Consider the following 248,190-nt stretch of genomic DNA (forward strand, 5'->3'; position numbering starts at 1 on the left):
AGAATGGTCTGAGGGCGTTATGTTGCGTTTGCAGAGCCCCTGATGTACCTAAACAGTAGTAACCCCCCACAAGTGACCCCGTTTTGGAAACTAGACCCCCCAAGGAACTTATCTAGATGTGTGGTGAGAACTTTGAATGCCCAAGTGCTTCACAGAAGTTTATAATGCAGAGTCATAAAAAAAAAAAAACATTTCCACAAAAAAGATTTTGTAGCCCCCCAAGTTTTTATTTTCACAAGGGTAACAAGAGAAATTGGACCCCAGAAGTTGTTGTCCAATTTATCCCGAGTATGCTGATGCCCCATATGTGGGGGTAACCCACTGTTTGGGCGCACGGCAGAGCTCAGAAGGGAGGGAGCACCATTTGACTTTTTGAGCGCAAAATTTGCTGTCGTGTTTGGAGACCCCCTGATGTACCTAAACAGTGGAAACCCCCCAATTCTAGCTCCAACCCAACTCCAACACACCCCTAACCCTAATCTCAACCTGATCCATAATCCTAATCACTAACCCTAACGATAATCACAACCCTTACCCCAAAACAACCCTAATGTCAACCCTAACCATAACCCTAATCAAAACCCTAAATCCAACACACACCTAATCCTAATCTCAACCCTAACCTCAAACCTAACCCTAATCCCAATACACCCCTAATCACAACCCTAACCTTAACCCTAATCCCAAACCTAACCCTAATCCCAAGCGTAACCCTAATACCAACCCTAACCCTAATACCAACCCTAATCCAAACCCTAACCCTAATCCCAACTCTAACCCTAACTTTAGCCCCAACCCTAGCCCCAACTTTAGCCCCAACCCTAGCCCTAAGGCTACTTTCACACTTGCGTCGTTTGGCATCCGTCGCAATCCGTAGTTTTGGACAAGAAACGGATCCTGCAAATGTGCCCGCAGGATGCGTTTTTTGCCCATAGACTTGTATTGCCGACGGATCGTGACGGATGGCCACACGTCGAGTCCGTCGTGCACTGGATCAGTTGTGTTTTGGCAGACCGTCGGCACAAAAAAAGTCCAATGAAACTTTTTTTGTACATCGCATCCGCCATTTCTGACCGCGCATGTGTGGCCGTAACTCCGCCCCCTCCTCCCCAGGACATAGATTGGGCACCGGATGCGTTGAAAAACTACATCCGCTGCCCACGTTGTGCACAATTTTCACAACGTGCGTCGGTATGTCGGGCCGACGCATTGCGACGGCCCCGTACCGACGTAAGTGTGAAAGAAGCCTAACCCTAAATTTAGCCCCAACCCTAATCCTAAATTTAGCCCTAACCCTACCACTAACCCTAACCCTACCCCTAATTTTAGCCCCAACTGCTGTTCTCCTGCCAGCCAGCAAATGGAGACAGATGGCGGGCGCACTGCGCATGCGCCCGCCATTTTCTTTTCCCCGGCAGCCAGGAGGAGCAGCAGGAGGACCCAGGGACACAGGTGAGTATGCTAGGGTCCCCGAATCCCCCTATTTCTCTGTCCTCTGATGTGCGATCACATCAGAGGACAGAGAATTACACTTTACTTTTTTTTTTTTTTGCGGTCGCCGGTAAACAGTTAATTACCGGCGATCGCAAAACAGGGGTTGGTAAAACCGACCCCGATCATGTTCTTTGGGGTCTCGGCTACCCCCGGCAGCCGAGACCCCAAAGATCCCCCCGGTGCCGGCCGGCGGGCGCACTGCGCACGCCATTTTGAAGATGGCGGCGCCCACCGGGAGCCACGAGGAGCACCGGGGGAGATAGGTGAGTATTGGGGGGCTACCTGGGACCCCTTTTCTTTGTCCTCCGATGTGCGATCACATCGGAGGACAGAGAAATTAAAAAGAGATCGCGTTTTTTTTATTTTTTTATTTGCGATCGCCGGTAAACTGTTAATTACCGGCGATCGCAAATGCGGGGTGGGTAAAAAAAACCCCGAATCATGTTCTCTGGGGTCTCGGCTACCCCCGGCAGCCGAGACCCCGGAGAAAATCCGACTCTGGGGGGCGCTATTCACTTTTTCCACAGCGCCGTTAGTTAACGGCGCTGTGGTTTAAGTACCCTTAGCGGCCGCCGTTAAAAGGCGTATCGGCGGTCGCTAAGGGGTTAAACATCCCAAGGAGCACTGTGCAAGCGATTATATAGAAATGGAAGAAGTATCATACCACTGCAAATCTACCAAGACCTGGCCGTCCCTCTAAACTTTCATCTCAAACAAGGAGAAGACTGATCAGAGATGCAGCAAAGAGGCCCATGATCACTGTGGATGAACTGCAGAGATCAACAGCTGAGGTGGGGCTGTTTGTCCATAGGACAACAATCAGTCCTATACTGCACAAATGTGGCCTTTATGGAAGAGTGGCAAGAAGAAAGCCATTTCTCAAAGATATCCATAAAAAGTGTTGTTTAAAGTTTGCAACAAGCCACCTGGGAGACACACCAAACATGTGGAAGAAGGTCAGATACGACCAAAATCAAACTTTTTGGCAACAATGCCAAACGATATGTTTGGCATAAAGGCAACACAGCTCATCACCCTGAACACACCATCCACACTGTCAAACATGGTGGTGGCAGAATCATGGTTTGGGCCTGCTTTTCTTCAGCAGGGACAGGGAAGATGGTTCAAATTGATGGGAAGATGGATGGAGCCAAATACAAGACCATTCTTGAAGAAAACCTGTTGGAGTCTGCAAAAGACCTGAGACTGGGACGGAGATTTGTCTTCCAACAAGACAATGATCCCAAACAAAGCAAAATCTACAATGGAATGGTTCACAAATAAACGTATCCAGGTGTTAGAATGACCAAGTCAAAGTCCAGACCTCAATCCAACCGAGAATCTGTGGAAAGAGCTGAAAACTGCTGTTTACAAACTATCTCCATCAAACCTCACTGAGCTCGAGCTGTTTGCCAAGGAAGAATGGGCAAGAATTTCAGTCTCTCGATGTACAAAACTGACATAGACATACCCCAAGAGACTTGCGGCTGTAATCTCAGCAAAAGGTGGTGCAACAAAGTATTAAGTTAAAGGGGCCGAATAATATTGCACGCCCCACTTTTCAATTTTTGAATTACCACAAAAATTTAAAATGACCAATAAATTCCGTTCTACTTCACAATTGTGTTTTACTTGTTGTTGATTCTTCACCAAAAATTTACATTTGTTATCTTTATGTCTGAAGCATGATACGTCGGAAAAGGTTGAAAAGTTCCAGGGGGCCAAATATTTTCGCAAGGCACTGTACGTGTGTTTTTAATTTACAATGGGCGCATTTATTAAAAACAGCACCCAGCACATCAGCCGAACTTCTCTATTGGCCCCCAAAGTTTAATAAAACATTGGGTTTTTTTACAATGAGAGTCACCAGCTGACGGATAGCACTATTGTCTTTTATAGTGGATTATGTTGGAGGCTTCGTGTACAGCACTTTACATTTACTTTGGATGTAAGGAAAAAATAAGGTGTTATCGGTGCCTGATATATAGAAAATAAATCAAGAGCTACAATATTGGGTATTACGAAATATAATGCTTCCAGACGGATCTAAATCCGGGCGCAGTGCAAACTGAAAACTTTCTTTATCCACCAGAGCAAAGTTTCAGGTGCAGGCAGCCCTTATCAAGCATGCATGAAAAAGGCCATTTATAGCTGATACGTATGTCCCTTTGAAGTGCTGCCATCCACACCCTCATCACAAAATTAAATATATATATATACTGACTATCCATCACCGAGTCCTGATCGCTAATTTCGTCTCATTGCATATAGGATTGAATGATCACTGCTCCATTCTTGTCTATGGGGGACTGACCGATATAGTCGACCGCTGCACTCAGCACTATTGCTGCATACATTGTGCATATACAATGTGAATGAATAGGAAACACTTTACTGCATTAGTCGCCAATCGCAAAGTAGTTATCAAACTAAGCCCTTATTAACTAACTATAGTAACAGTAATTGCACAGAGTCCCTGTGTGATAGAGCTGTAGAGCCGCCATATCATGCACAGCATGGTGTCATAGGACCAGGTTATACTTCTCTAGAAGCAAGTAACACACCCATCCAATTGAGCATGCCATGGTGCATACAGAACAAGATATAAAAAGTCTTTGTATGCCTTAGTAAGTAGAGGTATAAAAGTCTTTCAGCTCCATATTACAGCTCTGTACAACTTGGTTGTAAAAAGCCCTAATATGCTCGTTTCCATCAGCAATGATCTAACATTTTATGTAGCCTTTTACTACATAATCATTTCAAACTATTGTGCAGAACTTAATAATGAACATGGAGAGTGAATAAATTATCTTTCCCTGTTTTCTGAGCCCTGCATTGCACGCATGAAGTTCGTCACAGTTTCCCTTATAAATCCCTCATTGCTCCTTTGAAATATTAGCTTAATATTTGATGTCTGATTTTGTTTGTACACGTTGCCTCTGAAATGTAAAAGTTCTGCAACACGTTAAAGCCTTATAAATATTGCAATTGTTATCATTGTAAGGACATGTAAAATTAAACTTTCAGGTCCATAAAGTGAAGTCCTGAGATCTCAGCTTGTGGTCCTAATTGACTCTACAAAAGTTGCAGATTAGCCCTATTGCCTAAGACAAATCAATATGTTGTGTACGGATTCAGCTCTCTGGTAGCTGCTTGGATACGCACAGTTACAAGGTTTTTATATCAAAACAGCATAAAGTTTATTGTACATCATAAACCTTTCAACTCTAAAACGAAAACAGCCTTTCTCCAGTACAAATGAGTAACAAACAGTCCTTCTTTCAGACACAATGAAACAAGGTAAATATAGCGCATCACCAATCTCAGTATTTCAGGCTGTTCACCAGACAAACACCTCTGTTCCAGCACAACTGCACTCTGCTGAGCTAACCCAGCTGCTGCAATTAGGCCTGTAAACCCCCAGGGCTGGATTATGGAGACCACCTTTCCCACCCAGACTCTTTTGGTTACTCCTAAATCCCGAATCCCAAATCCAGTCAAATAAAAATTCTCTCAGTAGCCTGTTGTTACTGGTACAGACTTTACATTACCAAGGCCAACCACCTCGGTGACACATATCTGCCATCTAGGACCCTACCTCCCGTTTTATGGTTCTCTAAAAAGCAGTGAATTTCCTTCAATCTGGCGCCTGATAATCCAGAACAGAACTGTAATATAGAATTTCACAAGACAAGTTTTCCCCACGCTTTCAACTGCCCTTTGCATACTCTTCAATCATCGTCAATCCAGAAAACCTAATAGTTCTGCATCTTTGTGGCCCATTGATGGCGTCCTAAAGACATTTTAGTGTATATATCAATATTTATCATAATATATAGAGAATTTGCTGGAGTTTAATACTGCTTATTTTCAAGTAATGTAGTATATTTTCAATAACCTGTGTGCTCTTTTATTGTATGTTTTCTTCTGCTGGCTTCCTTACAGAATTTGATTCAGTATTACACAAAAAACATATTCAGGTTCAACTTTTCCCCTTTAATATACATGTTATTTGAGTGGTCTATTAGATATTGCATTATTACTACATATACATTTTTTTTACAGTAAGGAGGGCATGGAAAGTCAAAGAAAATCAGTTCTCTTCAGATGGCTGCTTCTGTATGCCTTAGCAAACCTTTTCTATGTGACCATTGAGAGGTTTAATATAATCACCATTCAGCTGATTTGCTTAGATGTCACTTACAACAACTGATGACTGTGATAGACAGAGATTTACATCTATGGAGGACAAGTTGCCACCTAACCATCCTGTGCCTTTAAAAAAAAAAAAAAAAAAAAAAGATCAATTGAACAAACTGTTATGTACCAGGGATGTTTATTAGCTGAAGATGTTGTACATTCTGTAAAATACTATTTCGATTCTGTATTTGTTTGTTTGCGACGGTTCAGTGGATATTTGTAATGAATAAACTATTCAAGTCATGTTCCTTTTAGTGTCTCCCCCAAAAAAAAAGAAAAAAAAAGAAAAGGTCTTCTGATTTTCCTTTTTATTTATACTCAAATGTTTGGATTATGATGTTATAAACTGGTAACTAAAATATATTTTTCATTGATTTTGTCACACTAATAAAGTACTTTTTATTCAAAATGCCTATTTTTGTTCTCAGCAAAGGTAAGAAACCAAATGATAACAAGTGTGTTATATATAAAACATACCTTCGTGCTTCCGGATTCTCCATAATGCTAATAATCACCTCCAGTACTGATCATTTACAGCCTCCGTCCCACCACTGACCCGACATAGGAATGGAAAAGCTACACAAAACTGGACAACAAGGTTATATTTAGTGCCGTCCATTAGGCTTGTGCATATGACAAAAGAAAATGTATTGATTTGGGAGTTTCAACTTGCAGTATACTTCCAATTTTTAGTATGTTATAATGCTGAAAGGGTTTTGTCTTATTATTGCAGTTCGGGAGCGCACCGCTCCTCTGACACCCAGACTCCAGCTTGCAGAGTGGCGGTGCACTCCAGAAGATTGACAGTTTAGGCCCAGCAGCATGACTGAGCCGCTGACCCAACATATGCTCTCTCATGCTGATACCAAAGGCAGTTTTGAATTTTGCAGTATCATGTGAGTCCAGTGGCACTGAAAGAAGTGATCATTTAATAATGATACATGTAAAACCTATAGACCCATCACTAGTGTTGAGCGATACCTTCCGATATCGGAAAGTATCGGTATCGGATAGGATCGGCCGATATTCAAAAAATATCGGATATCGCCGATACCGATACCCGATCCCAATGCAAGTCAATGGGACCAAAATATCGGAATTAAAATAAACCCTTTCTTGCCTTGTAGGTTCATTCTACATGAAGGAAAACAACTAAGAATAATGCCGGATGTATTTGGGGAGGTGGCGGAGACATTAAAGTCATAGAGGTTTATCCCAATCAAATAGAATAGCATGTTTTTTGTTTTTTTTTTAAGACGTTCGGAGTGACAAAGATATTGACTATGTAAATTTTTTTTTTTATTTTGTCAGATATTGATGTTTCACTATTCCACGCCCTTCCCCTTCTTTTTTTTCTTTTTTTTTTTTTCTTTTCCCACACTTTCATCTTCATCATCATCAGCATCTTTGACATCAACTTCTTCTTCACCTTATTCATCTTCTTCTTCATCCTTTACCTTTTTTTTTTTTTTTTTTTTTTATTACATTCTTCATATTCATTTTATTCAACTATTATTATTCTTCCTATTCTACATATTCTTTTTATTCCACTGTTATTATTCTTCCTATTCTACTTCTTCATCATATTCTCATTTGTGACAGGCATTCCCGTAGTTGTTATCTATAAAAGTTGGAAGATTACACCTTCCGTTCTGCCAGTCACAAAAGTTACATTTGTCCGCGTTCAGTTTGGCCTGCAGCATCAGGCTTTATCCAGGGGCACCACGAGGAGGAACGGACTCACCCCCATACACTGCTTAGTCTTCTTCTGCATATAATTTAGATAATATCTTTTGCTCTGATATTAAGTCTTATGCTTAATGTTCTTCTGCTCTTTGTTCTGCAGCCTCTTGTTCTTCTGCTTCTCGGTCTTCCATGTCGTCGTCTCCAGGGTCGTCGTCTCCAGTGTCGTCATCTCCGCCGTCGTTGTCTCCGCCGTCGTCGTCGTCATCGGGGTGGTCTTCCGGGTCGTCGACTTTAGGGTCTTCAACTTGGAAATGTAGCAGAAGGTACAAGAAGGCTGAGAAAATGCCAAGAACCAGCTGATGGAACTGGAACTCGGATGGCTACCCGAAGGTTCAAGAGCCTATGGAACTACCGAGGACCAGCTGACGTTACTGGAACCCGGTTACTAAGCAGGAGGTACCCGTGCTAAAAAGCACTACCAAGGACCGCCTGACGTTGGCGGAACTCGGATACCCAGAAGGAGGCACCTAAGCCAAAGGCTCTGCCCGGAACCAGCTGACGGTACTGGAACCAGGATGGGGAGCAGAAGGTACAAGAGCAAAAGACACTGCCGAGAACCAGCTGACGGTACTGGAACCCGGATGGGTAGCCGAAGGTCCAAGAGCCAATGGAACTACCGAGGACCAGCTGACGTTACTGGAACCCGGTTACTAAGTAGGAGGTACCCGTGCCCGAAAGCACTACCAAGGACCACCTGACGTTGGTGGAACTTGGATACCCAGAAGGAGGCACCTAAGCCAAAGGCTCTGCCCGGAACCAGCTGACGGTACTGGAACCAGGATGGGGAGCAGAAGGTACAAGAGCAAAAGACACTGCCGAGAACCAGCTGACGGTGCTGGAACCAGGTGGTGGACCTGAAGGTCCACAGGAGAGGAGAGAACAGCTAGGCCGCGAGGCAGCCGCAGTTACCGAACCCCAACAGTCCTACAGGGGGAGCTGGGCCTACTGGCACTACAGAACCAGCCTTGACTACCAGTTCACGCAGCCCACATAGGAAGCTCCTAAACTGGAGGCACCCTGGAGTTGGCTAACCCGACCGCACCACGACGGGGCAAGCATAGGCGTCTCAGTGAGCTTGACACAACCCGGAAACAGCTGACGGTGCTGAAACCAGGCTTGGCACGAGGGAGTACCTGTGTCAAGAACACTGCCGAGAACCAGCTGGCGGAGCTGGAACCCAGATGCGTTGCCCCAGTGTGCAAGAGCCAATGGCACGACCGAGGACCAGCTGGCGGTGCTGGAACCCGGTTACTAAGCTGTAGGTGCCCGCGCTTAAAAGCACTACCAAGGACCGCCTGACGTTGGCGGAACTCGGATACCCAGGAGGAGGCACCTAAGCCAAAGGCTCGGCCTGGAACCAGCTGACGGTGCTGGAACCAGGTGGTGGACCCGAAGGCCCACAGGAGAGAACAGCTAGGCCGCGAGGCAGCCGCAGTTACCGAACCCCAACAGTCCTACAGGGGGAGCTGGGCCTACTGGCACTACAGAACCAGCCTTGACTACCAGTTCACGCAGCCCACATAGGAAGCTCCTAAACTGGAGGCACCCTGGAGTTGGCTAACCCGACCGCACCACGACGGGGCAAGCATAGGCGTCTCAGTGAGCTTGACACAACCCGGAAACAGCTGACGGTGCTGAAACCAGGCTTGGCACGAGGGAGTACCTGTGTCAAGAACACTGCCGAGAACCAGCTGGCGGTGCTGGAACCCAGATGCGTTGCCCCAGTGTGCAAGAGCCAATGGCACGACCGAGGACCAGCTGGCGGTGCTGGAACCCGGTTACTAAGCTGTAGGTGCCCGCGCTTAAAAGCACTACCAAGGACCGCCTGACGTTGGCGGAACTCGGATACCCAGGAGGAGGCACCTAAACCAAAGGCTCGGCCTGGAACCAGCTGACGGTGCTGGAACCAGGTGGTGGACCCGAAGGCCCACAGGAGAGGAGAGAACAGCTAGGCCGCGAGGCAGCCGCAGTTACCGAACCCCAACAGTCCTACAGGGGGAGCTGGGCCTACTGGCACTACAGAACCAGCCTTGACTACCAGTTCACGCAGCCCACATAGGAAGCTCCTAAACTGGAGGCACCCTGGAGTTGGCTAACCCGACCGCACCACGACGGGGCAAGCATAGGCGTCTCAGTGAGCTTGACACAACCCGGAAACAGCTGGCGGTGCTGAAACCAGGCTTGGCACGAGGGAGTACCTGTGTCAAGAACACTGCCGAGAACCAGCTGGCGGTGCTGGAACCCAGATGCGTTGCCCCAGTGTGCAAGAGCCAATGGCACGACCGAGGACCAGCTGGCGGTGCTGGAACCCGGTTACTAAGCTGTAGGTGCCCGCGCTTAAAAGCACTACCAAGGACCGCCTGACGTTGGCGGAACTCGGATACCCAGGAGGAGGCACCTAAACCAAAGGCTCGGCCTGGAACCAGCTGACGGTGCTGGAACCAGGTGGTGGACCCGAAGGCCCACAGGAGAGGAGAGAACAGCTAGGCCGCGAGGCAGCCGCAGTTACCGAACCCCAACAGTCCTACAGGGGGAGCTGGGCCTACTGGCACTACAGAACCAGCCTTGACTACCAGTTCACGCAGCCCACATAGGAAGCTCCTAAACTGGAGGCACCCTGGAGTTGGCTAACCCGACCGCACCACGACGGGGCAAGCATAGGCGTCTCAGTGAGCTTGACACAACCCGGAAACAGCTGACAGTGCTGAAACCAGGCTTGGCACGAGGGAGTACCTGTGTCAAGAGCACTGCCGAGAACCAGCTGGCGGTGCTGGAACCCAGATGCGTTGCCCCAGTGTGCAAGAGCCAATGGCACGACCGAGGACCAGCTGGCGGTGCTGGAACCCGGTTACTAAGCTGTAGGTGCCCGCGCTTAAAAGCACTACCAAGGACCGCCTGACGTTGGCGGAACTCGGATACCCAGGAGGAGGCACCTAAGCCAAAGGCTCGGCCTGGAACCAGCTGACGGTGCTGGAACCAGGTGGTGGACCCGAAGGCCCACAGGAGAGGAGAGAACAGCTAGGCCGCGAGGCAGCCACAGTTACCGAACCCCAACAGTCCTACAGGGGGAGCTGGGCCTACTGGCACTACAGAACCAGCCTTGACTGCCAGTTCACGCAGCCCACATAGGAAGCTCCTAAACTGGAGGCACCCTGGAGTTGGCTAACCCGACCGCACCACGACGGGGCAAGCATAGGCGTCTCAGTGAGCTTGACACAACCCGGAAACAGCTGGCGGTGCTGAAACCAGGCTTGGCACGAGGGAGTACCTGTGTCAAGAACACTGCCGAGAACCAGCTGGCGGTGCTGGAACCCAGATGCGTTGCCCCAGTGTGCAAGAGCCAATGGCACGACCGAGGACCAGCTGGCGGTGCTGGAACTCGGTTACTAAGCTGTAGGTGCCCGCGCTTAAAAGCACTACCAAGGACCGCCTGACGTTGGCGGAACTCGGATACCCAGGAGGAGGCACCTAAGCCAAAGGCTCGGCCTGGAACCAGCTGACGGTGCTGGAACCAGGTGGTGGACCCGAAGGCCCACAGGAGAGGAGAGAACAGCTAGGCCGCGAGGCAGCCGCAGTTACCGAACCCCAACAGTCCTACAGGGGGAGCTGGGCCTACTGGCACTACAGAACCAGCCTTGACTACCAGTTCACGCAGCCCACATAGGAAGCTCCTAAACTGGAGGCACCCTGGAGTTGGCTAACCCGACCGCACCACGACGGGGCAAGCATAGGCGTCTCAGTGAGCTTGACACAACCCGGAAACAGCTGACGGTGCTGAAACCAGGCTTGGCACGAGGGAGTACCTGTGTCAAGAACACTGCCGAGAACCAGCTGGCGGTGCTGGAACCCAGATGCGTTGCCCCAGTGTGCAAGAGCCAATGGCACGACCGAGGACCAGCTGGCGGTGCTGGAACCCGGTTACTAAGCTGTAGGTGCCCGCGCTTAAAAGCACTACCAAGGACCGCCTGACGTTGGCGGAACTCTGATACCCAGGAGGAGGCACCTAAGCCAAAGGCTCGGCCTGGAACCAGCTGACGGTGCTGGAACCAGGTGGTGGACCCGAAGGCCCACATGAGAGGAGAGAACAGCTAGGCCGCGAGGCAGCCGCAGTTACCGAACCCCAACAGTCCTACAGGGGGAGCTGGGCCTACTGGCACTACAGAACCAGCCTTGACTACCAATTCATGCAGCCCACATAGGAAGCTCCAAAACTGGAGGCACCCTGGAGTTGGCTAACCCGACCGCAACACGACGGGGCAAGCATAGGCGTCTCAGCGAGTTTGACACAACCCGGAAACAGCTGACGGTGCTGAAACCAGGTTTGGCACGAGGGAGTACCTGTGACAAAAACACTGCCGAGAACCAGCTGGCGGTGCTGGAACCCAGATGCGTTGCCTATTAAAGATTGTCTTCCTAGAGCCCCAACTAGCGGTGCTGGAGCAAAGGGTAAGCAGGGGGAGCAGAGTGTAGGCCGAAGCCTGCACTGGAGGCAGCTTTGTGTCAGCGTTGCGTTTGCAGGACACTTTGCCGGCTACACAGTGTGGGAACAGCTGGCGTTGCTGAACCCCACTAACACAATGGCGGGTGTTTTTCTATGTGCAGCTAGCACTTGCGGGCAAAAACTTGCGATGTTAGAGCCCGTGGTGAAGCAGGAGGAGGAGGAGAGGAGCAGAGTGTAGGCCGAAGCCTAGTTGAACCAATTTCAAAGGAAACCTTTAACCACCCCTCAGGTGTTACAAAGTACAAGAGACACACCTTGTGCAGTATTAATGCTGCACAAGTGAAAGGTTGCTCTATTAATTTGTCTACTTGCACACGCTGAATGAAAGACGTACACAATTTAGCCCATTCTACAGTCAAACTGTAGTGGATGCGTGACTTGGCTTTTTAAGGAGACGCAGCACAGGTGTCCCAAATAACGCCTTGGTGTTTGGCGCAGCTTCCTGAGCGTTGTTATTTGCTGTACAGGAGTCTGCACTCTTGTGTTATCCCTTGGCAATGCCCTGTTAGAGCTGCCCGTCTTATGACCTCATTTCATGTTGGCCGGTGCGGTTAACGATGGCCATAAATCCCAGACCCACAGTGCCTTTTCATAAAGTCACACTGCGGTGCTGGGATTTGTGGCCTTGAGCAGTAAATATTTTGGCCGCTCACACACGTCCTTACACCTGCTTCAGACTGGGCGGCCTCTGCTGATCCCTTCTCGCATGCCGCGGCCATGAGGCTGCACAGTCTGAAGAAGGCGGAAGGAGATGAGTTAAGACAGGCGAAGATATGCACTGCTCGTGCCCATCAATCACACCCTCGCAGTCAAAATAAGTAAGACAACGAGGAGCATTGTTTCAGGCAGGGCGGACGCACAGGCGCAACAAGCCAACCAATGATGTCAGAAGACGGGAAGCGCTACCAAGGGGGGTGCTGCGTATCATTAGAAAGGAAAGTCACACCTCAGGGACAGTGGAATGGTCTCAATGAGACACATTTTGTACGTGTTGAGTTCCACGTGGGCAAGGAGAAAAAGTCAGCCACCTTGTACAAATGCAGCAGTACTGCTGTACAAGGTGGCTGTTATACATAGAAACACCTGGGGGGGTGGGGCCAGGTTCCCTTTAATTTCAGTTCATGTGCCTGCGTGGCGTTTGCAGGTCACGTTGCCGGCTACACAGCAGGGGAACAGCTGGCGGTGCTGAACCCCACTAACACATTGGCTGGTGTTTTTCTCTGTGCAGCTAGCACTTCCGGGCAGAAACTGGAGGTGTTTGAGCCCAGGGTCAGCAGGAGGAGGAGAGGAGCAGAGTGTAGGCCGAAGCCTGCACTGGTGGCAGCTTTTGGTCAGTTGTGCCAGCGTGGCTTGTGCTGGACACGATGCCGGCTACACAGCGGGGGAACAGCTGGCGGTGCTGAACCCCACTGACACAATGGTGGGTGTTTTTCTCTGTGCAGCTAGCATGTCCGGGCAGAAACTGGCGGTGTTTGAGCCCAGGGTCAGCAGGAGGAGGAGAGGAGCAGAGTGTAGGCCGAAGCCTGCACTGGTGGCAGCTTTTGGTCGGTTGTGCCAGCGTGGCTTGTGCTGGACACGATGCCGGCTACACAGCAGGGGAACAGCTGGCGGTGCTGAACCCCACTAACACATTGGCTGGTGTTTTTCTCTGTGCAGCTAGCACTTCCAGGCTACAACTGGCGGTGTTATAGCCCAGGGTCAGCAGGAGGAGGAGAGGAGCAGAGTGTAGGCCGAAGCCTAGTTGAACCAATTTCAAAGGTAACCTTTAACCCCCCCTCAGGTGTTGCAAGGTACAAGAGCCACACCTTGAACTGCTTTAATGATGCACAAGTCAAAGGTTGCTCTCTTAATTTTGCTCCTTGCACACGCTGAATAAAACACGTACACTATTTAGCTTATTATACTGTCAAACAGTAGTGGAGGTGTGACTTGTCTTTTTAAGGAGACACAGCACAGGTGTACAAATTTACACCTAGGTGCTGGGCGCAGATTCCTTACCGTTGTTATTTGCAGTACAGGAAACTGCGCTCTTGTGTTATCCCTTGGCAATACCCTGTTAGTGCAGGCCGTCTCATGACCTCATTTCATGTTGGCCGGTGCGGTTAACGATGGCCATAAATCCCAGACCCACAGTGCCTTTTCCTAAAGTCACACTGCGGTGCTGGGATTCGTGGCCTTGTGCAGTAAATATGTTCGCCGCTCACACATGTCCTTACACCTGCTTCAGACTGGGCGGCCTCAGCTGATCCCTTATCGCATGCCGCGGCCATGAGGCCGCAAAGTCAGAAGAAGGCGGAAGGAGGGGAGTGAAGACAGGGGAACATATGCACTGCTCGTGCCCATCAATCACACCCTCGCAGTCAAAATATATGAGACAACGAGGGGCGTTGTGTCGGGCAGGGCGGACGCACAGGCACAGCCAGCCAACCAATGATGTCAGAAGATGGGTGCTAACAATGGCTAACGGGGGCTAACAATGGGGGTGCTGCGTGTCATTAGAAAGGAAAGTCACACCTCAGGGACAGTGGAATGGTCTCTAATGAGACACATTTTGTACGTGTTGAGTTCCACGTGGGCAAGGAGAAAAAGTCAGCCACCTTGTACAAATGCAGCAGTACTGCTGTACAAGGTGGCTGTTATACATAGAAACACCTGGGGGTGGGGGGCAGGCTCCCTTCAATTTCAGTTCATGTGCCTGCGTGGCGTTTGCAGGACACGTTGCCGGCTACACAGCAGGGGAACAGCTGGCGGTGCTGAACCCCACTAACACATTGGCTGGTGTTTTTCTCTGTGCAGCTAGCACTTCCGGGCAGAAACTGGAGGTGTTTGAGCCCAGGGTCAGCAGGAGGAGGAGAGGAGCAGAGTGTAGGCCGAAGCCTGCACTGGTGGCAGCTTTTGGTCAGTTGTGCCAGCGTGGCTTGTGCTGGACACGATGCCGACTACACAGCAGGGGAACAGCTGGCGGTGCTGAACCCCACTAACACATTGACTGGTGTTTTTCTCTGTGCAGCTAGCAGTTCCGGGCAAAAACTAGCGGTGTTTGAGCCCAGGGTCAGCAGGAGGAGAGGAGCAGAGTGTAGGCCGAAGCCTGCACTGGTGGCAGCTTTTGGTCAGTTGTGCCAGCGTGGCTTGTGCTGGACACGATGCCGGCTACACAGCGGGGGAACAGCTGGCGGTGCTGAACCCCACTGACACATTGGTGGGTGTTTTTCTCTGTGCAGCTAGCATGTCCGGGCAGAAACTGGCGGTGTTTGAGCCCAGGGTCAGCAGGAGGAGGAGAGGAGCAGAGTGTAGGCCGAAGCCTGCACTGGTGGCAGCTTTTGGTCAGTTGTGCCAGCGTGGCTTGTGCTGGACACGATGCCGACTACACAGCAGGGGAACAGCTGGCGGTGCTGAACCCCACTAACACATTGACTGGTGTTTTTCTCTGTGCAGCTAGCAGTTCCGGGCAAAAACTAGCGGTGTTTGAGCCCAGGGTCAGCAGGAGAGGAGCAGAGTGTAGGCCGAAGCCTAGCTGAACCAATTTCAAAGGTTACCTTTAACCCCCCCTCAGGTGTTGCAAGGTACAAGAGCCACACCTTGTGCAGCATTAATGCTGCACAAGTAAAAGGTTGCTCTATTTAATTTGCTCCTTGCACACGCTCAATAAAACACGTACACTATTTAGCCCACTATACTGTCAAACAGTAGTGGAGGCGTGACTTGTCTTTTTAAGGAGATGCAGCACAGGTGTCAAAATTTACACCTAGCTGCTGGGCGCAGATTCCTGAGCGTTGTTATTTGCTGTACAGGAGTCTGCGCTATTGTGATCCCTTGGTCATGCGCTGTGAGCGCTTCCTGTCTTCTGACCTCATTTCATGTCGGCCGTTGCGGTTAGCGATGGACATGAATCCCAGACCCACAGTGTGTTTTCAAAAAATCACACTGCGTGGCTGGGATTCGTGGCCTTGTGCAGTAAATATGTTTGACACTCACACATGTCCTTACACCTGCTTCAGACTGGGCGGCCTCATCTGATCCCTTATCGCCTGCCGCGGCCATGAGGACACCCAGTCTGAAGAAGGCGGAAGGAGATGAGTGAACACAGGCAAACATATGCACTGCACATGCCCATCAATCACACCCTCGCTGTCCAAAAAAATAAGACACCGAGGGGCGTTGTTTCGAGCAGGGCAGACGCACAGGCGCAGCCAGCTAACCAATGATGTCAAAAGACGGGCAGCGCTAACAAGGGTGGTGCTGCGTATCATTAGAAAGGAAAGTCACACCTCAGGGACAGTGGAATGGTCTCTAATGAGACACATTTTGTACGTGTTGAGTTCCACGTGGGCAAGGAGAAAAAGTCAGCCACCTTGTACAAATGCAGCAGTACTGCTGTACAAGGTGGCTGTTATACATAGAAACACCTGGGGGTGGGGGGCAGGCTCCCTTCAATTTCAGTTCATGTGCCTGCGTGGCGTTTGCAGGTCACGTTACAAGCTACACAGCAGGGGAACAGCTGGCGTTGCTAAACCCCACTGACACATTGACTGGTGTTTTTCTCTGTGCAGCTCGCATGTCCGGGCAAAAACTGGCGGTGTTAGAGCCCAGGGTCAGCAGGAGGAGGAGAGGAGCAATGTGTAGGCCGAAGCCTGCACTGGTGGCAGCTTTTGGTCGGTTGTGCCAGCGTGGCTTGTGCTGGACACGATGCAAGCTACACAGCAGGGGAACAGCTGGCGTTGCTGAACCCCACTGACACATTGACTGGTGTTTTTCTCTGTGCAGATCGCATGTCCGGGCAAAAACTGGCGGTGTTAGAGCCCAGGGTCAGCAGGAGGAGGAGAGGAGCAATGTGTAGGCCGAAGCCTGCACTGGTGGCAGCTTTTGGTCGGTTGTGCCAGCGTGGCTTGTGCTGGACACGATGCAAGCTACACAGCAGGGGAACAGAAAAAGACCAAATTGAAAAATTTCACAGATTTCTCTAACATGCTCACAACCCTAGTGGGGGAGCCTCACAAAGAGAGCCACAATTCTAGGCTGGACACTCCACAATACAGAAATAATCATGAGGAAACGGAGTTACTGTCCATAAATAATCAGATTTTTATTAGTTAACTACCACAAAATTCTAATATTGATACAACAAGTTTCTACAATACATATAAATATAAACCTAAAACAAAAAAGAGGGGTAGTGGTAGCAAAAGAGATGGAAAGACACTGCGTGGATATACCCAATGCCAAAAGATCCTTTCATAAAGTGCTTAGTGCAAATGAGAGCTGGGCTAGGATCAGGGCACTATACAGTATTCAAAGTACGTCATGACAATTGTTGTTGCCAATTACACTAAGCCGTGCGCAAAGGCTCAGAAAGCTATTTAGTAAAGGTATATTAATACCTACATATAGAAGTGCCCAGATAAATCTTACCCAGATGCTGGCAGTTAGGACGCTCCACGCAGTGGCCCCTAAGCAGGGGAACAGCTGGCGTTGCTGAACCCCACTGACACATTGACTGGTGTTTTTCTCTGTGCAGATCGCATGTCCGGGCAAAAACTGGCGGTGTTAGAGCCCAGGGTCAGCAGGAGGAGGAGAGGAGCAGAGTGTAGGCCGAAGCCTAGTTGAACCAATTTCAAAGGTTACCTTTAACCCCCCCTCAGGTGTTGCAAGGTACAAGAGACACACCTTGTGCAGCATTAATGCTGCACAAGTAAAAGGTTGCTCTATTTAGTTTGCTCCTTGCACACGCTGAATAAAACACGTACACTATTTAGCCCATTATACTGTCAAACAGTTGTGGAGGCGTGACTTGTCTTTTTAAGGAGACGCAGCACAGGTGTCAAAATTTGCACCTAGGTACTGGGCGCAGATTCCTGAGCGTTGTTATTTGCTGTACAGGAGTCTGCGCTATTGTGATCCCTTGGCCATGCGCTGTGAGCGCTTCCTGTCTTCTGACCTCATTTCATGTCGGCCGTTGCGGTTAGCGATGGACATGAATCCCAGACCCACAGTGTTTTCAAAAAATCGCACTGCGTGGCTGGGATTCGTGGCCTTGTGCAGTAAATAGGTTTGCCGCTCACACATGTCCTTACACCTGCTTCAGACTGGGCGGCCTCAGCTGATCCCTTATCGCCTACCACGGCCAGGAGGCCGCACAGTCTGAAGAAGGCGGAAGGAGATGAGTTAAGACAGGCGAACATATGCACTGCTCGTGCCCATAAACCACACCCTCGATGACAAAATAAATATGACAACGAGGGGCGTTGTTTCTAGCAGGGCAGATGCACAGGCGCAGCCAGCTAACATGATGACAAAAGACGGGAAACGCTACCAAGGGGGGTGCTGCGTATCATTAGAAAGGAAAGTCACACCTCAGGGACAGTGGAATGGTCTCAATGAGACACATTTTGTACGTGTTGAGTTCCACGTGGGCAAGGAGAAAAAGTCAGCCACCTTGTACAAATGCAGCAGTACTGCTGTACTAGGTGGCTGTTATACATAGAAACACCTGGGGGGGTGGGGCCAGGTTCCCTTTAATTTCAGTTCATGTGCCTGCGTGGCGTTTGCAGGTCACGTTGCCGGCAACACAGCAGGGGAACAGCTGGCGTTGCTGAACCCCACTAACACATTGGCTGGTGTTTTTCTCTGTGCAGCTAGCACTTCCGGGCAGAAACTGGAGGTGTTTGAGCCCAGGGTCAGCAGGAGGAGGAGAGGAGCAGAGTATAGGCCGAAGCCTGCACTGGTGGCAGCTTTTGTTCTGTTGTGCCAGCGTGGCTTGTGCTGGACACGTTGCCGACTACACAGCAGGGGAACAGCTGGCGGTGCTGAACCCCACTGACACATCACCTAGTGTTTTTTTCTGTGTAGACAACACTTCCAGGTGGCAACTGACAGTGTTGAAACCCAGGGAATCAAAGAGGAGCAGAGTGTAGGCCGAAGCCTGCAGTGGAGCAAGTTGAAAGGGAACCTTTAACCCCCCCCCCCCCCCCACAGGCATTTGTTGCTGAAAGAGCCATCTTGTACAGCAGTAATACTGCACATGGAAAATGGTGGCTCCGAAAATTATGCTCCTTGCAAACGCTGAAGTACACACTCATATAATGTGTCCCCTCACACCGTCAAACCATCCCGGAAGTGGGACTTTCCTTTGTAATGTGACACAGCACAGCCGTCATTCCAACCCCCTTGGTGCCGGGCGCCACCTCCTCAACGTTGTTTGGTTCTGTCACGGAGCCCGCGCTGTAATGTTATCCCTTGGCCATGCACAGTTAGCGGTGCCCGTCTTCTGACATCATGTAGGTGTCAGGCTGGCAGTGCCTGTGCGTCCAAGCTGCCCGAGATCCAACCTTGCAGTCTCGTCCAACGTAATCCCACTGCGGGCCTTGGAACCATGGACATGCACAGTGCATATCCTCGACTCTCACTCCCCTCCTTCCCTCTTCTTCAGACTGTGCGGCGTCACGGCCGTGGCATGCTATTAGGGATCAGCTGACGGCGCACAGTCTAAAGAAGGCGGAGGGAAATGAGCGGGAGCCCGAGGGGAAGATATGCACTGCGCATGCCCATGGATCCCAGGCCCGCAGTGTGACTCAATCAGAAGACACAGCGAGGCGGGATCTCGGGCAGCGCGGCCGCACAGGCGCAGCCAGCCTGACACCAAATTATGTCAGAAGACAGGCAGCGCAAATAGGGCATGCCCAAGGGATAACAGAACAGCGCAGGCTCCGTGACAGCTTAAAACAACGCTGAGGAGGCAGCGCATGGCACCAAGGGGGTAGGAATGACGGCTGTGCTGCGTCACATTGCGAAGGAAAGTCCCAGCTCCGGGACAGTATAACGGTATCAGTGAACACATTTTATAAGTGTTAAGTTCTGCGTGTGCAAGGAGCTAAAAAAAAAAAGAGCTACCTTTTCCTTGTGCAGCATTACTGCTGCACAAGATGGCTCTTTCAGTAACAAACGACGGGGGGGGGGGGGGGGGGGGGGACAGATTCCCTTACATTTAGGTTGTTGTGCCAGCGTGGCGGTCGCAGGACACATTGCCGGCTACACAGCTGGGGATCAGCTGACGTTACTGAAACCCAATAACACTGGGTCGTATGTTTTTACTGTGCAGCCTGCACTTCTGAGCCGCAACTGGCGGTGTTGGAGCCCAGGAATAGCAGTTCAGGTGGTAGAAAGATGAACACAGCAGGAGACCTGGATGATACCCAATTACTTAATCAGGCAGAGGAGTGGCAAATTCCTGCGAGATCCAGGCCTGGTTCATTTTCAGGAAAGTAAGCCGGTCAACGTTATCGGAGGATAGTCGCATGCGACGGTCTGTTAGTACACCACCTGCGGCACTAAAGACACGTTCCGATAAGACACTAGCCGCAGGGCAAGCCAGCACCTCCAATGCATACTGGCTTAGCTCTGGCCATGTATCCAGCTTAGAGACCCAAAACTTGAACGGGGAAGAGCCGTCTGGGAGTACAGTAAGAGGGCAAGCCATGTAGTCTGTCACCATCTGACGGAACCGTTGCCTCCTGCTGACTGGAGCCGCCGGTGATGGTGTAGACATTTGGGGCGGGCACACAAAAGTGTGCCAGAGTTGTGCCATACTGGGCTTGCCTTGGGCAGAGGCACTGCTTCTGCTCCCTCTTTGGGCAGAGCCTCCCCCACTGCCTCGACGCACTGAGCTGCTTTGTAAAGCACTAGCAGCACTCCTCTCAGTTGGACAGGAGAAGATGATGGAATTCACCAGTGTGTCGTGGTACTCCCGCAATTTACGCTCCCGGGTCAACGCAGGGATGAGGTTTTGGACGTTTTCCCGGTAGCGAGGATCGAGGAGGGTGAACACCCAATAATCAGGCATGTTGAGAATGTGGTCGATGCGGCGGTCGTTTCTCAGGCACTGCAGCATGAAATCCACCATGTGCTGCAGAGTGCCAACTGGCCCAGAAACGCTGTCCCCTGCTTGAGACATGATCTCTGCCCGCTCGTCATCACCCCACCCTCGCTGTACACACTGACCACTGGACAATTGTGTCGCTCCCTCCTCTGGACGAAGCTCTTCCTCCTCCATTGACTCCTCCTCATCCTCCTCACAAATTGGCCCCTGCGTACCCCTTTGTGAGGAACCACGTGGCGCTGACTCTCCAGAAGCTGATGGAAAAGGTGACTCCTCATCCTCCACCTCTTCCACAACATCATCCCTTAACCCTTGCAAAGTTTGCTGAAGCAGGCAGATAAGGGGGACAGTCATGCTGACTAGTGCATCATCTGCACTTGCCATCCGCATGGAATAATCAAAAGGACGCAAAACCTGGCAGACGTCCTTCATAGTGGCCCACTCTGTGGTTGTGAAGTCTGATCGGCGCTGACTGCGACTTCTTTGCGCCTGATGCAGCTGGTACTCCATAACTGCTTGCTGCTGCTCACACAACCGCTCCAACATATGTAACGTGGAATTCCACCGGGTAGGTAGGTCACATATGATGCGGTGTTCCGGAAGGCGGAATCGGCGCTGCAGAGCAGCAATGCGGGATCTGGCCAAGCTGGAACGCCGCAAGTGAGCACACTCTAGGCGGACCTTGTGCAGCAGGGCATCAAGATCCGGATAGTCCCTCAGAAAACTCTGCACAACCAAATTGAGCACATGTGCCAGACATGGGATGTGAGTGAGGTTGCCAAGGGCCAAAGCTGCCACCAGATTTCGGCCATTGTCACACACTACCATGCCTGGCTGGAGATTCGCTGGCAGTAACCACACATCGCTCTCCTGCTTGATGGCATTCCAGAGCTCCTGCGCTGTGTGGCTTCGATGCCCCAATGAAACTAGTTTCAAGACGGCCTGCTGACGTTTGGCCACGGCTGTGCTCATGTCGGTCATAGGTAAACGTTCACGGGTCCATGTGGAGGTGGACTGTGACGGATCCTGCAGAGAGGAATCTGAGGAACTGGTGTAAGAGGAGGAGTCGATGCGTACAGACTGGATTCCTGCAATCCTTGGAGTGGGCAGGACACGTCCTGCGCCACTCGCACGATCTGTACCTGGCTCAACAACATTAACCCAATGGGCAGTGAGGGAAACGTATCGCCCCTGTCCATGCTGACTGGTCCACGCATCGGTGGTGCGGTGGACCTTGCTACTGACGGCGTTCAGTAGCGCATGTTTTATGTTTGCCTCAACATGCCTGTGCAGGGCAGGGACAGCCTGCCTGCTGAAGTAAAAGCGGCTGGGCACCTTGTACTGTGGGACTGCCAATGCCATCAAGTCACGGAAGCTGTCAGTCTCCACCAGCCTGAACGAGAGCATTTCCAGGGACAACAGTTTGGCAATGCCTGCATTCAGAGCCTGTGCTCGGGGGTGGTTGGCCGAGAATGCCCGCTTTTTCTCCCATGCCTGTACTACCGATGGCTGTAGAGTAGACTGGGAGTGTGAGGATGACTGGGAAGGTGGTGCTGTGGGTGGAATTACACTAGGTCTCTGGACAACAGTGGAGGAAGAGGCAACACGAGATGAAGAGGTGGTAGCTGCCGCTGTTGGTTGGCCTACGTCTTCACTGTGTTTCTGTAACTCCACCGCGTGCCTGGTCCGCACATGTTTCCACATATTTGTGGTATTGAGGTTGCTGACACTTTTACCTCTTTTTACTTTCTGATGACACAGCTTGCATTTGACAAAACAAATGTCATCTGCAACTGTGTCAAAAAAGGACCAGGCACTGCAAGTCTTGGGAGCGCCCTTTTTGGCTTTGGAAAGAGACAGGCTCCTAACGGGTGCCAAAGTGGAGGCTACAGGCTCCGCAGTCTTCCCCCTCCCTCTTTGGCCCGTAAGGGGAAGCTCTTCCTCAGAGCTGCTCCCACCACCTTCCTGTTCCTCACGCCACGATGGGTCAAGGACCTCATCATCTCCACTACCCTCTGCCACCAACTGCTCCTCCTGGGTAGTCTCGGCAGCACAGTACGCATCAGAAAGCGGCACCTGAGTTTCATCATCAGATGCGTACTGCGTTGTGGTCACCGGAGGCACTGGCCCACCTGCCTCTTCAGAGTCAGAGAGAAAAAGCTGTTGGGCATCACTGCACACTGCCTCTTCTTCCATTTCTCCAATGCTGCTTGGCTGGCCCCGTTTCCAAGCCAAGAGATTCAGAGAACAGAAGTAGAGACGGCTCCTGTCCTGGGCTCTCTGACTGCCTGGCCAATTTGGCAGGTGGTGAAGAGACAGATGGCTGCTCTCCAGTGCTCTGTGCCTGAGAGGATGTGGCACTAACTGAAGTCGATGCCGAGGCGTTAGCTGCCATCCACCCGACAACGGCTTCAATTTGGTCTTCACGCAGCAGCGGTGCACGGCGCTCTCCGACAAAGCTGCGCATGAAGGACTGTTCCCTGCTGAAACTGAGTGACGACGAGTCACCGGCGCCCGCAGCAGGCACAGAATCACCACGTCCTCTCCCTGCTCCTCTCCCTGCTCCGCGCCCACGTGCCTTACTCCCTGCTCTCTTCATCTTGGTTGACAGATAAAGATAAGCAGAAAAGAACTAAGGCCTTAGCGTGCTTATTCCTGAAATGCTCCTCCTAACAGGTGTAAGAAACACTAATGTTGTAAAGTGTGGACTAAACTTTATTATTTTTCAAATGTGGCCTACACAAGTGTACTTTTTTTTTTGTGCAGATCGGGCTACAGAGCTAGTTTAAATCACACGGAGACCGTGCAGACAGCCGTAAACGGCGCTGCAAGGCCAAAAAACCCTCCTCTAGGTTATCCTATGTAGTGTTTTTCCACTATTTAGCTGGAGACGGGTGGAAAGACACTAATAGGAATTTTTTTTTTTTAATTTTAAACAGGCTGCACTATTTGAAAAAAAAAGGAAATTGTTTTTCAAGGTATGAGGCAGTAACGCACCCTGAGCTGAATCCAACCGGCTATAGCTGCACACAGACTACAGGGCGAGCTGCGCTCACACAGAGACCGTGCAGACAGCCGTAAACGGCGCTGCAAGGCCAAAAAACCCTCCTCTAGGTTATCCTATGTAGTGTTTTTCCACTATTTAGCTGGAGACGGGTGGAAAAACACTAATAGGGAATTTTTTTTTTAATTTTTAAACAGGCTGCACTATTTGAAAGAAAGGAAAATTTTTCTCAAGGTATGAGCCAGTAACGAACCCTGAGCTGAATCCAACCGGCTATGGCTGCACACAGACTACAGGGCGAGCTGGGCTCACACGGAGACCGTGCAGACAGCCGTAAACGGCGCTGCAAGGCCAAAAAACCCCCCTCTAGGTTATCCTATGTAGTGTTTTTCCACAATTTAGCTGGAGACGGGTGGAAAAACACTAATAGGAAATTTGAGAAAAAATGTGCAGCAGGCTGCACTATGAGCAAAAAAGGACAACTGTGTGAGGCAGTGTGAACCCCCCCTGAGCTGAATACAACCGGGTATATGGCTGCACACAGACTACAGAGTGAGCTGCACACACACACACACAGAGACCTTGCAGAACGCTGTTAAAACAGCGCTGCAAGGCAAGAGCAAGGTGAACAGTGAAGAACACACAGCGTTTTGCTAAATTAGCCTTTGGAAAGGAAAATAAAGCAATTAGCTAGCTCAACTGGCCCTCAGTTAGAACACAGCGTCCTGTCCCTAACTGAAATCACAGCAGAGTGAGCGCAAAATGGCGGCAGCGTTTTTTATAGTGCAGACTGACATCATTTCAGCAGCCAATCACAGCCTTGCCAGTACTTACATGCCCACCATGCTAAACAGGATGTGCCCACACTTCCAATCATTCCTCATTGGCTGCTGCGTTCTGTTTGAATTCTGGGAACTTCCGATTCCGGTATCCGATACGCGGGAAGTATCGGAATTCGGTATCGGAATTCCGATATCGCAAATATCGGCCGATACCCGATACTTGCGGTATCGGAATGCTCAACACTACCCATCACTCCATTTTAATGTGAGCATTGAAAGTTTGTTTTACAGCTTTAAGAAATATATATTTCTTTTATACTTACCTATGCTCCCACGAACTAAACCACACAGTATACAGCCAGAGAAGCAGCGGGATTTATTAATGAAAACCACAGTAAATACTACCCCCTCCCATGCACCTCAGTGGTGGTGGTGGAATTCCGAGCCTGCACCCTGCACTCGCCTCCACAATACATACATTTTCCTCCCTTCTATGGGTGCTGCCAGGATCTTCTGCAGGTGTCGGCGAGTCACGACGATAAGATGATCTCCCCATTTCCCCCCTGGATAGTCATCTCTAGGTACCATGTGTACTTGGAGATGACTATGCAGGGAGGAAGTGGGGAGAGCATCTTATCGTCACACACACTGGAGGTCACTGGAGCGGAAATCGCCGGCGCCTGCGCAGAAGATCCCTGAATGCAGTGCACATAGAAGGGAGGAAAGGGTACTTATTGTGGAGGGAGTGCAGGGCGCAGGTGCGGGATTCCAGCACCAGAACTGATGTGCGTGGGAGGGAGGTAGTATAATGAAGAGAGGAGGCAGGGATTTCTTCCAGGCACCATACGCCCTGAAGCCTGGAAGAAATCATTAGCATAAAGAAAAAAAATATTAGGCATACAGGTAGGACAAATTTAACATTTCTACCACCTGTATGCTCATATTAATAGGTCATATACGTCCCAGGGGGGGGGGTGACAGATTACCTTTAACAGCAAGATCCTACCAGTGTAAAAAAAATATCTGTATTCAATAAAAGTCAGAAGACCATTTATAAACTGAAATAAGTGGAAATTTTGTTTCACCGCAGCAGGACTTTGCACCCACTTCTTTAGCCCAATTATAAAGGTCTTGTAAAGTGACCGTGTCCCATGTCAAAGGTGCTTTTTCTTATTTTTTGGAGAATAGCTACTGTAATAACATGGAAAGTGAAGCCTTGATTGAAACACACCATGTAAAATGATAGATCTATTGAAGACAAGTGTTATACACATTAATTGAATATGTTTGGTTATGTAACAGAAAAAAACAACATTTTTATTACTATAACGCTTTCATTTCAGATAGAATACACATCACACATTTCTAGATATAGTGTGGATATTACATGTTAAACTTTAGGTTTAAATTGTAAAAACAAAACAACGTTGTGTAACAAACGTATTCATCAGATTGAACATTCACCGACAGGTCTACATCTCACTTAGTGTCTTGCAGACTTGCAACGCACTTCTCCATCTCTTTATCAGCAGCGATTATATATTCTATGAAGGCCTGCTGTTCTGCCGTCGATGCCGCTCTTACAGAAACGCACTTAAACAGGTTTCTTTTCTGGTCATAATTCCCCATTGCCCTGTGATTTCGGCCTCTGATTAGTCTTGGCAAGTCCCGGTCCTGAGATACAACATAAACGTGCATTTCTATGGAATGAATTAATGGCTGCATCTACTGTAAGTTACATTTCATCTGAAATTATAAATAACGTATAAAAGGTATCAGACCCCCACTGAACTGATATTGATGCCCTATCGAAGGACCCCGTTATGAATAGAGAAGTATGGTGCTTGAATGACTACTGCTCCAATGTCTACAGGACTTGCCATATTAGAAATTGTGCATAATCACAAGAAAACTAATCTCCTCCCAGTTTAAAAAAACATATAAAGGGGTATCAGTATTTCAGCAAATTAAAGTTATTTATGGTATAAAGAAACATTATACAATTTTCAATATATTTCTGTTTCAACGAATCATGACTTGAAGCTCAGGGAATCTGTCCTGTCATATGATGGACACATGGAGCTTAGCTCATTAACCTGTACTGGAAAGAGCTATGACCGATGCCTCATCACATGACCAGGACAGATTTTTACTCACCAAAACTAGACTCAAATTACTTTGATATGACTGCAAAAAGAGATCTGGAAAACCATAAAAAGTGATACTAAAAGTAAATAAACCAGAGAAAGTGCCCAACTTATCAAACAATGAATAGTTAACTACTGTTTGCTGGTCCGTGATAGTCAGATGAAAAGTATTTGTGCCCTAACAGAAATAAGATTTAGAAATGCAATGAATTATAGCTGTGTTGTAAATCTATGAAGGGAGCAGCTTTTCTTTAAACTCAAGCTTAAAAAAAACGTTAAGAATGGAGTATTGAATTACTTACAATTTCATAAAATATACATTGAGCGTAATTCTTGCCATCCCTTAGAAGGAAGAGTTTTGATCCGTGGTCACCTGAGGTGACGGCAGAGTCTAGGGTCGCTATAAATTAGAGAAACCGGTGTTTTAGCTGACATTTTTATTGTATAAAAAATACGGAGCAAAGTTTCAAGATTTTTCTTGAGAAGGTTACATCAATGCAAGTACAAATACAGTGTGAGGTGTTCACATAATTGGACAAAAAGAAACATTTTTGTATGCTTAAAAAAAAAGAGAAAAAAAGGCAGCTCCAGGTTACCGTATTGCTTCGTAAGTGGTTTTCCACAGTATCAGATAGATGCTGGAGATGTGGAGTGGGGGAGGGGACGATGACACACATTTGGTGGAGATGTCCCATAATAAGAGGTTTCTGGACTCAAATTCAAAACTATTCAAAAAATAACTTGTTTCTCTGTATTCAACTCTCCTGGATCACTTTTGCTCTTTATGATCCCAACTAGTCTCACCAGATAGAAAAGATCTATAGTAAGCTACCTTATACAGGCGGCTAAGAATATCATTCTTCGTTACTGGAAAAATACTTCTGCACCTACTCTGGAGGAGTGGTTCTCTGAAATAGCCCTTCTACATCGGATGGGACATTTGACTGCCCAATCCCCAACTGACTGTGATAGATACTGTGAGACTTGGAGAGACTGGATTCAGTTCCAGGAATCTGATGCCGACCGCCTTTCATCAGACTGATGTGACCCCTTTCCTTCTCTTTACTGACTACGTCCTGCGATGGTCAGTGCCGGGGCTGCACTGTGTATGGTTTCCATTGGATTTTAGTAACCTCGTAACTTGAATATTGATGGCTCAAAATGTTCCCTTCCCTGCCCTCCTTTTTCTTCCTATAACTTGATGTTTTATTGGACATTATACTCATATTCTATGATATATTGATACTGATATTGTCCTGTTTATTCTTCTTTTTTTGTATTTTTGTAATTGGAAATTATATAATCTTTCAATTAAAATTGAATTAAAAAAAAAAAGACTAAATCCTTCCATTGTAATTTTTCTGTGTTTTTTTTAGGATTCACTCCTGGTTTGGGGTTTTGCCATAGACTGTGTGACAGTACACTACCAAACCACAAGCCCAGGTATTCAAATTCATGAACAGAAAACTGGGTATTGCACAAGGGTAGAGTTTGATCTCTATCTGATGTGTCCTGTCCACCCAAGGAAGCTGCTGGAGCACGTAGTTCAGAGAAACACCAACAATACACCTATTACCTCTCTATTCTAATCGAGTGCATTACATTTTGTGGTATTAACCCCTCCACTTTACACCATCAGGGAAATTTTAATTAGTAGGAAATATGTTTTTACAATTTCCTGCTGTTTAAACTTTGGGTGCTTCTTATAGTAATGTGTGACCTATAGTCTGAAAAATATGGTGATTAATATGAGCACTTAAAAAAGAAACCTACTAGTCTATGATACTGGCTAAACCAAATGATATGGAATTCCTAGTACATCTGACTGTAATAATATAGACATTGTATCATACATCCAAGTGAATGACACGTACCAATTACTTCAAATAACAGAGGGATTCGGTCACTGTACTGACTCCAGTGCTTCATGCTTTCTATTGATGCAGATAGGATCCTTAAAGAATTAATCTTTTCTTTAAAAGTCATTTGGTAAAGAGGTATAACCTTTAAGGAGACATAATTTTATCAGTGACACATGGAAAATACCTCAAATAATAAAAAAATAAAAAAATCAGAGTAAAAAGAAATGGCAACATGAGCCACAACAAAACAAAAACAATATGAGAAAAGCAAAAACCTTTATTTAATCCCAAAAAAAACCAGTTTTTGTTTTCTGGATTTCACTGAAGCACCATCATGGCTGGCACGAGGGCCTTCAGCACATCCCATGGCAACCCATAGGCACTTTGTGATTGTTTCGCGGGAGGATCCAATGAATGGATTGTTTGGCGCATCCCCTGTATGTAGACCCTAAAACGCCACTGATAGAGCTTGACAGAGACATTTGCGGGGTTTACAGCAGCAAGTATAGATCAGCTCTCCTCACTTCAGTTACAGGCAGATTCTAGCTGTTTTAATACAGCCATCATCTACCAGGAATAGTGATGAGCTCCCTCCATATACCCGCTACCGATTTGTGCCACACATGTACAACGGATAACCTGAAAGGGGCTAAAAGAAGAAAAATAGTCTGAAGAGAATTAGCGCTTTTTATGTCATGCTGAATGAATATGGTAGACAAATCCTGTACCATTAAAAATAAGGTTATGCTGTATCAATAAGAATGTAAGCCCAATAACAGAAACAAAGATTAGATTTGTGATCTAAAGTAAATCGAGGAATTAGCATGAAAAATATAGGAAAAAAATTCTCCATCTTCCCCCTCATCCGAGAGAATCAGAGGACACGATGATCACACTCTGATCGGAGTTTTATCAGCGTTTGATCAGAGTGTGACTTGCATTATCGACCCGATTGTTTCAGATGAGAGATTCTACAGTCTTCTGCACCTGCCCTAATGTGTATGGGAGCCTTTTGGTAATTTTTTTTTATAGCATGTGGTGTGTTTAGGCTCTACTAAGTGTTATCTATTGAAATGGAAATGTCTGTACCTGTATCATTTCTTCCTCTGGCATATCAGCAAATGCATTATCTTTGTTCAATCTGATATTACTCTGAAATAAATATGCAGGCGGTTGCTCTTTTGGTCCTGGTGAAACAGCACAAGAATAATGTGACTTCTTGTAAGATGATACAGAAGTCTTCTGAGAGAGCTGCGCTGGTAAATGGACTTGAAGAGGATACTTCTCATTTACACTTTGACCTCTCCCACGCTCCATTTGTCCATATTGCTTTTTAGGACCAGAAAGTAAATCTTTACTGAAGTTGGTAAACATATTTTCACTTCTAGGGCAGATATCTGTTGATCTGCAAAATGAAAGTGCATTGAACTATTACAGAATACAACATTATGATTACAGAAACTGTTTTTTCGCATTTTACATAATAGCAACAATTTTCTGAGAAGTGATTTTAAAGGATCTTAATAGCAGCTTATTTATACATTACTTATCTTATTTTGGTTGTAAAAACCTCATCCTTTACATAATAAGCAACATTTTGGTGTAAATCTTATAACATCACCAGCTGAACAATGCAGTGACATTTGAGACTACAAAATATTTGGTTTGGCTCAGGTGTGTGGGGTATTATTTAAAGGGGTCCCGAGTTTCAATCAACATCTATTACAGCTATAAAGAATACCGAGTTCTTGTGTGGCCCCGTGCACAAGGCCTTACTCTGAAAAGGTAAACATTTTAAATGGAATTGTTTGTGAAATCTGGCAATTCTTAACAGGAATTCCACAGACAGTTTCTGCATTGGCAACACCACTGAGCAGGTACCAGGGAACGCTTTTGTCCATTCACCCCTATACAGGTATCTGGCCTTCACCTCAAAGATCTGTTCCTTGAAAGAGTGCCTGCTGGCTAGTGAAACAGTCGGGTAAGCAAACACAAAATCAACAGACAGGGACAAGGTCAGGAGGAGAGCTGGGGTCAAAACTAGAGGGACAGAACCAAAGACAAAATTAGCAGAGAGGGTCTAAGGCAATCCAGAGAAAAGTCTAAGTATCAAACTGTAGGTTAGACAGCAAAGTATTAATGGTAGCAGCTGAGTTAGGTACCATCACTACCAATCAGGAATATTGCACCAGAAGCAGTAAAACCGCTTATAATTTTCAAGGGCCAGATATCAGTGGGAATGTCATGCACCCTTATTAGCTGGATGGTCAGCAAGAGCTGATGCATATGTGAAAATTTCATAGAATAGACCTGGGAAATTATACTGCCCAGCAGGAAGAGACTAGAGGGCTTTCACTAGGCAGCAATTGCGCCACTGAGCAGATGAGCGAATTTGCTCGGTTTCCCTCTTAATCGGCAAGCTGCAGAGGGAACCCGGCTTTCCTGGATCGCACTGGCCGACCAGCTGATCGGCACCGCAGCTGCATGTGTCGCGGCTATGTCAGTCACAGCACATGTATGGAAAGCCTGTGTGTTGGGCTCTCCATGCATGTGTCGTGACAGCTGCGGCGCGATCAGCTGATCGGCCAGTGCGATCCAGGAAGCCGGGTTCCCTCTGCAGCTTGCCGATTAAGAGGGAAACCGAGCAAATTCGCTCATCTCTAATGATAACATCTTAGTTTTTACTAAATGACAATCTGGGTCACTAGCACACCACCCAGTCATGATGTACTATCCATCAGTAAAGGTACTGTCACATTAAGCGACGCTGCAGCGATCTAGACAACGATCCCGATCGCTGCAGCGTCGCTGTGTGGTCGCTGGAGAGCTGTCACACAGACAGCTCTCCAGCGACCAACGATGCCGGTCCCCTGGTAGCCAGGGTAAACATCGGGTTACTAAGCGCAGGGCCGCGCTTAGTAACCCGATGTTTACCCTGGTTACTAGCGTAAACGTTAAAAAAAACAAACACTACATACTTACATTCCGGTGTCTGTCCCCCGGCGCTGACAGTGCAGGAAAGCACAGCGCCGGGGGACAGACACCGGAATGCAAGTATGTAGTGTTTTTTTTTTTTTACGTTTACGCTGGTAACCAGGGTAAACATCGGGTTACTAAGCGCAGCCCTGCGCTTAGTAACCCGATGTTTACCCTGGTTACCAGTGAAGACATCGCTGAATCGGCGTCACACACGCCGATTCAGCGATGTCTGCGGGAGATCCAGCGACTAAATAAAGTGCTGGACTTTCTGCTCCAACCAACGATGTCACAGCAGGATCCAGATCGCTGCTGCGTGTCAAACAACGATATCGCTAGCCAGGACACTGCAACGTCACGGATCGCTAGCGATATCGTTCAGCGTGACGGTACCTTAACACTAGTTCAGGAGTGACTGATGCATATAAAACAAATCCAGCAACTGGGATTGCGAGAGCTTGGGATTGTGATGGACATCACACTTAAAGAGGAATTTTTTTTATTTGGGCCGCGGTTTGAAGATATAGAAAATAAGCACACCAATAGCAACCCACCCCAGGTCCAGAACTGCTTTTCTGCTGCTGCTCTGGTCTTCATTAACAGGCTGTAGAATTGATACCATTACTACGGTGCACAAGACTGCTGCAGCCAATCACTGGGCTCAGCAGCTCATGCTATCTGCATCACCCCTGAGCTGTGACATGCTGCAGTGCTTGACCTGGAAGGGCGAGTATTGGTGTGTTTGTTATTTTCTGTCTGCAAACCTATCCCAAACAAAAATTTATCATGGAAAACTCCTTTAAGTTGTGTTGTCCTTATGTGAAAATTCAATAAATATGCATTATAAAGCGTGATAAACGGCTTACCTAAACTCCAATTTTTTACCAGCATTTTGCAGCTGAGAGATTCGGCTTTCCCAAATAGAGTCTGAATGAGAATATAATAAAAAAGTACAAACATCACAGCATTTAAAGTACTCAAAACAGAAGATAAATCACTTTAAAGGGAACCTGTCACCCCGTTTTTTCAGATTGAGATATAAATACTGTTAAATAGGGCCTGCGCTGTGCGTTACTATAGTGTATGTAGTGTACCCTGATTCCCCACCTATGCTGCAAAATACATTACCAAAGTCGCCGTTTTCGCCTGTCAATCAGGCTGGTCAGGTCGGGTGGGCGTGTTCACAGCGCTGTTTCTTCCTCAGCTTTACGTTGGTGGCGTAGTGGTGTGCGCATGTTGAAGTGACTAATCCACTGTGGGCACGTGAACAAACTCGGCTTTGGGAAAATGGCCGCCGCGATCTCTTGTGCGCACGCGCGGCATCCCGTGGCCATTTTCCTGAAGCCCCGTGCAGCAGAGCACTCCATCTGCGCACGCGCGGCCCCAGGAAGATGGCCGCCCCCACCGATGACAGGGGGTGATAGCGCAGATCGCGCGCTGCTTGTTCACGTGCCCACAGTGGATTAGTCACTTCAACATGCGCACACCACTACGCCACCAACGTAAAGCTGAGGAAGAAACAGCGCTGTGAACACGCCCACCCGACCTGACCGGCCTGATTGACAGGCGAAAACGGCGACTTTGGTAATGTATTTTGCAGCACAGGTGGGGAATCAGGGTACACTACATACACTATAGTAACGCACAGCGCAGGCCCTATTTAACAGTATTTATATCTCAATCTGAAAAAACGGGGTGACAGGTTCCCTTTAAAAAAAATTATTGCAAGTCTGTACTGAACCTTATAGACTACATTTTAACCCCTTAGTGACAGAGCCAATTTGGTACTTAATGACCGAGGCAATTTTTGCAATTCACACCACTGTCACTTTATGAGGTTATAACTCTAAAACGCTTCAACGGATCCCGCTGATTCTGAGATTGTTTTTTTGTGACATATTGTACTTCATGTTAGTGGTAACATTTCTTCGATATTACTTGCGATTATTTATGAAAAAAACGGAAATATGGCGAAAATTTTTAAAATTTTGCAATTTTCAAACTTTGTATTTGCCCTTAAATCAGAGAGATATGTCACGAAAAATAGTTAATAAATAACATTTCCCACATGTCTACTTTACATCAGCACAATTTTGGAAACAAATTTCAAAATATTTTTTTGTTAGGGAGTTATAAGGGTTAAAAGTTGACCAGCAATTTTTACAACACCATTTTTTTTTAGGGACCACATCACATTTGAAGTCATTTTGAGGGGTCTATATGATAGAAAATACCCAAGTGTGACACCATTCTAAAAACTACACCCCTCAAGGTTCTCAAAACCACATTCAAGAAGTTTATTAATCCTTTACGTGCTTCACAGGAACTGAAACAATGTGGAAGGAAAAAATGAACATTTAACTTTTTTTGCAAACATCTTAATTCAGAACCATTTTTTTTATTTTCACATGTGTAAAAACAGAAATGTAACCATAAATTTTGTTATGCAATTTCTCCTGAATACGCCAATACCCCATATGTGGGGGTAAACCACTTTTTGGACGCACCGCAGAACTTAGAAGTGAAGGAGCGCCTTTTGACTTTTTCAATGCAGAATTGGCTGGAATTGAGATCGGACGCCATATCACGTTTAGAGAGCCCCTGATGTGCCTAAACAGTGGAAACTCCCCACAAGTGACACCATTTTGGAAACTAGACCCCTTAAGGAACTTATCTAGATGTGTGGTGAGCACTTTGAACCCCCAAGTGTTTCACAGAAGTTTATAACGTAGAGCCGTGAAAATAAAAAATCGATTTTGTTTACACAAAAATGATCTTTTCGCCCACAAATTCTTATTTTCACAAGGGTAACAGGAGAAATTAGACCACAAAAGTTGTTGTGCGATTTCTCCTGAATATGTCGATACCCCATATGTGAGGGTAAACCACTGTTTGGGTGCACCGCAGAGCTTGGAAGTGAAGGAGCGCCGTTTTACTTTTTCAATGTAGAATTGGCTGGAATTGAGATTGGACGCCATATCGTGTTTGGAGAGCCCCTGATGTGCCTAAACAGTGGAAACCCCCCCACAAGTGACCCCATTTTGGAAACTAGACCCCTTAAGGAACTTATCTAGATGTGTGGTGAGCACTTTGAACCCCCATGTGCTTCACAGAAGTTTATAACGTAGAGCCGTGAAAAAAAAAAATCGCATTGTTTCTACAAATATGATGTTTTTGCCCACAAATTTTTATTTTCACAAGGGTAACAGGAGAAATTAGACCACTAAAGTTGTTGTGCAATTTATCCTGAGTACGTCGATACCCAATATGTGGGGGTAAACCACTGTTTGGGCGCACCGCAGAGCTTGGAAGAGAAAGAGTGCCGTTTTACTTTTTCAATGTAGAATTGGCTGGAATTAAGATCGGACACCATGTCGCGTTTGGAGAGCCCCTGATGTGCCTAAACAGTAGAAATCCCCCACAAGTGACCCCATTTTGGAAACTAGACCCCCCATGGAACTTATCTAGATGTGTGGTGAGAACTTTGAATGCCCAAGTGCTTCACAGAAGTTTATAATGCAGAGTCGTGAAAATAAAAAATATTTTTTTTTCCACAAAAAAGATATTGTAGCCCCCAAGTTTTTATTTTCACAAGGGTAACAGGAGAAATTGGACTGCAATAGTTGTTTTCCAATTTATCCCGAGTACGCTGATGCGCCATATGTGGGAGTAAACCACTGTTTGGGCGCACGGCAGAGCTCGGAAGGGAAGGAGCGCCTTTTTGGAATGCAGACTTTGATAGAATGGTCTGTGGGCATTATGTTGCGATTGCAGAGCCCCTGATGTACCTAAACAGTAGTAACCCCCCACAAGTGACCCCATTTTGGAAACTAGACCCCCCAAGGAACTTATCTAGATGTGTGGTGAGAACTTTGAATGCCCAAGTGCTTCACAGAAGTTTAGAATGCAGAGTCGTGAAAATAAAAAATATTTTTTTTTTTCACAAAAAAGATATTGTAGCCCCCAAGTTTTAATTTTCACAAAGGTAACAGGAGAAATTGGACTGCAATAGTTGTTGTCCAATTTATCCCGAGTACGCTGATGCGCCATATGTGGGGGTAAACCACTGTTTGGGCACACGGCAGAGCTCGGAAGGGAAGGAGCACCGTTTTGGAATGCAGACTTTGATAGAATGGTCTGTGGGCATTATGTTGCGTTTGCAGAGCCCCTGATGTACCTAAACAGTAGTAACCCCCCACAAGTGACCCCGTTTTGGAAACTAGACCCCCCAAGGAACTTATATAGATGTGTGGTGAGAACTTTGAATGCCCAAGTGCTTCACAGAAGTTTATAATGCAGAGTCATAAAAAAAAAATATATATATATATTTTTCCACAAAAAAGATTTTGTAGCCCCCAAGTTTTTATTTTCACAAGGGTAACAAGAGAAATTGGACCCCAGAAGTTGTTGTCCAATTTATCCCGAGTACGCTGATGCCCCATATGTGGGGGTAACCCACTGTTTGGGCGCACGGCAGAGCTCAGAAGGGAGGGAGCACCATTTGACTTTTTGAGCGCAAAATTGGCTGTCGTGTTTGGAGACCCCTAAACAGTGGAAACCCCCCAATTCTAGCTCCAACCCTAACCCCAACACACCCCTAACCCTAATCCCAACCCGATCCATAATCCTAATCACTAACCCTAACGATAATCACAACCCTTACCCCAAAACAACCCTAATGTCAACCCTAACCATAACCCTAATCAAAACCCTAAATCCAACACACCCCTAATCCTAATCTCAACCCTAACCTCAAACCTAACCCTAATCCCAATACACCCCTAATCACAACCCTAACCTTAACCCTAATCCCAAACCTAACCCTAATCCCAAGAGTAACCCTAATGCCAACCCTAACCCTAATACCAACCCTAATCCAAACCCTAACCCTAATCCCAACTCTAACCCTAACTTTAGCCCCAACCCTAGCCCTAACTTTAGCCCCAACCCTAACCCTAAGGCTACTTTCACACTTGCGTCGTTTGGCATCCGTCGCAATCAGTAGTTTTGGACAAGAAACGGATCCTGCAAATGTGCCCGCAGGATGCGTTTTTTGCCCATAGACTTGTATTGCCAACGGATCGTGACTGATGGCCACACGTCGCGTCCGTCGTGCACTGGATCAGTTGTGTTTTGGCGGACAGTCGGCACAAAAAAAGTCCAATGAAACATTTTTTTGTACTTCGCATCCGCCATTTCTGACCGCGCATGCGTTGCCGTAACTCCGCCCCCTTCTCCCCAGGACATAGATTGGGCAGCGGCTGCGTTGAAAAACTACATCCGCTGCCCACGTTGTGCACAATTTTCACAATGTGCGTCGGTATGTCGGGCCGACGCATTGCGACGGCCCCGTACCGACGTAAGTGTGAAAGAAGCCTAACCCTAAATTTAGCCCCAACCCTAACCCTAAATTTAGCCCTAACCCTACCCCTAACCCTAGCTCTAACCCTAGCCCTAACCCTAGCCCTACCCCTAACCCTAGTCCTACCCCTACCCTTAGCCCTAACCCTACCCCTAGCCCTAATTTTAGCCCCAACTGCTGTTCTCCTGCCGGCCAGCAGATGGAGACAGATGGCGGGCGCACTGCGCATGCGCCTGCCATTCTCTTTTCCCCTGCAGCCAGGAGGAGCAGCAGGAGGACCCAGGGACACAGGTGAGTATGCTAGGGTCCCCGAATCCCCCTATTTCTCTGTCCTTTGATGTGCGATCACATCAGAGGACAGAGAATTACACTTTAGTTTTTTCTTTTGCGGTCGCCGGTAAACAGTTAATGACCGGCGATCGCAAAACAGGGGTCGGTAAAACCGACCCCGATCATGTTCTTTGGGGTCTCGGCTAAACCAGGGATTCAAGCTTGAGGAGGCTAATTTGAATATTCCAGGTGCCTTCTGGGAAAAGCAAGGAGTCTCCCTAAGCTAGAAGATCGTTGGGTACAGCCGGGACCAGCTGCTTGGAAAGCATCACCAAACCGTGCGCCTTACGGCGCGCGAATTTTTGCCTGTAGGACATTATTGCAAGAGAGCTTGGCTGAGTAGATTACACAAGAAGGAAAACACACAGCAAGTCAGCAGGATCTAGGAGCAACATGGCAGATGTGACAACCTACATGGTGAGCTGCAGCATGTGCTACATGTTCACAGATCGACCAGAAGAAGAATCAAATTTCACCTGTCAGAAGTGTAGACTAGTGGCCCTTTTAGAAGAAAAGGTGCGGGGTCTAGAAGAAAGAATAGCAACTTTGAAACTCAAAGAGAATGAAGACTTCCTAGACAGAACAGAAGCATCTCTACTGGTCACAGAAGGTGAAAAAAGTGTCAGAGAACCTCCAAAAGCAGATGAGTGGAAGCATGTGACCAAAAGAAGCAAGAAGACCATGGAGAAATCACCAACCACACAACTGAAGAACCGATATCAAATCTTTGTAGAGGATGAAGATGGCACACCTAAGGATGAAGCAATACCAGCAAGCAAAAAAGAAAAGGGCACACAGCAACAAGTGACAGCAAAAAGTACAGCCAAGAAGCAACGAAGAGTGGTGGTGGTGGGAGACTCACTACTGAGAGGCACAGAAGCAGCCATCTGCAGACCGGACATAACTGCAAGAGAAGTATGCTGCCTTCCAGGTGCGATGATCAAGGATGTGACCGATAGGATACCAAAGCTCTTCAGCTCCAAGGACGTCCACCCATTTCTTCTGATACATGTTGGCACCAATGACACGGCAAGGAAGGACCTACCGACAATCTGCAAAGACTTTGAAGAGTTGGGGAAGAAAGTAAAGGAACTGGATGCACAGGTAGTTTTTTCTTCTATCCTTCCAGTAGACGGGCATGGCACCAGGAGATGGGACAGGATCCTTGATGCGAACAACTGGCTAAGACGATGGTGCAGACAACAAGGATTCGGATTCCTGGACCACGGTGTGAATTACTTGTACGATGGACTCCTCGCCAGAGACGGACTACACCTCAACAAACCTGGGAAACACACATTCGCCAGAAGACTCGCTACACTCATCAGGAGGGCGTTAAACTAGAAGAAGAGGGGACGGGAAGAAAAACATTAGACTCGAACAAAGAAGACCCAGGAAAACATACTCAGAAGGGAGGTAAGAACATTTCTAAAACAATCCACAGCGAGGAGATTGGAACAAAACAAAATCCTCTAAACTGCATGCTCGCAAACGCCAGAAGCCTGACAAACAAGATGGAAGAACTAGAAGCAGAAATATCTACAGGTAACTTTGACATAGTGGGAATAACCGAGACATGGTTAGATGAAAGCTATGACTGGGCAGTTAACTTACAGGGTTACAGTCTGTTTAGAAAGGATCGTAAAAATCGGAGAGGAGGAGGGGTTTGTCTCTATGTAAAGTCTTGTCTAAAGTCCACTTTAAGGGAGGATATTAGCGAAGGAAATGAGGATGTCGAGTCCATATGGGTCGAAATTCATGGAGGGAAAAATGGTAACAAAATTCTCATTGGGGTCTGTTACAAACCCCCAAATATAACAGAAACCATGGAAAGTCTACTTCTAAAGCAGATAGATGAAGCTGCAACCCATAATGAGGTCCTGGTTATGGGGGACTTTAACTACCCGGATATTAACTGGGAAACAGAAACCTGTGAAACCCATAAAGGCAACAGGTTTCTGCTAATAACCAAGAAAAATTATCTTTCACAATTGGTGCAGAATCCAACCAGAGGAGCAGCACTTTTAGACCTAATACTATCTAATAGACCTGACAGAATAACAAATCTGCAGGTGGTCGAGCAGCTAGGAAATAGCGACCACAATATTGTACAGTTTCACCTGTCTTTCACTAGGGGGACTTGTCAGGGAGTCACAAAAACACTGAACTTTAGGAAGGCAAAGTTTGACCAGCTTAGAGATGCCCTTAATCTGGTAGACTAGGACAATATCCTCAGAAATAAGAATACAGATAATAAATGGGAAATGTTTAAGAACATCCTAAATAGGCAGTGTAAGCGGTTTATACCTTGTGGGAATAAAAGGACTAGAAATAGGAAAAACCCAATGTGGCTAAACAAAGAAGTAAGACAGGCAATTAACAGTAAAAAGAAAGCATTTGCACTACTAAAGCAGGATGGCACCATTGAAGCTCTAAAAAACTATAGGGAGAAAAATACTTTATCTAAAAAACTAATTAAAGCTGCCAAAAAGGAAACAGAGAAGCACATTGCTAAGGAGAGTAAAACTAATCCCAAACTGTTCTTCAACTATATCAATAGTAAAAGAATAAAAACTGAAAATGTAGGCCCCTTAAAAAATAGTGAGGAAAGAATGGTTGTAGATGACGAGGAAAAAGCTAACATGTTAAACACCTTCTTCTCCACGGTATTCACGGTGGAAAATGAAATGCTAGGTGAAATCCCAAGAAACAATGAAAACCCTATATTAAGGGTCACCAATCTAACCCAAGAAGAGGTGCGAAACTGGCTAAATAAGATTAAAATAGATAAATCTCCGGGTCCGGATGGCATACACCCACGAGTACTAAGAGAACTATGTAATGTAATAGATAAACCATTATTTCTTATTTTTAGGGACTCTATAGCGACAGGGTCTGTTCCGCAGGACTGGCGCATAGCAAATGTGGTGCCAATATTCAAAAAGGGCTCTAAAAGTGAACCTGGAAATTATAGGCCAGTAAGTCTAACCTCTATTGTTGGTAAAATATTTGAAGGGTATCTGAGGGATGTTATTCTGAATTATCTCAATGAGAATAACTGCTTAACTCTATATCAGCATGGGTTTATGAGAAATCGCTCCTGTCAAACCAATCTAATCAGTTTTTATGAAGAGGTAAGCCATAGGCTGGACCACGGTGAGTCATTGGACGTGGTATATCTCGATTTTTCCAAAGCGTTTGATACCGTGCCGCACAAGAGGTTGGTACACAAAATGAGAATGCTTGGTCTTGGGGAAAATGTGTGTAAATGGGTTAGTAACTGGCTTAGTGATAGAAAGCAGAGGGTGGTTATAAATGGTATAGTCTCTAACTGGGTCGCTGTGACCAGCGGGGTACCGCAGGGGTCAGTATTGGGACCTGTTCTCTTCAACATATTCATTAATGATCTGGTAGAAGGTTTACACAGTAAAATATCGATATTTGCAGATGATACAAAACTATGTAAAGCAGTTAATACAAGAGAAGATAGTATTCTGCTACAGATGGATCTGGATAAGTTGGAAACTTGGGCTGAAAGGTGGCAGATGAGGTTTCACAATGATAAATGTAAGGTTATACAGGTCCTTCTCAAAAAATTAGCATATAGTGTTAAATTTCATTATTTACCATAATGTAATTATTATTATTATTATTATTATACATTTTTATAGCGCCATTTATTCCATGGCGCTATACATGTGAATACGGGGCAAATATAGACAAATGATTACAATTAAACTTTCATATATTATAGATTCATTATCCACCAACTGAAATTTGTCAGGTCTTTTATTGTTTTAATACTGATGATTTTGGCATACAACTCCTGATAACCCAAAAAACCTGTCTCAATAAATTAGCATATCAAGAAAAGGTTCTCTAAATGACCTATTACCCTAATCTTCTGAATCAACTAATTAACTCTAAACACATGCAAAAGATACCTGAGGCTTTTATAAACTCCCTGCCTGGTTCATTACTCAAAACCCCCATCATGGGTAAGACTAGCGACCTGACAGATGTCAAGAAGGCCATCATTGACACCCTCAAGCAAGAGGGTAAGACCCAGAAAGAAATTTCTCAACAAATAGGCTGTTCCCAGAGTGCTGTATCAAGGCACCTCAATGGTAAGTCTGTTGGAAGGAAACAATGTGGCAGAAAACGCTGTACAACGAGAAGAGGAGACCGGACCCTGAGGAAGATTGTGGAGAAGGACCGATTCCAGACCTTGGGGAACCTGAGGAAGCAGTGGACTGAGTCTGGTGTGGAAACATCCAGAGCCACCGTGCACAGGCATGTGCAGGAAATGGGCTACAGGTGCCGCATTCCCCAGGTAAAGCCACTTTTGAGCTACAGAGAAGCAGCACTGGACTGTTGCTAAGTGGTCCCAAGTACTTTTTTCTGATGAAAGCAAATTTTGCATGTCATTCGGAAATCAAGGTGCCAGAGTCTGGAGGAAGACTGGGGAGAAGGAAATGCCAAAATGCCTGAAGTCCAGTGTCAAGTACCCACAGTCAGTGATGGTGTGGGGTGCCATGTCAGCTGCTGGTGTTGGTCCACTGTGTTTCATCAAGGGCAGGGTCAATGCAGCTAGCTATCAGGAGATTTTGGAGCACTTCATGCTTCCATCGGCTGAAATGCTTTATGGAGATGAAGATTTCATTTTTCAGCACGACCTGGCACCTGCTCACAGTGCCAAAACCACTGGTAAATGGTTTACTGACCATGGTATTACTGTGCTCAATTGGCCTGCCAACTCTCCTGACCTGAACCCCATAGAGAATCTGTGGGATATTGTGAAGAGAAAGTTGAGAGACGCAAGACCCAACACTCTGGATGAGCTTAAGGCCGCTATTGAAGCATCCTGGGCCTCCATAACATCTCAGCAGTGTCACAGGCTGATTGCCTCCATGCCACGCCGCATTGAAGCAGTCATTTCTGCCAAAGGATTCCCGACCAAGTATTGAGTGCATAACTGAACATTATTATTTGATGGTTTTTTTGTTTGTTATTAAAAAACACTTTTATTTGATTGGATGGGTGAAATATGCTAATTTATTGAGACAGGTTTTTTGGGTTATCAGGAGTTGTATGCCAAAATCATCAGTATTAAAACAATAAAAGACCTGACAAATTTCAGTTGGTGGATAATGAATCTATAATATATGAAAGTTTAATTGTAATCATTACATTATGGTAAATAATGAAATTTAACACTATATGCTAATTTTTTGAGAAGGACCTGTACACATGGGAAGAAGGAATCAATATCACCATTACACACTGAACGAGAAACCACTGGGTAAATCTGACAGGGAGAAGGACTTGGGGATCCTAGTTAATGATAAACTTACCTGGAGCAGCCAGTGCCAGGCAGCAGCTGCCAAGGCAAACAGGATCATGGGGTGCATTAAAAGAGGTCTGGATACACATGATGAGAGCATTATACTGCCTCTGTACAAATCCCTAGTTAGACCGCACATGGAGTACTGTGTCCAGTTTTGGGCACCGGTGCTCAGGAAGGATATAATGGAACTAGAGAGAGTACAAAGGAGGGCAACAAAATTAATAAAGGGGATGGGAGAACTACAATACCCAGATAGATTAGCGAAATTAGGATTATTTAGTCTAGAAAAAAGACGACTGAGGGGCGATCTAATAACCATGTATAAGTATATAAGGGGACAATACAAATATCTCGCTGAGGATCTGTTTATACCAAGGAAGGTGACGGGCACAAGGGGGCATTCTTTGCGTCTGGAGGAGAGAAGGTTTTTCCACCAACATAGAAGAGGATTCTTTACTGTTAGGGCAGTGAGAATCTGGAATTGCTTGCCTGAGGAGGTGGTGATGGCGAACTCAGTCGAGGGGTTCAAGAGAGGCCTGGATGTCTTCCTGGAGCAGAACAATATTGTATCATACAATTATTAGGTTCTGTAGAAGGACGTAGATCTGGGGATTTATTATGATGGAATATAGGCTGAACTGGATGGACAAATGTCTTTTTTCGGCCTTACTAACTATGTTACTATGTTACTATGTTACCCCCGGCAGCCGAGACCCCAAAGATTCTCCAGGTGCCGGCCGGCGGGCTCACTGCGCATGCGCCCGCCATTTTGAAGATGGCGGCGCCCACCGGGAGACACGAGGAGCATCGGGGGAGATAGGTGAGTACTGGGGGGCTACCTGGGACCCCTTTTCTCTGTCCTCCGATGTGCGATCACATCGGAGGACAGAGAAATTAAAAAGAGATCGCGTTTTCTTTTTTGTTTTGTGATCGCCGGTAAACGGTTAATTACCGGCGATCGCAAATGCGGGGTCGGTTAAAAAACCCCCGAATCATGTTCTCTGGGGTCTCGGCTACCCCCGGCAGCCGAGACCCCGGAGAAAATCCGACTCTGGGGGGCGCTATTCACTTTTTCCACAGCGCCGTTAATTAACGGCGCTGTGGTTTAAGTACCCTTAGCGGCCGCCGTTAAAAGGCGTATCGGCAGTCGCTAAGGGGTTAAAGCTATTGAAATATTCTGACAATTTTAGGGCCCTGTTCTCAGGGTAGGTGAGGGCCCCAGCAGTATGAGCTTTAGCAATCACCAAGTTATCACCTACCATTAACCCCTTCATGACCCAGCCTATTTTGACCTTAATGACCTGACCGTTTTTTGCAATTCTGACCAGTGTCCCTTTATGAGGTAATAACTCAGGAACGCTTCAACGGATGCTAGCGGTTCTGAGATTGTTTTTTTGTGACATATTGGGCTTCATGTTACTGGTAAATTTAGGTCAATAAATTCTGCGTTTATTTGTGATAGAAACGGAAATTTGGCAAAAATTTTGAAAATTTCACAATTTTCAAATTTTTAATTTTTATTCTGTTAAACCAGAGAGTTATGTGACACAAAATAGTTAATAAATAACATTTCCCACATGTCTACTTTACATCAGCACAATTTTGGAAACAAAATTTTTTTTTTGCTAGGAAGTTATAAGGGTTAAAATTTGACCAGCAATTTCTCATTTTTACAACGAAATTTACAAAACCATTTTTTTTAGGGACCACTTCACATTTGAAGTCAGATTGAGGGGTCTATATGGCTGAAAATACCCAAAAGTGACACCATTCTAAAAACTGCACCCCTCAAGGTGCACAAAACCACATTCAAGAAGTTTATTAACCCTTCTACTTCACAGCAGCAGAAGCAACATGGAAGGAAAAACTGAACATTTAACTTTTTAATCACAAAAATGATCTTTTAGCAACAATTTTTTTATTTTCCCAATGGTAAAAGGAGAATCTGAACCACGAAAGTTGTTGTCCAATTTGTCCTGAGTACGCTGATACCTCATATGTGGGGGTAAACCACTGTTTGGGCGCACGGCAGGGCTTGGAAGGGAAGGAGCGCCATTTGACTTTTTGAATGAAAAATTGGCTCCACTCTTTAGCGGACACCATGTCACGTTTGGGGAGCCCCCGTGTGCCTAAACATTGGAGCTCCCCCACAAGTGACCCCATTTTGGAAACTGGACCCCCCAAGGAACTTATCTAGATGCCTAGTGAGCACTTTAAACCCTCAGGTGCTTCACAAATTGATCCGTAAAAATGAAAATGTACTTTTTCAAAAAAATTTCTTTTCGCCTCAATTTTTTCATTTTTACATGGGCAATAGGATAAAATGGATCATAAAATTTGTTGGGCAATTTCTCCCGAGTACGCGGATACCTCATATGTGGGGGTAAACCACTGTTTGGGCACACGGCAGGGCTCGGAAGGGAAGGCGCACCATTTGACTTTTTGAATGGAAAATTAGCTCCAATTGTTAGCGGACACCATGTCGCGTTTGGAGAGCCCCTGTGTGCCTAAACATTGGAGCTCCCCCACAAGTGACCCCATTTTGGAAACTAGACCCCCCAAGGAACTTATCTAGATGCATATTGAGCACTTTGAACCCCCAGGTGCTTCACAGAAGTTTATAACGCAGAGCCATGAAAATAAAAAATAATTTTTCTTTCCTCAAAAAAGATTTTTTAGCCTGGAATTTCCTATTTTGCCACGGGTAATAGGAGAAATTGGACCCCAATTGTTGTTGTCCAGTTTGTCGTGAGTACGCAGATACCCCATATGTGGGGGTAAACCACTGTTTGGGCGCACGGCAGGGCTCGGAAGAGGAAGGCACGCCATTTGACTTTTTAAATGGAAAATTAGCTCCAATCATTAGCGGACACAATGTCACGTTTGGAGAGCCCCTTTGTGCCTAAACATTGGAGATCCCCCACAAGTGACCCCATTTTGGAAACTAGACCCCCAAAGGAACTAATCTAGATCTGTGGTGAGCACTTTGAACCCCCAAGTGCTTCACAGAAGTTTATAACGCAGAGCCATGAAAATAAAAAAAAAAAAATTCTTTTCTCAAAAATGATTTTTTAGCCCAGAATTTTTTAATTTTCCCAAGGGTAACAGGAGAAATTTGACGTCAATATTTGGTGTCCAGTTTCTCCTGAATACGGTGATACCCCATATGTGGGGGTAAACTACTGTTTGGGCACATGCCGGGGCTCGGAAGTGAAGTAGTGACGTTTTGAAATGCAGACTTTGATGGAATGGTCTGCGAGCGTCCCGTTGCGTTTGCAGAGCCCCTGGTGTGTCTAAACAGTAGAAACCCCCCACAAGTGACCCCATTTTGGAAACTAGACCCCCCAAGGAACTTATCTAGATATGTGGTGAGCACTTTGAACCCCCAAGTGCTTCACAGAAGTTTATAACGCAGAGCCGCGAAAATAATAAATACGTTTTCTTTCCTCAAAAATATTTTAGCCCAGAATTTTTTATTTTCCCAAGGGTTACAGGAGAAATTGGACCCCAAAAGTTGTTGTCCAGTTTCTTCTGAGTACGCTGATACCCCATGTGTGGAGGTAAACCACTGTTTGTGCACACGTCGGGGCTCAGAAGGGAAGTAGTGACTTTTGAAATGCAGACTTTGATGGAATGGTCTGCGGGCGTCACGTTGCGTTTGCAGAGCCCCTGGTGTGCCTGAACAGTAGAAACCCCCCACAAGTGACCCCATTTTGGAAACTAGACCCCCCAAGGAACTTATCTAGATATGTGGTGAGCACTTTGAACCCCCAAGTGCTTCACAGACGTTTACAACGCAGAGCCGTGAAAATAAAAAATCATTTTTCTTTCCTCAAAAATGATGTTTTAGCAAGCAATTTTTTATTTTCACAAGGGTAACAGGAGAAATTGGACCCCAGTAATTGTTGCGCAGTTTGTCCTGAGTATGCTGGTACCCCATATGTGGGGGTAAACCACTGTTTGGGCACACGTCGGGGCTCGGAAGTGAGGGAGCACCATTTGACTTTTTGAATACAAGATTGGCTGGAATCAATGGTGGCGCCATGTTGCGTTTGGAAACCCCTGATGTGCCTAAACAGTGGAAACCCCTCAATTCTAACTCCAACACTAACCCCAACACACCCCTAACCCTAATCCCAACTGTAGCCATAACCCTAATCACAACCCTAACCCCAACACACCCCTAACCACAACCCTAACCCCAACACACCCCTAACCACAACCCTAATTCCAACCCTAACCCTAAGGCTATGTGCCCACGTTGCGGATTCGTGTGAGATTTTTCAGCACCATTTTTTAAAAATCCGCGGGTAAAAGGCACTGCGTTTTACCTGCGGATTTACCACGGATTTCCAGTGTTTTTTGTGCGGATTTCACCTGCGGATTCCTATTGAGGAACAGGTGTAAAACGCTGCGGAATCCGCACAAAGAATTGACATACTGCGGAAAATACAACACAGCGTTTCCGCGCTGTATCTTCCGCACCATGGGCACAGCGAATCCGCAGCCAAATCCGCACCGTGTGCACATAGCCTAATTCTAAAAGTATGTGCATACGCTGCAGAAAACGCTGCGGATCCGCAGCAGTTTCCCATGAGTTTACAGTTCAATGTAAACCTATGGAAACAAAAATCGCTGTACACATGCTGCAGAAAAACTGCACGGAAACGCAGCGGTTTACATTCCGCAGCATGTCACTTCTTTCTGCGGATTCCGCAGCGGTTTTAAAACTGCTCCAATAGAAAATCGCAGTTGTAAAACCGCAGTGAAATGCGCAGAAAAACCGCGGTTTAGCACTGCGGATTTATCAAATCCGCTGCGGAAAAATCCGCAGAGGACCAGAATACATGTGCACATGCCGAAACCCTAACCCTAACCGTAGTTCTAACTCCTGAAATTGGAGTTAACCCTTTCACCCGATCTGCAGGGACGCGATCATTCTGTGACACAGCATATGTGTCACAGGTCGGATTGGCACCGATTTTCATGACGCATACGCTGTGTCACAGGTCGGGAAGGGGTTAAGGGCTCAAAAAAAAAAAATCGGATTGCACTCTGACCAATGTTATTCAATGGGTTACATCTCATCTGCGATTTTTTTCTCAGCTGACTTCGTACTCAGACAAAAAAAATTGCAGCATGCTGCGATTTGCAGCATGTCTCGGACGAGACTAGCCAATGCACGTCAAAGGGCGCGAGCAAAAAAAAAAAGAAATTGCACAGCACTAGGACTATGTGAGTGCCGTCCGATTTTTACACACCCATATTCTTTGAAAGGCCGGCAATTCAGCAGCCGCGTACAGTAAAATCACAGCGGGACCCGATAGAATAGAAAGATTACATACAGTATATACACATAGAACCATATACAATTAGTACAGTGCGTGTATAGCTTATTTTTCTGAAAAAAATGGCGTGGGCTCCTGCATAATTTTCTTAACCAGCAGAGGGAAAGCTGACGGCTGGGGGCAGATGTTTATAGCCTGAGAAGGGGGTAATACCCATAGAGGTTCCCAGGTTATTAATATCCGCTCACAGCGCTATATTTAGCCTTTACTATTAAAATGCCCCCCCGAAAAAAAAGACGTAGGGGGTCCCCCCTATATTTAATATCCAGTAAAGGCAAGGCAGACAAATGCAGGCTGATATTAATAGCCTAGGAAGGGGCCATGGATATTGCACCTTCCCCCGGCTAAAAACATCAGCTCTCAGCCGCCCCAGAAAAGGTACATCCATAAGATGTGCCAATTCGGGTAATTAGCCTCACTCTCCCCACCTGCCCTGATGCAAAGGCAAGTGGGGTAATAGTTGGGGGGTTGATGTCACCTTTCTATTGTCAGGTGACATCAAGCCCAGAGGTTAGTTTTTATACAATATCACTATGGGGTTACTAATGTGTGGGTCTTATAGATGCCTCTCCCTTAATAACCTTGGGGCTTGATGTCACCTGACAATACAAAGGTGACATCAACCCTCCCATCTATTACCCCACTTGCCACAGGGTCGGGGCAAGTTGGAAGAGTGAGGCTAATTGCCAGAATTGGCACATCTTATAGATGTGCCTTTTCTGGGGCGGCTGAGAGTTGGTGTTTTTAGCCGGGGGAAGGGGCCATATCCATAGCCCCTTCCTAGGCTATTAAGATCAGCCCGCAGCTGTCTGCCTAGCCTTTGCTGGTTATTCATTATAGGGGGCCCTATGACTTTTTTTGGGGGGTCCCCCATTTTAATAGCCAGGAAAGGATAAGTATACTGCTGAGAGTTGTTATTAATAGCCTGGGAAGCTCCATGGGTATTACCCCCTTCTCATGCTATAAACATCAGCCCCCAGCCATCGCTTTCCCTCTGCTGGTTTGGAAAATGACATGGGAGCCCATGCCATTTTTTTCAGAAAAATTAACATTAATTAAATGCATGCCAAGTAACCTGCACACGCACTGTACTAATCATAGATATAAAGATGTCAGTCACATATATCTATTCTATGCGTATATACCGTATGAGGGAGCCATGACCTGTCAGCGGGCTACATTATACCTGAGCAGAGCACCACATAAAGACGAGCATATCATTAACTCAAAATAACAACAACCACAAGACATATTTCATAAAGCAAGGTATCATCTTAATCAGTATAACGGTGCCAACCATACACTGTCTTTAGGTTACTGTGCACAATCCTGCTGACAGGTTCCCTTTAAGTAATTGCTATTTATGAGCCAAACATTAGACGCATATCCTGTTCATTGATCTCTGATATGTGCAGTAAACGCTCAAATCACCTGTTGGCAGAGAAGGTAAAAGAAAACCTTCATGGACTGGATGAGTGTCATCAGAAGCCAGCTCTTTTATGTGAGGAACTGAGGTGAGAGGCTGTCTATTCCTTTTGTTCTGGTTGAAGATAGGCACTGGAAGACAGGCTGCAGAAGGGAAAAAATTTTGGGGTAGGAAGAAAAAACAGAACTTTTATCAATATATGCCAATTCTACCACATTTTTTTTGCGTTTTGTGTTTACGGCGTTCATTGCACAGCAAAAATTACCTAGAAAAATTATTCTCCAGGTCAGTACAATTATAGCAATAGTAAACTTTGATAAAAAAAAAATCTATTTAAGTGGGAAAAAAATAGAAGTTTGTAAAAATAATATAATGTAGTTTTTTATTTATTTTTCCAAGGTCTGTAGCGTTTTTACTTTTCCATTACTTGAGCTGTATGAAGGCTTATTTTTTTTGAGCAGTAAATGGACATCTTTATTTTTATATCATCCTGGGATAAATTCAACGTTTTGATCACTTCTTATTGCATTATTTTAGGGAAGTGTAGCAGCTGAAAAACTGCGCCTCTCGCAAAATCTGAATTTCAAGTACTGAATTTTTTTAACCACTAAAATAGAAAATAAAAAAATGTCCCCAGTTTGGCCTCACCATCATGTCCTGACCAGGAGGTTGTGCCACCAGTCTGGACTCCCCATCATGCCCTGACCTGGAGGTCTTGTCACCAGTCTGGCCTCCCCATGATGTCCTCTCCTTGAGGTGGTGTCACCAGTCTGGCCTCCCCATGATGTCCTCTCCTGGAGGTGGTGTCACCAGTCTGGCCTCCCCATTATGTCCTCTCCTGGAGGTGGTGTCACCAGTCTGGCCTCCCCATGATGTCCTGACCTGGAGGTGGTGTCACCAGTCTGGCCTCCCCATGACGTCCTCTCCTGGAGGTGGTGTCACCAGTCTGGCCTCCCCATCATGTCCTGACCTGGAGGTGGTGTCACCAGTCTGGCCACCTCCTCATGTCCTCTCCTGAAGGTCGTGTCACCAGTCTAGTCTGGCCTCCTCATCATGTCCTTTCCTGGAGGTGGTGTCACCAGTCTGTCATCCCCATCATGTCCTTTCCTGGAGGTGGTGTCACCAGTGTTATCCCCATCATGTCCTCTCCTAAGTTGATGTCACCAGTCTGTCATCCCCATCATGTCCTCTCCTGGGGGTGGTATCACTAGTCTGGCCTCAATGTCCTGACCTGGAGGTGGTGTCACCAGTCTGGCCTCCCCATGATGTCCTGACCCGGAGGTCGTGTCACCAGTCTGGCCTCATAATGTCCTGACCTGGAGGTGGTGTCACCAGTCTGGCCTCCCCATGATGTCCTGACCCGGAGGTCATGTCACCAGTATGGCCTCCTCATCATGTCCTCTCCTGGAGGTGGTGTCACCAGTCTGTCATCCCCATCATGTCCTCTCCTGGGGGTGGTATCAGTAGTCTGGCCTCAATGTCCTGACCTGGAGGTGGTGTCACCAGTCTGGCCTCCCCATGATGTCCTGACCTGGAGGTCATATCACCAGTATGGCCTCCCCATCATGTCCTCTCCTGGAGGTCGTGTCACCAGTCTGGCCTCCTCATCATGTCATCTCCTGGAGGTCCTGTCACCAGTCTGGCCTCCTCATCATGTCCTCTCCTGGAGGCCGTGTCACCAGTCTGGCCTCCTCATCATGTCCTCTCCTGGAGGTCCTGTCACCAGTCTGGCCTCACCATCATGTCCTCTCCTGGAGGTCGTGTCACCAGTCTAGTCTGGCCTCCTCATCATGTCATCTCCTGGAGGTCCTGTCACCAGTCTGGCCTCCTCATCATGTCCTCTCCTGGAGGCCGTGTCACCAGTCTGGCCTCCTCATCAAGTCCTCTCCTGGAGGTCCTGTCACCAGTCTGGCCTCATCAGGTCTTCTCCTGGAGGTCCTGTCACCAGTCTGGCCTCCTCATCATGTCCTGTCCGGCAGGTCCTGTCACCAGTCTGGCCTCCTCATCATGTCCTCTCCTGGAGGTCCTGTCACCAGTCTGGCCTCCCCATCATGTCCTCTCCTGGAGGTGGTGTCACCAGTCTGGCCTCCCCATCATGTCCTCTCCTGGAGGTCGTGTCACCAGTCTAGTCTGGCCTCCTCATCATGTCATCTCCTGGAGGTCCTGTCACCAGTCTGGCCTCATCATGTCCTCTCCTGGAGGCCGTGTCACCAGTCTGGCCTCCTCATCATGTCCTCTCCTGGAGGTCCTGTCACCAGTCTGGCCTCCCCATCATGTCCTCTCCTGGAGGTCGTGTCACCAGTCTAGTCTGGCCTCCCCATCATGTCCTCTCCTGGAGGCCGTGTCACCAGTCTGGCCTCCCCATCATGTCCTCTCCTGGAGGTGGTGTCACCAGTCTGGCCTCCTCATCATGTCCTCTCCTGGCGATCCTGTCACCAGTCTGGCCTCCCCATCATGTCCTCTCCTGGAGGCCGTGTCACCAGTCTGGCCTCCTCATCGTGTCCTCTCCTGGAGGCCGTGTCACCAGTCTGGCCTCATCATGTCCTCTCCTGGAGGTGGTGTAACCAGTCTGCCCTCCCCATCATGTCCTCTCCTGGAGGCCGTGTCACCAGTCTGGCCTCCCCATCATGTCCTCTCCTGGAGGCCGTGTCACCAGTCTGGCCTCCCCATCATGTCCTCTCCTGGAGGCCGTGTCACCAGTCTGGCCTCATCATTTCCTCTCCTGGAGGCCATGTCACCAGTCTGGGCTCATCATGTCCTCTCCTGGAGGTGGTGTAACCAGTCTGGCCTCCCCATCATGTCCTCTCCTGGAGGCCGTGTCACCAGTCTGGCCTCCCCATCATGTCCTCTCCTGGAGGCCGTGTCACCAGTCTGGCCTCCCCATCATGTCCTCTCCTGGAGGTCCTGTCACCAGTCTGGCCTCCCCATCATGTCCTCTCCTGGAGGTCCTGTCACCAGTCTGGCCTCCTCATCATGTCCGCTCCTGGAGGTCCTGTCACCAGTCTGGCCTCCCCATCATGTCCTCTCCTGGAGGTCCTGTCACCAGTCTGGCCTCCTCATCATGTCCTCTCCTGGAGGCCATGTCACCAGTCTGGCCTCCCCATCATGTCCTCTCCTGGAGGCCATGTCACCAGTCTGGCCTCCTCATTTCCTCTCCTGGAGGTCCTGTCACCAGTCTGGCCTCCTCATCATTTCCTCTCCTGGAGGCCATGTCACCTGTCTGGCCTCCCCATCATGTCCTCTCCTGGAGGTCTTGTCACCAGTCTGGCCTCCCCATCATGTCCTCTCCTGGAGGTCTTGTCACCAGTCTGGCCTCCCCATCATGTCCTCCCCATCATGTCCTCTCCTGGAGGTCTTTTCACCAGTCTGGCCTCCCCATCATGTCCTCTCCTGGAGGCCGTGTCACCAGTCTGGCCTCCTCATTTCCTCTCCTGGAGGCCATGTCACCTGTCTGGCCTCCCCATCATGTCCTCTCCTGGAGGCCGTGTCACCAGTCTGGCCTCCTCATTTCATCTCCTGGAGGCCATGTCACCAGTCTGGCCTCCCCATCATGTCCTCTCCTGGAGGTCCTGTCACCAGTCTAGTCTGGCCTCATCATGTCATCTCCTGGAGGTCCTGTCACCAGTCTGGCCTCCTCATCATGTCCTCTCCTGGAGGCCGTGTCACCAGTCTGGCCTCCTCATCATGTCCTCTCCTGGAGGTCCTGTCACCAGTCTGGCCTCCCCATCATGTCCTCTCCTGGAGTTCGTGTCACCAGTCTAGTCTGGCCTCCCCATCATGTCCTCTCCTGGAGGCCGTGTCACCAGTCTGGCCTCCCCATCATGTCCTCTCCTGGAGGTGGTGTCACCAGTCTGGCCTCCTCATCATGTCCTCTCCTGGCGATCCTGTCACCAGTCTGGCCTCCCCATCATGTCCTCTCCTGGAGGCCGTGTCACCAGTCTGGCCTCCTCATCGTGTCCTCTCCTGGAGGCCGTGTCACCAGTCTGGCCTCATCATTTCCTCTCCTGGAGGTCCTGTCACCAGTCTGGCCTCCCCATCATGTCCTCTCCTGGAGGCCGTGTCACCAGTCTGGCCTCATCATTTCCTCTCCTGGAGGCCATGTCACCTGTCTGGCCTCCCCATCATGTCCTCTCCTGGAGGTGGTGTAACCAGTCTGCCCTCCCCATCATGTCCTCTCCTGGAGGCCGTGTCACCAGTCTGGCCTCCCCATCATGTCCTCTCCTGGAGGCCGTGTCACCAGTCTGGCCTCCCCATCATGTCCTCTCCTGGAGGCCGTGTCACCAGTCTGGCCTCATCATTTCCTCTCCTGGAGGCCATGTCACCAGTCTGGGCTCATCATGTCCTCTCCTGGAGGTGGTGTAACCAGTCTGGCCTCCCCATCATGTCCTCTCCTGGAGGCCGTGTCACCAGTCTGGCCTCCCCATCATGTCCGCTCCTGGAGGTCCTGTCACCAGTCTGGCCTCCCCATCATGTCCTCTCCTGGAGGTCCTGTCACCAGTCTGGCCTCCTCATCATGTCCTCTCCTGGAGGCCATGTCACCAGTCTGGCCTCCCCATCATGTCCTCTCCTGGAGGCCATGTCACCAGTCTGGCCTCCTCATTTCCTCTCCTGGAGGTCCTGTCACCAGTCTGGCCTCCTCATCATTTCCTCTCCTGGAGGCCATGTCACCTGTCTGGCCTCCCCATCATGTCCTCTCCTGGAGGTCTTGTCACCAGTCTGGCCTCCCCATCATGTCCTCTCCTGGAGGTCTTGTCACCAGTCTGGCCTCCCCATCATGTCCTCCCCATCATGTCCTCTCCTGGAGGTCTTTTCACCAGTCTGGCCTCCCCATCATGTCCTCTCCTGGAGGCCGTGTCACCAGTCTGGCCTCATTTCCTCTCCTGGAGGCCATGTCACCTGTCTGGCCTCCCCATCATGTCCTCTCCTGGAGGCCGTGTCACCAGTCTGGCCTCCTCATTTCCTCTCCTGGAGGCCATGTCACCTGTCTGGCCTCCCCATCATGTCCTCTCCTGGAGGTCCTGTCACCAGTCTAGTCTGGCCTCATCATGTCATCTCCTGGAGGTCCTGTCACCAGTCTGGCCTCCTCATCATGTCCTCTCCTGGAGGCCGTGTCACCAGTCTGGCCTCCTCATCATGTCCTCTCCTGGAGGTCCTGTCACCAGTTTGGCCTCCCCATCATGTCCTCTCCTGGAGGTCGTGTCACCAGTCTAGTCTGGCCTCCCCATCATGTCCTCTCCTGGAGGCCGTGTCACCAGTCTGGCCTCCCCATCATGTCCTCTCCTGGAGGTGGTGTCACCAGTCTGGCCTCCTCATCATGTCCTCTCCTGGCGATCCTGTCACCAGTCTGGCCTCCCCATCATGTCCTCTCCTGGAGGCCGTGTCACCAGTCTGGCCTCCTCATCGTGTCCTCTCCTGGAGGCCGTGTCACCAGTCTGGCCTCATCATTTCCTCTCCTGGAGGTCCTGTCACCAGTCTGGCCTCCCCATCATGTCCTCTCCTGGAGGCCGTGTCACCAGTCTGGCCTCATCATTTCCTCTCCTGGAGGCCATGTCACCTGTCTGGCCTCCCCATCATGTCCTCTCCTGGAGGTGGTGTAACCAGTCTGCCCTCCCCATCATGTCCTCTCCTGGAGGCCGTGTCACCAGTCTGGCCTCCCCATCATGTCCTCTCCTGGAGGCCGTGTCACCAGTCTGGCCTCCCCATCATGTCCTCTCCTGGAGGCCGTGTCACCAGTCTGGCCTCATCATTTCCTCTCCTGGAGGCCATGTCACCAGTCTGGGCTCATCATGTCCTCTCCTGGAGGTGGTGTAACCAGTCTGGCCTCCCCATCATGTCCTCTCCTGGAGGCCGTGTCACCAGTCTGGCCTCCCCATCATGTCCTCTCCTGGAGGCCGTGTCACCAGTCTGGCCTCCCCATCATGTCCTCTCCTGGAGGTCCTGTCACCAGTCTGGCCTCATCATTTCCGCTCCTGGAGGTCCTGTCACCAGTCTGGCCTCCCCATCATGTCCTCTCCTGGAGGTCCTGTCACCAGTCTGGCCTCCTCATCATGTCCTCTCCTGGAGGCCATGTCACCAGTCTGGCCTCCCCATCATGTCCTCTCCTGGAGGCCATGTCACCAGTCTGGCCTCCTCATTTCCTCTCCTGGAGGTCCTGTCACCAGTCTGGCCTCCTCATCATTTCCTCTCCTGGAGGCCATGTCACCTGTCTGGCCTCCCCATCATGTCCTCTCCTGGAGGTCTTGTCACCAGTCTGGCCTCCCCATCATGTCCTCTCCTGGAGGTCTTGTCACCAGTCTGGCCTCCCCATCATGTCCTCCCCATCATGTCCTCTCCTGGAGGTCTTTTCACCAGTCTGGCCTCCCCATCATGTCCTCTCCTGGAGGCCGTGTCACCAGTCTGGCCTCCTCATTTCCTCTCCTGGAGGCCATGTCACCTGTCTGGCCTCCCCATCATGTCCTCTCCTGGAGGCCGTGTCACCAGTCTGGCCTCCTCATTTCCTCTCCTGGAGGCCATGTCACCTGTCTGGCCTCCCCATCATGTCCTCTCCTGGAGGCCATGTCACCAGTCTGGCCTCCTCATCATGTCCTCTCCTGGAGGTCCTGTCACCAGTCTGGCCCCCCCATCATGTCCTCTCCTGGAGGTCCTGTCACCAGTCTGGCCTCCTCATCATGTCCTCTCCTGGAGGTGGTGTCACCAGTCTGGTCTCCCCATCATGTCTTCTCCTGGAGGCCGTGTCACCAGTCTGGCCTCCCCATCATGTCCTCTCCTGGAGGTCCTGTCACCAGTCTGGCCTCCTCATCATGTCCTCTCCTGGAGGTCCTGTCACCAGTCTGGTCTCCCCATCATGTCCTCTTCTGGAGGCCGTGTCACCAGTCTGGTCTCCTCATCATGTCCTCTCCTGGAGGTCCTGTCACCAGTCTGGCCTCCCCATCATGTCCTCTCCTGGAGGTCCTGTCACCAGTCTGGTCTCCCCATCATGTCCTCTCCTGGAGGCCGTGTCACCAGTCTGGTCTCCCCATCATGTCCTCTCCTGGAGGTCCTGTCACCAGTCTGGCCTCCCCATCATGTCCTCTCCTGGAGGTCCTGTCACCAGTCTGGCCCCCTCATGTCCTCTCCTGGAGGTGGTGTCACCAGTCTGGCCTCCCCATCATGTCCTGTCCTGGAGGCCGTGTCACCAGTCTGGCCTCCTCATCATGTCCTCTCCTGGAGGTCCTGTCACCAGTCTGGCCTCCCCATCATGTCCTCTCCTGGAGGTCCTGTCACCAGTCTGGCCTCCTCATCATGTCCTCTCCTGGAGGTCTTGTCACCAGTCTGGCCTCCCCATCATGTCCTCTCCTGGAGGCCATGTCACCTGTCTGGCCTCCCCATCATGTCCTCTCCTGGAGGTCCTGTCACCAGTCTGGCCTCCCCATCATGTCCTCTCCTGGAGGTCTTGTCACCAGTCTGGCCTCCCCATCATGTCCTCTCCTGGAGGTCTTGTCTCCAGTCTGGCCTCCCCATCATGTCCTCTCCTGGAGGCCGTGTCACCAGTCTGGCCTCATTTCCTCTCCTGGAGGCCATGTCACCTGTCTGGCCTCCCCATCATGTCCTCTCCTGGAGGCCGTGTCACCAGTCTGGCATCCTCATTTCCTCTCCTGGAGGCCATGTCACCTGTCTGGCCTCCCCATCATGTCCTCTCCTGGAGGCCATGTCACCTGTCTGGCCTCCCCATCATGTCCTCTCCTGGAGGCCATGTCACCTGTCTGGCCTCCCCATCATGTCCTCTCCTGGAGGTCCTGTCACCAGTCTGGCCTCCTCATCATGTCCTCTCCTGGAGGTCCTGTCACCAGTCTGGCCTCCTCATCATGTCCTCTCCTGGAGGTCCTGTCACCAGTCTGGTCTCCCCATCATGTCCTCTCCTGGAGGCCGTGTCACCAGTCTGGCCTCTCCATCATGTCCTCTCCTGGAGGTTCTGTCACCAGTCTGGCCTCCTCATCATGTCCTCTCCTGGAGGTCTTGTCACCAGTCTGACCTCCCCATCATGTCCTCTCCTGGAGGCCATGTCACCTGTCTGGCCTCCCCATGATGTCCTCTCCTGGAGGTGGTGTCACCAGTCTGGCCTCCTCATCATATCCTCTCCTGGAGGTCCTGTCACCAGTCTGGCCTCCCCATCATGTCCTCTCCTGGAGGTCCTGTCACCAGTCTGGCCTCCTCATCATGTACTCTCCTGGAGGTCCTGTCACCAGTCTAGCCTCCCCATCAAGTCCTCTCCTGGAGGTCCTGTCACCAGTCTGGCCTCCTCATCATGTCCTCTCCTGGAGGTCCTGTCACCAGTCTGGCCTCATCATGTCCTCTCCTGGAGGTCCTGTCACCAGTCTGGTCTCCCCATCATGTCCTCTCCTGGAGGCCGTGTCACCAGTCTGGCCTCTCCATCATGTCCTCTTCTGGAGGTTCTGTCACCAGTCTGGCCTCCTCATCATGTCCTCTCCTGGAGGTCTTGTCACCAGTCTGACCTCCCCATCATGTCCTCTCCTGGAGGCCATGTCACCTGTCTGGCCTCCCCATGATGTCCTCTCCTGGAGGTGGTGTCACCAGTCTGGCCTCCTCATCATGTCCTCTCCTGGAGGTCCTGTCACCAGTCTGGCCTCCCCATCATGTCCTCTCCTGGAGGCCATGTCACCTGTCTGGCCTCCCCATGATGTCCTCTCCTGGAGGTGGTGTCACCAGTCTGGCCTCCTCATCATGTCCTCTCCTGGAGGTCCTGTCACCAGTCTGGCCTCCTCATCATGTCCTCTCCTGGAGGTCCTGTCACCAGTCTGGCCTCCTCATCATGTCCTCTCCTGGAGGTCCTGTCACCAGTCTGACCTCCCCATCATGTCCTCTCCTGGAGGCCATGTCACCAGTCTGGCCTCCTCATCATGTCCTCTCCTGGAGGTCCTGTCACCAGTCTGGCCTCCCCATCATGTCCTCTCCTGGAGGCCATGTCACCAGTCTGGCCTCCTCATCATGTCCTCTCCTGGAGGTGGTGTCACCTGTCTGGCCTCCCCATCATGTCCTCTCCTGGAGGCCGTGTCACCAGTCTGGCCTCATCATTTCCTCTCCTGGAGGCCATGTCACCAGTCTGGGCTCATCATGTCCTCTCCTGGAGGTGGTGTAACCAGTCTGGCCTCCCCATCATGTCCTCTCCTGGAGGCCGTGTCACCAGTCTGGCCTCCCCATCATGTCCTCTCCTGGAGGCCGTGTCACCAGTCTGGCCTCCCCATCATGTCCTCTCCTGGAGGTCCTGTCACCAGTCTGGCCTCATCATTTCCGCTCCTGGAGGTCCTGTCACCAGTCTGGCCTCCCCATCATGTCCTCTCCTGGAGGTCCTGTCACCAGTCTGGCCTCCTCATCATGTCCTCTCCTGGAGGCCATGTCACCAGTCTGGCCTCCCCATCATGTCCTCTCCTGGAGGCCATGTCACCAGTCTGGCCTCCTCATTTCCTCTCCTGGAGGTCCTGTCACCAGTCTGGCCTCCTCATCATTTCCTCTCCTGGAGGCCATGTCACCTGTCTGGCCTCCCCATCATGTCCTCTCCTGGAGGTCTTGTCACCAGTCTGGCCTCCCCATCATGTCCTCTCCTGGAGGTCTTGTCACCAGTCTGGCCTCCCCATCATGTCCTCCCCATCATGTCCTCTTCTGGAGGTCTTTTCACCAGTCTGGCCTCCCCATCATGTCCTCTCCTGGAGGCCGTGTCACCAGTCTGGCCTCCCCATCATGTCCTCTCCTGGAGGCCGTGTCACCAGTCTGGCCTCCTCATTTCCTCTCCTGGAGGCCATGTCACCTGTCTGGCCTCCCCATCATGTCCTCTCCTGGAGGCCGTGTCACCAGTCTGGCCTCCTCATTTCCTCTCCTGGAGGCCATGTCACCTGTCTGGCCTCCCCATCATGTCCTCTCCTGGAGGCCATGTCACCAGTCTGGCCTCCTCATCATGTCCTCTCCTGGAGGTCCTGTCACCAGTCTGGCCTCCCCATCATGTCCTCTCCTGGAGGTCCTGTCACCAGTCTGGCCTCCTCATCATGTCCTCTCCTGGAGGTGGTGTCACCAGTCTGGTCTCCCCATCATGTCTTCTCCTGGAGGCCGTGTCACCAGTCTGGCCTCCCCATCATGTCCTCTCCTGGAGGTCCTGTCACCAGTCTGGCCTCCTCATCATGTCCTCTCCTGGAGGTCCTGTCACCAGTCTGGTCTCCCCATCATGTCCTCTCCTGGAGGCCGTGTCACCAGTCTGGTCTCCTCATCATGTCCTCTCCTGGAGGTCCTGTCACCAGTCTGGCCTCCCCATCATGTCCTCTCCTGGAGGTCCTGTCACCAGTCTGGCCTCTCCATCATGTCCTCTCCTGGAGGTTCTGTCACCAGTCTGGCCTCCTCATCATGTCCTCTCCTGGAGGTCTTGTCACCAGTCTGACCTCCCCATCATGTCCTCTCCTGGAGGCCATGTCACCTGTCTGGCCTCCCCATGATGTCCTCTCCTGGAGGTGGTGTCACCAGTCTGGCCTCCTCATCATGTCCTCTCCTGGAGGTCCTGTCACCAGTCTGGCCTCCTCATCATGTCCTCTCCTGGAGGTCCTGTCACCAGTCTGGCCTCCTCATCATGTCCTCTCCTGGAGGTCCTGTCACCAGTCTGACCTCCCCATCATGTCCTCTCCTGGAGGCCATGTCACCAGTCTGGCCTCCTCATCATGTCCTCTCCTGGAGGTCCTGTCACCAGTCTGGCCTCCCCATCATGTCCTCTCCTGGAGGCCATGTCACCAGTCTGGCCTCCTCATCATGTCCTCTCCTGGAGGTGGTGTCACCTGTCTGGCCTCCCCATCATGTCCTCTCCTGGAGGCCGTGTCACCAGTCTGGCCTCATCATTTCCTCTCCTGGAGGCCATGTCACCAGTCTGGGCTCATCATGTCCTCTCCTGGAGGTGGTGTAACCAGTCTGGCCTCCCCATCATGTCCTCTCCTGGAGGCCGTGTCACCAGTCTGGCCTCCCCATCATGTCCTCTCCTGGAGGCCGTGTCACCAGTCTGGCCTCCCCATCATGTCCTCTCCTGGAGGTCCTGTCACCAGTCTGGCCTCATCATTTCCGCTCCTGGAGGTCCTGTCACCAGTCTGGCCTCCCCATCATGTCCTCTCCTGGAGGTCCTGTCACCAGTCTGGCCTCCTCATCATGTCCTCTCCTGGAGGCCATGTCACCAGTCTGGCCTCCCCATCATGTTCTCTCCTGGAGGCCATGTCACCAGTCTGGCCTCCTCATTTCCTCTCCTGGAGGTCCTGTCACCAGTCTGGCCTCCTCATCATTTCCTCTCCTGGAGGCCATGTCACCTGTCTGGCCTCCCCATCATGTCCTCTCCTGGAGGTCTTGTCACCAGTCTGGCCTCCCCATCATGTCCTCTCCTGGAGGTCTTGTCACCAGTCTGGCCTCCCCATCATGTCCTCCCCATCATGTCCTCTCCTGGAGGTCTTTTCACCAGTCTGGCCTCCCCATCATGTCCTCTCCTGGAGGCCGTGTCACCAGTCTGGCCTCCTCATTTCCTCTCCTGGAGGCCATGTCACCTGTCTGGCCTCCCCATCATGTCCTCTCCTGGAGGCCATGTCACCAGTCTGGCCTCCTCATCATGTCCTCTCCTGGAGGTCCTGTCACCAGTCTGGCCTCCCCATCATGTCCTCTCCTGGAGGTCCTGTCACCAGTCTGGCCTCCTCATCATGTCCTCTCCTGGAGGTGGTGTCACCAGTCTGGTCTCCCCATCATGTCTTCTCCTGGAGGCCGTGTCACCAGTCTGGCCTCCCCATCATGTCCTCTCCTGGAGGTTCTGTCACCAGTCTGGCCTCCTCATCATGTCCTCTCCTGGAGGTCCTGTCACCAGTCTGGTCTCCCCATCATGTCCTCTCCTGGAGGCCGTGTCACCAGTCTGGTCTCCTCATCATGTCCTCTCCTGGAGGTCCTGTCACCAGTCTGGCCTCCCCATCATGTCCTCTCCTGGAGGTCCTGTCACCAGTCTGGTCTCCCCATCATGTCCTCTCCTGGAGGCCGTGTCACCAGTCTGGTCTCCCCATCATGTCCTCTCCTGGAGGTCCTGTCACCAGTCTGGCCTCCCCATCATGTCCTCTCCTGGAGGTCCTGTCACCAGTCTGGCCCCCTCATGTCCTCTCCTGGAGGTGGTGTCACCAGTCTGGCCTCCCCATCATGTCCTGTCCTGGAGGCCGTGTCACCAGTCTGGCCTCCTCATCATGTCCTCTCCTGGAGGTCCTGTCACCAGTCTGGCCTCCCCATCATGTCCTCTCCTGGAGGTCCTGTCACCAGTCTGGCCTCCTCATCATGTCCTCTCCTGGAGGTCTTGTCACCAGTCTGGCCTCCCCATCATGTCCTCTCCTGGAGGCCATGTCACCTGTCTGGCCTCCCCATCATGTCCTCTCCTGGAGGTCCTGTCACCAGTCTGGCCTCCCCATCATGTCCTCTCCTGGAGGTCTTGTCACCAGTCTGGCCTCCCCATCATGTCCTCTCCTGGAGGTCTTGTCTCCAGTCTGGCCTCCCCATCATGTCCTCTCCTGGAGGCCGTGTCACCAGTCTGGCCTCATTTCCTCTCCTGGAGGCCATGTCACCTGTCTGGCCTCCCCATCATGTCCTCTCCTGGAGGCCGTCACCAGTCTGGCATCCTCATTTCCTCTCCTGGAGGCCATGTCACCTGTCTGGCCTCCCCATCATGTCCTCTCCTGGAGGCCATGTCACCTGTCTGGCCTCCCCATCATGTCCTCTCCTGGAGGCCATGTCACCTGTCTGGCCTCCCCATCATGTCCTCTCCTGGAGGTCCTGTCACCAGTCTGGCCTCCTCATCATGTCCTCTCCTGGAGGTCCTGTCACCAGTCTGGCCTCCTCATCATGTCCTCTCCTGGAGGTCCTGTCACCAGTCTGGTCTCCCCATCATGTCCTCTCCTGGAGGCCGTGTCACCAGTCTGGCCTCTCCATCATGTCCTCTCCTGGAGGTTCTTTCACCAGTCTGGCCTCCTCATCATGTCCTCTCCTGGAGGTCTTGTCACCAGTCTGACCTCCCCATCATGTCCTCTCCTGGAGGCCATGTCACCTGTCTGGCCTCCCCATGATGTCCTCTCCTGGAGGTGGTGTCACCAGTCTGGCCTCCTCATCATGTCCTCTCCTGGAGGTCCTGTCACCAGTCTGGCCTCCCCATCATGTCCTCTCCTGGAGGTCCTGTCACCAGTCTGGCCTCCTCATCATGTCCTCTCCTGGAGGTCCTGTCACCAGTCTGGCCTCCCCATCATGTCCTCTCCTGGAGGTCCTGTCACCAGTCTGGCCTCCTCATCATGTCCTCTCCTGGAGGTCCTGTCACCAGTCTGGCCTCCTCATCATGTCCTCTCCTGGAGGTCCTGTCACCAGTCTGGTCTCCCCATCATGTCCTCTCCTGGAGGCCGTGTCACCAGTCTGGCCTCTCCATCATGTCCTCTCCTGGAGGTTCTGTCACCAGTCTGGCCTCCTCATCATGTCCTCTCCTGGAGGTCTTGTCACCAGTCTGACCTCCCTATCATGTCCTCTCCTGGAGGCCATGTCACCTGTCTGGCCTCCCCATGATGTCCTCTCCTGGAGGTGGTGTCACCAGTCTGGCCTCCTCATCATGTCCTCTCCTGGAGGTCCTGTCACCAGTCTGGCCTCCCCATCATGTCCTCTCCTGGAGGCCATGTCACCTGTCTGGCCTCCCCATGATGTCCTCTCCTGGAGGTGGTGTCACCAGTCTGGCCTCCTCATCATGTCCTCTCCTGGAGGTCCTGTCACCAGTCTGGCCTCCTCATCATGTCCTCTCCTGGAGGTCCTGTCACCAGTCTGACCTCCCCATCATGTCCTCTCCTGGAGGCCATGTCACCAGTCTGGCCTCCCCATCATGTCCTCTCCTGGAGGCCATGTCACCAGTCTGGCCTCCTCATCATGTCCTCTCCTGGAGGTCCTGTCACCAGTCTGGCCTCCCCATCATGTCCTCTCCTGGAGGCCGTGTCACCAGTCTGGCCTCCCCATCATGTCCTCTCCTGGAGGTCCTGTCACCAGTCTGGCCTTCTCATGTCCTCTCCTGGAGGTGCTGTCGCCAGTCTGGCCTCCTCATTTCCTCTCCTGGAGGTCTTGTCACCAATCTGGCCTCCTCATTTCCTCTCCTGGAGGTCCGGTCAGGGTGATTTTACCACAGTGATTGCCGCCAAAACTTAATGGCAGAATAGTTTTTCCCCCATTTCATCCCACAGTTAGTTGATCACATCCACTCATGGAGGCAAGTGAAACAAAAAAATAAATCATTGACTACTGCTCCGAAATCCGCGGATCAGCCAATGACGGACGGAGAACAACGAGGTGGACACGTCCCACCATCATGTGCTGTATATCACTGGTCACACGCGGAGTTCCTGACACTGCGGTGCCGCCCGCATTACTCTGCTCCCGCCCACGTCCCTGTCACACGCGCCCACCTGGGGGGAGACTTCTCTTCATCTTCACCGCGTGACGCTCCCGCCCGTTTTCTTCCCGCCAAGGCCGCGCGCGCCGCGCACAGAAATGGAGAGGGCGGGGCGCATAACTGGCGGCTGAGGGCAGAGGCTCCGCCCCCTCTTGGCGCCTGCGCGGGACTGCAGCGTTATTCTGGGGTTGTACTTGTATGTGGTTATGTGGTGCATTATAGCATCCCTTATACAGACTCGTATGGTGACTTGTGTTATTAATAAACCCATAATATAAAACACAAGCAATTAATGATTTAACCTAGATAATACTTCAGTTTTGGGGTAAAAATATCTGTTCTGCTTATGTTGGGCTCTGTGTGGGGGTGGCAGTGGTAAGTGCTGTATGGGGGTCTCTGTGGTAAGTGCTGTATGGGGGTCTCTGTGGTAAGCACTGTATGGGGGTCTCTGGTAAGCGCTGTATGGGGGTCTCTGTGGTAAGCGCTGTATGGGGGTCTCTGTGGTAAGCGCTGTATGGGGGTCTCTGTGGTAAGCGCTGTATGGGGGTCTCTGTGGTAAGCGCTGTATGGGGGTCTCTGGTAAGCGCTGTATGGGGGTCTCTGTGGTAAGCGCTGTATGGGGGTCTCTGTGGTAAGCGCTGTATGGGGGTCTCTGTGGTAAGTGCTGTATGGGGGTCTCTGTGGTAAGCGCTGTATGGGGGTCTCTGGTAAGCGCTGTATGGGGGTCTCTGTGGTAAGCGCTGTATGGGGGTCTCTGTGGTAAGCGCTGTATGGGGGTCTCTGTGGTAAGCGCTGTATGGGGGTCTCTGTGGTAAGCGCTGTATGGGGTCTCTGGTAAGCGCTGTATGGGGGTCTCTGTGGTAAGCGCTGTATGGGGGTCTCTGTGGTAAGCGCTGTATGGGGGTCTCTGTGGTAAGCGCTGTATGGGGGTGGCAGTGGTAAGCGCTGTATGGGGGTGGCAGTGGTAAGTGCTGTATGGGGGTCTCTGTGGTAAGCGCTGTATGGGGGTGGCAGTGGTAAGCGCTGTATGGGGGTCTCTGTGGTAACTTACCTCCCAACTGTCCCGGATCCAGCGGGACTGTCCCGATTTTGACAGCCCCGCGATCCTGGGAGGGACATTAGTTGTCCCGCAGTGGTTGGGAGGTGTGCGGATCAGCCTCATCCCTGCAGCCTGAGCACAGCACACCACATATTGGCTGCTCTGTGCCCACAGGACCTGTGAGAAGGTCACAGGAGGGGAGGAGCAGGGGTCACATGATCGGGACCTCCGTGGATTGCAGGACTCGGCTGTGCTGGTTGCCAACTTGCCATGGTGCTGCTGGATGAGGTGTATGGAGCGGAGCTGAATGTGTGTGAGGTGTATGGAGCGGAGCCGTGTGTATGAGGTGCATGGAGCGGAGCTAAATGTGTACGAGGTATATGGAGCGGAGCTGAATGTGTACGATGTGTATGGAGCGGAGCTGAATGTGTACGATGTGTATGGAGCGGAGCTGAATGTGTACGGAGCGGAGTCGTGTGTGTATGAGGTGTATGGAGCGGAGCTAAATGTGTACGAGGTGTACGGAGCGGAGCCGTGTGTGTATGAGGTGTATGGATCGGAGCTGAATGTGTACGAGGTGTATGGAGCGGAACGCGTGTGTACGGAGCGGAGCCGTGTGTGCAAAGTATGGAGCGCAGCCGCGTGTGCAGGAGTAGCTATGTGTGGCAATTATACGGTACGAAGTATCATGTGTGGCCATTATACAGTATGGAGCATCATGTGTGGTCATTATACAGTATGGAGCATCATGTGCAGCCATTATACAGTATGGAGCACTGTGCGGCCATTATACAGTATGGAGCATCATGTGTGGTCATTATACAGTATGGAGCATCATGTGTGGTCATTATACAGTATGGAGCACTGTGCGGCCATTATACAGTATGGAGCACTGTGCGGCCATTATACAGTATGAAGGACTATGTGTGGCCATTATACAGTATGGAGCACTGTGCGGCCATTATACAGTATTGAGCATCATGTGCGGCCATTATACAGTATGGAGCACTGTGCGGCCATTATACAGTATTGAGCATCATGTGCGGCCATTATACAGTATGGAGCACTGTGCGGCCATTATACAGTATGGAGCACTGTGCGGCCATTATACAGTATGAAGGACTATGTGTGGCCATTATACAGTATGGAGCATCATGTGCAGTCATTATACAGTATGGAGCATCATGTGCGGCCATTATTGGGACGTGGATATAGGTGTGACTAGTTATGAATGGGTGTGGTCAGAGGCGTGGCCTAAAATTTGCCGCTCTTTCCCATGTTCAAAAGTTGGGAGGTATGGGTAAGCGCTGTATGGGGTCTCTGTGGTAAGCGCCATATTGGGTCTCTGTGGTAAGTGCTGTATGGGGTCTCTGTGGTAAGCACTGAATGGGGTCTCTGTGGTAAGTGCTGTATGGGGTCTCTGTGGTAAGCGCCGTATTGGGTCTCTGGTAAGTACTGTATTGGGTCTCTGTGGTAAGCGCCATATTGGGTCTCTGTGGTAAGCACTGAATGGGGTCTCTGTGGTAAGCGCCATATTGGGTCTCTGTGGTAAGCACTGAATGGGGTCTCTGTGGTAAGCACTGAATGGGGTCTCTGTGGTAAGCACTGAATGGGGTCTCTGTGATAAGTGCTGTATGGGGTCTCTGTGGTAAGTGCTGTACGGGGTCTCTGGTAAGCACTGTATGGGGTCTCTGTGGTAAGTGCTGTACGGGGGTCTCTGGTAAGTGCTGTACGGGTGTCTCTGTGGGGAGTGATGTACGGGAGTCTGTGGTAAGCACTGTATGGCGTCTCTGGTAGGATCTGTACGGGGTCTCTGTGGGAAGTGATGTACGGGGGTCTCTGGTGGGTGCTGTATGGGGGCAGCTCTTGGTGATTGACAGTTCTCTCACATAGCGAGAATCCCATCAATGACCTGGAGCGGCAGCGCCAGATCTCTAAACTATATTCTCTCCGAAGCGCCAGAGCATTTCAGAGCACAGTACACCGACCACAATCCTGCAGTCGGCTCTGAGTGGTGCGGCCTGTGGCCGGGGCAGCATGAATCAGGTGACAGGTTCCTCGTAGCACTTGGTGCTCTCCATCATTTAGGCTATGTGCACACTTTGCAGATTCCACTGCGGATTTTTCCGCAGCGGAATTGCAAAATCCGCAGTGAAAACCCATCGCGGTTTTTACTGCGGATTTATCGCGGTTTTTACTGCGTTTTCTTCTGCGGATTTTCAACTGCAGTTTTCTATTGGAGCAGCTGAAAATCCGCAGAAAAGAAGTGACATGCTGCGGAATGTAATCCGCAGCGTTTCCGCGCGGATTTTTCTGCAGCATGTGCACAGCATTTTTTGTTTCCCATAGGTTTACATTGAAATGTAAACTCATGGGAAACTGCTGCGGATGCGCAGCGGTCAAATCCGCTGCGGATCCGCAGCAAAATCCGCAAAGTGTGAATATAGCCTTATGGTGCCCACAGTAGTGTTACCCACAATCAACCTCTACTCACCGTTTGTGAGCTCACTGTTCACCCATCGTAGACAGATAATAATCAGCCATGAATTTGAAGCCCTTTATTACAAGCAACTAAAATATAAACTGAAATGCATTTGAAAGATTTCTGTGATATGATTCTCATCTTTTTGATGTGATGAGCCTGCTCTGCAGTCGTATCCTGGGTGGAAAAGTGAGGGCTCACGGCGATATTACTGCAATGTACAAATATATGAGGGGACAGTAACTGGTAAATCTAATATGACTGGTTTGGGCACTAGATTCTGTGATAGGACCCTGATCCACGGAACTAGTGGAATTTTTCCCCTAATGTGGGGTTGTTAGCATCTGCCCCCTAGGGTTTATGTCTTCCACTGGATCAACATGTTAGGCTAAAGGTTGAATTTGATGGACTTGTGTCTTCTTTCAACCAAACTGTTTCCAGGTACGCATCCTCTTCATTTTCCCACTGAATTGAAGTTTCTTCTTTCCGTGTAGATATATCCATTTCATCAATTGCCGGTATACGGGAGCAGACAGATTCTTCATCTTGTAAAAAAAAATGTAAAAAAGTGATTCATAGTTAATTACTCTTACTTTAAACCAACAAAACCCAACAATAAAGCAACCTAATTACTTTTAAAGTTGTTTTCCGGTTTTGAAAATTCCCTGTCTGCCAGTGCAGTTATTTTTTTTATAACAAAGTTGTGGTTTACTCAACCTCCGTGACAGCCCTGCAGCCAATACCTAAGCTCAGGGACCTGCCAAGGCACTCAGTCGCTGATCTCACTGATTGGCTGCAGTGTTGTCAGCGTGACGTCAGCGCTGCAGACACTGGAAGAGTCAAAGATCCAGAACTGGACCTGACCAGGGTGAGTAAAGAACAGTTTGTCCAGGGTGAGTAAAGCAGAGTTTGTCCAGGGTGAGTAAAGCAGAGTTTGTCCAGATTGAGTAAAGCAGAGTTTGTCCAGATTGAGTAAAGCAGAGTTTGTCCAGATTGAGTAAAGCAGAGTTTGTCCAGATTGAGTAAAGCAGAGTTTGTCCAGGGTGAGTAAAGCAGAGTTTGTCCAGATTGAGTAAAGCAGAGTTTGTCCAGGGTGAGTAAAGCAGAGTTTGTCCAGGGTGAGTAAAGCAGAGTTTGTCCAGGGTGAGTAAAGCAGAGTTTGTCCGGGGTGAGTAAAGCAGAGTTTGTCCAGATTGAGTAAAGCAGAGTTTGTCCAGGGTGAGTAAAGCAGAGTTTGTCCAGGGTGAGTACAGCAGAGTTTGTCCAGGATAAGTAAAGCAGAGTTTGTCCAGGGTGAGTAAAGCAGAGTTTGTCCAGATTGAGTAAAGCAGAGTTTGTCCAGGGTGAGTAAAGCAGAGTTTGTCCAGGATAAGTAAAGCAGAGTTTGTCCAGATTGAGTAAAGCAGAGTTTGTCCAGGATAAGTAAAGCAGAGTTTGTCCAGAATGAGTAAAGCAGAGTTTGTCCAGGGTGAGTAAAGCAGAGTTTGTCCAGGATGAGTAAAGCAGAGTTTGTCCAGGGTGAGTAAAGCAGAGTTTGTCCAGGGTGAGTAAAGCAGAGTTTGTCCAGGGTGAGTAAAGCAGAGTTTGTCCGGGGTGAGTAAAGCAGAGTTTGTCCAGATTGAGTAAAGCAGAGTTTGTCCAGGGTGAGTAAAGCAGAGTTTGTCCAGATTGAGTAAAGCAGAGTTTGTCCAGGGTGAGTAAAGCAGAGTTTGTCCAGGATAAGTAAAGCAGAGTTTGTCCAGGGTGAGTAAAGCAGAGTTTGTCCAGGATAAGTAAAGCAGAGTTTGTCCAGGATGAGTAAAGCAGAGTTTGTCCAGGGTGAATAAAGCAGAGTTTGTCCAGGATGAGTAAAGCAGAGTTTGTCCAGGGTGAGTAAAGCAGAGTTTGTCCAGGGTGAGTAAAGCAGAGTTTGTCCAGGGTGAGTAAAGCAGAGTTTGTCCGGGGTGAGTAAAGCAGAGTTTGTCCAGGGTGAATAAAGCAGAGTTTGTCCAGGATGAGTAAAGCAGAGTTTGTCCAGGGTGAGTAAAGCAGAGTTTGTCCAGGGTGAGTAAAGCAGAGTTTGTCCAGAATGAGTAAAGCAGAGTTTGTCCAGGGTGAGTAAAGCAGAGTTTGTCCAGGGTGAGTAAAGCAGAGTTTGTTTTTAAAACAAACTGAAGCCCAAGGACAGGTTTTCTGAATCCATAAAACTCCTTTAATATAAAATGTTTTTTTTTTTATATATATTTCCTCCTTTGGGTACTTGTCCATGTGGCACCCCTAGAGGTATTTGCCACAAATATAGTTACTGACACTGAATACAAATACTAAAATAGCAAGACTGCACTACCTCCTCCGGCCAGAAGGGGGAGCTCCAGAGACTCCCCTTGATCCATTCTGGTCTGAGAGAAGAACTGGCAGTTGGGCAGTTGGGCTAAGGAGCTGAAAGTGAGAGGTTATACAGCTGAATTCCTAACAGCCCTATGACGGTTTCCAGGCCCAAATCACCGGCCTGAGGAGAAGAGGGATAGAGAAAAAGGACATTGTGAGAACCGGGTAGCATTAATCACTACCCAGAGCAGGTGCAAAGACGGATACCGGATCCGTGGCTGTATTCATTACATATAATACAGCAACCGGAAAAACGTGAGGTGATATCAGCTTCACTAGGGTCGGACGCAGCAACAGACACAGAGTTCAGCGGTACTCCCGGAGGGGGTAAGCCGATAAAAGGACTCGGGTTGCCCGTCGAACCAGGACCCGGAGGGGACAGATTGGGCCGGCAGCCAGTTCACATACAGCAGCAGGGCCACACAGATATTGCGTACAATAAGAGGCGAAGACCCCGGCAGGGTCAAAGTAACTCAGAGTTCCCATACAGACTCCGGTGACAGAACTGGTTGTAAATCCTTTATTGTTAAAGTAAACTGGTTAAACGTTTCAGTGCCTCAGTCTTTCATTTGGACAATAGCTATCTATCCAGGATTGGGATCATCGCCGCTGGGAGAACCTGCTGCTGATCAAGTAAGTGCCTGTTCCCTCACGATACCCTTTACACTGTGCATTGCCTGAGGCCACAGCACCGGGTCAAGCCACCCGTGACATCCCCCTCAAGAGACAGACCCCATTGGTCCGGTGCTGGGTACTCCGGTCTCTCGGGCGTCACAATTGGCGTCACGAACAGGATTCAGCCAGCCCGTATACCGGGTATTGTGTGCCGTGATTGGAGCCCAAAACTGTGAAAACTTGGATGAAAAATCTTGAAAATTGACTTTATTAAAGAAAATTCCATTTCCCATTAAAAACTATTGAAAGTGACTTTTCCCCATTGGTTATAATGGAGTAAAGATGGCCGCCATCACCTCATAACCGTTAGGCACGAGACTGTTAATTGAGCTACGCCATTACCTGAGCCCCAGTCTGACTGAAAAGCTTCAGAATCCGCCATTACAGAGCGCGCGGCGGGCGGGAGCAGCAGGGGGGCGTGTCATTGTGGGCGGCACCAAGCTGAGCGCTCTGACGTCAGAGCAAGGGGAAAACCAATCCTGCTGCACAGCGGAACGAATCTACACTATCCCGACGGAAGCGGAGGACCGGAAGGGTCCGGATTAACTAAGGGGGCACAGTATGTCGCAGCACGGAGACGCCGCAGCACCCGGCGACGCTAATGCAGCTGAAAGACAGAGTGTCGATAGAGAGTCCGGTAGCGCAGCGGTGCAAGGAGTGGCGCCCATCATGCCTGTGCTGATGCCATATACCCCGGGTGGCCCGTGGCTTCCAATGTATGAAGGTGAGCCTAATACCCTTGACGATTTCAGAGAAAAGATGCTGGCCCATTTTGACATGTTCCCCGTGGGTGAAGTTCAGCGTGTTAGTCTCCTGATGATGCAGTTAAGTGGCCATGCTAAGCGAGAAGTCACAGCATGGGCAGCTGATCTAAAAGGCACTGTTGAACGCATATTTGCTGGATTAAAGGCTACATTTGAAACCACTGCCAGCAGCAAAGCTAAAGTACGATTCTTTAATTGCAAACAAAAAGCTAATGAGGGCGTGAGAGACTTTGCCTTAAACCTGCAGGAAGCCCTTAAATCACTTACACTGGCTGAACCCATTTTTAACACCGGAGCGGATAAACTGCTAAGAGATCAATTTATTGAGGGACTCTACACCCCTTCTCACCGGGGGCATGTGAGCATGCTTGTTTTTAAGAACCCTGAATTGACATTTGCCAAATTAAAGGAGAGCGCTATACGTCTCCAGCTGGCAGAGGCACCTCGGGATCAGGAGCCTGTGCAACCCATGGCAGAGGTTCCTCAACAACAGGGAGTGCCAGTGACATCAGCTATGTCCGGGGCCATTGCTAAGCCCCTGGGGCGCAGTACTAATGAGGCTCTTCAACAAAAGCTTGACTCTTTAACTGATGTTGTTGCTTCAATGGCTAAAATCATGCAGGAGATGAGAGGACCCAAGATGGAGTTGGCAAACCGTAGAGAAGATGTTCCATGGATGAGACCCCGGAGATACCCGACATGGAGAGGACGACCCCGCGACCGCTACCAACCGGATGGACAGCCCATTTGCCGCCGTTGCCAGCAGCCAGGCCACTTTGCACGAGATTGTGATTTAAACGGGAATCCCCTGGGAATGCGGGCCGCTTTGCAGGAATGAACTTTCAAGGCCCAACACCCTGGCACGACAGGTACATCGGAGGACGACCCATTATCCCTATCGTGCTGGACGGAATTCCCCTCAACGCTTTGCTGGACACAGGTTCCCAGATTTCATCTATACCGTATATCCTTTATAAGAGGTACTGGGCTGATGCAGATATTGATAAAGGGCCCTCTGATGTTGAACTAGATATATGGGCCAGTAATGGTAAGTTGGTACCGAAACTAGGATTCAGGGAGATGACCATAAAGATTGGTAAAGTAGAATTGAAGAAACAGGGTATAATTGTTGTTGATGTTGACTGGCGGAACGGTGAACCAACTGTATTGATAGGAATGAATGTGTTAGAGAACTGCTTTGCCGAAGTTATTTCTGTCTTACAGCAAATTGCTGAAACTGCCCAATCCTACCAGCAGAGAGTTCTCCGGAGGGAAATAAAAGTATTGATGTTAAGGCAACAGGTAGAAGTTGCAGGTGGAGAAATTGGCAGTGTGAGGGTAAGTGATCCGACATCTATTGTAATCCCACCAAAAACAGAAATGCTGGTATGGTGTAGAGCAGCCATTGGTACTAAGGGACGAGATTATCAAGCCTTAATAGAACCAGTGTACACCGACAGCAGGCCCACTATACTCACAGCACGAGGGGTAGTCGAGGTACACCGGGGACGAGTGCCGGTACGACTTTTGAACTGTGGAGAGGAAGAGGTCACTTTGCCAAGGTATGCTACAGTGGCAAAGCTATATACTGTTGACAACAATGCCATCACAACCATTGAGCCCTTAGAACCAACCTGTCAGGTGGAAGTCAACGGCTCAGATGGAGGATTGGTGCCAACAGCTACACGTGGGCATAAATTCAACACCTACCCATCAAAAACAAGGGGTGTATAGGCTAGTGACGGAATATGAACAAGTCTTCAGTAAACACCCATTGGACTTCGGACGGATAGAAGGGGTAGAACACACAATCCCCACCGGTGACCATCCCCCAATAAAAGAAAGATATAGACCCATACCGCCCGCTCACGATCAGTGTGCAAAAGATATGCTGCGGGAGATGAAACAGGCCGGGGTAATAAGAGACAGCTGTAGCCCCTGGGCGGCCCCTCTAGTGATTGTTAAAAAAAAGGATGGAACCATGAGAATGTGCGTAGACTACCGGAAGATTAATAACATCACCCATAAAGACGCCTACCCCTTGCCTAGGATAGAAGAGTCCTTAACTGCTTTGAAATCTGCTAATTATTTTTCCACCTTAGACTTAACAAGCGGGTATTGGCAAGTCCCTGTGGCTGAGAGAGATAAGGAAAAGACGGCATTCACCACACCAATGGGTCTATGTGAATTTAATCGCATGCCGTTCGGACTCTGCAACGCATCCGGTACCTTCCAGCGGCTGATGGAATGCTGCCTCGGACACAAGAACTTCGAGACCGTCCTCCTGTACCTAGATGATGTGATCGTCTACTCAAAGACTTACGAACAACACTTAATAGACCTGGCAGAAGTGTTCGAAGCCTTATCCAGGTATGGCATGAAAGTCAAGCCATCCAAATGTCACCTTCTCAAGCCAAAGGTACAGTACCTGGGACACATCGTGAGTTCGGAGGGAGTAGCACCAGATCCCGAGAAAATAAGCGCCATAAGGGATTGGCCAAGACCTATCAGCGCAAAAGAAGTGAGACAATTCCTGGGATTGGTGGGTTACTATCGCAGATTTATAAAAGGATTTACCAAGTTGGCAAGACCCTTGCAAGACACCTTGGTAGGGCAGACGAAGAAACCTTCAAACCGAAACCCTCCTTTTCAGTGGAACGACGAAAGGGAAGACTCCTTTGAACAACTAAAGAAGGCACTAACCGGAGAAGAGGTTCTGGCATACCCAGATTACCATCAACCTTTCATCCTCTACACCGATGCCAGTAATGTGGGACTAGGAGCGGTGCTGTCACAAAAGCAAGAAGGTCGGGAGAAAGTCATCGCCTTTGCAAGTAGAAAGCTCCGGCCTACTGAAAGAAATTCAGAAAATTACAGCTCCTTCAAATTGGAACTACTGGCAGTAGTTTGGGCTGTGACTGAACGTTTCAAACACTATCTGGCCGCTGCAGAATTTATTGTCTATACTGACAACAATCCGTTGACCCACCTGGACACAGCCAAATTAGGTGCGTTAGAACAGCGATGGATAGCCCGGTTATCTAATTACAACTTCATAATCAAGTATCGAGCAGGTCGCAAGAATGGAAATGCCGATGCCCTATCCCGGATGCCACACTTGAGAGATGTAGAAGAAGAAACGGGGGAGCTTGAAGAAATTGAACTACCAGCCTTCCATCATCCCAAGGCAAAACATCATCAGTCAAGTACCTATCAGAAACAACAAGAGGTGAATTTTAATCCGTTAGCACACCATAGATGGGCTGACACCCAAGACAGCAATCCGGCTGTGAAGTTGGTGAAGGAACTGCTGACTGAGCAAAGTGCATATCCCGATGAGGATGCCCCAGAAGAGACGCATCAACTCTGGAAAGAGAGAGGCAAAATGTTCCTGTATCAAGGGAAGCTCTGTAGAAGGTACACCAATCCGAAAACACATGAATTGGTTTGGCAGATTATCGTGCCTAAACAAGATGTGAAGATGGTCCTCGAAGCTTACCATAATGGTGCTGGTCACTTCGGTTGGAAAAAGTTAGAAGTACTTCTAAGAGAAAGATTTTATTGGGTCGGAATGAGAAAATCAATCGAACAGTGGTGCAGAAATTGTGGCCCGTGCAACCTCAGAAGAAACGATCAAAAGAACCAAAGAGCACCACTGCAGCCCATAATCACCAAACAACCACTTGAACTTGTAGCCATGGACCACGTGAAGTTGACACCAAGCCGGTCCGGCTATGTCTATGCCTTGACCATCGTGGACCATTATTCACGCTTCTTGGTAGTAGTACCCGTAAAAGATCTGACAGCAAAAACAGCAGCCAAAGCATTCCAAACGTACTTTTGTAGACCCCATGGATATCCAGAACAGGTTCTCACCGACCAAGGTACAGCCTTTGAATCAGAGATCTTCAGAGAATTCTGTAATATGTATGGTTGCAAAAAGATCCGGACGACGGCCTATCATCCACAAACAAACGGCTTATGCGAGAAGATGAACCATATTGTAATAGACCTACTAAAGACTTTACCTGAGACAGAAAGGAATCAATGGCCAGAGAAATTGCCTGACTTGGTGGATCTGTATAATCATGTCCCGGTGAGCTCCACCAACTGCACCCCAGCTTACCTTATGCGTGCAAGACCCGGCCAATTACCAATCGATCTAGAAAGGGGAATTCTGAAACCAGACGCTGAAGTTCAAGACTCCAATTGGGATATCATACGGCAAAAGCAGTATCGCCAAGTGCAAGAGAGTGTGGAAAGAAGCCTTCAGCAAACTAGAGAAAGACAAGAGCGATCTTTCAACCAGAATGCTCTAGCGACCCCATTAAGACCGGGTGACCAAGTGCTCAAGAGAAATCGTCTAACCAATAAACTAGACAATCAGTGGGAAGCCGTACCCTACACAGTTTTACCAACAAGAATGGATAATCCTAAAATGTGTCTCATTAGCAAAAACGGAGGCTTAACATCTGTACTAGTGTCAAGAGACAATCTTAAATTATGTCCGGAAGCATTGAAAGAGCCAGAAGTTGTCCAGCCAGAACCAGAAGTTATTCAACCCATACAGATCCAACCAGTAAAGGAAAAAGAAGAGGAAATGTATCACACCTGTATAGGAGACTTTCCCAAAACCCTACTAACATACCATGGTGCAGTAGTGGTTCCCATGGTGGCCTTTTACCCAACACCGAACCCAATACCAGAAGTCCCGAGACAGGAAGAGGCTGACCCCGTACTACAGGAGATTCCAGGCCAGGAAGAACAGATTCCTGATCAGAGTAATCCCATTCACGGTGGACTTGCCAACTCCATAGTCGTGGAATTATCTTTAGCAGAGCGGGCAGATACTACATCCGCAGTAGACAGTAGTACACCACATGAAGAGACACCGCTATTACGTAGATCACAGCGTAGTACCCAGGGTCAATTACCGGCCAGGTATGCAGATTACCAACTATAAAGCTCATAATGTGAATTGTATATATGTTATGCCGTATATAGTTAAACAGAAAATGTAGTATAGTCATTGTTATCAGTCTGCAACGTTTAAGCCCAGTGCCTACAGAGACTTGTCTGTATGAACTTCTTGCATATTCTTGAACTTTTTATCAGCCCGGAGGCACTAAATCAAAGCTCCGGAAAGACTGCTTTTTGAACTTTGCTTTTTGCTCTTTTTGAACTTTCTTTAGACTTTATATTGATAACTCCGTTGGAAAAATGGAACTAAATTCCTGGACACTAAGTACAGTGCCTTTCCTAATACCTTCAAGGATAGAACTGTATTAATGGACGCTATTTGAAGTGACTTTTTACAGAACTCTATTTTTGTTTCCTTGAGTGGTTTTTGTAACTTTTCATTTTTAAGACTCTGTACATATTAATTGTTATTTCAAAATGTTATCGTCCCACAGTCCCGGAGTACTGTTCTTAACTAAGGGGGAATGTGGCACCCCTAGAGGTATTTGCCACAAATATAGTTACTGACACTGAATACAAATACTAAAATAGCAAGACTGCACTACCTCCTCCGGCCAGAAGGGGGAGCTCCAGAGACTCCCCTTGATCCATTCTGGTCTGAGAGAAGAACTGGCAGTTGGGCAGTTGGGCTAAGGAGCTGAAAGTGAGAGGTCATACAGCTGAATTTCTAACAGCCCTATGACGGTTTCCAGGCCCAAATCACCGGCCTGAGGAGAAGAGGGATAGAGAAAAAGGACATTGTGAGAACCGGGTAGCATTAATCACTACCCAGAACAGGCGCAAAGACGGATACCGGATCCGTGGCTGTATTCATTACATATAATACAGCAACCGGAAAAACGTGAGGTGATATCAGCTTCACTAGGGTCGGACGCAGCAACAGACACAGAGTTCAGCGGTACTCCCGGAGGGGGTAAGCCGATAAAAGGACTCGGGTTGCCCGTCGAACCAGGACCCGGAGGGGACAGATTGGGCCGGCAGCCAGTTCACATACAGCAGCAGGGCCACACAGATATTGCGTACAATAAGAGGCGAAGACCCCGGCAGGGTCAAAGTAACTCAGAGTTCCCATACAGACTCCGGTGACAGGACTGGTTGTAAATCCTTTATTGTTAAAGTAAACTGGTTAAACGTTTCAGTGCCTCAGTCTTTCATTTGGACAATAGCCATCTATCCAGGATTGGGATCATCACCGCTGGGAGAACCTGCTGCTGATCAAGTAAGTGCCTGTTCCCTCACGATACGCTTTACACTGTGCATTGCCTGAGGCCACAGCATCGGGTCAAGCCACCCGTGACATCCCCCTCAAGAGACAGACCCCATTGGTCCGGTGCTGGGTACCCCGGTCTCTCGGGCGTCACAATCACATTGAAATCAGTGTAGGAAAAGGGCATGCTGTGATTAGAGGGCATACAGTCGGTCATCGAAGCTCAATCGTTCGTGTAAAATAATTTATAAATCTCTCACACTGTCAGTTTTCCTCAGTTATAAGTCTGTACTTGTTATTCTTTGGGTACCGTATGTTAAGACTAAGAAAATTTATGCTAGAAAAATGTAAAATGTTTGGTCAAAAATCAACATCGGCGATCCAAAACAGTGTGATTTGCCGCAGGTTTACACAACGGTTAGCCCCATTTAAAAGGACTAATCTGTGCGCCACAACTGTCAGGATTCTCATCCGGAATTTGTCTGGGAAATGCATCACTTATCAAAAATATTTGGAAGCTGCTTTAAAAAAAAATAGGTATATGAATGGGATGCATTTTGTAGGCATATTTTCACATGGGTATAGTGTAGAATAGTGAAAAACTGAACATATCCTTAGGCTAGTGAGCGGCAAGATACGGATGGAACAACCTCCACCACTCAGCAGTCTTTCTTGCTGCACTAAGTAATGACTGGTAAGCAGTGGAGGCCGTTGTACTTATGTTACTTTGCTGCCTAGACGTTTTGTTGCAGAATTATGAGATGAGAAGATGGGGATAGTGAAACACCATCCCTATAAGCAAAAGCATAATAATAATAACAACAACACATTGGGAGAACGTAGGGATTAAAGTGCCTCTCCAACCTTTTTTTATATCACTGCCGCAGTGGTATCACTAATGTACAGTACGTTCCCTGCCCCTAGTATCGTACTTATCGGCCGCCATCATCTTCTGTTCTCATCGGTGTTCCGTTGTCTTCTGCTGGTCATGACCTGCCGGATCGCATCGGTGGTAATTTCTCAATGTTAGTCTATGAAAGCCACAATGAGGCCACCATGAGACTCTCAGAGACTAACATTGAGAGCTTGTGACTGTTACCTCGGGCTTCCGGTCAGTCAGAAGTTAGGACCGGTGCGGTGCTGGGAACAGCAGAAGATGGCGGCTGGTAAGGCAGGGAACATGCATTAGTGATACAATTTCGGCGGTGAAATAAAAATTAAAAAAAAGCCTACCAACTGCTTTTGGGCTTATTTACATGTCAGTATTTGGTCAGCACTTTTTTCATCAGACTCTGTATGCCAAAACCAGGATTGGAACACACACAAAAAACTATAATTCAAACACTGACACTTGTTCTGTGTTTTGGAGACACTTCTGATTTTGGCATACAAATACTGATGTATGAATTAAGCCGTAAGAGAAGTGAATTCCGAATAAGGCTCAATAAGGATAAATCATGAAAGCTTTCCTATAATAAAGACAACCCTTTTAAGGGCGAGAACTCTAGTCTTAACTTCTATAACATCTTGCCCTCGTGTTGGATCTGCGGATTAAAGACGGGAGTAGAAATCATTTGCCGCACTCAGAGAAAGTCTTTAGTTATGTAAGTCAGACAGGTTTATTATTATATTATGGGAACTTGTGGCACTTGGCTTTGATATCGTTCTTTCATATACTGATACTTGTGGTTCTAGTGTAGCACAATATCGCTGAGTAATGGAGAACTGATTTCATGAAGGAAAATGTAAAAGTTACATTTTAAGCCTTTTCATTCTCTAAAATGAGCTGTTACATAGTAGCCATAGATACGTATGACAGAATGCTCTTTTCATAGTAAATTTGCCCTGCCCAATAGAAATCTTATGCCCCATTTTCACGTATCGATGACATGTTGCATCAGTTAAATTAGCAGCTGTCACGTGACTGAAATTCGATTAAGGTACGGTAGTTTACTTTGACTTCAGTCTTAAAATGTCAAACTCCTATAAAGTATTCCCATTACTTAATTTTATCATTTTTAATGAACAATAACTTTGGTAACTTTAGTTGCTGGAATACGGCAAAGAGTTAAACAAACCGTTTGATTGTGAGAGTCCATTATCTTCAGATACACGCGTGACTTGACTATGCCATTCAGTCCATTTAACTTTGTTAATTCTATTAATGAAAAGACACATTATTTATACAGTATATGTATATAAGTGCACATTTTCAACGTTACTATTGCAACCCCAAAAAGGAAAAGTCATAGATTTATGAAATCAAAAGATTAATAGACAGGTTAATGATCTGTAAATGATGAAAAAAGGAAACACCATTTTCAAAACATCTCGTTATGTTCAGTATTAACTAACCCCTTAATGACCGAACCAATTTTGATCTTAATGACCATGCCAAATTTTACAATTCTGACCACTGTAACTTTATGAGGTAATAACTCTGGAACGCTTCAATGGATCCCACTGATTCTGAGACTGTTTTCTTGTAACATATTGTACTTCATGATAGTGGTAAAATTTCTTTGATATCACTAGCGTTTATTTATGAAAAAAAAAAACGGAAATTTGGGGAAGATTTAGAAAATTTTGCAATTTTCAAACTTTTATTTTTTTGTGCCCTTAAATCAGAGAGTTATGTCACACATACTAGTTAATAACATTTCTCACAGGTCTATTTTACATCAGCACAATTTTGGAACCAAATTTTTTTTTTTGTTAGGAAGTTATAAGGGTTAAAAGTTGACGAGCAATTTCTCATTTTTACAACACCATTTTATTAGGGACCACATCACATTTGAAGTGACTTTGAGAGGCCTATATGGCAGAAAACACCCACAAGTGACACCATTCTAAAAACTGCACCCCTCAAGGTACTCAAAACCACAATTAAGAAGTTTATTAACCCTTCAGTTGCTTTGCGAAAACTGAAGCAATGTAGAAGGAAAAATAAACGTTTAACTTTTTTTTCTCAAAAAATTTACGTACTTTAGACCCAAAACTTTTATATTTTTACAAGGGTAACAAGAGAAAGTGGACCACAAAATTTGTTGTGCAATTTCTCCTGAGTATGCCGATACCGCATATGTGGGGGAAAACCACTGTTTGGGCGCATGGCAGGGCTCATAAGGGAAGGAGCACCGTTTGACATTAAGGGCTTAAAGGGAACCTGTCACCCCGTTTTTTGAGATTGAGCTATAAATACTGTTAAATAGGGCCTGCGCTGTGTGTTCCTATAGTGTATGTAGTGTACCCCGATTCCCTATGTATGCTGAGAAATAACTTACCAAAGTCGCCGTTTTCGCCTGTCAATCAGGCTGGTCAGGTCGGGAGGGCGTGGTGACATCGGTGGTTCTTCCTCAGCTTTACGTTGGTGGCGTAGTGGTGTAGTGGTGAAGACACAGCGCGCGATCTGCGCTGTAATCCCTTGCATCGGTGGGGGCGGCCATCTTCCTGGGGCCGCGCGTGCGCAGATCGAGTGCTCTGCTGCACGGGGCTTCAGGAAAATGGCCGCGGGATGCCGCGCGTGCGCATTAGAGATCGCGGCGGCCATTTTCCCAAAGCCGAGTTTGCATCTCGGCTTTGGGAAAATGGCCGCCGCGATCTCTAATGCGCACGCGCGGCATCCCGCGGCCATTTTCCTGAAGCCCCGTGCAGCAGAGCACTCGATCTGCGCACGCGCGGCCCCAGGAAGATGGCCGCCCCCACCGATGCAAGGGATTACAGCGCAGATCGCGCGCTGTGTCTTCACCACTACACCACTACGCCACCAACGTAAAGCTGAGGAAGAACCACCGATGTCACCACGCCCTCCCGACCTGACCAGCCTGATTGACAGGCGAAAACGGCGACTTTGGTAAGTTATTTCTCAGCATACATAGGGAATCGGGGTACACTACATACACTATAGGAACACACAGCGCAGGCCCTATTTAACAGTATTTATAGCTCAATCTCAAAAAACGGGGTGACAGGTTCCCTTTAAGTATGAGTTGATGATGTTAAATACTGACCAAATACTGAACGTGTGAACATGGCCTAACACTTCTAACATCTGCATATTTATTTATATTGCCTTGAAAATTTTCCACATCTTTTCACGTCACACCCAGAAACTTAAATATATTTTATTGGGATTTTATGTTATACTAGATTGTGGCCCGATTCTAACCCATCGGGTATTCTAGAATATGCATGTCCCCGTAGTATATGGACAATGATGATTCCAGAATTCGCGGCAGACTGTGCCCGTCGCTGATTGGTCGAGGCAACCTTTATGACATCATCGTCGCCATGGCAACCATTATGACATCATCGTCGCTGTGCCCGTCTCTGATTGGTCGAGGCCTGGCGGCCTCGACCAATCAGAGACGCGGGATGTCTACGTCCTTTATGACATCATCGTCGCTGTGCCCGTCGCTGATTGGTCGAGGCCTGGCGGCCTCGACCAATCAGAGACGCGGGATTTCTACGTCGATACTGTGCCCGTCGCTGATTGGTCGCGGCCTCGACCAATCAGAGACGTGGGATTTCCAGGACAGACAGACAGACAGAAAGACAGACAGACAGAAAGACAGACAGACGGAAAAACCCTTAGACAATTATATATATAGATACCAACACAAAGTAAGAAATGTTTGTGAAGGGTAAATGAAATAGAATACAGTTTTCTATTTATTAAAAAAAATACATTTGAATTTGAAAATTGTGACATGCATTTGTATTCAGTTCCCTGTAATTTGATACTCTTAAATCCTGAGTGACCAATTGCCTCCAGAAGTCACATAGTTCGTGACTTCACTTCACCTGTGTGTAGCCACAGCTGTTCTGTGAAGACCTCAGAGGTTGGTTTGATAACATTATGGATCAAACAGCATCATCAAAACCAAGGAACACACTCAACAGGTTAGGGATAAAGTTGTGGAGAAGAGTAAAGCAAGTTTAGGTTATAAAAAATAGCCCAAGCTCATAACATCTCATGGAGCACTGTTCATGGAAAAATGGAAGGGGTATGACAAACTGCAAACCTACCAAAACATGATCGTCCATCTAAACTGACATCCCAAGGAAAGAGAGTACTATTTAGAGAACAAGCCAAGAGGCCTATGGTCACTCTGGAGGAGCTACAGAGATCCACGACTCATACAGTATACACCACAAATCTGGCCTTTGTGGAAAAATGGCAAGAAGACAGACACTTTTTAAAGCAAGCCACAAGAAGTCTCGTTTGCAGTTTTCAAAAAGTCATATAGGGGACACAGCATGTGGAAGAAGGTGCTCTGGTCAGATGAGAACAAAGTAGAACTTTTTTACCTAAATGCAAAATGCTATGTGTGGCGGACAGCTAACACTGCACATCACCCTGAAAACATCATCGCCAACGTCAAACATGGTAATGGCTGCATCATTCTGTGGGGATGCTTTTCTTCACCAAGTACAGGGAAGCTGGTCAGAGTTGAGAAGATAGATGGAGCTAAATACAGGGCAATCCTAGAGGAAAACCTGTTAAAGGCTGCAAGAGACATAAGACTGGGGCATTGTTCACCTTCCCACGGGAAAGCGAGACTAAATATTTTGTCAAAGCTACAATAGAATGGTTAGATCAAAGCATATTCATGTGTGTGAATGGCCCAGTCACAGTCCAGATCTAAATCCCATTGAGAATCTTGAAAATTGCTGATCACAGATTATCTTCATCCAATCACATTGAGCTAGAGCTGGTTTACAAAGAATACATTTCAGCTTGTAGATGTGCAAAGCTGGTAGAAATGGATCGCCCCCAGACACAGGGCCACGCGTTTCGGTACCGGGCCTCTCTGGTTTGGTTCTGAGGCTGCACAATGGCTAGACCCGGTCCGCGACCCTGCTAAGGGGTGTCCAATAAAGGTGGTACAGTCTGTCAGGAGTTCGTGACGCCTCTTGTGGTGTTCGGTCAGGGTGACCGACGCTGCTATGGGGTCCACTGGGGTGATGGAACGGCAGCTAGATGGTATACCTTCCCACAGGTGAAGTATGTCCCCAGGGCTTCCCAGTAAGGTGGATGGTAATGGTGTGAGGTGCAGGCAATAACGAGGACACAAGGTTGCAGTCTCTTTACCTCTTTACTGAAGACTTCAGGATCCTCAATCCAGAGCACGTTTAACAGGGCTATCAGAGACCGGCCGGTCTGATGGGCACTTCCAGAGTTTCCCTCGCAGATGGAAATCGTTGCCCACCACTAGCGCCTGTGTGTTGTAGTCCTACCCTGCTGAGCATTCGGTATAGTCCTCACAACTGCTGTTCTCGTTCGTTCGTTCTCTACAGCTCTCTCTCTCTCTTTAGTTCCAGATGTTACTAGTTTCTCGTCCCCCAGGTATATTTTGGCTAGGATGCACCTGTATGACGGGAAGGCTTGGAGGTCTTTCGGGACCCTAGAGACGCCCCTCTCCCAATGTTGCCCCCTATGTCTTCTTAGGAAATTTAAGGTAGACAGCCAACCTATAATTAACTGTCCTGCGGAGTTTGAAGTAAGGCCTGAAGTCAGTTACTCCCGCGGTGTTCCGGCCATCGGCTACACGCCTCAGTAGGATGTTGCCTCGGTCTCACGGCACGACTCCTACTGGTCCTCCTTTGTGCTTGATCTCGTTTACACTGTTCCACAATATCCTTCCTTTCTTATCTCTTTCTTAGGATACCGCCGCAAGGTAGTGCAGGCGCAGTTCTGTAACGTTCTGTTCTGTTCGCTAGGCACCTGCCAGGCTCCCACGCCTGACAGGGGCCCCCCTGTGCCTTCTCCCTGCAACACCCCCTGCCACGGGATGTTGCCTGAATCCAACCCAGTCAGCTTCTGACTAACTTCCTCCCCAACCCCTAGTTTTACCAGTGTGAGGAGTGGCCCAATAAATAAAGCCTTTTTCTCCCCCTAGTGGCCGGAGTGTGAAGTGTAATGTGTTCTACTGATACCTGGTCAGGAGAATTCCTTCAGTGCCATTAGACGTACCATCACTCCCCTTAGTGGCAGAGTGTCATACTGCAATGACCAGATCTCTGGGGCGCTGCAGAAACATACCCTAAAAGGCTTGCAGCAGTAATTGCAGTTAAAGTAGGTTCTACAAAGTATTGAGTCATGCGCATGTGAATCCAAATGCATGTCACATCACACTTTTCAGATTTATATTTTTAAAATAATTGAAAAACAGGTATCAATCACAGATACTTGTTACTTTGTGCTTTTATATCACATTAAATAGCGATAAAATTTAATTTTGTTAGTGTCACCTGAGAAAAACAGCTCCATCGAACGAAAAATGAAAACTTCACAGGTGGTGGAAAATGGCCACCCAACCCCCATTTTTTTTATTTTTTTTTACTTCTGTTTTTTTTTCAACCACTAAAATAATAAAGGTGAATCATAGTTCAAGGTAATTTTTTACCACAAAATGTACAAATCAATTCCCAAGAAACAATGTCAGAATTGCGTTTCTTTGACAATTTCTCCCCACTTGGAATTTTTTTCCCGTTTCCAGTAAACTATGTGATAAAGTTAATAATGTCATTCTAAGGTACAACTCGTCTCACAAAAAAACAAGCCCTGATATGTGGATAGAAAAATAAAAAAGTTATGGCTCTGGGAAGAAGATGAGGAAAAATTTAAATGCAAAAAAATGGAAATTGGCCAATACAACTCGTCCCACAAAAATTAAGCCCTGATTATGTGGACAGAAAAATAAAAAAAAAGTTATGGCTCTGGGAAGAAGATGAGGAGAAAAATGAAATCGCAAAAAAACGGAAATTGGCCACGTTGTGAATGGGTCAAAGTAAGTACTTGTAATCCCCATAAAATAGTAATTCTGGGCCGTCTTTTCTTGTAACTGCATTGTTCCAGTCCTCTGTTATTTCTACTAGAAACGTAGCCACTAGCAAAGTCGGAAATGAGTGGACAGTGTGAGATGGTGTAGTGACAACCCAACTGGTGACATCCATTTATTTACACAGTTCTATTAAGGATATCAGAAGAATGACATAATATCGATAAATAAATAAAATATGCTCCAGAATTGTTATTTTATAGACATTTTGTACTGAAACAGTCATGTCAGGAAATCTGACAGATCACCATTAAAATTAAATTTCCATCTGTCTATTACCTTAAACATAATCTGATGTCATTTTCAGAGCATTTGCACTTTTCCCCAAGTTTAAAGATATCCTTAAAAAAAATCGTAATTCTCTTTTCAAGTTCCAATATAGTTCTTGCTCTCTGAAAGGAAGAAAACAACAACTGAATGATATTGATTATTTGTTGCTTTTACTTTGTATGTGCTTCCCCTGTCAAACATCCATCCTCAGGCTCAAATTGAACAGGGACCATACTTCTTACCAGGGGATAAGACTCACTGCTAAAAAGATCATGGCTTTTATGACAATGAATTAAGCCATTAGTGATAATACCACAACTACAGTTTAACTTCGCATACATTACAGGCTATACATATGTGGACTCCAGAAGGTCACACCCCGAGTTGCTTTAAAGAAGTTGTCAACTATCGGACAAAATTAGAACCAAGGTAGGTAAGGCTTTAAAATAATAAAATAATTATTACTTTACACAGCGTCTTTTACACAAAGGCTCCAATCCATTAGAGAAATTAGTACTCCTAAATCCCATTTGAAAAGTTGCAAAATTTTGCACATCGTGATATTGTGCAAACATGTTGCAACTTTTGTCGTTTTCATGCCAGTTTTGCACAGTTCTGCCAAAATGGGCAGAGCTGTGGTGGGACGGGCAGAGGCGGGGACTTCATGCCATTCCTCATTTTATTCATGACTAGCCCTGGTGTTCCTTTGGGTGCTTTCACATTGCATTTAGTGGTGTCATCGGGACATTTGTCCAAATTTACGCACAGCAGAATGGGGTTCAGATGTATGTGATGAAGGCATAGACTAATGGTGACTGTAATGCATCATTTTTGGGAGTGTACGCCTACAGGAGGTGGACAGTCAGAGGTAGTAGACTGTGTCTGAGTGTCCACCTTCTGTATGTGTACATTCTCGAAAATGATGCATGTCAGATAGCTGATTTGCTCTGTTGTCACCATTACAGTCTATGGTGCATACGTCCGGATCCTGTTTTGCTGTGGGTTTGTATTTATGCTCCAACGGGACCAGCAAACATGTCTTTAGATGCAATGTGAAAGCACCCTTACAATAGAAACCTAACTACAGTCCCTGATTGATGGCAACCGTAGAAGACATGTAGCTCGTAGCACTCTCCTTCAGAAGGACGTAAAGACCAAGAAACCCACTTGGGAACAAGTATAACAGTCAACGTCCAAAACAGTTGATAGCTGATCAAGGCATGAATTATTTTGCCATATTCAAAAGACAACGTTTTGACCAATATCAGGTCTTTATCAAGTAAGACTGGTGGCGAGTCACACTCCACTTATCAAGGTATGTTCCCATAGTCAGTAAATGCTGTGGGTTGGACACTGCGTACATCCATAGCTTCCAACCTGCAGCAGCCTAATGTTACAGCATAGTGGATGGGATTTCAAGAAATCCCATCTCCACTATGCATGCAGGGACAACTCCGGCTTCACTGCGGAGACGGACATATGGCGCGTCTTTCCAGACCGCAGCATGTCTATTTATCTTGCAGACAAGTCTCCGCAAGATAACTACCACCTGTCCAATGGATTGGGCATGGTGATTCCGCACGGCTCAATGAACACATGCGGAATCACCTGCGTTCAAAAGCCGGCAGCGCATTGGACTGAGTGGACATGTGCTGCCGGTTACTGACCGTGGGAACATACCCTCAAGAGTGGGTAGTAAAAACCTGGTGACAGATTCCCTTGATATAACTTATTGCATGCTTGATAACTACAGTCACAACCTGATTCCATTTAATAATTTTTTTAACACTAGAGGTTTGTTTTTGGTGCTTGCTCATGAATTAACTATACTATATACACACCTGAAGCCTCCAGATGTTTTCACTTTCCTTAGAAAGTGCATCCACGGTTTCGCTCATTAATGCAATTAACATATTAAGCAGAAGCACAAATGTTAAGATGACATAAACTATCAGAAGAAGCAGAAACAGGGTTGGATGTTTTGAGTCCTGTTGCAAATCCAAGTCTCCTAGCCCTATGGTCAGCTTGAACAGTTCCACAGTAGATGTTCTAAAACTGTTATAGGAGCTGCACACATTTCCTTCAGCGCAGTGTTCCATTAGTGAGGCAAGAGCTGGGGAAATAAAGCATAATAAAGTCACACATTTCATGTGCTGGCCGATTATTTTTTATATATATTTTTGTTTTTACATAAAATGTTAACAAAATTATAATATTTCCTTTCATTGATACAACACATTAAACAATGTATGTAACTCAATGTGGGGGATGGAGCAAAAATCTAAAAAACAAGAACAAAGGAATACTTGTCCTCTCTTCCCCATAATACATTGTTGTTGTTTTTTTACTATTAATCCATTAACTTTAGAAAATTTAAAGTAATCAAAACAAACAGTGATAATATGTCATGAAAGGGGGCAAGTACAGAAATCTGTTTAATGAAATATATCCTACTATATACCTCCATTGTTACGCACTACAAATTGTAATGAGTTTCTTCAATTCCTCTGCCCCTTCTTGCTAACATATAGACTGTAGGGGTGGATTAAAGGGAATCTGTCAGCAGGATTTGACACCCCAAACTATTTATATGTACATGTAGCTCTTTCAAAGACAAGTCCAACAATACCTTTACATGGCCAGTCTGATCCTCCATTGGTGAGAAATCAGAGTTTGAATTGAGATGTAAACAGGTTGTAGGACATCTGTCACTCCAGCTCTATTTCCTGTCCAGTGTCGCTTCCTCCTGCTTGTCTGATGTTTCCTTTGCTTGAAGTCAAACAGCATAGAGGCTGTCAGTCAAGCAGGAGGAGGCGGCGCTGAGCGAGGAATAGAGATGGAGTGACGGAGGCGTCAGATCTACAGCCTTATTTGCATACCAATTAAAAAACAATTTCTCAGTAACAGAGGAACAGACTGGTCATGTAAGGGTGTTGTTGGACTCTTCTTTGAAAGAGGTATATGTACATATAAATAGTTTGGTGTGTGAAATCCTGCTGGCAGATTACTTTTCAGTAACACATGACTGAGAAATCAAACTACATACAGGTTTAATTGCAGTCTGTGTGTATGACACATCATCACACTCCTTGGGATACGTGGAACCAAAATGAAAGATAAGAAACGATGCATCTGTAATTGTTTAGCTATCTCGGACTATTATGATTATAAAAGAAATGCATGGAGCTACTTACCTACACCAAATCCAAATAGAAAGAGAATATACACCAATAAAAACTTCAAGACATCGTTCAAGATGACCTGCAAAATAAATATACGTTGTTTTATTAGTACATTTATAGTCATACATGCATGCTGGAACTGGCCCACCGGAGAGCTATGGGCGTGGAGAGGCATGAATACCATTTCTCTTTAATAGCGGGCAGCGTTAGCCGCAAGCTGCAGCTAACACTGCCCGCATGTAAAGCCGCACCACACACACAAAGCACCGCAGTACATACACACACACAGACACACAGCGCAGCACATCCCCAGTCCTGCTTCCTGTCTGAGACACCTCAGCTGGATGACGACATCATCGAGCGCGCTGTCTCAGACAGAAAGCTGCCAGCGAGGAAGAGGCTGTCGGGATGTGCTGCTGCTGCGGGGAGGTGAGCTGTGCTGTGTGCCTGCGTGTGTGTATGTGATGCGGTGTGAGAGTGATGCGGTGCTGTGTGTGTGTGTGAGAGGGGTGGTGGGGAAGGACAATGATATTAGTGGGGGGAGGCAATGATGCAGGTGATGGGCAATGATGGCGATGGAGGGAGACAATGATGGAGGTGATGGGCAATGATGGTGGTGGGGGAGGTAATGATGGAGGTGATGGGCAATGATGATGAGGGGAGGCAATGATGGTGGGGGAGGCAATGATGGTGGGGGAGGCAATGACGGCGGTGATAGGCAATGACGGTGGGGGGAGGCAATGATGATGGGGGAAGGCAATGATGGAGCTGATAGGCAATGATGGTGGGGGGAGGCAATGATGGTGATAGGCAATGATGATGGAGGAGGCAATGATGGCGGTGATAGGCAATGATGGTGGGGGAAGCAATGATGGTGATGATAGGCAATGATGGTGGAGGAGGCAATGATGGAGGTGATTAGGTATTGATGGTGGGGGAGGCAATGATGGAGGTGATGGCAATGATGGCGGTGGGGGAGGCAATAATGGTGGTGGGGGAGGCAATGATGGAGGTAATGAAATGGACAATGATGGTCGTGAGGGAGGAAGCAATGACGGAGGTGGTGGAATGGGCAGTGATGGGGGTGGTGGGGAAAAATGATAGGGGTGGTGGGGGACAAGGCAATGATGGAGGTGGTGATGAGGACAATGATGGGGGTGGAGAGGGGCTGCATTATACTTTATGAGGGGGCTACATTATATTCTGTGGGGAGACTGCATTATTCTCAGGGGACTACATTATATTCTGGGGGCTACATATTGCTATATGAGGGGGCTACAGTATACTCTGTGGGGGGCTGCATTATATTCTGTGGTGAGCTGCATTATACTATATGAGGGGGCTGCATTATACCCTATGAGGGTGCTACATTATATTCTATGGTGGGGACTGCGTTATACCTGAGGGAGTTGTATTATATTTTGTGGGGTGCTGCATTATATTCTATGAGAGGGGGCTATATTATTTTATGAGGGGGGCTACATTATATTCTATGAGGGAGGCTACATTAAATTATATAAGGGGGTGACATTATATTCAATGAGGGGGCTATTTGTAGATTGTAAGCTCTCACGAGCAGGGTCGTCTTATTTTGCTTTAATTATTGTATTGTTAACGTTGTTACTTATGACTTTTGTGTTTGAAACTGTTAAACTGTAAAGCGCTGCGGAATATGTTGGCGCTATATAAATAAAGATTATTATTATTATTACCCCTCTATGATTCTACCCCAACCCCTGCTACATAATTAAGACGTGAACTACCTTTTATTATACCCTGATATTAGCGTGTTTTACCACACAATTGGTGGTCTTGTATTTATTTCTTTGTAGTGACATAGTGGGCCCCAAGAATGATTTTCTCTGGTGGGCCCAAGGTGCTCCAGTCCGACGCTGCATATATGTTTATCATCAGAAGAGCTTCCTGCAGTATGTGCTTTTCTTTCTAGTGTTCTGCAGTGGATGGGTAGGGTCAATGTCAGAGCACAGTATTATAGTTATCCATGGAAATGCAATAAATATTAGTCAAACATACAGCTCTGGCAAAAATTAAGAGGCCACCACATCAAAACCCTGTCATGGGCAGCCCAATCTCCAGACCTGAACCCCATTGAAAACCTCTGGAATGTAATCAACAGGATAATGGATAGTCACAAGCCATCAAACAAAGAAGAACTGCTTACATTTTCGCGCCAAGAGCAGTGTGAAAGACTTGTGAAAGTATGCCAAGACGCATGAAAGCTGTGATTAAAAATCATGGTTATTCCACAAAATATTGATTTCTGAACTCTTCCTGAGTTAAAACATTAGTATTGTTTCTAAATGATTATGAACTTGTTTTCTTTGCATTATTTGTGGACTGAAAGCACTTTTTTTTATTTTGACCATTTTTCTTTGTCAGAAAAAATACAAAATGTATTGCTTGGAAATTCGGAGACATGTCAGAAGTTTACAGAATAAAAGATTAATTTACATTTTACTCAAAAATATACCTGTAAAGAGACAAATTAGACAAACTGAACATTTTGCAGCGGTTTCTTTTGCCAGAGCTGAATCACTTTTGGATCCACCTGCAATTTAATAGGGGCAGACAGACTGTGCTTCCATGTCTGCCTTTAGAGGCTGCAAGAATCAGACCTGTTGGATTTCAGTCTGTGTAATCCATTGTTGTTCAAGGCATCACCATCCAGTTTGAGCTGCGGGCCCCTAAATAGTAGTTACACCCCAGATAAATATCATAATAAACAATTATCCAGTATGTCCCAGCTTTTAGGTTGGTGTTTCATAGTGCGAGGCCAAGGTTGCGTTGCTAGGCAGGGGCTTTATATAAGCTGCACCGCCTTTCCGCTGTAGTAGATTTTTATTACAAATTTCTTGTTTATTGTTAATGGCTGTTATTTAATTGCAGAGCTATTAAGAACAAGCTAGCAATTTGTAATGCATTTCTAATAATACAGCAGAAAGCCACACTGGCCCACGTGGGATAGCAGCCGTAATGAGGATCTCATTGCAGAAGATGCAAGCTGAATCACACTGAACTTGTATGTCTAGTAGGCATGTGCTCCACGAAGAATCCTGGTATCTAAATTTGTCTTAGGCTGGTTTCACACGTCCGTTTATTTCCGGTACCAGAAAAAATGGTACCGAAGATATCTGCATCCGAGTGTGTAATAATTGAGGCACATGTGTGGCAACCGTGTGCCGCATCAGTACCACATGGATGGATGGCAGGGAAGAAACGCTACAGTACGCGCTGCTCCCCGGCGCCAGGTGCTGAAGACAGCTCTCATCATTCTCCCCTGCTCTGCTGCTGCTCCTGTCTTTACAGGAGATCGAGGGCTTTGGTGAAATAGGGGCTTGATGTCACCTGACAATACAAAGGTGACATCAACCCCACAAATTTGAACCCCACTTGCCACCGCTACAGGGCAAGTGGGAAGAGTTGGTCAAAGCACCAGAAGTGGCGCACCTAATATATGCGCCTTATCTGGGCAGCTGTGGGCTGCTATTTTTAGGCTGGGGGGCCTATGTCAATGGCCCCTTACCAGCCTGAGAATACCATCCACCAGCTGTCAGCTTTAGCAAGGCTGGTTGTCAAAGGCTGGGGGGATTCCTCGCCATTTTTTTAAATTATTTATTTAAATAATTTAAAAACAGCGTGGGGACCGCTCTATTCTTGATAACCAGCCTTGCTGAAGCTGACAGCTGAGGGTTGCAACCCCCAGCTGTGAGTTTGCCTGGCTGGTCATAGAAAATATGGGGGAACCCACACCTGGCTTTTCATGCATTTATTTAGCACAGGCAGTGGGTGAGGAATACCCCCATCATCCGCTCCTGTTGTCAATGTTATTAGTGGCAGCAGCAGATGTAGGCTGATGGGAGTAATAGTCCCAAAAGCCCCCATCTGCTGTCATTGTTCTGACTTGAATGTAACTCTCATCATTCTCCTCTGCTCGTGCCGATCGCCGACAGAGTAGGGGAGAATGAGCCATTTTCAGTACCCGATGCCGGGGAACAGCAGTTACTGTAGCGCTTTTTCCCCAGCGCCGATGCGCATCACATGGATGACATCCATGTGGGTTCTCCGTGTGCACGTGTGCGGGACGTTTTGTGGCCCGTGCTGACAGTAAAAAATGGACATGTCTACGTGTGGGGCACTCGGACACACGGTCCATGGAAACTCAATTACATGCACAGACCCATTCATATAAATGCGTCTACGTGTGTTAGTGTCTCTGGTACATGTGAAAACTGTCACCACACGTACCAGAGACACAGACGTGTGAAAGAGAGCTTAGCTGCAGCCGGGGTGTGCACAAGGCTTGTGTTTTATTGCACAAGTGTGATTTGATTTTGTATAGAAATTCATGTATGGTCCATTCAGTGTTTTTGAAGATGAGAAAAGAGAAGAATGCAGCTCTATTCTTACTATGAAAAAACCCCAACAACTTGAGTTTGAACTTTCTAACATCTCAATGTATTCCAATTACGGTATTTAACACCAACATATGTGTACATTGCACTTGTTGACCAGTTATAGAGAGGTTTCATCTTCTTGACACTGAATAATTAGTTTTACTACTTACCCTCTGAATCATAACACTGTAGATCCCCAGAGCCTGAAATCCTCTTGTGTAGAACAACATGTTTATCCATCCAAGTGCTACAGCAATGGCAACAAAGACCAGGTATACTTCTACTCCAGATACATATGTTATTGTTGATAGGATAACCAGGACGGCTTGTATGAAGCTGAAGTAAAAAAAATGTTCATATATTAAACGGGTGGTAATTTTTAGTGGTTTGCTAAAACCTGTGTGTGTGTGTGTGTGTGTGTGTGTGTGTGTGTGTGTATATATATATTATATACCGTATCTATATCTCTCTCTCTCTCTCATATATATATATATATATATATATATATATATATATATATATACTAGATGGTGGCCCGATTCTAACGCATTGGGTATTCTAGAATATGTATGTATGCATGCATGTATATAGCAGCCACATAGTATATAGCACAGGCCATGTACCAAACAGTATATCACACAGCCCACGCAGTATATAACATTGCCCACGTAGTATATAACACTGCCCACGTAATATATAGCACAGCCCACACAGTATATAACACAGCCCACATAGTATATAACACAGCCCACGCAGTATCTAACACTGGCCACGTAGTATATAGCAGCCACGCAGTATATAACACTGCCCACGTAATATATAGCACAGCCCATGCAGTATATAACACAGCCCACATAGTATATAACACAGCCCACACAGTATCTAACACTGGCCACATAGTATATAGCAGCCACGTAGTATATAACACAGCCCATGTAATATATAGCACAGCCCACGCAGCATAAAACACAGCCCACATAGTATATAACACAGCCCACGCAGTATCTATCATTGGTCACGTAGTATATAGCAGCCACGCAGTATATAACACAGCCCACATAGTATATAGCAGTGTGGCACCATATCCCTGTTAAAAAAAAATAATTAAAATAAAAAATAGTTCTATACTCACCCGCTGGCGTCCAGCGAAGCTGTGTCGATGCGCGCGCGGCTGCGCCAGCTTCCGTTCCCAGGATGCATTGTGAAAATACCCAGATGACTTAGCAGTCTCGTGAGACCGCTAATTCTTCAGGGTAATTTCGCAATGCATCTCTGGGAACGGAAGCTGGCGGCAGCCGCGCACGCCTCGGCGGACGACGGAAGGTGAGAATAGCAGGTTTTTTGTTTTCTATTATTTTTAACATTACATCTTTTTACTATTGATGCTGCATAGGCATAGGCAGCATCAATAGTAAAAAGTTGCTCACACAGGGTTAATAGCAGCGATAACGAAGTGCATTACCCGTGGCATAACACGGTCGGTTAACGATGTCATTAACCCTGTGTGAGCGCTGACTGGAGGGTAGTATGGAGCGGGCACCGGGCACTGACTGGACGGGAGTAGGGAGGGACTAATTCTCGGCTGGACTGTGGCCGTCACTGATTGGTCGCGGCAGCCAGGACAGGCAGCTGGTGAGACCAATCAGCGACGCTGGATTTCCGTGACGGAAGTTGCAGACAGACAGACAGAAGTACCCCTTAGACAATTTTATATATATATATATATATATATATATATATATATATATATATATATATGTATATATTGTATACATACAGCAGGGAAAAAAGTATTTAGTCAGCCACCAATTGTGCAATTTCTCCCACTTGAAAAGATGAGAGAGGCCTGTAATTGACATCATAGGTAGACCACAACTATGAGAGTCAAAATGAGAAAACGAATCCAGAAATTTACTTTGTCTGATTTTGCAAGATTTATTTTGCAAATTATGGTGGAAAATAATATTTGGTCATTAACAAAAGTTCATCTCAATATTTTTTTATATATCCTTTATTGGCAATGACAGAGGTCAAACGTTTTCTGTAAGTCTTCACAAGGTTGGCACACACTGTTCGTGGTATGTTGGCCCATTCCTCCATGCAGATCTCCTCTAGAGCAGTGATGTTTTGGGCCTGTCGCTGGGCAACACGGACTTTCAACTCCCTCCAAATGTTTTCTATGGGGTTGAGATCTGGAGACTGGCTAGGCCACTCCAGGTCCTTCATTTGCTTCTTACGAAGCCACTCCTTCGTTGCCCTGGCAGTGTGCTTGGGATCATTATCATGCAGAAAGACCCATCCACGTTTCATCTTCAATGCCCTTGCTGATGGAAGGAGGTTTGCACTCAAAATATCACGATACATGGTCCCATTCATTCTTTCATGTACACGGATCAGTCGTCTTGGTCCCTTTGCAGAGAAACAGACCCAAAGCATGATGTTGCCACCCCCATGCTTCACAGTAGGTATGGTGTTCTTTGGATACAACTCAGAATTCTGTCTCCTCCAAATACAACTAGTTTTGTTTCTACCAAACAGTTTTACTTTGGTTTAATTAGACCATATGACATTCTCCCAATACTCTTCTGGATAATCCAAATGCTCTCTAGAAAACTTCAGATGGACCCAAACATGTACTGGCTTATTCAGGGGGACATGTCTGGCACTGCAGGATCTGAGTCCCTGGCGGCGTATTGTGTTATTGATAGTAGCCTTTGTTACGGTGGTCCCAGCTCTACTCAGGTCATTCACTAGGTCCCCAGTGTGGTACTGGGATTTTTGCTCACCATTCTTGTGATCATTTTGACTCCACGGGGTGAGATCTTGCGTGGAGCCCCACATCGAGGGACATTATCAGTGGTCTTGTATGTCTTCCATTTTCTTATTATTGCTCCCACAGTTGATTTCATCACACCAAGCTGCTTGCCTATTGCAGATTCAGTCTTCCCAGCCAGGTGCAGGGCTACAATTTTGTTTCTGGTGTCCTTCAACAGCTCTTTGGTCTTCACTATAGTGGAGTTTGGAGTCAGACTGTTTGAGGTTGTGGACAGGTGTCTTTTATACTGATAAGTTCAAACAGGAGCCATTACTACAAGTAATGAGTGGCGGACAGAGGAGGCTCTTAAAGAAAAAGTTACAAGTCTGTGAAAGCCAGAAATCTTGCATGTTTTTAGGTGACCAAATACTTATTTTCCACCATATTTTGCAAAATTTATCTTGCAACATCAGACAAGGTGAATTTCTTGATTTGTTTTCTTATTTTGACTATTTTGATAGTTGTGGTCTACCTATGATGTCAATTACAGGCCTCTCTCATCTTTTAAAGTGGGAGAACTTGCACAATTGGTCGCTGACTAGATCATTTTTTTCCCCCACTATATATATATATATATATATACATACATATATACAGTATATATATATATATATATATATATATATATATATATATATACTGTATATATGTACACACACACTGCTCAAAAAATAAAGGGAACACTTTAACAGAATATAACTCCAAGTATATCAAACTTCTGTGAAATCAAACTGTCCAGTTAGCAAGCAACACTAATTGATAATCAATTTCACATGCTGCAAATGGAATAGACAACAGATGGAAATTATTGGCAATTATCAAGACACCCTCAATAAAGGAGTGGTTCTTCAGGTGGGGACCACAGACCACATCTCAGTACCAATGCTTTCTGGCTGATGTTTTGGTCACTTTTGAATGCTGGTTGTGCTTTCACACTCGTGATAGCATGAGATGGACTCTACAACCCACACAAGTTGCTCAGGTAGTGCAACTCATCCAGGATGGCACACCAATGCGAGCTGTGGCAAGCTGTTTGCCTTCACTCTGCGGTCCAGCTCACCCCAAACCATCTTGATTGGGTTCAGGTCTGGTGACTGTGGAGGTCAGGTCATCTGGCGTAGCACCCCATCACTCTCCTTCTTGGTCAAATAGCTCTTACACAGCCTGGAGGTGTGTTTGTGGTCATTGTCCTGTTGAAAAATAAATGATGGTCCAACTAAACGCAAACCGAATGGAATAGCATGCCGCTGCAAGATGCTGTGGTAGCCATGCTGGTTCAGTATGCCTTCAATGTTGAATAAATCCCCAACAGTGTCACCAGCAAAGCACCCCCACATCATCACACCTCCTCCTCCATGCTTCACGGTGGGAACCAGGCATGTAGAGTCGATCCGTTCACCTTTTCTGCATCGCAGAAAGATACGGTGGTTGGAACCAAAGATCTCAAATTTGGACTCATCAAACCAAAGCACAGATTTCCACTGTTTCACTGTTCCTTGTGTTGTTTAACCCAAACAAGTCTCTTCTGCTTGTTGCCTGTCCTTAGCAGTGGTTTCCTAGCAGCTATTTTACCATGAAGTCCTGCTGCACAAAGTCTCCTCTTAACAGTTGTTGTAGAGATGTGTCTGTTGCTAGAACTCTGTGTGGCATTGACCTGGTCTCTAATCTGAGCTGCTGTTAACCTGCGATTTCAGAGGCTGGTGACTCGGATAAACTTATCCTCAGAAGCAGAGGTGACTCTTGGTCTTCCTTTCCTGGGGCGGTCCTCATGTGAACCAGTTTCTTTGTAGCGCTTGATGGTTTTTGCCACTGCACTTGGGGACACTTTCAAAGTTTGCCCAATTTTTTGGACTGACAGACCTTAATTTCTTAAAGTAATGATGGCCACTCGTTTTTCTTTACTTAGCTGCTTTTTTGTTGCCATAATACAAATTCTAACAGTCTATTCAGTAGGACTATCAGCTGTGTATCCACCAGACTTCTGCACAACACAACTGATGGTCCCAACCACAATTATAAGGCAAGAAATCCCACTTATTAAACCTGACAGGGCACACCTGTGAAGTGAAAACCATTCCCGGTGACTACCTCTTGAAGCTCATCAAGAGAATCCAAGAGTGTGCAAAGCAGTCATCAAAGCAAAAGGTGGCTACATTGAAGAACCTAGAATATAAGACATAATTTCAGTTGTTTCACACTTTTTTGTTAAGTATATAATTCCACATGTGTTAATTCATAGTTTTGATGCCTTCAGTGTGAATGTACAATTTTCATAGTCATGAAAATACAAAAAAATCTTTAAATGAGAAGGTGTGTCCAAACGTTTGTTCTGTGCTGTATATATTTCTAGATTGTGAGCCCTTGCGGGCTGGGTCCTCTCTCCTCATGTTCCGGACGTGACTTGTATTGATTAAGATTATTGTACTTGTTTTTCATTATGTATACCTCTCCTCCTTGATTTCTGAACTCTTCCTGAGTTAAATCATTAGTATTGTTGTTTCTAAATGATTATGAACTTGTTTTTTTTTGCATTATTTGAGGTCTGAAAGCACTGTTTTTTTTTTATTTTGACCATTTTTCTTTGTCAGAAAAAATGCATACTTTATTGCTTGGAAATTCGGAGACATGTTGTCAGGAGTTTATAGAATAAGTGAACAATTTACATTTTACTCAAAAATATGCATATAAAGAGAAAAATCAGACAAACTGAACATTTTGCAGTGGTCTCTTTGTGGTCTGTGTATATATATATATATATATATATATATATATACATATATATATATATATATATATATATGTATATATAGGAAGCGATAGAAGATACACGCCATGTATTAACCATATTACTGATCCCACCTGAAATAGTAAGTAGGATTAAAGCTAAATATTGCTAAAAGTTAGAACTTACAATAGAACATGGAACCACGCATCAGACACCACTGATTGTAGGTCAGAAGGTTTCAACCAGAAAAGTCCTATACCCTAGAAAATAAAAAATGCAATCAGTCAGCAGAATTTTCCATGTAATCCAAGAGCAGCATGGTGTAGGGACAGAGATCCTGATCCTGATACTGAGTTGCTTGTGGGAGATTATTTATTTATTCACTTATGTCCCGCCATTAATTCCTCAGCTGTCTAAATAAGGCTGAGTTCACACTTTGGCCAAGGCTTCCTTATAGCCATGATCATCTTGACATATCAACTGAAGCCTGAAGGATCCTAAAGTAGATATCTACATTTCTATAACAGATTGTAATAGTTAGAAAAATGGATTGCAAACTCATACAAAATAATACTGACATTAAACTTCTGATATATCAAAACTATGCATATTTATTTCTGTAAAAAGTCACTGACAGCATCATTAGATGGTGTAAGATCTACAGTAGACAACGTTTCCTCACTTTGTGGGTTTCAACAGTTGATCTTATGGTCAGGAAAAATGATTCATTGAGTGATAATGTACCATACCTCGTGAATTATCAGGAAGACAGAGCAAATGACAACAAAAACGTGCCCGATAAGCTGAAAGACTCCACTTGTACTGGATAAGCTAAGTGTGATCAGACCCTGCTGTGAGAAAAACACTATAATTATATTTGGTAAATGATAATCAGCCGTGGAAGTTTTATGCTAATGATGTACTAGTGCAGTGGGGTCTGAATGTTGGACGTTGCACTTGGTCTTCTCCTGCCAGTCTAGTTATTAGTTGCCCCCTGCCTATCTCCGGTCTTTGACTGACAGGTCACTGCTTTGTCTGTGACCTTCCTCCTCTGATCAAAATCTCATGCATGCGCCTTCATTGTCGGGGGCTGAGCATGCGCAGTACCTTCCAAATTACATAATTGAGCTGAGAAATCGATATGCTCCTGGCAATGAGTATCATTTTGGCTAGAGGAGGCAGGTCACTGAAAAAGCAATGACCAATTAGTCATAGAAGACAGGAGGTAAGCGGGTGTTATGATAGGTAATTCAGTAACACAATGTACATAGCGATCAGAGCACATACAGTGATCTGACAATCACCCAAAATAATAGAACGAGCTCTGAGACGTGGAAACTCTGTAGACCGCAATTCCTGATCCTCTCCAAACACAACTAGAGGCAGCCGTGGATTGCGCCTAACGCTCCCTATGCAACTCGGCACAGCCTGAGAAACTAACTAGCCTGAAGATAGAAAAATAAGCCTACCTTGCCTCAGAGAAATACCCCAAAGGAAAAGGCAGCCCCCCACATATAATGACTGTGAGTAAGATGAAAAGACAAACGTAGGGATGAAATAGATTCAGCAAAGTGAGGCCCGATATTCTAGACAGAACGAGGATAGGAAAGATAACTTTGCGGTCTACACAAAACCCTAAAGAAAACCACGCAAAGGGGCAAAAAGACCCTCCGTACCGAACTAACGGCACGGAGGTACACCCTTTGCGTCCCAGAGCTTCCAGCAAAACAAATAGACAAGCTGGACAGAAAAAATAGCAACAAATAGCAAAGAAGCACTTAGCTATGCAGAGCAGCAGGCCACAGGAATGATCCAGAGAAACACAAGTCCAACACTGGAACATTGACAGGAAGCATGGATCAAAGCATCAGGTGGAGTTAAGTAGAGAAGCAGCTAACGACCTCACCAGATCACCTGAGGGAGGAAACTCAGAAGCTGCAGTACCACTTTCCTCCACAAACGGAAGCTCCCAGAGAGAATCAGCCGAAGTACCACTTGTGACCACAGGAGTGAACTCTGCCACAGAATTCACAACAGTACCCCCCCCTTGAGGAGGGGTCACCGAACCCTCACCAGAGCCCCCAGGCCGACCAGGATGAGCCACATGAAAGGCACGAACAAGATCGGGAGCATGGACATCAGAGGCAAAAACCCAGGAATTATCTTCCTGAGCATAACCCTTCCATTTAACCATATACTGGAGTTTCCGTCTTGAAACACGAGAATCCAAAATCTTCTCCACAATATACTCCAATTCCCCCTCCACCAAAACCGGGGCAGGAGGCTCAACAGATGGGACCATAGGTGCCACGTATCTCCGCAACAATGACCTATGGAATACGTTATGTATGGAAAAAGAATCTGGAAGGGTCAGACGAAAAGACACAGGATTAAGAACCTCAGAAATCCTATACGGACCAATAAAACGAGGTTTAAACTTAGGAGAGGAAACCTTCATAGGAATATGACGAGAAGATAACCAAACCAGATCCCCAACACGAAGTCGGGGACCCACACGGCGTCTGCGATTAGCGAAAAGTTGAGCCTTCTCCTGGGACAAGGTCAAATTGTCCACTACCTGAGTCCAAATCTGCTGCAACCTGTCCACCACAGTATCCACACCAGGACAGTCCAAAGACTCAACCTGTCCTGAAGAGAAACGAGGATGGAACCCAGAATTGCAGAAAAACGGCGAAACCAAGGTAGCCGAGCTGGCCCGATTATTAAGGGCGAACTCAGCCAAAGGCAAAAAGGACACCCAGTCATCCTGATCAGCAGAAACAAAGCATCTCAGATATGTTTCCAAGGTCTGATTGGTTCGTTCAGTCTGGCCATTAGTCTGAGGATGGAAAGCCGAGGAAAAAGACAAGTCAATATCCATCCTACCACAAAAGGCTCGCCAAAACCTCAAAACAAACTGGGAACCTCTGTCAGAAACAATATTCTCTGGAATGCCATGCAAAAGAACCACATGCTGGAAGAACAAAGGCACCAAATCAGAAGAGGAAGGCAATTTAGACAAGGGTACCAGATGGACCATCTTAGAAAAGCGATCACAGACCACCCAAATGACTGACATCTTTTGAGAAACGGGAAGGTCAGAAATAAAATCCATAGAGATATGTGTCCAAGGCCTCTTCGGGACCGGCAAGGGCAAAAGCAACCCACTGGCACGAGAACAGCAGGGCTTAGCCCGAGCACAAATCCCACAGGACTGCACAAAAGTACGCACATCCCGCGACAGAGAGGGCCACCAAAAGGATCTAGCCACTAACTCTCTGGTACCAAAGATTCCAGGATGACCAGCCAACACCGAACAATGAAGTTCAGAGATAACTCTATTCGTCCACCTATCAGGGACAAACAGTTTCTCCGCTGGGCAACGATCAGGTTTATTAGCCTGAAATTTTTGCAGCACCCGCCGCAAATCAGGGGAGATGGCAGACACAATCACTCCTTCCTTGAGGATACCTGCCGGCTCAGATAAACCCGGAGAGTCGGGCACAAAACTCCTAGACAGAGCATCCGCCTTCACATTTTTAGAGCCCGGAAGGTACGAAATCACAAAGTCAAAACGGGCAAAAAACAACGCCCAACGAGCCTGTCTAGGATTCAAGCGCTTGGCAGACTCGAGATAAGTCAAGTTCCTATGATCAGTCAATACCACCACGCGATGCTTAGCTCCTTCAAGCCAATGACGCCACTCCTCGAATGCCCACTTCATGGCCAGCAACTCTCGGTTGCCCACATCATAATTTCGCTCAGCAGGCGAAAACTTCCTGGAAAAGAAAGCGCATGGTTTCATCACTGAGCAACCAGAACCTCTCTGTGACAAAACAGCCCCTGCTCCAATCTCAGAAGCATCAACCTCGACCTGGAACGGAAGAGAAACATCTGGTTGACACAACACAGGGGCAGAAGAAAAACGACGCTTCAACTCTTGAAAAGCTTCCACAGCAGCAGAAGACCAATTGACCAAATCAGCACCTTTCTTGGTCAAATCGGTCAATGGTTTGGCAACACTAGAAAAATTGCAGATGAAGCGACGATAAAAATTAGCAAAGCCCAGGAACTTTTGCAGACTTTTCAGAGATGTCGGCTGAGTCCAATCATGGATGGCTTGGACCTTAACCGGATCCATCTCGATAGTAGAAGGGGAAAAGATGAACCCCAAAAATGAAACCTTCTGCACACCAAAGAGACACTTTGATCCCTTCACAAACAAAGAATTAGCACGCAGGACCTGAAAAACCGTTCTGACCTGCTTCACATGAGACTCCCAATCATCCAAGAAGATCAAAATGTCATCCAAGTACACAATCAGGAATTTATCCAGGTACTCACGGAAGATGTCATGCATAAAGGATTGAAACACTGATGGAGCATTGGCAAGTCCGAACGGCATCACTAGATACTCAAAATGACCCTCGGGCGTATTAAATGCAGTTTTCCATTCATCGCCTTGCCTGATTCTCACCAGATTATACGCACCACGAAGATCTATCTTAGTGAACCAACTAGCCCCCTTAATCCAAGCAAACAAATCAGATAACAATGGCAAGGGGTACTGAAATTTAACAGTGATCTTATTAAGAAGGCGGTAATCTATACACGGTCTCAGCGAACCATCCTTCTTGGCCACAAAAAAGAACCCTGCTCCCAATGGCGACGACGACGGGCGAATATGCCCCTTCTCCAGGGATTCCTTCACATAACTGCGCATAGCGGTGTGCTCAGGCACGGATAAATTAAACAGTCGACCTTTTGGGAATTTACTACCAGGAATCAAATTGATAGCACAATCACAATCCCTATGCGGGGGCAGGGCATCGGACTTGGGCTCATCAAATACATCCCAGTAATCAGACAAGAACTCTGGAACCTCAGAAGGGGTGGATGACGAAATTGACAGAAATGGAACATCACCATGTACCCCCTGACAACCCCAGCTGGACACCAACATGGAATTCCAATCCAATACTGGATTATGGGCTTGTAGCCATGGCAACCCCAACACGACCACATCATGCAGATTATGCAACACCAGAAAGCGAATAACCTCCTGATGTGCAGGAGCCATGCACATGGTCAGCTGGGTCCAGTATTGAGGCTTATTCTTGGCCAAAGGTGTAGAATCAATTCCTCTCAATGGAATAGGACACTGCAAGGGCTCCAATAAAAACCCACAACGTTTAGCAATCCAAGTCCATTAAATTCAGGGCAGCGCCTGAATCCACAAACGCCATGACAGAATATGACGACAAGGAGCATATCAAGGTAACGGACAGAAGAAATTTTGACTGTACAGTACCAATGGCGGCAGACCTAGCGAACCGCTTAGTGCGCTTAGGACAATCAGAGATAGCATGAGTGGAATCACCACAGTAGAAACACAGCCCATTCAGACGTCTGTGTTCTTGCCGTTCAACTCTGGTCATAGTCCTATCGCACTGCATAGGCTCAGGTTTAATCTCAGGTAATACCGCCAAATGGTACACAGATTTACGCTCACGCAAGCGTCGACCGATCTGAATGGCCAAAGACATAGACTCATTCAAACCAGCGGGCATAGGAAATCCCACCATGACATCCTTAATGGCTTCAGAGAGACCCTTTCTGAAAATGGCTGCAAGCGCAGATTCATTCCATTGAGTGAGCACGGACCATTTTTTAAATTTCTGGCAATATAGCTCTATCTCATCCTGAGCCTGACAAAGAGCCAGCAAATTTTTTTCTGCCTGATCTACTGAATTAGGCTCATCGTACAGCAATCCAAGCGCCAGGAAAAACGCATCGATATCACTCAATGCAGGATCTCCTGACGCAAGAGAAAATGCCCAGTCCTGAGGGTCGCCACGCAAAAAAGAAATGACGATCCTAACCTGTTGCGCTGGGTCACCAGAGGAGCGAGGTTTCAAAGCCAGAAACAGTTTACAATTATTCTTGAAACTCAGAAATTTAGTTCTATCTCCAAAAAACAAATCTGGAATAGGAATTCTCGGTTCTAACAAAGAATTCTGAACCACAAAATTTTGAATATCTTGAACTCTTGCCGTGAGCTGATCTACACATGAAGACACCTGAACCACCCAAATGTCTAGGGGAAAAAAAAGACAAATCACAGTGCAAAGAAAAAAAAATGGTCTCAGAACTTCTTTTTTTCCCTCTATTGAGAATCATTAGTACTTTTGGCTTCCTGTACTGTTATGATAGGTAATTCAGTAACACAATGTACATAGCGATCAGAGCACTTACAGTGATCTGACAATAACCCAAAATAATAGAACGAGCTCTGAGACGTGGAAACTCTGTAGACCGCAATTCCTGATCCTCTCCAAACACAACTAGAGGCAGCCGTGGATTGCGCCTAACGCTCCCTATGCAACTCGGCACAGCCTGAGAAACTAACTAGCCTGAAGATAGAAAAATAAGCCTACCTTGCCTCAGAGAAATACCCCAAAGGAAAAGGCAGCCCCCCACATATAATGACTGTGAGTAAGATGAAAAGACAAACGTAGGGATGAAATAGATTCAGCAAAGTGAGGCCCGATATTCTAGACAGAACGAGGATAGGAAAGATAACTTTGCGGTCTACACAAAACCCTAAAGAAAACCACGCAAAGGGGCAAAAAGACCCTCCGTACCGAACTAACGGCACGGAGGTACACCCTTTGCGTCCCAGAGCTTCCAGCAAAACAAATAGACAAGCTGGACAGAAAAAATAGCAACAAATAGCAAAGAAGCACTTAGCTATGCAGAGCAGCAGGCCACAGGAATGATCCAGAGAAACACAAGTCCAACACTGGAACATTGACAGGAAGCATGGATCAAAGCATCAGGTGGAGTTAAGTAGAGAAGCAGCTAACGACCTCACCAGATCACCTGAGGGAGGAAACTCAGAAGCTGCAGTACCACTTTCCTCCACAAACGGAAGCTCCCAGAGAGAATCAGCCGAAGTACCACTTGTGACCACAGGAGTGAACTCTGCCACAGAATTCACAACAAGCGGGGGTGCGGAAAATGCCCAGACAGGCAGGAGAAGACCAAGTGCAACGTCCAGCCCCGCTTACGCCTCATTGGCATAAAACTCGGCTCAGAAGAATGACAAAACAGATTTCTTCACAAAAGGTATCATTTTATTCAGCTTCCAAGCACCATTACAGCAATGTCTTTAGTTAGGAGTCCAGTTTAGTTAAGAAAGGTAACTGGTAGTTGCAATTAACTGCCTTAACCTCTTGACGACAAGAGGTATTTCAGTTTTTGCATTTTCATTTTTTTTGCTCCCCTTCTTCCCAGAGCCATAATTTTTTCATTTTTTTGGTCAAAATGGTCATGTGATGGCTTGTTTTTTGCAGGACGAGTTGTACTTTAGTACAACAACATTGGTTTTAACATATCCTGTACTGAAAAACAGGAAACAAAATTCCAAGTGAGGTGAAATTGCAAAAACAAAAGTGCAGTTCCTCAGTTGATTTTTCTTTTTTTCTTTACCATGTTCACTAAATGCTAAAACTGACCGGCCATTATGATTCTCCAGGTCATTACCAGTTCACAAACACCAAACATGTCTAGGTTCTTATTTATTTAAGTGGTGAAAATACAAGACCTGTAACGTCTCCATTTTTCGTGATCTTGGGTTGGGTGAGGGCTTATTGTTTGAGTGCCGAGCTGACGTTTTTATAGATAGTTTTGGTATAGATGTGATCTTTTGGTCACCCGTTATTGCTTTTTATTGCAATGTAGTGGCGACCAAATAATGTAATTCAGGTGTTTTTAATTTTTTCCTCATTACGCCGTTTAGCAATCAGATTAATTCTTTTTTTTATATTGATAGATCGGGAGATTCTGAACACAATGATACCAACTACCGTATGTGTATGTTTGTTTTTTTATTGCTTTATTTTGAATGGGGCGAAGGGAGCGTGATTCGAACGTTCATATTATTTTTTTAATATATATTTTTTAAAACTTGTTTTGCTTTTTGCATGCTTTAATAGTCTCCATGGGAGACTAGAAACTGCAGTACTTTGATCTCCTCTGCTACACACAGGCGATGATCAGATCGCCTATGTTTAGCAGAAATGCTCATTTGCTATGAACCCCGACCATGGGGTGGCGCTTATAGCAATCTGTCAATGACAACCATAGAGGTCTGCTGGAGACCGTTGGTTGTCATGCCAACCCATCGTTGACCAGCGATCATGTAACGGGGTCACCGATGGGTGGGATTAGAAATGCGCTACCGGTAAGCACGAGTTAAATACCACAGTCAAAGATTGACAGCGGCATTTAACTAGGTAACAGCCGTGGGTGGATCGCGATTCCACCCATGGCTGTTGCGGGCATATGTCAGCTGTGTAAATCAGCTGTCATGTGCCCGGAAAGGTGCGGGCTCAGCACCAGAGCCTGCACCAAACGGGGAGTCTGGCATCGGTGTACTATTACGCCCAATGTCAGAAAGGGGTTAAAGGAGTTGTCTGTTCAAAAATGAAAAGTTTGCAGTCACTATGTGTGACTGCAGACTTTTGAACCCTCCCAGCACAAGCACTGTGCGTTGCGAGGATTCGCTGTTCAGAAAAGGTGTTCAGGTATGTAATATGCATACTCCCGGGCAGTAGCCGTCTAGTGGTAGCACCTCGCTCCATACACTTGCATTGGCGAGGCCACGCTCGCTAGATTTGGCGAGGCCACGCTCGCTAGATTGGTTCTGCCTGGGAGTATGCATATCACATACCTGACCGCCATTCCCGGGGCAGAGAACGGCGAATCCTCATAGCGGGTAGGATTCATAAGTCTGCAGTCACACATAGTGTCTGCAGACTTTTCATCTTAGACTGGACAACCCCTTTTAAAAGTCTTTTGCTATGTGGTCTTTACATTCTTACAAAATACAAATGCAAAAACACATATTACTTGTATTCATTCTAAAGAGACTGTTAAATAAATGCTCACTGTACCTCAACGCCTTGTGGTCGGTAGTATAGGAAAGTAAAAATAGTATTGAAAGCAAAGAACAAAAGAAAAGACATAAAAAACATGTATCTTGCAAACTTCTTCCACTTCAGCTGAAGAAGAGTATGGAGAGGCTCCAAAGCCAACAATTCATGACGATTCTAGGTAAAAAATAAGAGGGTTTAATCTTACAATATGTACAGATTATTTGTACTAATGCAGACTGCTCCATAGTTACATACTTAGTACGGTTGAAAAAAGACACATATCCATCAAATCCGACCAAGGGATGGGAAAGGATAAAGGGAATGGGGTATAGGTACAACCCTAATGCTCCATCCAGACTGCCCTGAGAGAGTATGGTTTTTTTTTCTCCTGGTCCCAAGTGTCGATCAACTGGATCAACATTCAGAACAAGAAGTTACACGTGTACATAAGGATATGTAGTTTACATCTAAAAAAAATCATCTAAGCCTTTCTGAAATCATTGATAGTTCCTCAGGTCAGATGTTTCAAGGATTAAAAGTTCTCCTGTTAAGGAAAGCTTGTGTCTTCTGGAGATTGAACCTTTTTTTTTCATCTCCAGACCGTGGGGAATATCCTTTATCTTTTTTAAGAGGGTTTTACATGAAGCAGCTTTTGACCAAATTTTTTGTATAGGCCACTTACCGTATTTTTCGGACTACAAGACGCACTTTCCCCCCCCCAAAAGGGGGGAAAATGGGAGGTGCATCTAATAGTCGCAATGCAGGCTTACCGTGGCGGCAGAGGTGCGGTGGCAGAGGTGTAGCGGCAGAGGTGCGGCGGCAGAGGTGTGGCGGCAGAGGAGGCGCAGTAAGCGGGGTCCCTTTCTCCGGTGAGGTGATGCAGCAGCCCGGTATGCAGCAGAGCCGGGTGAATCCTGTTGTTATCGGTGGTGGCGGCCATTTTCCTGAGGCCGCGCGTGCCCAGATGGAGCGCTCTGCTTCCCGGGGCTTCAGGAAAATGGCCACCGCGATGTCCATCTGCGCACGTGCGGCCTGCCGCGGCCATTTTCCTGTAGCCCCGGGAAGCAGAGCGCTTCATCTGCACACGCGCGGCCTCAGGAAGATGGCCGTGCCCACCGATAACAACAGGATTCACCCGGCTCTGCTGCTTACCGGGCTGCTGCATCACCATACCGGGGAAAGGGACCCCGCTTACTGCGCCTCCTCTGCCGCTGCACCTCTGCCACCTCACCTCTGCCACCGCACCTCTGCCGCCACGGTAAGCCTGCATTGCCTGCACGGTAAGCCTGGGACCCCTCTCACTGCACCTCCTGATCCCAGCACCTCCTGATCCCAGCACCTCCTGATCCCAGCACCTCCTCATCCCAGCACCTCCTGATCCCAGCACCTCCTCATCCCAGCACCTCCTGATCCCAGCACCTCCTGATTCCAGCACCTCCTGATCCCAGCACCTCCTGATCCCAGCACCTCCTCATCCCAGCACCTCCTCATCCCAGCACCTTCTCATCCCAGCATCACCCCACCTCTGCCGACACCTTGCCTCCTGTGACCCTGCTCTGCCACCGCCAGCCCTCAGGTAAGATACTGTAAATTCTGACAATAAGACGGACCCCCATCTTATAAAAAATCTTTTTTTCTGCAATTTTCACCCCAAATTTGGGGTGCGTCTTATTGTCAGGTGCGTCTTATAGTCCGAAAAATACGTTTACAAGTTAATTGTATACCTCCTTAGATGTCACCTCATTTTTCGCATATAATCTGCGGCCACTGCCATTAGAGGCTTATCGCAACAGAAGCAAGGAAGAGGATGTCATCGCATGAAGATGGGAGGCGCCGAACCCACGACACCCATCGGACCCGAACCGAAACGGGCCGCCCCTGGGTGAGTATAATCTGAATTGTTTTTCTTATCTTTCAGGATACATCGGGGGCTTATCTACAGCATTCCAGAATGCTGTAGATAAGCCCCTAATAGCGGTGGCCGCAGCTTATATGCGAAAAATGAGGTGACAGATTCCCTTTAACAACCAAGATCCTCCATGCCTTCTTTTTACATTTTCTGGCTCTAGGGAATCATTTCTACAAACTGGTGCCAAGAACTGAATTCAGGAGCATAGCTACCGGGTGGGCAGAGAGGGCCTGATCTGGAGGGGCCCACCAGGAGCTACCGCTACCCTTAAAAGGATGACTACAAAGTGAGCTCTTATACAGATTAAGGGCCCTTATACAGAGTGGAGGCTACTAAGGGGGCTCTCCTACAGCATGGTGGCTACTCATGAGGCAATCATATAGAGTGTGGGCTACTAAGATGACCATCGGACAGAGGACGGCTACTAAGGGAGGCCATGATACAGAATAGGGGCTACTAAGGGAGACAATATATGTACTATTGTGGAGGCCATGATACAGTTTCGGGAATACTGCGGGGGATATCATACAGTGTGTTGGCTAATGTGGGGCCATCGGACAGCATGAGGACATGATACAGTGTGGAGGCTACTGTAGGGGGCCATCATACAGTGTAGAGGCTACAGTGGGGCCATCAAAGAGTCTGGGGCTACTAAGGGAGCCATCATGGGGCTAATAAAGAGGCCATGGAACAGTGTTGGGGTTACTAAGTGGGCCCTCATACAGATTGGGGCTACTAAGGGGGCCCTACTACAGAGTAGGGGCTATTAATTGGGCAATCGTACAGGCTAAGGGCTACAAAGATGTCCATACATAGTGGGAGCTACTAAGGGGGTCATCATACAAAATGAGGGCTACTAAGGGGCCCAATATACTATGTGGACTACTTTGGAGACCATCATACAATTTGGGGAATACTGTGGGGGCCATCATACAGTGTGTGGGCTAATGTGGATCCATCATACGGCATAAGCACCTGATAAAGTGTGGGGGCTAAAATAGGCGCATCAAACAGTGTGGGGCTACTTAGGGCTAATAGGGACACATGTGGCAGCAACGGCTCAGCATTGGGGTATCAGCAAGATGGGGAGTTTGTGCAGGATAGAAATAGATAGGGATAGTGTTGGAAATATGAGACGTCAAATGCATCTTGTTTGTAGACTCTATAGATGAGCCATGGCTGGAAGAAATTGTCATATCGGTCCGGGCCAGATGGAAAAGACAGGGAAAATGAACGGCTACATCAGGAAGGATATCAACTGTAAGTCACTATCTATAACTGTATTGTAATCTTGCAAATTCAGTAGATGGATAAAATAACTTCTTAATTTTCAAACAAAAAAATATATTAAAAAATCCATCACATGACACGGGGAAGAGTTTCTTACCCATTCCTTAGTCCTAGCACCTTACAGTTTAAGCAAAAGTAATTTATATTTGTGGTCAGTTGTGCCAAGGTTTTCACAAACAGTGACATTTCCAACAAGCTCTGCATTGTTATAAAAGACCAGATTCAACACATCTTGGCAGGTCTATCACAAACTAGCCCATAAAATATAACAACAAGCAGAGGAATTTTCTCTACTTTGCAGTAGTTTAAGTACCATGACCCCATTCCAATATCATAGTAGGTAAATCTTCAATAATTTTTCCAGCCTGTGCAACTGGGGCCATCTTATTATGCAGCTGACCATCCAACTCCTCATAGATGTTGGCGTGAGGTTTATATATTACAATAAAAAAATTTTTTTCACTGTTTGCCTCTCTCTGTAATTCCATCCATAAGGTCTCCACTTTCCCGCAACCTTCCTCTCGTATTGCCACTGTCACACATGCTTTCATATCATTCCTAAAATCCAGGCATACTCCTCCTCCTTTCTTGTTGGCCTCTTTTCTAAAAGAGCGTAAAATCAGGAGGATTTACAGCCCAAACATGGAAAGAGGCAAATTCTGCCTCAGTAATACCAATTACATCAATGTGTTTCTCCAATACCAAGACCTAAGATCTTCCATTTTAGTCCTGGCGTTTGTGAACGTCGTACACTTTAAGTTTCTATTCAGTTTTTCACATTCACTTGATGAAATGCTAATTCCTAAAATGTTGTGGTCTCATTTGTCTTCACTATTTGTTTGTAACACATGGATCTTTGTTTCCACCAACTTTATCATCCCTTTACAGTCCACTTCCCCAGCCTCCATTATAGTCTAGCCCCTTTCTAACCTACCCCTTTGTATTCTGCCTTGTCCTCCCCATCTTTCACACTTGCTAGAATTATCTCCCCCAGCACAGCACATTCAGGTGCAAGGTATCTGCAAAATACAGTATGTACCCCAATGAAAAGCCCGCCCAGTGATCCAGGAACCCAAATATTTCTGTTCTGCACCAAGATGAAAGCTATGCCTTTAACTTGCTAAGTTCCTGCTGTCTCTCCTGTGAAGCCCATGGCACAGGCAATATTCCAGAGAAAACTAGCTTGGAGGTTTTTCCTTCAGCTTGCAGACTAATTCTTTAATGTTATTATTAAGGATCTTCTACCTACCACGTATTCTTTCTTTGGTTCCCATGTAGACCATGACAGCTGGATCATTAATTTATCAACCCATTCCACCACATGCCAAACTCTGGCACAAGGAAGACAGGAATTCATTCAGTTGAGGCAATTTTGGCGACAAATTATTTTATACCTGTCTTCCAAATTATAGAATGGTCTATAACCACCAACTGACTTACTCCACTTACATTACCATCCCCCTGGCTACTAGCTGAGCTGTTCTCCTAGCTGTTAGGAAGAGCATTGTCCAATAGGGTTGCCATTTCTGATACTGACATCCTTGCATAATCATTCAATTTGGCAATATTACTAGGAAGTACAGAAACAGGAGCTTCTTCAGCTTAGACCTCTTTTGACTTCCCCTTTGTAACAACTCTGCCGGCATCACTGCATGGCCTCCCATCCCTCACACACCATCTTACTCACTGCTCCATGTCATGTTTTGATCTCTGTCTGCTGCCGGCTCCATGTTCTGTGCCTCTGCTCTCTGCATGCTTCCTGGCTGTGTGCATACGGGGGGGCGGTGCCAGAACTCTCTGGTTCTTATGGAACCAGGGTGCGCCTGTCTAATCTGTTCCTGACCAATTACCCAGAGGCCTCCAGTATTTAGGGCAGCTCCACCCTGTGGACTGGGCCTGTGCAATGGTTTGCTTCTGAGCTGCCAGGCCTTGCTCTGTGTTTTGCCTTCTCTGAAGGCTGTTCTCCTTGCTTTGCCTTGTACCTGTCTGTCTGCCCTCCAGGAGGCTGAATATCCTGGTCCCTGTGTCTTTGTTCCAGTACCTTGTCTCATTCCATTACCGTGTCTTAACTCTGTCCTACCATTGTCTCCTTATCTGTACTTCTTTCCCTACTGTGTCCTTACTTGTGTTCATTCTGAACCACTTTTCTACCTCTGCTCTGCACTCCTGCGATTCTGCTGCAGAATCTCTTGCTGCATCTCCTCTCCGCATACCTTGCGGTTTCGCGCTGCTCTGCTCTTGCTGCTGTAGAATCTCTTTCTGCAGTTCATCTCTGCATACCTTGCGGTTTCGCTCTGCTCTTGCTGCTGCAGAATCTCTTGCTGCAGCTCCTCCCCACATACCTCGCAGCTTCGCACTGCTCTTGCTGCTGCAGAATCTCTTGCTGCAGCTTCTCTCCGCATACCTTGTGGTTTCGCTGTGCTCTTGCTGCTGCAGAATCTCTTGCTGCAGCTCCTCTCCGCATACCTTGCGGTTACCCTCTGCTTTTCTATTGCTGTTGCAGAATCTCTTGCTGCATCTCCTCTCCGCATACCTTGCGGTTCACCCCCTGTGTGAACAGGTCCTAACCTGTTCCGTCATACTCCACTCCATCCTGCTTTCTTTCATACCAGCACCTCTTGTGTGAACAGGTCCAAACCTGTTCCGTCATACTCCACTCTTTCCTGTCTGTTATAGTACTAGCATCTGCTGTGTGAACAGGTCTCTACCTGTTCCTTCATGCACCGTGCCTGCCATCCCTGTGTCTCAGCCGTGCCTGCCAGCCCTGTGTCTCAGCTGTGCCTGCCAGCCCTGTGTCTCAGCCGTGCCTGTCAGCCCGAGTCTCAGCTGTGCCAGCCTACTCGTCCAAGTTTCAGCCGTGCTCATCTGCCAGTCGTGCCTGATGCCCGCACCTGTTCTAGTGTTGCTGTTCTCCAAGTGGGATAAGCAGTCACAGCCAGACACTGTCCTGGAGTGGCAGCTGTCCTAGTCACGCCCCTTCAAGGGTAGTCTGGTTTGTGGCACAGTGGGGCCACAACTCCCTGGCTTACGCCCACCAGTCAGGGCGTGAGCGTGACACCCTTATTACATTAACAAAGCTGCTTTCCTGCTCATCCTAGGCAAATTTTGTACCCTCCATGTCTATCCCACTAATTTCTTGCTCACTGAGAAGCATACTCCTAAAAATATTTTCAGTTACCCTACATGTTGCATTTTGCTCTATCAGATTTTTAATTGAAACTTCTAGGTGCCACAGTGGTGTTCACCCTGGAACTCCTGCTCTAATTAAGCATACAATTTGGTAGATTGTGCACTAAAGGAAACCTCTAATCTTGCGATCCATTATCCAATCAAACAAGAAGCAATAAAGAAAAATAAAATGTATAAAAAAAATTAAGTCCTTACAGGTATTGAACTCCTGTTTTGAAGTCCCATTTTTTAACTCTCACTTTATTCACTAATCACTTAAATTAGCAAGCCAGGACTAAGTGAGTTCAAAATGAGTTAATGGTTTAATTTAGGAACATGAGAATAATTAACTCCTACTCATTATTAAGTACACAGAAAAGAAGAGTTTTAAATAGTGTCAGTAGCTATAACACACTACACAAAATAAAATATGGTACAAACGAAACAAAATCCAGCACTCAATAATCCCATGGATTTACAATCAACTGCAATAACTCCTGTTTTTTAACCCCCACTTTGTTCACAAACCACTTAGATCCCCAAACAAACTTAGGTTACTTGACATTTCAATACAGAATTGACTCTAGAGTTATATTTAACAATGGGTGAAACTTATATTTCATGTATACCACCACATTCAGTATTTGACCTCAGAATTTGTGAGCCAAAATCCAGGAGTGGAACAATCGGAGGAAAAGTATGACCAAATACTGAGCGTGTGCACGTGGCTTAAATGTACGCAATAATTAGTTTGAGTCTATAAAGATCTGTTCAAAACATGGAATGACATTTATAATTATAGACTGTGTAAAAAAGCTTCAAAGCCAACACTCACTTTAATGCGTGTATTGTAGACGACCATTTCCAGAATAGAGTTTTTTGAAGAAGTATCGACATCTTGCAAGTCATAAAGAGAAGAGGAGGCAGGTCCATAGGTCCAGTCTGTGAACTTTCTAGACAGGAGTCTGTTTTCTTCATCCTTTATTTCTCTACTTAGAATATATTTTAAAATCTGAATAAATAAAATAAATCAGAATTTTATAAGAATGCAAAAAGTGACCATCCCTTGAAATATGAGACATTTGGATGGTAAGATTTATTTTATACTTTGTCTTATTTGTAAAATCGAATTGCAATTCTTACCTCTAATTTACCTGTCTTGGCCGCTAATTGCATTGGCGTGAGACCTTCTGTATTTTTAATATTTTCTAAAAACTTGTTTTTACAACTGCGAATGATATTATCATACATATTTATTACAGATGTGTTGTGAGGTTTTGCATTCTCTGTTACAGTAACCAGTGCATGGAGCACAGTATTTCCAAAGGAGTCCTGGATGGTGATTTCGGTCTCACTATTTTCCATGAGCAATTTAACCACGCCTGGTTGGTTGGTACATGCAGCAAGAGCTAAAGGAGTTTCACCTAAAATATTAAAAGCGTGGTTATTCTAAACAGCTTCAATGTTTGTCTTTGCTTATATACTAAAGGAGTTGTAAACGGCTAACTGGTAAGAACCAAAGGGGAATTAAAGGGGTATTCCCATCTTGTACTTTTGTAAATGTATAGTAGTTACAGGTCTCACCAATAGAACTTACATTCATTTTGAGAACGTGGCTGCATTAGATTCTGAGGTGGTCGGAATTTCTATAAAAAAAGCATGAGAATTGTGACCAACTCTCCACTGTGGGTTTGCTAGCTTATTTATGAGATGGAAATACCACTTTAAGGTTATTCAATAACGGGAGGGCAAGGATTTGTTCTCATAAAGAAGATATCATATATATATAATTTCAAAAAGTTCATTTTTTTCTCATTAATGTACACTCTGCACCTCATCTTGACTGAAAAAGCCAGAAATGTAGAATTTTTTGCAAATTTATTAAAACAGAAAAACTGAAATATCACATGGTCATAAGTATTCAGACCCTTTGCTCAGACGCTCATATTTAAGTCACATGCTGTCCATTTCCTTGTGATCCTCCTTGAGATGGTTCTACACCTTCAGTGGAGGCCAGCTGTGTTAAATTAAACTGATAGGACTTGATTTGTAAAGGCGCACACCTGTCTATATAAGACCTCACGGCTCACAGTGCATGTCAGACCAAATGAGAATCATGAGGTCAAAGGAACTGGCCAAGGAGCTCAGAGACAGAATTGTGGCAAGTAGGGTTGAGCGACCTTGACCTTTTTAGAGTCGAGCCGTGTTTCGCGAAACCCGACTATCTTAGAAGTCGAGTCGAGTGGAATCGGCCGATTATGGCGAAAAGTCGGGTATCGCCCGAAACACGAAACCCAATGCAAGTCAATAGGGAGCATAGTCGGCAGTGAGTGGAGGCCAGGAAAACACCTACACTGCCCATTTTAATGGCAAAAACATCCATTCTTGTTACAGAAGCTTGTCAATCGTAATTTAGCTTACAATAATTGGAAGGCATTTGAAATTGGGGGTCATTTGGCTAAAGTTGTGGGGGGTAGGGCTGGTTCAAGTAATTAGTGGGCCCAGTAAATCTGGACCACGTCACGGCAGTGGAGCAGGGAGAGGTAAGTATTTCAACTTTGCAAGTGCTGTGATCCTGAGCAAGCAGGGGGGGCCCACTCGTTGGCATTGGCACTGGCACAGGGCCCCTCAAAGTACAGCGGTGTGTTTGCACGGCGGGGGCGCCTCCCACCGGCAGCAACACTTTTGCGTACTATGAGAGGCCCTGTGCCAGTGACGTCGCCAACTAGTATTCCTCCCTCCACCTGATGAAGGAACCTGCACTTTCATCTGCACCTTCCTCTTTGTCCCCGTGTAAGGTGGTATGGTATGCGGGAAGAGGAACCTGACTTTCAGCAGGGTCACAATCTTGCTGTGTAGCGTGCACGGGGAATTTTGCGTTATGGGTCAATGTACCGGCAGACTCATCTATCACTGGCTGGGCAATGGGCAGGATGAGGAGGAAACACAGATATAGGCCCAAAGAATAAAGTTGGCTAAATGCAGTTCAAAATTGGTAACACAGGACTAACCAGGGGGCATTGCAGTGGAGGACAACTGGAATGAGAGGCTGACACAGAGAGTAGGCCCAAATCAGTAAGTAGTCGAAATGCAGTTCAAAATTGGCAACCATAGTAAACAGGCGGCACAGCTTTGTTCAGTGGAGGAGAACAGCAAGGAGTGGCAGACACCGATAGTAGGCCCCAACCCAACTAGTAGACCAAATGCAGTCTAACATTAACAACTACTTAACGAGAGCCTGAAAATGGAATTTCAGGACAGGAAACCAGGAGAACAGCAAGGAGTGGCAGACACCGATAGTAGGCCCCAAACCAACTAGTACGCCAAATGCAGTTGTTCCATTTAACCACAATTTAATGAGAGCCTGAAGATAGAAGTTCAGGAAAGGCAACCTGGAGAACACCTTGGAGTGTAACACACCATCTCTCTACACCCCATACCCAATTTGTAGGCCTAATGCAGTGTAGTTTTCAACAACTACTAAACGAGAGTCGGAAGATCGAAGCAATGTGGACGAAACCTGGGGAACACCTTGGAGTGTAACACACCGTCTCTCTACACCCCATACCCAATTTGTAGGCCTAATGCAGTGTAGTTTTCTACAACTACTAAACGAGAGTCGGAAGACCGAAGCAATGTGGACGAAACCTGGGGAACACCTTGGAGTGGAACACACCATCTCTCTACACCCCATACCCAATTTGTAGGCCTAATGCAGTGTAGTTTCCAACAACTACTAAACGAGAGCATGAAGATCGAAGCATTGGCGAGGAAACCTGGGGAACACCTTGGAGTGGAACACACCATCTCTCTACACCCCATACCCAATTTGTAGGCCTAATGCAGTGTAGTTTCCAACAACTACTAAACGAGAGCATGAAGATCGAAGCAATGGAGAGGAAACCTGGGGAACACCTTGGAGTGGAACACACCATCTCTCTACACCCCATTCCCAATTTGTAGGCCTAATGCAGTGTAGTTTCCAACAACTACTAAACGAGAGCATGAAGATCGAAGCAATGGAGAGGAAACCTGGGGAACACCTTGGAGTGGAACACACCATCTCTCTACACCCCATACCCAATTTGTAGGCCTAATGCAGTGTAGTTTCCAACAACTACTAAACGAGAGCATGAAGATCGAAGCAATGGAGAGGAAACCTGGGGAACACCTTGGAGTGGAACACACCATCTCTCTACACCCCATACCCAATTTGTAGGCCTAATGCAGTGTAGTTTCCAACAACTACTAAACGAGAGCATTAAGATTGAAGCAATGGCGAGGAAACCTGGGGCACACCTTGGGGAGGCAGACACCGTTAGTAGGCCCTACCAAAGTTGTACCCCCAATGCAGTTTTAAAATTCCTAGAGGCTGAAAACAAGACTATTGACGCTCAGCTTTTTTCAAAGGAACACAGCTGAATTGAGTGGCGCAGACAGACACAGGTAGTAGGACTTAAACTAAAAATGTGGCTCACTGCAGCTTAAAAAAGTTACAGGGGTACACAAGCAGCAGTGCTCTGGGCAGTGGAGGACAATTTCAATAGTGGACCGCAGACAGACTTTGTACGCCTACTATTAAAAAAAAGGATGCTCTATGCAATTAAAAATAGGTTCCAGGGGTCCACGGGCAGCAGTGGTGTGGTCAGTGGACGAGTATTGGAAGGAGGGACCGCAGACAGGCGTAGTAGGCCTAACATAACAAAATTAGGCTGTAGACACTGTAAAATTGGTTCCAGGGGTACACGGGCAGCAGTGGTGTGGTCAGCGGAGGAAAATTGGAATTAGGGACTGCAGACAGACTTTGTAGGCTGTCCCCTGTGGACCATGCATCCAACACATTAACCCAGTGCGCCGTAATGGACACGTAACTTTTTGTGGACATGCCTACTGGTCCATGCGTCTCTTGTCAGGTGCACCTTTCTACTGTTTGATTGCCTGAGTGCTATGACAATGCAGACTTTTTCATGCCGCTGGAGGGCTGGGATGGCTTTTCTCGCAAAAGAAATGTCGACTGGGTAGCTTGAACCGTTGCACAGCGTAGTTCATCTGGGCTTTCTAAGTATAAAAAAAAGAAAAAAAGGAGGCTACATGCACTTTCAGCTGGGTTCCAGGGGTACACGGCCAGCATTGGTCTGGTCAGTGGAGAACTATTGGAAGGAAGGACCGCAGACAGGCTTCGAAGGCCTAACATAATAACAGATGGCTGTAGGCAATTTTAAATTGGTTCCAGGGGTACACGGGCAGCAGTGGTGTGGTCAGTGGAGGCCTAGTGGAAGGAGTGACCGCAGACAGGCATCGAAGGCCTAACATAATAACAGATGGCTGTAGGCAATTTTAAATTGGTTCCAGGGGTACACGGGCAGCAGTGGTGTGGTCAGTGGAGGCCTAGTGGAAGGAGTGACCGCAGACAGGCATCGAAGGCCTAACATAATAACAGATGGCTGTAGGCAATTTTAAATTGGTTCCAGGGGTACACGGGCAGCAGTGGTGTGGTCAGTGGAGGCCTAGTGGAAGGAGTGACCGCAGACAGGCATCGAAGGCCTAACATAATACCAGATGGCTGTAGGCAATTTTAAATTGGTTCCATGGGTACATGGGCAGCAGTGGTGTGGTCAGTGGAGGCCTAGTGGAAGGAGTGACCGCAAACAGGCATCGAAGGCCTAACATAATAACAGATGGCTGTAGGCAATTTTAAATTGGTTCCAGGGGAACACGGGCAGCAGTGGCCTGGTCAGTGTAGTAGTAGTAGAAAGAACGGACCGCAGACAGGCTTCGAAGGCCTAACATAAAAAAACTTGGGCTGGCTGTAGGCAATTTTAAATTGGTTCCAGGGGTACACGGGCAGCAGTGGTGTGGTCAGTGGAGGCCTAGTGGAAGGAGTGACCGCAGACAGGCATCGAAGGCCTAACATAATAACACATGGCTGTAGGCAATTTTAAATTGGTTCCAGGGGAACACGGGCAGCAGTGGCCTGGTCAGTGTAGTAGTAGTAGAAAGAACGGACCGCAGACAGGCTTCGAAGGCCTAACATAATAAAATTGGGCTGGCTGTAGGCAATTTTAAATTGGTTCCAGGGGTACACGGGCAGCAGTGGTGTGGTCAGTGGAGGCCTAGTGGAAGGAGTGACCGCAGACAGGCATCGAAGGCCTAACATAATAACACATGGCTGTAGGCAATTTTAAATTGGTTCCAAGGGAACACGGGCAGCAGTGGCCTGGTCAGTGTAGTAGTAGTAGAAAGAACGGACCGCAGACAGGCATCGAAGGCCTAAAATAAAAAAATTGGGCTGGCTGTAGGCAATTTTAAATTGGTTCCAGGGGTACACGGGCAGCAGTGGTGTGGACAGTGGAGGCCTAGTGGAAGGAGTGACCGCAAACAGGCATCGAAGGCCTAACATAATAACAGATGGCTGTAGGCAATTTTAAATTGGTTCCAGGGGAAAACGGGCAGCAGTGGCCTGGTCAGTGTAGTAGTAGTAGAAAGAACGGACCGCAGACAGGCTTCGAAGGCCTAACATAATAAAATTGGGCTGGCTGTCGGCAATTTTAAATTGGTTCCAGGGGTACACGGGCAGCAGTGGTGTGGTCAGTGGAGGCCTAGTGGAAGGAGGGACCGCAGACAGGCTTTGAAGGCCTAACATAAAAAAATAGGGCTGTTGGCAATTTAAAATTGGTTCCAGTGGTACAAGGGCAACAGTACAATGGTCAGTGGAGGCCTAGTGGAAGGAGGGACCGCAGACAGGCTTCGAAGGCCTAACATAAAAAAATAGGGCTGTTGGCAATTTAAAATTGGTTCCAGGGGTACACGGGCAGCAGTACAATGGTCAGTGGAGGCCTAGTGGAAGGAGGGACCGCAGACAGGCTTCGAAGGCCTAACATAAAAAAATAGGGCTGTTGGCAATTTAAAATTGGTTCCAGTGGTACAAGGGCAGCAGTACAATGGTCAGTGGAGGCCTAGTGGAAGGAGGGACCGCAGACAGGCTTCGAAGGCCTAACATAAAAAATAGGGCTGTTGGCAATTTAAAATTGGTTCCAGTGGTACAAGGGCAGCAGTACAATGGTCAGTGGAGGCTTAGTGGAAGGAGGGACCGCAGACAGGCTTCGAAGGCCTAACATAAAAAAATAGGGCTGTTGGCAATTTAAAATTGGTTCCAGGGGTACACGGGCAGCAGTACAATGGTCAGTGGAGGCCTAGTGGAAGGAGGGACTGCAGACAGGCTTCGAAGGCCTAACATAACAAAAATGTCAATACAATGGTATTGTCAGTGCCAGGCATTGAAGGATGTCAGCGCATAGACTAAACATTGGTGGAGCTGTGAGAGATAATTTTGCAAGTGGTAGAGCACTGTTTGAGCTGAGGGGGGGGAACTGTCTTGTGGCCGGCGGTACAGGCCCAGGGCCCCTCATATTACAACAGTGTGTCTGACGTTGGGTGCGCACCACCACCGCCAGAGACACTTTATTGTACTATGAGGGACCCAGTGGCAGTGCCATCGACCAAAAGCGGGCACACCCACCTCTTCAGACAAACAGCACTCTCACGGGTGCTGGCGCCAAGTGGCGATACCACGGCCCCGTGTGGGGAGTTTGGCCATTTAGTGAGATGTAAACATGTCGTATGCTGGACAATCAGGTGCAGAAAATTACGAGATTGGAAAAGTCATTCAGAATAGTCCACAGGCAAGACCTTTTCATAGGAAAGCTAGGTGTCAGCCGGGCAAGGTGGGGCAAAAGATTTCGAAATCCAGTTGTGGTTCATTTTAATGAAGGTTAGATCATCTACATTTTGGGTAGCCAGACGAGTCCTTTTTTCTGTTAGTATTGAACCTGCAGCACTGAATACTCTTTCTGATAGGACACTAGCTGCCGGGCAAGCAAGCTCCTGCAATGCATATTCTGCCAATTCTGGCCAGGTGTCTAATTTGGATGCCCAGTAATCAAATGGGAATGACGGTTGAGGGAGAACGTCGATACGGGATGAAAAATAGTTTGTAACCATACTGGACAAATGTTGTCTTCTGTCACTTTGAATTGATGCTGCAGTACCTGTCCTGTCTGCGGTCATAGCAAAATCACTCCACAACCTGGTCAGAAAACCCCTCTGGCCAACGCCACTTCTGATTTCTGCCCCTCTAACACCTCTGGTCTGCTGGCCCCTACAGCTCGTGTGAGAACGATCACGGGCGCTGTGTGCAGGGAATGCCAGAAGCAAACGGTCAACAAGAGTTGATTGTTTGGTTGCTAATATTATTTCCAAGTTGTCATGTGGCATTATATTTTGCAATTTGCCTTTATAGCGAGGATCAAGGAGGCAGGCCAACCAGTAATCGTCATCGTTCATCATTTTAGTAATGCGTGTGTCCCTTTTGAGGATACGTAAGGCATAATCCGCCATGTGGGCCAAAGTTCCAGTTCTCAAATCTGCGGTTGTGCTTGGTTGAGGGGCAGTTTCAGGCAAATCCACGTCACTTGTGTCCCTCCAAAAACCAGAACCCGGCCTTGCCGCGCCAACAATTTCCAGTGGCCCCGGAAAAGCTTCCTCATTAAAAATATAATCATCCCCATCCTCCTCCTCGTCCTCCTCCTCCTCTTCGCCCGCTACCTCGTCCTGTACACTGCCCTGGCCAGACAATGGCTGACTGTCATCAAGGCTTTCCTCTTCCTCACCTGCAGACGCCTGATCCTTTATGTGCGTCAAACTTTGCATCAGCAGACGCATTAGGGGGATGCTCATGCTTATTATGGCGTTGTCTGCACTAACCAGCCGTGTGCATTCCTCAAAACACTGAAGGACTTGACACATGTCTTGAATCTTCGACCACTGCACACCTGACAACTCCATGTCTGCCATCCTACTGCCTGCCCGTGTATGTGTATCCTCCCACAAAAACATAACAGCCCGCCTCTGTTCGCACAGTCTCTGAAGCATGTGCAGTGTTGAGTTCCACCTTGTTGCAACGTCTATGATTAGGCGATGCTGGGGAAGGTTCAAAGAACGCTGATAGGTCTGCATACGGCTGGAGTGTACGGGCGAACGGCGGATATGTGAGCAAAGTCCACGCACTTTGAGGAGCAGGTCGGATAACCCCGGATAACTTTTCAGGAAGCACTGCACCACCAGGTTTAAGGTGTGAGCCAGGCAAGGAATGTGTTTCAGTTGGGAAAGGGAGATGGCAGCCATGAAATTCCTTCCGTTATCACTCACTACCTTGCCTGCCTCAAAATCTACAGTGCCCAGCCACGACTGCGTTTCTTTCTGCAAGAACTCGGACAGAACTTCCGCGGTGTGTCTGTTGTCGCCCAAACACTTCATAGCCAATACAGCCTGCTGACGTTTGCCAGTAGCTGCCCCATAATGGGAGACCTGGTGTGCAACAGTGGCAGCTGCGGATGGAGTGGTTGTGCGACTGCGGTCTGTGGACGAGCTCTCGCTTCTGCAGGAGGACGAGGAGGACGAGGAGGGGGTGCGAACGGCTACAGCCAACTGTTTCCTAGACCGTGGGCTAGGCAGAACTGTCCCAAACTTGCTGTCCCCTGTGGACCCTGCATCCACAACATTCACCCAGTGTGCCGTGATGGACACGTAACGTCCCTGGCCATGCCTACTGGTCCATGCATCTGTTGTCAGGTGCACCTTTGTGCTCACAGATTGCCTGAGTGCATGGACGATGCGCTCTTTAACATGCTGGTGGAGGGCTGGGATGGCTTTTCTGGAAAAAAGTGTCGACTGGGTAGCTCGTAGCGTGGTACAGCATAGTCCATCAGGGCTTTGAAAGCTTCGCTTTCAACTAACCGGTAGGACATCATCTCTAACGAGATTAGTCTAGCTATGTGGGCGTTCAAACCCTGTGTACGCTGATGCGAGGCTAAGTACTTCCTTTTTCTAACCATAGTCTCATGTAGGGTGAGCTGGATTGGAGAGCTGGAGATCGTGGAACTAGCGGGGGTGCCGGTGGACATGGCAGACTGAGAGACGGTGGGAGATGGTATTGTTGCCGCCGGTGCCCTAGATGCAGTGTTTCCTACTACGAAACTGGTGATTCCCTGACTGCTTTGGCCTGGCAAAGAAACCTGCACAGATACTGCAGGTGGTGCGGAAAATGGTGGCCCTACACTGCCGGAAGGGATGTTGTGTTGATGACTAGCTTCATTGGCCGAGGATGCTACAACCTTAAAGGACGTTTGGTAGTTAGTCCAGGCTTGCAAATGCATGGTGGTTAAATGTCTATGCATGCAACTTGTATTTAGACTTTTCAGATTCTGCCCTCTGCTTAAGGTAGTTGAACATTTTTGACAGATGACTTTGTGCTGATCAATTGGATGTTGTTTAAAAAAATGCCAGACTGCACTCTTTCTAGCATCGGATACCTTTTCAGGCATTGCAGACTGAGCTTTAACCGGATGGCCACGCTGTCCTCCAACAGGTTTTGGCTTTGCCACGCGTTTTGGGCAAGATACGGGCCCGGCAGATGGAACCTGTTGCGATGTTGATGCCTGCTGCGGCCCCTCCTCCTCCGCTTCAGAACTGCTGCCGCCTGCACCCTGTTCCCCCAATGGCTGCCAATCGGGGTCAAGAACTGGGTCATCTATTACCTCTTCTTGTAGCTCGTGTGCAACTTCGTTTGTGTCACCGTGTCGGTCGGTGGTATAGCGTTCGTGATGGGGCAACATACTCTCATCAGGGTCTGATTCTTGATCATTACCCTGCGAGGGCAATGTTGTGGTCTGAGTCAAAGGACCAGCATAGTAGTCTGGCTGTGGCTGTGCATCAGTGCACTCCATGTCAGATTCAACTTGTAATGGGCATGGACTGTTAACTGCTTCACTTTCTAAGCCAGGGACGGTATGTGTAAAGAGCTCCATGGAGTAACCCGTTGTGTCGCCTGCTGCATTCTTCTCTGTTGTTGTTTTTGCTGAAGAGGACAAGGAAGCGACTTGTCCCTGACCGTGAACATCTACTAATTACTTTTACATTTACCAGTTTCACGAGAGGAGGCAAAAGAGCTAGAGGCTGAGTCAGCAAGATAAGCCAAAACTTGCTCTTGCTGCTCCGGCTTTAAAAGCGGTTTTCCTACTCCCAGAAAAGGGAGCGTTCGAGGCCTTGTGTAGCCAGACGACGAACCTGGCTCCACAGCTCCAGACTTAGGTGCAATATTTTTTTTCCCACGACCACCTGATGCTCCACCACTACCACTACCCTCATTACCAGCTGACAATGAACGCCCCCGGCCACGACCTCTTCCACCAGACTTCCTCATTGTTTTAAAAACGTAACCAAACTAACGGTATTTGTTGCTGTCACACAACTTACACGGTGAGCTATAACTTCAGTATGATTTAGCTACCCCTTTACAGGTGGGTGAGACCACAACGAAAATCAGGCACAATGTTACACACTCTGTTTTTGGTGGCACCAAATGAGAGAGATGCCACACACGCAGGACTGTCACTAAAGCACAAATGTTAATATTAATCTCCCACTGTTTTTTTTTTTTTTTTCAGGGAGACTTTAGAAACAAAATAAAATAAAATGATTTTTTCAGGAAGAATTTAGAAACCAAATAACATAAAATGATTTTTCCAATGACAATTTAGAAACCAAATAAAAAAAAAAAAAAAAAAAAGGCTTTCTATGCCCCATTCAGTGAGAGATGCCACACACAGGAATTAGGAGTGGCACACAAGCCCAGAGGCCAATATTTTTCTCCCAATGATTGATGTAGTGATTTTTTCAGGTAGATTTTGGAACCCAAATCAAGCAAAAAAAATAATAGGCTTTCTATGGCCCACAATTGGAGAGAGAGAGAGATGGCACACCCAGGAGTCAAGACTGGCACACAAGCAGAAAGGGCAATATTAATCTCCCACTGATTTTTTTTTTTTTTTTCAGGGAGACTTTAGAAAAAAAAATAATAGAATAAAATGATTTTTTCAGGAAGAATTTAGAAACCAAATAAAATAAAATGATTTTTTCAGGGAGAATTTAGAAAACAAATAAAACAAAAAATAGGCTTTCTATGGCCCACTGAGTGAGAGATGACGCACACAGGAGTGAGGAGTGGCACACAAGCCCAGAGGCCAATATTGTTCTCCCAATGATTGATGTAGTGATTTTTTCAGGTAGATTTTGGAACCCAAATCAAGCTAAAAAAAATAATAGGCTTTCTATGGCCCACAATTGGAGAGAGAGATGGCACACCCAGGAGTCAAGACTGGCACACAAGCAGAAAGGGCAATATTAATCTCCCACTGACTTTTTTTTTTTTTTCAGGGAGACTTTAGAAAAAAAAAATAATAGAATAAAATGATTTTTTCAGGAAGAATTTAGAAACCAAATAAAATAAAATGATTTCTTCAGGGAGAATTTAGAAAACAAATAAAACAAAAAATAGGCTTTCTATGGCCCACTGAGTGAGAGATGACGCACACAGGAGTCAGGAGTGGCACACAAGCCAAGAGGCCAATATTGTTCTCCCAATGATTGATGTAGTGATTTTTTCAGGTAGATTTTGGAACCCAAATCAAGCTAAAAAAATAATAGGCTTTCTATGGCCCACAATTGGAGAGAGAGAGAGAGATGGCACACCCAGGAGTCAAGACTGGCACACAAGCAGAAAGGGCAATATTAATCTCCCACTGATTTGATTTTTTTTTTTTTCAGGGAGACTTTAGAAAAAAAAATAATAAAAAAAAATGATTTTTTCAGGAAGAATTTAGAAACCAAATAAAATAAAATGATTTTTTCAGGGAGAATTTAGAAAACAAATAAAACAAAAAATAGGCTTTCTATGGCCCACTGACTGAGAGATGGCACACACAGGAGTCAGGAGTGGCACACAAGCCCAGAGGCCAATATTAATCTCCCACTTTTTTTTTTTTTTTTTTTCAGGGAAAATTTATAAACCCAATAAAAAAAATTATAAATAGGCTTTCTATGGCCCACTATCTGAGAGAGAGAGATGGCACGCTTAGGACTGGCACACAAGCCCAAAGGCCAATATTAATCTCCCTTTTTTTTTTAGGGAGAATTTATAAAACCAAAAAAAATAAATAAATAGGCTTTCTATGGCCCACTATTTGTGAGAGAGATGGCACGCTTAGGACTGGCACACAAGCCCAGAGGCCAATATTAATCTCCCACTGATTGATTTATTGATTTTTTCAGGTAGAATGTAGAACCCAAATAAAGCAAAAAAAAAAAATAGGCTTTCTATGGCCCACTGAGTGAGTGATGATGCACACAGGAGTCAGGAGTGGCACACAAGCCCTGAGGCTAATATTTTTCTCCCACTGATTGATGTAGTGATTTTTTCAGGTAGATTTTGGAACCCAAATCAAGCAAAAAAATAAATAGGCTTTCTATGGCCCACTGACTGAGAGATGGCACACACAGGACTCAGGAGTGGCACACAAGCCCTGAGGCCAATATTTTTCTCCCACTGATTGATGTAGTGATTTTTTCAGGTAGATTTTGGAACCCAAATCAAGCAAAAAAATAAATAGGCTTTCTATGGCCCACTGAGTGAGAGATGGCACAGACAGGGATGGCACTCTAGCAGAAATGCCAATCTTAATCTCCCACAAAAAAAAAAAAAAAAAAAGGAACTGTCCTTCAATTACTATCTCCCTGCAGTAATCTCAGCCAGGTATGGCAGGCAGCAATAAGGAGTGGACTGATGCACAAATTAAATAAAAAGTGTGGACAAACAAACAAGATAGCTGTGCAGAAAGGAAGGAACAAGAGGATTTGTGCTTTGAAAAAAGCAGTTGGTTTGCACAGCGGCGTACACACAGCAATGCAGCTATCAGGGAGCCTTCTAGGGCAGCCCAATGAGCTACAGCGCTGAGGAAAAAAAAAAAAAAAAAGTAGCTTCCACTGTCCCTGCACACCGAAGGTGGTGTTGGACAGTGGAAATCGATACAGCACAAGCGGTTTGGGGGTTAATGGACCCTGCCTAACGCTATCCCTGCTTCTGATGAAGCGGCAGCAACCTCTCCCTAAGCTCAGATCAGCAGCAGTAAGATGGCGGTCGGCGGGAACGCCCCTTTATAGCCCCTGTGACGCCGCAGACAGCAAGCCAATCACTGCAATGCCCTTCTCTAAGATGGTGGGGTCCAGGACCTATGTCATCACGCTGCCCACACTCTGCGTTTACCTTCATTGGCTGAGAAATGGCGCTTTTCGCGTCATTGAAACGCGACTTTGGCGCGAAAGTCGCGTACCGCATGGCCGACCCCGCACAGGGGTCGGATCGGGTTTCATGAAACCCGACTTTGCCAAAAGTCGGCGACTTTTGAAAATGAACGACCCGTTTCGCTCAACCCTAGTGGCAAGGCACAGATCTGGCGAATATTACAAAAGAATTTCTACAGTACTCAAGGTTCCTAAGAGCACAGTGGCCTCCATTATCCTTAAATGGAAGAAGTGTGGGACCACCAGACCACCTTCCTAGACCTGGCCGTCCAGCCAAACTGAGCAATCGTGGGAGAAGAGCTTTGGTGAGAGAGGTAAAGAAGAACCCCAAGGTCACAGTTGCTGAGCTCCACAGATGCAGTAGGGAGATGGGAGAAAGTTCCACAAAGTCAACAATCATTCCAGCCCTCCACTTGTCGTGCCTTTATGGCAGAGTAGCCCGACGGAAGCCTCTCCTCAGTGCAAGACATATGGAAGCCCGCATAGAGATGGCAAAAAAACACATGAAGGCAGGGCCCACATTGGGCCCCGTCTCTTCTGCTCATTGTTCCCGGGCCACAGCGGCAGGCTTCTATCGGTACAGTCCAAGACGCAGGTTCAGTTACTCTATTGCCTTGCAGGCCCGCACGGCAATGGTTAAAGCTGCCAGCCAATCGGAGGCAAGTGAAGGCTTAAATGCTGGGAGGGATCTCTGATGCAGGAGTGCCGCCAGGTAAGAAGAAAGTTTTTTTAAATTTATTTATTATTTTTATTGAAAGCGGTAAGCCGCAATGTTTCACCGCCATGATGGAGACACATGTACCATGTGTCTCCATCCTGCCAGGGGCAGAATGGAGACACAGGGGGCAGATTGGAGACAAAGGGAGAAGAATGGAGGCAGATGGCAGAATGGAGACACGGGGCCAGGATTGGAGACACAGGGGGTAGGATTGGAGACATGGGAGCAAAATAGAGACACGGGGCAGGATGGGAGACACAGGAGCAAAATGAAGACACGGGGCAGGATTGGAGACACAGGGGCAGGATGGAGACGCGGGGCAGGATTGGAGACACGGGGGCAGGATTGAAGACACGGGGGCAGGATGGAGACACAAGGGGAAAAATGGAGACATGGGGCAGAATGGAAACACGGGGGCAGAATGGAAACACGGGGCAGAATGGAGATACGGGGGAAGGATTGAAACACGGGGCAGGATTGGAGACACGGGGCAGGATGGAGACACGGAGCAGGATGGAGACACGGGGGGCAGGATTGGAGACACGGGGCAGGATTGGTGACATGGAGGCATAATGGAGACACGGGGCAGGATTGGAGACACGGGGCAGAATGGAGACAGGGGCAGACTGGAGACAGAAGGTAGAATGGAGATATGCGGGCAGAATGGAGACACCGGGCATGATTGGAGACACGGGGGCAGGATTGGAGACACGGGGCAGAATAGAGATGGGGCAGACTGTAGACAAGGGGCAGAATGGAGACACGGGGGAGGATTGGAGACACGAGGGCCAAATGGAGACACGGGGCAGAATGGAGACACGGGGGCAGAATGGAGACAGGGGGCAGAATGGAGACACGGGGCAGAATGGAGACACGGGGCAGAATGGAGACACGGGGACAGATGGGAGACACGGCAGGATGGACGACATGGGGGCAGGATTGGAGGCACAGGGGGCAGGATGAACATAGTGCAGGATGGAGACATGGTGCAGGAGGGAAAGATGGTGCAGGATGGAGACATGGTGCAGGATGGAGATAGATGAGGCAGGATGGAAACAGATGGGGCAGGATCATGGGGCAAGATGGAGATAGATGGTGTAGATCATGGGTTAGGATGGAAACAATGGAGACAGATGGGGCAGGATCATGGGACAGATGGGGCAAGATCATGGGACAGATGGGGCAGGATCATGGGACAGATGGGGCAGGATGGGGAGATTATATGGGGCAGGATAGGAGAACATATGGCTGGAGCCAGGAATGAGACACACGGGGGCCAGGATGGGGGAAACTATTATCATTAGGGCTAATTAAGGGATATTATTACTGCAGTGATGTATTTATTTTATTTTTTTAAGGGTACTGTTTTAAATGGGGCGGGGGGCGGTCCTGTTAATGTGCAGAGCAACACTGTCGCTTTTTTTCTTCATCTGTTGTAGTCTGGCTGTCATTTACCGCCCCCCAGGGCCAGCCACCACCTTCTTTGACCACTTCACCACCTGGCTACTTCATTTCCTTTCCGTGGACATCCCCACTATCATCATGGGCAACTTCAACATCCCCATTGACACTTCCCTCTCAGCTGCCATTAAACTTCTATCTCTCACTTCCTCCTTCAGCCTCACTCAATGGTCTTCTGTAGCCACTCACAAAGATGGTCACACATTGGACCTCATCTTCACCCGCCTCTGCTCCCTATCTAACCTCTATAGCTCACCTCTTCCACTCTCTGACCACAACCTTTTCACATTCTCATCTCTCTCCACTCCATGTCTACAATCCCCACCCCATAAACTTTCACACCCTCGCAGAAATCTTAAACATCTTGACCTACATTCATTCTCTGAATCCCTCCTCCCTCTCACAGATATAAGTTCCTTACACAATGCGGATGACGCTGCCGCTCTATATAACACCACAATAGCTGTAGCTTTGGAATCTGCTGCCCCAATAACACATACCAAAGCTCGCAAAATCAACAGACAGCCCTGGCACACCAGCCTGACCAAAGAACTGAGGCGAGCTTCCAGGGCTGCTGAGCACAGATGGAAAAGATCCCACTCTAACGAGCACTTCATCGCATTCAAACAGTCCCTCACTACTTTCAAGACCACACTCGCCACAGCTAAAAAAACCTACTTCTCATCTCTCATATCCTCCCTGTCTCACAACCCTAAACAGTTATTCAACACCTTCAATTCTCTCCTCCGTCCCCCAGCACCTCCTCCCTCCCCATTTATCTCCGCTGAAGACTTTGCCTCATTTTTCAAGCAGAAGATTAATAGCATCAGAGACAGTTTTGGTCAACAACCCCCACAGCCCTTCCTCCCAACTTCCCAGCCCTCCACCTCCAAAACCAACTTCTCCACCATTACAGAAGATCAACTCTCCACTCTACTCTCAAGATCGCATCTCACCACCTGTGCGCTTGACCCGCTCCCATCCCACCTCATCCCAAACCTCACCAGTCTTCATCCAAACCCTAACCCATCTCTTCAACCTATCACTAACAACTGGTGTTTTCCCCTCAAGATTTAAACATGCCTCCATCACACCTATCCTCAAAAAGCCCTCTCTTGACCCATCCTCTGTATCTAGCTATCGCCCTATATCACTTCTCCCCTATGCCTACAAACTACTGGAACAACACGTCTACCTTGAACTGTCCTCCCATCTCTCTTCTTGCTCCCTCTTTGACCGCCTACAATCTGGCTTCCGGTCACACCACTCCACTGAAACTGCCCTAACTAAGGTCACCAATGACCTCTTAACCGCCAAGAGCAAGCGACACTACTCTATCCTCCTCCTCCTCGACCTGTCGGCTGCCTTTGACACAGTGGACCATTCCCTATTATTACAGACCCTTTCATCTCTTGGCATCACAGACTTGGCCCTATCCTGGATCTCATCATACCTAACAGACCGGACATTCAGCATCTCCCACTCACACACCACCTCCTCACCTCGCCCCCTATCTGTTGGAGTCCCACAAGGTTCAGTCCTTGGGCCCCTGCTCTTCTCCATTTACACCTTTGGCCTGGGACAGCTCATAGAATCTCATGGCTTTCAGTATCACCTCTATGCTGATGACACACAGATCTACATCTCTGGACCAGATATCACCTCCCTACTAACCAGAATCCCACAATGTCTGTCCACTATTTCATCCTTCTTCTCAGCTAGATTTCTGAAACTTAACATGGACAAAACAGAATTCATCATCTTTCCCCATCTCACGCGACCCCCCCAACGAACCGATCCATTACAGTAAATGGCTGCCCACTCTCCCCAGTCCCACAAGCTGGCTGCCTCGGGGTAATCCTTGACGCTGATCTCTCCTTCAAACAACATATCCAAGCCCTTTCCACTTTCTGCCGACTTCAACTCAAAAATATTTCACAAATCCGTACATTCCTCAACCAAGAATCTGCAAAAACCCTAGTCCATGCCCTCATCATCTCTCGCCTTGACTACTGCAACCTCCTGCTCTGTGGCCTCCCCTCTAACACTCTCGCACCCTTCCAATCTATTCTAAACTCTGCTGCCCGACCAATCCACCTGTCCCCCCGCTATTCCCCGGCCTCTCCCCTCTGTCAATCCCTTCACTGGCTCCCCATTGCCCAGAGACTCCACTACAAAACCCTAACCATGACATACAAAGCCATCCACAACCTGTCTCCTCCATACATCTGTGACCTCGTCTCCCAGTACTTACCTACACGCAACCTCCGATCCTCACAAGATCTCCTTCTCTACTCCCCTCTTATCTCCTCTTCCCACAATCATATACAATATTTCTCTCGCGTATCACCCCTACTCTGGAACCCTCTACCACAACACATCAGACTCTCGCCTACCATTGAAACCTTCAAAAAGAACCTGAAGACCCACCTCTTCCGGCAAGCCTACAACCTGCAGTAACCACCGATTGACCAAACCGCTGCATGACCAGCTCTACCCTTGCCTACTGTATCCTCACCCATCCCTTGTAGATTGTGAGCCTTCGCGGGCAGGGTCCTCTCTCCTCCTGGACCAGTTATGACTTGTATTGTTCAAGATTATTCTACTTGTTTTTATTATGTATACCCCTCCTCGCATGGAACAAATGGCGCTATAACAATAAATAATAATAATAATAATAATAGTTTAGAATTTGGGAAAAAAATAAGTAATGTGTTCTGCAAGCGGTGCAGAGACAAGCACTGGCTGGATGAAGTGATGGTGGTCTGTGTTGGATGAAGATTAAAAGCAAAGATGAAGGACTTCACCTAGAGATGTCACTGGTGAGTCAGTGAGTTACATGAACACTGATGCTATACACTGTACAGTAGTACTATATACAGCGGTCCTGTGTACAATGTCACCATTGATCACTGTATTACATTTACATTATACACTATATACAGAGCTCCTGTGTATAATGTCACCGGTGATCCCTGTATTACCTGTACACAGACACTGCATACCAAGTACAGAGCTCCTGTGAATAATGGTACTTATGGTGATATTAGTATTGTGTTTTTTATTACTGATCAGTATTGTAGTATTCAGTCACTATGTGGTGGTAATATGTTCTCTGGCCATGGTGTGGTGGTATTTGTTCCGTGTATGTGCTATAATTTGGTCACTATGTGGTGGTAATATGGTGTCTGGTCATGGTGTAGTGGTATTTGTTCCTTGTATGTGGTATTATTGGTCATTATATGGTGGTAATATGGTGTCTGGTCATGGTGCGGTGGTATTTCTCCCCTGTATGTGGTATTATTGTTCATTTTAAAAATTGAAAAATAAATAAAAATATACCTAAATTGTATTGGATATTTTAACAATTGTTTAATAGGTTAGAGGAGAGTAGGGCCCGACCTTGTCATGGTGGTGGCTTAAAAATCTTTTGACTGTGGACAGTTCGAGGGGTGGAGGCGGGACTGGGGTGGAACCTGGGCGGAGTCTCAAAGGGGCCCCCAAAATTTTGCCAGTATGGGGCCCCGTAATTGCTAGTGGCAGCCCTGCATGAAAGATTCCCAGACTATGAGAAATTAGATTCTCATGGTCTGATGAGACAAAGATAGAACTCTTTGGTGATAATTCTAAATGGTATGTGTGGAGAAAACCAGGCACTGCTCATCACTTGCCCAATACAATCCCAACAGAGAAACATGGTGATCGCAGCATCATGCTATGGGGGTGTTTTTCAGCTGCAGGCACAGGACGACTGGTTGCAATTCAAAGAAACATGAATGCGGCCAAGAACAGAGATATCCTGGATAAAAACCTCTACCAGAGTGCTCTGGACCTCAGATTTGGCCGAAGGTTTACCTTTCAACAAGACAATGACCCTATGGACACAGCTAAAATATCAAAGGAGTGGCTTCAGAACAACTCTGTGACCTTTCTTGACTGGTCCAGCCAGAGCCCTGACCTAAACCCAATTGAGCATCTCTGGAGAAGAGATACCTGAAAATGGCTGTCCACCAAAGTTCACCATCCAACCTTATGGAACTGGAGAGGATCTGCAAGGAAGAATGGCAGAGGATCCCCAAATCCAGGTGTGAAAAACTTGTTGCATCATTCCCAAGAAGACTCACGGCTGTACTAGCTTAAAACGGTGCTTCGAGTCAATACTGAGCAAAGGGTCTGAATACTTATGACCATGTGATATTTCAATTTTTCTTTTTTAATAAATTTGCAAAAAAGTCTACATTTCTGTTTTTTTTTTCAGTCAATATGGGGTGTACATTAACCCCTTTACCCCCAAGGGTGGTTTGCACGTTAATGACCGGGCCAATTTTTACAATTTTGACCACTGTCCCTTAATGAGGTTATAACTCTGGAACACTTCAACGGATCCCAGTGATTTTGACTTTGTTTTCCAGTGACATATTTTACTTTATGTTAGTGGTAATATTTCTTTGATATTACCTGCGTTTATTTGTGGGAAAAAATGGAAATTTGGCGAAAATTTCGCAATTTTCCAACTTTGAATTTTTATGCCCTTAAATCACAGAGTTATGTCACACAAAATACTTAAAAAGTAACATTTTCCACATATTTACTTTACATCAGCACAATTTTGAAACCAAAATGTTTTTTTTTGTTAGGGAGTTATAAGGGTTAAAAGCTGACCAGCAATTTCCAATTTTTGCAACACCATTTTTTTTAGGGACCACATCGCATTTGAAGTCATTTTGAGGGGTCTATATGATAGGAAATACCCAAGTGTGACACCATTGTAAAAACTGCATCCCCAAGGTGCTCAAAACCACATTCAAGAAGTTTATTAACCCTTCAGGTGTTTCACAGGAATTTTTGGAATGTTTTAAAAAAATGAACATTTAACCTTTTTTCACAAAAAAATGTACTTTAGCTCCAATTTGTTTTATTTTATAAAGAATAACAAGAGAAATTTGACCCCAAAGGTTGTTGTACAATTTGTTCTGAGCATGCTGATACCCCATATGTAGGGGTAAACCACTGTTTGGGCGCATGGCAAAGCTCAGAAGCGCCATTTGACTTTTCAATTCAAAATTGACTGGAATTGAGATATGACGCCATGTCGCGTTTGGAGAGCCCCTGACGTGCCTAAACATAGAAACACAAGTGACACCATATTGGAAAGTAGACCCCCTAAGGAACTTATCTAGATGTGTGGTGAGCACTTTGACCCACCAAGTGCTTCACAGAAGTTGATAATGTAGAGCTGTAATAATAGAAAAATCATATTTTTCACAAAAATTATTTTTTCACCCCCAATTTTTTTTTTATTTTCCCAATGGTAACAGAAGAAATTAGACCCCAAAAGCTGTTGTACAATTTGTCCTGAGTACGCTGATACCCCATATGTGGGGGTAAACCACTGTTTTGCCGCATGGCAGAGCTCGGAAGGGAAGGAGCGCTGTTTGACTTTTCAATGCAAAATTGACTGGAATTGAGATGAGACGCCATGTCGCATTTGGAGAGCCCCTGATATGCCTAAACATTGAAACCCCCCACAAGTGACACCACTTTGGAAAGTAGACCCCCTAAGGAACTTATCTAGATGTGTGTTGAGCACTTTGAACCCCCAAGTGTTTCACTGCAGTTTATAATGCAGAGCTGTAAAAATAAAAAATAATTTCCCGCAAAAATTATATTTTCGCCCCCAGTTTTGTATTTTTCCAAGGGTAACAGGAGAAATTGGACCCCAAAGTTGTTGTCCAATTTGTCCTGAGTACACTGATACCCCATATATGGGAGAAAACTACTGTTTGGGCGCATGGCAGAGCTTGGAAGGGAAGGAGCGCCGTTTGCAATACAGACTTAGATGGAATGGTCTGCAGGCGTCACATTGCGTTTGCAGAGCCCCTTATGTACCTAAACAGTAGAAACCCCCCACAAGTGACTCCATATTGGAAACTAGACCCCCCAAAGAACTTATCTAGATGCGTTGTGAGAACTTTGAACTCCCTAGTGTTTCACTGCAGTTTATAACGCAGAGCCGTAAAAATAATTTTTTTTCCACAAAAATTATTTTTTAGCCCCCAGTTTTGTATTTTCCCAAGGGTAACAGGAGAAATTGGACCCCAAAAGTTGTTGTCCAATTTGTCCCGATTACGCTGATACCCCATATGTGGGGGAAACCACCATTGGGGCATATGTAAGACCTCGGAATGGAAGGAGCTCCGTTTGGAATGCAGACTTAGATGGATTGGTCTGCAGGCATCACGTTGCATTTGCAGAGCCCCTGATGTACCTAAACAGTAGAAACCCCCCACAAGTGACCCCATATTAGAAACTAGACCCCCCCAAGGAACTTATCTAGATGTGTTGTGAGATCTTTGAACCCCCAAGTGTTTCACTACAGTTTATAACAAAGAGCCGTGAAAAAAAATTATTTTTCTTTCTACACAAATTATTTTTTTAGCCCCCGCTTTTGTATTTTCCCAAGGTTAACAGGAGAAATTGGACCCCTAAAGTTGTTGTCCAATTTGTCCTGAGTACACTGATACCCCATATGTTGGGGTCAACCCCTGTTTGGCAGCACGGGAGAGCTCGGTAGGGAAGAAGCACTGTTTTACTTTTTCAATGCAGAATTGGCTAGAATTGAGATCGGACGCCATGTCGCGTTTGGAGAGCCCCTGATGTGCCTAAACAGTGGAAACCCCCAATTATAACTGAATCCCTAACCCAGACACACACCTAACCCTAATCCCAACCCTAACCCTAACCACACCACTAACCCCAATACCAACCCTAATCTCAACTGTAATTGCAATCCAAACCCTAACTTTAGCACCAACCCTAACCCTAACTTTACCCCCAACCCTATTCCTAACCCTAATGGGAAAATGGAAATAAATACATTTTAAAAAATTGTATTATTTTTCCCTAAGGGGATGATGATGGGGGGTTTGATTTACTTTTATAGCAGAGTTTTTTAGCGGATTTTTAAGATTGGCAGCCGTCACACACTAAAAGATGCTTTTTATTGCAAAAAATAGTTTTTGCGTCTCCACATTTTGAGAGCTATAATTTTTCCATATTTTGGTCCACAGAGTCATGTGAGGTCTTGTTTTTTGCGGAACTAGTTGACAATTTTATTGGTACAATTTTCGGGCACATGACATTTTTTGATTGCTTTTTATACCAATTTTTGTGAGTTGGAATGAACAAAAACCGGCCTTTCATGAATTTCTTATTGGGGGGGGGGGTGCTTATGCCATTCCGCGTTTGATAGAAATGATAAAGCAGTTTTATTTTTTTTTTCTGAATTTCTTTTGGGGGGGCGCTTATACCGTTCCACGTTTGGTAAAAATGATAAAGCAGTTTTATTATTTTATTCTTTCTTTCTTTCTTATTCAGAGCTTTTGTTGTTGGTATAATGTATTCGGCCTAAGGGGTAGAATTCCATCTCGGCCACTGGAATTATGTTGTAGGTTATATATCAAAGGTGAGATCCTTGCCTGGATGGGGGTTAATACTTATGTACGGGCACAGAGAGTTGTACAGTGGATCTTTGTGGAGGCCCGACCCGCTAGGTCTCAGGCATATGACTTGTTGCATTTATTTAAATAAATTGATCCAGCCTGAGCTCTTGATCCCAGCCCAGATGCTAGAAAGGGTAGTAAGTGACCATTTGGTGCGAACTCTGCCAGTAGCCATACAGCACTGCGTGGGATAAGGGGACCCGGGTAACCTAGATCAGAAGGTTAGCCCGATCGAGCATTATATGGCCACCCAGGACTTAGTACAGGACTCTGCCCCACTACGGGTATCACGCCGACTACTTCTAGGCCAGGAGCCTTGAATAGGGATAGGACCCTCTGCTGGTGTCAGTCAGAATCAAGCCCGGAATGAGGGTGGCAGAAGACCAGTTTCTCATAAACCGGTCTCGTAGACCAGTGGTGCCGCCGCTATCAGATGCTGGTGGTGCCAAGGGCCAGTACACGTGGCTGCCAACTGCCCCCTGACTGCTGAACCCATGAACTGTGGTTTTAGTTGCTTGGTATCGATGTATGCCCAGACCATCTGCACCGCGGACACTGTCGTTCCAGTTGAACCCCATCTGTGCCAGGTGCGAGTCAACAGACACTGGGCAGAGGCTCTCTTGGACCCAGGAAGCCTAGTGACACTCATCCATGGGTCACTGATCTCCTGGTAAGAACCCCCTGAGGGGAAAGTAGGGGTCATTTGTATACTTTAGTGACCACATAAATGGGTTACTTACCAAAATAAAATCCATAATTTCTGCTCTTTGGGTTAAAGAACAGGCCATGGGCGCGTACATTTACTTTAGCACCTTTATCCAGGAGATACTTAACAATCTTATTTTGTCGTCTTTCAATTGCTATATGCAAAGCAGTCTGACCTAGAAGACAAGGGAGTAGATTGCTCATAACATCTTACATATATGTGACATCCTACCAAGCAGTATTTCACTGCAAAATAGGCATGTTTATAGTAATTTTACTTACTTATATAGCACTATTAAAGGGGTCATTTGATCTTAGGCTACAAGTCTGCAGTCACTCTATGTGACTGTAGACTTGTGAATCCTCAAATTGTGCCCACTGTGCCAGGAGTGGCAGGTGCGTGACTGCAAGTATACAATCTGTATACAAGCAGTCATGGCCAACTAGACATTCGCTGCCTTGCTCAGGGCAAATGTACTGAGTGAACTGGATAAAGTTCAATAGGAATGTGTCTGGGAGTATGCAAATTGCTTGCTTGTGGTCACATGACCACCCGCTCCCGACACCACAGAATCCTCAAAGTCCGCAGTGTGAGTTCACAAGTCTGCAGTCACAAGGACTTGTAGGCTAAGGTCAAACAACCAGTATAATTTTACAGACATTATCATCGCTATCCCCATTGGGGCTCACAATCTAAATTCCATATAATTACAAACATGAGGAAGCAAATGCCATGTGTTTAAAAATTGATATTAATCTTTATTTAACAAAATAGTACACTCAGATTAAAATTTCTTGGGAGAACACAAATTACAAAAAGGAACTGCACACACAGGAATAAAGTATACCTTATATATTTATATATACCAATTTAGATAATATGGCTCTTAGGAAATATATATGGCTCTATAGTGCTATAATAGATGGACAAATAGATGTAATAGTGCTCGTAGATTACGTTTTTGTCTCCGCAGCTGCATGATTTGTGGCTCCTAGACAGCCTGAATCACGTACGGACTGGGGCTGAAATTCAGTCCTGGCATTTGAAATCACACAGGCCCATGTTGTCCCCGTCTCCATGAACCAGATGGGATAAATTACTAATATTACCCTGGATCGAGGAAAGGAAGATTTTCTACAAGACCAATATTTGTAATGATGACAGAATCAGCAACTTTGTGCTCCATCACAACTCTTAGCAGTATGGGTGTCTTGAGAACACCGATTCTGTAGCAGACAAGGCAGCCCACAACCAGACAGGCCCTTCTGGCATTTGCCAGAATTGCCGATGGCCAGTCCGGCCCTGGCCTGAATGCATGTGGTGATTCGCGTAACATACAGGCAATCCCTGCATGTGTTCAGATTGTCTAACAGCCACAAATCATCAGCAGCTGCGGGAACTCAAACATAATATACGAGCACGCCGAAGATACTCGGAGACCAACCGAGCATGCTCAGAAAACTCGAGTAACGAGCACACTCGCTCATCACTAGTGCCAACCAAATAAATAACAAGAGAGAGGAGAGCTTTAAGATAATAATCAGTGGTAGCAGCGGCAGAATGCAAAACCGGGTGTGACGTCACCGCAGTTCGGCATCTCTCGTAGCTCGTCCACTCCCCGTCTGAAGCATCAGATCAGGGGGCGGAGCCAGCAAACGAAGCAGACACATCTCCATGGAGACCCACTTTACGGCAGAATAAAGAAGCGCACACAGCTCCCTTGGACTTTGCGTGTGTATGTAAAAAAGCTATGTGCATCTCACAATCCCACATACAGATGCCGGATGCATTGTCCTGTGGATATACAGTAAGATATACACTTTAGGCATTACCATGAGATGTGTTATTCATATGAATCGAGGTATGAATGCCTTGTGATTTATTTAAATCATTCAGATAAGTTGCACTCTATAGATGTCTTGGTATGTCGTTCAAAATTAAGGGACTAATGTGAATGAATACTTTAGGGATCATACAGAAAAAACTGTGAATAAGCACTAAGAATAAAACTATGCAAATGGTGGCAGAAATAAAAGTTATGTATTAATAGTGACTGAAATCATTAATGCGTGTTAATCATATCTTAAAAGGAAAGCACAGGCAAAATACACACTATATTAAGTATTGACTGCTATAAACCAAATCAAGTAGTGAGTAAAGAGCCTGAAAAAAAGTGAAAAATTGAAATGTGCAACCTACGATCTATATTTAAAATACTGTAATTAAATTGCAAGTGCTTCATAATGTGACTTCTCCAGTTTACAAAAAAGGAATAAAACGTGAAATGCATATTACGCTTTGGAGGTTACTGAAGCCAATACAGTCAGGTTGGTGATAATAGTAGTGCAAAATAATAAAGAGACAAAGTGCATCCGTGCATTTAAACATTGCCCCTATGTGCATAGAGAATAGTAAAAAACGTGAAATAAGTGAAAATATCTAGACAATATATATACTGTACAAGTGAGAAAATTGTTTTATTAACTCTATAAAAAGTTATATTTAAATTTAATATTTAAAAGGTCCCTTTCACAAATTTTTTTAAAATTTATTTATTAAAAAAAAAAACCTCATTCCAAAAGGATAACAAATACTAAATATTCTTTTCCCCTTTTTAATTTTCAAGTTTTCGTGAGGTATATCACTGCGACATCACACCGGACAACAGGACCACCCAGACCATCTCTACCACCAATCATCTCAAAGGAACCCCGCCACCGCCCATGGTAAGTATATAGGTTGTATAGCTGCATAGATGAAAGAGAATAAGTGAATAAAAGCAAACAAACAGACAAATTTAAAACATAAAACAAAATATAAAAACAAGCTTTAAAAGAAAGCGGAAAAACTCAGAACTTAATTTAACCCATTGGGTTAGACTGTATTGGTCTTGGAGATCAATTTTGCCTCAAGTTGGGCCAGATTTTTCCTCCAATTGTCTCCCCTTTGATCTATATACATCTTATCAAAGCCCATTACTTTCAAAAGTTTGGCATTACACTTGTGCTTGGCCTTAAAGTGCCTGGGTATTGGTTTTAAGGTTGATACGTCTTCTGTGTTCCGAGAATTCACTTTATCCCTGTAATGCTCTCTTATGTGTTTTATTAATGGTCTAGAAGTCTGGCCAATGTAGATTTTATTACATAGGCATACCGCGTAGTAGACCACACCGATACTGTTGCAGGTGATATGTTGTGTGATGGTATCAGTCTTCGTTCCATCACTAGATTGGAATGTTGTTCCTCGAGACATAATTGGGCAGGCAATACAATTATTGCAGGGAAAGAATCCCCATTTCGGACCTCTGGAACCAAATGCCTGTTCAATACTGGGTCCTTTGTAATAGCTATGGACCAATAGATCCCTGAGGTTTTGTGATCTTTTATATGTGATAGAGGATTTGTTGTCCAGGCATTTTGTTAACGTTGAATCCATCTTAAGCATCGGCCAATATTTCTCCAATACATGCCTTATATATGACCACTTTTCATTATAGGTTGAAAGGAATCTCACCTTTTCTTCTGTAACGGGTTTTGCCCTTGGATGTAACAGGTCTTTTCTTTGTACCGATGATGCTTTTTTTAAGGCCTCTCTTAATGCATCGCTTGGAATAGCCCCTGTCTTGAAATCTTGCTGAAAGAGCATCCGCCTGTTTACAAAAAAGTTGTTCATTAGAGCAAATTCTTCTAATTCTTAAGTATTGGCCGGTAGGTATTCCAGTTATTAGTGGCCTAGGATGAGAAGAAGTTGCATGTAGTAGAGAATTTACAGCTGTATCCTTTTGGAATATGTCTGTCTCAAAACGTTCATTTTCTCCCATATAAACTAGAACATACAAAAGTTCAATGCTGTTTTGATTATATTTAGATGTGAGATTGATGTTGAGTTTGCTATCGTTTAGGATTTCAAAGAAAGTGAGAAGGTCCTGTTCTGTACACCCTGCCATATCATAAAAATGTCATCTATGAAGCGTACCCAGAACAGGACCTTCTGTACAAATGCTATGGGGTTGGTAAAAAAAAGATTGACCTTTCCCACATGCCTAAAAACAGATTGGCATACGATGGGGCAAATGCTGCCCCTGTAGCTGTGCCCTGGTTTTGCAAATAAATTGTTTCTTTAAATATGAAACAATTATGTTTCAATACAAACTCCAAAAGAGTGATCAAAAAACAAGTAAAATCCCTGTTATCGTCAGACATATCCCCAAAAAATTGTGTTGCTCGAATTCCATCATGATGTTGGATGAACGTGTACAAGGATTCAACGTCTAGAGTAGCGAACCATATATCGCTCTCCAAAGGTATACCTTTAATCTTATTTTGTAGATCGCCCGTATCCTTGATATGTGATGGTAGCATATACACAGAAGGTTTTAAAGGAAAATCTAAATACCAACTACCTCACACAAGCTTCCATACCCTGAAACTATAGGACATCCAAGGGGATTTGTTAGATTTTTATGAATCTTGGGAATGAAATAAATGCAGGCCATTTTGGGGTACATAGGTATCAGATTGTCCTTTATTTCCTTGGTGATGATTCCTTCCCAAAAAATGTAAAATGCACATAGCGGTTTTACATACACACGCAAAGTCCAAGGGTCCCTGAGCGGTGTGCACTTACTTAGACTGCCGGAAAGTGGGTCTTCAAGGAGACATGTCTGCTTCATTTGATGGCTCCATCCCCTGATCTAATGCGTCGCACGGGGAGTGGACTAGCTACGAGAGACGCCAAACTGTGGTGACGTCACACCCGGTTTTGCCGACGGAAGCGCCGCATCCTGCCGCTGCCACCTCTGATTAAACATGGTATAAACGGCTCAGAAAATCACCATGCACACACCGAAACCTCCCCTAAGGAAGAAGCCAACACGAAACGCGCGTCGGGGCGTCACTTTGCAACCAGGTCATGTATACCTTATTATCTTAGAGCTCTCCTCTCCTCTCTCTTGCTATTTATTTGGTTGGCACCAGTGTTGGTAGTATTTATTACAAGCACCATGCATATTTCTGTCACCATGGGATTCATTTCAGATACAATCTTTTGCTAATTACTCCAATTGGAATTTTAATTTGAGTACAATAAGTTGTACCTGGTAGTAAATTTAAACCACTGGACTTATAAAGCATAGGTGTACTGTTGGCACGTAGGAGTAGATTGCTCAGTGCATTGAATCTCATAAGTACCAATTGTGATACAAAACTTTTGGGTTGATTTATTTTACCTTTAATTTTCATACGTATTTAAGCAAGAATCTAACTATCTCTATAAACTATCTCCCAGACTTAATGTGCCTGTACGGTGTCCATTTGGACTGATTTATTTTAAGCACTTAGCACTTTATGTTTATAATAATTGGAATTATTTCAGAGAAATCTTATACTTCTGTATAAATAAGTCACTGGACTAGTTAAAGCTAGGTTGTTATATGCTAGAGAGTTTAGATTTTTAGATTATGAACAAATTTTTTTTTTGGCTCATATGTACTATTCCATCTACCTGTCCATCTATTATAGCACTATAGAGCAATATATATTTCCTAAGAGCCATAGCATCTAAATTGGTATAAATAAATATATAAGGTATACTTTATTCCTGTGCTTGCAGTTCCTTTTTGTAATTTGTGTTCTCCCAAGAAATTTTAATCTGACTGTACTATTTTGTTAAATAAAGATTAGTATCATTTTTTAAACACATGGCATTTGCTTCCTCATGTTTGTAGGTTAATAATTAGTTTTGGAAGTGCCACTAATAGCTAGGCCAATATTTGCTTGTTTGTTCTAAATTCCCTATCAGTATGTCTTTGGAGTGTGACAGAAAACCGGAGAACCTGGAGAAAACCCACCCAAACACGGGGAGAACATACAAACTCCTTGCAGATGTTATCCTTGGCGGGATTTTAACCCCAGCGCTACAAAGCAACAGTGCTACCCACTGAGCCACTGTGCTAACCACTGAGCCACTGTGCTAACCACTGAGCCACTGTGCTAACCACTGAGCCACTGTGCTGTTAATAATAATAATAATAATAATAATTTTATTTATATAGCGCCAACATATTCCGCAGCACTTTACAAATTATAGAGGGGACTTGTACAGACAATAGACATTACAGCATAACAGAAATCACAGTTCAAAATAGATACCAAGAGGAATGAGGGCCCTGCTCGCAAGCTTACAAACTATGAGGAAAAGGGAGACACGAGAGGTGGATGGTAACAATTGCTTTAGTTATTCGGACCAGCCATAGTGTAAGGCTCGGGTGTTCATGTAAAGCTGCATGAACCAGTTAACTGCCTAAGTATGTAGCAGTACAGACACAGAGGGCTATTAACTGCATAAAGTGTATGAGAACATGATACGAGGAACTTTTTTTTTTTTTATGATAGGCCACACAGGGATCATTAGGTTAATGTGTTGAGGCGGTAGGCCAATCTGAACAGATGAGTTTTTAGGGCACGCTTAAAACTGTGTGACTGTGTGGATTGGGGATTAATCGTATTAACCTGGGTAGTGCATTCCAAAGAATCGGCGCAGCACGTGTAAAGTCTTGGAGACGGGAATGGGAGGTTCTTATTATTGAGGATGCTAACCTGAGGTCATCAGCGGAGCGGAGGGCACGGGTAGGGTGGTAGACTGAGACAAGGGAGGAGATGTAGGGTGGTGCTGAGCCATGCGGTGCTTTGTGGATGAGGGTAGTAGTTTTGTACTGGATTCTGGAGTGGATGGGTAGCCAGTGTAATGACTGGCACAAGGTAGAGGCATCGGTGTAACGGTTGGTGAGGAATATGATCCTGGCTGCAGCGTTCAGGACAGATTAGAGCGGGGAGAGTTTGGTAAGAGGGAGGCCGATTAGTAGAGAGTTACAATAGTCCAGACGAGAATGAATAAGTGCTGTTCAGCTTATAGGAAAGCAGTCACTGAAGACTAGGGGCAGGACACTCTCTGACAAGCACTATATAGGTGAACATTGTCTTTCACACACTGGGGAACTGTATGGCAGACACTACATATACGGCAGCTGTTTGATGCTGAAAGAGCAGGCACTTAATATAAGAGAACCTAGAAAACACTTTTTATGGAGGAAAGGGGCTGATACTCTTTAAATGGGAATTTGAAACACTTTATTGGAGCATCCATTAGACGCACTTGTTGAGGCAGCATACCTGGATAATTGGCATTTTAGGCAAAAACAATCAGTGAACACTAAAACTATAATTGGAATCATTAGCTTTAATTGCTCTTTGTTGTATCTAAATAGTATTTCCTTTTCCTAGTGGATATGCCATAAATGTCTAATAGATGTGGGTCATACTTATGGGACCTGCGGCAGTCTTAACAGTGAATCCCTGTGTCACTGTAAATGTGCAGGTGGCTGCTCATGTGCAGCTCTTTACAATCACTTCTATGGGACTTCTGAAAATTGCCTAGCACGTATATGCCAGACATTTGTGTCCAATTCATATATCATAATTATTTGGAATGGGAATACCCTTTAAAGCAGTGTTCCCCAACTGCGGTCCTCAAGAGCCACCAACAGGTCATGTTTTGAGGATTTCCTTACTATTGCACAGGTCATTGAATGCTTGCCTGTCCAGGTGATGCAATTATCACCTGTGCAATACTAAGGAAATCCTCAAAACATGACCTGTTGGTGGCTCTTGAGGACTGGAGTTGGGGAACACTGCTTTAAAGGGTTATTCCCATCTTTAGAGATGGGAATTGTTGGAAATGTTTGTTAAACAACCACTTATTATCTATTTGATTTTTTAGCTGTTCTTGAGATATTAATTCAATAGAGTTTGTTGCTTAGGTGACCGACCACCACTGTTGTCTAATCACGGTAACCAAACATGCACAATTACAGTTAGAATTTTAAGCTCTTTTCTATCAAGCTTAGGCACTGCTTTGACGCTGGCTGGGATCTCTGGAGTGCAATGTTCTCTTCTAATCCTGGCCAGATTCAGTGCAGGATTTGCAAGCTATACAATAGCAGTGGTCGGTCTCCTGGACAACAAGCTTTAAAAAGAAAAATGTTGCTGTCTCAAGAATGGCTGAAAATTTTAACAAACAATAAATTGAAAAAGTGCTTGTTTTTACACAATCTAGCAACGCTCATCTATGAAGATGGAAATAACCCTTTCAGGTAAGTTGGCTGATCTAAGATCTTAAAAATATTTATGAAAATGCTACGAATGAATAAACCGATCTATTGATTTTAATTACCTCTGTAATTCTCCTCTGTATATTCGGCATTGATAAATCTGTCCAGAAAACCATGTTTCTCAGTAAATGATATCAAAATGTGCACTATCTTTGGAGTCTTCCCATTTATGTTCAGCAGTGCTTTCATTAAGCAGGTTTTTCCAGTGTCCTTTGATGTCAGCCTGCACATGAGAAAATCTGAAAGGCAACATGTAATAATATTTTATGTGTATGGGCTGTAATAGTTCACACTATAGATTAGAAATTATATATATTTATGATAAATAGAAATATTTAAAAAAAAAATCTTCTTAAATTGCAGTGCTGTTCATCCTTTGTAGTCAAAGACGACCATGACTTTGGATCCGGAGGTGACGGGTGAGGCCAATCCTGGCCCTGAAGGCTCGCCCACATATGTAACATAAGGAACTAGATGTGGTCAGGACAGTAGATACCGCTGGTGCGTGCCTTGGGCACAGCTCACTTTATTTTTGCCTGAAATATTCTCCCATCTTCAGCTACACGTGTTCCTGAGGTGGTCCTGCCTCGCCAAGCTGAACGGTCCAGGGCAATCTTCTCCTATTCATTGATGTTGACTCCAAGGTTTTTTAGAGACGGTTTAAGGGTGGTTTCACATTTGCGTTTTTTTTTTTTGCGTTTTTGCGGTAAAAAAAACGCAAAAAAAGCATGCGTTTTTTTCCCCTATACTTAACATTAAAAACGCATGCGTTTAAACGCGTTTAAACGCGTTTTTGCATCAAATGCGTTTGCTTTAAAAACGCTGCGTTTTAAAACGCAAGTGTGAAACCAGCCTTAGGCAGTCTTTATAATGTTTCTTCTGACTGCTTGCTTTCCCTAACACAGTTCTCCTCCGTACAGCAGTTGTGTAGACAATCGGCCGTCTGGCATCCTGACCACAGGTCCAGCCCACATGGTTTGGGCTTTCTGCAGAAGAATGTAAATGTTGCAGAGCCAGATTGTTCCAGGATTGCCGTGTCAGGAACATTGTCTTGCCATCTAATGTGGAGAAGTCTACGAAAACCGCTCAGGTGAAAGTGATAGAGCTGTTTGGCATGCCGGCTGTAGACAGTCCAGGTCTCAGTGTTATAGAGAAGCGTGGTAAGTACCACAGCGAGGTAAACCTTCAGCTTAGTGGTAAGGCTGAATCCCCTTCATTCCCAGATGTTCTTACACAGTCTCCCAAAGGCGGTGCTGTCTTTGACAATTCTGTTGTTGACCTCAGCGTCTATGGTCACTATGCCGGAAAGTGTGTTGCCCAGGTAGGTGAAGTTATCTCTTCTTAAATTACAATACAGTATATTCAATGATGTTTTTACAAAACATTTGTAAAAACATAATTGAATGGAGCACTTAAAATTATTGCTCTACATACTCACCTTGAGTGCCGAATTCCCTTTATTATTTGGTTTTACGGATTGAGATCATATCCGAGCACCTTCGCCTTCGTATAGGAGTGCCGTATTCTACTACCGTCTATTCAATACAGTATATAACGTCTTCATGGCTGCAAAATGTACTGGGCATAGGCTTCTCAAATAGGAGAGGGACAGCTCAAAAATTCTCCATTTCTTCTTTAATCACAGATAATTAAGGTATGTGCACACAATGGCCCGATTCATCAGGACTTGTTGATATTCTCACCGGTTTCCATGATAGTGCATGGTAGAGTCAGACGCTCCTGATTCATTAACAGCCATACACCGCTTAATGAATCGACAGTGTATGTACAGTACATATATATATATATACACAAATGTATATATACAATATATGTTATTTTCAGGGCTGCTGTGATCAGTCTGACAAGATGAATCGTGGCTGGTAGATGTCAACATGAAGGTCTGACCAGATGGAGAAGAAACAACAGAAAACGTCTGTAATCAGACGAAACGTCAGTGGTGACTCGATGCAAGTATTATTCTTTATACTGTGGGACTTGAGAGTAATTATGTTGTTTGTAAAATCACTTAAGCCACATTCTCACAGATTGTGCTGCCAGATTTTTTTCTTGGATGGCACACAAACTCAAACAGGTTCATAAAATCATGGATCGAAGAGTTTCATGAAAATCATGGATCCAAGAATGAGATCTGTGACAGCATGTCTATTTCTGATCAAATCTTGAGGATCAGAATAGGACACACTTATAGGGTCTATGTGCTGTCCAAGAAAGAAATCAGGCAGCACACCTACACTTCACACAGATACAGGATTGTAGCCTTATTACGTATTGCAGAGTCACTAAGTGTATAGTGTACGTTCTTGTTATGCACCGTCCTTAATTACGGTACATAGTTTCCTCTTTTATTATATCTCTTATTACGTAGCATCCTCTCTAGTTATATATAGCACCGTCCCTTATTACATAGTTGCTATGAGAGGCAATTCAGTACCACAATGAACATAGCGGTCAGAGCACATACAGTGATCTGACAATAACCCAAAATCATAGAACGAGCTCTGAGACGTGGGAACTCTGCAGACCGCAATCCCTAATCCTCTCCAAACAACACTAGAGGCAGCCGTGGATTGCGCCTAACTCTGCCTATGCAACTCGGCACAGCCTGAGAAACTAACTAGCCTGAAGATAGAAAATAAGCCTACCTTGCCTCAGAGAAATACCCCAAAGGAAAAGGCAGCCCCCCACATATAATGACTGTGAGTTAAGATGAAAAGACAAACGTAGAGATGAAATAGATTCAGCAAAGTGAGGCCCGACTTTCTTAACAGAGCGAGGATAGGAAAGATAACTTTGCGGTCTACACAAAACCCTAAAGAAAACCACGCAAGGGGGGCAAAAAGACCCTCCGTACCGAACTAACGTCATGGAGGTACACCCTTTGCGTCCCAGAGCTTCCAGCAACAAATTAGACAAGCTGGACAGAAAAAATAGCAAACAAATAGCAAAGAAGAACTTAGCTATGCAGAGCAGCAGGCCACAGGAATGATCCAGGGAAAAACAAGTCCAACACTGGAGCATTGACAGGAAGCCAGGATCAAAGCATTACGTGGAGTTAAGTAGAGAAGTACCTAACGACCTCACCAGATCACCTGAGGGAGGAAACTCAGAAGCCGCAGTACCACTTTCCTCCACAAACGGAAGCTCCCAGAGAGAATCAGCCGAAGTACCACTTGTGACCACAGGAGGGAGCTCTGCCACAGAATTCACAACACATAGTATTCTCTCTAGTTATGCTTGGGGTGGTTCTTTATTATATACGTCCTATGTTGTTATGTAAAACGCCATCCCATTATTACATAGTTAATCTCATAATAAGTTGAGCACCGTCCCTTACATAATGTATTTTTGTTAGTCATAGTGCCCTTTCTTTTTCACATACTCATCTCTTATTCAATGTAAAATGGCTAGAAATGAGAGGACTCACGGAAGTTCGGGTTCATCAGATTCTGCCGAACTTTCGTGCAAAGTTCAGTTCAGGTACCAGAACTTAACCCCGAATTCAAACCCCATATAAGTCAATGAGGACCCAATCATTGGTGCTGTAAAATGGCTGTAATATGGTCCTCGTGGGGGCAGAAATAGCAGTATAATTGCTCTACAAACTCAACATTGGATAGGGAAATTACTTAAATTAACATAGAATAAAAAAATGTAAATAATAATCTTGAATCAGAAGGAGTGGAGCAGTGCCTTACGTGTCTATTTTGCTATACTTGCTAATAAATAAATAAAATAAAAAAAATGAAATGGGGTTCCCCCTGTTTTTAATAATCAGCCAAGGGAAAGCAGACAGCTATGAGAGCTATGAGCTGGTCTTATTATTCTGAGAAGGGGCCAATCTCCATGGACTTTCCCAGCCTATTAATATCAGCAGCTGTCTGCTTGTCTTTGCTTGTTATTAAAAAGGGTGGATCCCCCCAAAAAATGATGTGGGGTCCCCCTTATTTTTAATAACCAGCTAAGGCAAAGCAGACAACTGGTGGCTGATATTAATAGGCTGGGAAGGGAAATGGATATTGACCCCTTCCCAGCCTAATAAGACCAGCCCTCATCCATCCCAGAATCCATTTGATATGCCAATTCTGACACTTAACCTCAGCTACTGCCCTGGTGCAGTGGCAATTGGGTAATGGGATTGTAGGGTTGATATCATCAGCTGGCGCTGACATCAAGCCCGTGAAACAGTAATGGAAGGGCGTCTGTCAGACACCCCCATTACTAACCTAGTTTTCATACAAAATAACCACACACAAAAAACTCTATTTAAAAAAAAACTCAGACAATTTCCATTTTTCATCCATTTGTTAAAAAAAAAAAGCACACCAGTCCACCGTAGTCCAAATGGAAGTCCCAGAGAATGGAGCACCATAGGCTAGAGCAGCAGCCACTGCCGGTTCTCATGTTGTTCTCTGCCAAGTCTCACGGAGTACGGAGTGAGAGCCGGGATGATGAGCGGTGACATGACCACGAGTCACCTATGCAGTCTTGTTGTCAAGGTCATATCTCACTGGAAAAGAGACGGGGATCATTGTGGGACCTTCATTTGAACTATGGCGGACCAGTGTTTTTCTTTTTAATAAATGGGGAAATTGTTGAGGAGTTTTTTCTCAAATAAAGATTTTTCTTGTGTGTTTATTTCTTTTGACTACTGGGTTAGTAATGGGGGTGTCTGATAGATGCCTCTCCACTACTAACGCACGAGCTTGATGTCAGCACCAGCTGCTGACATCAACCCTACAATCCCATTACCCCGATTGCCACCGCACCAGGGCAATCGGGAAGAGCAGAGGCTAAGTGTCAGAATTGGTGCATCTAATGGATGCACCATTTTTGGGTGGCTGAGGGCTGGTCTTATTAAGCTGAAAAGGGGCAAATATCCATGGCCCTTCCCAGCCTATTAATATCAGCCTCATGCTTTCTGCTTTGCCTTAGCGGGTTATGAAAAATAGGAGGGACAGCATTTCATTTTTATTTTATTCCCCCCCCCCATTTTTTATTAACCAGCTAAGGTAAAACAGACAGCTGGGGGATGGTATTAATAGGCTGGGAAGGTCCATGGATATTGGCTCCTTCCCAACATATTAAGACCAGCTCAAAGCTGTCTGCTTTACCTTGGCTGGTTACTAAAAATAGGGAGAACCAACATAATTTTTTTCATTTATTTGTTTATTTATTTATTTTACACTGTCAATACCCATGATCCAGCAGTTATACAAGCCGAGTCACAGGTGGCGCCTGCCAATCATAGCCATGCCAATACTTGACATGACTGTGATGGCTCTGGAAGTGCCCACAGCTTTAAAGCTTATTGATTGGCTGCACTATAGCCTTTGAACAAGCTTTATTAAGCATCCAAACTCTGAATAGTAACACGGACCATAGAAGACGATTGTCTGAACGTGCCCTAAAGTGTATCTATCACTAATTTTTTGTTTCTGATGTGTGCTTTCACTGTTTAATATCCTGTATATGTTGTATTTTTTTCATTTGACAAAGGATTCCAATGAGAGTGGGAAAACCACTGTATAACATCTGTCACAGCTGTCCATTAAAGAGAACCTGTCAGCAGGATTTTGCTAAGTAAGCTACAGGAATTGTCAGGTTGGTGCTGTTACACTGATTAAAATGTTACCTGGGATGAAGAAATCTGTCTTGAAGAAATCTGTCTTGTGGTTTTTGTGTAATCGATGTTAGAAGGTTTCAGATAATGATAAGCCCATGCTCCAGGGCAGACTGTAGGCAGAGTCTTATCTTCCTGCTCTAAGCCAAAGGGAAGACCTCTCCACAGGCTGCCCAATACTACAAACTTGTTCCTCATCATGAAAAAACTGACTGATGGTGCATCCGGGCAACCTGTGGGTAGGTCTTTCCTAGAGCAGGAAGATAAGACTCTGCTTACAGTACTGCCCCGCTCATTAACTGAAAACTTCCAAGACTGATTACACAAGAACCACAAGACAAATTTCTCACCCCAGGTATCATTTTAAACAGTTTAACACTGCCCACCTTGCAATGCCTGTAGTTTACTTAGCAAATTCCTGCCGAGAGGTTCACTTTAAGGCTGGGGTCACACTAGCGTAGAATACGGACGAGTGCTATGCAAGAAAACATCGCATAGCACTTGGACCAGTGTTAATTTATGGGTCAGATCACATCTGTGATTATTTTCTCATGCCGAATCGGCATGTGAGAACATGCTGCGATTGGCACTGAGACTCGGCCGAGTCTCGGCTCACTCGCACTCATATAAGTCTATGGGTGCGAGTAACACAAAGCCTATCACTCCGATGTCATCCGAGTGCTCTCGCATCGGATGCCATATGCTAGTGTGACCCCGGTCTAAATGCATATTTGTAACTTTTCCAGCATATGCATATAATGGAAAGAAAGTAAGCAGCGTGAAAATGTCCTTACTAGTAGATAATCACAGTGACAGAGTAGAATATATCATCTCATCATCTCATTGTATTACCTTGAGAAGTCTTTTCTGTACACAATACTTCAATTTCTTCCAGGAGTCTGGTTAGTGACAATATGTCACCTTCTGCGACAGCCTTTAATATGAGGTTTTTCTGACTTTCATTTTCATGTTTTATGTTGCATTCAGGTTTACTATAACGTTTGAAAAGAGCTTTAGAACCTTATCTGCAAATAGTATTAATTAGATTGCAACTTCATTGAAAAAGAAATACGGTAGTCAAACCTTTTACTGTGGTATTCAATATAGAAAGACTTCTAAATAATCTTACACCTTGAAAGGCAGAAATCCAAGCAAAAGTTACCAATTTAAAGCCAATTATAGTTAACTAGATGGTGGCCCGATTCTAACACATCGGGTATTCTAGAATATGTATGTATGTATACGGCAGCCACATAGTATATAGCACAGGCCACGTAGTATATAGGAGCCATGTAGTATATAGCAGACATATACTACGTGGCCTGTGCTATATACTATGTGGCTGCTATATACATACATACATATATATTCTAGAATACCCGATACGTTAATACAGGCCTCGCAATGTATTACAGTGGCCACGCAGTATATAACACAGCCCAAAAAGTATATAACACAGCCCACGTACTATATAACACAGCCCACGCAGTATATAACAGCCACGCAGTATATAACACAGGCGATGTAGTACATAACACAGGCCACACAGTATATACCACTTGCCACGTAATATATAGCACAGCCCACGCAGTACATAACACAGCCCACATAGTTTCTAACACTGGCCACGTAGTATATAGCACGCAGTATATAACACAGCCCACGTAGTATATAGCAGTGTGGGCACCATGTCCCTGTTAAAAAAAATAATTAAAATAAAAAATAGTTATATACTCACCCGCCGGGATCCAGCAAAGCTCTGGCGATGCACGCGTGGCTGCCGCCATCTTCCGTTCCCAGGATGCATTGCAAAATTACCCAGATGACTTAGCGGTCTCGCTAGACTGCTAAGTCTTCTGGGTAATTTCGCAATGCATCTCTGGGAACGGAAGAGGGTGGCAGCCGCGCGCACCTCGGCGGACTACGGAGGGTGAGAATAGCAGGTTTTTTGGTTATTTATTATTTTTAACATTACATCTTTTTACTATTGATGCTGCATAGGCAGCATGAATAGTAAAAAGTTGGGGACACACAGGGTTAATAGCAGCGTTAACGGAGTGCGTTACTCACGGCATAATGCGGTCTGTTACCGCTGGCATTAACCCTGTGTGAGTGGTGACTGGAGGGGAGTATGAAGTGGGCGCCGGGCACTGACTGTACGGGAGTAGAAAGGGACTAATTCTCAGCCGGACTGTGGCCGTCACTGATTGGTCGCGACAGCCAGGACAGGCAGCTGGCGAGACCAATCAGCGATCTAACACTGGCCACGTAGTATATAGCAGCCACGCAGGATATAACACAGCCCACGTAGTATATAGCAGTGTGGGCACCATATCCCTGTTAAAAAAAATAATTAAAATAAAAAATAGTTCTATACTCACCCGCCGGCATCCAGCGAAGCTGTGTCGATGCGCGCGCGGCTGCCGCCAGCTTCCGTTCCCAGGATGCATTGCAAAATTACCCAGATGACTTAGCAGTCTCGCGAGACCGCTAATTCTTCTGGGTAATTTCGCAATGCATCTCTGGGAACGGAAGCTGGCGGCAGCCGCGCGCGCCTCGGCGGACGATGGAAGGTGAGAATAGCAGGTTTTTTGCTTTTTATTATTTTTAAAATTACATCTTTTTACTATTGATGCTGCATTGGCAGCATCAATAGTAAAAAGTTGCTCACACAGGGTTAATAGCAGCGATAACAGAGTGCGTTACCCGTGGCATAACGCGGTCCGTTAACGCTGTCATTAACCCTGTGTGAGCGCTGACTGGAGGGGAGTATGGAGCGGGCGCCGGGCACTGACTGATTGGTCGCTGATTGGTCGCGGCAGCCATGACAGGCAGCTGGTGAGACCAATCAGCGACGTGGGATTTCCATTACGGAAGCTGCAGACAGACAGACGGAGTACCCTGTTGTGAATTCCGTTCTGGAGCTCCCTCCTGTGGTTGCTAATGGTATTTTTGTGAGTTCTGCCCTTGGGCTCCCTCTGGTGGTTTCGAGTGGAACTGCTGCTCCTTTAGGTAGCTGTAGCAGCTGCCTTCACTAATCGCCTTGCCTGGGTTTGTTATTTAAACCTGCTCTGGGCTTTAGTCCATGCCTGCTGTCAATGTTCTTGGTTGGATTTGGTTCTTTCCTTGGAATTCTCATATGGCCAGTCCTTGTCTGCAAAAGATAAGTTTTTGCTAGTTTTGTTTGTCCATTTGTTTGGACTCTATTGCTTTGCAAATATGTCTCTTTTTGTCCAGCTTGTCACTATGTGTTATTCTGGCTAGCTGGAAGCTCTGGGAAAGCAGATTTGCCCCTCCACACCGTGAGTCGGTGTGGAGTTCATTTTTGTAAACTCTGCGTGGATTTTGTAGTTTTTATACTGACTGCACAGTATACTTTTCTCTCTGTCTATCTGGTTTAGTATTGGCCTCCTTTGCTGAATTCTGATTTCATTTCTGTGTACGTCATTTCCCTCTCCATTCACAGTCAATATTTGTGGGGGGCTATCTTTCCTTTTGGGGGTTTTCTCTGAGGCAAGATAGCTTTCTATTTCCTTCTTTAGGGGTAGTTATTTCTTAGGCTGTGAAGAGGTGTCTAGGGAGAGTCAGGAACATCCCACGGCTATTTCTAGTGTTGTTGTTAGGATTAGGGACTGCGGTCAGTAGAGATACCACCTTCTCAGAGCTCGCTCCATGTTGTGTTTTAGCCACCAGGTCATATCAGTGTGGCCTCTTAACCACCAGGTCATAACAGTACAGCAGGCCAGAAATGAATTAAATGCATCTCAAAAGAAGGAAAAGAAAGTTCTGAACCATTTTTTTTTCTGTGCTCTGGTCTCTCTTTTTTTTCCTCTTGATATCTGGGTGGTGCTGGATATATGCTCTGGTATGGAGGTTCAGAGTTTGTTTTCTCGTGTGGATCAACTTGCTGCAAGAGTCCAGAGTATCCAAGATTATATTGTCCAGACTCCGGCCCTAGAGCCTAGAATTCCTACTCCTGATTTGTTTTTTGGGGACAGATCCAAGTTTTTGAACTTTAAAAATAGCTGCAAATTGTTTTTTGCTTTGAAACCCCGTTCTTCTGGTGATCCCATTCAGCAAGTAAAAATCATCATATCCTTACTGCGTGGTGATCCTCAAGACTGGGCTTTTGCTCTTGAAACAGGGGATCCGGCATTGTTGAGTGTGGATGCATTTTTTCAAGCGCTCGGATTGTTGTATGACGAACCTAACTCAGTAGAGCATGCTGAGAAAACACTGTTGGCCCTATGTCAGGGTCAAGAAGCGGCAGAGTTATACTGCCAGAAATTTAGAAAATGGTCTGTGCTCACTAAGTGGAATGAAGAGGCTCTGGCTGCTATTTTCAGAAAAGGTCTTTCTGAAACCCTTAAAGATGTTATGGTGGGCTTTCCTACGCCTACCGGTTTGAGCGAATCTATGTCTCTAGCCATTCAGATTGATCGGCGCTTGCGTGAGCGCAAGGTGGTGCACCATATGGCAGTGTCCTCTGAGCAAAGTCCTGACTCTATGCAATGTGATTGGATTTTGACTAGAGCAGAAAGACAGAAAATCAGACTTCAGAATGGCCTGTGTTTTTACTGTGGTGAGTCTGCTCATGCTATTTCTGATTGCCCTAAGCGTACTAGGAGGGTTCCTGGGTCTGTTACCATTAGTACTGTACAGCCTAAATTTCTCTTGTCTGTTACCCTGATTTGCTCATTGTCGTCCTTTTCTGTTATGGCATTTGTGGATTCTGGCGCTGCCCTGAACTTAATGGACTTAGAATTTGCCAAGCGCTGTGGTTTTTCCTTGGAGCCTTTGCAGAGTCCTATTCCCTTAAGGGGGATTGATGCTACGCCATTGGCCAAAAATAAACCTCAGTATTGGACTCAGTTAACCATGTACATGGCTCCAGCACATCAGGAAAATATTCGCTTTTTGGTGTTGCATAATTTGCATGATGTTGTTGTGCTGGGTTTTGCATGGTTACAGGTACATAACCCAGTGCTGGATTGGAGATCTATGTCTGTAACTGGTTGGGGTTGTCAGGGGATACATAGTGATATTCCTTTGATGTCCATTTCCTCGTCCCCTTCTTCTGAAGTTCCTGAGTTTTTGTCGGATTTCCAGGATGTATTTGATGAGCCCAAGTCCAGTTCCCTGCCTCCTCATAGGGACTTGCGATTGTGCCATTAATTTGATTCCTGGCTGTAAGTTCCCTAAGGGCCGATTTTTCAATCTGTCTGTGTGTTGAGCATGCCGCTATGCGGAGTTATGTAAAGGAGTCCTTGGAGAAGGGGCATATTCGCCCGTCTTCGTCACAGTTGCTCTGAGGCAAGATAGCTTTCTATTTCCTTCTTTAGGGGTAGTTATTTCTTAGGCTGTGAAGAGGTGTCTAGGGAGAGTCAGGAACATCCCACGGCTATTTCTAGTGTTGTTGTTAGGATTAGGGACTGCGGTCAGTAGAGATACCACCTTCTCAGAGCTCACTCCATGATGCGTTTTAGCCACCAGGTCATATCAGTGTGGCCTCTTAACCACCAGGTCATAACAGTACCCCTTAGACAATTATGTGTATAGAAGGGAACTTCCCTGCTTCCCAGGAAGTAGTGTAATGCTGTAAATGCATTTGTACCCTTTAAAAATATAACTTTTTTTTATATAAGATCTGATGTGCTGGTCATTAGACACCTAGCATTAAAGTTATATGCAAATCAGACTGAAAGCATCCTGTGGGCATGCGACTACAACTGAATCATAGAATGTTAGAGTTGGAAGGGACCTCTGGGGTCATTGTGGCCAAACCCCTGCTCAATGCAGAATTGACTAAACCATCTCAGACAGATGTCTGTCCAGCCTCTGTTTGAAGACTTCCATTGAAGGAGAACTCAACACCTCTCATGGCAACCTGTTCCACTCATTGATCACCCTTACTGTCAAAAATGCTTTTATAATATCTAATATGATTCTTCTCCCTGTCAGTTTCATCCCATTGCTTCTTGTGTTTCCATGTGAAAATGAGAATAAGGATGATCCCTCTATAATGTGACATCCCTTTAGATATTTGTATACAGCCATTAAGTCTCCTCTTAGCATTCGTGCTTGCAAGTTAAACATTCCCAGATGTGGGGGTAAACCACTGTTTGGGCGCATGGCAGAGCTCAGTAGCGCCATTTGACTTTTCAATGCAAAATTGGCTGGAATTGAGATAGGACGCCATGTCGCGTTTGGAGAGCCCCTGATGTGCCTAAACAGTGGAAACCCCCACAAGTGACGCCATTTTGGAAAGGAGACCCCCTAAGGAACTTATCTAGATGTGTGGTGAGCACTTTGAACCCCCAAGTGCGCTGATACCTTATATGTGGGAGAAAACTACTGTTTGGGCGCATGGCAGAGCTCGGAAGGGAAGAAGTGGCGTTTTGAAATGCAGACTTTGATGGAATGGTCTGCGGGCATCACGTTGCATGTGCAGAGCCCCTGATGTACCTAAACAGTACAACCCCCCCCACAAGTGACCCCATATTGGAAACTAGACCCCCCAAGGAACTTACCTAGATGTGTTTTGAGAACTTTGAAGCCCCAAGTGTTTCACTAAAGTTTATAATGCAGAGCCGTAAAAATAAAAAATATTTTTTTCCCACAAAAATGATTTTTTAGCCCCCAAATTTTTATTTTCCCAAGGGTAACAGGAGAAATTGTCCTGAGTATGCTGACACCCCATATGTGGGGTAAACCACTGTTTGGGTGCACAGCAGAGCTTGGAAGGGAAGGAGCAGCGTTTTACTTTTTCAACACAGAATTGGATGGAATTGAGATCGGAGGACGTCATGTTGCGTTTGCATAGCCCCTGATGTGCCTAAACAGTGGAACCCTACCAATTCTAACTCCAACCCTAACCCCAACACGCCCCTAACCTCAACACACCCCTAATCCCAACCCTAACCTGAACACGCCCCTAACCCTAACCACACCCCTAAGCCTGACACACCCCTAACCCAACCATAAACGTAATCCAAACCCTAACCCCAACTCTAGCCCCAACCCTAACTTTAGCCTCAACCCTAACCCTAACTTTAGCCCAACCCTAACTTTAGCCCCAACCCTAACCCTAACTTTAACCCTGACTGCAACTTTAGCCCCAACGCTAACCCTAACTTTAGCCCCAATCCTAACCCTAACGTTAATGGGAAAATGGAAATAAATACTTTTTTTATTTTATTTTTTTTCTACCTAAGGCAGTGATAAAGGGGTTTTTTATTTATTATTTATAGTGGGTTTTTATAGCAGTTTTTTATGTTTGGCAGCCGTCACACACTAAAAGACACTTTTTATTGCAAAAAATATTTTTTGCATGACCACATTTTGAAAGCTATAATTTGTCCATATTTTGGCCCACAGAGTCATGTGAGGCCTTGTTTTTTGCGGGACGAGTTGACGTTTTTATTGGTATCATTTTCGGGCATGTGACATTTTTTGATCGCTTTTTATTCCGATTTTTGTTAGGCAGAATGAACAAAAAACAGCAATTCATGAATTTCTTTTGGGGGGCGCGTTTATACCGTTTTACATTTGGTAAAATTGAAGCATTTTTATTCATCGGGTCAGTACGATTACAGCAATACCTCATTTATATCATTTTTTTATGTTTTGGCGCTTTCATACAATAAAAACTATTTTATTGAAAAATAATTATTTTTGCATCACTTCATTCTGAGGGCTATAACGTTTTGACTTTTTCGCTGATGACGTTGTATGACAGCTCGTTTTTTGTGGGACAAGATGACATTTTCAGCGGTACCATTTTTATTTATATCAATCTTTTTGATCGCATGTTATTCCACTTTTTGTTTGGTGGTATGATGATAAAGCATTGTTTTTCGCCTCATTTTTTTTAATTTTCTTTTTTACGGTGTTCGCTGAAGGGGGTTGACTAGTAGGACAGTTTTTTAGGTCGGGTCGTTACGGATGTGGCGATACTAAATATGTGTACTTTTATTTTTATATATATATATATATATATATATATATATATATATATATATACATACACATACATAAAGAAATGTATTTAGTGGAACAATTTTTTTTTCTTTATTTAGGATTTTTTTTTTTTTACACATGTTAATATTTTTTGTTTTAACTTTTTTACTTTGTCCCAGGGTGGGACATCACTGTATAGTGTCAGATCACTGATCTGACACTTTGCAAAGCACTGTGTCAGATCAGCGATCTGACAGGCAGTGCAGGAGGCTTGCCGGTGATCAGGTGCTTGCAAGACACCTCCCTGCAGGATCCGGAACGACCCCATGGCCCATTTGGATCCGAGCCTGCAGGGAGGAGGAACAGAGGAGACGCTCGGAACAACACGATCACATCGCATTGTTCTGAGGGTCTCAGGGAAGCACGCAGGGAGCTCTCTCCCTGCGCGATGCTTCCCTATGCCGACGGAATGCTGCGATCATGTTTGATCGCAGTGTTCCGGGGGTTAATATGTCGGGAGCGGGCCATGACCGCTCCTGGCACATAGTGCCGGATTTTAGCTGTGATAATCAGCTGACACCCGGCTGCGATCGGCCCCACGTGAGCACGGCTGATCGCATATCACGCACTATCCTGTCGGTGGTCATAGGGGCCCAGACCACCTCAACGGGATAGTACATCTAATGTCAGAAAATAGTTAATACATCCCAGAACTGATTCCCCTCGGAAGAAGGCACTGAGCTGAAACACGCGTTGGGGCAGCTGGCACCGCAATTTCCAGGTAACATGAGGTGAGACATTGATTAATTTACTCTTTAAATCCCTTTGCTCAGCACTTTCTCTAACCTTGCATACAGCTCTGTAAGTCTATTTCTTCTCTTGTGTAACTCTGAGTATTTACACACTTAACATTTAAACTATGTCCATGGATATATCTATTTGCCCAAAGCACATGCACTTTTGAGCAACTTATATTTCATTTACCTTGCCTTGGTGTATGCCTGTTTTTGTTGTGGTGCCCTATTTTCCTGGCTTACCATTGTCATTATTCCATCACCTGAAGCTATAAACTTAAAAAAATAAATGTTTCTTCAATAAAGCTTTATATTTTTAGCAAATGGTTCTTTTGGTGCTATTTTCTTCTGATGTGATTTCTCCAGCTTTGCTTTGAACTGGCCTTACTTATCCTCTCACCTTTGCATATTGATCACTTGATCAGTATAGTCATTGTGGGTGTGTGCTTTGCAAATAGGATTTGCATCCCAGAACTGTGTTTGCCTTGTTTGCTGCTGCATCACAATGTTGACTCAAATGCAGTCTGTGATCTATTAATGTACCAAATTCTTTTTTACACATGCTGCTGCTTAGTTCTGTTCCTCCCATTCTATAGATGTAATTTTGTTTTTGTTGCCCAGACATTTCTCCCTGTTAAATAGCATTCTATTAGTTGTTCAAACTTATCTAGATCCTTCTGAATCCTTTCTCTGTCTTCTCTAGTGTTAGCTATCCCTCCCAGCTTTGCATTGTCTTTAGTTCCCTTATCTAGATCATTTATAAAAATGTTAAACAAAACTGGGGCCAAGACAGAGCTTTGCGGTACCCCACTTGAAACACTCTTCCAATTGGATGTGCAACCATTTATTACCACTCTTTAACTACAATTTTCATTTATCAAAATCTCTCATCCTTTTTGGACATTTGTGTCTTTTAAAACATCCAGCCATTGTACCTTTTCTACCCGCTTTCTGAGTCCATTAAAATCTGCTTTTCTTAAGTCCAACCTTAAACCCTTTCTGCCATATGACGTACTATCCCGTCAAGGTGGGGTGGGCCCGTATGCCCACCGACGGGATAGTACGTCATACGCGATCGGCAGCGCTCACGGGGGGAGCGTGGCCAATCGCGGCCGGGTGTCAGCTGCCTATCGCAGCTGACATCCGGCACTATGTGCCAGGAGCAGTCACGGACCGCCCCTGGCACATTAACCCCCGGCACACCACGATCAAACATGATCACGGTGTGGCGGCAGTGAAGGGAAGCATCGCGCAGGGAGGGGGCTCCCTGCGGGCTTCCCTGAGACCTCCGCAGCAACGCGATGTGATCGCATTGCTGCGAGGGTCTCCTACCTCCCTCCCTGCAGCAGGCCCGGATCCAATATGGCCGCATCATCCGGGTCCTGCAGGGAGGGAGGTGGCTTACCAAGTGCCTGCTCAGAGCAGGCGCTTGGTAAGGCTGCAGTGCTCTGAGACAGATCGGTGATCTGACAGAGTGCTGTGCAAACTGTCAGATCACCGATCTGTGATGTCCCCCCCGGGACAAAGTAAAAAAGTTAAAAAAAAAAAATTCCAAGTGTGTAAAGAAAAAAAAATAAATTCCTAAATAATGAAAAAAAAAAATATATATATATTATTCCCATAAATACATTTCTTTATCTAAATAATAAAAAAAACAAAAGTACACATATTTAGTATCGCCGCATCCGTAACGACCCGACCTATAAAATTGGCCCACTAGTTAACCCCTTCAGTAAACACCGTAAGAAAAAAAAAAACGAGGCAAAAAACAACGCTTTATTATCATACCGCCAAACAAAAAATGGAATAACACGCAATCAAAAAAACAGATATAAATAACAATGATACCGCTGAAAACGTCATCTTGTCCCGCAAAAAACGAGCTGCCATACAGCATCATCAGCAAAAAATAAAAAAGTTATAGTCCTCAGAATAAAGCAATGCAAAAATAATTATTTTTTCTATAAAATAGTTTTTATCGTATAAAAGCGCCAAAACATAAAAAAATTCATTCTGCCTCACAAAAATCAGAATAAAAAGCGATCAAAAAATGTCACATGCCCAAAAATGTTACCAATAAAAACGTAAGCTCGTCCCGCAAAAAACAAGACATCACATGACTCTGTGGACCAAAATATGGAAAAATTATAGCTCTCAAAATGTGGTAACGCAAAAAATATTTTTTGCAATAAAAAGCGTTTTTCAGTGTGTGATGGCTGCCAATCATAAAAATCTGCTAAAAAACCCGCTATAAAACTAAATCAAACCCCCCTTCATCACCCCCTTAGTTAGGGAAAAATTAAAAAAATGTATTTATTTCCATTTTCCCATTAGGGCTAGGGTCAGGGTTAGGGCTAGAGTTAGGGTTAGGGCTAGGGCTAGGGTTAGGGCTAGGGTTAGGGCTAAGGTTAGGGCTAGGGTTAGGGCTAGGGTTAGGGCTAGGGTTAGGGCCAGGGTTTGGGCTAGGGTTAGGGCTAGGGTTAGGGCTAGGGTTAGGGCTAGGGTTGGGGCTAGGGTTAAGGCTACAGTTAGGGTTGGGGCTAAATTTACGGTTAGGATTTAGATTACATTTACGGTTGGGAATAGGGTTGGGATTAGGGTTAGGGGTGTGTCAGGGTTAGAGGTGTGGTTAGGGTTACTGTTGGGATTAAGGTTAGAGGTGTGTTTGGATTAGGTTTTCAGTTATAATTGGGGGGTTTCCACTGTTTAGGCACATCAGGGGCTCTCCAAACGCGACATGGCGTCCGATCTCAATTCTGCGTTGAAAAAGTAAAACAGTGCTCCTTCCCTTCCGAGCTCTCCCGTATGCCCAAACAGGGGTTTACCCCAACATATGGGGTATCAGCGTACTCAGGACAAATAGGACAACAACTTTTGGGGTCCAATTTCTCCTGTTACCCTTGGGAAAATACAAAACTGGGGGCTAAAATATAATTTTTGTGGGAAAAAAAGATTTTTTATTTTCACGGCTCTGCGTTATAAACTGTAGTGAAACACTTGGGGGCTCAAAGTTCTCACAACACATCTAGATAAGTTCCTTGGGGGGTCTAGTTTCCAATATGGGGTCACTTGTGGGGGGTTTCTACTGTTTAGGTACATTAGGGGCTCTGCAAACGCAATGTGACGCCTGCAGACCATTCCATCTAAGTCTGCATTCCAAATGGCGCTCCTTCCCTTCCGAGCCCTCCCATGCGTCCAAACGGTGGTTCCCCCCCACATATGGGGAATCAGCGCACTCAGGACAAATTGGAAAACAACTATTGGAGTCCAGTTTCTCCTGTTACTCTCGGGAAAATACAAAACTGGGGGATAAAAAATAATTTTTGTGGGAAAAAATTTTTGTTTTATTTTTACGGCTCTGCATTATAAATTTCTGTGAAGCCCTTGGTGGGTCAAAGCGCTCACCACACATCTAGATAAGTTCCTTAGGGGGTCTACTTTCCAAAATGGTGTCACTTGTGGGGTGTTTCTACTGTTTAGGTACATTAGGGGCTCTGCAAACGCAATGTGACACCTGCAGACCATTCCATCTAAGTCTGCATTCCAAATGGCGCTCCTTCCCTTCCGAGCCCTCCCATGCGCCCAAACAGTGGTTCCCCCACATATGGGGTATCAGCGCACTTTGGACAAATTGGACAACAACTTTTGGGCTCCAATTTCTCCTGTTACCCTCGGGAAAATACAAAACAGGGAGCTAAAAAATAATTTTTGTGGGAAAAAATGTTTGTTTTATTTTTACGGCTCTGCATTATAAATTTCTGTGAAGCCCTTGGTGGGTCAAAACGCTCACCACACATCTAGATAAGTTCCTTAGGGGGTCTACTTTCCAAAATGGTGTCACTTGTGGGGGGTTTCAATGTTTAGGCACATCAGGGGCTCTCCAAACGCAACATGGCGTCCCATCTCAATTCCTTTCAATTTTGCATTGAAAAGTCAAATGGCGCTCCTTCGCTTCCGAGCTCTGTCATGCTCCCAAACAGTGGTTTACCCCCACATATGGGGTATCAGTGCACTCAGGACAAATTGTACAACAACTTTTGTGGTCCATTTTCTCCTGTTACCCTTGGTAAAATAAAACAAATTGGAGCTGAATTAAATTTTTTGTGAAAAAAATGTAAATGTTCATTTTTATTTAAACATTCCAAAAATTCCTGTGAAGTACCAGAAGGGTTAATAAACTTCTTGAATATGGTTTTGAGCACCTTGAGGGGTGCAGTTTTTAGAATGGTGTCACACTTCGGTATTTTCTATCATATAGACCCCTCAAAATGACTTCAAATGAGATGTGGTCCCTAAAAAAATGGTGTTGTAAAAATGAGAAATTGCTGGTCAACTTTTAACCCTTATAACTCCCTAACAAAAAAAATGTTTGGTTCCAAAATTGTGCTGATGTAAAGTAGACATGTGGGAAATGTTACTTACTCAGTATTTTGTGTGACATATCTCTGTATTTTAATTGCATAAAAATTAAAAGATGGAAAATTGCAAAATTTTCAAAATTTTCGCCAAATTTCCATTTTTTTCACAAATAAACGCAGGTTATATCAAAGAAATTTTACCACTATCATGAAGCACAATATGTCACGAGAAAACAATGTCAGAATCACTGGGATCCGTTGAAGCGTTCCAGAGTTATAACCTCATAAAGGGACAGTGGTCAGAATTGTAAAAATTGGCCTGGTCATTGACGTGCAAACCACCCTTGGGGGTAAAGGTGTTAAAGACTGAGTCCTCGCTGGTATTCCTCCTGCTGTAATCAAAATACGAGGATAGAATGATCGCTGCCTCCTTAATTCCCAGCCACTTATTCTTCCTCAACCATTTTCTCCCTGTTGGTAAGAATTAGGTCCAAGATGGAATAGCCTCTTGTTCTCTCTTCTACCTTTTGAAATATAAAGTTGTCAGCAAGAAAAGGTAAGAATGTTCTGGACCCATTACTTTTGCCTGAGAGAGATTCACAACAAATATCTGGATAGATAAAATCTCCCATGATCACTATGCCGTACTTTTTTTGAGAACAAAGACATCTGATGTAACATAGTAACATAGCAACATAGTAACATAGTAACATAGTTAGTGAGGCCGAAAAAAGACATTTGTCCATCCAGTTCAGCCTATATTCCATCATAATAAATCCTCAGATCTACGTCCTTCTACAGAACCTAATAATTGTATGATACAATATTGTTCTGCTCCAGGAAGACATCCAGGCCTCTCTTGAACCCCTCGAATGAGTTCGCCATCACCACCTCCTCAGGCAAGCAATTCCAGATTCTCACTGCCCTAACAGTAAAGAATCCTCTTCTATGTTGGTGGAAAAACCTTCTCTCCTCTAGACGCAAAGAATGCCCCCTTGTGCCCGTCACCTTCCTTGGTATAAACAGATCCTCAGCGAGATATTTGTATTGTCCCCTTATATACTTATACATGGTTATTAGATCGCCCCTCAGTCGTCTTTTTTCTAGACTAAATAATCAGAATTTCGCTAATCTATCTGGGTATTGTAGTTCTCCCATCCCCTTTATTAATTTTGTTGCCCTCCTTTGTACTCGCTCTAGTTCCATTATATCCTTCCTGAGCACCGGTGCCCAAAACTGGACACAGTACTCCATGTGCGGTCTAACTAGGGATTTGTACAGAGGCAGTATAATGCTCTCATCATGTGTATCCAGACCTCTTTTAATGCACCCCATGATCCTGTTTGCCTTGGCAGCTGCTGCCTGGCACTGGCTGCTCCAGGTAAGTTTATCATTAACTAGGATCCCCAAGTCCTTCTCCCTGTCAGATTTACCCAGTGGTTTCCTGTTCAGTGTGTAATGGTGATATTGATTCCTTCTTCCCATGTGTATAACCTTACATTTATCATTGTTAAACCTCATCTGCCACCTTTCAGCCCAAGTTTCCAACTTATCCAGATCCATTTGTAGCAGATGTAAAAAGAGCTCCTCCATATCTTCAGATCTTCAGTCTGTCCAGATGGCCTATAGTAAAGACCTACAATATTGTCCTGTTTTTCTCTTTCTAGTATTCTTACCGAAACAGTTTCTGTAGCGCTACCATTATCTGAAACTTGAAAATCTGTGGAGCTATGCGCTTTCCTAACATACAATGCAACACCTGCTCCATTCTGGTTAATCCTGTTTCTTAGAAATAACTTGTAGCCTTCAAGGTTTGCATTCCAATCATGTGTATGATCCCACCAAGTTTCAGTGATGCCTATGATATCATATCTCTCTTCCTGTGTTAGCAGCTCCAATTCTCCTTGTTTGTTTCCCATGCTCTGTGCATCTCTATGGACACATTTTAGTTTGTAGTCGGCTTCTCTTGCTCCTCTATTTTCATTCAGAAATTGTTGTTCTTGTTCTTCATTTCCACTTCTAATAGCAGGGTTCTTAAAAGGAATTCATTAGCTGCATACTTTTTCCTGGCTATATATTTCCCATCCCATTTTGCTCTAGGTTAACCCCTTCACGACCTTGCCCTTTTCCGTTTTTGCTTTCTAGTTTTTCGCTCCCCTCCTTCCCAGAGCCATAACTTTTTTTATTTTTCCGTCAATATGGCCATGTGAGGGCTTGTTTTTTGCGGGACAAGTTGCACTTTTCAAACTACATAATTGGTTTTAGCATGTCATATACTAGAAAACAGGAAACAAATTCCAAGTGCGGTGAAATTGCAAAAAAAGTGCAATCCCACACTTGTTTTTTGTTTGGCTTTTTTGCTAGGTTCATGAAATGCTAAAACTGACCTGCCATTTTGACTCTCCAGGTCATTACAAGTCCATAGACACCAAACATGTCTAGGTTATGTTTTATCTAAGTGGTAAAAAAAATTCCAAACTTTGGTAAAAAAAAATTTTTTTAAAATTGCGCAACTTTCCAATACCCATAGCGTCTCCATTTTTCGTGATCTGGAGTCAGGTGAGGGCTTATTTCTTGTGAGCTGAGCTGGCGTTATTAAAGATACCTTTTTGGTGCAGATACGTTCTTTCGATCGCCCGTTATTACATTTTAATGCAATGTCGTGGCAACCCAAAAAACGTAATTCTGGCGTTTTGAATTTTTTTCTCGCTAGGTTGTTTAGCGATCAGGTTAATCCTTTTTTTTTCATTGATAGATCGGGCGATTCTGAACGCGGCAATACCAAATATGTGTAGGTTTGATTTTTTTTTTATTGTTTTAATTTGGATGGGGCGAAAGGGGGTGATTTAAACTTTTATATTTTTTTTATTTTTTTCATATTTTTTTAACCTTTTTTTACTTTTGCCATGCTTCAATAGCCTCCATGGAAGGCTAGAAGCTGGCCTAGCCTAATCGGCTCTGCTACATAGCAGCGATCATCAGATTGCTCCTATGTAGTTTAATTACAGGCCTGCTATGAGCGCCGACCACAGGGTGGCGCTCACAGCAAGCCGGCATCAGCAACCACAGAGGTCTCAAGGAGACCTCTGGTTGCTATGCCGACGCATCGCTGACCCCCGATCATGTGAAGGGGTCGGCGATGCACTCATTTCCAGACGCGCGGCGGGAAGCGCCGGTTAAATGCCGCTGTCAGCATTTGACAGCGGCATTTAACTAGCCATAAGCGGCGGGTGAATCGCGAATTTCACCCGCCTCTATTGTGAGCACATGTCAGCTGTTTGAAACAGCTGACATGTCCCGGCTTTGAGGTGGGCTCAGCACCGGAGCTCACATCAAAGCAGGGGATCCGACATCCGCAGTAATAGTACGGCGGAGGTCGTGAAGGGGTTTTAAAGCTCTCCTGATGAGTGTAGCAAGGCATAAACCAAATATGTGCTTTCCTGTTTTTGTAAAGGTACCTTCACACTGAACGATATCGCTAGCGATCCGTGACTTTGCAGCGTCCTGGCTAGCGATATCGTTCAGTTTGACACGCAGCAGCGATCAGGATCCTGCTGTGATGTCGTTGGTCGCTGCAGAAAGTCCAGAACTTTATTTCGTCACTGGACTCCCTGCAGACATCGCTGAATCGGCGTGTGTGACGCCGATTCAGCGATGTCTTCACTGGTAACCAGGGTAAACATCGGGTTACTAAGCGCAGGGCCGCGCTTAGTAACCCGATGTTTACCCTGGTTACCATCGTAAAAGTAAAAAAAAAAAAACACTACATACTTACCTTCCGCTGCCTGTCCCCAGGGCTGTGCTTCTCTGCACTGGCTGTGAACGCCGGCCAGCAGGAAAGCACAGCGGTGACGTCACCATTCTGCTTTCCGGCCGCTGTGCTCACAGTCAGTGCAGGAAAGCACAGCGCCGGGGACAGACAGCGGAAGGTAAGTATGTACAGGGCTGCCACTAGAAATTTCGGGGCCCCATACTGGCAAAATTTTTGGGGCCCCCTTGAAACTCCGCCCAGGCTCCACCCCAGCCCCGCCTCCATGCTCCACCCCTCGAACTGTCCACAGTCCCACCGCTCTCTCTTGGAAAATCTCCACTTCTCACCTATCACACATTAACAGTTCCCATCACCATATCACACATATAGCCGGCAGCTTTTGTTTTGGCCAAAAGATTTTTTAAGCCGCCACCATAACACGGTAGACACTTTTTGCCGGGCCCTACTGTAACCTACTAAATATTTGTTAAAATATGCAATACAATTTAGGTATATTTTTATTTATTTTTCAATTTTTAAAATGACCTATAATACTACATACAAGGAACAAATACCACAGCACTATGACCAGATGACATATTACCACCACAGTGATCGAATAATATAAAATACAAGGAACAAATACCGCAACACCATGACCAGACCGCATATTACCACAAATGACTGAATACTACAATACTGATCAGTAATAAAAAAAACCCACAATACTATCACCATCAGTGCCATTATGCACAGGAGATCTGTACTTAGTATGCAGTGTCTGTGTACAGGTAATACATTGATCACCGGTGACATTACACACAGGAGCTCTGTATATAATGTATAGGTAATACAGTGATCACTGGTGACATTGTACACAGGACCTCTGTATATAGTATACAGTGTATAGTGTCAGTGTATAGGTAACACTGACTCACCAGTGACGTCTCTAGGTGAAGTCCTTCATCTTTCATCCAGCACAGACCGCCATCACTTCATCCAGCCAGGACTCGTCTCTGCAGGAAATAAAACAGTTATCTCGAGTTCCGCTTGTAGAACACATTACTTAATTTTCCCAACTTCTACATTACACCACATGACGAAGGCAACATAGTATCACTCTACACAGTAACAGGACCGCCCCCCATTTAAAACAGTATACTCAAAAAGTAAAATAAATACATCACTGCAATAATATCCCTTAATTAGCCCCTATGGTAATATTCGCCATCCTAGCCCCCGTGTGTCTCATTCCAGGCTCCAGCCATATGTTCTCCCATCCTGCCCTCATGAGTATCCATTCTGCCCCATATGATCTCCCCATCCTGCCCCATCTGTCTCCATCGTATCCATCCTGCCCCATCTGTCTCCATTCTGCCCCATTTATTTCCAATCCTGCCCCATCTCTGTCCAGCACTCTGCCCCATCTCTGTCCAGCACTCTGCCCCATCTCTGTCCAGCACTCTGCTCCATCTCTGTCCAGCACTCTGCCCCATCTCTGTCCAGCACTCTGCCCCATCTCTGTCCAGCTTTACTGCCCCCCCTGTGTCCAGCTTTACTGCCCCCCCTGTGTCCAGCTTTACTGCCCCCCCCCGTGTCCAGCTTTACTGCCCCCTCTGTGTCCAGCTTTAATGCCCCCTCTGTGTCCAGCTTTCTGCCCCCCCCGTGTCCAGCTTTCTGCCACCCCCTGTGTCCAGCTTTACTGCCCCCTCTGTGTCCAGCTTTCTGCCCCCTCTGTGTCCAGCTTTACTGCCCCCTCTGTGTCCAGCTTTCTGCCCCCTCTGTGTCCAGCTTTACTGCCCTGGGCCCCCTGGGCGGATGCTCTGTCTAGGAGTTATCTGAGCCAGCGGGTATCCTCAAGGAAGGAGTCATTGTGTCTGCCATCTCCCCTGATTTGCGGCGGGTGCTGCAAAAATTTCAGGCGAATAAACCTGATCGTTGTCCAGCAGAGAAACTGTTCGTCCCTGATAGGTGGACTAATAAACTTATCTCTGAACTTCATTGTTCGGTGTTGGCTGGTCATCCTGGAATCTTTGGTACCAGAGAGTTAGTGGCTAGATCCTTCTGGTGGCCATCTCTGTCACGGGATGTACGTACTTTTGTGCAGTCCTGTGGGATTTGTGCTAGGGCTAAGCCCTGCTGTTCTCGTGCCAGTGGGTTGCTTTTGCCCTTGCCGGTCCCAAAGAGGCCTTGGACACATATTTCGATGGATTTCATTTCTGACCTTCCCGTTTCTCAAAAGATGTCAGTCATTTGGGTGGTCTGTGATCGCTTTTCTAAAATGGTCCATCTGGTGCCCTTGGCTAAATTGCCTTCCTCCTCTGATTTGGTACCTTTGTTCTTTCAGCATGTGGTTCGGTTGCATGGCATTCCTGAGAATATTGTTTCTGACAGAGGTTCCCAGTTTGTTTCAAGGTTTTGGCGAGCCTTTTGTGGTAGGATGGGCATTGACCTATCCTTTTCCTCGGCTTTCCATCCTCAGACTAATGGCCAGACCGAACGAACCAATCAGACCTTGGAAACATATCTGAGATGTTTTGTTTCTGCAGACCAGGATGATTGGGTGTCCTTTTTGCCGTTGGCTGAGTTCGCCCTTAATAATCGGGCCAGCTCGGCTACCTTGGTTTCTCCATTTTTTTGCAATTCTGGGTTCCATCCTCGTTTCTCTTCAGGACAGGTTGAGTCTTCGGACTGTCCTGGTGTGGATTCTGTGGTGGATAGGTTGCAGCAGATCTGGACTCAGGTAGTGGACAATTTGATCTTGTCCCAGGAGAAAGCTCAACTTTTCGCTAATCGCAGACGCCGTGTGGGTCCCCGACTTCGTGTTGGGGATCTGGTTTGGTTATCTTCTCGTCATATTCCTATGAAGGTTTCCTCTCCTAAATTTAAACCTCGTTTTATTAGTCCGTATAGGATTTCTGAGGTTCTCAATCCTGTGTCTTTTCGTTTGACCCTCCCAGACTCCTTTTCCATACATAATGTATTCCATAGGTCGTTGTTGCGGAGATACGTGGCACCTATGGTTCCATCTGTTGAGCCTCCTGCCCCGGTTTTGGTGGAGGGGGAATTGGAGTATATTGTGGAGAAGATTTTGGATTCTCGTGTTTCTAGACGGAAACTCCAGTATCTGGTTAAATGGAAGGGTTATGCTCAGGAAGATAATTCCTGGGTTTTTGCCTCTGATGTTCATGCTTCCGATCTTGTTCGTGCCTTTCATGCGGCTCATCCTGGTCGGCCTGGGGGCTCTGGTGAGGGTTCGGTGACCCCTGCTCAAGGGGGGGGGGGTACTGTTGTGAATTCTGTGGCTGAATTCACTCCTGTGGTCACAAGTGGTACTGCAGCTTCTGAGCTTCCTCCCTCAGGTGTTCTGGTGAGCTCGTTAACTGCTTCATTACTTAACTCCGCCTGATTCTGCTATCCTTGCTCCTTGTCAATGTTTCAGTGTTGGATCTGAGCTTCTCCTGATTGTTCCTGTGACCTGCTGCTCTGTATAGCTAAGTGCTTTTTGCTTTTTTGTTGCTTTTTTTTCTGTCCAGCTTGTCTTTTGTTTTGCTGGAAGCTCTGAGACGCAAAGGGTGTACCGCCGTGCCGTTAGTTCGGCACGGTGGGTTTTTTTTTTGCCCCCTTTGCGTGGTTTTGCTTTAGGGTTTTTTATAGACTGCAAAGTTCGCTTTACTGTCCTCGCTCTGTCCTAGAATATCGGGCCCCACTTTGCTGAATCTATTTCATCCCTACGTTTTGTCTTTTCATCTTACTCACAGTCATTATATGTGGGGGGGCTGCCTTTTCCTTTGGGGAATTTCTCTGGGGCAAGTCAGGCCTATTTTTCTATCTTCAGGCTAGCTAGTTTCTTAGGCTGTGCCGAGTTGCCTAGGTAGTTGTTAGGCGCAATCCACAGCCGCTTTTAGTTGTGTTTAGGATAGGATCAGGTGTGCAGTCTACAGAGTTTCCACGTCTCAGAGCTCGTTCTTGTATTTTTGGGTATTTGTCAGATCACTGTGGGCGCTCTGATCGCTAAGCACACTGTGTTTCTGGATTGCCTTCATAACACCTGTCATTAGCAAACATAACAGCCCCCCCCCGGATCGCCGCTATCAATAAAAAAAAAAAAAGAAGTTCTGCTTACCTGCCGCGCTCCTGATCTCTCCACGCAGCTGCACCGTGCACTCGCCGGCGACTGACAATGACGTCAGACGCCGGCGACCTGCACGCTGCGGCTGGCGGCTGTTAACTATTGACGTGCGGGCGCGGGCCCGCATGTCAATAGCGTACAGCTGTAGCGCCGGCCGCCGCTAAGGGTCCGGTTCAGCCTGCGGCTGCCGGTAGGGGCCCGGTGAGCAGGTAAGAGGGGGCCCGATGCGGGCCCCCTCTGCTCACTGGGCCCCATACGCCAGTCACGGCTGTAATGCCCTGATGGCGGCCCTGAGTATGTAGTGTTTGTTTTTTTTACTTTTACGATGGTAACCAGGGTAAATATCGGCTTACTAAGCGCGGCCCTGCGCTTAGTAACCCGATGTTTACCCTGGTTACCGGCATCGTTGGTCGCTGGAGAGCGGTCTGTGTGACAGCTCTCCAGCGACCAAATAGCGACGCTGCAGCGATCGACATCGTTGTCGGTATCGCTGCAGCATCGCTGAGTGTGAAGGTACCATAAGATGCAACCCATCTCTAGCAGGGAGTCCATTATACAGGTAATGAGCTCCATGGTTAAGAAAACCAAAAGGTTGTTGACGGCACCAGTGACGCAACCAGTTGTTCACCTGTAGAATCCTGTTTAATCTCCTTGGTCCATGTCCATCCACTGGAATGATGGATGAGAAGACGATCTGCACTCTCAGTTCCTTCACTTTCTGGTCTAGAGCTTCAAAATCTCTGCAACCAGTATCCAGGTCCTTTTTTGCTGTGTGATTTGTTCCTACATGTACTCGTAGGCATGGATAGTAGTCTGTAGCACTATAGAGTCTTGATACCCTACAAGACACATCTTTGATTTGGGCACCTGGAAGACACATCACTTCTCGTGAGGTGATGTCTGGTCGGTAGATAGCAGGCATTGACATGCCCTCAATGCACTTCCAGCCTGATTTGCATATGACTTTTTCACTGGATTTGTCATGATGGGCACATAGAATCTCAACTGAAAAGGGAAGATTTTTTATACAACCATACCACTATGTCTATATGGAAAAACATGCTGATGGGTCCCCTTTAAATAACAAAGTAGTATCAGATTTATCATATGTTGTAATTCCATATATATTAAGCTCATGCACCACTTTTAACTAACACAGCACAGGCTTCAAAATCACCAGATCTAATCTCATGTTAGTTGTGCCCTGTGGACAAATCTGTCATACATTGATGGGTAGTCTTTAAAGGCAATCTGTCACCTCAAATTGGCGGGCTATGTAAATGCCCTGTTGTTGGTCAGATGGGCGGTGTTTCGTCACCTTTCCTCCACCCCATCTTTCCCTGCTGTCCGCAATATTTTCTGGAATTTGAGTAGGTGTCCTCCATAGTTTGCGCATGCGCAATGCAATCGTGCCTCGTGCATGCGCAGTATGCGCAGTAATGCTTTACGGCTTTGCCCGCAGATGGGCAAAGCATACTGCGCGTGTGCGAGGCAAGATTGCTTTGTGCACGCGCGAACTATTGAGGACACCTACTCAAATTCCCGAAAATATTGCGGACAGCTGGGAAAGATGGGGTGGAGGAAAGAAGACGAAACACCGCCCATCTGACCGAACACAGGGCATTTACATAGCCCGCCAATTTGAGGTGATAGATTCCCTTTAAATGCAATCTGTTATGTGAAAATAATGCTATTAACATGCAGATATGGGGTTATTCTAACAGATGCGGCACCGATACTAAGAACCCCACTGTCAGAACTGAGAGCCCTGCTGCCGGCCCTGAGAGCCTTGCTGCCTGGTGGAAATTAACTTTATTACCATGAGCAGCCTCGCTCTTTCAATTACAGAGGTCTAGTGGGCACGGTTTCAGTTACCGCTCTGTATACAGAGAGCGCCCCCTGCACTGACTGACAGCTGACTCTAATGCTGAGCATGCAGTCAACCAGTGCTGGAGGCGCAGTTACACTTGCCGCTCTCTATGCACTGAGCGGTAACTGAAGCTGTGGCAGTCAAACTCCTATAAGTGAAAGCCCGGGGCTGCCAGGAGAAATAAAGTTTATTTTCTCCCGGTATCGGTGCTCTCAGTGCAGACGCTGCACAGTATCAGAGCACTATCAACTTGAAGATTAACCCCTTATCTGCAGGTTAAAAGCATTATTTTACATGACAGGTTCCCTTTAAAAAATGTTAGGTCACTTTCTACAAATACTTGCCATATACCTTTCAATGGGATTTATTCATAAAATTACTTCTCAAGTTGTATTTCCCCACCTGACCTGTAACATCTGCTGCAGCACGGGGCGCATGCAAACAGTTATGGCAGCAGTGAGGGTGGCAGCCAAATTACACCATCCTCTGCCTACACATATGGAAATATATACAACTGTCACAGGATTGCTGATACAGTGGTTTACTTGTGCCTTATAAATTATTATTAGTGATGAGCGAGTATACTCATTGCTCGGGTTTTCCCGAGCACGCTCAGGTGGTCTCCGAGTATTTGTGACTGCTCGGAGATTTAGTTTTTGTTGGCGCAGCTGAATGATTTACAGCTGCTAGACAGCTTGAATACATGTGTGGATTCCCTAGCAACCAGGCAACTCCCATGTGTACTTAGGCTGGCTAGCAGCCGTAAATCATGCAGCTGCGTCAACAAAAACTAGATCTCTAACACTAACAAATACTCGGAGACCACCCAAGCGTGTTCGGGAAAACCCGAGCAACAAGTATACTCGCTCATCACTAATCATTATATATTATTAAATTAATTGTTTTATTATTATCTTTTACGTTGTTAAATATTCTTTTCAGCCATTTCTGACAAAATCATTTGGCCTTTGGCCACTATGCATGGGTGGAGTTTTAGTTGCATGCAGTCACCCTTAATATCACCGATATGTAAGAAGAAGTTACTTGTGCCGGTTCAGTAGGCAGAAGGTCAGATCCTCTGAGGGGGAAGAAGTATTACCACATTTGCTGTTGTCACTATGAGAAAAAAAAAAGCACAATTAATATAAATAAACCATTTATCTGGTCATTATGCTTACGAGAAGGGTGTGAAATAATAATGTATTTAATACCATGTGTGAGGCTGTGGCCTCTGATACAGCTAGGGGGCGCTGTTTGTTCTCCCCAGAATGTGCATGCAGACGGATGAAGTCCATAGGTGTGCATGAGAGTCACGGATCTCCGGTCCGGGTTTTCCAGGTGGCTGAAGGCCACAGGTTGGTGTGTTTAAAAACCCTGCAGTAAGGGGTATGGGTGTGTCAGGTGTCTGGCCAGGTCAGGCCATATGTGCGAGGTGCACGTTAGTGTAAGTCTGGTGTGTGCTGGTCTGCAGAGTGCATGGAGGCCAGCAGAGCTGGCACCCGGGGCAGCTGAATAGCCTGACACCCGCAGCGTACACAGAGATGCAATTCGTCCATGGTACTGGTCTCGGATGTGGACAGTCCTGTGCCCGGAGGTGGATGTCATGTGCCCGAATAAGTCGGATGTGGACAGTCCTGTGCCCGGAGGTGGATGTCCTGTACCCGAAAGAGGACTAGCATGTGCAACGATTGCAAACAGGTGGATATGGTGCCCAGCTGCTATCCGGAGGATATCCTGAACTGTGTACGACTGTGTGAGTAAAGAGTCTGTAAAGAACTTGATACAGCGATGCAGGACACCCACGAGAACTAGTCAGAGGAGGGCTGGCGTGTCTAGTGTCTGCAACATATGAGGCTGTGTGTATGGAGACGTATAGAGACTGTGAGATGGCGTGCGGTCGCCCAGGGAAACTGGACAAGGGAAGTCTGGCCTGTTTAGGCCGGCGTCACACACAGCGTAAAACAATACGGTCCGTATATTACGGCCGTAATACGCTGAAAAGTCCCGAAAAAAGTGGTCCGTAGCTCCTCCGTAGGCAGGGTGTGTCAGCGTTTTTTGCGCATGGCATCCTCCGTATGTAATCCGTATGGCATCCGTACTGCGTGGTTTTCTCGCAGGCTAGCAAAACCAACATACCGCTATAGAAGTGATCCATGTGTCCCAAAAAGAAAAGAAAATATATATATACTGTCTATATATATATATATATATATATATATATATGTCAGTAGACACATATATTAGTAAAATCACACTGACAGCTTACAGTAGAATAGGTAGAATAAATGTGTACACATAGAATAGGTATATATATATATATATATGTCAGTGAGACACATATATGTATATATATTAATATTTATTCCAGCGCTAGACAGCTTGAAAGCCGGTAATTCAATTACCGGCTTTTTCCTTCTCCTTCCTAAAACCCGACATGATTTGAGACATGGTTTACATACAGTAAACCATGTCTTCTCTCCATTTTTTTTGCAGATTCCACACTACTAATGTCAGTAGTGTGTATCTGCAAAATTTGGCCGTTCTAGCTCTTAAAATAAAGGGTTAAATGGCGGAAAAAATTGGCGTGGGCTCCCGCGCAATTTTCTCCGCCAGAGTAGTAAAGCCAGTGACTGAGGGCAGATATTAATAGCCTGGAGAGGGTCCACGGTTATTGGCCCCCCCCCTGGCTAAAAATATCTGCCCCCAGCCACCCCAGAAAAGGCACATCTGGAAGATGCACCTATTCTGGCACTTGGCCACTCTCTTCCCATTCCCGTGTAGCGGTGGGATATGGGGTAATGAAGGGTTAATGCCACCTTGCTATTGTAAGGTGACATTAAGCCTAATTAATAATGGAGAGGCGTCAATTATGACACCTATCCATTATTAATCCAATACTAGTAAAGGGTTAAATAAAACACAAACACATTTTTTAAAATTATTTTAATGAAATAAAAACAATGGTTGTTGCAGTATTTTATTCAACGCCCAATCCAGTCACTGAAGACCCTCGTTCTGTGAGTAAAAAAACATAATAAACCAACAATATACTTACCCTCCGCAGATCTGTAACGTCCAACGATGTAAATCCTTCTGAAGGGGTTAAAACATTTTGCAGCAAGGAGCTGTGCTAATGCACGCTGCTCCTCGCTGTAAAACCCCAGGGAATGAGGCTAAAAATAGATCAATGATCTATATTTAGCTTTATTTGCGGTGAGGCGCCCTCTGCTGGCTGTTCATAGATCGTGGGAAATTACCTAGAAAGCCAGGGAGCTTTCTAGGTAATTTCCCACGATCTATGAACAGCCAGCAGAGGGCGCCTCACCGCAAATAAAGCTAAATATAGATCATTGATCTATTTTTAGCCTCATTCCCTGGGGTTTTGCAGCGAGGAGCAGCGTGCATTAGCACAGCTCCTTGCTGCAAAATGTTTTAACCCCTTCAGAAGGATTTACATCGTTGGACGTTACAGATCTGCGGAGGGTAAGTATATTGTTGGTTTATTATGTTTTTTTACTCACAGAACGAGGGTCTTCAGTGACTGGATTGGGCGTTGAATAAAATACTGCAACAACCATTGTTTTTATTTCATTAAAATAATTTTAAAAAATGTGTTTGTGTTTTATTTAACCCTTTACTAGTATTGGATTAATAATGGATAGGTGTCATAATTGACGCCTCTCCATTATTAATTAGGCTTAATGTCACCTTACAATAGCAAGGTGGCATTAACCCTTCATTACCCCATATCCCACCGCTACACGGGAATGGGAAGAGAGTGGCCAAGTGCCAGAATAGGCGCATCTTCCAGATGTGCCTTTTCTGGGGTGGCTGGGGGCAGATATTTTTAGCCAGGGGGGGGGCCAATAACCGTGGACCCTCTCCAGGCTATTAATATCTGCCCTCAGTCACTGGCTTTACTACTCTGGCGGAGAAAATTGCGCGGGAGCCCACGCCAATTTTTTCCGCCATTTAACCCTTTATTTTAAGAGCTAGAACGGCCAAATTTTGCAGATACACACTACTGACATTAGTAGTGTGGAATCTGCAAAAAAAATGGAGAGAAGACATGGTTTACTGTATGTAAACCATGTCTCAAATCATGTCGGGTTTTAGGAAGGAGAAAGAAAAAGCCGGTAATTGAATTACCGGCTTTCAAGCTGTATAGCGCTGGAAAAAATATTAATATATATACATATATGTGTCTCACTGACATATATATATATATATATACCTATTCTACGTGTACACATTTATTCTACCTATTCTACTGTAAGCTGTCAGTGTGATTTTACTGTACACCGCACTGAATTACCGGCTTTTCTCTCTAACAGCGCTGCGTATTTCTCGCAAGTCACACTGCTTGTCCGTGTGTAATCCGTATTTTTCACGCTTCCATAGACTTTCATTGGCGTATTTCTTGCGCAGTACGGTGACAAACGCAGCATGCTGCGATTTTCTACGGCCGTAGAAAGCCGTATAATACTGATCAGTAAAATACGGCAAATAGGAGCAGGGGCATAGAGAATAATTGTGCCGTATTTTTTGCGAGTTTTACGGACGTAGATTCTGCGCTCTTACGTCCGTAAAACTCGCATGTGTGACGGCGGCCTTAGGGACTGCAAATTTAAAGCCATGTGATATGTATTGCTTTGAACTGGTGTAAACTGGTCACTGATAATATCCACTGAAGTTATATGCATTTATGCGAATTGGACTTTAATGCTGTGAAGAAACACATTAAAAGAGACTTTTGTGTTTTGAATTTGTGGGTCACTGCTTCTTCACTGCGTACGATGCTACTGCAGCTTTACACATGCTATGAAATAACATTGACATAATACAGTGATCAGTCATGGCCGGCGATGGCATTACAAATTATCAGCAAAGTTACTCTAGGCAATGTTCACACTTCCATTTGTATGTTTTGTTTTTAGGACAAACACAAAAAAAGATAAAGAAAACAAAATAAAAAATAGATCAGTTACAACTAATTGTTTTTTTCCGGTCTAGAAACTTACACATAACCAGAGCCAGACTAGGTGAAGAAAATGGCCCTGGCACACAAGCTCCACCAGCCCACATACTTTAAAGGGACTCTGTCACCTGAATTTGGAGGGAACAATCTTCAGCCATAAGGGCGGGGTTTTCGGGTGTTTGATTCACCCTTTCCTTACCCGCCGGCTGCATGCTAGCTGCAATCTTGCCTTGCGCATGCGTGTACTATGGAGGACAGAGAATGAACTTCAATCCAATATTGCAGCCAGCATGCAGCCGGCGGGTAAGGAAAGGGTGAATCAAACACCCGAAAACCCCACCCCTATAGCTGAAGATTGTTCCCTCCAAATTCAGGTGACAGAGTCCCTTTAACACTCACCACATGCGATCAGTGAATTTTGCTTTACTTGGCCTTGCTCCTCACTACTCTCTTAAAGGATTTATTTGAAGAGTCACATGTGAATGACGCAGCAATGATGACGCAGATATGATCGACCACACCTGCATCTACATGGTGCTCTTCAGAGCTCTGGTTCTCCGGATTGTGGGTGGTCCCAGCGGTTGGATCCCCATGATTGGAAAGTTATCCCTTATGCAGAAGATAGGGGATGACTTCTAAATTTAGGATAACTAATTTATACAGGTTTTCCAAGATTTACTTTTGTTTGCCCAAAGGAATAATGAAAATAATAAACCAATACTGACACTCCCGAAGTCCAATGCCGCCTCTGCAACAACAGGAGTCTGGTACTGTGCAGTGTATATATACAGAATAAGGCTGCCGTCACACTGGCAGTATTTGGTCAGTATTTTACATCAGTATTTGTAAGCCAAAACCAGGAGTGGAACAATTAGTGGAAAAGTATAATAGAAACATATGCACCACTTCTGCATTTATCACCCACTCCTGGTTTTGTCTTACAAATACTGATGTAGAATACTGACCAAATACTGCTAGTGTGACGGCAGCCTAATACAGATACTGAGAACTACACACAGCATACAGGATAGGAGAAATGGTACAGTGCAGTGTATTAATACAGAATAATGCAGATACTGAGAATTACACACAGTATACAGGACAGGGGAAGTTGTATTGTGCAGTGTATATACAGCTCTGGCAAAAATTAAGAGACCACCACATCAAATCCCTGTCATGGGCAGCCCAATCTCCAGACCTGAACCCCAGTGAAAACCTCTGGAATGTAATCAAGAGGAAAATGGATAGTCACAAGCCATCAAACAAAGAAGAACTGCTTACATTTTTGTGCCAGGAGCAGTGTGAAAGACTGGTGGAAAGCACGCAAAGACGCATGAAAGCTGTGATTAAAAATCATGGTTATTCCACAAAATATTGATTTTTGAACTCTTCCTAAGATAAAACATTAGTATTGTTGTTTCTAAATGATTATGAACTTGTTTTCTTTGCATTATTTGAGGTTTGAAAGCACTGTTTTTTGTTTTTTTTTTAATTTTGACCATTTCTTCTTTTCAGAAAAAAAATACAAAATGTATTGCTCGGAAATTCTGAGACATGTTGTCAGAAGTTTATAGACACTGAGAATTACACCCAGTATACAGGACAGTAGAACTGGTACTGCGTAATGTATGTTCAGAATAATACAGATACTGAGGATTACACCCAGTTTCTCACCAATAACAGATGCTGAGGAGGAAGACATTGAACTATTCTGGGATCAAATTCACGAAGAAATCAACAAGACGCCACAACAAGATTTACTTAGTATTATGGGAGACTTGAATGACAAAGTGGACCATGGCAAACATAGAATTGTTGTTGGAAACTTTGAACTTGGTGAACAAATTGAGGCTAGAGGAAGATTCATTGGCTTTTGTAAGACAAATCAAATTTCTATCATGAACACCTGAGTCGCCCGCCAGGGCCGTGGGGTACCCGGGTCCAGTGGTGTTCACAGGGGGATGTCACGGTGGCTGAGACCCGGTCCGTGGTCCTGGGCGGTCATGTAAAAGGGAAAGGTCTTTAAAGGGATAAAGTTTATGTTCGTGACGCCACCTGTGGTATTCGGTCAGGGTGACCGACTCTGCTTAGGGGTCCGCTGGGGTGATGTTATGGCAGCTAGATGGTATACCTTCCCACAGGTGAAGTATGTCCCCAGCAGGGCTTCCCGGTATGTAGATGGTGGTATGGTGAGAGGCGCAGAGAAGAACGAGGACACAAGGTTGCAGTCTCTTTACCTTTACTGAAGACTTCAGCATCCACAGTCCAGGGCACCAGATTACAGGGCAGGCAGAGTCCGGCCGGTTTGGAGGCAAGTCCAGAGTTTCCTTGTCCAGGTGGAAATCACTTGCGCTGCGGTGGTGTAGTCACTTACTGCCTATGGCTTCACATAAGGGTCTCACAGATGCGATGTTTCGCTCTCTATGTCCCCCGTATTGGATAGGACAAAACCCATATGATTGGTGACTTGAGCCTGTTTATAGGGTCTCTTAGATAATCCGGCTCTGTAGGTGTCACCATGCCTCCTGGGTGTAGGTGCGGACAGGTAACCTGCAATTAGCTGTCCTGCCGGTCTCTGAAATAAGGCGTAGAGGTCCTTACTCCCTCGGTGTTCTGGCTACCGGGATTTTGTGCCTCAGAAGGAGGCAGCCTGAGTGGGGCTGGTCACCTTTTGGTATCCTCTCCTTTGCTTCGACGTCTTTCACACTCGATGCAATACAATTCTGCCTTTCAATGTCTCTTTCAGGGAGCTGCAGCTCTAAGGGCATGCACAGCTCAGTTGACCATCTGTTCTCCTCAGACCACTGTCTGGAACTGACTGAGCTGAGCTCAGCCAGCAACTAACTCCTGTCTGGAACTCACTAACTTTCCCTACAGACTACCAGTTATATATCTATATGGGGAGTGACCTAATAAATAAAAGCAGACGCTCCCCCTGGTGGCCTGGAGTATGAAATGCATTGCATGTTTGTGATACCTGGATGCAGTTATCCTTTCTTGCCTCCAAAGGTAGCATCACTCTCCCTGAGAGGAAAGCAATACCACTGTGATGACCAGGACCCTGGGGCGCCACACACCTTCTTCCAAAATCACAAATGGAGACTCTAAACATGGACATCACCGAATGGGGCCTAAGAAAATCAGATTGACTACATATGTGTTCACCAAAAATGGAAATCGCCTACCATTACCTTGAAACTAGGCCAGGAGCTGACTGTGGAACTGTTCATGAAATTTTCACAGCAAAGTTTAGAGTCAAGCTGCACACATTCTCCTCATTTTAGCCCATTGAGCCATTAAAGGGAACCTGTCACCCCTTTTTTTCAGTAGGAGATTAAAATACTGTTAAATAGGGCCTGAGCTGTGCTTTACAATAGGGTATTTTTTGTCCCCTGATTCCCTACCTATGCTGCCGAAATACCTTACAAAAGTGTCCTTTTTCGCCTGTCAATCAGGCTGGTCAGGTCAGATGGGCGTGGTCACAGCGCTGTTTCTCCCCCACATCTTGCTTATGTTCCCGTTGGTGGCGTAGTGCTTCTCGCATGCGCAAGTGCCGAATGCACTGCGCAGCTGTAGAAAAAGAGCGCGCTCGCCGCTATTCAGCGGTTTCTCGGTGGGCGCGGCCATCTTCCTGAGGCCGTGCGTGCGCAGATGGAGTCTCCTGCTTCCCGGGGCTTCAGGAAAATGGCCGCGGGATGCCGCGCGTGCGCAGATGGACATCGCGGCGGCCATTTTCCTGAAGCCGAGATTCAAACTCGGCTTCAAGAAAATGGCCGCCGCGATGTCCATCTGCGCACGCGCAGCATCCCGCGGCCATTTTCCTGAAGCCTTGAGAAGCAGGAGGCAGGAGACTCCATCTGCGCACGCACGGCCTCAGGAAGATGGCCGCGCCCACCGAGAAACCGCTGAATAGCGGCGAGCGCGCTCTATTTCTACAGCTGCGCAGTGCATTCGGCACTTGCGCATGCGAGAAGCACTACGCCACCAACGGGAACATAAGCAAGATGTGGGGGAGAAACAGCGCTGTGACCACGCCCATCTGACCTGACCAGCCTGATTGACAGGCGAAAAAGGACACTTTTGTAAGGTATTTCGGCAGCATAGGTAGGGAATCAGGGGACAAAAAATATCCTATTGTAAAGCACAGCTCAGGCCCTATTTAACGGTATTTTTATCTCCTAATGAAAAAACGGGGTGACAGGTTCCCTTTAAATTCAATGGGGAAAAGCAGTGAGAAATGTAAAGCCATACGCATGTCATACGCATGTCATATGGATACATAGATATGAGGAAATCACATCATCGCATTGCAAACGCATTACACACAGATGACCATACGGAGACCACTCTTACGACTCTCGGCAGGGAGACTCGGACCGATTTTTCATACAATAAGTGTGACCCCGGCCTAAGTGCTAAACTCACCACTTGGCTGGTAGATAGGGAATAAGTTTGTGGTTGGTCTTTGGGGTTCAAAACTGCTGCAACCATGGATTCTAGGAGTAACCATGTTACCATGGAGTAAACAGTGAAAACGGAGAACAGCCACAGCAACTTGTAGGAAATTTACTCTCCCTGTTCCAGCAGGCCGGATGGAGCAGACCACGGGCGGACATATGATTGGTGCAACCTGTGCAGCCGCACTGGGACCCAGGAGGTGAAGGGGCCCATTTCTACCTCCAAAGCAGGTGCAATTTTGCATTTTAAGGAGCTCTTGGGCTGCAAAGGCCATAGATTGTTCTTGCACAGGCGCCCTTTTCTTTCTGTGTCCATTAGTGGAGCAGACTAATCGGAGAAGATGTGGGACAGCACATAGAATATTTCCAGTACAGGAAAGTGTCACGTCCGCTCGTTCTGTCAGAGGAGCTACTCTTTTTGCGGGAGAATCAGTCCCGTATTATGTCCTTCATGAAGGCAATGGATTCTCGCCTTTCTACGCACCAGCCCTCTGATCCTGGCAGTGCTACTCTACTCGCTGGCTTACAGCAAGAGCTAGCTCAGCAGCGTGACACCCAGGCTCATATCCTCAGTTATATGTCTTCGATAGACGATCGGCTGCTTTCTATTCAAACAGCCGCTTCTACCTCTGCTTCTGCTTCCCACCCTCCTCCCCGCTTGGCTAAACCACCTCGGTACAATGGGAATCCTAAATTCTGCCGAGGCTTTTTAAACTAATGCCGTCTTCACTTTGAGCTTCTGCCCCAGCATTACCCAACTGATCGGGCCAAGATAGCTTTTTTGATTTCCCATCTGGAGGGTGACGCCTTGGCATGGATAAATCCTCTCTGGGAGCGAGACGATCCCCTAGTCTCCCGGTTATCCGAATTTCTGGAGACTTTTCGTCTTGTTTTTGACGAACCTGGTCGTCTGGCTTCTACGACTGAGGCTCTATTGTCTCTCCATCAGGGATCTTTATCCGTGGGCCAATACGCTATTCAGTTCCGCACCCTCTCCTCGGACTTAGGCTGGAACAATGAGGCGTTAGTGGGTGCTTTCTGGCGGGGCCTCTCCAGGCGCATAAAGGACGAGTTGGCTGGTCGGGACACCCCTACGGTTTTGGAGGATTTAATTTCCTTAGCTACCCGTATTGACCTTCGGTTCCAAGAACGCGCCCGGGAGCGGAGATCTCTTCGTCCTTCCCCTGCCACCCGTAAGCCACTCAGTCCGCAGCCTAGAACTTCCTCTCTAGCGTCCGCATCTGAGCCTATGCAAGTGGACCGTCTAAAAATGTCTGAACAGCGATGTAAAGAGAGGCGTACTCAAGGTTTATGTTTCTACTGCGGGAGTGCCTCTCATCTATTGCGGTCTTGCCCTGAACGCCCGGAAAACTTTTCCGCCTAGGTCAGGTAAGAGAGGCCTCCCTAGGTGTGTGTGATTCCTCTCAACCCCTCACTTTGTCTGTCCTTTTGCATATTTCTGGCAAGGGCATTTCGTTGGATGCCTATGTGGACTCTGGCGCAGCAGGAAATTTTATCAGGTTGGAAGAGGTTTTGAAATTTTCCGTTCCAGTCAAAACCTTAGAGACTCCTGTAATTCTTGCATCTGTGGATGGTAAACCTTTACAGGAGACCATTACACAAGTCACACTCGAGGTGGAACTTCAAGTTGGGGCTCTGCATAGGGAGAAAATTGCATTTTATGTTTTAGCGGGTCTTTCTCATCCTATGCTTTTAGGTCTCCCTTGGTTACGGAGTCACGAGCCCACTTTAGATTGGCGCAATGGCAATATCTGGGGAGAGCTTTGTCGGGAACGTTGTCTGCTGCCGGTGCGTCCTGTGGGTGTTTCTTCTTCTTCTTCTTCTTCTTCTTCTTTCCCTGCCTTACCCTGTGTCTACAGTTCTTTCTCTGATGTCTTCAACAAGAAGGAGGCTGAGGGTCTACCTCCTCACCGTCCCTATGATTGTCCCATAGATCTCGTGCCTGGAACTACCCCGCCTAGGGGAAGAATCTACCCTTTCTCTCCTGCTGAGACGCAAGCTATGTCTGACTATATTCAAGAAAATCTTGCTAAGGGATTCATTCGCAAGTCTTCTTCTCCTGCCGGAGCAGGCTTCTTTTTCGTGAAGAAGAAAGATGGCTCACTTCGTCCCTGCATTGATTATCGAGGCCTAAACAACATCACGGTGAAGAACAAATATCCTCTGCCACTCATTCCGGAACTCTTCGATCGTCTCCGAGGAGCGCAAATTTTTACCAAATTGGATTTGCGTGGCGCGTACAATCTGGTTCGAATTCGTACAGAAGATGAGTGGAAGACCGCCTTCAATACTCGTGACGGTCACTATGAGTATTTGGTTATGCCGTTTGGTCTCTGCAACGCTCCGGCGGTTTTCCAGGAATTTGTGAACGATGTATTTCGGGATCTTCTCTACTCCTCTGTTGTAGTCTATCTTGACGACATTCTCATCTTTTCTCCGGATCTTTCCACTCATAGACGAGATGTCCGCCGTGTTCTGCAACATCTAAGGGAGAATCATCTGTTCGCTAAGATTGAGAAATGCGTCTTCGAGCAATCCTCACTGCCCTTCCTTGGATATATTGTCTCGAAGTCTGGCCTGGAGATGGATCCAGAGAAGAGGCTTTTCAGTCCCTTAAACAAAGATTCGCTGCAGCCCCTGTGCTTCACCGTCCTGATGCAAATAGACCGTTTGTCCTTGAAGTCGACGCATCTTCTGTCAGAGCCGGAGCTGTACTTTTGCAAAGATCTTTTTCCGCACATTTGGTGACCTGTGGTTTTTTCTCTAAAGCCTTTTCTGCTCCAGAACGGAACTACTCCATTGGAGATAAGGAACTATTGGCTATCAAGTTAGCCTTAGAGGAGTGGCGTTATCTCCTTGAGGGGTCTCTTCATCCATTCACCATTTACACTGACCACAAGAATTTGGCCTATGTTCAGTCTGCTCAAAGACTAAATCCACGACAAGCCAGATGGTCTTTATTCTTTGGACGATTTGAATTCGAACTTCATTTCCGACCCGGAAATAAGAACGTCAAAGCGGATGCTCTTTCAAGATCCTTTCAGCCTCAAGACATGGAGGACTCTCCGGCTCACATCATTGATCCAGCGAAGATCGTCACTCTTGCTCCTCTAAGAGTGATTTCTGCTCCTCCTGGCAAGACTCTTGTGTCGGATCAAGACAAGGAGAGAGTTTTACGTTGGGGTCACTCCTCCAAGATTGCAGGACATGTAGGAGTCAAGAAGACATTTTCCCTTATCTCTCGGCACTACTGGTGGCCATCTCTCCGACAAGACGTCACCAAATTCATTGCTTCTTGTTCTTCTTGTGCCAAAAATAAAGTTCCTAGGCAGCTTCCTTCCGGTCTCCTGCATCCTCTGCCTGTGCCTTCCGTCCCTTGGAGCCATATCGCCATGGACTTCATCACCGATCTGCCTTGTTCCTCGGATTGCTCTGTCATCCTAGTTGTTGTGGATCGGTTCTCTAACATGGCTCACTTCATTGCGTTGCCTGGTCTGCCTTCCGCTCCTGAGTTGGCAAAAAATCTTTTTACACCAAGTCTTCCGTCATCATGGTTTTCCACAGCATATTGTCTCCGACCGTGGAGTACAATTTACCTCACGTTTTTGGAGAGCTCTCTGCAGTCTATTGAAGATTAACCTGGACTTCTCTTCCGCTTATCACCCTCAATCCAACGGTCAAGTGGAGCGAGTTAATCAGGTTCTGACTACATACCTGCGACATTTTTCCAATGCACACCAAGATGACTGGGTCTCCCTTCTCCCCTGGGCTGAGTTCTCATATAACAATCTTCCCAGTGAGTCTTCCTCCAAATCTCCCTTCTTTGTGGTCTATGTTCAACATCCGAGCATTCCCCTTCCTGTTTCTCTCACCTCGGGGGTACCGGCAGTGGATTTCTTGTCCCGGGAATTCTCTAAGATTTGGAATGAGACCAAAGAGGCTCTTGAGAGAGCTAGCCATAATATGAAAAGGTTTGCTGATAAGAAGCGTTTGGATGCTCCTCCATATTCTCCGGGTGATAGAGTTTGGTTCTCCTCTCGCTATATCAAGCTTAAAATTCCCTCTTACAAACTGGGTCCTCGCTCTATTGGTCCTTTTCCTATCTTGGGTCGCATTAATGATGTCTCTTATAAATTGAAGCTACCTGCCTCTTTACGCATTCCCAATGCCTTCCATGTGTCTCTTCTCAAGCCCGCAGTGTTTAATCGTTTTCACTCCGCTACCTCTCTCTCTCCTCTGCTCTGTACTTCTGATGGAATCTTTAATGTTAGAGATATTCTTGCCAAAAAGGTAGTTAGGGGTAAAACCTATTTTTTGATTGATTGGGAGGGATTTGGTCCTGAGGAGAGGTCCTGGGAGCCCCGAGAGAACATCAATGCTCCTCTTATCATGAAAAGATTCCTTTCTAGCCTTAAAAAAAAGGGGGACTAAGGAGGGGGGTACTGTAACGTCCGCTCGTTCTGTCACAACCGCACATGCTTACCGACCTTCTCCCATCCCTCGGCGCACTCACGATCCTGTCCCTCGCCGCTCTGCCTCTTCTTTTGCTGGCTCACGGCGTCTGGTGTCTTTGCGCATGCGCGGTCGCGTCTCCTCCGTCGCTGAGCCTTCTGGGAGGTCGCGACCCGATGGCTCCGCCCCAACATGGCGGCGCCCATCGGGTATTTCTTCCCGGCGTCTTTCCAGGTAAGACGCTTTTGCTTTGTAGGTGCTCTGTCTGCTGTCAGCGTTCCTATGCCCTAGGCTCCCTAGTCTTAGTATCTCTCCCCTGTTTAGTTCTTTCTGTGTCTCTGCTCAGTGTTCCTGCCATGTCCTGCCTAGTTCCGTGTTCCTGCCGTGTCCTGCCAAGTCCTGTGTTCCTGCCGTATCCTGCCAAGTCCTGTGTTCCTGCCGTGTCCTGCCTAGTTCCGTGTTCCTGCCGTGTCCTGCCAAGTTCCATGTTCCTGCCGTGTTCAGCCAAGTCCTGTGTTCCTGCCGTGTCCTGCCCAGTTCCGTGTTCCTGCCGTGTCCTGCCAACTCCTGTGTTCCTGCCGTGTCCTGCCTAGTCCTGAGTTCCTGCCGTATCCTGCTTCGTCTCGTGTTCCTGCCGTATTCAGCTAAGTCCTGAATTCCTGTTGTTCCCCACCATTCCTATAGCTCTGTGGTCTCTTTCTTTCTCTCGGGTCGCCCCTTTGGCTCTAGCTGTTGTGTCTCCACTCCCCTGAGGTCCTGCTCCTAACACTCCCTGTATAGGGGGTGGTTCCATCTGGTCCGCTCGACCCCGGGGGCTCTAGAGTCACGACCCAGAGGGTCCACTCTCGGATTCCTTTCCGAATCCTTACAGAGAGGAGGAATACCCTGGTCCCCCAATACACACAGTCTAGTTACAAGGATGCCATGGATGCAGGAGGAATACTCATGGACTGAAGTAAGTTGCCCATAGAGCAAATTTGGACATTAGCTACATAAATGTAATGAAGATTACCGAGAATTGGGACACTGAGGCCAGGTAGGGGTCACGGTCCTAGAAGGGTGGATAACATCCATAGTGTCAGGACTGGCCGCCAGCATCACATCACGGGGAACGCTACTAACCACCTAGATCTGAGGGAACAGTAAAATGTCGGTGTCAACCCCCACATATCCATAGCCATGCGCCCTATTCACTGCACCAGGCGTCGGGCACGGCCACCACCACTGGGTTCCCTGGGAACTGCATGTCACACATGTTTAGGAGGTACAGTACTCACACTATCCTCATGCTGGTCATAAATGTGGAGCACTAGGTATTATCACAGCCTTGAGGGTTCTTGAAGAGGTTTTCCGAATACAGTTGTCTCCCAGCAACAGTTAGTTTTTTTTTTAAAGTGTTCTTTTCCTCCTCTCTGTGGGTCCAATGCTGTTCAGATGAGGGTGACTTAGGGATCATTTAAACATGAATTTTTCACGTTCGTGTTTTGTTTTTCACAGATTCATGGATATAATGTATAGGGCTATTCACACAGTCTATGGGGTTATTCATTGAGGCGACACAACATCACATGAGACATGTCAGAGTTTGATGCAAGTCATAGAACAAACTTGCTAAGACAAGTCTATGGGTCTGTGAAAAAAAGCACTCGAATGCCATTCTTTTGCTGTCTGTTTTTCACTGACTGTCTGAAGAGAAGCTGGAAAAACCTCCTTCATTTTTTTTATACAAGAAAAGTTGATGAAACACTGATGGTAAAAACTGACACAAGCACCAAAAACTGATTAAAATTGGATCCAAAAACGGTGATGAAACTAAAAGCGTTTATTTTGGTATAAGATTGAGCCCTAAAGCACAGTTTGTTTGTTTTTTATAAGTAAACTGCAGCCCGGGGTTACGAAAACTTAAAAACTGCTTTAGGCTACTTTCCCACAATGAGGTTTTGGTAAAAAAACGCAGCATGTTCATTAATTTTGTGGATTTTTTTGTGGATTTCCCACTATATCATTGCATTGGGAAATCTCCGGAAAAAAATGCAAAAAAAAAAAACGCGCAAAAAACGCGAAAAAATGCATGCGGATCTCTTGCAGAAAATGTCTGGTTTTGCTCAGGAAATTTCTGCCAGGAGTCACAACTCCTATAGCAGCATGTAGAGGTTATGAGTAAGGGGCATATTTAGCCCTGAAATGCGTAAATCGGTGTCTGGGACCTCTGCTATTTTTGTCATTTTTCCTATTGTCGGTTGTTTTTACATGAAGATTTTGGAATAAAGTTTGTTGGAGTGCAACCTTTTGGTGCTGGACTTTTCCACTATGTATCCGATTTTCCTGCACAAAGTGGACAGGTGAGCTGAAAAAGACTTTTTCATTTACTTAGAAGTATGTAAAGGCTGCAGCAGGACCACCAAGGAGATACATTGCAATAAATGAGGAATATGATGGTTCAGAGTCCGCGCTGCCCAAGGTTCAAAGATTTGATCACACATGTATTTTGTCAACGCATTTCAAGGTTTTATCTTTCATTAGAACCAAACGACTGGAAAGCGATAGTAAAAAAGATGTCACAAAAACCATGGGAAAATCCTTCAAAAAATACCACCAGTTAGAATTGTTGGAAAAACACTGAAGAAACGCCCAACAAAGCAACAAAAAAGACGCTTTAGAAAAAAAATGCCAGAAGCATCTTCTGCTTGAAAAATTCAGTTGGTTCGCTTAAGTTTAAAGGACATCATGTACACATTATTTAGGTGATGAATAAGTTCCCATGATGACTTTTTGAGGCTGTGTATATTTGCTGCACAAAAAAACACGGCATTTTACAGTTCCATCAAAATGACTGGGATTTATAAACCTATCAAGCCCACTGTGCTTTTTTTTACCCCAAATAAACTGACCTGTGCACTGTGTTTTTGAAATCCGTAAAATGTCAATTTCTCTTTCAGGTACGCAGAGTTTTATGTGTGGATATTCCCCACAGAATAACATTAAATGCGGAAAGGTAAAAACTGCGTGTTCTTTTTTAGTGTATTTCTCGATGGAAATGAACTAAAAACTCATGTAATCTGCATGACTGCATCAATATAAACACACTTATAAAAACATACACTCAAAAACTCAATGAAAAAAAAAATTCAAGTAACCTAATTTACATAATAAGTGCAGAAAATCTGCAACAGCAAAACCTCACCAAAATCTCTATACTCTACAATTATTATTTTTCATCTCTACTCCTATGATCTGTTTATTATGCAGAAGCAAAGGTTACAGAATACAGTTTATAGGAGAATATTACCCACATTTTCCTTCACATCAGATCATAAGATTTTTATATCACTGCTGCTAACTTCTGTTATTGTGATGTAGTAAAACACATTCACTCTATAAATTTTTTATAATGTCCCAAATATATATATTATTGCCGCACGTGTTGAAAACGAAGGCTTTTATAATGAATATAAAAGGGTGGAGCACATGAAATCCTGCTTTATGAGGATTTCTATGTGTTTGCTACTGGCAGATAACATTTAAAGCAAATAGAAATAACTTATTTAAGTAAAATTAAGTTTTCCGGGAGGAGAAAGAGAAGAGTGGACTCCCTGGAAAGAAATACAGTAAATGACCAACTCCCTGCCTGAGGTTCTGATTTAGGTCACTTTTCATCCTGGTGATTGTTAAGGCAAGTTCCTCTGCCCATCTGCTGAAGAATATCTTTTTTTGGGGGTGAGAGGTTCTTTTTTTATGAAACTCAACAAAGACACTTTCTCTATGACATGTACACCCTTAACATCCTCTGAGTTTGGCTCAGTGGTTAGCACAATTGTCCTGGAAGCAGTGGCATAGTGCCAGTGGCAGTAGGCCACGTGGGCACTATGAAGCCTGTGAGCCGGGCCTGGTGCCAGAGCTTGTATCCCATCTGTCATCTGAATCGGCAACTGTATCCTGCATCCATGATACTGTATGGAGGACTATAGGGAGTGTGTTGTACTATATGGAGGACTATGGTTCATTATACCATATGGAGGACTATGGGAAGTATAGTATACTGTATGAAGGACTATGTGGAGTGCATTTTACCATATGGAAGACTATGGGGAGTGCATTATACTGTATGAAGGACTATGTGGAGTGCATTATGCTATATGGAGGACTATGGGATGCATTATACTATATGGAGGACTATGGGGAGTGCATTATACTATATGGAGGACTATGGGGAGTGCATCATACTATATGCAGGCTATGTGGGAACCTTTATACTGTATCCAAGCAATTAAACAGTGTAAAGGTTTGTGTGTGCTCCATCATAATAGAGCATTGTGCGGGGCATTATATTGTGTGGAGGGATATGTGGGGTCGATCATACTTCGTGGAGGGCTGTGTGGGGTCCATAATACTGTGTGGAAGGCTATGTGGGGGCCATTATGCAGTGTGGACAGGTATGGTGACACTATACTGTATGTAGGCCCATTATACTGCATGGACGGCTGTGCAGGGGGTCACAGTTGGGGAATCATACTGAGTTGGGGTCACCATACTTTTCCAGAGAAGTTGAGGGCTGGGGTACAGTAGGGTCATCAAACTGTGTGTGGAGAGTACTGTGTACAGCACCCTATACAAGCTGCTGTTGTGCAAACATATACTAAGCAATCACCCCCTCCATGTATTAGGAGGCTGTAAGTGGTTGTCTTATCAGTATTTTGCACCTATGTTGCCGCCATCTTTACTACATGGGTTTGCTGCATCCTGAGACTGCATTCGTTCAGAGACCTGGGCAGGTAAGTACTGCTGCCTCTTTTCTGCTGTATTAATTCTTTCCTTTGGTAACATACAGATTCAAAACCCGGATGATAAGGAAACAAGACAGAAGAAGAATTGACACCAATCGAAATATGGTGCTGCAGAAGGAAAATATCAATACCATGAATAATCAAATCACTTTTGGAACAAATCAAGACATAATACTCAAAGTAAATATCATCAAGCTACGACTTGCCTACTTATGACACGTCATACAAAGAGAGCAATCAATGGAGAAGGACATCATGGTCGGAAGAATAAAAGGATTAAGGCAAAGAGGAAGACGAGCAACCCAATGGCTTGATACTATCAAAATAACGGCGGAGAAGACCCTGGTGGCCCTATCTAGGCTTGCACAAGATTGATCTTCCTATAGAGCGTTCATCCATCCAGTTGCCATGGCTCGAGATCAAGCCAAAGGCTGTTAAATAATAATAAAATCCTTTTCTCCCCCAACATCATCTGACATGGGACTGTTGGGATTCAGGAGGTCCCCATACACATCAGATTGTCAGTCAGTCACGCAACAATCAGCAGGTTTCGTAAGACTTTCATGTAATACATATGGGGCAATTATAGGCATGTAGAGAAAACACATATAAAGATTTTTGTAACAGTGTGAATTCAGCTGTTTCTATTAGATTACTATTAGCAGTCATCTGGTTATAGGGACAGCAGGAAACATACACAATATGTTGTCGTGTCTAATCTGTTTCCCCATGGTACAAACAATAACAAATAAATATAGTAGACTGATGGTCCTCAAAAAATAATGGAGACATGTCAGATTTTGGTCCTAGCCATGGATTACACTACCCCATACAAGTCTATGAATCAGTAAAACACTCAGATAGCTCACTGATGGCATCACAAAGCTGTTTTTCATGGACTGTTTAATAGGAAAAGCTTGAGAAACCTTTATCATTTTTTATTTGTGCATACGAGAACCAAACACTAATGAAAATGATTCAAAATAAAGATGAAAATCGGATTATTTTTCACAGACACAAAAAACAACCCCAGAAAACTGACTAGTTGCACTGGCTTAAGAAATTAAATAAAAAAAATAGTTATCCTTTTGAGTTCATCATTACAAAAAAGGTGGAATTTTGCTCGGCACGAAAAGGCAAAAATACTCTGGTGATGAAAGAGTTAATTTATTGCGTGATCCTATAACCGTGAATAAAATGATAATTCTAGCTCTAAAAGATTATTATCCTGCAACTTCCATTACAAAGTGTTTTATGTTTCACCCCTCCATTTACATCTGCACTGATCTTAAAAATTGGTTCATGGGCTGAGAATATACAGTGCCTTGCGAAAGTATTCGGCCCTCTGGAACTTTTCAACCTTTTCCCACATATCATGCTTCAAACAAAAAGATACCAAATGTACATTTTTGGTGAAGAATCAACAACAAGTGGAGCACAATTGTTAAGTTGAATGAGATTTATTGTTTATTTTAAATTTTTGTGGAAATTCAAAAACTGAAAAGGCGTGCAATATTATTCGGCCCCTTTACTTTCAGTGCAGCAAACTCACTCCAGAAGTTCATTGTGGATCTCTGAATGATCCAATGTTGTCCTAAATGCCTAATGATGATAAATATAATCCACCTGTGTGTAATCAAGTCTCCGTATAAATGCACCTGCTCTGTGATAGTCTCAGGGTTCTGTTTAAAGCACAGAAAGCATCACGAAGACCAAGGAACACAACAAGCAGGTTCCGTGATACTGTTGTGGAGAAGTTTAAAGCTGGATTTGGATACAAAATGATTTCCAAAACTTTAAACATCACAAGGAGCACTGTGCAAGCGATCATATTGAAATGGAAGGAGTATCATACCACTGCAAATCTACCAAGACCCGACCGTCCCTCTAAACTTTCATCTCAAACAAGGAGAAGACTGAACAGAGATGCAGCCAAGAGGCCCATGATCACTCAGGATGAGCTGCAGAGATCTACAGCTGAGTTGGGACAGTCTGTCCAAAGGACAAGAATCAGTCGTACACTGCACAAATCTGGCCTTTATGGAAGAGTGGCAAGAAGAAAGCCATTTCTCAAAGATATCCATAAAAAGTGTTGTTTAAAGTTTGCAACAAGCCACCTGGGAGACACACCAAACATGTGGAAGAAGATGCTCTGGTCAGATGAAACCAAAATCAAACTTTTTGGCAACAATACCAAACGATATGTTTGGCGTAAAGGCAACACAGCTCATCACCTTGAACACACCATCCCCACTGTCACACATGGTGGTGGCAGAATCATGGTTTGGGCCTGCTTTTCTTTAGCAGGGACAGGAAAGATGGTTAAAATTGATGGGAAGATGGATGGAGCCAAATACAGAACCATTCTTGAAGAAAACCTGTTGGAGTCTGCAAAAGACCTGAGACTGGGACAGAGATTTGTCTTCCAACAAGACAATGATCTCAAACATAAAGCAAAATCTACAATGCAATGGTTCCCAAATAAACGTATCCAGGTGTTAGAATGGCCAAGTCAAAGTCCAGACCTCAATCCAATCGAGAATCTGTGGAAAGAACTGAAAACTGCTGTTCACAAACGATCTCCATCAAACCTCACTGAGCTCAAGCTGTTTGCCAAGGAAACATGGGCAAGAATTTCAGTCTCTCGATGTACAAAACTGATAGAGGCATACCCCAAGAGACTTGCAGCTGTAATCGCAGCAAAAGGTGGCACAACAAAGTATTAAGTTAAAGGGGCCAAACTTGTTGTTGATTCTTCACGACAAATTTACATTTGGTATCTTTATGTTTGAAGCATGATATGTGGGAAAAGGTTGAAAAATTCCAGGGGGCCGAATACTTTCGCAAGGCGCTGTATTATTACGGCTCCTGGTCCATTTACTTCTACCATAATATACTGTATTGGCTGTATGGAAATGTGTTTAGCAGGAATGAAGTTGAGACTTTTTTGCATTGTAAAATTAAAACAAAATAACACAATCTCTTGTTTGTGAACAAAATGCACAGAACTTGGTGACCTCGGGGCATAAGATGTTATTAGAGGGGTTCTCCATAAGAACATAAATATACCAAGGATAATACTGTTCTAGAAAAGCTCTAATTTCCTAATAACATTTCTGTTGAACTTTGTCCTTGAATCCTGATCTCAGGCCTAGCCTTATATCATGATTCAAAGACAGAGTGAGGTTACAGCTGCACATGGAGAAGAGTTGGGATTTTTTTTTTTACATCACATCTAGGGGAGCTTCATAGACACATCTAGAATGAGCTTTATTAACCCTCCAAGAGTACTCCTTTCACTCTTTTCTATTGCGGCCATTTATTTGCTTTCCTGTCTTCCTTGAGTCATCGTGTTTTTATGGCATACCCTATGTGGTAAAAATGACCTGGTAACATTATTCTGCTGGTCAGCACAAATTTGTTGACACCAGAGATGGGAGGATCAATTTGAAGGAGTCTGGTCTACTGGCCAGATCTGTAATCTGTGACTGCTGGACGAGAGGTCTGCTAATTACCTTACCGCCCTGCATTCCCAGCTCTCCTTTTGATTAGCCAGACTGGCGAGATGTTGTGTGTGTGTGTCAGGCTGCGTTGAAAGATCAGGAGTACACAGCTCCCCACCCAGCTAACTTCCTGATTAATGAGCAGTGGATGCTCCTGCTTGATCGACAGTTTTGACCAGCAGCATAGTTGCACCCCTAATTTAAACAGTGCACTCTCTGATGTTGCTATACGAAGAAACTTTTCATACGTGACATTGGAAGTGGAGCACCCCCAGACGCAGGGCCGCGGGTTACTCGGTACCGGTCCTCTCTGGCTCAGTTCTGGGGATGTCACGGTGGCTGGACCCGGTCCGTGACCCTGCTAAGGGGCGTCCAATAAAAGATGATACAAGTCTGTCAAGGTTTCGTGACGCCACCTGTGGTATTCGGTCAGGGTGACCGACGCTGCTTGGGGTCCACTGGGGGTGATGTGATGGCAGCTAGATGGTATATCTTCCCACAGGTGAAGTGAGTCCCCAGGGCTTCCCAGTGGTGTAGGTGGCGATGGCGTGAGGTGCAGTCAATAACGAGGACACAGGGTTGCAGTCTCTTTACCTCTTTACTGGTGACTTCAGGATCCTCAATCCAGAGCACTGTTAACAGGTCTGAGACCGGCCGGTCCGAAGGCACATCCAGAGTTCCCTTTGCAGGTGGAAATCAGTGCCTACCACTAGCGCCTGTGTGTTGTAGTGCTTCCCTGCTGAGCATTCGGGATAGTCCTCACAATTTCTATTCTCGTTCGTTCCAGTTCTTTCTAGTTCTTTCTATTCTCCGTCCCCCAAGTTTGTTATGGCTAGGACGCACCCGTTTGTCGGGTAGGCTCGGAGCTATTCTAGGACCCTAGAGACACCCCTCTCCACGGTTGCCCCCTATGTCTGCTTAGGTGATGTAAGGTAGACAGCCAACCTATAATTAACTGTCCTGCGGTATTTGAAGTAAGGCATAAAGACAGTTACTTCCTCGGTGTTCCGGGCACCGGCTACGTGCCTCAGTAGGATGTTGCCGTTCTCGGGGCACGACTCCTACTGGCTCTCCTTTGTGCTTGATCTCGTTTCTCACTGTCCACAATATCCTTCGCTTCATGTCCTTTCTAAGGATACCGCCGCAAGGTAGTGCAGGTGCGGTTCCGTTTCGTTCTGTTCTTGTCGCTAAGTCTCTGCCAGGTTCCCACGCCTGACAGGGACTCCCCTGAAGTCTCCCCCACAACACCCCCTGCCACGGGATGTTGCCTGGGCAAAACCCAGTCAGCTTCTGTTCTAACTTCCTATCCAACCCCTAGTTTTACCAGTGTGAGGAGTGGCCTAATAAATAAAACCTTTTGCTCCCCCTAGTGGCCGGAGTGTGAAGTGTAATGTGTGCTGGTGATACCTGGTCAGATGAACTCCTTTAGTGTCATCAGACGTACCATCACTCCCCTTAGTGGCAGAGCGACATTACTGCAACGACCAGGTCTCTGGGGCGCTGCAGAAGTATAATGTCTCTAAATCCAGTTGGGACCAGAAGTTAATAGTTCACTCTGACAATCCCAGCCAGCTTTTGTTCATACCTTACAACCTCTATTGGGAAGAGCTTATAGGCACCACACGTATTTAGCTGCTGCTGTTGTACCCCGATAATAGCCGGTCCCTTGGACGAACAATAAAAAGCAATTACCAGCAATTAAGATCACATTAACCTTTTAAGGCAGATCTGCACAACATAGGGTGAACCAGTAGACACCGGATAACAAAACACTTTGGAGCATCACATAAAGCCCCACCCACAGGCTCTCCCACAGCCCCAGCCAGAGGCCACTCCAAAGCACGAGAATCTCATTAACTGAAAACTGCAAATAAATATTAAACAACGACCACAAGATGGATTTAATCAACCAAGGTATCATTTTAACCAGTATAATGGCGCCGACCTGACAGTGTCTGTAGTTTACTGTGCAAATGGAGTGCCCGCTAGGACCATGGTGTACTTAGGCTGGGTCTGACGGTTCTTAAGGGGATTGTGATGGCAGCAGTGACTCGGTCCGTAGCCCTGGGTGTCCAATAAAAATTAATTAAATGAAGGGGAAATAAAGTCTATAGTGAATTAGTTCATGACGACACCTGTGGTGTTCGGCAATGGATTGCCGACACTGCTTAAGGGGACCACTTGGGCCATTAGTGACGTAGCTGGGATGGTTCTGCTCCCCACAGGTGGAGTGGGGCCACAGGGTGATCGGTATAGTTGGTAAGGGATCGTAGAAAATGACTGGAGGACACTGCAGTTTCCTTTACCTTTACTTGTTAGTTGCAGGTGCAGTCTGGGGCATGGGTAACAGGTGATGATGGGGTCCGGGCAACCTGGAAGCAACTTGGAATCCACCTAGACAGGTGGATTTGGAGGCCTACCTTCTGCGCTATTCTCTTAAGTCTTTGCTGCTTTAAGCTCTGCTCAAGTTCCTCTCCTGCGTGTTGCTTCTAACCTGTATGGCAGACAGCTAAAGTGCCTCCAGGCGTTCAGTGTGGCCAGTGAGCTTACAGTCCCCTGCCCTCCAGATTCGGCTGTTGGGTCGTACAGCACCCACACAGCCAAGGACTCTGGCGTACTATTTTGTCAGTTTGTTATTTTCTGGGATGAGAGTGGCTACAGCTACACTCCCCAGGTTCTTCTCGACTTGCCTCCTCTCCTCTCACTCTCAGACTCCACACTAAACTGACTAACTCTGCCTCCAGGTCAGAACTTATAGGGAAGCTCCCCTGAAACCGGGTGTTAGAGCTCCCCCTTCTGGTCTGGAGTCAGGAAGGTGTTGGATGCCGGTATTACCTGGTAAGGGGACCTCTCCTTGCTTCCAGGCATGACATCGCCCCCTGTGAGGGAGGCAATGCCACTGTGGCAACTTGGCTCATCGGGTGCCACACACAATCATGCTGACAGGACAGGTTCTCTTTAAGACCACAAGACAAGGAAATAATAGAAACTCATGAAAGAAATAAGAGAAACTCATGAAACAGGAAAATCCAGTAGGTTACCTAAAGTGAACTGATATATATTTAACCCTGATTTATTCTTAAATCTTCTTACATGTACAAATGTGTTCATGCTTTTTCTTGAAATGTGATAACATATATAATTTGTTGTGATACCAATTCAATATGATTACACGCAATCCAGTAGAAAACATGCACGTTAACAAATATGCTTGTAACCTGGGAGTCCGTGGGTGGTGGATGACTGATAGCTGGCATCTGGCAAGGCATCTGTTGGACATATGCATTTTTTTTAATTTTTTTTTATATGCACATTATGTTTTTTTTTAACATGTTGTAAAATTTCTTTGGATATGTTGGGTTTAGAAACAAGTGAAAGAAGGACACATCTGTCTGTATTGGCACAGCACTGTGTATCCGATAAAATGTTCCGTAGGCTAAAACAATAACAGAAAACTGACAGTGCCTGTTGAAAAATGGGAAAAAAATAAAAAAATAAATAAAAACAGTGTCTTTAACACTTTTTACAACTTCCTTGTTTTACCTAAAGTGGCACTGTATAAAGAATTGTAAAATGGGCCAAAATACTTAACCCCTTCCTGCCAAAGCCAGTTTTTACCTTTTCCAATCTTACGTTGTAATAATTCTGGAATACTTCTACATACTCCAGTGATTCTGAGGCTATTTTTTCATGACATTGTATTTCATGTAAGTGGTTAATCTAAATCAATATAATTTGCATTTACTCGTGAAAGTATCTAAAATTTGATGGAAATGTAATTTTTACTCTGCATTTATATGCCCTTTAACCAGACAGCACATACAGTTAGGGCCAGAAATATTTGGACAGTGACACAATTTTCGCGAGTTGGGCTCTGCATGCCACCACATTGGATTTGAAATGAAACCTCTACAACAGAATTCAAGTGCAGATTGTAACGTTTAATTTGAAGGGTTGAACAAAAATATCTGATAGAAAATGTAGGAGTTGTACACATTTCTTTACAAACACTCCACATTTTAGGAGGTCAAAAGTAATTGGACAAATAAACATAACCCAAACAAAATATTTTTATTTTCAATATTTTGTTGCAAATCCTTTGGAGGCAATCACTGCCTTAAGTCTGGAACCCATGGACATCACCAAACGCTGGGTTTTCTCCTTCTTAATGCTTTGCCAGGCCTTTACAGCCGCAGCCTTCAGGTCTTGCTTGTTTGTGGGTCTTTCCGTCTTAAGTCTGGATTTGAGCAAGTGAAATGCATGCTCAATTGGGTTTAGATCTGGAGATTGACTTGGCCATTGCAGAATGTTCCACTTTTTGGCACTCATGAACTCCTGGGTAGCTTTGGCTGTATGCTTGGGGTCATTGTCCATCTGTACTATGAAGCGCCGTCCAATCAACTTTGCAGCATTTGGCTGAATCTGGGCTGAAAGTATATCCCGGTACACTTCAGAATTCATCTGGCTACTCTTGTCTGCTCTTATGTCATCAATAAACACAAGTGACCCAGTGCCATTGAAAGCCATGCATGCCCATGCCATCACGTTGCCTCCACCATGTTTTACAGAGGATGTGGTGTGCCTTGGATCATGTGCCGTTCCCTTTCTTCTCCAAACTTTTTTCTTCCCATCATTCTGGTACAGGTTGATCTTTGTCTCATCTGTCCATAGAATACTTTTCCAGAACTGAGCTGGCTTCTTGAGGTGTTTTTCTGCAAATTTAACTCTGGCCTGTCTATTTTTGTTATTGATGAATGGTTTGCATTGCATCTAGATGTGAACCCTTTGTATTTACTGTCATGGAGTTTTCTCTTTACTGGTGACTTAGAGACAGATACACCTACTTCACTGAGAGTGTTCTGGACTTCAGTTGATGTTGTGAACGGGTTCTTCTTCACCAAATTAAGTATGCGGCGATCATCCACCACTGTTGTCATCCGTGGACGCCCAGGCCTTTTTGAGTTCCCAAGCTCACCAGTCAATTCCTTTTTTCTCAGAATGTACCCAACTGTTGATTTTGCTACTCCAAGCATGTCTGCTATCTCTCTGATGGATTTTTTCTTTTTTTTCAGCCTCAGGATGTTCTGCTTCACCTCAATTGAGAGTTCCTTTGACCGCATGTTGTCTGCTCACAGCAACAGCTTCCAAATGCAAAACCACACACCTGGAATCCACCCCTGACCTTTTAACTACTTCATTGATTACAGGTTAACGAGGGAGACGCCTTCAGAGTTAATTGCAGCCCTTAGAGTCCATTGTCCAATTACTTTTGGTCCCTTGAAAAAGAGGACGCTATGCATTACAGAGCTATGATTCCTAAACCCTTTCTCCGATTTGGATGTGGAAACTATCATATTGCAGCTGGGAGTGTGCACTTTCAGCCCATATTATATATATAATTGTATTTCTGAACATGTTTTTGTAAACAGCTAAAATAACAAAACTTGTGTCACTGTCCAAATATTTCTGGCCCTAACTGTAAAATAGTAGGTAACATTTACCATATGTCTACGTTATGTCAGCATCATTTTTTGAACCTTTTTTTGTTAGGATGTTAAAAAGCTTATAAGTTTAGAATTCTCTTTTTTTCAATGAAATGTACAAAACCTGTTTTTTTGTGTGACCACTTCGCTTTTGAAATGACTTAGTTGGGCCACAATATTGACCGTAGCATCTAGAGGGTTAATCAGCTAGGGACAGTACTGGCTGTCAGTGAAGTCCAGCTTCCATGGTGTTTGCGCCGGGCACCAGTTCTGTACCTGCGCAACCACCTGGATGTACTGGTACCCTCTTTAACGGTAACACCACCTTAGAAAGTAGAGTGTACCAGTACATGTAATGTTGGGAAGAGATTACAAATGTAATCTCAATTACTGTATATCTTCTGTGAGGCAGAAAAGAGAAATGTGCCGCAAAGTCATCATACCAAGAACAATCTGGTACATTTTTTGTCTTTTTAGCACATTCCTGAATTAATTTATCCTATGAAAGTATTGATAGAACTCCTCCAATATTTGTAATTATTAAAGGGGTTGTCCAGACTTGGGGTTCTAAGTTACTGCAGACTTGTGAATCCTCACAGCGTGCACATTTGCATGACCGCAAGTATGTGATTTGCATATATGCGGACACCTGTCGATTAGTAGTGCGCGGTTTTGATCAATACAAGTAAATTGAGCGATGGCAGACATGTCTAGTCGAAATGTGGCCAGAAGTCTACAAATTGCCCTCTCCCGATGCTGGCACCATTGAATCCTGAAACACATGGGCTACTTGCACAGTGAACAAGTCTGTAGAAACCTGTTCACACCACCAAAGAACTTGAAGACACAAAAGCGCACAGAGAGGTAAAAAAATATTCTGTTGTAAAAAAGTCACAGTAAATAAGCAAGTGCTAGTCAAAAGATGAAAAAATACAGGGTATTTAGTTAATACTTTTTTTGCAAAAAAAAGTATGTTAAGCTGCTCCACCAATCGCCAAGGTATACCCATAATAGAGCAGTCCTGTCTAATGTACATAATCCCTATCTGATGTATTTAAAAACCTGATCATCTCTATAGTACCTGTATGAACAGGGTTCAGAGAGAAAATATCCATGTAGAGCATGCAAGATGGAACAGCTACAATGCAAATGACCCACAGAGGAGTGGTGGACTCCCCAGTCTTGTAGAAACAAGAGAACAATTATAAAACCAAAAACACATGGGCTACTTGCACAGAGAACAAGTCTGTAGAAACCTGTTCACACCACCAAAGAACTTGAAGACACAAAAGCGCACAGAGAGGTAAAAAAATACTCTGTTGTAAAAAAGTCACAGTAAATAAGCAAGTGCTAGTCAAAAGATGAAAAAATACAGGGTATTTAGTTAATACGTTTTTTTGCAAAAAAAGTATGTTAAGCTGCTCCACCAATCGCCAAGGTATACCCATAATAGAGCAGTCCTGTCTAATGTACATAATCCCTATCTGATGTATTTAAAAACCTGATCATCTGGTTAATACCTGTATAAGCAGGGTTCAGAGAGAAAATATCCATGTAGAGCATGCAAGATGGAACAGCTACAATGCAAATGACCCACAGAGGAGTGGTGGACTCTTCAGTCTTGTAGAAACAAGAGAACAATTATAAAACCAAAAACACATGGGCTACTTGCACAGTGAACAAGTCTGTAGAAACCTGTTCACACCACCAAAGAACTTGAAGACACAAAAGCGCACAGAGAGGTAAAATCCTGGCACCGGAGAATCCTGGGAGCACAGATTGCGCACACTATGAGGAGGCACAAGTCCGCAGTCACATTGAATGTCTAAAAGCCATGAACCCCAAGCTTGGACAATCTGTTTAACCCAGCAAAACACAAAAAAATCTAAAGAAAATACAACCAGAATAAACTCACCCTAATATAGATACAAAATACTTTATTCTAGTCATTCAAGATAAATAATTTCATTTTATCCTTTTGTTTTAGCAGTAGACACAAGTAAGTCCCATTATTGGCCATATTAGTAGACATTGTCAGGTCTGCAATCTGTGATGGACCCCAGTAGTCTCACTACATCTCCAATGAAATAGTATAAAGTAGTAAAGGGCTCCCTGAAATATGCACTTTGAAGGTTTATTCTCAGCATGTTTAATCAGCTAAGGTCTGGGAGCCCCGGAGATCAGCACAATTTAGGGGCTGTTGGGTTCCTGGTAAGATGTTGCCGGTTTTATTGCATACCAGGCATCTTGTCTATGTAGAGGCGGCTGTACCAGGTAATTCAGCTCAGTACCAATTACTAAAATGCTGCAGTAACAGGTATCACAACAAAACTGTCCCTGTAACCCTAACCATAATCCTAAAATCACGAGTTCAGAAGGTTCATAGAAGTTGAATGAGGACACCTACCATACTGTAATGTTGGAGTCCATCGGTTTGGAAAGCACAAGAGAAAATTTGGAAACAGGAGAATTTACATCTTCTGCGGAGTCAGAGGGAGCAGAGATCTCAGAAGCCATTTTTCCACCTTGTAATAAGGAGCGTGCACTTAATATATCTGTGGCGAAGCATGCAGCTTATCGTACTGAGCAATCCATTGCCAGCACTGTATCTTGGAAGCGCTCTCTAGTATGTGATAAAACTGGGTAAGCGTACACACAAGTGGAGTGACGGGGGAAGGATCAGCCTCTGACCGATCTAACCTGTTCTATGGCTCATGTGGTGGTGTTTCCTGACACACCTTGACATGAAAATTGCCTTTAACAATGTGTCTGACTCCTGAGTATTTTCAGATTCCTCCGCAGAGTCAGTATAACTGATGCACCAGGTGATCCCACTGGACAACATTATAAAGCTGGGTAATAAACAGCATAGCATACTGTTTGGGGAAAAAGGTGATGAGAACTCATTGCTAAGCCTCTGCGTTACAGGAGTTGTCCAGGACTATTTCTTTTTTTTAACTATGGGCCTAAAAACTAACACGCAGGTAGTTGATAACAGAGTCAACCACCTGCCTGGTCTACCCAGTGCCGGTTCAGAGCAATCACTTCTGCTGGCGATTCAGCTGCTGGATGTCAACAGAGCAGCTCTTCTTCTTTTTCTGGTCCGCTCAGCTTGACTGCTGACGTCATGCTGATTGACAGCCGGCTTCACTTAATTAGGCATTAGATAGGAAGCTGTCAATCAGAATTACATCAGCAGTCCTGTGTTGTCGACAGGGCAGAGCGGAAGAGAAGCCACTTAATCATCGACAGGAGCGATGTGAGATCGGCGAGGAGCACAACAGAGAGGTAGTTACCAACTACCTGCCTTTTAATTCTTGGGCCCATGGTTAAAAAAAAAATAGTCCTGGACAACCCCTTTAACTTTCGTAAATACATTTGTAAATATAAAAATTGAATGGAGCAATGTGCTATGTATGCCACCCATCGCAACCTGATAGAAATAAGTCTATCCTGTGCCCCCCAACACCACTTGGAGCTGTCTTAGCAGCTACTTAAAGGTCAACGACAATCTATATTATACTACTAGGAACCCTTTATGTACTAAAGATAACACAGATAAAATATAACTTTTAATTAATATACCAATTAAAACCATGCCACAAATACAACCAGATAAACACATAAAACACACAACCGTGCACTCTGGGATAACCCTGCCAAACAATACCTCTTAGTAATAATAATAATAATAATTTTTATTTATATAGCGCCAACATATTCCGCAGCGCTTTACAAATTAATTAGTACTGCCTACCTATCAGTGGAGGTTGGCACCCTAAACACAGATACGAGATTGGCGCCCCCCACTCACCGTCGGCTGTCCCTATGTCTCCTAGTATGGATCCTGATATAGGTGTCACATACAGACCAGCACTTACACTAGACAGGAAAAAGATAGGCAGAATAACTGGCTGATTGTATATATATATTTATGAAATAATCATATATATAAACTAGGTTTGTGACAGGGTGAGATACACGGACTAAAGACCAACAATGTGCATAACAAAAAAGTGCTCGTGTATTAAAAATAGGCCTCACTACCTCTGTACCCTACTGCTGTGCAGCCTGCCTAGCTGTGGAGGTTGGTACCCTACTGGTCAGTGGAATGGCGCCCCCACTCAGCGACGACTGGCCCTGGGAATCCCTAATATTAAATCCCAGCCTGATAATGATCAGACACAGATGTGTAAATACACAAAAATGGCAAGGCACAAAAACATATATAGCTGCAGGGAGAAAAAACAAACAAAAAAAAACCCTTATCTTCACCTGAAGATAGCCTAGTGCTTAGATATATGCATGGTAAACAGAGGGTGAGACCGATACTTATCAGTGTTGATATTTCATACGCCTCTACGCGTTTCACCCCAGCGGATCATCGGGAGGCCTTGATATGTAGATGCTGCCAAATCCTGTGCCCCCTCAACTTTTTGGGCCTTAATGTGGCAAGTTTATTTGCTAATCTAACTTAACCCCTTCCCGACCCATGACGCCACGTAGGCGTCATGAAAGTCGGTGCCATTCCGACCCATGACGCCTATGCGGCGTCATGGAAAGATCGCGTCCCTGCAGATCGGGTGAAAGGGTTAACTCCCATTTCACCCGATCTGCAGGGACAGGGGGAGTGGTAGTTTAGCCCAGGGGGGGTGGCTTCACCCCCTCGTGGCTACGATCGCTCTGATTGGCTGTTGAAAGTGAAACTGCCAATCAGAGCGATTTGTAATATTTCACCCATTATAACGGGTGAAATATTACAATCCAGCCATGGCCGATGCTGAAATATCATCGGCCATGGCTGGAAATACTAGTGTGCCCCCACCCCACCCCTCCGATCGCCCCCCCACCCCCCCGATCTGGCCGGTACACTGCTCCGGCTCCCCTCCGTCCAGTGCTCCGCTCCCCCCCGTGCTCGTGCCCGCTCCCCCCGTGCTCCAATCACCCCCCCGTGCTCCAATCACCCCCCCTGCACTCCGATCCACCCCCCCCCGTGCTCCGTTCCACCCCCCGTGCTCCATTCCAGCCCCCCCGTGCTCCGTTCCACGCCCCCCGCGCTCCGTTCCACCCCTCCCGCGCTCCGATTCCCCCCCCCGTGCTCCGATCCCCCCCCCCCGTGGTCCCCCCCCACCCTATCATACTTACCGATCCAGCCGTGGTCCCGTCCGTCTTCTCCCGGGCGCCGCCATCTTCCAAAATGGCGGGCGCATGCGCAGTGCGCCCGCCGAATCTGCCGGCCGGCAGATTCGTTCCAAAGTGCATTTTGATCACTGAGATATAATCTATCTCAGTGATCAAAATAAAAAAAATAATAAATGACCCCACCCCCCTTTGTCACCCCCATAGGTAGGGACAATAAAAAAATAAAGAAATTTTTTTTTTCCACTGTTAGAATAGGGTTAGGGTTAGGGGTAGGGTTAGGGTTAGGGGTAGGGTTAGGGTTAGGGGTAGGGTTAGGATTAGGGGTAGGGTTAGGGGTAGGGGTAGGGTTAGGGGTAGGGCTAGGGGTAGGGTTAGGGGTAGGGTTAGGGTTAGGGCTAGGGTTAGGGCTAGGGTTAGGGTTAGGAATGTGCACACGTATTCTGGTCCTCTGCGGATTTTTCCGCTGCGGATTTGATAAATCCGCAGTGCTAAACCGCTGCGGATTTATGGCGGATTTACCGCGTTTTTTTCTGCGCATTTCACTGCGGTTTTACAATTGCGATTTTCTATTGGAGCAGTTGTAAAACCGCTGCGGAATCCGCACAAAGAAGTGACATGCTGCGGAATGTAAACCGCTGCGTTTCCGTGCAGTTTTTCCGCAGCATGTGTACAGCGATTTTTGTTTCCCATAGGTTTACATTGAACTGTACACTCATGGGAAACTGCTGCGGATCCGCAGCGTTTTCCGCAGCGTGTGCACATACCTTTAGAATTAGGCTATGTGCCCACACTGCGGATTGGCCGCTGCGGATTCGCAGCAGTGTTCCATCAGGTTTACAGTACCATGTAAACATATGAAAAACCAAATCCGCTGTGCCCATGGTGCGGAAAATACCGCGCGGGAACGCTGCGTTGTATTTTCCGCAGCATGTCAATTCTTTGTGCGGATTCCGCAGCGTTTTACACCTGTTCCTCAATAGGAATCCGCAGGTGAAATCCGCACAAAAAACACTGGAAATCCGCGGAAAATCCGCAGGTAAAACACAGTGCCTTTTACCCGCAGATTTTTCAAAAATGGTGCGGAAATATCTCACACGAATCCGCAACGTGGGCACATAGCCTTAGGGTTAGGGTTGGAATTAGGGTTGTGGTTAGGGTTAGGGGTGTGTTGGGGTTAGTGTTGTGGTTAGGGGTGTGTTGGGGTTAGGGTTGTGATTAGGATTATGGCTACAGTTGGGATTAGGGTTAGGGGTGTGTTGGGGTTAGTGTTGGAGGTAGAATTGAGGGGTTACCACTGTTTAGGCACATCAGGGGTCTCCAAACGCAACATGGCGCCACCATTGATTCCAGCCAATCTCGTATTCAAAAAGTCAAATGGTGCTCCCTCACTTCCGAGCCCTGACGTGTGCCCAAACAGTGGTTTACCCCCACATATGGGGTACCAGCATACTCAGGACAAACTGCGCAACAATTACTGGGGTCCAATTTCTCCTGTTACCCTTGTGAATCTAAAAAAATGCTTGCTAAAACATAATTTTTGAGGAAAGAAAAATGATTTTTTATTTTCACGGCTCTGCGTTGTAAACGTCTGTGAAGCACTTGGGGGTTCAAAGTGCTCACCACATATCTAGATAAGTTCCTTGGGGGGTCTAGTTTCTAAAATGGGGTCACTTGTGGGGGGTTTCTACTGTTTAGGCACACCAGGGGCTCTGCAAACGCAACGTGACACCCGCAGACCATTCCATCAAAGTCTGCATTTCAAAAGTCACTACTTCCCTTCTGAGCCCCGACCTGTGCCCAAACAGTGGTTTACCCCCACATATGGGGTATCAGCGTACTCAGGAGAAACTGGACAACAACTTTTGGGGTCCAATTTCTCCTGTAACCCTTGGGAAAATAAAAAATTCTGGGCTAAATAATTATTTTTGAGGAAAGAAAACGTATTTATTATTTTCACGGCTCTGCATTATAAACTTCTATGAAGCACTTGGGGGTTCAAAGTGCTCACCACACATCTAGATAAGTTCCTTTGGGGGTCTAGTTTCCAAAATGGGGTCACTTGTGGGGGGTTTCTACTGTTAAGCCACATCAGGGGCTCTGCAAACGCAACGTGACGCCCACAGAGCATTCCATCAAAGTCTGCATTTCAAAACGTCACTACTTCACTTCCGAGCCCCGGCATGTGCCCAAACAGTGATTTACCCCCACATATGGGGTATCAGCGTACTCAGGAGAAACTGGACAACAACTTTTGGGGTCAAATTTCTCCTGTTACCCTTGGGAAAATAAAAAATTGCAGGCTAAAAGATCATTTTTGAGAAAATAATTTTTTTTTTTATTTTCATGGCTCTGCGTTATAAACTTCTGTGAAGCACTTGGGGGTTCAAAGTCCTCACCACACATCTAGATTAGTTCCTTTGGGGGTCTAGTTTCTAAAATGGTGTCATTTCTGGGGGATCTCCAATGTTTAGGCACACAGGGGCTCTCCAAACGTGACATGGTGTCCGCTAATGATTGGAGCTAATTTTCCATTTAAAAAGCCAAATGGCGTGCCATCCCTTTCCGAGCCCTGCCGTGCGCCCAAACAGTGGTTTACCCCCACATATGGGGTATCAGCGTACTCAGGACAAACTGGACAACAATATTTGGGGTCCAATTTCTCCTATTATCCTTGGCAAAATAGGAAATTCCAGGCTAAAAAATCATTTTTGAGGAAAGAAAAATTATTTTTTATTTTCATGGCTCTGCGTTATAAACTTCTGTGAAGCACCTGGGGGTTTAAAGTGCTCAATATGCATCTAGATAAGTTCCTTGGGGGGTCTAGTTTCCAAAATGGGGTCACTTGTGGGGGAGCTCCAATGTTTAGGCACACAGGGGCTCTCCAAACGCGACATGGTGTCCGCTAACAATTGGAGCTAATTTTCCATTCAAAAAGTCAAATGGCACGCCTTCTCTTCCGAGCCCTGCCGAGTGCCCAAACAGTGGTTTACCCCCACATATGAGGTATCGGCGTACTCGGGAGAAATTGCCCAACAAATTTTATGATCCATTTTATCCTACTGCCCATGTGAAAATGAGAAAATTGAGGCGAAAAGAATTTTTTTGTGAAAAAAAATTACTTTTTCATTTTTACAGATCAATTTGTGAAGCACCTGAGGGTTTAAAGTGCTCACTAGGCATCTAAATAAGTTCCTTGGGGGGTCTAGTTTCCAAAATGGGGTCACTTGTGGGGGAGCGCCAATGTTTAGGCACACAGGAGCTATCCAAACGCGACATGGTGTCCGCTAACGATGGAAATAATTTTTCATTCAAAAAGTCAAATGGCGCTCCTTCCCTTCCGAGCCTTACCATGTGCCCAAACAGTGGTTTACCTCCACATGTGAGGTATTGGTGTACTCAGGAGAAATTGCCCAACACATTTTAGGATCCATTTTATCCTGTTGCCCATGTGAAAATGAAAAAATTGAGGCTAAAAGAATTTTTTTGTGAAAAAAAAGTACTTTTTCATTTTTACGGATCAATTTGTGAAGCACCTGGGGGTTCAAAGTGCTCATTATGCATCTAGATAAGTTCCTTGGGGCGTCTAGTTTCCAAAATGGGGTCACTTGTGGGGGAGCTCCAATTTTTAGGCACACGGGGGCTCTCCAAACGTGACATGGTGTCCGCTAAAGAGTGGAGCCAATTTTTGATTCAAAAAGTCAAATGGCGCTCCTTCCCTTCCAAGCCCTGCCGTGCGCCAAAACAGTGGTTTACCCCCACATATGAGGTATCAGCGTACTCAGGACAAATTGGACAACAACGTTTGTGGTTCAGTTTCTCCTTTTACCATTGGGAAAATAAAAAAATTGTTGCTAAAAGATAATTTTTGTGACTAAAAAGTTAAATGTTCATTTTTTCCTTCCATGTTGCTTCTGCTGCTGTGAAGCACCTGAAGGGTTAATAAACTTCTTGAATGTGGTTTTGAGTACCTTGAGGGGTGCAGTTTTTAGAATGGTGTCACTTTTGGGTATTTTCAGCCATATAGACCCCTCAAACTGACTTCAAATGTGAGGTGGTCCCTAAAAAAAATGGTTTTGTAAATTTCGTTGTAAAAATGACAAATCGCTGGTCGAATTTTAACCCTTATAACTTCCTAACAAAAAAAAATTTTGTTTCCAAAATTGTGCTGATGTAAAGTAAACATGTGGGAAATGTTATTTATTAACTATTTTGTGTCACATATCTCTCTGGTTTAACAGAATAAAAATTCAAAATGTGAAAATTGCGAAATTTTCAAAATTTTCGCCAAATTTCCGTGTTTATCACAAATAAATGCAGAATTTATTGACCTAAATTTACCACTAACATGAAGCCCAATATGTCACGAAAAAACAATCTCAGAACCGCTAGGATCCGTTGAAGCGTTCCTGAGTTATTACCTCATAAAGGGACACTGGTCAGAATTGCAAAAAACGGCAAGGTCTTTAAGGTCAAAATAGGCTGGGTCTTGAAGGGGTTAAAGGTTATGTATGCACAGATTTTTCTCATTTTTTTAAATGGTTAACACAATCAAAGTTAAACAATATTTTCTACCATTTTGCTGCTGTAGAGTGTCTGCAAGTCCTTTATTGAGCTGAGTGTTACGCAAAAGATACAAATCCATCAACGCTTCTGCTCCAGGTTCTGATGTCTTTTTTAGTGTCGAGCGAACGTGCTCGGATAAGGTGTTTTCCCAGCATGTTCGGGTGCTAACCGAGTGTCTACAGTGTGTTTGAATACTAAGTTCGAGTCGTCGCGGCTGCATGTCTTGCGGCTGTTCGATATCCGAGCACGTTTGCTCAACACTAGTCTGTGTGCTCGCCTCCTCCCTCGATTCTCTCAGTATTTAAGACAGCAGGGAGGGGAAGGAGGTTGTACACAGACCACCATTGGACAGAATATATTTGCAGTCTTAGGGAGGGCAGAGAAAATAGGAGGAAAACATCTGAAGAGGAAGTAAATGCAGGATAGAATCTAATGAAATCAGCAGCATCATGATTACACACAGATTTCACATCCAGCCTATACTACTGGGAGAGAAAATCCCACTGAACACAAAACTGAAACTTGAAACATGGTGCAAACTGCATAACGGGGGGGGGGGGGGGGGGCTGAAAATGAGGGAATGAATAAAGACTTAGTTGCAAACTTAATATAATATTTCCATCTAAAGATAATCACTAAAGTCTGTAAAAAAGAAAAAAACAACAACTTTTTTTCATGTCACAGGTGACCATGGACTTTAATGAAGGCCCAGGCTACATGACTTGTCGTTATGTGTACGTTGTGTAGGGAGTTCACTCGCTCTGATAGTTGGAAGCTTCCACACATGTATCCAGTTCTCATAAAATCCTAGAATGTTAGAGTTTGAAGGGACCTCCAGGGTCATCATGTCCAATCCCCTTCTCACAGCAGGATTCACTAAATCATCCCAGACAGATGTCTGTCCAGCCTCTGTTTGAAGACTTCCATTGGAAGGAGAACTCACCACCTCTCATGGCCGCCTGTTCCACTCACTGATCACCGTCACTTTCTAATATCTAATCTGTATCTTCTCCCTTTCAGATTCATTCCATTGCTTCTCGTGTTTCCTTGTGCAAATGAAAATAATGATGATCCCTCTACACTGTGACATCACTTCAGATATTTGTAGACAGCTAATAAGTCTCCTCTTAGCCTTCTCTTTTTCAAGCTAAACATTCCCAGATCCTTTAACAGTTCCTCATAGGACATAGTTTACAGACTCACCATCCTCGTAGCTCTTCTCTGAACTTGCTCCAGTTTTTTTAATGTCTTTTTTAAAATGTGATGCCCAGAACTGGACACAGTATTCCAGATGAGGCCTGACCAAAGAGGAGTTGGGCTGGATAATTACGTCACGTGATCTAGACTCTATACTTCTATTTATACATCCTAGAATGGTGACGCTTCTGCATCACAATGTTGACACTGCTGAGAGTGTGCAGTTTTTTACAACATCCACCAATGTTCACACGGCACAAATGGTGTGACAAAAATAGACAAAACAATTCCCATAGCAGGTATGGGCTTTACCTGTTAGGCCCACACCTAGTCAGACTCCAGCAGAGCCTGACCAGCAAATCAAAGGTGTTTCCACCTCTGCTCACAGACCACTATGGAGCAGATCAGCAGCTTTTTTAATATCAGATGAAAGGCCTAAATTCGAGACATGGGAGGAGCCAGTCCCACCCATCTTTCCCAGCTTCTCCTAAAGCCTGGACCCAAATTCTGCGCCCATTAAATAAACCTCTCAGCACTGTCTGTGCTGATGCGTTCACTCCGGGTTTTACATCACCGAGTCTAGGCATCTCGGTGACACATATACTCCATTCAGGACGTTACCCTCCTGCTCAGCTACACGAAATCATGTCACCATAACTGCAGTGATTTTTCATGGTCCCCTAAAAAAATCACAAGCAACTATGTGGCAATTTTTTGCCCGTTCTTGCCAGATGATTTGCAGTTTTATTTTGCCGTAAGATAGCATTGCAGTTACATGCTGGTTTCGTGTTATTACTATTTATGGACAGGCCTTAATTGAGGAATCACTATGATCATTAATTACAAACTTTTTTCATATCTTATAGTGCTCAGGAGGTCATCAGTAAAAATCTGTTGGTCAAGTGATTGCTCCATTTGTCACTTTCCCTTTAGTAGTGCATTGTAATCATGCTGTATTAATATAAAGTAGCAGCTTTAATACACACACATTAAAATACTTTGATGATGAGTGGAAGCTTTGCCGCATCACTGCTGTGCATGTGAGCACAATCGGATGTGGCCTGCCTTGAATAATTGATATGGTTGATTAATTCGCAGCAAATATATAGCTAGAGGTATGTGGACATGCACTCAGACAGTGTAATTATATTATCTATTGATACAAGTAGACAATGTGTTCCAACAGTTACAAATACATGTTCAAAGAGAGAAACATCGGTGCTCGCATTATGGTTCTATGGTATATCAGAAACAGGGAGGAGAGACTCATTTCTTCTTGTGCGCGGTCACGAGTACAAATTTGACAGATTGCAAGTTTATAGAGTAAGCGTAATTTTAATTTTTATTTCATAAATCAATAGTACACATGAAAATAAGCAACTCTGTAATACATCTTATCAGAATAATTTGCATCTTTCTCTGCTAAAATTGATCAGTCATCAAAATTCTCAATTCTGAAGTCAAATCTGTATTATTATTATTGTTGCTTTTATAGCACCATTGATTCCACGTGCTGTAGATGAGAAGGGGCTACATACAAAGCACAAATAGAAATCACAATGAGCCAACTAATAGTGACAGACAGGTACAGAGGGGCGAGGACCCTGCCCTTGTGGGCTTACATCCTACAGGATGGTGGGGAAGGAGACAGTAGTACTCAGTGACTTTCCCATTAATGAGATAGGAGATGGCAGTTTGTACTAATAAGATTCCTTGTACAGGGTGGGCCATTTATATGGATACACCTAAATAAAATGGGAATGGTTGGTGATTTCTACTTCCTGTTTGTGGCACATTAGTATATGGGAGGGGGAAATCTTTTCAAGATGGGTGGTGACCATGGTGGCCATTTTGAAGTCGGCCATTTTGGATCCAACTTTATTTTTTCCAAAGGGAAGAGGGTCATGTGACACATCAAACTTATTGAGAATTTCACAAGAAAAACAATGATGTTCTTGGTTTTAGCATAACTTTATTCTTTCATGAGTTATTTACAAGTTTATGACCACTTATTAAATGTGTTCAAAGTACTGCCCATTGTTTTGGATTGTCAATGCAACCCTCTTCTCCCACTCTTGACACACTGATAGCAACACCACAGAAGAAATGCTAGCACAGGCTTCCAGTATCCGTTGTTTCAGATGCTGCACATCTCGTATCTTCACAGCATAGAGAATTGTCTTCAGATGACCGCAAAGATAAAAGTCTAAAGGGGTCAGATCGGGAGACCTTGGTGGCCATTGAACTGGTCCACGACGACCATCATGATGATATGTTGCCCTCTTTATGAACTGAAGATGGCACGTTCCGAGTTTTTACTTCCAGATGGTGCACCACCACATTATGGGTGTCAGGTCTGAGCATTCCTACATGAACAGTTTCCTTAAAAGTGGATTGGTCATCGTGGGCCAGTTGAATGGCCATCAAGGTCTGCTGATCTGACCCCCTTAGACTTTTATCTTTGGAGTCATCTGAAGGCAATTGTCTATGCTGTGAAGATAGAGATGTAGGTTGAAATACAGTCATTAACTGAAATAGAAAATGCTGTGTAGGAGTCTAAAAACTGGATGAGGATAAGGAACAAAAAAACTCTGCTACAAAGGTGAGCTTGTGGAAGACTGTTTCATGTCACAGGCCATACACCATATCAAGACTGAACTCAGCAAAAACACACAAGGTAGTTATAATGTATAAGCAAGGTCTATACCAAAGATTTCAGCGCAGACAGGGGTTTAAAGATATACTTTTCAAGCTGAAGTTGAGGTCTATTCTCTTCAGAGTTGAGTCCTGCTTTTATTTTTGATGCAATGATAGCCGGAGATAATGTGGGCAACACCATAAAGAGCCTTCACAAGGAATGTCACTATGGACTTTCTCCCCGAGCCATGGTGTGGGGTGGCATAAATTAAGGAAGTCAGATCCCTCTAATCCTCATTCCAGGTACATCAAGAGCTCTGCGTTACATTGATTTGATGGTGGAATCAAAGGTATGTCTATTTCTCCAAACTGTCCCAACATCTGATTCTCAACATGACATCACCACAAGTTGCTCTTGCTACCGTTAGCAGGCTGTGTGGCTTAAACATGCTACCATGGCCTACAGCATCTCCAGGCTTATCTCCCATTGAGCACATCTGGGACATCATTGGTCAGAAATTAAAAAGGAGATGCCAGCAGTGGATCTTGATGATTTACACAAGTGAATTCAACAAGGCAGAACATTCCTCAAGCCACCATTGATAACCTCACTTATAACATGCCATAGCAGGTAAATGTGGCGCTCATACTTGATGCTAAATAAATCAAGATCATTATGACATTTTGTTTTCATCTACTATATAATTGTCTAAGGGTCACTTCTGTCTTTCTGTCTGTCTTTTTGTCTGTCTTTCTGTCTGTCTGTCACGGAAATCCCAAGTCGCTGATTAGTTGCGGCAAAACAGCCACGACCAATCAGTGACGGGCACAGTCCAGCGGAAAAATGGCCGCTCCTTCCTTCCCGCAGTCAGTGCCCGCTCCATACTCCCCTTCAGTAAGCGCTCACACAGGGTTAATGGCTGCGTTACACCGCGTTATGCCGCAGTGTAGCGCACTCCATTAAAGCTGCTATTAACCCTGTGTGACCAACTTATTACTATTGATGGTGCCTATGCAGCATCAATAGTAAAAAGATCTAATGTTAAAAATAATAAAAAAAAGTAAAAAAATGATTATAAACTCACCTTCCGGATCCAGCCCAGGCCTTTCCTGCTCCTCACGACGCTCCGGTGACCGATCCATGCATTGCGGTCTCGCGAGACCACTACATCATCATCTCGCGAGACCGCAATGCTCCGCGCGACCAATCAGCCACATTGGCGTGGGATTTAAATCCCGCTTTGCTGATTGGTTGCGCCCAGCTGGCACGCGCGACCAATCAGCGACATTGGCACGGGATTTAAATCAAGCTTCGCTGATTGCTCGCGTCCAGCCGGCGTGACGAATCAGCGACATTGGCGTGGGATTTGAATCCCGCTTCGCTGATTGGTAGCGCCCAATCAGCGAAGCGGGATTTAAATCCCGTGCCAATGTCGCTGATTGGTCGCGCCCAGCCGGAGCGATCAATCAGCGAAGCAGGATTTAAATCCCGTGCCAATGTCGCTGATTGGTCGCGCCCAGCCGGACCGATCAATCAGCGAAGCGGGATTTAAATCCCGCGCCAATCAGCGACGGCCACAGTCCGATTAGTCCCTCCCTACTCCCCTGCAGTCAGTGCCCGGCACGCGCTCCATACTCCCCACAGTCAGCGCCAGCTCCATACTCCCCACAGTCAGCGCCCGCTCCATACTCCCCTCCAGTCACCGCTCACACAGAGTTAATGCCAGCGGTAACGGACCGCGTTATGCCGCGGGTAACTCACTCCGTTACCGCCGCTATTAACCCTGTGTGACCAAGTTTTTACTATTGATGCTGCCTAAGCAGCATCAATAGTAAAAAGATCTAATGTTAAAAATAATTTAAAAAAAAACCTGCTATTCTCACCTTCTGTAGTCCTACGATGCACTCGCGCCTGCCGCCAGCTTCCATTCCCGGCGATGCATTGCGAAATTACCCAGAAGACTTAGCGGTCTCGCGAGACTGCTAAGTGATCTGGGTAATTTCGCAATGCATCCTGGGAACGAAAGATGGTGGCAGCCGCGCGCGCGCATCGCCAGAGGTTCGCTGGATCTACGCTGGATCCCGGCGGGTGAGTATATAACTATGTTTCATTTTAATTATTTTTTTTAACAGGGATATGGTGCACACACTGCTAAATACTATGTGGGCTGTGTTAGATACCACGTGGCTGCTATATACTACCTGGCCAGTGTTAGATACTATGTGGGCTGTGTTATACACTGCGTGGGCTGTGTTATATACTACATGGCTGCTATATACTACGTGGGCAGTGTTATATACTACGTGGCCACTGTTAGATACTATGTGGGCTACGCTATATATTATGTGGCCAGTGTTACATACTACGTGGGCTGTGTTATATACTGCGTAGCTGCTATATACTGCGTGGCTGCTATATACTGTGTGGGCTGTGTTATATACTACGTTGGCTGTGTTATTTACTGCATGGCCTATATTTGGCTGCTATATACTGTGTGGGCTGTGTTATATACTACGTGGGCTCTGTTATTTACTGCGTGGCCTATATTAACGCATCAGGTACTCTACAATATGTATGTATGTATATAGCAGCCACATGGTATATACCACAGGCCACGTAGTACTTATATTCTACGTGGCCTGTGCTATATGCTATGTGGCTGCTATATACATACATACATATTCTAGAATACCCGATGCGTTAGAATCGGGCCACCATCTGTTTTTTTCATAATTTGCATATCATTAACGTATCTATTAATCCTTTGATATTCATAATTTCACAACTTTTCCTTCTTGGTGTTGCAATTTGAATGTTAAGGAGTGTGTGTATAAATACTGTACATAGAAAAGGTATGTGTGAAAATGTTTATTAACCCCCTCACCTCCCAGCCTGTCTTCATCTTCCTGACCAGACCATGTTTTTCAATTCTGACCAGTGTTAATTTATGTAGTAATAACTCTGGAGCTCTTGAACGTATCCCAGCGATCCTGAGATTGTTTTTTCATGACATGTTGCACTTAATGTTTCTGGAAAATTTTGGTCGATATTTTTTGCATTTATTTATGAAAATATCAAAAATTAAAAAATTAGCAGTTTTCAAACTTCAAATTTGTTTGCCCTTAATGCACCATGACATTTTCCGTTTTTCGTTTTTTTTCCTCCCTTTTTTCCAAGAGCCATAACTTTTTAATTTTTCCATCAATGTTGCTGTATGAGGGCTTGTTTTTTGGCGAGATGAATGGTACTTTTGAATGGCACCATTAATTTTATCATAAAGCGTACTAGAAAACTGAAAAAAAAATTTCAAGTGCCGTGAAATTGCAAAAAAAAAAAAATGCAATTTCACCAATGTTTTTTGGGGTTTAAATTTACCATGTTCACTATATGGTAAAATTGACCTGGCAATATAATTCCCCAGGTTAGTACAAGTACACAGATACCAAAATGTATAGTGTAGTTTTTATTTAAGTAGTGAAAAAATAAATCAGAAATTTGTATGAAAAATAGTTTTTGCATTTGTTGCCATTTTCCGAGACCTGCAGCAGCATTCTCATTTTTCTTGATCTTGTGGGCTTATTTTTTGCGCCCTGTGCTGCAGTTTTTGGGTAGATATGATGTTCTGATCGCCTTTTATTGCATTTTTATTGCAATGCTGCAGAGACAAAAATCATGCAATTCTGACGTTTAGATTTTTTTCTCTTTACGCTGTTTACCGATCAGATTAATTTATTTTATATTTTGCTAGATCTGACATTTCTGAATGCGGCGATATCAAATGTGCATTTTTTTATGGTTTTATTTTTATCTGGGCAAAAGAGGGGTGATTTGATCTTTTGTGCTTTTTTTTTATATTTTGTAAAACTTTTTTTTTCACTTTTGTGACTGTATAGTACTGCTTAGCCACACGGCAAGGCTCGGAAGGGAAGGAGCGCTATTTGACTCTTGGAAAACAAATTATCATAGAATAGTATGCAAACTCCATATACAGAGCCTCTAAGTGCCAGAATCCCCCCTCAAGTGACCCCAGAATGTATCTAATTTATCTCCCCTCGGGAGACGCTCTCCAATCCTCAGTGCGCCAAAAAATAGTAAGGAAGCAGATTCTGAAAAAGCACAGACTCAAAAACATTAAAGCAAGACGTTGATACAGCACATAAATAACTCAGGCAATCCCTGGATGTGTTGTGGGTGCCGAACAGCAAGATATGCAGCCGCAGGAACCTGTGCATATTTTTCGAGAACGCCGAAGACACTCGGTTAGCACCCGAGCATGATCAGATAACACCTTATCCCAGCACATTCGCTGATCACTAGTTTTTATTAGTACTATTTTCGGGCACATAACCTTCTTTGATTGATTTCTATAATAGTAGCCTACGTCTGAGTGTTCACCACCAGTAGGCGTACATTCCCGAAAATGATCAGACCGGACCATAAGACGCACCCCAAATTTTGGGGAGCAAAGAAAAGATTTTTTATAACATTGGGGTCCGAATTTAAGGTATCTTCCTGGGGGGGCAGCAGCGGTGGAGCGGGATCACTGGAGGCATGGTCCCTTCCTCAGTAAAAGGGCTGTGACAGAAGTAGGGTAATGTTGCGGGCCCTGGGTGGGTGAAAGAGGTGCCCAATGGTGTGCAGACTGAGATTTTGGCAGGGCCGAGATCCCAGTCTGCACATGTGCCGCCTCTGGCGACCCACAGTTTCAGGAAAACAGCCACCGGGAAAGCAATGCACTCCGCTCTCTCACCGCTGACACTGGGCCCACAGTATTGCACAATTTTTGCCGCCGCTGGCTTCCTGAGGAAGGGACCCTGCCTCCTGTGATCACACTCCAACCCCCCGGAAAGCTACATTCGGACTATAAGCACAAACTCCATGGTTTTCTCCTGTTTATGTATTCGGACTATAAGACCCACTTTCCATTTCCCCAAAAAATTTTGGGGAAAAAGTGCATCTAATAGTCCAAAAAATACAGTAATTATTTCCACCATTGTATATATAGCCAGTGCTTTCAACTAAACATTGAAGGGGCAGAGATAGAAAGAACACAAGTAGGTGGGAAGGTGCACTGACCTGTTTGAACAGTCATTCTGTGCTGACAGAGTCACATTCAGCTCCATCCACAATGAATAATGGAGCAAAGTTCTGATGGTTCCCTGATCTTTGGATACAGTTGAAGTCAAGACATACTCCTGACCTCTCAGAACGGCAAGACAACAAATGTGTGACTATCTCGTTAGATCTGGGATGGTTAGAAGGTAAGCCTATCAGAGAAATCTCTTTCTTTGCTCACTAATAAACTCCTCCTCGTCCTCCCTACCTTGTGAAGTCATCGTCCACTGTGAATAGAACCGCTCATATCAATCTTGGTCAAAGCAGGAGGACTGCTAGCACAGTGAGATGACAGGTTACACCTCCTATTATACTCTATGGAGAGGGGATGTGGAAGAGGACTGAGGAGCAGCATGGAAAACCAAGCAGAGGCAGACAAGACAGGCAGACACTTATGAAAGTTAGTGAGTGATTTAGTTTATCCTAGAGATGGATTCACAGTCACACTTCTGAGTACTGTCATACAATGTCATCAAAGCCTCTGGAGAAAGAAGAGCAGGAATCCTTTGACTCTATGTATAGGAGTCATCACAGCAGCCACTAGTTCAACGAGATCTGAATATCAGGGATAAAGTCTGCAGAGGGGAAAACTGGTGAAAATGCAGAATTCAAGGCATATAATGGCCAAACATTGTGTTATTCCTCATGTACACACATAGGGAAGCTTATAGTGAAATGTTAACTGAAGTGACAGGCACCTGCATGCAGTAACTGTGTCATACATCTGTGTCAGGAGGTATTATGAAATTAAAGGAAATGTAAATCTGTCTGGAATGAAAACTCCCTGGTTTCTACTACTACCTACATCACTATGCAGGGTGACAGACTACGCCCTATTTTGCTATCTATTCTGTGATAAGATCCCTCATTAGTATTTTATAAGTAATGAATTTTGTAAATGAATTGCCAGATCCCACTTTATGAACAGGTATCTTTTCTGAGATTCACTGTCACTATCCAAAATAAATTAGGAACTTAGAATGTAGATCTGTTCATTCACCACAAGAGGGAGCCACTGTTTACTACATTTTCATTCAGCATTATTAAAGCGACAATCATAAATTGATACAGAGAAAAAAAAAACGTATATAATCATTTCAATTGTTTGACTTTTTATACATCAAATATATTTTTTTGCCCCTTTAAATATAATTTTATTGTTAGTGTGAGCAGTGCCGAGCCACATTGCATAATTATAAAAACAATATTTTATTACTTTCATTGTGAACAATTAAAAAACACAACCAATATTTTAAAACCTATTTAACATAACATTTAACTGCAAAGTGCGTACGTTATATGACATGACTTCAAACACTTGATGTGGCTAAAATAATAGAACTTGAATCTTAGCATCATATTGAAATGTTAGCATCCCAATGATTCCAGGCTTAATATTCTAGAAGCAATATTTTAGAGCTTAGAGTCCCACTCTGCAACATTCGCTCTAAATGCACTATTTGTATGCAGCGGGCTCAGGAAATGAGCCTGCTCCATACAGAGCAGCTGTCAGCTGTGTTAAGCAGCCAGCACCAGATCTTAACTGCTGCAATTAGAGGAGTTCACCTCCTTTAGGGTATGTGCACACGTCAGGATTTTTTCCTGACCAAATCCTGAGTATTCTGCCAGAAATCCGCGTGCTTTTTTTGCGCAGAATTGGCGCGTTTTTTGCGCGAATTTTTTGCAGATTTTTTGCGTTTTTTTTTTCCTGAATGTCCTTTTTGATAGGAAATCCGCAAAAAATCCGGAAAAAGATTGAGCATGTCCGGATTTTTTTGCGGGATGCGTTTTTTTTGTGGAAAAAAACGCTAACATCTGCACAAAAAATGCGGAATGCATTCTAAAAGATAGGATGCATAATGTTAGCATTTTTAACCGGATTTATAGCGTTTTTATAGCGAAATTCCGCAAAAAAACGCTAAAAATCCTGACGTGTGCACATACCCTTAATGCCTCCATCAGTCGTGGTAGACAGCTAGGCCACGTTCACACGGTCAGTATTTGGTCAGTATTTTCCGTCAGTGTTTGTAAGCCAAAACCATGAGTGGAGCAATCAGAGGAAAAGTATAATAGAAACATATGCACCACTTCTGTATTTATCACCCACTCCTGGTTTTGTCTTACAAATACTGATGTGAAATACTGACCAAATACCGAATTCAAATTTCCCAACGGAGACCAATAAGGCCGGCTTCACACTCAGCGTATGAAAATACGGTCCGTATATTATGGCCGTAATACGCTGAAATGTCCCGAAAATAGTGGTCCGTAGCTCCTCCGTAGGCAGGGTGTGTCAGCGTTTTTTTGCGCATGGCATCCTCCGTATGTAATCCGTATGGCATCCGTACTGCGTGGTTTTCTCGCAGGCTTGCAAAACCAACATACCGCTATAGAAATGATCCATGTGTCCCAAAAAGAAAAAAATATATATATATACTGTCTATATATATATATATATATATATATATATATGTCAGTAGACACATATACGTATATATATTACTATTTTTTCCAGCGCTATACAGCTTGAAAGCCGGTAATTCAATTACCGGCTTTTTCTTTCTCCTTCCTAAAACCCGACATGATTTGAGACATGGTTTACATACAGTAAACCATGTCTTCTCTCCATTTTTTTTGCAGATTCCACACTACTAATGTCAGTAGTGTGTATCTGCAAAATTTGGCCGTTCTAGCTCTTAAAATAAAGGGTTAAATGGCGGAAAAAATTGGCGTGGGCTCCCGCGCAATTTTCTCCGCCAGAGTAGTAAAGCCAGTGACTGAGGGCAGATATTAATAGCCTGGAGAGGGTCCATGGTTATTGCCCCCCCCCTGGCTAAAAACATCTGCCCCCAGCCACCCCAGAACAGGCACATCTGTAAGATGCGCCTATTCTGGCACTTGGCCACTCTCTTCCCATTCCCGTGTAGCAGTGGGATATGGGGTAATGAAGGGTTAATGCCACCTTGCTATTGTAAGGTGACATTAAGCCTAATTAATAATGGAGAGGCGTCAATTATGACACCTATCCATTATTAATCCAATTGTAGTAAAGGGTTAAATAAAACACAAACACATTATTTAAAATTATTTTAATGAAATAAAAACAATGGTTGTTGGAGTATTTTATTCTACGCCCAATCCAGTCACTGAAGACCCTCGTTCTGTGAAAGAAAAAACATAATAAACCAACAATATACTTACCCTCCGCAGATCTGTAACGTCCAACGATGTAAATCCTTTTGAAGGGGTTAAAACATTTTGCAGCAAGGAGCTTTGCTAATGCAACGTTGCTCATGTCTGCAAAACCCCGGAGAATGTAGGTAAAGTAGGTCATTGACCTATATTTACCTGCATTTGCGGTGAGGCGCCCTCTGCTGGCTGTTCCTAGATCGTGGGAACTTTCCTAGAAAGCTCCCTGGCTCGAGATCATAAGAGGGCGCCCTCTGCTGTGTACCTATTCTATGTGTACACATTTATTCTACCTATTCTACTGTAAGCTGTCAGTGTGATTTTACTGTACACCTCAATGAATTACTGGCTTTTCTCTCTAACACCGCTGCGTATTTCTCGCAAGTCACACTGCTTGTCCGTGTGTAATCCGTATTTTTCACGCTTCCATAGACTTTCATTGGCGTATTTCTTGCGCAGTACGGTGACAAACGCAGCATGCTGCGATTTTGTACGGCCGTAGAAAGCCGTATAATACTGATCAGTAAAATACGGCAGATAGGAGCAGGGGCATAGAGAATAATTGTGCCATATTTTTTGCGAGTTTTACGGACGTAGTTTCTGCGCTCTTACGTCCGTAAAACTCGCAAGTGTGAAGCCGGCCTAAAAATGTAAAATAAAACAATGAAAGTTTAAAAAAATGTAAAAGTTCAAATCAACTCCATATTCCCAAAAACAAAAACTAAAAAAAATTCATTAAAAAAAAATTAAAAAGTACATATTTGGTATCACCACACGCAAAACTGTTACAAATGATAAAGTATCATCATAATTATCCTAAAGAACAGAAAGGAAACTGCAGAATCGATGTCTACGTAATCACTTTGCCTCTCCAAAAATGGACTTAAAAGAGATCCGCAATTCATATGGAGCCCAAAACTACAGCTTGTACGGCAAAAAAATCCCAAGCCTTCAGGATACGTTTTGAATGAGATTTTAGAAATGTTTTGCTGCTACTGTATATTGTTACATTTTTTCCGTTTTTGTATATATAAAAAAAAAAGATAAAAAACTGCTATGTGTGAACACACCCTTATACAACAGTATGGGCTGAAAAATAATAATAAAAAAAGAATTCTTGAAAAGAATCGCAAGCTAAGAGGGGTCCATTGGGATTCTGTTACCCAAGGGCCCACATAAACTTGTGTGGGGAGCAGCACTCCTTAAAATTTGGAGAGGAGTATGAACCGATTCATGGCCTGATGTATCCACAAACTTATCATTGGGTTGCAAAAATAGAATCTACAAAAAATGTTTCTTTAAGAGTTTACTTCCTGCCTTATAACGCCAATATGTAGAACTTCTAAGTAGCTCTTCTTTTCAGACAAAGCTCAGTCATCTCAGCCTCACGTTACATTTTAGTCAAGTATCATGGGACAAACAATGGACCTTCTAATAACAGGCAAAATTTCAGTTTAGCAAGAACCTAACGTTTCATTCCGTGCGATTTCTAATAAAATATCTGCTATTTAGCGGTCACATCCAGCGGCAAAATATTGTTTCTGGCACCAAGTATGTAATAATGAAAAGGGTGAAGTCCTGTTTCCACCTAGTGGTGCTGTTACATAGGATTTCCACATTCACAAGGGTGACACAGTGTACCGCTATGTTCATGCGGAATTTTATGACGTGGATTTTACTGGCTGAACAAATCTAAAAACTGCTTTTAGAAGACAGCTAGTATTCGGATGGTTTTGTAAGAAAGAATGGTTTTTGAGGCTATTTTGTCGGGTTTGGTGCAGTTTTTCAGTGTAGTTTTTGATGAGCGTTTAATTGTAATATGGGATATAGCTATAGAGTGTATTTCTTCTTCAAAAACCTCACCGAAAAGCATATAAGATCACAAAAAACTTCCTTGTTTCATAACAAACACATGATAACTGACGTAACGCCTTTTCTTAAAAAGTCGCAGAGAAAAAGACAACATATGAACTACAAGTGCTTCTCACTAGAATATCATCAAAAAGTTAATTTATTTCAGTTCTTAAATACAAAACGTGAAACTCATATATTATACAGAGTCATTACATACAGAGTGATCTATTTCAAGTATTTATTTCTGTTAACGTTGATGATTATGGCTTACAGCCAATGAAAACCCAAAAGTCATTATCTCAGTAAATTAGAATACTTTATAACACCAGCTTGAAAAATGATTTTAAAATCCGGAATGTTAGCCTACGGAATTGTATGTTCAGTAAATGCACTCAATACTTGGTCAGGGCTCCTTTTGCATCAATTACTGCATCAATGCGGCATGGCATGGAGGCGATCACCCTGTGGCACTGCTGAGGGCTTATGGAAGCCCAGGTTGCTTTGATAGCAGCCTTCAGCTCGTCTGCATTGTTGGGTCCGGTGTCTCTCATCTTCCTCTTGACAATACACCATAGATTCACTATGGGGTTAAGGTCAGGCGAGTTTGCTGCCAATCAAGCACAGTTATACTGTGGTTTCTAAACCAGGTATTGGTACTTTTGTCAGTGTGGACAGGTGCCAAGTACTCTAATTTATCGAGAAGCACTTGTATATAGATGCTTTATCTAGTTAAAAAATAAATAAATGGGAAGTTTGTTGCATGCAGATTTTGAACATTTTTTTATGTGGAATTTGACCAAAACCATGGTAAAAAACTAAATAAGAAGCTAAAGTTTAGCCAGACCAGAGGGTCACAGAGGAGAAGATGGCCAGGCTGGGACACAAGTTCTCCTGAAGGGAGCTGAAGTTGCTGTGGCACAGCAAAGAGCATTGGCCCTCATCAAATGAGCTTTGAGACTAGCCGTGAGGGGTCGAAGCGACACACCATGTTGTCCTCACAGGAGGTTCCCATAATGGTTTGCTGTACTGATGTAACATGTAGCACAAGTGATGTACCGCCACTTGTTTCAGCAAAGTTCCTGCCCCTGGATGAAGAAGAAGTAATCATAAAGTGTTGTGCCTGTTATCTGATATACAGTATATACTTCTCATCAAGTTGTTAAGTAAACAAACATTTATTTATGGATTTTGGTCTCTCTCATTCATCTCTCTATCATATGATCCTGGCTTGCCATGTCAAGCAGCAGTATGCAGTCTGCAGAGGTGTATCGCCAATGTATCAGCAGCACACACACCTTGACAGGACCTGTAGATGATGCGAGCCATGGCTGAGCACCCTGACCACTTTACACTGGAGGCAGCATTATGCTTTGGGGCTGTTATTCAGCAGCTGGAAAAGAAGCTTTATATCATGGTATAGGACATAGTTCATGTCCTGCTCTCTCAGGGTTAATTTTGCTGGCCTCTCTTTGGATCTGGGAGGTGTATTTATACTCATTCCAGACTAGGATTACCTGTCAGCTATACTTTAGTTTTGTATGTGTGTCTGACCCCTTGAGTGTGTGCTGGGTTTGCTATTGCTTGTTTGTTCTGCTGGCTTTCTGACCTTTGGCTTCCTTTTCTGACTACCCCTCCGTCTCACCCCTTGGTTACCTCGTTATCTCTTGGTTTTGATCTTGACACGTTTAACAACTCTCCATTGAATATCATCTCCTCTGCACCCAGCGTCTGGCGCTGCCCTTGACTATCTCCTTCCCTGTCACATGGTTCAGGTCCTGTTTGCTACCCGGTGAGTTCCCCGCCTTTCTGCTCTCAGCTCCCTTGCTGCGGCACGCAGCCCTCCTCGCAGCAGTAATACCCAGGAGTCGTGACACTTTAGAGACGGAGGAAGGAATTATAAATAGTTCCAATATCCAATTCCAATTCCAAAAGAATGGCGTCACCAAAAAGAAGATCCAAGTTTTGCAATGGCCCGACGAGAGCCCAGGCCGGAATTGAAAAGGGTCTCGTGCACAGGAAATGCCCTCATATAATCTGATAGATTTTGAGCACTACTGCAAGGAAAAATGGCAAAGATCACCAATTCTAGATGTGTCATGATGATGTTATCCTACCCAAAAAGGAACTTGTTATGATGCGGTGGTTTAGGAGCAACATGGAACGAGCTCTGAAGGAAGTGGTAACTGTAATGACCGCAGTCCCTAAGCTCAACACAACACTAGAAGTAGCCATTGATGCTCCTAACTCTCCCTAGGCACCTCGTCACCGCCTAAGAGCTAACTACCCCTAAAGATAGAAGCAGGAAAACTATCTTGCCTCAGAGAAAATCCCCAAAGGATAGATTAGCCCCCACAAATAATGACTGTGAGTGGAGAGGGAAAAGACATACACAGAATGAAACCAGGATGAGCACAGGAGGCCAGTCTAGCTTGATAGAAAGGACAGGATGGAATACTGTGCGGTCAGTATAAAACACTACAAAAATCCACGCAGAGTTTACTAAAAATCTCCACACCTGACTAAAGGTGTGGAGGGTAAATCTGCTTCCTAGAGCTTCCAGCAAGACAGAATTAATTCATACCGATAACACTGGACAAACATAGAAAGCACAGAACGGAAAAGTCCACAATCTGTGAACAAAAAGAGCAAGCAAAAACTTAGCTTTGCTGAACTGGTCAGGATAACAGGGAAATCCAAAGAGATGTGAATCCAACCAGGAACCATTTACAAGTGGCACTGGCTGAAGGACAGAGCCAGGCATAAATAGCCGAGCAGAAAAGACGATCAGTGGAAGCAGCTGAAGACAGCTAACTCCAAGGAGCAGCCATACCACTTGAAACCACAAGAGGGAGCCCAAGAGCAGAACTCACAAAAGTGCCACTTACAACCACCGGAGGGAGCCCAAGAGCGGAATTCACAACAGGAACTTCAACAAAGTATTAGTTTAAATGTGTTCATATTTATGCTAATGCGACAGGACTTTGGGTGAGGTACTCGTATCCTGTGCCCCGGCTACCCCCACAAAAAATGGGGTCTTGCTTTGGCGTGTATGTGTGGACATGTTACCATAATGGACACCTCCCAGGTCTTCTGGTCTCCAGTTCATTGCACTGTCCTGATTCCCCTTGACCTCACTAAGGGGAAACCACACCAGTCCATAAAAATAAAATCCTCTTGTGACTTGTACACAAAGAACAGCAGGAGATGCATCATGCAGATGTCTTTCTCTTGGTTACAATAGAGAGGCGTGTCTTCAATAATGGTAGGCTTGGCGCTGAGTAAGAATGGTGCCTCTGACTGCGGAGCCCTTCGCCCTCCTGTTGCCATGGCCAGGTTGTTATCCCTCCACATTTATGAGTATTTATAAGGGGGTGGTGTTTACGGCCATAAGCCAATCATTATGCGTGGCTTACTATTCCCCCCTCCTTCCCCTACCTCACAGGCTATAAAATGCTGAGTTAATCTCTTTTTCCCCTCCTTCCCCCATTTCAGTGGGTCCAGGAGGTGCCTTTCCCGCCCGCCCTGCCCATTTTAATGTTCATATTTTAACGTTGGTATTTTGTTTATTTTAGATGCAAGCCACAGCGGGAATTAACCCCTTAGCGACCGCCGATACGCCTTTTAACGGCGGCCACTAAGGGTACTTAAACCACAGCGCCGTTAATTAACGGCGCTGTGGAAAAAGTCAATAGCGCCCCCCAGAGGCCGATTTTCTCCGGGGTCTCGGCTGCCGGGGGTAGCCGAGACCCCAGAGAACATGATTCGGGGGGTTTTTAACCCACCCCGCATTTGCGATCGCCGGTAATTAACCGTTTACCGGCGATCGCAAAAAAAAACAAAACGCGATCTCTTTTTAATTGCTCTGTCCTCCGATGTGATCGCACATCGGAGGACAGAGAAAAGGGGTCCCAGGTGGCCCCCCAATACTCACCTAGCTCCCCCGATGCTCCTCGTGTCTCCCGGTGGGCGCCGCCATCTTCAAAATGGCGGGCGCATGCGCAGTGCGCCCGCCGGCCGGCACCGGGAGAATCTTTGGGGTCTCGGCTGCCGGGGGTAGCCGAGACCCCAAAGAGCATGATCGGGGTCGGTTTTACCGACCCCTGTTTTGCGATCGCCGGTAATTAACTGTTTACCGGCGACCGCAAAAAAAAAAAGAAAAAAGTAAAGTGTAATTGTCTGTCCTCTGATGTGATCGCACATCAGAGGACAGAGAAATAGGGGGATTCGGGGACCCTACAATACTCACCTGTGTCCCTGGATCCTCTTGCTGCTCCTCCTGGCCGCCGGCAGAAGAACATGGCGGACGCATGCCCAGTGCGCCCGCCATCTGTCTCCATCTGCCGGCTGGCAGGAGAACAGCAGTTGGGGCTAAAATTAGGGTTAGGGTTAGGGGTAGGGTTAGGGGTAGGGTTAGGGGTAGGGGTAGGGTTAGGGTTAGGGGTAGGGTTAGGGTTAGGGGTAGGGTTAGGTTAGGGTTAGGGGTAGGGTTAGGGGTAGGGGTAGGGTTAGGGTTAGGGGTAAGGTTAGGGGTAGGGTTAGGGGTAGGGTTAGGGTTAGGGGTAGGGTTAGGGGTAGGGTTAGGGTTAGGGGTAGGGGTAGGGTTAGGGGTAGGGTTAGGTTAGGGGTAGGGTTAGGGTTAGGGCTAGGGTTAGGGCTAGGGTTGGGGCTAAATTTAGGGTTAGGGTTGGGGCTAAATTTAGGGTTAGGCTTCTTTCACACTTACGTCGGTACGGGGCCGTTGCAATGCGTCGGCCCGACATACCGATGCACGTTGTGAAAATTGTGCACAACGTGGGCAGCAACTGTAGTTTTTCAACGCATCCGCTGCCCAATCTATGTCCTGGGGAGGAGGGGGCGGAGTTACGGCCACGCATGCGCGGTCAGAAATGGCGGATGCGACTTCCAAAAAAACGTTTCATTGAACGTTTTTTTGTGCCGACGGTCCGCCAAAACACAACTGATCCAGTGCACGACGGACGCGACGTGTGGCCATCCGTCACGATCCGTCGGCAATACAAGTCTATGGACAAAAAACGCATCCTGCGGGCAAATTTGCAGGATCCGTTTCTTGTCCAAAACGACGGATTGCGACGGAATGCCAAACGACGCAAGTGTGAAAGTAGCCTTAGGGCTAGGGTTAGGGTTGGGGCTAAAGTTAGGGCTAGGGTTGGGGCTAAAGTTAGGGTTAGAGCTGGGATTAGGGTTAGGGTTTGGATTAGGGTTGGTATTAGGATTAGGGTTGGCATTAGGGTTACGCTTGGGATTAGGGTTAGGTTTGGGATTAGGGTTAAGGTTAGGGTTGTGATTAGGGGTGTATTGGGATTAGGGTTAGGTTTGAGGTTAGGGTTGAGATTAGGATTAGGGGTGTGTTGGATTTAGGGTTTTGATTAGGGTTATGGTTAGGGTTGACATTAGGGTTGTTTTGGGGTAAGGGTTGTGATTATGGTTAGGGTTAGTGATCAGGATTATGGATCAGGTTGGGATTAGGGTTAGGGGTGTGTTGGGGTTAGGGTTGGAGCTAGAATTGGGGGGGTTTCCACTGTTTAGGTACATCAGGGGGTCTCCAAACACGACAGCCAATTTTGCGCTCAAAAAGTCAAATGGTGCTCCCTCCCTTCTAAGCTCTGCCGTGCGCCCAAACAGTGGGTTACCCCCACATATGGGGCATCAGCGTACTCGGGATAAATTGGACAACAACTTCTGGGGTCCAATTTCTCTTGTTACCCTTGTGAAAATAAAAACTTGGGGGCTACAATATCTTTTTTGTGAAAAAAAAAATATTTTTTAATTTCACGACTCTGCATTCTAAACTTCTGTGAAGCACTTGGGCATTCAAAGTTCTCACCACACATCTAGATAAGTTCCTTGGGGGGTCTAGTTTCCAAAATGGGGTCACTTGTGGGGGGTTACTACAGTTTAGGTACATCAGGGGCTCTGCAATCGCAACATAATGCCCACAGACCATTCTATCACAGTCTGCATTCCAAAAAGGCGCTCCTTCCCTTCCGAGCTCTGCCGTGCGCCCAAACAGTGGTTTACCCCCACATATGGCGCATCAGCATACTCGGGATAAATTGGACAATAACTATTGCAGTCCAATTTCTCCTGTTACCCTTGTTAAAATAAAAACTTGGGGGCTACAATATCTTTTTTGTGGAAAAAAAAATATTTTTTATTTTCACGACTCTGCATTCTAAACTTCTGTGAAGCACTTGGGCATTCAAAGTTCTCACCACACATCTAGATAAGTTCTTTGGGGGGTCTAGTTTCCAAAATGGGGTCACTTGTGGGGGGTTACTACAGTTTAGGTACATCAGGGGCTCTGCAATCGCAACATAATACCCGCAGACCATTCTATCAAAGTCTGCATTCCAAAAAGGCGCTCCTTCCCTTCCGAGCTCTGCCGTGCGCCCAAACAGTGGTTTACCCCCACATATGGGGTACCAGCATACTCAGGACAAATTGGACAACAACTTTTGGGGTCCAATTTCTCTTGTTACCCTTGTGAAAATAAAAACTTGGGGGCTAAAAAAATTTTTTTTGTGGAAAAAAAAAATATTTTTTATTTTCACGGCTCTGCATTATAAACTTCTGTGAAGCACTTGGGCATTCAAGGTTCTCACCACACATCTAGATAAGTTCCATGGGGGGTCTAGTTTCCAAAATGGGGTCACTTGTGGGGGATTTCTACTGTTTAGGCACATCAGGGGCTCTCCAAACGCGACATGGCGTCCGATCTCAATTCCAGCCAATTCTACATTGAAAAAGTAAAACGGCACTCCTTCTCTTCCAAGCTCTGCGGTGCGCCCTAACAGTGGTTTACCCCCACATATTGGGTATCAGCATACTCAGGAGAAATTGCACAACAACATTTGTGGTCTAATTTCTCCTGTTACCCTTGTGAAAATAAAAATTTGTGGGCAAAAAGATCATTTTTGTAGAAAAAATGTGATTTTTTTTTTCACGGCTCTACATTATAAACTTCTGTGAAGCACATGGGGGTTCAAAGTGCTCACCACACATCTAGATATGTTCCTTAAGGGGTCTAGTTTCCAAAATGGGGTCACCTATGGGGGGTTTCCACTGTTTAGGCACATCAGAGGCTCTCCAAACGCGACATGGCGTCCAATCTCAATTCCAGCCAATTCTACATTGAAAAAGTAAAACGGCGCTCCTTCACTTCCAAGCTCTGCGGTGCGCCCAAACAGTGGTTTACCCTCACATATGGAGTATTGACGTATTCAGGAGAAATCGCACAACAACTTTTGTGGTCTAATTTCTCTTGTTACCCTTGTGAAAATAAGAATTTGTGGGCGAAAAGATCATTTTTGTGTAAACAAAAGCGATTTTTTATTTTCACGGCTCTACGTTATAAACTTCTGTGAAGCACTTGGGGGTTCAAAGTGCTCACCACACATCTAGATAAGTTCCTTAAGGGGTCTAGTTTCCAAAATGGTGTCACTTGTGGGGAGTTTCCACTGTTTAGGCACATCAGGGGCTCTCTAAACGTGACATGGCGTCCGATCTCAATTCCAGCCAATTCTGCATTGAAAAAGTCAAACGGCGCTCCTTCACTTCTAAGTTCTGCGGTGCGCCCAAAAAGTGGTTTACCCCCACATATGGGGTATTGGCGTATTCAGGAGAAATTGCATAACAAAATTTATGGTTACATTTCTGTTTTTACACTTGTGAAAATAAAAAAAATGGTTCTGAATTAAGATGTTTGCAAAAAAAAGTTAAATGTTCATTTTTTCCTTCCACATTGTTTCAGTTCCTGTGAAGCACGTAAAGGGTTAATAAACTTCTTGAATGTGGTTTTGAGAACCTTGAGGGGTGTAGTTTTTAGAATGATGTCACACTTGGGTATTTTCTATCATATAGACCCCTCAAAATGACTTCAAATGTGATGTGGTCCCTAAAATAAAATGGTGTTGTAAAAATGAGAAATTGCTGGTCAACTTTTAACCCTTATAACTCCCTAACAAAAAAAATTTTGTTTCCAAAATTGTGCTGATGTAAAGTAGACATGTGGGAAATGTTATTTATTAACTATTTTCATGACATATCTCTCTGATTTAAAGGGACACTGTCACCTGAATTTGGAGGGAACAATCTTCAGCCATGGAGGCGGAGTTTTTGGGTGTTTGATTCACCCTTTCCTTACCCGCTGGCTGCATGCTGGCTGCAATATTGGATTGAAGTTCATTCTCTGTCCTCCATAGTACACGCCTGCGCAAGGCAAGATTGCACCTTGTGCAGGCGTGTACTACGGAGGACAGAGAATGAACTTCAATCCAATATTGCAGCCAGCATGTAGCCAGCGGGTAAGGAAAGGGTGAATCAAAAACCCCTAAACCCCGCCTCCATGGCTGAAGATTGTTCCCTCCAAATTCAGGTGACAGTGTCCCTTTAAGGGCATAAAAATACAAAGTTTGAAAACTGCAAAATTTTAAAAATTTTCGCCATATTTCCGTTTTTTTCATAAATAATCACAAGTAATATCGAAGAAATGTTACCAATAACATGAAGTACAATATGTCACGAAAAAACAATCTCAGCGGGATCCGTTGAAGCGTTCCAGAGTTATAACCTCATAAAGTGACAGTGGTCGGAATTGCAAAAATTGGCTCGGTCATTAAGTACCAAATTGGCTCTGTCACTAAGGGGTTAAAGAAAGGACACAGGAGTACGGCTTGTCGGCTGACGTGCCTGTGATTTGACTACAGGGCTTTTGGCGGCGAACGTGGTTAATTAACTTTATGTGCCTTTCTAAGAGTTTAAAAAATATGTTTTCAAGTTCTATGAAATGCATTAATAAAGCTGTGACCGACTTTCACCCATCAATTTTAGTTGTTTAGCCTTATTTTGTATGTCTAAGGGTTATATGTGAGAGGAATCATGGGTATACTGGATTGGGGTCTCCGCAGTCACATTTTTCAGGGGCACAGTTGGTGCATTGCAGAACAAGATGGAAATCTTCAGCTTTTCTAAATATAGTGACACTTTTGCTGAGCTTTTCCTTCAGACCACCTTTCAGGAACCACGTAACAAAGCACCTGTGGCTGTCACCTTACTGCGTGTCCCCAGCTTTCTTGACTCATCTCTCTCGGACCCACAGGTTCCAAGACCTGGCTGACACTTCTCCGTTCCCCAGAGACCCTTCAAACAAAGTTCCTGGCCATACGTGCCCTTCCTCAACTGGTAAAAATATTCCGCTGCCAACAATGAAGTTCTTCTGATGGTCACACATTCAGTGTCTGGTCAGTATTTGTAACCCTAAACCAGGAGAGGAACAGTCAGAGGAAAAGTATAATAGAAACACGTCACCACTTCTGTATTTATCGCCCACGCGTGGCTTTGACTTACAAATACTGATAAAATACTGACCAAATACTGAACGTGTGAACGTGGCCTTAACCCTGTCCTACCCAACAGGGACTGCAGCTTACAGAAGGATAACGGTAAAATACAGAAGATTTTACACAAATAACACATCAGGAGTTGTGATAGAGGTGGAACAGCATCCTCACAATATTTTAGTACTTTCTTCATCTTTTTTTTTCAACGGAAAATATTTCAGTTTATTTTCAATTGATATGTTCTGATTATAGGTGACATTGATGTTAGGGTCACACAACCAATTTTCTGTCATTTGATAAAATCGGTCCGATTATGCTCATCACACACTGATTAGAGTTTGCTCGAAGTGTGATCTGATTTTCTCTGCTGTGGAGAAAAAAAAAACAACTTTCTTCATCTTCTACATGCAGTGGGTCCATGAAAATAGGACTGCACTAGAATGTCCGATATTTTCCAGGGATCAATAGACATGAATGGCCGAGTGCCATCTGAAAACTTGAGGCAACTCTTGCATGCTGCATCAGACCGAACCAGTCCGAGGAAAAAATCAGACATGTGAATTGCCTCATTGAATAACATGGGGACGAGTGCTAGCCATCAAGATGACAGATAGCATTCACCAATTTTTATGGTCGTGTGCACAAGCCCTAAAGGTGGACAAAGTTCTGAAATTATTCTTCTTGATATGTGTTTAGACTTTTTATATCCACTGTATAAGTTTACGAGATATACATCTGTAAGTGGCCACAATCATGATCGACAAGTTGCAAATATCTGTTCCTGTTAACCCTTACATGCAAATTGCCTCTTCAGAGAGGAATAGGACTAGAACTCTAGCACCACCTATTGGAATTAGCAATCCTACAAGTGAATACCGACCCTTTAACGAGCCTTGCCGCATGACTTAGGCTAAAAGCCAAACCAGAATCCCTTAAGTGCACTTGTTCACTTGTTTATATATTATCATCTGTTCATTATTATAATTTCATTTTGTGCATGATGTACAGTATGTCAATGGAAATTACATGCCAACACTACAGCAGCTCAGTTAGTTAGGGGTTAAGAACGCTTATGACTGAAGTCAGACTAGGCATTGTGACTCGGCCTCAGTTACTATATACAGTTAGGTCCATATATATTTGGACAGAGACAACATTTTTCTAATTTTGGTTATAGACATTACCACAATGAATTTTAAACAAAATAATTCAGATGCAGTTGAAGTTCAGACTTTCAGCTTTCATTTGAGGGTATCCACATTAAAATTGGATGAAGGGTTTAGGAGTGTCAGCTCCTTAACTTGTGCCACCCTGTTTTTAAAGGGACTAAAAGTAATTGGACAATTGACTTCAAGGCTATTTCATGGACAGGTGTGGGCAATCCCTTCGTTATGTCATTCTCAATTAAGCACATAAAAGGCCTGGAGATGATTTGAGGTGTGGTGCTTGCATTTGGAAGGTTTTGCTGTGAAGTAAACATGCGGTCAAAGGAGCTCTCCATGCAGGTGAAACAAGCCATCCTTAAGCTGCGAAAACAGAAAAAAACCATCCGAGAAACTGCTACAATATTTGGAGTGGCAAAATCTACGGTTTGGTACATCCTGAGAAAGAAAGAAAGCACTGGGGAACTCATCAATGCAAAAAGACCTGGGCGCCCATGGAAGACAACAGTGGTGGATGATGGCGGAATAATCTCCATGGTGAAGAGAAACCCCTTCACAACAGCCAAACAAGTGACCAACACTCTCCAGGAGGTCGGTGTATCAATATCCAAATCTACCATAAAGAGAAGACTGCAGGAAAGTAAATACAGAGGGTTCACTGCACGGTGCAAGCCGCTCATAAGCATCAAGAATAAAAAGGCTAGATTGGACTATGCTAAAAAAACATCTAAAAAAGCCAGCACAGTTCTGGAAGAACATTCTTTGGACAGATGAAACCAAGATCAACCTCTAAAAGAATCATGGAAAGAGAAAAGGATGGCGAAGGCGTTGTACAGCTCATGATCCAAAGCATACCACATCATCTGTGAAACACGAAGGAGGCAGTGTGATGGCTTGGGCATGCATGGCTGCCAGTGGCACTGGGTCACTAGTGTTTATTGATGGCGTGACACAGGACAGAAGCAGCCGAGTGAATTCTGAGGTATTCAGAGCCATACTGTGTGCTCAGATCCAGCCAAATGCAGCCAAACAGATTGGTCGTCGTTTCATACTACAGATGGACAATGACCCAAAACATAAAGCCAAAGCAACCCAGGAATTTATTAAAGCAAAGAAGTGGAATATTCTTGAATGGCCAAGTCAGTCACCTGATCTCAGCCCAATTGAGCAGCATTTCACTTGTTAAAGACTAAACGTCAGACAGAAAGGCCCACAAACAAACAGCAACTGAAAACCACCGCAGTGAAGGCCTAACAGAGCACCAAAAAGGAGGAAACACAGCGTCTAGTGATGTCCATGAGTTCAAGACTTCAGGCAGTCATTGCCAACAAAGGGTTTTCAAACAAGTACTAAAAATGAACATTTTATTTAAAATTATTGAATCTGTCCAATTACTTTTGGCTCCTTTAAAAACAGGGTGGCACATGTTAAGGAGCCGAAACTCCTAAACCCTTCATCCAATTTTATTGTGGATACCCTCAAATGAAAGCTGAAAGTTTGAACTTCAACTGCATCTGAATTGTTTTGTTTAAAATTCAATGTGGTAATGTCTATAACCAAAATTAGAAAAATGTTTTCTCTGTCCAAATATATATGGACCTAACTGTATAGAAATTGGTTTCCATTCAGTCAGATAAATGAACTATATAGAGTTTCTGTCTATTTACAAGACCTGAATTACAAGCAGCATGCGAAAGGTTCAGCCATGGAACATCTATCGCTGAATCTTTAACATACAGTATATACTTGAGTATAAGCCGACCCGAGTATAAGCCAACCCCCCTAATTTTGCCACAAAAAACTGGGAAAACTTAATGACCCGAGTATAAGCCTAGGGTGGAAAATGCAGCAGCTACTGGTAAATTTCAAAAATAAAAATAGATACCAATAAAAGTAAAATTAATTGAGACATCAGTAGGTTAAGTGTTTTTGAATATCCATATTGAATCAGGAGCCCCCATATAATGCTCCATACAGTTCATGATGGCCCCATAAGATGCTCCATACAAAATACGCCCCATATAATGCCCCATACAGTTTATGATGGGCTCCATAAGATGCTCCCTATTAAAATTTGCCCCATATAATGCTGCACAAATGTTGATTATGACCCCATAAGATGCTCCATAGACACATTTGCCCCGTATAATGCTCCACAAAGTGGATTATGGCCCCATAAGATGCTCCATACAGATATATGCCCCATATAATGCTGCACGTGGCCCCATAAGATGCTCCAAAGAGATATTTGCCCCATATAATGCTGCACATGGCCCTATTCAGATATTTGCCCCATATAATGCTGCACATAGCTCCATAAGATTCTCCATACAGATATTTGCCCCATATAATGCTGCACATGGCCCCATACAGATATTTGCCCCATATGACGCTGCACAATGCCCCATAAGATGCTCCATACAGATATTTGCCCCATATAACGCTGCACATGGCCCCATAAGATGCTCCATACAGATATTTGCCCCCCTATAACGCTGCACATGGCCCCATAAGATGCTCCATACAGACATTTGCCCCATATGCTGTTGCTGCGATTAAAAAAATAAAAAATCACATACTCACCTCTCAGGTCCCCGGCACTTGCTCTACCCACCTTTCCCGTTCCACCTCCGACCGCCGCTGTGTCTTCCGCATTTTCTGTACTGACGTTCAGGCAGAGGGTGGCGCGCACTAATCGCGTTATCGCACCCTCTGACCTGTGTGTCACTGCAGAGGACGGGGAAGACGCAGCGGCGCCGACAGTAGAACGGGGGGCAGGTGAATATCGCGCACTGCTCCTGGCGCGGTCCCTGCACGTCTGTTCCCCGGCGCTGGCAGCTTCTTCCTGTAGTGAGCGGTCACATGGTACCCCTCATTACAGTAATGAATATGTGGCTCCACCCCTATTGGAGTGGAGTCAGGTCCATATTCATTACTGTAATGAGCGGTACCATGTGACCGCTCACTACAGGAAGAAGCTCCTGGCCCCGGGGAACCAGGGACACCGCGCCAGGAGCAGGTGAGTATTATTACACAGCTCCGCTCCCCCTCCCCTGCCGACCCTTGGGTATGACTCGAGTATAAGCTGAGAGGGTTACTTTCAGCCCAAAAAAGTGGGCTGAAAATCTCGGCTTATACTCGAGTATATACGGTACTTATGGATGAAGTAAACATAGATTGCAAGTTGACATGGACCTAAACATGGATGACATCTCTAGTATATTGCACATCTACACTATTACAGGCCTAGGCTCCATGGCAAATGCAACATTGCATGTGATAGTGTAATATCCCAGGTTCCTGGTTGTTACAGTGGCATTGCTTTCCTCACAGGGAGTGATATCATGCTTGGAAGCGAGGAAGGATCCTTTTTATCAGGTAGGGAGCGCTGGAGTCCTGGGTTCAAATCCCTCCAAGGACAACATCTGCAAGGAGTTTGTATTTTCTCCCTGGATTTGCGTGGGTTTCCTCCGGATACTCCAGTTTCCTCCCACGTTCCAAAGACATACTGATAAGAAATTTAGATTGTGAGCCCCATCGGGGACAGCGATGATAATGTGAGTAAACTGTAAAGCACTGCGGAATATGTTAGCGCTATATAAAAATAAATATTATTATCAGGGTCGGACTGGCCCACCCGGACACCGGTGGAATGCCCAGTGGGCCACAGAGAGGAGGAGGAAGGAAAAAAAGGGAAGCGCGCCCTTTAAATATTCTGGCGGCAGAGGAGCACGCGGACGCATGCATGTAGTCCCTACCACCGCCACGACCAAGGCCCGCGGCACCACCCGGCGAATCCAGGTAAGCGCTGGGGGCCCTGGGTGAACAGGGGTGGGGTGGGATATGGAATATGGGGTTCGTGAGTCGGGGGAGCCTGGTGGCAGCGCCCCCCTTCTAATACTCACCTCTCCTCGTTTTGGCGGAAGCTGCAGTGTCTTCAGCGCCCTCTGACTCCGCGACGTCTCAGGGCAGAGGGTACGATGACGTCATCACTGCGCGCTCAGCCTCTCTGTCCTGAGCGTTGCAGAGCCGGAGAGACGCTGAGTGCAGTGGGAACGGGAGAGGTGAGGATTTTACTTTTTTTTTTTTTAATGTATGGGGTCCAATGGCCCCATGACGTGCTGTATGGAGAAGTGGGGGGGGGCATAATACTGTGTGAAGGAGCAGGGGGGCCATAGTATTGTCTATGAGAGGGGGGCACAGTACTGTATCTATGAACGGGGTCCCATAATACTGTGTGGAGGAGTGGGGTCCGATAATAATGTATGGAGGAGCGGTGGGGGCATAATACTGTGTGGAGGAGTGGGGTCCCATAATAATGTATGGAGGAGTGGGGGAGCATAACACTGTGTGGAGGAGCGGGGGTGCATAATACTGTATGGAGGAGGGGGGTGCATAATACTGTGTGGAGGAGCGGGGTCCCATAATAATGTATGGAGGAGTGGGGGAGCATAACACTGTGTGGAGGAGCAGGGGTGCATAATACTGTATGGAGGAGCGGGGGGCATAATACTGTGTGGAGGAGTGAGGTCCCATAATACTGTATGGAGGAGTGGGGGAGCATAACACTGTGTGGAGGAGTGGGGGTGCATAATACTGTGTGGAGGAGTGGGGTCCCATAATACTGTATGGAGGAGTGGAGGAGCATAACACTGTATGGAGGAGCGGGGGTGCATAATACTGTGTGGAGGAGTGGGGTCCCATAATACTGTATGGAGGAGTGGGGGAGCATAACACTGTGTGGAGGAGTGGGGGTGCATAATACTGTGTGGAGGAGTGGGGTCCCATAATAATGTATGGAGGAGTGGGGGAGCATAACACTGTGTGGAGGAGCGGGGGTGCATAATACTGTATGGAGGAGGGGGGTGCATATTACTGTGTGGAGGAGCGGGGTCCCATAATACTGTATGGAGGAGTGGGGGAGCATAACACTGTGTGGAGGAGCAGGGGTGCATAATACTGTGTAGAGGAGTGGGGTCCCATAATACTGTATGGAGGAGGGGGGTGCATAATACTGTGTGGAGGAGCGGGGTCCCATAATAATGTATGGAGGAGTGGGGGAGTATAATACTGTGTGGAGGAGCTGGTGTTCTGTCTTCATACACGTTGATACGGTGTGTGATCCGACATACGGCATAAACCACTTCTGTCTCCCAAATAAGCAGACTGTTCTCTGTAGTCTAACTTGTTTATTGGTAAACATGAGCGCGGTAAAACTATAAGAATACAAATGATTTGTATAAGTATTGGGCAAATAATAACATGACTGCAACTAACAGGGAAAGCATACAGGATGATGCAACTTCTATAATAACTACATACAGCAGGTAACCAAAAATCACATTTCCTGTGTACTAGCTGCTATACAGTTAATCACACTCTGTACAACATTACATAGCAAGAACAGGGATAATGGTCTTACCGGATAATCTTAACCGGAATGGCAAGTAAGTGAGGTAGTTCAACACAGCAGATTAACACGTGTGTCCAGGGAAATACACAGAGAGAAAATGGAGTTTCCCCTTCCCATGATACCTTGGTGAATCCCAGAATGCAACACTCTAACAGTTACTGGAAAACACAGGTAATAAATGTAACCACCACTGGGTGGTGCTATAACACAGCAAAACCAAAACTATGGTATTAAACCTTTTTAATACAAGATATGAACCTGTCCTTCGCTAGAAAGGGCAGAACACTCCCCGCTTGGCATCAACTGATGCCACCCACAGGTTCTTTTGGTGAAAACAGTAAGACAAGTTCCGCAACTGGTATGAGGAATAGTTTACTCTCCCCGGACTTGCCTACTTTGACCTCAACCTTACGGACTTTCCCATCTTTGCTTGTGAATATTTTAGTGATGAGGCCTAGTGGCCACTCATTACGGTGAGACTGGCTGTCTTTCATGAGAACGACATCGCCGGTTTTGATGTTTGGTTTGTCGGTCTGCCACTTCTTCCTGGTTTGTAAGGTGGAGAGGTACTGCTTCCTCCATCTGTCCCAGAAGGTATTGGAGAGACTTTGGACTTGTCTCCATTGTCGTCTGTAGAGGTCTTTGTTGCTAAATTCTCCAGGTGGAGCGCTGAGAACGCTGGCTTTCTGAGTAAGTAACATGGCAGGGGTGAGAATGGTCGGATCCTCAGAGTCACTAGAAAGTGAAGTCAATGGTCTAGCATTAATGATGGCCGAAACTTCTGCCAGGAATGTGGTTAAACTTTCATGTGTGAGTCTTGCTTCAATGGATCTGGTTGCGTGGTCCGCAGGATTGTGGTTTGTGGACACATAATGCCACTGTTTAGGGTCGGTGGATCTCCTGATCCTTAGCACCCGATTGCTGACATAGACATAGAAACGACGAGTTTCATTGCAAATGTACCCCAACACTACCTTGCTGTCAGTGTAGAACTCGATTTCTTTGACCTCCGGGTCCATTTCTGTTGAGATAAGCTCAGCTAACTCTACTGCTAACACAGCTGCACAGAGTTCCAGTCTGGGTACTGTGTGTTCACGGAGCGGGGCCAGTTTTGTCCGGCTCATAACAAGCCTCACGTGGCATTGTTCGTTGATGTCAATAGTTTTCAAATACGCCACTGCTGCAATTGCTTTGGTTGAGGCATCGCAGAAGATACAAAGCCTTTGCATCTTGATTTCTGTTGATGGCACAGAAGCATATGGTCGTGCAACGTAGAGACTTGACAGGGCTTCTAACGAGTTCTTCCATCTTACCCACAAGTCTCTTTTCTCACTGGGAAGCGGATCATCCCAATCGGACGTCTCTTGGGTGAAGTCTCTCAACATCATTTTACCTTGGATAGTTACAGGAGTTACAAATCCCAGAGGATCGTACAAGCTGTTCACAACTGACAGGATGCCTCTACGCGTGAAAGGTTTCTCTTCTTCGCTGATCTGGAAGGTGAATGCATCCTTTTTCAAATCCCAAAGTAAACCCAGGCTCCGCTGCATAGGAAGGGAGTCCGTGCTTAAATCCAAGTCTTTTAAATCGGTTGAGTAATCTTGAGAGGGAAAGGCTGCCATTAGTTTTTGGCTGTTGGAAGCAATTTTGTGCAACCTCAGATTGGATGAAGCGAGCATTTCTTGTGCCCTTTTCAGGAGACTGACTGCCGACTCATCTGTGGGTGTGGACTTCAGACAGTCATCTACGTAGAAATCCTTTTCCACAAAAGATCTTACATCCGATCCGTACTTTGCTTCACCCTCTCTGGCTGAATGTCTAAGCCCATAGATAGCGACAGCAGGGGAAGGGCTGTTCCCGAAGATGTGTACCTTCATACGATATTCCACGATGTCCTTGTAGGGGTCATTATCGCGGTACCAGAAAAACCTCAAGTAGTTTCTGTGTTCTTCTTTAACAAGGAAGCAGTGAAACATCTGTTGTATGTCGGCCATAAATGCTACTGCATCTTTGCGGAAACGAAGGAGTACTCCCAGAAGTCTGTTGTTGAGGTCTGGACAAGATAGAAAGACGTCGTTTAAAGAAACACCTTCGTATCTGGCACTTGAGTCAAATACCACTCTTATCTGACCAGGTTTCTTCGGATGATACACGCCGAAAATAGGTAAGTACCAACATTCCTCGGAATCTTGAAGTACAGGTGCAATTTCCGCGTGGCTACTCTGGAATATTCTCTCCATGAAGGTAAAGAAGTGTTCTTTTGTCTCTGGTGACTTCTGCAGTTTGCGTGTAAGGGAGACAAATCGACTGTACACAAGTTCTCTGTTGTTGGGTAAGCGTTGCCTCTGTGGTTTGAATGGTAAAGGTGCGACCCAACTCTTTGATTCATCTCTTACTATCTCTCGCTCCATGATGTCCAAGAACAGTCTGTCCTCTATGGACGTTGCTACCTGGTTGTCTTCTCTTGTCCTGTGGAAAACTGTGCACCGTATATGATCTTGCTCACCGTCGCATGCATGGTCTTCACAGGAGGGATCAGCTAACGGACAGGATAGAGGGGTGTTGTGTGGCAATTCTTTAATCAGGAAACTGCTCTCGCATGGCTGGAAGAGAGACGGGCGTCCATTCTCGAGGGTATTGGTGAGCATGCTGTTGACTGATGTCGGCCTGTGTGCTCCACCCAAACAGACGTCTCCCACAATGACCCATCCTAGGTCAAGTCTCTGAGCATATGGGGCATTTTGTGGGCCGTTGGTCTGTCCTCTAGCCTTGTGGACCCGTAGAATGTCTCTTCCGAGGAGTAAGACGATAGGGGCTCCTTGGTCAAGCTCCGTTATCAGGTGAGCTATACGTCTCAAGTGGGTGTGATGAGCTGCTACCTCCGGTGTAGGTATCTCAGACCTGTTGTCCAGAATTTGATTGCACTCTAGTACTGATGGTAAAGATAAGCAGGTTTGACCGTCCATAGACTCTACCTTGAATCCGGTCGCTTTTCTCCCCGCCGTCTCGACAGTACCTGCACATGTCTTCAAGGAGTACGGAGAGCCGGGACCAGCAATGTTGAAGGTGTCGAAGAGAAAGGGCTTAGCTAGAGACCTGTTGCTCTGATCGTCCAATGTTGCATATACCTTGATTGCCTTATCCCGTTGACTCACTGGGAATACTCTGACAAGACAGATCTTCGAGCAGGATCTCCCTGCTACAAATTCCTTGCAGATCTCTGTACACTGAGAAGTGACCACTGGGGTGTCAATGTCAGTGTCCGTCTGTTTTTCGGCAGACTCTTCTACTCGTGACGATACCCCTGAGAGTGGTCCAGGGTGTAAAGCCGTGTTGTGCTCCACACTACTGCATTCTGCGCATTTCACACTGGTTTCACAGTTCTTGGCGAAGTGTGAGGTAGTCGCGCAGCATCTGAAGCATATCTTGTTTTCCCTTAGGAAGCTCTTACGGTCTTCTAGAGGCTTCTCCCTGAAGGCTCTACATTTTAGTAGAGGATGAGGTTTCTTGTGTAGGGGGCAGTGTTTGCTGGGATCCTGAGGTTTGTCCTCCTCTGGAGAGGACTTACTTGCCCTGTAAGGAAAACCTGTGGAGGTAACATTAGTTTTGTGTACTGCCACTGGTGTTTTACTGGGTTTTACACCGGAGGCAGTGGTACATGACATAGTGAAATCGAAACTGGGGTCATTTCTAACTTTAGCCTGCTGAGCAACAAAGTCTACAAACACCCTGAAAGGAGGAAATGGCACCTTATGAGCCTGTTTGTAACGGGACCCGTGACTGACCCACTTTTCTTGTAAATTGTAAGGGAGCTTTTGGACAATCGGGTTGACACCTCTGGCAGTGTCCAGGAATGCCAACCCTGGTAGGTCACCTTCTGCCTGAGCAGCATGTACCTCCATTAACAAGTCGCTCAGTTCCCTGAGCTTTTGACACCCTTATTTGCTATCTTGGGGAAATCATCAATTCTTTTATACAAAGCATTTTCTATAGCTTCTATTGACCCATAACATTCTTCGAGTCTCTCCCACACCATGCGAAGTCCTGTGTGTGGGTACTTTATGTTAATGTTCCTGATTCTTTTGGCGTGTTCAGCTGACTCGTTCCCAAGCCACTTAACCAGTAGATCTAACTCTTCACTACTGGAAAGATGCAAGTCTCTGATGGCATTCTGGAAGGAGGCTCGCCATGCTCTGTAGCTTTCAGCTTGATCAGTGAACTTTACAAGTCCCTTGGTGACCAGCTCCCGGCGGGTAAAGAACCTTGCAAAGTTCATAGTGGCTGAGTCAGTGCCAACATGAGCTGGTGTGCTGTTGTCATGCGGTGTGTGTGGTGCATCCTCATACCTGGTAGGAGCTTCTGGCTTAGGAATGTCTGTATAAAACCGTTCTGAAGCGAAGGGTGTCCCTGTCAGTCTGGGAGGAGGCCGTACCTTCTGTTCTGTAAGACGGTAGTGGTGGTCGACGTCGTTTCGCAGTATACCTTCCTGCTTCCAGTACGGTGTTTGGAGGAAGGATCTCTGGTAATCTGTATAGGCTGGTTGGTGTAACGGATCAGAGTTGTCTTCTATTCCGGGATGTTGGTGGACATATTCTGAGACGCGTTGAGCAGGGTCCTGACGATCAAGGTCTGGTCCACGTACGTCGCTGTCACGCTCAGATTCGGGAAACTCCACGGCTTCTAAGAACTCAGCTTTGGCTATTGCGGCTGCTGCTTCTTTTTCAGCGGAAAGCCTTTCTAAGGTCGCTCGCAGGCGTGCTGTATCTGCGTCTCTATCGGCTTGCAGGCGGGCTCTTTCTGCTTCTTGGCAGGCTCTTTCTGCTTCTCTATCTGCTTGCAGGCGGGCTCTTTCTGCTTCTTGCTCTGCTTGTCTTAACTTTAACTGCATCTCTTGTGCAGCGAAGGAGGATCTTACCTTCGCCGCCTCAGCTTCTGCTCGGGCGAGGGTGACAGACCTTTTCGAGGAAGACTTGCTAGAGCGGCTTGTTTGAGACCTCGTCCTGACTGAGGATGCTCGACTTGCAGACATTGTGTGTCCGTTTGCAGGCTGTAGGACGTCTCAGAGCGGGTAGGAATGACTTCAGCGTAGACTGAGACGTGTAGCGCTTGGCGGGCAATATGGCGGCCGCTGCGGTATCTGCAGGCTGTGTGGTGAGGTACAAGCGGCTGTGTAAGTGGTCTTGTTATTGCTGGCGTCTAGCCTGGTTTTGCTAGCCTCCGCTGGTATTTAGCTTCTGTTTTACTGCTTGCTGGTATCTAGCCTGCGTTTACTGGCCTCCGCTGGGGTATAGCATCAGTTTTACTGCTTGCTGGTATCTAGCCTGCGTATTACTGGCCTCCGCTGGTATCTAGAATCCGTTTTACTGTTCTGTCTTCATACACGTTGATACGGTGTGTGATCCGACATACGGCATAAACCACTTCTGTCTCCCAAATAAGCAGACTGTTCTCTGTAGTCTAACTTGTTTATTGGTAAACATGAGCGCGGTAAAACTATAAGAATACAAATGATTTGTATAAGTATTGGGCAAATAATAACATGACTGCAACTAACAGGGAAAGCATACAGGATGATGCAACTTCTATAATAACTACATACAGCAGGTAACCAAAAATCACATTTCCTGTGTACTAGCTGCTATACAGTTAATCACACTCTGTACAACATTACATAGCAAGAACAGGGATAATGGTCTTA

The 248,190-nt window shown here is 45.6% G+C and overlaps 2 protein-coding genes across 14 annotated transcripts; both read right to left on the minus strand.

Annotated features, from left to right (window-relative positions):
• Window positions 1-25,835: 25,835 nt before the first annotated feature.
• Window positions 25,836-63,974, minus strand: SPATA22 (spermatogenesis associated 22). Its single transcript, XM_069761065.1, has 7 exons — window positions 63,866-63,974; window positions 49,403-49,540; window positions 32,451-32,511; window positions 29,698-30,013; window positions 28,621-28,750; window positions 27,049-27,146; window positions 25,836-26,273 (listed from the first exon to the last, which is right to left on the minus strand). The coding sequence occupies exons 1-7, from the start codon at window positions 63,885-63,887 to the stop codon at window positions 26,079-26,081; spliced, it is 960 nt and encodes a 319-aa protein (XP_069617166.1). The 5' UTR covers window positions 63,888-63,974; the 3' UTR covers window positions 25,836-26,078.
• Window positions 63,975-67,434: 3,460 nt separating this feature from the next.
• Window positions 67,435-205,520, minus strand: LOC138672752 (transient receptor potential cation channel subfamily V member 3-like). 13 transcript variants are annotated; one of them, XM_069761075.1, is made up of 17 exons: window positions 205,267-205,502; window positions 176,226-176,297; window positions 153,170-153,309; window positions 146,736-146,912; window positions 142,020-142,155; window positions 138,541-138,681; window positions 115,067-115,347; window positions 114,759-114,935; window positions 107,575-107,730; window positions 99,367-99,465; window positions 98,804-98,877; window positions 93,248-93,413; window positions 88,675-88,741; window positions 87,322-87,593; window positions 85,490-85,602; window positions 79,445-79,524; window positions 67,435-67,918 (listed from the first exon to the last, which is right to left on the minus strand). In XM_069761075.1, the coding sequence occupies exons 4-17, from the start codon at window positions 146,787-146,789 to the stop codon at window positions 67,749-67,751; spliced, it is 1,986 nt and encodes a 661-aa protein (XP_069617176.1). In that variant the 5' UTR covers window positions 146,790-146,912; window positions 153,170-153,309; window positions 176,226-176,297; window positions 205,267-205,502; the 3' UTR covers window positions 67,435-67,748. The 13 variants fall into 13 exon arrangements, with proteins under 13 accessions (XP_069617176.1, XP_069617171.1, XP_069617168.1 ...); XM_069761070.1 differs by having other exon boundaries at window positions 99,367-99,468; window positions 176,193-176,297; XM_069761067.1 differs by lacking the exon at window positions 142,020-142,155 and having other exon boundaries at window positions 205,267-205,520.
• Window positions 205,521-248,190: the final 42,670 nt, after the last annotated feature.

This window comes from Ranitomeya imitator, chromosome 3 (assembly GCF_032444005.1).
Source record: "Ranitomeya imitator isolate aRanImi1 chromosome 3, aRanImi1.pri, whole genome shotgun sequence".
Classification (NCBI taxonomy): domain Eukaryota; kingdom Metazoa; phylum Chordata; class Amphibia; order Anura; family Dendrobatidae; genus Ranitomeya; species Ranitomeya imitator.

Excerpts from the sequence above, each read along its gene's own strand:
- SPATA22 (XM_069761065.1), bottom strand. The coding sequence starts at position 63,887 with ATGAAGAGAAGTCTCCCCCCAG. Across the intron at positions 49,541-63,865 it reads GAAGAGAAGTCTCCCCCCAG|CCTGTCTTCCAGTGCCTATC; the intron begins GTGGGCGCGTGT and ends TCCCTTCTGCAG. Across the intron at positions 30,014-32,450 it reads GGTAAAAAATTGGAGTTTAG|ATCAACAGATATCTGCCCTA; the intron begins GTAAGCCGTTTA and ends TTCATTTTGCAG.
- LOC138672752 (XM_069761066.1), bottom strand. The coding sequence starts at position 205,376 with ATGGCTTCTGAGATCTCTGCTCCCTCTGACTCCGCAGAAGATGTAAAT. Across the intron at positions 176,298-205,266 it reads GACTCCAACATTACAGTATG|TGACAACAGCAAATGTGGTA; the intron begins GTAGGTGTCCTC and ends TTTTTCTCATAG. Across the intron at positions 146,913-153,169 it reads TACAGAAAAGACTTCTCAAG|ATTTTCTCATGTGCAGGCTG; the intron begins GTAATACAATGA and ends GTTGCCTTTCAG.